Source organism: Mesoplodon densirostris, chromosome 19 (assembly GCF_025265405.1).
Source record: "Mesoplodon densirostris isolate mMesDen1 chromosome 19, mMesDen1 primary haplotype, whole genome shotgun sequence".
In the NCBI taxonomy this organism is placed as follows: Eukaryota; Metazoa; Chordata; class Mammalia; order Artiodactyla; family Ziphiidae; genus Mesoplodon; species Mesoplodon densirostris.
The window spans coordinates 46,820,850-47,086,454 of record NC_082679.1 but is presented as its reverse complement, the minus strand read 5'-3'; the positions used below and the strand labels follow the sequence as shown (position 1 = coordinate 47,086,454).

General features: G+C 51.3%; 19 protein-coding genes and 1 non-coding gene across 53 annotated transcripts; 10 read left to right on the top strand and 10 right to left on the bottom strand.

The window, feature by feature from the left end:
• Nucleotides 1-11,543: 11,543 nt before the first annotated feature.
• Nucleotides 11,544-32,327, top strand: ZDHHC1 (zinc finger DHHC-type containing 1). Of its 5 annotated transcripts, XM_060083237.1 has the most exons (13): nucleotides 11,544-11,820; nucleotides 18,526-18,572; nucleotides 19,965-20,207; nucleotides 25,222-25,397; nucleotides 25,693-25,843; nucleotides 26,906-27,117; nucleotides 27,529-27,653; nucleotides 27,736-27,912; nucleotides 28,188-28,300; nucleotides 31,134-31,216; nucleotides 31,456-31,549; nucleotides 31,689-31,767; nucleotides 31,878-32,327. In XM_060083237.1, exons 2-13 carry the CDS (start codon nucleotides 18,564-18,566, stop codon nucleotides 32,141-32,143), a joined length of 1,728 nt encoding a protein of 575 aa, XP_059939220.1. In that variant the 5' UTR covers nucleotides 11,544-11,820; nucleotides 18,526-18,563; the 3' UTR covers nucleotides 32,144-32,327. The 5 variants fall into 5 exon arrangements, with proteins under 5 accessions (XP_059939220.1, XP_059939222.1, XP_059939223.1 ...); XM_060083239.1 differs by lacking the exon at nucleotides 25,693-25,843 and having other exon boundaries at nucleotides 27,016-27,117; nucleotides 27,544-27,653; XM_060083240.1 differs by lacking the exon at nucleotides 25,693-25,843 and having other exon boundaries at nucleotides 27,016-27,117; nucleotides 27,754-27,912.
• A 607-nt stretch (nucleotides 32,328-32,934) lies between these two features.
• TPPP3 (tubulin polymerization promoting protein family member 3) lies at nucleotides 32,935-36,775 on the top strand. 2 transcript variants are annotated; one of them, XM_060083244.1, is made up of 5 exons: nucleotides 32,935-33,367; nucleotides 35,383-35,547; nucleotides 35,673-35,866; nucleotides 35,979-36,132; nucleotides 36,248-36,775. In XM_060083244.1, the coding sequence occupies exons 3-5, from the start codon at nucleotides 35,679-35,681 to the stop codon at nucleotides 36,434-36,436; spliced, it is 531 nt and encodes a 176-aa protein (XP_059939227.1). In that variant the 5' UTR covers nucleotides 32,935-33,367; nucleotides 35,383-35,547; nucleotides 35,673-35,678; the 3' UTR covers nucleotides 36,437-36,775. The 2 variants fall into 2 exon arrangements, with proteins under 2 accessions (XP_059939227.1, XP_059939226.1); XM_060083243.1 differs by lacking the exon at nucleotides 35,383-35,547.
• A 4,215-nt stretch (nucleotides 36,776-40,990) lies between these two features.
• Nucleotides 40,991-82,075, bottom strand: LRRC36 (leucine rich repeat containing 36). The gene is given in 14 exon segments (XM_060084690.1): nucleotides 40,991-41,216; nucleotides 42,513-42,627; nucleotides 45,608-45,731; nucleotides 46,517-46,662; nucleotides 48,442-48,608; nucleotides 52,326-52,614; nucleotides 55,636-56,076; nucleotides 58,618-58,670; nucleotides 60,905-61,031; nucleotides 72,707-72,795; nucleotides 75,365-75,461; nucleotides 76,252-76,444; nucleotides 79,273-79,400; nucleotides 82,006-82,075. Coding segments are annotated over 14 exon segments (2,265 nt in total).
• A 3,247-nt stretch (nucleotides 82,076-85,322) lies between these two features.
• Nucleotides 85,323-114,317, top strand: KCTD19 (potassium channel tetramerization domain containing 19). The gene is made up of 16 exons (XM_060083169.1): nucleotides 85,323-85,334; nucleotides 87,488-87,784; nucleotides 100,054-100,204; nucleotides 101,003-101,194; nucleotides 102,429-102,560; nucleotides 104,398-104,608; nucleotides 106,513-106,673; nucleotides 107,945-108,048; nucleotides 108,522-108,664; nucleotides 108,859-108,942; nucleotides 109,214-109,328; nucleotides 109,722-110,349; nucleotides 112,330-112,521; nucleotides 112,699-112,853; nucleotides 113,183-113,284; nucleotides 114,204-114,317. The coding sequence occupies exons 1-16, from the start codon at nucleotides 85,323-85,325 to the stop codon at nucleotides 114,315-114,317; spliced, it is 2,793 nt and encodes a 930-aa protein (XP_059939152.1).
• A 182-nt stretch (nucleotides 114,318-114,499) lies between these two features.
• On the bottom strand, nucleotides 114,500-123,497 carry PLEKHG4 (pleckstrin homology and RhoGEF domain containing G4). Its single transcript, XM_060083026.1, has 22 exons — nucleotides 123,448-123,497; nucleotides 121,354-122,066; nucleotides 121,116-121,211; nucleotides 120,917-121,040; nucleotides 120,734-120,827; nucleotides 120,575-120,649; nucleotides 120,374-120,490; nucleotides 120,118-120,216; nucleotides 119,879-120,027; nucleotides 119,588-119,726; nucleotides 119,377-119,493; nucleotides 119,020-119,202; nucleotides 118,262-118,764; nucleotides 117,940-118,186; nucleotides 117,130-117,219; nucleotides 116,826-117,047; nucleotides 116,563-116,733; nucleotides 116,311-116,488; nucleotides 115,817-115,933; nucleotides 115,436-115,672; nucleotides 115,233-115,348; nucleotides 114,500-115,061 (listed from the first exon to the last, which is right to left on the bottom strand). Exons 2-22 carry the CDS (start codon nucleotides 121,856-121,858, stop codon nucleotides 115,056-115,058), a joined length of 3,585 nt encoding a protein of 1,194 aa, XP_059939009.1. The 5' UTR covers nucleotides 121,859-122,066; nucleotides 123,448-123,497; the 3' UTR covers nucleotides 114,500-115,055.
• Nucleotides 123,498-128,164: 4,667 nt separating this feature from the next.
• On the bottom strand, nucleotides 128,165-148,067 carry SLC9A5 (solute carrier family 9 member A5). 8 transcript variants are annotated; one of them, XM_060083018.1, is made up of 16 exons: nucleotides 147,424-148,067; nucleotides 143,355-143,637; nucleotides 141,666-141,829; nucleotides 141,417-141,495; nucleotides 140,936-141,113; nucleotides 140,136-140,356; nucleotides 139,697-139,899; nucleotides 139,380-139,469; nucleotides 139,212-139,282; nucleotides 138,343-138,472; nucleotides 137,769-137,857; nucleotides 137,482-137,608; nucleotides 132,697-132,867; nucleotides 132,081-132,150; nucleotides 131,278-131,412; nucleotides 128,165-128,733 (listed from the first exon to the last, which is right to left on the bottom strand). In XM_060083018.1, exons 1-16 carry the CDS (start codon nucleotides 147,430-147,432, stop codon nucleotides 128,261-128,263), a joined length of 2,493 nt encoding a protein of 830 aa, XP_059939001.1. In that variant the 5' UTR covers nucleotides 147,433-148,067; the 3' UTR covers nucleotides 128,165-128,260. The 8 variants fall into 8 exon arrangements, with proteins under 8 accessions (XP_059939001.1, XP_059939002.1, XP_059939000.1 ...); XM_060083019.1 differs by lacking the exon at nucleotides 147,424-148,067 and adding an exon at nucleotides 147,028-147,288; XM_060083017.1 differs by lacking the exon at nucleotides 147,424-148,067 and adding an exon at nucleotides 146,474-146,726 and having other exon boundaries at nucleotides 143,355-143,657.
• A 151-nt stretch (nucleotides 148,068-148,218) lies between these two features.
• Nucleotides 148,219-164,230, top strand: FHOD1 (formin homology 2 domain containing 1). 4 transcript variants are annotated; one of them, XM_060083749.1, is made up of 24 exons: nucleotides 148,219-148,502; nucleotides 156,166-156,272; nucleotides 156,646-156,710; nucleotides 157,050-157,117; nucleotides 157,195-157,300; nucleotides 157,377-157,471; nucleotides 157,740-157,851; nucleotides 157,937-158,031; nucleotides 158,141-158,284; nucleotides 158,416-158,549; nucleotides 158,631-158,855; nucleotides 158,993-159,016; nucleotides 159,400-159,453; nucleotides 160,320-160,435; nucleotides 160,523-161,115; nucleotides 161,450-161,605; nucleotides 161,812-161,994; nucleotides 162,080-162,199; nucleotides 162,295-162,456; nucleotides 162,850-163,040; nucleotides 163,133-163,325; nucleotides 163,405-163,570; nucleotides 163,645-163,845; nucleotides 163,919-164,230. In XM_060083749.1, the coding sequence occupies exons 1-24, from the start codon at nucleotides 148,302-148,304 to the stop codon at nucleotides 163,999-164,001; spliced, it is 3,594 nt and encodes a 1,197-aa protein (XP_059939732.1). In that variant the 5' UTR covers nucleotides 148,219-148,301; the 3' UTR covers nucleotides 164,002-164,230. The 4 variants fall into 4 exon arrangements, with proteins under 4 accessions (XP_059939732.1, XP_059939731.1, XP_059939734.1 ...); XM_060083748.1 differs by having other exon boundaries at nucleotides 162,280-162,456; XM_060083751.1 differs by lacking the exons at nucleotides 158,993-159,016; nucleotides 159,400-159,453.
• A 114-nt stretch (nucleotides 164,231-164,344) lies between these two features.
• On the bottom strand, nucleotides 164,345-167,194 carry TMEM208 (transmembrane protein 208). 2 transcript variants are annotated; one of them, XM_060084584.1, is made up of 6 exons: nucleotides 167,101-167,194; nucleotides 166,374-166,469; nucleotides 165,570-165,629; nucleotides 165,352-165,488; nucleotides 164,727-164,811; nucleotides 164,345-164,627 (listed from the first exon to the last, which is right to left on the bottom strand). In XM_060084584.1, exons 1-6 carry the CDS (start codon nucleotides 167,104-167,106, stop codon nucleotides 164,490-164,492), a joined length of 522 nt encoding a protein of 173 aa, XP_059940567.1. In that variant the 5' UTR covers nucleotides 167,107-167,194; the 3' UTR covers nucleotides 164,345-164,489. The 2 variants fall into 2 exon arrangements, with proteins under 2 accessions (XP_059940567.1, XP_059940568.1); XM_060084585.1 differs by lacking the exon at nucleotides 165,570-165,629.
• A 101-nt stretch (nucleotides 167,195-167,295) lies between these two features.
• Nucleotides 167,296-181,771, top strand: LOC132479672 (leucine-rich repeat-containing protein 29-like). The gene is given in 9 exon segments (XM_060083168.1): nucleotides 167,296-167,351; nucleotides 169,251-169,422; nucleotides 170,483-170,584; nucleotides 179,179-179,423; nucleotides 179,425-179,467; nucleotides 180,887-181,120; nucleotides 181,312-181,451; nucleotides 181,453-181,507; nucleotides 181,575-181,771. Coding segments are annotated over 8 exon segments (1,047 nt in total). The 5' UTR covers nucleotides 167,296-167,351; nucleotides 169,251-169,389; the 3' UTR covers nucleotides 181,770-181,771.
• Nucleotides 176,996-189,623, bottom strand: ELMO3 (engulfment and cell motility 3). Of its 4 annotated transcripts, XR_009530614.1 has the most exons (23): nucleotides 188,493-189,623; nucleotides 188,312-188,352; nucleotides 188,141-188,213; nucleotides 187,894-187,944; nucleotides 187,524-187,693; nucleotides 187,340-187,439; nucleotides 187,086-187,237; nucleotides 186,926-187,004; nucleotides 186,750-186,800; nucleotides 186,542-186,664; nucleotides 186,321-186,452; nucleotides 186,117-186,218; nucleotides 185,902-186,010; nucleotides 185,656-185,792; nucleotides 185,392-185,555; nucleotides 185,167-185,279; nucleotides 184,967-185,071; nucleotides 184,780-184,862; nucleotides 184,606-184,692; nucleotides 184,299-184,518; nucleotides 179,730-179,833; nucleotides 179,193-179,370; nucleotides 176,996-177,173 (listed from the first exon to the last, which is right to left on the bottom strand). XR_009530614.1 is itself a non-coding variant. In XM_060084222.1 (20 exons), exons 1-20 carry the CDS (start codon nucleotides 188,568-188,570, stop codon nucleotides 184,306-184,308), a joined length of 2,163 nt encoding a protein of 720 aa, XP_059940205.1. In that variant the 5' UTR covers nucleotides 188,571-189,623; the 3' UTR covers nucleotides 183,998-184,305. The 4 variants fall into 4 exon arrangements, 2 of the variants coding, with proteins under 2 accessions (XP_059940205.1, XP_059940206.1); XM_060084222.1 differs by lacking the exons at nucleotides 176,996-177,173; nucleotides 179,193-179,370; nucleotides 179,730-179,833 and having other exon boundaries at nucleotides 183,998-184,518; XM_060084223.1 differs by lacking the exons at nucleotides 176,996-177,173; nucleotides 179,193-179,370; nucleotides 179,730-179,833 and having other exon boundaries at nucleotides 184,430-184,502.
• Nucleotides 189,624-189,710: 87 nt separating this feature from the next.
• E2F4 (E2F transcription factor 4) lies at nucleotides 189,711-195,614 on the bottom strand. Of its 4 annotated transcripts, none has more exons than XM_060084230.1 (10): nucleotides 195,338-195,609; nucleotides 194,812-194,921; nucleotides 194,509-194,670; nucleotides 194,144-194,187; nucleotides 193,374-193,435; nucleotides 192,852-193,149; nucleotides 192,160-192,297; nucleotides 190,270-190,317; nucleotides 190,012-190,056; nucleotides 189,711-189,908 (listed from the first exon to the last, which is right to left on the bottom strand). In XM_060084230.1, exons 1-10 carry the CDS (start codon nucleotides 195,569-195,571, stop codon nucleotides 189,793-189,795), a joined length of 1,257 nt encoding a protein of 418 aa, XP_059940213.1. In that variant the 5' UTR covers nucleotides 195,572-195,609; the 3' UTR covers nucleotides 189,711-189,792. The 4 variants fall into 4 exon arrangements, with proteins under 4 accessions (XP_059940213.1, XP_059940211.1, XP_059940210.1 ...); XM_060084228.1 differs by having other exon boundaries at nucleotides 192,160-192,357; nucleotides 195,338-195,605; XM_060084227.1 differs by lacking the exons at nucleotides 189,711-189,908; nucleotides 190,012-190,056 and having other exon boundaries at nucleotides 190,063-190,317; nucleotides 192,160-192,357; nucleotides 195,338-195,614.
• A 2,104-nt stretch (nucleotides 195,615-197,718) lies between these two features.
• Nucleotides 197,719-202,953, top strand: EXOC3L1 (exocyst complex component 3 like 1). 2 transcript variants are annotated; one of them, XM_060084221.1, is made up of 14 exons: nucleotides 197,719-197,905; nucleotides 198,110-198,255; nucleotides 198,467-198,642; nucleotides 198,724-198,943; nucleotides 199,487-200,099; nucleotides 200,179-200,296; nucleotides 200,432-200,557; nucleotides 200,657-200,757; nucleotides 200,956-201,066; nucleotides 201,805-201,934; nucleotides 202,054-202,176; nucleotides 202,261-202,416; nucleotides 202,505-202,629; nucleotides 202,704-202,953. In XM_060084221.1, the coding sequence occupies exons 2-14, from the start codon at nucleotides 198,210-198,212 to the stop codon at nucleotides 202,891-202,893; spliced, it is 2,235 nt and encodes a 744-aa protein (XP_059940204.1). In that variant the 5' UTR covers nucleotides 197,719-197,905; nucleotides 198,110-198,209; the 3' UTR covers nucleotides 202,894-202,953. The 2 variants fall into 2 exon arrangements, with proteins under 2 accessions (XP_059940204.1, XP_059940203.1); XM_060084220.1 differs by having other exon boundaries at nucleotides 202,261-202,428.
• A 365-nt stretch (nucleotides 202,954-203,318) lies between these two features.
• Nucleotides 203,319-211,094, top strand: MATCAP1 (microtubule associated tyrosine carboxypeptidase 1). Of its 2 annotated transcripts, none has more exons than XM_060084225.1 (7): nucleotides 203,319-203,459; nucleotides 206,067-206,704; nucleotides 206,786-206,929; nucleotides 207,205-207,337; nucleotides 208,249-208,554; nucleotides 208,657-208,754; nucleotides 209,778-211,094. In XM_060084225.1, exons 2-7 carry the CDS (start codon nucleotides 206,123-206,125, stop codon nucleotides 209,943-209,945), a joined length of 1,431 nt encoding a protein of 476 aa, XP_059940208.1. In that variant the 5' UTR covers nucleotides 203,319-203,459; nucleotides 206,067-206,122; the 3' UTR covers nucleotides 209,946-211,094. The 2 variants fall into 2 exon arrangements, with proteins under 2 accessions (XP_059940208.1, XP_059940209.1); XM_060084226.1 differs by having other exon boundaries at nucleotides 208,249-208,514; nucleotides 209,778-209,861.
• A 381-nt stretch (nucleotides 211,095-211,475) lies between these two features.
• Nucleotides 211,476-215,173, bottom strand: NOL3 (nucleolar protein 3). Of its 6 annotated transcripts, none has more exons than XM_060084233.1 (6): nucleotides 214,963-215,052; nucleotides 214,422-214,535; nucleotides 212,609-212,708; nucleotides 212,200-212,502; nucleotides 211,745-212,050; nucleotides 211,476-211,651 (listed from the first exon to the last, which is right to left on the bottom strand). In XM_060084233.1, exons 4-6 carry the CDS (start codon nucleotides 212,492-212,494, stop codon nucleotides 211,644-211,646), a joined length of 609 nt encoding a protein of 202 aa, XP_059940216.1. In that variant the 5' UTR covers nucleotides 212,495-212,502; nucleotides 212,609-212,708; nucleotides 214,422-214,535; nucleotides 214,963-215,052; the 3' UTR covers nucleotides 211,476-211,643. The 6 variants fall into 6 exon arrangements, with proteins under 6 accessions (XP_059940216.1, XP_059940214.1, XP_059940215.1 ...); XM_060084231.1 differs by lacking the exon at nucleotides 214,963-215,052 and adding an exon at nucleotides 214,634-214,656; XM_060084232.1 differs by lacking the exon at nucleotides 214,422-214,535 and having other exon boundaries at nucleotides 214,963-215,051.
• Nucleotides 215,174-215,722: 549 nt separating this feature from the next.
• Nucleotides 215,723-220,529, bottom strand: HSF4 (heat shock transcription factor 4). 3 transcript variants are annotated; one of them, XM_060084149.1, is made up of 13 exons: nucleotides 220,388-220,529; nucleotides 219,647-219,755; nucleotides 219,430-219,557; nucleotides 219,214-219,338; nucleotides 218,874-218,949; nucleotides 218,665-218,729; nucleotides 218,043-218,139; nucleotides 217,663-217,816; nucleotides 217,314-217,437; nucleotides 216,680-216,785; nucleotides 216,516-216,581; nucleotides 216,317-216,386; nucleotides 215,723-216,038 (listed from the first exon to the last, which is right to left on the bottom strand). In XM_060084149.1, exons 1-13 carry the CDS (start codon nucleotides 220,508-220,510, stop codon nucleotides 215,887-215,889), a joined length of 1,395 nt encoding a protein of 464 aa, XP_059940132.1. In that variant the 5' UTR covers nucleotides 220,511-220,529; the 3' UTR covers nucleotides 215,723-215,886. The 3 variants fall into 3 exon arrangements, with proteins under 3 accessions (XP_059940132.1, XP_059940131.1, XP_059940130.1); XM_060084148.1 differs by having other exon boundaries at nucleotides 217,314-217,541; nucleotides 217,663-217,790; XM_060084147.1 differs by lacking the exon at nucleotides 215,723-216,038 and having other exon boundaries at nucleotides 216,119-216,386; nucleotides 217,314-217,541; nucleotides 217,663-217,790.
• A 604-nt stretch (nucleotides 220,530-221,133) lies between these two features.
• Nucleotides 221,134-225,454, bottom strand: FBXL8 (F-box and leucine rich repeat protein 8). The gene is given in 3 exon segments (XM_060084402.1): nucleotides 221,134-222,443; nucleotides 223,168-223,344; nucleotides 224,929-225,454. Coding segments are annotated over 3 exon segments (1,458 nt in total). The 5' UTR covers nucleotides 225,237-225,454; the 3' UTR covers nucleotides 221,134-221,470.
• Nucleotides 224,680-229,966, top strand: TRADD (TNFRSF1A associated via death domain). Of its 3 annotated transcripts, XM_060084403.1 has the most exons (6): nucleotides 225,094-225,147; nucleotides 226,292-226,322; nucleotides 227,371-227,529; nucleotides 228,426-228,703; nucleotides 228,792-228,993; nucleotides 229,132-229,966. In XM_060084403.1, exons 2-6 carry the CDS (start codon nucleotides 226,301-226,303, stop codon nucleotides 229,440-229,442), a joined length of 972 nt encoding a protein of 323 aa, XP_059940386.1. In that variant the 5' UTR covers nucleotides 225,094-225,147; nucleotides 226,292-226,300; the 3' UTR covers nucleotides 229,443-229,966. The 3 variants fall into 3 exon arrangements, with proteins under 3 accessions (XP_059940388.1, XP_059940386.1, XP_059940387.1); XM_060084405.1 differs by lacking the exon at nucleotides 226,292-226,322 and having other exon boundaries at nucleotides 224,680-225,147; XM_060084404.1 differs by lacking the exons at nucleotides 225,094-225,147; nucleotides 226,292-226,322 and adding an exon at nucleotides 226,854-226,877.
• A 2,276-nt stretch (nucleotides 229,967-232,242) lies between these two features.
• B3GNT9 (UDP-GlcNAc:betaGal beta-1,3-N-acetylglucosaminyltransferase 9) lies at nucleotides 232,243-235,146 on the top strand. Its single transcript, XM_060084486.1, has 2 exons — nucleotides 232,243-232,324; nucleotides 232,662-235,146. The coding sequence occupies exon 2, from the start codon at nucleotides 232,688-232,690 to the stop codon at nucleotides 233,894-233,896; it is 1,209 nt and encodes a 402-aa protein (XP_059940469.1). The 5' UTR covers nucleotides 232,243-232,324; nucleotides 232,662-232,687; the 3' UTR covers nucleotides 233,897-235,146.
• On the bottom strand, nucleotides 234,727-263,816 carry PHAF1 (phagosome assembly factor 1). The gene is made up of 17 exons (XM_060084485.1): nucleotides 263,734-263,816; nucleotides 263,510-263,625; nucleotides 257,551-257,633; nucleotides 253,492-253,575; nucleotides 248,686-248,729; nucleotides 246,783-246,862; nucleotides 246,453-246,547; nucleotides 245,523-245,620; nucleotides 245,321-245,433; nucleotides 241,575-241,708; nucleotides 241,100-241,183; nucleotides 238,894-238,976; nucleotides 238,442-238,485; nucleotides 237,771-237,814; nucleotides 237,561-237,619; nucleotides 236,862-236,934; nucleotides 234,727-236,219 (listed from the first exon to the last, which is right to left on the bottom strand). The coding sequence occupies exons 2-17, from the start codon at nucleotides 263,571-263,573 to the stop codon at nucleotides 236,133-236,135; spliced, it is 1,269 nt and encodes a 422-aa protein (XP_059940468.1). The 5' UTR covers nucleotides 263,574-263,625; nucleotides 263,734-263,816; the 3' UTR covers nucleotides 234,727-236,132.
• Nucleotides 239,308-239,414, top strand: LOC132481026 (U6 spliceosomal RNA). The gene has a single exon (XR_009530734.1). It is a non-coding gene; the product is annotated as a U6 spliceosomal RNA (small nuclear RNA).
• Nucleotides 263,817-265,605: the final 1,789 nt, after the last annotated feature.

The following is a 265,605-nucleotide window of genomic DNA, read 5'->3' as shown; positions in this document are numbered from 1 at the left end:
CGCCCTGCGCCGCTGCAGGTGCCTAGCACACACGCGCTGACATGCTCTCACACCTAAGCTGCCCGTGGCCACCGACCGATTTGGGGCAGGGGGCTGGGGGGAGGAGGGTGACCGACCGGGTTCGCGAGGGTCTCTGCCCCGCCTTCCCCCTTCCTTCCACTTTCCAGCCCTGGGGATGCAGCAACCCCACCCCCTCCTGGCACACAAGTGTATATGTGTGGGCGCGGGTGTGTGGAGGCGCGGTTCTGAGGAAGCATCTAGGCCTCCCATTAACTCCAGCCCACCCTCCAACTCCAGGGACTCCAAGAGCCAGGCCAATGGGGACACCTGGGGAGTCAGTGAGGGCAGCCTCTAGAACAGGGTGATCCCTGCCCTGCTCTTAGGATTCCCCAGGGTATAAAATAAGTGAATGTGGGTGCATTTCCCTGCCTGTGTGTATGAAGTTCTGTGTTGATGCGGGGCCTAATGGCCCCCCACCTTGCCCACCCCAGTGTCTGGCACCCTGTGCTTGGCATCCATGCCAGACTCTGCAGGCACTAGGAAATGGTGCCAGTACCTTGCTGCCAGGTCCTGTGCTGAGGTCGGTAGGTCAGCCCATGGCAGAGGGGTCCCTGCTTCTTATGGATCCTTGCCCAGTGCTTCATCCATGCCCACACTAGGTCCTCGGAGGTCATGGACCCCTCTCAATCCTGTTGCCCATTCTTTATCTTAGATGCTCAGCCTCTGTGCCAGGGCTTCAAGGCAATGCTTCCTCCAAAGCCTTCTCTGCCATACAGGCATGGCCCCCTGATGAGCCGGGGGAGTCTCAGGGATGGGCTGGGAGTCAGACCCACTTAAGGGGAAGGGGAAGGACCCATGTCCTTCCCAGAGCCACTTCTGTGCTTCCACCTATTCCTCCTCCTGTAAGTACAGATTACAAGCTAGCCCTGGCCCAGGGAGGCAGGACTTGCCTGGGGAGGGTGTGTGTGCCTGACTTTGGGTACATGACCTTGTGTGCCTGTGTATGCCTGTACTTGTGTACACTCGTGTCCGTGGGCTCCATAGCTTGTCCATACACAAATGACATGTCTCTCCCTGTGCCATAACCCTGTATGTGCATGTAAGTACATGTGTGTGTGTGTTGTGTGTGTTTTCAGTGACTCCCTTGGTCTGGGTCCATTCTCCGGAAACTCAGGGAAACATTCACTCTCCAAAACCTATTGACTCCTGTTGTCCTGAATCTGTGTCCCAGTCTCAGAGGTGGACACAGCACCCTTGACCTGGCCTCCTGATCTGAGCTGTAGACCCTGGGTTGGTGGGACCCTCCCCTCCCAGCACTAGTTGTCCTCCTGAGAGTCTGGCTGTGGTTTCTCCAGCTTCAGACCATTAAGGGCTTCCCCTTGGGACTGCAGAGGGGATGTAGAGGAGAGGAAGAGGGGTCCCAGGCAGCTTCCAAGGTCAAGGCCACACAGGTAGTGCCAGTGCTTGCCAGAGCAGGAATCAAAGGGTAGGGAGGTAGAAGTGGGAAGACAAGGTGAAAACAGAGTCTGAGAAACAAGATCATACACTGTCCTGGGGAGGAAACATGAAGGATCCTGACTCATTGGGAAGCCCACGATGGGGAGAGAGACTTGCTGAGAAGGGATGTAGAGAATTGTCTTTGGTTGTGGAGTATAGGATGGCTAGGATGGGCTGGAGGTGTTGCCTGTTCAGCTTCTGGGACACTGTGCCACCTTAGATAGAAATATTAGTCTTGCATGGTTTGGGTCTCATGGGACTGGATGATCTGTCACATTTTTATTTAACCCACCCCTCCAGAAATTCATCCTACTTCCTAGGCCAGGTGGCCAGGAGGCTAGGCGGTCAGGCCTCCTTCCCAGGATCTATGCGTCAGCCCCCTGTGACCTCCTCAGCCGCTGACCCCTTACCTCTCATCAGGTGGAGACATTCTGGAAGTAGAAAGAAGGTGGTTCAGGCAGTCATGACTGGGAGGGGCTGGCCCAGCCCTGTCTGAGGCCTGGTGCCAGGCTGTGGCTGCCCAAGGGCAGAGAACCAGCCTCTGCCAGAACCAAGAGTCTGGGCTGGCAGGGTCCTCCACGGAAGAGGAGGGAAGGGGGTGGGGGCAGACGACAGGAGCCCCAGCAGATAAGGCCAGGCCTGGCAGGGGTCGAGGAATGAAGGGCGAGCGGAAGGAGCAGAGCCCCTGAGCCACCCCAGCCCTAAGCCCTCAACCCATAGTTTTCCTTCGTCCTTAGTCTCACGCCTCGCCACCCCTCGAGTCAGAAACCTGGTGAGCCAACCCCCCCATCACCCCCACCCCCGCCCCGTGCCCCAGGCTCTGGAGGGCCGTGCGGTGGCGGGGGCCTGGCAGGCTGGCTCCGGCCCATTCCTGCCGAGCCCGGCGGCTCACTGGCCCCATCTACTGGCCTTGGGGGGAGGGCATGGCTCTGAAAGGGGCACCGGGAAGGTGACCGCTGGACCTGAAGATGGTAGGAACAGAAATCCAGGATGGGGCGTGCCAAGTGGCAGTCTCTGAGAGCTCATGTTCTGTTCCCTGACCACACCAGGTTTCTGGAGCCAAGCACTCACTTATCACCTCTTCTTCCTTCCTCTGTGGTCAGGCTGTGGAAGCCTCACGCTCAGTCTCTCCGCCACCACGAGCTCATCTTCAGGTTCAGAGGCAGCCGAGTCCCAAGGAGGCCCTGCCTTGTATTCTGCTTACCCCCTGGCACCTCATCACTCCTCCCTCCTGGCACAATGGCAGAGGGGAGCCTCTTCCTGCCAATGGCCAATCTCTCCACCCAAGTTCCAGACCCCATCCCTCCCCGTCCTCACAGGGAGCAAACTTTTATTGAGTTCCTACTTCATGCCGGGCCCTGTGCTGGGCACCGTGGCTGTAATAACTAATGACTGGCTCCCTCTCAGCAGCATGCACGCTGGCTCGGCTCTGGCCTCTCCCTCTGGTAATTGCAATAAAGAACTTCTCTCCCTCAATCCTATATCCCTTTCCCCAAGCATTGTTCTCATGCTCCCTGCCACCATTCTCAGCCACATTTCTCGAAAACTGTCTATAGTCACCATCTCCCCTCTCCTCTCCCCACTCTAGCTCTGAGTCAGCTCCCACTCCTGACCACGCCAAGGGTCGCCAATGAATGTCATCCTAGTCCTCACATACCATGGATACACCTCTGCTTTCAGTTAACTCCTCAGTACCCCAGGCCCTTTCTCCCTTTGGCACCTGCAAAGCCACCGCTGCTGGGTTTCCTCCTACCTCTCTGGCTCTCCCTCTCAGCCTCCTTCACAAGCTTCTCTTCCCTGTGGGTGAGCCTCTGGCTGTGGAAGCCTCATGCTGAGTCCCTCCCCCACCATGAATTCATCTTCCTACTCACATACTGGTGACTCCCACGCTTCTTTCCAGCCAAGGCCTTGCTCTTAACTCCAGGCCCACATGTCCAGCTGCCCCCAGATGCCTCCCGTGGACACCTATAGGCCCCTTACACTCAGCATGTCCAAAACTGGTCTCATCGTCTTCCCTAGTTCTGGCAGCCGACCTCTCCTACCTCATCCTCAGTCTTCATTCCATGCACTGGCCTCCAAACCTCTTGCTCTGTCCCAAGCCCTGGGTTGGGGTGCAGAAGCCTCACAATAGCCCTTTGCAGTGGGTATCATCATTACTATTTTACATTCAAGGAAACTGAGGCTTCCGGAGGCTAGGAAAATTGTTCAAGGTCTCAAACTCAGGTTCACTTAAGTTTGAATCTTGGACCAGCCCCAAGATTCATAATCAAGTGTACCAGAGCCTGAAGTCTGGCTCTGTTAATGCAGAGCTAAGTTAGCTACATGTGCCCTCTTAGACTTCATTCTGAGGGCAAAGGAGAGCTGGGAATAGTCTTGAGCAAATAAGGCCCCTGTCCCAGTTGGCCAGGAAGTGGGTTTGGGGACAAGGAAAGAGGGGAGGCTGGGAGTCCTGTTGGTGCATCCCTACAAGGGACAGAAGCAAAGGTGTGTTTTGGATAAACAGCCCGAAGTGCTCGTGGACATGTGAGGGCTGAGCCCAGAGGTAGCTGGGTGCCCGTGGTCCCCAGCACATCACTCACGTGGCACAAGAGCCTGGGAGACTGCCAACTCACCGGGCATGAACTGAGTCCCCCATCCCTCTCCTCTAGGCTGTGCGCCTGGAAGTCAGGCCCTTCGCTTACTGGGGAGAAGGGATGGAGAAATGCAAGAAGCCGGGAGTATCACTTGTATTTTCAAACTGTGTCCAGCACCCTTCTCTGAACTTCTTTTCTTTTGCTTCCAGGATTGAAGGCAGGTATTTGGGGATTAGGGCCCTCAAGTTTGGAAAACATTAAGAGAATTTGCTCTAAAGGGTTTTCTGGACCAGCCGCAGGGGAAAGGCAAGCCCCAGCTGAGAACACTTGCTGGGACAGCTTGGTTAATTAACTCCAGGTGAAACTGGTCTTCTTGGGTCCTGCAGTGAGGCTCTGAGTTATTCATAATCCTCTGCCACATTTACTATGTGCTTGCTGTGTGCCAGCCCTTGTGTTTGACTTGCTCATGCTTAATTTTATTTACTATCCTCACATTATCCCTATGAAGTAGGTACTACCATTCTATACATAAGAAAACAGACTCAGAGAGATTCAGTGACATGCCCTAGGTCACTCAGCCGTCCAGACACTCTGCTCCCAACCATTAGGCAGCACTGCCCCCTGGCCTTCAGCCTAGGAAGTTGGCATTATTCAGTGGGCAACAGCCAGGTGAAAGACTATCAACCTTTTAAAATTTGCTTCTGGGAGTTTAGGGTTTTTGAGCATGAGCCACCCATTTTTCTTGCTTGGCCCTGCGATAAAACTTTTTCTGCTCCAAAAAATTTTTTAAAATAAAATAAAATAAAATAAAATTTGCTTCTGGATTAGAAACATGTCTCCCAATGGTAGAATTAAGGCAAGTTGTTAAAACTAATTCCAAAACTTGCTTCCTTACAACTTCCATCACCCTGATTCAGGCCTTTTCTTGGCAGAACAACTGCAAAAGATACAAAAATTAGTTGCTGTTGGCTGGCTGGTTTAATTTATTTGCATATACATAATTCAGTCCCACCCCTTGTGGCTAATACCCTCCTTGGGGAGCTGTGGCTATTTTCTGATTGCTGGTGGGGAGGCCTGTGCGTGTTGTTTTTTCAAATAAACTGAAACCAGATGGAGGGGGTTTTGTTCACTGCCCTGCCTCCAATTTTCTCCAGCAAATTCCTTGAAAAGCCAACCACCTATGAGTGGTGCCTATTCTCCTTGGAGGTCCCTCACCGCTGGTATGCAAATAGCAAGTGGGGCTGGGATTTCTAAAAGTGAAAACAAAGAGAGGAGAAAGAAGCTTCTTGGCACAAGGGTTTTGGGCACATGGCAGGGTCATCTCCCTGTGGAGTCCCTATTTTCCGTCTGCACTTACAGTTTCTGTCCTCATCTCCCTCCTTTCCTCTCCCCTGACTTGGGGATTGAGCTGGGCTTGAGTCAAAATCACCTGGACCAATCACTTGGTAAAAATATGGATTTCAGAGCCCACTCCACACCTCCTTTGCAGCGCTAACCACTGGCATGAGACCCCAACTCTCAGGATGGGTTGATCTTTGAGTCAGTGGAGAGGGTTATCTTCTAGAAGGGGCCCAAGCCACTCTTGCTTTCATCCTGGGAAGACCAGTTGCTCAAGATGGTTATAGAAATATTTTTAACCGCCCGCCAGGTCTAAGGCTTTGAAATGCCCCTCGAGCACCTCATCAAGAGATTCCTTGTTCAGAGCAATAAGCGAGGGTACGTACGCACTGGCCACAGTGCCAGGGGTTAACATTTTTCTTTGGAAGTTGAATTGTTCATTGTCATAGTGAAGTATGACCCAGTACCCAGGCTGGGAGAACACTTCTTTCCGAGCTCCAACCTTCATTCCTAGCTCATATCTCTGTTCTTTCGGATTCCAAGGCTTTTTAGATAATTGTGTCAGGTTACATAAGCTTTCGAGATATGAACACTCAAAGGAAATTCCTCTGGGAGCAGGCATGAGGGGTTCTGCCACATAGTTTGCTTTAAAGTATTTGAGGAAAAATTCAGCCCTGCACATTTCTGAAATAAAGTAAGAATAGTCAATGATTTTGTATGCATGTACCATTCCCCATAGAAATGAGGAAGCAAAAAGACAGATATCATGCTGAATAGAGAAACCCCTCCCAGGGGAGCACATGCAGGGCCAGGTGGAGGCCAGTTGCAAAGAGGGCAGCTTTGACCGGGCTGCCATGGAAATCCTTATCAGTGCAGGATACCTTTTTTTTTTCCCCCTTTCTGCATCTGAGATAACACATGTGGTAAATACAGGCCTTCCATTTTCCAAGAAACATAAAATAAAAACTGAATTACTGGCAGAGAAGCTTTAAAATCTTTGGTTCCTAGGACACTGTGAATACATTCTCCACACACTGTGATCTTTATTTCATTTGCCTCCGAGGGATGGCCCTGCATCATCTCTGTTGCATAAGGTGCTGTTTCCAAACACCTTGTTCCTAACTGGAGACACAGAATAAGTTTTATCTAGCTCTGAGAGAGTTCTGGAGGGATGACATCGTGTTCCAAGCTGCACTGGTCAGAGTCAACAGTGAGAAAGCTGCCAGAGCCTTCTCACCAAGGAAGCTGAGAGAATATTGTAAATACCAAATGGCACTTCTTTCTTAAAGCAAAAATGGTCACAAAAACTACTTAACAAGGAAAAATTAATGGGAGGAAAATGTCTTGAAAGTAGCAAATAAAAAACATCTTTACAAGGGACATGGAAATAATAGATTTACTATGATGAAGGGACGGTAATATAGGAAAGTCAATTTTTACACCAAGAATAATTCAACAAGTATTATTTACCTTACAAAAGGCTTCACAAAAGAATTCCTGTAAGTAGCTCTACCCTTTCATTTGTTTGTTCCCTCCTTCGTTCATTCAACAAACATCTATTGAGTGCTTACTGTGTTCCAGGCTCCATGCTTAGGGAAGCCATGGTGAGTTAGATAAATATTCCTCCCCTTGTGGTCTCTGTGTCTGGCTGGAGGACAGCCCCTAATCAGTTCACTATGCAATCAAGAAGCCACTACTGACAGAAGGAACTAGACAGCAGAGTCTTGTGACCTCTTCTATTCTGAGTGTCAGAGAAAGTTTTCCTGGAGGAAGTGATGTTCCAGGTATCAAAAGCATCACATGCAAAGGCCCCTAGTATAAGAGGGAGTCTGGTCCTTCAAGGAAATGGAGGTCAGGAGGCTGCAGAGGTCAGCTGGAGCCAGGGGGCAAGGGAGGTTTTGGAGGAGGTTTTTATTCTAATTTCATGGTATATCGAAATACTGCTCCCCGGGGAGCAGGGAGAGTCATTGAGAGTTGTAGCAAGAAGTAAAATAATCAGTTTGCCTTTTTTTCTTTCCTTTTTTTTTTTTTTTTTTTCAAGACGGCCACAAGCTGTGAGGAGAACGGACTGATGGAGATGGGGAGCCCGCAGTGGAAGCGAAAGACCAGTCATGAGGACGCTATGTTTCCAGGGCAAGAGATGCTGGTGGCCATGGGGACAAGCCAAGTGGATGGGCTGACTCATCCAAGGCCCACTGGAAAGTGTACTGTGACCCAGACAAAATGGACCCAGAGAGCAAGAGCTGTGGCTAACCATATCCCACCAGGTGAATTTGATAATTAAAATTTAACTCCATTTGTTAATGAAATGGAGAGGATCATTTCCTGATTGAAAGACAAGTAGGGTCTAGATTATACGTATCAATGTCCACTACCAATGGGACATTCTGTGTGCTTCATATGCAGGACCACATTTTTAGGCCTCATCATGGCTCTATGCAGTAGCTATTGTTATCCCTGTTGCACATAGGAGCAAACTGAGATTTAGAGAGGTTAAGGAATTTGCCCAACTGGTGACTGGCAGAGCTGGGATTGAAACAGGTAACCACCGACATGCCCTGGGACAAGTGATAAGTCCCAGGAAGCCTGGGCATACATTGCCTCTAATTAAGAATGGGCTGCTGGATCCAGCCCAGGGTGGGAGGAGCTGCCTAGGAGTCTCTACTGGCAATTCTAGGAGTCAGGTAAGCTAGCTTGGAACCTGTCACACACATGTGCACAAGTTCTTTAAACCACAGTTGGGTTTTTTGTCCCTACAGCCTGGGCTGTTCACCCTGGGCAGACCTGCCTTGCTGGTCAGGGGCAGCTGCTCTGGGCAGGAACAAGTCCTGCCCTAAGAGATGACTTCTGTCCCAGAAAAATGTCTCATGTTTTCATAGAAACTGGCCAGAGGGGGCAGTAGGAGCTGAAACTACACGAGGTAAAGGGAGCCCTGTGGGAAAGAGCCTGGGGTGGGAGCGAAAGACTTGGGTTCCAGGAATTGCACCAATCAGGGGACAGGAATGAGGAGGTGGACAGGAGCTCGCTGAGCTGGGCTTTCAAGCCATGCTTTGGCATTTCAATTGATCCTAAAGGCAAAAGGAAGCCCTGGAAGTATCTTAAACAGAAGACTGATGAGGTGGTGTTAGCAATGTGTGGCCTTCCTCAGTAGGTGATGCCCTGGGCCGTGTCAGGTTCTGGATTGGTTACCACACCAGGATGACAGACTCAGAACACCATCAAATTGCCTGTGCCTTTAAGAAGCAAATTTGGCCAGGGGGAGTCTTCTTTTCAGAGAGCTTGGCCTGAAGTCACTCAGATAGACATCCAGGGAATCTGGGCAGTCATTTTTGTTTCAAATGAAATAGCTTTAACTGGATACATGCATGTATATACTTAACCCTATTTGAAACCCACTGTATTGGTTTCCTATTGCGGATACAACAAAGTGCCACAAATTCAGTGGCTTAAAACAACATGAATTTATTATCTTACAGTTCTGGAGGTCAGAAGTTTGAAATAGGTCTCACTGGGCTAATGTCAAGGGGTCAGCTGACTGGTTCCTTCTGGAGGCTCTAGGGGAGGATCTGTTCCCTTGCCTTTTCCAGATTCTAGAGGACACCTGTATTTGTTGGCTCGTGGCTTCTTTCTCTATCTTCAAAGCCAGAAGTACGCTGTCTTCAAATCTCTCTGATCTCTGCTTTCATCATCACATCTCCTCCCACTCTGACCCTCCCATGACTCTCTCTCATAAGGGCCCTTGTGATTATATTGAGCTCACCTAGATAATCTAGGATAATCTCTCCCATCTCAAGATCCTTATCATATCTGCAAAATACACTTTGCCATGTGAGGAAACATATTCATAGGTTCCAGAAATTAGGATATGGACATCTTTGGGAAGCCATTATTCAGACTACCACCCACGTTAACAAATAAAGAGAAAGAATGATAAGCCTGGCAGCTAGGAGGAGAATGGACTGGAAGCAGGTAGGCTGATGTTAGGGAGACAGACAGAAGGCTGCTGCAGAGTCAGCAAGAAAGATGCTGGTGGTCTGGGCTACAGTGGGGTGGGAAGAATGAACACAGGACGTATTTCAGAGGGAGGACTGCCTGGTCTTGGGGACCGTATGGGTTAGCTGGGCAAGGACTAGGGGGAGACTGGGTAGGCAGTGGTGTCCTTCAGAGGGCCTAAAGGGAGGAGCAGGTTTGTGGCAAGGACGGACGGACGAAGAGGGCAGATAGGGATATGTTGCATTTAGATACCCATGGGACACCTAGAAGTGCCTGGGAGGCAGATGGACCCAGGGTCCAGAAGGCTTGACTCTCCAGTCCCTCCCTTCCCTGTGGGCATAGAAGGGCTCACCCTCCACCTTGATTTCTGGGTCACCATCTCTTTTTGACCCTAAGTTCTACAATTCCAGATAAGAGTTGAGGAGTCATCTTGTACTTCTGAGGCCAGAGTAGCACTGATATTTATTCCATATCAAGTTTGAGTTTATCAGTCCTGGAAACAAGAATTTGCATGGTAGAGAGATAAAGACACTTACACAGGACCCACAGTTGGCATATGACAGAGCAGGAGTTGCTATGTTGCTTTTGTTGTATGCTTGTGGCTGATAATTTTAGGGACAGGGCTGTTTCCTGTCCAGCCCATTCTGATCAGGTAGCCAGCCAGCTGCTCACCTTTTTAGGGCCTTGGAGATATGGATAGGACACCTGGTGGAAGACAAAGTCTCTTCCTGTCTTTTGAGAAAACCTGAGCTCATAGGAGGGTTCATTCTGAGTGTCCCCAAGTGGAGGGGAGAGGGAGCATTCAGGGAAACCAAGTTCAGCAGGGAGGTCCCTCAGGCAGGGAAAGGGAAGAGAGTCTGCAGGCCCTGAAACAGAGGAAGCAAGTGCCTGTCCCCTGGCAGCCCCGGTGCAGCAGGCATGGCCCCACAAGGCCCAAATCTAAAAGTCCTGTAGGTGGGTGGGACAATGGCTGTGGCCTTAGTACCAGAGAGGACCCATGACCAGACGGTGCTTCTCACAGTGTTTGCTCCTGCAGGAGATCCTGAGTCCTTGGAATAACCTGGGTAAAGAGGAGCCTAGTAGGGACCAAGACTGAATTTCCCATCAGCCTGGAATATGGGAGCTCCCAGTAGAATTTATGCTTGATTTAAAGGAAATAAAGAGGGCTTCCTTGGTGGTGCAGTGGTTAAGAATCTGCCTGCCAAGGCAGGGGACACGGGTTCGAGCCCTGGTCCAGGAAGATCCTACATGCTGTGGAGCAACTAAGCCTGTGTGCCACAACTACTGAGCCTGTGCTCTAGAGCCCGCAAGCCACAACTACTGAAGCCCACGTGGCTAGAGCCCATGCTCCACAACAAGAGAAGCCACGACCATGAGAAGCTCGCACACCCCAACGAAGAGTAGCTCCCGCTCACCGCAACTAGAGAAAGCCCGTGCACAGCAACAAAGACCCAACACAGCCAAAAAGTAAATAAATAAATTTATAAATAAAGAAAGAAGATGCTACTATTATTATTACTACAACTACTATTATTTGGCTGCACCGCGGGCCTTGTGGGACCTTAGTTCCCCGACCAGAGATTGAACAGGACCAGGGATTGAACCCGACTAGGAATTGAACCCAGGCCATCGACAGTGAGAGCGCAGAGTCCTAACCACTGGACTGCCAGGGAAGTCCCAGAAAGGAGATATTTTGAGCTCTTATACTTCACACTTTATATTATGGGCCACAATATGTACACTGTATTTATTTGTCTCTAGATCTGTCTTCCCCTTAGCCTGTAATCTCCCTGAAGGACAGGGATCTCATGGGTGTTCCCCATGGTATGTCCAGTGCCCAGCACATACTCATTAAAAAGTGTGCAGGCTGACTGAGGGTCTCCCTGAGAGTGGTGGGCTCCGGGGGGAAACTGGAGGGGAACACCTCTGGGACAAGTTAGGATTTCGAGAAGACAAGCTGTGGATTGGGGGTGGGGAAAGTGGGTTTTTCAGAAGAAATGTTGGAAAGGAATGGAGAATGGTTGGGCTAGGACGCCAGGGGGTCCCTGGTGAGCCCCGCCCGGAGCCAGGGTGCCGGCGCGACGTGACGCAGCGCGGTTTGGCCGCTGTGGGGCGCCGTAGCCCGCGCCGTTGCCAGGGGAACGGGTCCGCGCCGGACGAGGCCCAGCCCGTGTCAGCCTCGCCCCGCGGTAGAGCCAGCCCGCTCGAGCCGGAGCCGGAGGACTTGCGGGCCTAACCTCCCCCGCGCGGCCCGGGATGGGGTCCCATTCCGGTGCGCACCGCCTCCGGGTCCCGGGGACCGTCTCCGCTGCGAGAGTCTGAAGCGCCGCCGCCCTGGGGTGGGTGGACGGCCAGGCGCGGGGGCTGAGCCGCTGAGTGACCTTGGCAAGGCCGATCTGGCACTGTCGAAGACGCGCAGGTGAGGAGCCCCCGCTGCAGTTCTCACCTCGAAGCCTGGCCTGAGTCACGGGGCCAGAGCTGCCGCCGCCCGGCCGAGCTCTGCGCCTGGATCCCGCGGCCTGGGCTCCAGGTACCGGGCAGAGCGCCCGGCTTCCTTCTAGCATTCATCCGGTTCACAGATCTGCATTGAGCGTCTGCTGTGTGCCAGGCTTTTTGCCAGGCGCGGGGCCACGGAGGGCTCCAGAGAGGACGCCGCGGTTCTCCAGAACCCGCAGTGTTAAGAAGGGGCGGGGCGGGGGGTGCGGGGAGCAGGCGCCAGATACACGACTAAAGTGATTTCAGGTCGGGTTAAATGCTCTGGTGCTGAAATGAAGGGAGGTGGTGAGGGAGGGTCCGCTCTATCATGTGACTTTTAAGCCAAGAGCTGAAGGTTGAAAAGGAGCCAGCATTGTGATCAGGGTAACGGTGTTTCTGGAAGAGGCAAAAGCAAATGCAAAGATCTGGAGGCAGCAGGTACAGAGGAACAGCAAGCGTGAGGGGAGCCTTGAAGGATGCGGTGGTGGTTTCAACTTTATCCTAGCAGGAGGAGGAAACCATTGAGGAGTTTTGATGAATTTCAAGTTTTGAAAAGCTCACCTCACTCTGGTGAAGTGAGCAGTGTGATTGTGACAGGGCATACTAGGAAGTCAGTTGAGGGCCATCCTAGTTCTGCCAGCCTAGCTGTGCCTCCTAGAATTTACTTAGTGTCTCTGAGACTCAGTGTCCTCATCTGTGAAAGGGGCATATTGTTCTGCATGTTGTTTATGAGAGAGAAAGTGAGGGGCCAGCGACATCTGAGACCAATGACTAGAGAGGCCTATGAGAACAATTTGAAATGATAGGACCTACGTCAGAGAGTTGTGAGGGTTTAATAAGTGAATTCCATCAAAACACTTAAAGCAGTGCCTAGCACAGAATAAATGCCCTCGAAATGCTAGCGATGGTTATTGTTATTGTTGAAATACCGTAGGGGAGCAATGACTGGAGCTTGGATTAGGGTGATGGCAGTAGAAATGGTTAAGAAGTGGCTTAACTTCCCTTCTTGAAGGAGAACTGGATTTAGAGATGGGTGAGGGGTGGTCCCTGTTTTTGTGGAACTGGTGGTTCACAGAGGGAGACGGGTTTGTGAACAGATAATCACCATGAGATTCAATAAAAGCAACATTGGTACTTAATTAGCCAGGTTTTTTACATTTTGTTTTTCTTACTTATCTGCCCTGTCACAACTTTGTTCTTAATGATGGTTTCTTGGTGGGTGTTCCTCAAGGCTTGCTTCTACCATCATGGGAGTTGATTTCCTGGTTAAAATCAACAATGCTTGCCTCTGCTCACTGGCCTTGTTTCAGCTCCATGTTGCTCCCTTCTTCTTGTCCTCTTTCCTTGGCTTAACTTGAATCCCAAATAGTTTGCCGTGGTTGCTTCAGGAAGAGAATGGCACAGGAAATGTCTGCACACCACGTCAGCTCAGGAATGACTGAGGTTTCAAGCTTTTCCTGCTCTAGCATCAGACTTCTGTGTGTTGTTGATGTAAGGAGCCCAGCCACATCTGAGACCAATGACTAGAGAGGTCTATGAGAAAGGCTTGAGGTTCCAATTCATTTTCTGGGAGTTGTTGTGATGTGTATCTCTTAGTCAAACTTCCCAGAATCTTAAGTCCAGAGACTTCTTTGGCACCTGTGGGTAATTCTAATAAACAAAGTGCTTGCCCTTTGAAAGTTCTTTTGTAACTGACATTTTGTGCTGTGAAACAGTGTGCACCATGCAGCATTTTCTTTCCAGCCCCTCCTTTAGATGGTTAAATTGGGCATCTGTTAAATCTCAGTGAAAATGGGTTTAAAAGTAGATCCTGGGAAAAAACCAGAAAACTTGTTTTGAAGTATCCATAGAAAATCACACACACAACAACCATAAATCCTCTAGCAAAAAGAAAAGATGGTTGGGAATGAAACCTTCCTGTGGCATGCACCTTCCCTTTGGGTTCTGGAGTCACGGGGAGCTGAGCTGACCTTCAGCTGAGAACTGGAACAAGGTCCTGCCCAGCTGCTCCTCTGTTGTGCTGCCTGGTTGTCTGATTCCAGCTTTAACAAAAGCCCTAACAGCTCACAGGGAGCTCTTCAGCTGAACAACTCAGAACTTCTTTCGAGAGTGAGAAAGCATTGAACTAAAACGGAGTGCTCTTTTGTTGCATGGTTGTTAGGCAAGATTTCCTTGTTTGCCTGGCGCAGTACTGGGCTCTAGATCACACGAGCACATTTGGTCCACATGGCAGCCCACTGGGACCAGGAGGGTAAGAGATGACACCCTTCAGTTATTTATTTGACATATTTTTTTTTCAAAAGTAGTACATGCACGTGGTAAAAAAAAAAAAAAAAAAAACCAAACAGCACCGAGGAGTACATAGTAGAAGCAAATCTCTCTCATCCCCAGCCACTGGATCACCTTCTCACAGGCTATCCCTATGTTTGCTTTCTTGCATTTCTTTCCAGAGAGGATCTGTGCATATAGGAACGTACATGTCTATCCATCCACCTTGATTTTCACTCACTCGCAGCACACTCTACAACTGTCCCACATCTTGCTTTTCTGCTTAACTGTGTATCAAAAGTCATTTCATCCCTCATTATTTTTGATGTTATATAGCATTCCATTGTGTGGATGTGCCATATATTTGTTTATATTGTTTTTTGTCCTTTATTATTACAAACAAGACTACAATGAATCTTTGTGCACTTTATGAGCATAAGATAAATACCTAGAAATGGAATGTCTTGGCTCAAGGGTATATGTGTTCTCAAGTTTGGTAGACATTACCAAATTGCGTTCCAGCTAACCTTTTTGAAAAATAAATAAAGGAGAGAACCAAAGAGATGGCTTTGTGAAATTTGCCCACCAGGTTCCTCAATCTGTGAGTGGCAACGCAGGGACCAGAACCAGGCTATGTCTCCAGGCCTAGCCGTCTTCCCTGACTCCAACCTGTTTCTCCCTGTTGGTAACTCAGATCTCCAGGCCCTCCAAGCCCCCACATCAGCCCTGTCACCTCTCTTCTTTTTTTTTTTTTTTTTTTCTTTTTTCTGTACACGGGCCTCTCACTGTTGTGGCCTCTCCCGTTGCGGAGCACAGGCTCCGGATGCGCGGGCCCAGCGGCCATGGCTCACGGGCCCAGCCGCTCCGCGGCATATGGGATCCTCCCAGACCGGGGCACGAACCCGTATCCCCTGCATCAGCAGGCGGACTCTCAACCACTGCGCCACCAGGGAGGCCCCTGTCACCTCTCTTCTGACCCCATCACTGTACCTTCCCAGTTCTGTGGCCTCTACCATCAAACCCTCTGGTAATTAAGTAGATTCTTTCCTGAAATTCTCAGACATCTTGCAGAAATGCAGGAATGCCTACAGCCTCTCCAGGGCTGGTACTTTTCACCTCAGTCTGGTTCTTTTACAGTGCTATTCATGAATCTCAGAACAACATTCCTAAATATTTTTTTGGTGAGAGCAGAGGTGGGCAAGAGGGAAGTGGACCAGTCAGGTAACTATTCTGTAGTTCATAATGAGAACCTGAAATGGTAACATTTTCCTCACTTAAATTAAGCATATAAATTAAGGTAGCCTAACCATATTTGGAAAATGCTATTTTAGACTTTTAGCAAGTCAATGTTAACATAGATTATTGTCATCCTAGCAATGGCCTTCCCCTTGTTGGGACAGGGAGGGACCTGCACAGGCCCTCCAGCCTGCCGCAGAAACCAGGTGGGCCCTTGGCTTACCAGGGCAGTGGCTACCTTTGGGACGGGGCCTCTTTGCTCTTGTCTTCTTTCTGTCTCCACCAGCTTAACTCTGTTGTTTGTTCGTGGCAGCAGAAGGTACTTGAGAATCTTTTGTCAAGGTCCACATACCTCTCAGCCCACCGAAGATGCAGCAGGGCATCAGGGAGCTTGTGGGCTTGACCCCCACTTCCCACCCAACTCCTCCCAGTACACAGGGCTGCTGGGCTGCTGCCCTCCCTAGGCCAGCCTGCTGTGGTGTCACCTCCCCCCATGCCCTTTCGCTTCTTGCTCCTGCCCTCCTTCCCAGTGTGACTAGAAGGCTTTCTAAAACACCCGTCACCTTTATGTCAACTCCCCTGTTTAAACTTTCTGTGATTCCCTGTGGCTCTTTCAACAGTGCCTAAACTTACTCACCTGGCCTCCTGTGATCACCTTGTTACTGAACCAAAGTCGGATCTGCTTGCCCAACACGTAGCAAAGCCAATCTGCTGACACCAGGCTGTGGTGAAGGCAACTACAGTGTTTACTGCAGGATGCCAAGCAAAGGGAGTGGGAGACATGCCTCAGGTCCACTCCAGCTTGGTCTTTGAGTTAGAATTTTCTTTTTTTTTTTTTTTTGGTGGGGGGAGGGAAGAGAACAAAGAGGCTGGGATTAATCATCGTCCTGTGACACTTTTGCGACATTTCTTAATTGTAGTTTCAGGAGTCAGAATGTCTCTGGTTTATGATTCTTTGGCCAGGTGGTCCATGGCTCAGGGATCTGTTAGCTCATCTTGCCCTGGAGAAACAACCTGAGTTTGTACATTAATGATGACATCTATAGTAGCAATTTTAGTACATTAATGATGTCGTCGACAACAGCAGTTTTAGTCATGTGACTCTGGTTGTTTAGTGTTCAATTAGCACAGGATTGAGGTCAGAGGTGACTTGAAAGGGAATAAACTTTTGGATAGAGAGATTAATCATAATCTTGGTAAGGGAACTTGGTTTTAGGGGCATTTGGTTTCAACCTAGGATCTGACCCTGCAACTTCCCAGGGCTCATCTCCCTCTCTCTGTCTCTCTGTCTCTCTGTCTCTCTCTCTCTCTGTGGATCTTGCTCTCTGACCCTAAACCCACCCACTCTGTGTTCTGTCATACTGAATGGCTGGCCCTTGCAGGGCTGCCAGAATACCCATTCACCCACTTCCCTGAAATCTGTCTGGGCCCCCAGAAAGCAAGCCCCTGAGGGCAGGAACATGGTCTCATCTGTGTTTACATCTTTAATGCACAAGGGGGCTGGACCGCAATAAGCTAAGCACTGACTGGGCCAAGGCATGAGTGTACAAGCTGGCCATGTTGTCTGGTAGCAGAACCACGCATCTTTTAATCTGGTCTCCTAGGGAAGTGCTGAGAGGGGTAGGACAGCCAGAGAAGTCCCTGGGTCTGGTGACAGTGCCTGGTCCCATCCATGCTTGAAGCCTCATCTTGGATTCTCTCCTACCTCCAAGCCCTTTTAATCAAAATTTTTTGGGCCAAAAGAATTTGTGGCCACCAGCTCCACGAGGGAAAATATCATCAGTTAAGAGTTGGTTGTCTCAGGCTATTGTTGCAGGTGGCATGGTACCAGGCTGCCACCGCTGCAAGGGACTTACACCCAACAGCACCATCCCCTCATCCATGGTCTCATACAAGTGGTACCTCTCTGGGCCAAGGGTACTTGGGTTTGGTATCAGAGCAACCCCTAAGGCTGTTTGTGGTAGGCCCCTGGCCTCAGGTGGTGACTCCTCCTGCCTCAGGTGTCAGGGATGCAGCAGCACTGGGGATGCCTGTGGCCACTGCCTGCCCACTCCGGCGGCGGGCACCTGTCAGCCGGCCATGTACCTCTGCTTCTTTCTTTATAAACTACCTCAAGGTGTTGGGTTATTCAGGTGTGAGGATGGCAAAGAGAAAGTCAGGACTTAGGAATCCCAATTAATGGGTTCCCTTCAAAGAAGTTGCCCTGGTGATGATATCGCTGGAGAACCTATGTGGAAGCCACAGGGATTTGTTCTCCTGAGCAGAACTGCCCAGCTCAACTGTATACACTGGGCTTGACCTGATGACCTTGGTTTCCAAAAATCAAGGACAAAGATTTGCCACCTCTGGGGATATTCCAAATAAAGTGATGCCAGCTTTTTGATCACCTTTGGCATCTTTGATCAAAGCTGAGAAGTTTAGAATGACAATCCAGTGGCCCAGCTCTTATGACAATGTGTTCCTTGGGACTGCTGACTTAAGAAAGCAACTTCAACCAACCCCATCACTTTGGGCATAACCTCATAAAACCTCACAGAATATCAGATGCAGTGGCCTCCTCAGTCTGGAGAGATGAGGACACCCCAGAGGGCTATTTTAAGGGTAATCATAACGTCTACCATTTAGGGAACATTTATGTGTCAACGCTTTACCTACAGCGTTGCTGATCTATATACAGCCCTAGGCAGGCATCCCTACCCCTGTTTTTCAGATGAAGAAACTCAAGCCACTCAGCTAGTAAGTGAAGAACCAGGACTTGAACCTAGATCTGTTTCCTCCAAAGCTGGGGCTCTTTTTCACCTTTCATTGCTTTTTACTGAAGACAAAGCAAATGACCAAAGAATTCCAGTGGAGTCCCTGGGAGAAAACTAGGGTCACTCCATTTAGCTTTGTGATGAGGCTACTCAGACTCTCCAAGTTTGGTTTACAGGAGGCTCTGGGCCTCAGGTGGGATGAAGGGCAGAGTGGCTGAGTGTGAGTGTCTGGTAGCTAAGGTAGCAGCCATGGGGCTGGCGTGGGGTGGGGTGGAGGGGGTACGGGTGCCTGGTGACTGTGCAGATTGAAGGCAGGGAAGAACGGGCCAGATGGCTTTGGGTGAGTCAGGATTCCTCATCATTTACCGTGCCCACATTTCCTTTTATTTCAGATGTTTTCAAGTCAGAAAACATTTACTGAGCACCTACTATGTACAAGGTATGTTCTGGGTGCTTGGGGGAGGGGATGTGGGGAACAGAGGTGAATGAATCACAGTCCCTTGGCTGCCCTTAGGGGAAGCTGGCATAACAGGGGGGGCAGACATGGAGATGGCAAATTGTTCCAAACAGCCCAATAAAGTGACTTGCCCAATAAAGACTGAGTGTGAGGGCCCCTGACTAACTTGGGGCATCAGGGAAAGCTTCCTGGATGAGGTGATGCTTGCAGTGGGCTCTGAAGGTCAGGTCACATTTTGTTGGGTTTAGAAGTGAGGAAGGTGTTCAAGGCAGATGTGCTGAGCAGGGTGTGCCATACCCTTTGGCTTAGTCAGACTCCCTGGCCGACAGGCATGGACTCTTGAAAGGAGAGTCCAGCTGCCAGGGTTTTTTCTGCAGCTCTTGACCTTCCCACCAAGAGCTCCGAATTGGCCTGTCTACCCAAGTGGGGCACTGCCTGCCCAGGCTCTGGTCCCACCTCAGGCCCAGAAGATACTGGGGTTGGGCTCTTTCTCCTGTAATGACAGGCCTACCCGTCTGCCCTGCATGTATCTTTGACCACCGAGTCAGCTCTTGGGCTGAGCGATGGTGGGATGGGGGTAGAGAGTGCTGCCATCTGGTGGTTTGGCTCTGGTCAAGGCCTGTCTTTCCCTGAACTCCCTCAAGTGAGTCAAAGGCATCAGCTCACCTTTTTGTTCTCACTGTACCAGGCCCACATTTACTTAGAGAAACATGGTCATTTCCACTGCTGGAGGGAACCAGTGAGGATTCCTCCCCTCTCTTGTGTGCTGGCTTCTCTCCAGCCAAGAAGCCCCAGGTAGCTTATCTGAGGCACAGGGGAGATGGTTCAGGGTCCCCTAGTCCTTAAAGGGATTACATGCTTGCTGAGGGGCGGAGGCCAGGTCCCTCTTTGAACACCTCCGCTCCCTGTTTCCCTTAGCAAAGTGTAACGGGGCCCTCTCTGACACTTGCATTTGGGCCTCAGGACAGAGGTGACTAATCCTGACAGAATCAGCCTGTGTTCTCATCGCTCTGGCCTCAGCCTGATATTGTTACCAGATGAGAACATGTCTTACTGGGTTTAACTCTGATGGCTGTGGCAGAATAACAGGCAGTCACACTGTGAGCTGAATAAACCCTGGACCTTCCTACCTTGTCCTGGCTAGGACTGGGGCCAGAACTTGCTCTGGGGCTTTGAGACTAGCACTCTACTGCCATCCTCCCTCACTGCCAGGCTCCTCATGCTAGGGCCCCGGATTCCCCTGCAGAGTGGCTGGAGATGGCTTCACATACTAGCCTGCCCCTCCTGCTGAAACCTGACTGCAGGCACGGGGCTCTGGGCTCCAGCCTGGGCCTCCTCAGGCTAATGATCTTTCTACCCTTTCTCCCTCTGGAGATGAACATCTGCAACAAGCCCTCTAACAAGACAGCCCCTGAGAAGAATGTGTGGACAGCACCCGCACAGGCCAGCGGACCCTCCCCGGAGCTGCAGGGCCAGCGGTCCCGCCGGAATGGGTGGAGCTGGCCCCCTCACCCGCTCCAGATTGTGGCCTGGCTGCTGTACCTCTTCTTTGCTGTGATTGGCTTTGGGGTCCTTGTTCCCCTCCTGCCTCACCACTGGGTGCCTGCTGGCTATGCTGTATCCTTGGGAAAGTGTGGGACTGGTACATAGAAGAGTGGGGACAATGGATGGAGGGACATGGGCGAGGCCTGAAGCTGGGTTCCAGAGCCTCAGAGAGTGCAGATGGGCCCTGTCTCTGCCTGGGGGGACCAGTTGCCTACCTGCCTGGCCTCCAACCCCCATCTGACCCCTCCGCCTGATTGGGTGAGGGAACAGGCCTAATGAACCTTGGAGCGTTGAAAGCCCCACACAGATGGGAACCTCATCAACTGAGGTACCACAAGAGCAATTACAGAAGAGAACCGTAAAGCTCTCTTTAAGCTAATTGTGTCCAGAGCTCAACAAGGGATAAAAGAGAGCACCGTATTCCATTTATGAAATAATTTTTCACTTTTTGGAAAGAATAATGGTAGAATTCCTTTACATGGTAAGTTTCCTGGTACATTTAAAATGTGGTTTTATTTACAGAGATTATTATGCTGTACCCAGGACTGTTTAGGAGCTCATCGATTTTATAAATCAGACTCTTTTAGCCTAAGGTTGAATTGACAGGAGGAGGGATAAATATGCCCTGGAAGCTCCTGGGAATTGTGACAAACATGAGCTTGCCTGAACTTAGTGATGTGACTGCCCCAGCCCTGGCCACAACCCCCAGGAGCAGAGGATGTGGCTGCAAGTCTGGGCGATTGAGGGGCAGCATGTGGCCATGTGCCCCAGTCCAGAGGGTGCCCATGAGAGTGTGCCTTGGTGTGTGTGCTTCATGGAGATGATTCTTTGGGCTTCTGGGAGAAGGTGGCCTAGGGTGAGCTAAAGGAGTTAGCAGGGATGAATTTGAAAGTCTCAGGCGTAGAGTCAGCACCCTTCAACTCAGCCCTTTCAGAGCTGCACAAGGCTGAGCAGCTTCTGCCAGCTCTCCGCATCTTAGCCTCCTCCTCTATCTGACAGGAGGAGTCCTGCCTGCTTCCCAGGCAGGGGACAAGGAGCACACAAAGATGTCTGTGTGTGTGAGCACCAGAATGTATGAGCCATGAATGTGAGCATGCTCTCTTGGGAAACCATAGAGCCCTTGGCCGGTGGGTAGCCAGGGCAGGTGGGTGCAGAAAGACTCTAGAGAAGCTTGTTGGTCTCCGACGCCAGCAGTGCCACTGAGGCGCTTCCTGGTTCACTGGGGCCGAGGGCCTAGTCATCAAATTTGTACATGAAAACTAGACTTTCTCTGAGGTGACCAACAGGGCTCAGTCAGTGCTATTACGTAGAATGCTTCATGGAACATTCCTCCCATGATCCGGAATGGGTACACCACTCACTCAGGACTACCTGGCTTTCTGCAATAAGGGTACCTGGGAAGCCAGATTAATAACCACATGTTTTGGAGTGAGCAGAATCAGGGCAAATAACGGTAACCAAGAGTAACTAGCATTTATTGAGCACTTATATGTGCCAGGCACTGTGCCAACCCCTATACATGGATGATCTTGTTCAACTCTCATAATCTGTAAGGAAGGTGTTCTCCCCACTTTCATAAAAGAAATTGGGGCTCAGAGAGATTATAAAGTAAGTTTTTTTTTTTTTTTTTTTTTTGGCTGTGTTGGGTCTTTGTTGCTGCACGTGGGCTTTCCTCTGGTTGTGGCGAGCGGGGGCTACTCTTCATTGCGGTGTGCAGGCTTCTCATGCGGTGGCTTCTCTTGTTGCGGAGCATGGGCTCTAGGCGCTCAGGTTTCAGTAGTTGTGGCACGTGGGCTCAGTAGTTGTGGCTCGCAGGTTCTAGAGCGCAGGCTCAGTAGTTGTGGTGCACGGGCTTAGTTGCTCCGCGGCATGTGGGATCTTCCCGGCCCAGGGCTCGAACCCGTGTCCCCTGCCTTGGCAGGCGGATTCTTTTTTTTTTTTTTTTTTTTTGCCGTACGCGGGCCTCTCACTGTTGTGGCCTCTCCCGTTGCGGAGCACAGGCTCTGGACGCGGAGGCTCAGCGGCCGTGGCTCACGGGCCCAGCCGCTCCGCGGCATGTGGGATCTTCCCGAACCGGGGCACGAACCCGTGTCCCCTGCATCGGCAGGCGGACTCTCAACCACTGCGCCACCAGGGAAGCCCGGCAGGCGGATTCTTAACCACTGCGCCACCAGGGAAGCCCTCAGAGAGATTAAATGACTTCCTGAGGTCACACAATTGCTACCCAGTGAGGCCAGAAGGACTGCTCAGGCAGTCTGACTCTGAGGCAGTGGGATGGTTTGAGGGTTTTGTCCTCCCCATATTTATTGCTTTGGGCAATGTTGGAGGCTCATAGAACCACCTGGTTTGGCACTCCCATTTCCAGGCCTGAATGGTTCTCTGTCCTCCCATCAAAGCCACCTTCCTTCTGCAGGCTCCCTCAGGGGCCCCTGCAGAATGAGGTAGGGTAATGGTGTGTACCAAGCACTGACCGCAATGCACCTAGAACTTGCCTGGGCCCTAGGGTTGCAAAGATGGGTAAAACAGGGCCCCAGCTCTAGGTGTTCTGCTTCCAATTGGAGGAAAGCCTTGTAGATTGGAGATCATCACATGGTAAGTATGGGGGTAGGGATTCATACAGCAGACTGTGGGTGCAGGAGGAGGGCCATGTAGACCATCATCACCACCCAGATGCATACCTGTTGCTCTCAGCTCCCCTCCTTCCCTCTTCCTGGCCTCTCTAGGTACTCTTGGCTCCGCCCCTTTCCTTCATCACCTATATCCAGTCAGTCATCAAGTCCTGTTGATTTTGCCTCCTAAAAAGCTATTGTATTTGCCCTCTTTTCTCCCCACTGCCATCTGCCTCTTTTACCTAGATGACCATTTAGTTTCCAAACAGGTCTCCCCACACATGCTCTCACCCCGGCCAGTCCATCTCTATCCCTGCAGCCAGAGTGCCCTTTCAAAAAACAAATATGATAAAGTTACTCCCCAGCTTAACACCCTCTAATAGCTTCTTCCTGCCTTAAGGTTCAAGATCATCATGGCTCTCCACATTCTGGACTCTGCTTATCTCCCCAGCATCTTCTTATTTTATTTCCTCTGTTGTTCTCTGTTGCAACAACACTGGTCTCTGCCTGGAAGCTCCTAGCCTCTCTCTCCACCCCAATACCCAGCTAAGTTAGAGGTCAAGACCTAGCAGGCCATGGGCCAGTTTGGCCTACAGATTTTTTTTTTAATTGAGGGATAACGAACACACAAAATGGACATATCTTAAGTGTTTCTTTGGCAGGTACATTTAAAAAATTATTTCCTTGTCAACATTTTAAACATGAGACGCCTCATATATCCAGACACAAATCCAGATTTCTGGTTCCTTCTGAAAAGCCAGAATTTGGTGACATGGGCTCTCTTTCTTGCATGGCACCAATAAGCTGAGCTGGAACCACACATCTAGTTGGGACTCTGCTTGTTCCCAGTACCCAGCCAGGCCCCCTTTCCTCTTTATATTACCTGCCACGTTCCTGTTATCTGTTTCTCTCTAAGTCTCAGCTGAGATGATACTTCCTCAGAGAAACTTTCCAGATCCCTTCAGACTAGATGAGGTCACCCAGTTACAAACTCAAATAGTCCCCTGAACTTTCATTATTGCAGTCAACCTACTCTTTGATTAACCTCTGTGTTTCCTGCCAGACTGTAGGCCCCTTGGGGCTAGGGACCAAGTCTGTCTTGTTCCTGCCATATCCCTCAGTGCCTGGCATAGAGAAAGACCTCAGTAAATAGCTGAATGAATGAACCAGGGGGGTGGTGGGGAGGGAAGAAGTGTTGGAACAGACAGGAAACTAAACGTTTGCCCACATTCAATGTGTCTGAAGAGAGCCTGGAATGGTAAGGAGTAGTGGTTGATGATACCAGAGAGGTTTGAGAGGATCCAGAGGAAAAGGGGCCGTGAACACTGAGCTGAAGAGTAAACTTTAGCTTGAGAGCCACTGCAGGAGTTTAAGCAGTCAAGCCTTTAGGTTTAAGCTTTTCAGAGCTCACTACCCAAGTAAAGGGTACTCAAGGGGATGCAGACATGAGAAGCAGCGTCAAGAGACTATGGAATAACACAGGCAAGAGGTGACAGCCTGACCCACAGCCAGGGCCGTAGGGATAGAGAGGTTGTGTTGGGCCACAGGATTGTCTCTTTCAGCTCTGGTATAGCACATTAGGGTGGAGCCTGGCTCCTACAGACATGTAGGAAAATTTGGCTGCTGGGAAGAGGAAGAAAAAAGGAGGTTGGACAGGTGATGGATGGAGGATAAGTGATGGAGAGATGTTGTCTACTTGGCTAGCAAGAGGATGGATGGATGGATCGACAGATAGCTAGATGGAGGGTGGATGGCTGCCTGGGTGGAATCTATTAGTGAAGTTTTACACATTCACTTTGCAGTAAGTTGTCAGCATACTGTGTCCAGCATTTGGTCCAATTGCTGAGCAGATAGATCCTGGAAGATCTGTGTTTCAGGAATTAGCCATGCTGCCCCCTGGCCAGCCCCTGAACATGTTAGGCCATCCCAGACATTCAGCCCCAGGCCTCCAAGTACCTGGACTCTAGATTGCGGAGGCAGTAGATATATGAGGCCCTGTCTGCAAATGATTCTCCAACTGGCATGGCTGCTGGGAGAGGATGTCTTCTTCCTTCTCAGAGCTGACTTCCTGTGAAAGCAAGATAAACAAGCTTAGAACTTATATTTTGCGTCCTTCAACCTTTAGAGGATGATCTCTTTCAGTCTCATTTCACCATTCAGAATCGGAAACCAGGTCAGATTCTGAGGTAAGCTCAGCCAGGGCCTACACCAGGCCTGGATTAGTGAGGCCAGGGCCCTGTAGTTGGTCTCCTCAGCAGCAGCAGGCAGTGCTGGCTTGTGAGCTCCATTACCAGACGGCCCCTCTGCTCTTCCATATGGGGCACAGGTAGGAGGTGGCACAGGTAGGAGGTGGCACAGGCAGAGAGTCTCTGCACTGGGGAGTCACATGTAGGTAGAGAGCAGTTCTCTGGCTACAGGAAGGAGAAGTGGGGCTCTCAGCCGGCAGTGTGGAGTGAGTCTTTAACCTGCTGGGCCAGTGCATGGGCGCCATCTTTGCTGGCCACCTCGTGGTGCACCTGACTGCTGTTTCCATCGACCCAGCAGATGCCAATGTGCGGGACAAGAGCTATGCTGGGCCTCTGCCCATCTTCAACCGCAGCCAACATGCACACGTCATTGAAGACCTGCACTGCAACTTGTGCGACGTTGATGTGTGAGTGCGTGTGGACTGGGTGTGTGTGGCCGATGAGTGTGCCCGGGGAACTGCCAGTGGGAGCTGAAGGCAGACAGGGGCATGCCCAGGCTTTACAGTCATTCTGAAGCCTCAGAACCCTCTTATTTCACACAGTCAAGAATCTTAGTGGAGTGCAGAGAACTGGGTGAGGGAGAAGGTGATTGGAAACAGAAGATGAGGAATAGCATTTCCAACAAAGTAGGAAACAATTGGCACTGCCACAAACACTTCTGATGACTAACTCTACCAGTAACCACCCCCCTTCTCTCACCAGCATTCCCAGGTATGGGCAGAGAGGGGAGCAACACTTGACTACTTACCATGTGCTAAGTGCTTATGAACAACCACCCTGCAGAGTGGGCAACATCTTTCTCACTTCACAGAGGAGGAAGAGTCCTATGCTCAGAAAGGCTGAGTGGCCTGAGGTTGGTCATATGGCTACTGGGCAGCCAGATTCACAACCCAGCCTGCCTGGCCCCGAAGCCAATACTATTATCCTTGTTTATGCATGAGGAATCTGAGGCCCAGAGAGGCCAAGTGACTTACTCCAGATCACATTAAGGGGTCGGAATGTACAGAACCCATACCCCCTTGGCTGGTCCAGACTGCCTCCCTAAGCCCCTCTCTGGAGCATCCCAGTCTCCCAGCCTTAGGTAGGGGATCAGGGATGGGGGTATGGTTCAAGGCTAGCTCCACACTTTTAATATTAAGCCCCAAGCAGCCTGTTGAAGGGGTTCTGTCCATAGGACAGAGGAAGAGGCAATGGCATTAAGGTGCTGAGGACTTCGGCATCAGACCATCCTTTCTTTCACTAGACACCAGTCAGCGCGTTGTTCCTCAGTGGATGCTCTAGCAGTTGCTGCGTATTCCAGGGCTCCATTCTGTTCTGGGGGAGGGGGTCGAAATTTATTCTTCCACTGTCCTTTGGCCTTTCCTGGTTCCTCCCTGGGGCAGGGAGACTCTCTTGCATTCCTAATTTAGCCTCACGTCACCTGACCCACTGCGGTGAACTGCGTACTGCTCACCCAGATGTCTGCTTACCCCTCTTCCTTTGGCTCCCTTTGGATTAGCCCAGATAGACTGGGGATTTCTGGAAGAATGCCAGGAAAATTCCCATAGTCTGGCAGAGAAACAGGGACTCAAGAAATGGCGATGTCAGGAAGAGCAACGCAGGCCCTGGGTCCAGCAGCCTTGCTCTCTTCTGCTCCCTGGCCCCATACCTGCATTGCCTCCTGGTTGGGCAAAGGGGGTCCTTGCTTGGAAAGGAAACTCCGTTTTCGTTTCACGCCACCATTACCTGGGTGCACTGTTCCAGAGCGGGACAGTATAACGCCGCCTACACCTCCTCCCGCCGCTGGGTACACCTCCCGTCCCCGCCCCCACCCCGCCTCTTCAGAAGCGCTGCTTCCTCCGGGTTCCCCGCCCCACAGTGCCCCCCGCCAGAGGGCGCGCGTGCCTCCCTTTGACGCGCTCCGCTCTCCGCTTAGGCGCGGGTGGGTGACCCGCTCCAGGCGCGGAACCGGCAACCCCCCAGCCAGGCCGGGCAGCAAAAGGCGGGAGCAGCTCGCAACCGTGCTGTGCCCCCTCCCCACCTTAGGAGTGCTCGTTCCAAGCACTGCAGCGCCTGCAACAAATGCGTGTGCGGCTTCGACCACCACTGCAAGTGGCTCAACAACTGCGTGGGCGAGAGGAACTACCGGTGAGAGCCAGGCCCGGGCCACAGGGGTGCCTGGCAATGCCTGTGTCTGTGCGAGCCAGGGGCCTTGGACCTGCGTATGGGGCGGGGCGATGACAGGGGGACTTGGGGGACCTGTGCGCTGGTGTGCGTGAGTGTGTGTGCTGGTCTGAGGGTGATGCTCCCGATGGCTTCCGCCTGAGAGCAATGAGGGTAGGTTTGGAGTCTTTCTCCTGCTGGCCCAGGGAAAGGTGGGGAGCCTGTTGGGGGTGGCCGCCTATATTCACCTTTGCCCTAAGGCTTTGGCTTCGTGAGGAGTCAGGGCTGTGGGGTCACAGGCCCAGCTCCCCATCCTAACCACCGGCCCTTCTGAGCTCTGGGCCCTTGCCCAGCTGGAGCACCTGGGTGCTGACAGCTGCCCACGGCTGGGCCCAGGCTCTTTCTACACAGTGTGGCATCTGCCTTACTGGGCGTCCTGCTCCTCGTGCTGGTGGCCACTTATGTCTTTGTGGAGTTCTTTGTCAACCCCATGCGGCTGCGTACCAACCGCCACTTTGAAGGTCAGTGTGGGCTCCAGGCCCACTCCCATCCCCCAACCCTGGGCCTGTTCGGGTCACTGGTTACATCCCTGGCTGAGCACAGTCTGCCTGTGCCTTGCAGTCTTGAAGAATCACACAGATGTGTGGTTCGTGTTCCTGCCTGCTGCCCCTGTGGAGACCCAGGCTCCTGCCATCCTGGCTCTGGCTGCCCTTCTCATCCTTCTGGGCCTGCTCTCCACAGCCCTGCTCGGCCACCTGCTCTGCTTCCACATTTATCTCAGTAAGTGCCCCCTGCCCCTACCCCCACATATACACCCACACCTGCCTTTCAGGGGATGGGAGTCCCTAAGCTGGAGGAAGTTACCCAGTTTGGGCCGTAGAGCCCTGAAACTATGCCCCTTCCTAGCGCTGGCTCGCTAATGGTGACCTGGTCTCACTCCATGGCTTAGTGTATATGGGGACAATGGTTTTAGCCTGTGGTTGGGTACCCTCCCTCACCTTCTGAACTCCAGGGTTCCTTTTCCATTGCACTGAGCCCTCTCTTCACCCCCTCAGTGTGGCACAAGCTCACCACCTATGAATACATCGTGCAGCATCGTCCGCCCCAGGAGGCAAAGGGGGCCCACAGGGAGCTTGAGTCATGTCCCCCCAGGATGCGGCCCATTCAGGTATAGAAGTGGCCCAGAGGGCTGAGGGAGTGGGAGAAGGGGTGTGGGAGGGGTGGTGAGCTGTGCAACGAGTAGCCAGTGACTAGACAGGGCAAAGAGAAGCAGGCCTGGAAGAGCAGCTGGGTCAGGGGTTGCTGGAGGCAGCAGAGGCGAGGGCAAGCCTGTACTAAGCACGTGCCTACTTGCTCAAGTGTGGGCACAGCCAGAGGAAGCCCTGTGTTTCCCCGACCCCAGGGGAAAGGCTTGAAGCATGTGCTGGAGGGCACAGAACGTGGGAGCCTGGAAGCAGGCAGGTTGGGGCCGCAGGAGGAGAGAGGGATGGATCAAGGACTGGGTCACCAGGATAGAGCCATCAGTTCTCTCCACCTGTGACCCTGAGCCCTTATACCCATTACCCCATTTAAATCTTGAAACAGCCCATGAGGCAGGTAATGCTACCGTACCCATGTTGCAGATGAACATATTGAGGCCAAGAAAGATTAAGCAAGCTGGGTCTAGGAAGAGTTAAGGTCTCTGCACTCTGAAGCAGGAATCCTCCAGCCCAGGCTCGGGGCCTGGCCAGCCCAGCTGTTGATCAGCCTATCCCCATTCCCATGCCCCTTGGCTTCCTGAGGTCAGCAGCTGGGGGTGGGGTGGTCCAGTCCTTGGAGCCCCCAGGGACTGGGAAGGCAGGGGGCCCAGGCAGGCCTTGTTGGGAAGGCTGAGCTCTGGATCCGAAGTCCTCATGGCAACTGGACACAAACACAGGCTGGTGGGTGGATTGGGGGAGTGCTTGGGACCCCACCTCTCCTGTTCTCATCGCCAGGGGTGGGCCAGGCTGCCAGGCCTGGGTAGGCCTGGGGGAGTGATGGCTGTTGGTGGAGACCCCCTCCCCCCCGCAACTGCCACACCGCTGTGTACCTGCCCTGGTGCTGGGCACAGAACCCATGTAAGCACAGTGGCAGCCATCCCGGGAGTGGGCACCATCCCTATCCCCACTCCACAGAGGAGACTGAGGCTCAGAGAGGTAGGCAGGAGACTTTCAAGCTTCACAGCCAGTGCCCACCGAGGCAGGGCTGGCCCTGGGATCCCCAGACTCGAATGCTCAGGACCCCTGCTCTGTAGTCACTGCCTGCTTAGGCTTTGGGGCCAGATGTGCCAGCAGCAAGGGCATTTAATATCATCTGAAGATGACCCGAGGGAGACGTCGGCAGAGGGAGAAGGGGTGTGTTTGTCCCATCGTACAGAGGAGAGCTGAGGCTGAGAGGTGCCATGTACCATTCAGGAATGTGCACATTTTGAATGTCTCTGAGGGAGGATTGTAGGGGCAGCTGTGATGAGGGGAGGGGAATTTGAATGGGGACACCCGGGTGGCGCCCTCAAACTTCCCCAGCTGGCTAGGGCCTGGCTCCTGTCCCATTCTGGCCCCTCAGGCTTCTGAGACCATCCTCTACTGCTGCCCTGCCCTCTGCCCTACACTTCTAGAACCCAGGGGCACCAGGGTAGGCTTTGCCCCCTCTATCCTGGGCCCTGGAGGGGTGCTAGGTGCACACTGGTGAAGAGGAAATGTGTGGGGGAAGGATTCCCTTGGGGTCCCAGCCCTTGTGACTGGCCTTTGACTCCTTCCTCTTTCCCAGGGCTCCTCTGCTCAGGCTGGCACCCCCACACTCCTCCCCAAAGAGCCAGCCTGGGCAGGTGTTGGGCACAGGGCTTGCCCAGGGTTCATTCTCTGCCTCTGTGTAGCCAGCCGGTGACTGGCTGGGCTCTGGCCCCCAGATCTGCTAGGGCCGTCCTGCAGGCAGCCTCCCCACCCCCACCCTGAGCAGGAATGTGGGAGGGGCCCCACTCTGGAGCCGTTGCCCCCAAACATAGGCTTGTTTTAGAGACGGTGTTGCTGTTACAGTGTCGTCTCTGCATTAGTCAGGATGCCCGGGTCTCCATGGAAACGACTGCCGAGTCGCGACAGCTGTCCGGTGCCCTACCCCCAGCCACCCCACATCCTCCGCCAGGCTCCCTTCTTGGACTGTTTTTCCTGGCTTTTGTTTCCTCACCTGCAGTCCTCTTGGGCGCAGCCCGGCGCTTGCTACGTGCTGCGGTGCAAGCCTAGGCCACTCCTGCTACCTCCCGGCTTCAGACCCCTTCACTTTCAGGGGTTGGATCTGCTACTCCCATGGCCACTGTGAGGATTAGCGACTAAACAAGACAGAGAGCACCCATAAGCCTGGTCCCAGGTGGGGCTGTGGCGCTGTTTTTTCCACCACCTATTGCCTTCCCTTTACCGGTAGAAGTTGGGGAGACCGCTCATCCCCCCACTCCCCGCCAGCAGTTAGATTGTGTCTGGTACTCTGAGGACTCAGCTCCGAGGGAACCATGGATTCCTGCAGGTAGCCTCGCAGCCTCGGGTGCACCCCCCGGGTGTGTGAACTGCCCAGTCTCCCAACTAGGGAGAAAAATCGGTTCAGAGACTGGAGCCCTGGGAGGAGCCAGGAGCAGGAGAGGGCCTCTCTTGAGTCCCTCTTCTCCTCAACCCAACTTGGCCAGAACAGCTCTAGACTGGGTACGTTGTACACATGAGGCTGGAGGCTTCCTGTAGGAGGTGGAGTTTGACTAAATGAAGTGAGGAAAATGGTGGGGGTGGGGTAAGGTACAAAAACAGGTGTTTTAAGCCTCATTCTGCATTGGGGTTTTCCCAGCATACCTGGGAAGCCTGGAGGACAGCCCTAGACATCTGTGCCCAGGCCTCCCACAGAGACCAGTAAGGGGGTGTTGCATCCAAGACAGAGTGGGCCCAGGACCCAGAAGGCCCTGGACCCACACCTGGCCTCCCAGCCTCCCTCACCTCCATCTTCCCCAGGAGATGGAGTTCTACATGCGGACCTTCAGCCATGTGCGCCCAGAGTCCCCTGGCCAGGCCAGGCCTGCCTCAGTGAATGCCAAGTGAGTGCAACCTGGGCAAGTGCCACCTCATACCTCCCATTGGCATGGCAGGGCCATCTGAGGTGGGAGAAAGGGGTTAGGCCAAAGCCAAGGCACAGGTCTTGGTCCAGGCTATCATGGCCTTGGACAGATCAATGCCCCTTTCCAGCTAGGAAGGGAGGCTTATTTTAGGGCCTCCAACAGGGTGGGATTTGAAGGAACAACAGCATCCAGCATTTATCCTCCCACTTCCCCTTCAGCCCCTCCCGGTTCCTTGCCACCCGCGGCCACGTGGAGCCTCCACCGCCCTCCTCCCCAGAGACTCTCGCTCTGCCCCCCCGGATCCGACCCCAGGTAGGGGGGGACTGTGCTGGGCCCCCTGCCCAGGAGGAAGGGGATGGGAAAGAAGCCTCTACCCCTCTCCACTCCTGCGCGTCTTTTGGCGATGTGAGGTCTGGGGAAGGGGTACTCAGGCTTCCCCCTGTCTCTGCAGAAAAAAAGGAAGCGGCGCATGTATAAGGTACGGACCTCCAGAACCTTGGACCGGGAGCTCCCGTTGCCCAGGCTGCCGGGTGAGCGCCCCTTCCTGACCGGATCCTGCTCGGGGAGCTACGAGGGAGGGAAAGGTAGGGCCCTAAGTGAGTAGCAGCTCCTAGTCTCACGTTCCCTTCCGACCCCATAGGGCCGCGGACCCCCGGCCGCCGCTCCAGCTCGTCCTCGGATTCCGCTGACGCCAGCCCTGCAGGCGCCTACCACTCGGCGTCAGCCGAGTCCATGGACGAGATTCCAGTGGCTCAGACGCGCCTAGGCAGCGCCGGTCTGGGCGCCCCCGTGGGCAAGGGCAGAGAGCCCGGGCTGGCGCTGCAGGCGCGTGCGCCGGCCGTTTTCGTAAGCCCGAGTAGCGGCGAGCCCGGTGCGCGGGGCGGCCCGGAAGCCGGTCTCGCTTAGCTGGGACAAGAAGCAGGGATGGCGGAGGAGCGGCGGGACAGACTCTCTATGCAACACCCCCACCCCCGCCGCACTGAGTGCACTTTAGGGGCCCCTAAGGGCCGGCGGGATCGGCCCCCTCCCCCACGACTCAGCAATAACAGCCCCACCAGCCGTGATGCTCCAATAAACTTTTTTATGCTTTTGCGGAGTTAGTGCATACCTTCTTAATGGCAAGGGTCACAGGCCCTCCTGGAGCTGGACCATTGCCAGTCAGCTAGGGGCAGAGGGTGAGATGGGTTCCCCACCCCCACCCCGTACGCTGAGTGGCCACGCAGATTGTCATATGGAGAAGCTCAGGTACGGGGCTCCTGGTTGGGAAAGGTCCTGGAAGCTGCCTGGAGGAGTTTATTTTTCTTGAAGATAGGGCTTGCACTTGGAGAGAGGAGGGGAAGCAGGCTTTGGGGTCGGGAGGCAGCAGCGCCAGCAGGGACTGCGAGGCTAACAACGGGTTGGGGTGGGAATAAATGAGGACGCGGACCCGGGAAGTCCAGGAGCTTTTCCCTGGCCGCGGGAGAGACGTCGGTGTACCAGGATTTGGGGGCTGGCACTCGTGATTCGTTTACTGTCCCCTCCCGCCCCCAGTGACCCGCAGTTGTGACCTGGGATGCCACACGTTCATTGGAGAGCTGTGGTCTTGAGCCAGCTCTAGACCCCACTGTCACTAAGGGAAGGGACCTTCCCACTCCTCTGCACGCCCACCCCCCCCCCGCCCCCCGCCAAAGGCCTTCGGTTGCTGCTCTGGGAAGTTGGATCTCCCCTGGAGGCGGGGATCAGCTTTGAACTTCGGGCGGAGCCCAGGATGGGGGCCATCCGAGGACGTCCAGAGCTACAAAGGTCTGGTCACCCCAGCCACAGAGCTGCCCCGGGTGCAGCAAGATGAGACGATCGCAGCAGCTCCGCCCCCGCGGAGCGCGGAGAGGGCGGGGTCGGGTAGGTGGAGCCAGCGTGACCTTGGTCACTCTCCCGCCGAGACAGCCCCGGGGGTGGGACTCGCCGTCTCCATGGAAACCGAGAAACAAGGGAATAATACGGTGGAACCGCCCGGCCTGCAGTCCCGCCCCAGAGCCGGCAGGGAGCAGAGCTGCGGAGCCGCCTAGTCTCCTTCGTCCATCGGTCCATTCTTGCGTCTTCCTTTCTGTCCATCGAACGTGCACTGCAGGAGCAGCCACGAGGGAGAAGCCGGTAGGAGACCCCGGCGCCGACCACTCTAATCAATATCCTGCACGATAAGAAGGGGGTGGGGTGGGAGCGGCCTGGGAGGGGTCCCAACCCTGGATGGTACCGAGTTGAGGACACCAGCTGAGCGGTCCTGCCCTGGGCCCAAACGTTCCACCCCCACCCCCTTGCTGACTGATTACTCCAGCTGTCCCAGCGGGAGCGAGCGTGGCCTGCAGACCCCTGGGACCAGGGCCTGTGACTTGGCACCACCTGATCAGCCTGAAATTACCAAGAATCCATCTTCTCACAGACAGGAGTGAGCACAGGTGCAGGGTCCTGCTAGGCCCCTGGAACAAGCATCCTGTGGCACTCAAGCTCCCCCAGACTTCACCCTTGGTGAACAAAGTGCGGGTCTCCTTCAGATTGCTGGTGGGAGATTGCAGTGTAGGGAGAGGGAAGGGGAGTGCTGTTTGAAAGGGATTCTGGACCCACCGAGTTGCTGCAATGTAGGAGCTGTGGGTGATCCCAGTTCCAGAAACTGCAACTTAGGGATGGGTGAGTGTGGTGACCCGGGGAGGGTTTTCAGTGTTAAGGCCAGTGGTAGTGGAAGGAGTGTAGGCAGGCAGGCAGGCTCCAGGCTGTGGTCACTGGAAGCTCTATTATAAAAGGGAGAGGTGGAAGATAGTTGCTGAGGACACAACTGAGGGTGTGGTCAGGGGCTGCAGATGTATGGAGAGAGGGTGAGTTGTGAGGCTCTGGTTAGGGGTCTCAGTAAGGCCTGTGGGTGTGTGGACGGGCGACCAGTCCCAGGGCTTCCCGTGTATAGATGGAAGTGGCTGCAGTGCAGGGCTGAGGGTGTGGTCAGGGAGGTCTCAGTACCAGGCTGTGTTACATGGAGGGAGTTTCAGTGCAGAGCTGAAGGTGTGGTTGGAGACTGCAGTGGGTGCTGTGGGCAAGTGTGGGGAAGACCCTTTAGTGCAGGGCTGAGGGTATTATTGGGGGGCCTCAGTACAGGGCTGTTAGTATATGTGTGGGGCGTGCATGCTGAGGGAATGGCCCGGGCCCTTTGTCCCAGGGCTGTGGGTGTGGTCAGGGGACTGCAGTAAGGGGTGTGGGAGGCACTTCAGTGCAGGGCTGGTGTGGTCAGGGAGGTCTGAGTACCAGGTTAAGGGGTGTGGTCAGTGGGACTAAGGCCGAGGGTATGGAGGGCCAGGGCTAAGTGCACACAGTTGTGAGAGTGTGGACTAGTGTGGTGGTGCTCAGGGTGTGGCCAGGAGGCCTCCATAGAGGGCTGAAGGTGTAGACATTGGGGAAGTGTACTTCAGCGCAGAGCAGAGCGTAGGTGTGAGGATTACAGGGCCAAGGCCACAGTCTCACTTGCCATCATGCCTCTAGGGGCTCATAACTCTACAACCCCCACTCAGGCTAGCCCCTCAATCTCCTGCTCCTCCTAGACTCCACAAATTGGGACGTTACAGCCCCAATGGCTGGAAAGGGGCCAGGAAGCCACGGTTGTGCCCCAGGTGCTGGGAGTGCTGATGTGCCCCACCCGTGAACCCATTCTCCAGCCCAGCCCAGCAGCACTGGGAGCTTCTCCCTGAGCTGCCCTGACACCATCCTGACCTTAGCAACATTCTCCAAGCAGTACCACCCTCCCTTAGCAACTGTCTCCAGGCTTCACAAACTGTGGCCAGGCCAGCCCCAAGTTCCCCTTCCCTCATGTTTTTGTTTAACAGCAAATAGTAACAAGGTCCCAGCTGGGCCAGCTGCACCCCTGCCTGTGCTCTGGCTCCCTTCTCAGCCTGGGCTGGGTCTTGCTGGGTCCTCATGACCCTGAGAGACACACTGTCCTCACTAAATACCTGCCCAACCAGCAGCCTGGCCTGGTCCTGACCCAGCCTGGCATGGAACTCCCAGGGAGGGGGCCCGCTCTGCCACCCTCACTTCCACCCAAGCAGGCCTTGTGCCAGGGCCAGACAAAGCCATGGCCCCAGCTGCTGCTCTCACAGTTTTTCTGGACAGTGCTACTCTGTTCCCAGCCTGGTGCGAGCATCATGATTTCATCTTCTGAACTCCACTCTGAGCCAGGCTGGCACTAAGTGACAGGACCTTTCCTCTCGGGGCTCTTCCTCACGGCTCTGGGGCCCAGTCAGACATTGAGTGCTGGCCCCTTTCTGCAGGCAGCTCCATCTCCAGCTCTGAGGGTATGTGGCAGAAGTGCCTGCAACTTCAACCTTGCAGGTTTTGAGGTAGAGGCAGTGATGCTCTGTGCCTTGCGGGGGGCGGGGGAGAGCTTGGCTAGGAGGTGACCAAGGTGGGTCCCTAACAGGGTGGCATGGCAACGAGCACAGATGTGGCTGGGCTGGAGGAAAGCTTCCGCAAGTTTGCCATCCATGGTGATCCCAAGGCCAGTGGGCACGAGATGAATGGCAAGAACTGGGCCAAGCTGTGCAAGGACTGCAAGGTGGCTGACGGAAAGGCTGTGACAGGGACCGATGTCGACATCGTCTTCTCCAAAGTCAAGTGAGCCCCAGGCATTCCCTGCTTCTGATGTTCCCAGAAGGGGAACTGGGGGGCTGGAACCAGGGAGGATGTGGAGAAAGGGGAAAACTCATGGTGTCCACATACCTGGCAGGGGGAAGTCTGCCCGGGTCATCAACTATGAGGAGTTCAAGAAGGCCCTAGAAGAGCTGGCACCCAAGCGATTCAAGGGGAAGAGCAAGGAGGAGGCCTTTGATGCCATCTGCCAGCTGGTGGCAGGCAAGGAACCAGCCAATGTGGGTGTTACTGTAAGTGCCCTGATGGTCTCGGCTGGCCACTGAGGGGGGTATGGGGAATATTGGCTGGGGTTGGAAGGGCTGGGCTCCCTAACCAGGTACCCCTGGGGGAACTCTGTCCAAACAGAAAGCAAAAACAGGGGGTGCTGTGGAACGGCTGACTGACACCAGCAAGTACACGGGCTCCCACAAGGAACGCTTCGATCAGAGTGGCAAGGGCAAGGGCATTGCTGGGCGGCAGGACATCCTGGATGACAGTGGCTATGTGAGTGCCTACAAGAATGCAGGTACCTATGATGCCAAGGTGAAGAAGTGAGGCCTGGGAAGGCCCCCCCTAGCACGGCTGCCCCTGCCAGAGGCTCAGGCCTGGGCCTTAGGGGCATGTGGAGCAAGAGAGCCCGGTCCCCTCCTTGCTGGATCTGCCGCCCAGCGCTTCCTGCCCAGCCCTATGGGGCCAGCCCACCAGACCTCTGACCCAGACTGCTCTGCATCCCCTTCCCCTTTTTCTTTCCCCCTCGACTTCTGTCTGTGGAGAGTCTGTGCCTATAGCCTCACCACCCCAACCTAGCCCCGGGCATGGCTAACCCCTGCCTGCTTGCCTCATATTTAAGCTGCTGCTCTGGCCAAGTGCCTAATTCTTACCCGGACCTCAATAAAGCCACCTTTTTTACCAATATGGCCTGGTCAGGTATATGACAACAAGGGTAATGACATTCACACCCCACGACCCCTCAGTGTCATCAACCCCTTCCAAGTCACACTCTGCTGATTCTTCCACTGGCAGCTCTGCCCAGAAAAAGACACACACACACCAGGCCCCTTCCATTAGCACAGAGCCAGGCTGAATGAGGATGCTCTATAGGGAAATCAAAAGTCTTTTACCTCAGCCCTGACCTAGAGTTCTGACATCATGGCTATCTTCCCGCAATTAGGGCCTCAGTCTTGGCCTCTCTGCTTTCACAGCAAGGTGGGGGGCGATGAGACAGCAAACTCAGACTGGGCTAAGCATTGGTGGGGCCCAGTGCCAGGCCTCAGCTCTGAGCTTGCTGACAGGCCTCCACTCCAGAGGGCTACCAAGGTGAGTCATTCTGGGCTGCATCTCAGAATATCAGAAAATGCAAGACAGCAGACAGTAGACAGTTCAACTCCCAATTTTATAGCTGAGGAAACTCAGGCCCAGAGAGTGAAGGGGCTTCTGCAGAATAGAGGCCAGAACCATGCCTCTTGCCTCCCTGGCCAGGCTCTTTCTAATACAGCAAGCCCCAACACTGATTTCCAAAAATGAGGCTGGATGGCCAGCGATAGAACTTGGCACCCAACATCAGCCTTTGACAGGTGAGCAGGGTGTCCAACAGTGAAGGGGCCTCTTTTTGCTGATTCCCTCCCATCTGTTCATCATCCCAGGTTGCAGGGCGGGGTGGGGGGGTCTCTCTCTGATCCTGAGAACTCCTGGGAGCTTTCAGATCAACCTTTTCTCCCCTCTGAGGTTCTCAATGTTAGGCCAGAGTTATTCCCAAGTCTAAGGCTTTGGGGCCAACTCTCCCTCCTTCCTGCTGACAAGTGGGCTGGATGGAACTTAGGGACTGCCCAGAGTCCCTAAGAGTGCTAGAAAAAGGCGAAAAAGGCACACATTCACAAATATTTTTTCTTGACCCAGATAACAAAGCAAAGCAGCACAACTGTTTATTCCCTCTCCCTCGGGCTGTTCTAGGATGTTCTTGCCCCAGGTGGCCCCGGAGTCCCTTGAGCCCAAAGTCACTTGGAGCGAGGGTAAAGAGTGGTAGTGTGGCTTGGAACAGAGACGCTAGGGGGTGAGGTGAGAATTAGAGAGCAGAGATCATCACCTGGTCACAGCAGAGCCTTGCCTAATGGCTGACAGTTGTGGGATCCTCCTGACTCCGCTGACCTTGCATTGCCCAGGGAAGAGTTTCAGACAGCGCTACCTCTCCCATCAGCATACAGTAAGAGGAATACTTCCTGCAGCCCTGGGGAATTGGTTTAAATTGCAAGCTTACTTAAATTAGCATAATAGGAGAGAAACCCAAATCCTACGAATTGGCCTGGTCCAGGTTATTAAGCTATTAAGCTGCAGGTGAGATTACCATCCAGTGCTATGGGAGCAGCAGTTTGGCCCCTCCTATGATTGGCAGTGTGGCTTAGAGGAGCCCAGAGAGAGAACTGGCCGAGTCCTGAAACCCCACCTTGTAGGAGTAAAGCCCCCTCTTCTTTAAAAGTGGTTATGGAGCCTGAGGGAAATCAAGGCTCACCCGGAGCCAGGAAGACCCTTAGTCTAGCAGAATCTGGTTCATGGCAGGAACTGACCAAACAATGCCACTTCAGCCCTTCAGTTATCACTGCTCCATCTCCCCATAGCCTCCTCATGGTGGAAAGCTTTGGGTACCCTTGCTAGCAAAGCCAGTTGGGCAAGGAAGAGAGGTTAGGATCTGTGGGATGGAGCCATTAAAACCCTCTATGTATAACTGGCGGGAAGGCCAAACCTCAGAGGGGCCCTGCCTCTCCTTTTGGAGAACTTCCCTGAGGACCTGTTTTCCATCCCAGCCTTGTTTCCTTCTTTCTCCTAATAGTGCCAGGCCCAGGGTGAGGAATTCTTGTCCACTTATTTTCTACTTGCTTCAGGGGTCTTCCCCCACTCCATGTTCCCCCACTCCCACTTAGCCCCATAGGGCAACAACTCTTTGGCCCTTCCCTTGATGCCACCAATCCCTACCCCTGCCCTCTGGACCAAGGGCTACACAGCAAAAATCAGAAACACAGTTGACCTCTGCACGAGTGGCCAGCAACCCTAGAGAGGGGCCTGGCCTAGGGTAGGACCAGCCACTTTCAGTGACAATAGAAAATAGAGCGGAAGGTGACTTAGTCTGGGTCAGGCTCTTTGCTCCTCCTTAGAGGTACCCTGAATAGGTTCTGGGCTAGCATTCTCAGATGTTCATAGGAGAAGGACGGGAGGGCTGGGTTGTAGAAAGAAGTCCGTTATCCCTGCCCCCACCTCCCCTAGCCCCCATTGGCTGTCCAGTAAGTTGGCCTGTGCACTGGGCTGGGACGGTGAAATATGACAACACAGGGCTGTAAGGCTACTAGCTAATGCTACCCTACCTGGGCAAGGCTTAGGCTCTTTGGAGGCCTCTCAATGGGGCCAAGATAGACCCAGGAAAGCGGGGAGGGGGGCTGTTCTTACTGACACTTCCAGAGAAAACGAGCTGACTCTAGCTCCCTCAGAGCCATGCAGCTCAAAGAAACTTATGGCTCTTCTGTGCATGCTCCTTTTGGGAACCTACATAAAACTGAGAGATCTGTAGATTTTATTTATAACTTAGAGATGTGTGATCTTAGTTGTGATCTTCATGTCTCATTATTACAGCAATAGCTCTCCTTCCCTGCACAGCACCTGGGTCAGGGGAGCAAATAAGTGTCTAATCTTTCCACCTGCCTCTCTCTCTGACATGACCCTGAAGATGAAGAGAAGTACAATATGACATTAGGTTAACAGTCCTTTGCCCTCTACAGCTCTCTGGCAACATTAGCTACTTGTGCAACCTTGAAGTAGAGACATACCTAGAGCCACTTGCATTATCTTTTCCCATTGATGCCTAATCAATCAGGATTAAAGAAAAGACTGATCCTCAGTCTGAAATACAAGGTACTGACATGTAAAGTGGATGCTGAGCCCAAAGCTAACTTTCAGAAGCCACACCTCTGGTCTGGACTGCACCAGCCTTCTCTCTCATCTCTCTAGCTCCTCTCTGGTCCACTCCACACAGCCGGAGGTCAATCCACTCTTCTTATAGAGAAAGCTTCTCAAACACAAATCTATTGAATACTACCCATCTGCCTTCCCAATCTAAAGTCTTTTGGGAGCCATGCGACCTAGCTCCTGTGTATCTCCTCTCAGGCCCTCCATTCCCTGAATGAACCATGTTCCTTCCCATTTCATGGCCTTTGCTTATGCTATTTCTCTCTGCAGCTCTCCCCACTGAGCTCTGCCCTCAGTCCTATGCTTTGCCTGGTGACCTCCTATTTATTTCTTCAGGTCTTGGTTGAAAGATCATTTCTTTAGGGGACATTTTCCTGATATCACACCTCCCTCCCAGGCTAGGACAGATCCCCCAGTTATATACTGTCATGGCACCATGACCTACATCTTCCCTGCCCGGTGATCCCTCTGGGGGCCCCTGACTCTCCTACTCTGTACTCTTGGCCTAGGAGGCTCTGCACCCCCTCTACCTGGTACCATTGTACTCATTCTGCCAAGCTTCCACTCAAGTCCTCACTGATGACTTCTCCAGTTCTCCAGAGTAGGAATTACCTACTCTCTGTCTGTCTTTCCAGGATCTGTCTAGGCTTTTATTTAGGCCTGTTTGGTGCCAATGGCAAGCTCTGAGGTCCATCACACAACTAAAGTGTTGGCTGCTCCAGGAAGACACCGGACCTTGTCACCTTTTCACTATGGTGGGAGAAAACCCAAAACACGTTTGATGAACTGATCAATAGAGGTTCTCCAAAATTTCTGCTAACACAAAACATACCTAGCCTTGGATGTTCTTTTTAAACTTCCTACTACACAGTTTCAACAGACACTTGGGAAAAATGTCTAGTGTTTTTTTCTTTTTGACATTTTCAGCCAAACGTTTCTATGTGATATGATGCCTAGGACTAAGTGCCAACTATTTATGTGGGCAGAAGGAAAGAACGACTTGATGGGAGGAGATAAAAAGAAATAAAAAGGCCCAACATAGTCTAATTAAAATAAGATATTTTTCTTAATCTTGTGAGTGAATACCACCATACTAGTGGCAATGACACTGAGAGCCCCCTGGGGCTGAGAGGGAAGCTGCAAAAAAGGTGTGCAGGGCTAGCTCCATAGACTAGGCTCTGGGACAGAGTCTGAAACACTCTGTATTAGATACTGACCCGTATCATGTGCCACTGGTGAGGAGGAAGACAGCGTGCTTTTCCCAAAGGGCGATAATCTTCCCAAATGATGACTCTTCTCAGGAGGCAGGAGTGCTTTCCCAGAATAACCTTTTTGCTCTTTAGTCAGCTGCTGCAGCAGATACTCATTAGTTACCACCAGGGATCTGAGGCATGGGGAAAAAAGACAGTTATGAAGTCATAAAAGCAAAGTAGTTGCCATTCTGACCTGAAATGTTTGCTAAAGATAAATGTAAAAAAATAAATAAATAAAAATAAATAAATAAATGTAAAATGAAGTAACATCTTTAAATAGAAAGAACTGTCTGATTTATGAGTTGGTTATTTTAAAAGCAGGCAGACAGTTTATTTATTCATTGCAGTTCTGTTTACATTCCAGACTGACTGTAGCAATAACATAGTTCACATTTTATACAGTGATTGTTCTGATCTTTCCAAAGCACTTTCAAGATGAAGTAAGTAGACGCACGGGGAGACTGGCACCTGACCAGGCCTCCAATTTCTATCCCCAAATCTTAATTTCTACTTCTTCTAATCTATCCTGCCTCTGCAATTAAACTAAAGGTGCTAGTCATAACTGTATTCTTGGACTCTTTATTACCATGTAATGTTGGAAGCTGTCAGAGACTGCCCCTCCCCGCCAAAAAAGATGCATGCACAATGCTATTCACTGCAACACTATCTGCAACAGCAAGATACTGTAATGTCCATCAGTAGAGGACTAATTAAATACACACACAGTGGAGTCCTATGCATGTATAAAAAGGAGTGAGAACGAACTCTATACACCACTGTGAAATGATTTCTAGATAAAATAAAGCAACATTATGCCTCTTTTTATATAATAGAGGGGAAATACAAATACACACCCACACCTGCAATGGAAGGCTGGTGGGAAGGAAGGAAAGGATAGAGGAGACAGGTAAGGAAGCTAGATTTGTCTGAATTTATCTGATTTTGTGGATCTGACTTTGGGACCATGTAAGTTTTACATTAATTATACATAAGATTAAATCAAAATAATAAAAATATTCCCTATGAATCAAACAAAATGAAATGAATTGAACCTGTATATTGAATTGATGGTTTAACAACACTCAGAAGAATTATTTCAAGTTACTCTAAAATATAGCATCACTAAAGATATATATCTTAATGTTCTCAAAGTGTGGTCCCCAGGCCAGAAGCAAGAGTTATCACCCGGAAACTTACTAGAAATGCAAATTCTCAGTTCCCAACCCAGATCTGCTGAATCAGAAACTGGTGTGTTCTGGAAAGCGGTATTTTGATCCCTGAGCAAAGTGGCCTGGATACAGGTGGTTTGCACACAGAATAGAGTTAATTTGAAAAGTATATAGATATTAACTTGCCAAGTAAAACAAAGGAGATAAAGGAAAGTAAACACCTGCTTCCAGAAGTCAGCTAGATGGACCCAGTCCTACCTCTGACTTTCGTGGAGAAGGGCCACTGTCTCCTCCAGCTTTTTCAGCTGGGCAAGCTCCTGGTTCAGGCAAGCCACCTGCATGTTCAACTGTTGGTTTTTGCGCAGAAGATCATCTACAAAGGTTACAGTAGCCAGGGGTGAGAGGATTCCAAGAGGCTAGTCTTTGAGCAGAGCTTGAGTGATCAGAGAGACATCTTGAAGAGTTGGGGGCCCCACTGCACCCACCTCCACACTCCATTCACCATTCCCTCCCTTGGAGACAGCAGATATAGTGGCAAGAATATAGGGTTTCGCAACAGACATATCTGAATTAAAACTCAACCACTTAATCTTGCACGTTAGTTCATTTTTGTGAGTTTCACTAGAGCTAGTAACTCTGCCGGGTAGCACTGTTATGAGGAGTCAGTGAGACATCTGTGCTCACATAGCATAGGCAGTCAACAAATATTTGGTCTCCTTGTATTCTCCATTTTAGTTCATGGATGTATGTCCTTCACTCTGTATGGAATATGTGAAAACATCTAGAACTGTGTCAGGCACATGACAATAGCTCAATGAGTGCTTTCAGAAACTGGATTTGTGGCCAAGGCATTCATATCCAGTGTTCCAAATATGTTGCCACTGCCTGCAATAAATAATAAGGTAGGTAAAAGCACAGGAACTCTGGTCCTAAGCAAGTCAGTCTTCTAGAACAGTACTTAAACTTTAATATGCTTACAGATCACCTGGGGATCTTTTTAGAAAACAGATTCTGATTCAGTAGGTCTGAGGTGAGGCCAGATGTTCTATATGTCTAACAAGCTCCCAGGTGATACTAATGTTGCGATGTGTGGCTCACATTTTGAGTAGCAAGGTTCTGGAAGGTGGAAATCAGGGCTGCAACAGCTGTATTTATCACCAGTAATCCAAAATAGAGAACTGGGTCTCATGGCTGATTGAAAATAGGTAGCTAGGGCTTCCCTGGTGGCGCAGTGGTTAAGAATCTGCCTGTCAATGCAGGGGACATGGGTTCAAGCCCTGGTCTGGGAAGATCCCACATGCCGTGGAACAACTAAGCCCGTGCGCCACAACTACTGAGCCTGTGCTCTAGAGCCTACGAGCCACAACTACTGAAGCCCGCATGCCTAGAGCCTGTGTTCCGCAACACGAGAAGCCACTGCAATGAGAAGTCCGCACACCACAACGAAAAGTAGCCCCCGCTTGCCGCAATTAGAGAAAAGCCCGCACGCAGCAATGGACACCCAACACAGCCAAAAATAAATAAATAAAATAAATAAATTTATTTTTTTAAAAAAAGTAGGTATCTAGTGAATAAACACCTATTTATTTTCAGTGCAGGTAAGTGGAGAATGATGTCTTGATTATTCAGGCTTATGAATATCAGATAGTGATGAGATTCAGCTCTGGAAATTCAACACTGATTTCCAAATCAAATTCCTCATTCAAATCCAAATACCCATAATGTTTGTTTGTGGGTGCTGAGCTAGAAGCTTAAAGTCGAGGTAGACTTTATCTACCTAAACTATACTAATAATAAAGTAGTACAAATCAAAAATTCAATGGGATATTATTTTTCACTTATAATAGCAAAAAAATATAATACCCAGTGTTGGCAAGGGTGAAATGAAAAGGCATTCAAATACATACTTACTGCTGATATGAGTGTAAACTGAAACCATCTTTCTTGGGAATGATTTGGCAATGTGTAACAAAAACCTCAAAAATGTCCACTTTTTTTTTTTTTTTTTTTTTGCGGTACGCGGGCCTCTCACTGTTGTGGCCTCTCCCGTTGCGGAGCACAGGCTCCGGACGCGCAGGCTCAGCGGCCATGGCTCACGGGCCCAGCTGCTCCGCAGTATGTGGAATCCTCCCGGACTGGGGTACGAACCCACGTCCCCTGTATCGGCAGGGGGACTCTCAACCACTGCGCCACCAGGGAAGACCTGTCCACATCTTTTGACCCACTAATTCTACTTCTAGGAATGTCTGCTAGGAAAATAGTCTAAAATGTACACAAAGATTTATATACACAGATATTAATAGCTGCATTATTTATCACAGCATAAATATTAGGACTCTTAGCTCCATCAGAAGAGAAGAAAGAGAATCTTAGAGAAGCATTTTCACTCTCGGATCTTTTCTTCTATTTCAGGTCTTTCGAATGTTTGGAAATTCTTAGAATTAGAATTATTTATAATATAAAAATGGCAGCTTTATTTATAATAGCTAACATTAAAAACAACTATAAAGAGGACTGAATAGAGAAATATGGTATATTCATGTAACATTATAGGAAATGCCTGTGCTATTAAATTAGTAACATTAGGTTGTAGAAATCAGATTGCCTAGGGTAGAGTAGCGGGAACTGAGTGCACAAGGGTCAAACTTTCTAGAGTACAGAAATGTTCTGTATTTTGATTGGGATGCAGTTAAATGAATATATATATATCTGTCAAAACTCATCAAACTTAAAATGTGTGTATTTTGCTGTACATAAATTAGTTTTTAAAAATCAAGACACAAATTTTAATTCTGAGTTAAATACATGTATAGGCATATGGTGAAAGAAAATATACCAAAAACACTAATTGTAGTTATTTCTGGGTAGTGAGATTATATTTTCTTTATATTTTTCAAACTTTCTGTAAAGAACACGATCTTCTGCTATAATCAGAAAAAACAAGTGTCTTTCTCAAAAATAATGACAAGGGCTTCCCTGGTGGCGCAGTGGTTGGGGGTCCGCCTGCTGATGCGGGGGACGCGGGTTCGTGCCCCGGTCCGGGAGGATCCCACGTGCCGTGGAGCGGCTGGGCCCGTGAGCCGTGGCCGCTGAGCCTGCGCGTCCGGAGCCTGTGCTCCGCAACGGGAGAGGCCATAACAGTGAGAGGCCTGCGTAGCGAAAAAAAAAAAAAAATAATGACAATAATAACACATTTGTAAATGCTTTACACTGATAAAAGAGTAAACTCTTTTACTCTGGTAACTCAAGTCACCTGCATTACAACTCTGAGGCTAGATGGTTGTTTCCATTTAGGAAGCCATGTGAGCTCTGGATGACGAAGCTTATTAAACGGGCCATCTTCCTGAACTTACCATAAGTGTGGGACTGGTGCCCACTCACAATCGAGGTGGTAGCACCTTCCTCCAATTGCTGGATTTTTTCTGACAAAATGAGGTTTTCCTCCAGCACTCTGACCAGTTTTTGCTTCAAACTTTCCTTTAGATTAGAAAACAAAATACAAACACATTAAGAATCTGAAATTCTGAGGACTGCTTTCAGAAAACTGAAAAAATCTTTCCTCTGTTTAGTGATAAGCTGAATGGAGGTCAGCATCTCTCTTTCTCACTAGAATTTTAATTCATTGGTAAGCATAGCTCAAGTGCAGCAAACAAATTTATCACATGCAATTGCAATCTTTCCTGTGAGTTATCCACTACTCTTGCAGAACAAGTGGTTGTTTTGACAAGTGGCCAGTCACCTATCTAAAGTTTCTAGAAACTAAACTGGATGCCTGAAAATCCTCTAATGTTAAGAAAAGGGGGGAAAAAAGCCTAAGAATATGAGTCCCTTCTTTCCCTCCCAGAGCCAGCAGCCTAACACTCTAGGAATGGCCCCTGGTTTAGGGCTCTCCATCAGAAGGGAGGAAAGATAATCCCAGAGACATCTAACTTCCCTCATCTGAATCAAACCATAACCTTCGAGAACATGGTCCTAAATGTTTTCATTCTAGGGCCTTTTTTTTTTCTTTTTCCATTTCAAGTCTTTCCTTAGAATTTTTGGATTAGGGCTAGGATTAGGGAGTCATCCCTGCAAAACCTCCAAGCTGTCCCTGCAAGTTTTGTGTTCCAGATTTGCACAGACTGACTTTTCTATATTTCAGTCCAGAAACATCTAGGTGCTCATAGTGATGATGTTCTTTATGGCACAGACCTGCTCTAGTCTTGCTGCCCCATCCTTTTCTAGTAAAGAAAGAGTAGGAAAAGAAGACGAGAGCAGCATACCATGTCATTAGGGACCAGCTGCCCCGTCTCCTTCAGTTCCATCTCCCTTTTGTGGAAGGCTTTTGATGTATCTTCAGGACGTGAGTGACACCTCTGCTGAGAAGGAGCAGGCACTACCAAAGTCAGAAGCAGGTCTCGGGCAGGACCTGCCAAAAATTCAGGTTGCATACACGGGCCAATCTTAAAAGCTAAAGCACAGAATTCCTAGTCAATAACTACCAGCTCTGTAGGACAAACAAGGTTATCTAATATCCCCTTTTTTCAAGAATTTAGTAAGTGACTGTAAGAGATGTTTCATGATGGAGATAAAAAATTATGGTCTTCCCTGGTGGTGCAGTGGTTAAGAATCTGCCTGCCAATGCAGGGCACAAGGGTTCAAGCCCTGGTCTGGGAAGTTCCCATGTGCCACGGAGCAACGAAGCCCATGCGCCACAGCTACTGAGCCTGCACTCTAGAGCCCGCGAGCTACAGCTACTGAGCCCATGCACCCGCGTGCCTAGAACCTGTACTCCGCAACAAGAGAAGCCACTGCAATGAGAAGCCCACGCACCGCAACGAAGAGTAGCCCCAGCTCACCACAACTAGAGAAAGCACGCACGCAGCAAGGAAGATGCAATGCAGCCAAAAATAAATAAATAAAATAAACAAATAAATTAAAAAAAATTATATCCCACATCTATGGAGACAACAGCAGACCCTCGTGAGTGCATGCTCTGTGCTATTATTATCTAATCACTGATGAGTGGCTCCTGGGGATAATTTCCTACAAAACAGGAGCAAAGGATCAATGCAGGAAGGAAAGTAACTGGGCTAAGACTTCTTCTCCTGTACGTCCCTTTAGAAATGAAAAAAAGAGGGCTTCCCCGGTGGCGCAGTGGTTAAGAATCTGCCTGCCAATGCAGGGGAACACGGGTTTGAGCCCTGGTCCGGGAAGATCCCACATGCCTCGGAGCAACTAAGTCCGTGAGCCACAGCTACTGAAGCCCGCGCGCCTAGAGCCCATGCTCCACAACAAGAGAAGCCACCACAATGAGAAGCCCTCACACTGCAACAAAGAGTAGCCCCCATTCACCACAACTAGAGAAAGCCCACGCACAGCCAAAGAAGACCCAGCGCAGCCAAAAATAAATAAATAAAAGAAATTTTTAAAAAAAGAAAAGTTAAGCCCAAACAACTTTAAAGTTTCGTTTTTTACTTAAACTTTTACCACCACCAACAGTTCCTTGAATTCTTCTTCCATTAAACAACAAATAAACACATGGGGACAATATTTGCAAAACCGTTTTCTCCCAAGTTCCTAAAAAAGAAGCCCTAAAAAAGAGTCCACCTCATCTAGTCACTGGAGTTTTTTGAATCATATTTTTCGAATCGAATATTTCAACAGGCATCTCAGATCTCTAATGATCAAACCCAATTTCTGTTGTATTTATTGTTGGCACTTTCCCAAGGATCATAAAATCCTTTTGTAATCATTAACATGACCTTGCTCTATTTTATATCTCATCACTCAAAGACTGTCAAGAAAAAGTTACAGGAGGAACAAGACAATTGGTACATGAGGGAAGAGTGCTGATAAAAACAAACACGGAAGGGAATTCTCTAGAGGTCCAGTGGTTAGGACTCAGTGCTTTCACTGCAGTGGGCCCGGGGTTCGATCCCTGGTTGGGGAATTAAGATCCCGCAAGCTGCTCTGTGCAGCCAAAAACAAACAAACAAGCAAACAAACAACAGGTTAGAAGAGATTATAAGAAAAATGCAGGTTTGTCAATCACTGTGTGGCTGAGAAATTTTGGTAAGTGATCATGAAAACAATTTTCCCTGCAAGTTAAGGGGACTGAGTAGCTTTTTTCAGAACATAGAGCAGAAACACAAAGCAGAAGCAAGGTCTGAGCCCTTCTCCAGGAACTGAGAATGCACTCACTTACCCAGAAACTTCTTGTTGAGGAGGAGGGAGCCGGAACTGTTCCAGTGCTTATCCACAAGGTCCAGGAGCTGTCTGAGGACAGAGGCCACATGGGATGTTCTGGCAGAGATCGGGGGACTGTGGTTTCCTGGCAAACCATGCAAACTGCCCAGGTCACTAGAGAGAGGCCCAAGAAAAAAAACAAAAAACCCAACCATTTGTCATTCTAACACAAGGGAAGTAAAAATCCAGACATTTAAAGTGTTAACATTGGGCTTCCCTGGTGGCACAGTGGTTGAGAATCTGCCTGCAGATGCAGGGGACGCGGGTTCGTGCCCTGATCCAGGAAGATCCCACATGCCGCAGAGCGGCTAGGCCCGTGAGTCATGGCCGCTGAGCCTGCGCGTCCGGAGCCTATGCTCCGCAACGGGAGAGGCCACAACAGTGAGAGGCCCGCGTACCGCAAAAAAAAAAAAAAAAAAGTGTTAACAAAGAAAAAAAGAAAGTTGGTTTCATCTTTTAGTTTGGATCTGAATAGAATATTAATGTCTAAGGCAAATACAATAATATATACAAGGATAATTTCAAAGGTAACAGTATCTTCTATAATAATTTTCTGTAGAGATTTTCAGAAGAAAACAAAAAATGTTTTAACACCTATGTCTATGGCTCAATGTATTATGTTATGTAATATGGAAAGATTAAACTGCAGAACTTTTTTAAGGTATTATATATCATAAAATAAAATGGGGAGTAATTTAATAAAAGTTATAACTCATAAGCTTATATTTAGTATATTAATATATAATAAACATAAATATCCCATAACGTTTTAAATGTTATGTTAAATGTTATTGTTGGACCCAGTACTAAAGATACTTTTTATTCAGTGAGAATCTTATGTATATAGATGTATAGGTAGAGCTCTCCAATGAAACTCCCAATTGTTTATTCATTCAGATATGATGTATATGTCTATTTTTTTTTTTTTTTTTTTGCGGTATGCGGGCCTCTCACTGTTGTGGCCTCCCCCGTTGCGGAGCACAGGCTCCGGACGCGCAGGCTCCGGACGCGCAGGCTCAGCGGCCATGGCTCACGGGCCCAGCCGCTCCGCGGCATATGGGATCCTCCCAGACCGGGGCACGAACCCGTATCCCCTGCATCGGCAGGCGGACTCTCAACCACTTGCGCCACCAGGGAGGCCCTATGTCTATTTATTTAGTCATGTCTGAATGAATAAAAAACAATTGGGTATTTTAGTGGACAGATCAATCTACAAATATTTTCTGTAGAGTCTCAAGGGACTTCAAGAAAGCTGTTATATATTAAAAACAGCCAAATTATTTCTCAATCTTTGGCTCTTTTGATATTAAAACTATAGATGATTAATTAGATAATGCTGTCATATATGACAACTGTGAAGCAGAACACCAGACAGTGATACCTATGACTTGAGTCACACAGGTGGCCTATGATTAATAAGGAAAAGCATTACAAATGGGATAAACATTTATTCAACAGATCTGTACTGAACACTGATCATGTGCATGGAGATTTCTACATAAGGACTGTGAACGTATGAAGAAGTAAAAGATGAGGTCCTTAAGAAGTTAACAACCTGATTAGGAAGAAAAGTCATAGAAAAACTGGTTACACTACAAGCCCACTTTAGAGGATCTTGTCAAAAATGGATATTTACTGTCACTGGTTTTTCATGTATTGGTAATTCTGTGTGCACATCATTGAACAACTTAGAAACACATACATGCCTTTACGTATTTTCTTTCATTTATCACAATGCAGTGAGAGTGGGGGATAATTTTTTTATGAACTTTGGAATAATTTTGTTACTTTTAATTTTCAGCAAATTAAAAGCTGAAAAGCCATGTCTCATGGCTTTTAAAAAAATTATTATTGGGCCTCCCTGGTGGCGCAAGTGGTTGAGAGTCCGCCTGCCGATGCAGGGGACACGGGTTCGTGCCCCGGTCCGGGAGGATCCCACATGCCGCGGAGCGGCTGGGCCCGTGAGCCATGGCCGCTGAGCCTGCGCGTCCGGAGCCTGTGCTCCGCAACGGGGGAGGCCACAACAGTGAGAGGCCCGCATACCGCAAAAAAAAAAAAAAAATTATTATTATTTTTTGCGGTACGGGGGCCTCTCACTGTTGTGGCCTCTGCCGTTGCGGAGCACAGGCTCCGGACGCGCAGGCTCAACGGCCATGGCTCACGGGCCCAGCCGCTCCGCGGCATGTGGGATCCTCCCGGACCGGGGCACGAACCCGTGTCCCCTGCATCGGCAGGCAGACTCTCAACGACTGTGCCACCAGGGAAGCCCTAAAACTTAATTTTTATAATTTGTCTATGATTCTAAAGTCAGTTGGTCAAAAATTTTCACAAATTCATGTTTGGTTTAATTTTGTGTTTTTTTTATGTGGGATTATTTTTTATAACTTCTTAAATGCTATTCTGATTTATACCTTTCTAGAAACTGAACAGTGTATTTCTTTTATATTTATATTCAAACATCTCTTTTATAACTTTTCATATAAAGAAATATAGTATCTAACAGGAAAAAAGAAATGGGAATTTTTAAGATAGTCCAGAAAAGTGCATTGAGATTTTAATTGCTATTTTAACAATCCTATCACATGAAATAGAGGTGGAAAAATCTCCTAGAACACGTCTTATTAATTAATATAGCACCCAAATATCCTAAGTGTTGCTGTACCTTCGCCCTAAATACATTAACACCAGTGCTCTTTGTCTGGAAAAATAGGCATCAGTGGCTGAAAATGGAAAACAAAAAAGGACCAAAAAGTCAAAAAAGTATTACAAGACTGCCCCCTTTGGTACACAAAAATTACAAACACCTCCCAAGTTTTGAAAACTGAATAGAAAGTATTTAAAGGGTTAAAAAACCAACCAACGAAACAACAACAAACCCCCCTTATAAACCCATGTCAATGTGCAAAAAGATTTCCATCAACTGAAAAATAAGTGACTAGAAATAGTTGTTTTTGACCAAAGCCCCTGCTTTCTCACAAGGCAGTAAATGATTAAATGACAAATGATTCGTATGACAAAGATTATGTGTTCAAGGGAAGAGCATGCCCCAAGAGCTATAGTTCTTTTAACTGATGAGAAGAAAGCTTCATGATGGAAGTAGGGCCTGGAGAAAAATTAATATTCAAACAGATGAGAGGAGAGACAAAGGCATTCTCCATGGAGGGATGTATGCAACAGCAGCAATAAAACTTAGTTACTAAGTAAGAACAACACTAACTATCATACTACAGTTTTATGAAATGAATTATATTGTATATGTGGGAATGGTTCTTGATTTGTTGTTCATTCTCTGAACCAACTCTCAGCTAAAAATCCCTTGGAAAATCTAATTCATCTTCTTAATCTAATTCATCTTGGAAAAAAATTGGAATAATTTAAATTTCTGGACAGGAAAGCAATGCTTTTAGAAGAAAGATCCCAAGCAAGTTAGTGATTTGTGGCCAAAGCAAATGTGTAAACATGATAAGATTATAAATGTCAATGCTACAGAGATCACTCTTCAGCCAACCCTGAGCCCCTGGCAACTTCTGCATTCCTTCCTGTGGTAAACTCTGTCCACCACTTCTCATTATCAATATACTTCTCCACCATGTTTATGCTCTGGAAGTAGATTAGGGACCCTGCTCCCTGTGACAGAAATGAGGAAATGCTGCAGAAGGGGAATGACCTTCCCAAGGGCAAAAGAATCACAGGCTTTGGCCTGGCAGTATTACCCACTGGCCTCTGAAAATCCCTTTGAACTTCTACCACTTTTCATCCGAACCACCACCACCAAAACAGAACCCCATTCTGCTCTTGGACCTGATGTGCTTTTGCACAAGCACAAACAAGCCAACACTTGCCTCGCTGCCTGTAGCATCTCTGAAACCATGTTTTGGATTCAGGGTATCAAGGATATTTTCTTTCCATTTGAATCCTCTTCTCGATGGGCTTAATGACCCCTTGGTCAAACTCTCTCTGTTTTCTGAAGTCCCAGTAGGCAACAGCAGTGTCTTCAGAGAGTCTCCCAGGATGGTGTTGTTTGGGAAAGAACCATGTGCTGGTGTTAAATCGCCGAGGCTGGTGGATAATTTTTGCACTACATTCACCAGCAGAGCAGGGTCGCTGTTGAAATGGGTTGTGGCGTACAGATCTGTGAAGGAAACAGGCCCAGAGATGAACCTGCTCTTCAACTCCCTCATGTCTTACTTCCATCCTTACCCTGTCCGGAGTCCAAGGGTCATAATGATCTCTCCCTAGTATATACCCTCAACTTTCTGGACCCTTTCTCTCTCCCTCCACCTGACAAAACCCCAACTCTGGTTAAATCCAACTGTGCACATACTCCAAGCCTACAGCAGAGCAGTGGGAAGTGACTGGAGAACAACATATATCTCTTTCCAACATCTTCACTTTAAATTCATAACCACTATCTTAACTGGGCCCGACTATCCTAATACATTACTCTAATCAATTTACTCTTCTATTCTTTAAACAAATTTTTTATTTTATATTGGAGTATAGTTGATTAACAATGTTGTATTGGTTTCAGGTGTACAGCAAAGTGATTCAGTTTTACATATACATGTATCTACTCTTTTTCAAATTCTTTTCCCATTTTAAAAAATGTTTATTTATTTACTTATTTATTTATTTGGCTGCGCTGGGTCTTAGTTGCACCATGCAGGATCTTTAGTTGTGACATGTGGGATCTAGTTCCCTGACCAGAGAGCAAACCTGGGCCCCGTGCATTGGGAGCGAGGAGTCTTAGCCACTGGACCACCAAGGATGTCCTACTCTTCTATTCTTTGAGATCACTATTTCACATCTCTCTTCTCAAACTTCCAACACCTTCTCCCCGCTCCTCACTCTCAGTTGCTGATCTCTTTACTTCTCTGAGCAAAAGAGAGGCAGTCAAAGAAAACATCTATGTGTTCTAACCACTAAATCTACCAATTCCACCTGTATTTGTGTCTATAAATTCCCTCCCTTCCTTCTTGTAATAGATGAACTGTCTGTGCTTCTATCCAAGGCCAACCTCTCCACTGGTAGACTGGATTCCATCTCCTCTTGACCACTCCCCAATTTTTTTCTTGTAATTGTCCCTTTTCTCTCCTGCATCATCAATTTTTCCTCTACTGGAGCATTTCCACCATGATCTCCTTGATTCCATCCCCCTTCCAGCTACATTTCCATGTCTTTGCTCCCCTTCACTGAAAAACTCCTTGAAAGGGTCATACATATTTGGTAACTCTACCGCTTCTCCTTTGATTCTTTCTTGAACTCACCTCAACAAGGCTTTTATTAACAACGCATCTCCTGAAGCTGCTCACTAATGCGTTGCCAAATACCATGATCATTTCTCAGTCCCAGAAGTGTTAAAGACATCTATTAAGGACATCTGACACTGTATTTATCACTCTCTCCTTCTTGAAACATATTCTTCACTTGGCTTCCAGGATACCACTCCCTCTTGGCTTTTTTTTTTTTTTTCTCCTACCTTAGTAGCTGCCTCTTCCTTGCTCTCCATGATGGTTTCTCTTTATCTACGAGATTTCTAATTGTTGGAGGACTCAGATTAGTCCTCAGATATCTTTTCTATTTATATTCACTCCCTTGGGGAGATCTCATCTAGTCTGTTTTAATGCCATCCACATACTGAATTCCCAGCCCCACCTTCCTCCCTGAACTCCAGACTAATATGTCTACTTATCAAATTGGCATCTCTGAGAAGTTTTAATAGTCACCTCAAACTTAAGCTGACTAAGACCAACTCTTGGTATCCATCCTAAAACCTGTTCCTCACACTCTTTTCCATCTGAGTAAAATGGTAACTCCATTCTTCCAGTTATTCAGACTTGAAACCTGGGAGTTATCCTTGACCTTCTTTCTCTCACACTTCATCCTCAATCCACTAACAAATCATGGAGTGTTATCTTCAGAACATATTCAGAATCTATTTCTCACCACCTACATTGCTATCTCTCTAGTTCAAGCTACCATCATCTCTTATCCAGATTCTAATCTGTTAATTTAAAAAACTTCTATCCTTGTTCCCCATTGTCTATTCTCAACTCAGCAGCCAGAGTAATTCTTAAGTTAGATCATGTCACTCCTCTGCTACAAACTCTCCAACAGCTTCTGATCTCACCCAGAATAAATGTCTGGCTATCTGACTTCATCTATACTCTTTACCTAGCTCACTCTGCAGCAGCAGCCTTGGCCTCCTCATTGTTCCTTGAACATGCCAAGCATGTTCCAGCCTCAGGAACTTTGCACTTACTATACTATTTCCACTGTCTAAAATTTCTCCCCCCAGTTATCCACATGGCTCACACTCTCACTTCATTGAAGTCTCTACTTTTATAATATCTCACCTGAGAAGCTTACCCTGACCATTCTATCTAAAACATCACCTCCTCCATATTACTCTCTAATACCCTTATGTTACTTTCCTTCACAACACTTATCATAACCTGACATATATTTATAACTTGTTTATCATCTGTCTTACCCTCTTTAAAATAGAAATTCCATGAAAGTAGGGACCTTTTTTTATGGCAAAATATACATGGAATTTTATTTTTGTTTGCTACTTTATCTGCAGAGATAGAATAGTATCTGGCACATAGTGGGTATTCAATACATTTTGTTGAATAAATAAATAACTAAAGAGTGGTCTCTTACCCTTAAACTAGCTTTTTTCTGAAAAAGTAACTCAGAATAGAAGTGACTGTGGCCAGAGAAGACTAGATGTAACTAGAAATATGTCCCAGGATGCTATTAATATTTAACTAAAATAACATATAGTTATGAAGTCTGCATTTCTATAAATTCTCTATAAATTTTCTCTAATATATCTATCATGTTAAACTCATACCCTGAAGATTTCTCAAGATTCTATGGACTCTGGTGACTATCTATCTATCTATCTATCTATCTTTTATTTATTTATTTATTTATTTAGTTAGTTAGTTAGTTATTTTCAGCTTGCAGGATCTTAGTTCCCCAACCAGGGATTGAACCCACACCCTAGGCAGTGAAAGCACAGAGTCCTAACCACTGGACCACCAGGGAATTCCCCAATCTAAGAAATATTAATTCCAAAATTTCCAGTTATACTTCAATCTTCATGCCTATGAAAGAGGTCTATAAACTAACAGGAAGCTATTACCTGAACTAAGCTTCAAAAGCCTTCCAGTGCTGGAGTCAGGGTTTGACAGAGAAGTCAGTAAGTCTCCGCAGGAATGGGATGTGGTGGCCTTCATGTTATTTGAAGGTTTTGTGCTATATTCTCAGTAGTTCCTGCTTCTCTGAGGACTTTTACCAAGACTTCCATGCAGGGATGGATTTTGAGAATAATGACTATCATAATTTTCTAGACCAGCATCTGAAGGTAACTGATAGGGATGAATCTGTCTAGAATCACCCACATCCAGGCGTTTACCCAATGAGGCGTCATGGGTAAGCTGATAAGTATCAGGTTTTGGTATCAGATCCTTTTCTGGAGAAGAACCTGAAGACTTGTTGTCCAAAAAAGATATTCGGTACCCTTCTCTAGCCATCTTCTCTGGGGTTCGAACTGTGGATTGATGAGGCAAGTAGCGTCTGAATTCTAACCATCACCAAGGGAGAAAAAAAAACAAAAGACAATGAGAATTCTTCTTAGGGTATCCCTGTTCACTGGATATACCTCTGTCTACCAAAAAAAAGTTCTCAGAAAGAGATGGTTTATAATTTTTATAAATGGTAGCATAAAGTGATAAAAGGATTCCTACATGGAAAAACAAAACATGTTGGACATTGTGTAGACAGTAAAGAATCTGTAACATTCTGGAGACAAATTTCATGTCAACCTAATCCTGTAGGAAGTTCCTTCTAAAACTGTAGTGTCAGAGTTTTCTATATACGATTTCTACTATTTTGGTGCACTCCCACATGACAAAAGTTGTGATCTTAGGTATTCAGACAATAGTTGGTAGGTCTATGATTTCATAGACGCCTCGCAATAAAGCTAAACTCACTCCTACCCCCAACCTCTACCCAGAGGATCTAGGTTCACACACTGGGAACCACTATCCAAAACGTATGAAAATCCCTAATCCAGCTATAAAGTATTTCTCTCAGACAGGTGTATCTGTCACCTCCAAAAAACCTCAGAGTAGGGCAAGTAGAGCATCAGACAAAAAGAGAAGTCTTCGTACTCCTTGGGGCTTTCAGAGATTCATAGGTTTGAAGACCTTCCTGAGTTAGTCACATTAACTTTAAAAAAGTGGGACCAAGTACCTTCTATCTCTACAGAACCTTTAAGAATATCAACATTTTTACCAAGGGCCAGTCTATATAGTAGGGGAAAGGTTATAGAACAATATCTTTATGTAAGAAAAAGAATCTAAGAACAATAATGAGATTAGATAATTCAGACTATCCCTCCTGTTGAAGATATTTAAAAAGTGGGATGATATATGTTCTTAAAAGCATCAAAGAGCTAATAAGCTAGTGAGGAATGTCTAGGCCAAAATCTAGAAAACAGCAAGAACTCATATAGGTGAGTCTAGCACTTAAAGTGACTTTTACTCTAAGGCGCTTCAGAGTGAAAGGTACAGAAGTCCAAGTTCAGGATCCATCCAAGGTAAGGAGTATGAGAAACCACCCCCTCACCCACTCCCCACATTAATATGGAATCCTAATCAGGATACAATCTTCAAAGTAAAGGTAAACTGGAAATAAACCAGCACTTGTACACTGGTAATCCAGGTTTGCATCATCTGGGTGGTCCAGGGAACCTCAAGCCTTGAGCTTGGATTAAGGTGATTCCAGGCTGATAGTGCCCCAGGCAACTGGTAGAAGCAAATGAAAATCTGATCTGGAAAAGATATCTTCATGTAAGACTTAAATCATTCCTACAAATAGTTTTTAAAATACAATAGCCAGCAAGTAGCCAAAACAAACAAACAAAAAAGGAAATAAGACAACACAAGTGAGAATGAGTAGAAAAACCAGACAACATGCACAAAAATTGGAATTAATAGATGCAGCCTATAAGATGGCTATTTTTACTATGTTTAAAGATACATAAAACAGCTGGGTGGGCTTCCCTGGTGGCGCAGTGGTTGGGGGTCCACCTGCCGATGCAGGGGACGCGTGTTCGTGCCCCGGTCTGGGAGGATCGCACATGCTGCTGAGCGGCTGGGCCCGTGAGCCATGGCCGCTGAGCCTGCGCGTCCGGAGCCTGTGCTCCGCAGCTGGAGAGGCCACAGCAGTGAGAGGTCCGCGTACCGCAAAAAAAAAAAAAAAAGAATGATAGTGAAATTGGGGCATTTTCAGACAAAAACTGAAAGAATTCATCACCAGTAGACCCACACTAAAGAAAATTCTAAAAGATGTACTATAAGCTAGAGCAAAACTATCTCAGAAGGGAAGTCTGGGATTAAAAAAAAGAAACGGGAACTGCCCTGGCAGTCCAGTGGTTTAGAATCCGTGCTTCCAATACAGGGGGTGTGGGTTTGATCCCTGGTCAGGGAACTAAGATCCCACATGCTGTGTGGTGCGGCCAAAAAATTTAAAAAAAAAAAAGAGCAAACAAAGTGGTAAATACATGGATCAATTTAAATGAACAATGACTTTGTAAAAATAGTATCTTGTGAGTTTTAAAAATATAGAGAATTAAAATCTATAATAATAATACATAAATCAGGAAGGATTAAAAGGAGTAAATTACTTTAAGGTCTTTGAATTATCCAAGAGAAGAGTTAAGGTACTGATTAATTTTAAAGTTGAATAAGTTAAGGACACATATTATAGTTTTGGGAATAGTACCAAAAGTATAGAAACAGTGTGTAACTTGTAAACTAGCAGAAAGAAAAAAATGGATGAATAAAAACATAATAAATCCAAAAGAAGGCAAGAAAGGTAAAAGAAACACGGAATAGTCAGCCAATACAAAAAGTCAAGAACAAAGGAAGTCAGAATATCCACTCTTCAACCTGAAAGACCTCACAGGTCACTAAGCATCCAGGGCAGCCCCTTATGAAAGCAGAAAAGAACTCATCATGTAGTCTCCCAGGACTGAGACATCTCCATCTTCTCCCAAATCCCATCACACCTAGATTTCTCTGACTAGTGTGGAGAAAAATACTGTAAGCAAAATATTTACCATCTTCCTGGTGATTCTCACTTGGTATCTCCTTTCTTGCCACTTCCTGCATCCAAAAAAATGTTTGAAAGTTTAGGAGAAGGGAGTCAATGGGCATTCAGACATGAGTTTAACTAGAACAGGGAGGTTCAGAATACTTTCCTATTAGCAAGCAAGTCCATCCTTGCAAACTAGGGAAAAAGATCTTCAAGCAAAGGTCCAGATTTAAGCTTATTTTAAAATAGTCACAATACAAAGAGATTCTAGAGTTGCTCTGGAGCAGATAAGGAGATGCCTTGAAAAGACAAAATATCCTTAGATGGTAAAGGACATACCAAGCAGTGAAATATTGTATTCTCTCTGCTTTAGATAACTCAGCATAGAAGTTAGATGGTACCACCTTTTCCAACTTATTTCTGCTTGAAGAACTCCCATACTTATTTTACCTCTAGTAAAGCTGAGTATCAACCATAGGAGCTACTGAGACTTTTTAATAGGCTGAAAATTAATCTAAGGCATAATTAAGCAAGGACTGATACAAAGTAGAAAGCTTTCTAGAGTTTGCTTTTTACAAAATCATCTTCAAGTATTCAGCATCTTTTTGGTAGTTATGCAGAGAAAGAAATCTTACCTCCTATTTCTTAAACTAAGAGGACATATAGCAGGCTATTCAATTTCTTTTTCTCTCATACTTCAAGAAGTAATTTCAAAGTTTTTTTAATCTAAAAAGTGCTATATAATGTTAATTGTAGATTACAGTATACTTTGTCTCCATTTCCTTTAAAAGAATACCAACTTTTTTTAAAATGGTAATTGAAATAGTTTCTAAATTACCCAAGTAGAATCTCCCAAAACAAAGAAACCAACTAAATGTTAATCTGTCTTTTTATAAAATGAAGGTATTGGGGCCTCCCTGGTGGCGCGGTGGTTGAGAGTCCGCCTGCCGATGCAGGGGATACGGGTTCGTGCCCCGGTCTGGGAGGATCCCATATGCCGCGGAGCGGCTGGGCCCGTGAGCCATGGCCGCTGGGCCTGCGCATCTGGAGCCTGTGCTCCGCAACGGGAGAGGCCACAACAGTGAGAGGCCCGCATACCGCAAAAAGAAAAAAACAACAAAAAAAATGAAGGTATTATAAATTCAACCTGAAATCTTACTATCTTTTTCTTTGTACAGTGTTGATTATCCAAACTGTGGATTAATCAGAGTCTTTCCTTCTCTTCTCTCTCCTTCTGGCTATTTTCAGCAAACTTATTGCTCATAATTTATCAATAAAAATGCAGACAAAAGGAGAAGTTGAATATGAAGTAGTCAATTCTGCTTCCTGCATCATATTCATTCATATAAATAAGTAATGGACTCCCACCAATTTTTTTCTCTAAAAACTTATTTTTAATTCTTCCCTCATCTTGCATGATCTCTACCTCTTCATTGCCCACAACTTCTATGCCATCTTTACCCCTTAACTTTTCTTTTTTTATGTTTCAATGAAGAGGCAGTGTTGGGAGAGCCACACCTGAGATGTTAAGATCCAGTAATTAAAAGGCAGAGGTAGAAAATGTAAAGAAGCCAGGTAACAGGAAATGGAGACATTGGGTAGAGAGGAGAAAACTGAAAACCAGACAAAACCTGTAACAGTTTTATCCCTGTTTGAGTGCCAAAATGCCTGGCATAAAATGTGCTAAAGTTATATGTATAAATATACTACATTTGATCAGGTACTGGGGGAGAGGGAAAGGGGAGATTGAAATTAATGGAGAAGGCCCTTTGCATCCTGTCTTGTGCTTTCCTTTTAAAGTGTCTAACATGCCTTCATCAAAAAAGTCCTCTTAAGTCAGACAGAGAAAGACAATATCATACATAGCTTATATGTGGAGTCTTAAAAAATGATACAAATGAACTTATTTACAAAACAGAACTAGAGACACAGATGTAGAAAACAAACTTAATGGTTACCAAGGGGGAAGGGGAGAGGGATAAACTGGGAGATTGGGATTGACATATACACACTACTATACATAAAAGAGATAACTAATAAGAACCTGCTGTATAGCACAGAGAACTCTACTCAATACTCTGTAATGACCTATCAGGAAAAGAATCTAAAAAAAAAGTGGATATATGTATATGTATAACTGATTCACTTTGCTGTACAGCAGAAACTAACACAACATTGTAAATCAACTACACTCCAATAAAAATTAATTTTAAAAAGTCCTCTTAGACCTTCACAATAATTGAGAGTCCACTGGATTATTAGCATTAATCATTGATTAGTCAACAGATCAGCAGGAAAGTGAGTACATTACCTGTGTCCCCAGTGGCAAAGTGTCTAATTTCTGATCTGGTATACCATTGCCCTGGGTTACAGAAGTACTTGTTGGGGGATCCTTTATTTCCCAGTTAGGGAAGGGAATAAAAAGTCCTTTGTTTGAGCCTGTGTCAAAAGAAAAGGCATACAATGAAGCACTGACCAGACTTTAAAGGCAACATGTTATATGGAAAGATACTAGAAGAGAAGTCACAAGATTGAGAGTTAGTTCTGGTGCCACTACTTGGAGACCATGTGAACTTGGCCAAACTGCTTAACCTCTCTCAGTCTCTCCACTTGTAAAACAGTGATGATAAAATCTAGATTTCCTATCTCTTAGAGTTGAGGTGAGGTTAAAACAAGACAATGGATATGAAATGGCTTCATAAATTATGAAGTGCTCAAGAGAAATTAAGAAGAAGGCAAATATTTTGCATACTTCTGAAGTGAATATATAATAAACTTTGACACCAATTCAACAATCTCCAGCTACAGGGGGAGATGGCTGGAAATAGACTCCTGACATCAGGCATCTCCAGGGCTTTAATCAACAGTCTGCAGTGATTTGTCATTTTAAATCAGCTTCATCATTTCAAACCAGCTTCTTTCTGCCTTGATTTCCTCATTTGTTCAAAGAAAAAGACTAATCAGGACCTATTTCATAGAAACGAATGCCAAATCCTTAGGTTTCCCAGTATTTTTGCCTACCATTAGAGAAACAACTTTAAAAATAGAAAGGAAAAATAAACAAAAACTGTATCCTATCCTGGCCACCTCAAAAAGAGTTAGTTAGGATTTCTATTAGATTGTAACACTTGTACAAAAGTTTTTGCATATCCTTGTTCAATACTTATTAATTGCAGAATTCTGGGATTTGGGGTCTTCTGGGGGACCCATGGATGAAAATAAGAGGTTTTTGTTTAGGGAGTTTTTTTCTCTAGTAGGATTGTATAAGAATTAAGATAGTTTCCAAAATTTGGGCCTTAGTCAAACAGTGTGCTGTTCTGCTAGTTCCCATGTTCAGGCTCTGGCAACAGAAAGCTACTATAAGGCAGGGCAACTGAGAATACAGAGTGAGAATAAAGCCAGCTTTTTGAAACTCCAGCCCTTCAGTCCATTTGGAGCTCTAAAATGCTTCTTATTTCTGAGTTGCCTCTTGGGAATGAAATGTCCTACTACTTCAATACAAGATGTTCTTCCACCCTTGTACTTGACAGAACTGTATTTCTCAAAGTGCCATAAGCTGTCAAAGTTTATGTTCTGTGGTTCCTTTGCAGTAGCAACACAGGAAAAAAAAAACCCAAGGTGAAGCAGAAATTGATGATTTTAACCTGATTCTTAGTAGAAAATTAGAATGGTTAATAAGCTGTGACTTTGTGTTCAAAGCTCCTCTTATCCCTTTCCTACAGAACAACACAAACTTCCCAGGTGTCCAAGACCCGGCTCCATCCTGGTTTTTCTTCTACCCTGCTAATGCTCTTTTTAAGATTCACAGGTTCTTTTTCTTTCAACCTACCTCTTGGTTCAAACAAATCCCCCAAGGTCCAAACTCTTTGCTGAATGCTATCATACCTTCTCTTTGTTGTCAGCTATCTCCCAAATCTGGTTGACCCTAAATCTAAATCTCTTAACTCTGATCTGTCGTTTCATGTCCAGACTTAAGTTTTCTGAACTGCCCCCCAAAGTGTGCCCTATAGACAACTAAAAAGTCAGTATTTTCTTTTCTTTTCTTTTTTTTTTTTTTTTTGGCCACACCGCATATCTTGTGGGATTTTAATTCCCCGACCAGGGATTGAATCTGGGCCCAGCAGTGAAAGTGCTGAGTCCTAACCACTGGACGATCAGAGAATTCCCAATTATTTTCTAAATCGAACTCATAATCTTCACTTCCAGTCCTACTTCTGCTGATGGTCCCCACCTCCACCCCTAACCCTCATCTTAATACTGGCATTCCTATTCACCCAATCCCTCAAGATAGAAACTTGTTCTTTGATGTTCTCTCTCTCATCTCAAATGTCAATCAATTATCAAATTCTATAGAATCACTTTTTTTGGTGGGGGGAATCTTTATTTTAATTGAGATATAATGTACATGCCATATAAGTCACCCTTTTACAGAATACAATTCAGTGATTTTTACTGTATTCACAAAGTTGTACAACCATCACCACCTTCACTTTCATCACCCCAAAACAAACCAAATTAACTGTCACTCTCAGTTCTCTCCTCCCCACCAGCCCCTAGCAAACATCAAATAGGATTTGCTTATTCTGGACATTTCATGTAGATGGAATAATATGTTTGACCTTTTGTATCTGGTTTCTGTCAAGTAGCATGATGCTTTCAAGATAAACATTGTAGCATGTATCAGTACTTCAATCCTTTTTAGGCTGAAAAATATGCCTTATATGGATATGCCATTATTTTGTTTCTCCATTCATCAGTTGATAGACTTTTCGGCTATTATGGATAATGCTGATTTCATTCCTGTACAAGTCTTTGTGTGGACATATGTTTTCATTTCTCTTGGGTATATATCTAGGAGTGGAATTGCTGATCAAATGGTAACTCTAACTTTTTGAGGAACTTCTAAATTGTTTTCCAAAGAAGCTATACCATTTTCCATTCCCACCAGAAATGTAGGAAGGTTCCAATTTCTCCACATCTTTGCTGTCACTTGTTATCTGTCCTTTTGATTCTAGCCATCCTAGTGGGTGTGAAATGGTATCTTCCTTGTGGTTTTGATTTGCATTTCCCTGATGGCTAGTGATGTTGAACATCTTTCATGTGCTTGTTGGCTAGTTGCATAACTTCTTTAGAGAAATGTCTATTCAATCTTTTGCCCATTTTCTTTTTTTTTTTTTTTTTTTTTTTTTTGCGGTATGCGGGCCTCTCACTGTTGTGGCCTCCCCCGTTGCGGAGCGCAGGCTCCGGACGCGCAGGCTCAGCGGCCATGGCTCACGGGCCCAGCCGCTCCGCGGCATATGGGATCCTCCCAGACCGGGGCACGAACCCGTATCCCCTGCATCGGCAGGCGGACTCTCAACCACTTGCGCCACCAGGGAGGCCCTGCCCATTTTCTAATTGGGTTGTTTGTCTTTTTGTTATTGATTTGTAAGTTTTTTTGTATAGAATGGATACTAGACCCTTGTCAGATATATGATTTGCAAATATTGTCTCCCATTCTGTGGGTTGCTTTTTTACTTTCTTTGTTTTTTTAATTAATTAATTATTATTATTATTATTTTGGCCACACCGCACGGCATGAGGGATCTTGTAAGTTCCCCAACCAGGGATGGAACCCATGCTCCGTCCAGTGGAAGCACAAAGTCCTAACCACTGGACTGCCAGGGAATTCCCCAGCTTTTTTTACTTTTTTTTTTTTTTTTGCAGTACGCGGGTCTCTCACTGTTGGCCTCTCCCGTTGCGGAGCACAGGCTCCGGATGCGCAGGCCCAGCAGCCATGGCTCACGGGCCCAGCCACTCCACAGCACGTGGGATCCTCCCGGACCGGGGCACGAACCCATGTCCCCTGCATCGGCAGGCGGACTCTCAACCACTGCACCACCAGGGAAGCCCTTTTTTACTTTCTTGATAGTGTCCTTTGAAGCACAAAAGTTTTAAATTTTTATAAAGTGTGACTCATCTATTTTTCCTTTGGTTGTTACACTTTTGGTGTCATATTCAAGATATAGGCTCACTCCCGAAAAAGATAAACCGACACCTTGCTCTGCTACATTATGACTAAGCATGTCATGTACCACAGTCAGGAAAAATCAGGAAAAAGAAACAATTTGCATTCTGAGATAATTTTTTTCTTGTCTTATACTTCAATTTATTTTCTTCTTTTTCTTCGGATGTAAAATATATACAACACTTAATTCCAAAAGCAAATGTATTTATGACATTGTTGTGAAGCCCAGGTTTTTATACCCATATAACCAATGTGATAGGACCATAATTCATTATCTTTTTACCACTGAAAATTGTTTTATATTTTTAATAACAGAGAAATGGCTTTATAATGCTGATCCTGGTGGCAAAGAACTAATAGTTGGCTACTTCAATTACCAGTAATCTTAGATGGATGAGGCCCTGCTTCACACATTTGGCCAAAAACCTTGCAACCCATCTGAAGTAGAAACAGAGATGCACTACCCAGATCCCTTTCAAGGAGGACTTGATTTATTCTTCAGAGTGTGTATCAGCTACAGAGAACTACCTCCTGATGTCATGCCCTTCCAGAGGCAGGCCATATGCAGTGACCAAAGTGGGCCCAGGGGCAGTCCTTGCTCTAGAGCTGTCCCTCTGCTCAACTTTCCTTCCTCCCCTTCCTTTCGATATTGATCTCTAATAAACATCTTGTACCCTAGATTCCACTGAGATAAAATTTTGAGAGCAGAAATAATGGGTCTAACACTAGCCTCCAAAATAAATGAAGGGGACTTCCCTGGTGGTCCAGTGGTTAAGACTCCGCGCTCCCAATGCAGGGGGCCCAGGTTCGATCCCTGGTCAGGGAACTAGATCCCCATGCTGCAACTAAGAGTCTGCCACAACTAAAGATCCCGCACATGGCAATGAAGATCCTGCGTGCTGCAACTAAGACCCAGTGCAGCCAAATAAGTAAGTAAATAAATATTTAAAACAAAACAAAACAAAAAAAAACAAAATAAATGAAGACTTGCCATTTCCTTTAAATTGCTTATCCCCAATGAGGACAACTTAATCCCTAACTTTTGAAATAATATATATGATATATATTATCATATATTATTAGTATATATAAATTATAATATATATTATAGTGTATATAATATATATTAATATATGATAACCATTGTAGATATGATAATAATGAAAGGAAATTATAGTTCTTCCCACCATGAACAGACTGCCTAAGTAACCTTGTGTTTTTCCTCCTTAAATACCCGACATGTATTCCATTCAAAATTCAACTCTTTGAAGTTTGGACTCCCTAGCAAAACATTGCAGGTAAAAACACTTAATGTTTTATCTCCAAGTTTTCTTTTCATATCCTCAAGGATTTAATCAATCTGTACCTCCTCATTTGCATTCACACTGCTATTATTGCCCTATGTCAGGACATGTCCTTTTTATCTCCCATTGGGACTACTGTTCCAATTTAGAGTTATCTCTGTCACACATTTAATCATGCTTACCACCTAAAACACCTTTGCTACCCATTTTCAAGAGAATAAAATGAAAATGTTTAGTAAAGAGGCCCTTTGCAACTTGGCTTTAGTCAAGCACCTTAGCTCCAGTCACAAGCTGAGTCAATTTCCTAATCTGTCACACCTGTTTCTTCTACTTCTCTATGCACTGAACGCCCAACTATGCCCAATGAATTCTATTTGAATGCCCAACCTAAATGTCTCCTTTTTGTGAAGTCTTTTCCCAGGTCCCCAGTCAGTACTAACTGCTGGTTCCTCTCCCCCATAGTTCTTTATCTCTATCACACTCGAACTCATGTCTCAGCCTGACTTGTAACCTAATAGCTATGATAAATCTCTCTGGTGTGGGAGTATCTGAAGATCTGACACTGTTGTGTCATCTCCTAATGCGCCTAGCCTCTAATACAGGATTTTCCAGTGGATATACACTTGTTTGCTGAATTGCTCTCACATCCATTGTGTCAGAGATTGCCAGTTCCCCTCCACTATATCCTTTATTCACCTCTTAGAACCCCCAATAACATCCCTAGACTGCCAACATCTGGATTTCTATAGGAGGGAGAAATGCACTTCTATCTGCCACAAAACCTTTCCTCATTTGTTCCTAGCACACCCTGAGCCTCTATAGCATATGCCCATCTACATTAGTGTTTCTCAAACTCAACATCCTCATAAACTCTGAGAATATGAATCCAGTTTGAGAAACTTCAATTTAAGAAACTCAGTGTATAAAAAGATATTTTAAAAAGCAGATTATATTGGGTGAAAGTTTGGCAATTTCTTACAAAACTAAACCCTTGGTATTTACCCAAAGGAGTTGAAAGCTTATGTCCATAAAAACACCTGCAAATAGATGTCTATAGCAGTTTTTTTCATAATTGCCAAAAGCTGGGAACAATCAAGATGTTCTTCAGTGGGTGAATGGATAAACAAATATTCCAGATAATAATAATGGAATATTATTAAGCACTAAAAAGAAAGTAGCTACCAAGCCATGAAAAAATACGGAGGAAACTTCAATGCATATTACTAAGTAGATGAAGCCAATCTGAAAAGGCTACATACAGTACGATTCCAACTATATGACATTCTGGAAAAGGCAAAACTGTGGAGACGGGAAGATGGCAGAGTAAGAAGCATCTGGCATCTGTCTCCCACCTAGGCAACAACTGCACTGGCAGAATTCTGTCATAACTATTTTGGAATTCTGGAGTCTACTGAAGACTTGCAACTTCTGGGGGAAGACGTGGAAGGTAAATTAGGGTTAATTTTGCTTAATTTCAGTTCTTAGCAAAGTAGCAGCTACCCATCCCTCATTCTTCATGCAAAAGAAAGAAGCTGGACCCTTACCTAACATACACACAAAAATTAACTCAGAATGGACCAAAGACCTAAATGTAACACCTTAAACTATAAAACTCTTAGAAGAAAACATAGGGAAAATGCTTCATGACACTTGATTTGGCAATGTGACACCAAAAGCAAAGCAACAAAAGAAAAAATAGACAAATTGAACATCATGAAAAATTAAGGGGCTTCCTGGTGGCACAGTGGCTAAGAATCTGCCTGCCAATGCAGGGGACACGGGTTCGAGCCCTGGTCCAGAAAGATCCCACGTGCCGCGGAGCAACTAAGCCTGTGCGCCACAACTGCTGAGCCTGCACTCTAGAGCTGGCGAGCCACAACTACTGAGCCCACGTGCCACAACTACTGAAGCCTGCGTGCCTAGAGCCCGTGCTCTGCAATGAGAGAAGCCACCGCAATGAGAAGCCCACACACCGCTACGAAGAGTAGCCCCTGCTCGCAGCAACTAGAGAAAGCCCGCACGCAGCAACAAAGACCCAACGCAGCAAAAATAAATAAAATAAATAAATTTATTTTAAAAAATTAAAAATTTTGTGCCTCTAAAAACAATATCCACAGAGTAACAAGGCAACCCACAGAATGGGAGAAAATATTTGCAAATCATATATCTGATAAGGGATTAATAGCTAGAAAATATAGAGAACTGCTAACACTCAGCAACAAAAAAACAAAAACTTGATTCAATAGCAAAGGACCTGAATAGACATTTCTCCAAACGAAGATATACAAATGGCCAATAAGCACACAAAAAAATGCTCAACATCACTGATCATTAGGGAAATACAAATTTAAAAATACAAGATACCACCTCACACCCATTAGGATGGCTACTATCAATAAAACAGAAAATAACAAACGTTGGGAAGGATGTAGAGAAATCAGAACTCTTGCTCATTGTTGATGGAAATATAAAATGGTACAGCTGCTATGGACAAAATATGGCAGTTCCTAAAAAAAATTAAAAATAAAATTACTATATGATCCAGTAATTTCACTTTTGGGTGCAAACCCCAAAGAAGTGAAAGCAGGGTCTTGAGAGATATTTGTATACCCATGTTCATAGCAGCATTATTCACAATAGCTAAAACATGGGAGCAACCCAAGTGTCCATTAACAAATGAATGGATAAACAAAATGTGCCACAACTAACTGAGCCTGCACTCTAGAGCCCATGCTCTGCAACAAGAGAAGCCACCAAAACAAGAAGCCCACGCACCGCAATGAAGAGTAGCCCCCGCTCGCCACTACTAGAGAAAGCCTGTGAGCAGAAACAAAGACCTAACGCAGCCAAAAATAAATTAATAAAAATAAATAAATCTATTTAAAAAATATGGAGATGGTAAAAAGATCAGTGGTTGCCAGGGGTCAGAAGGGGAGAAAGGGATGGCTAGGTGAGCACAGAGTATAGGGCAGTGAAACTATTCTGTGTGATACTAAAATGGCAGATACATATTATTACACATTTGCCAAATCCATAGAATGTACAACACCAAGAATGAACCCTAAAGTAAATTAAGGACTTTGGGTGATGATGTGTCACTGTAGATTCATCAGTTCTAACAAAAGCACCACTCTGATGCCTGATGTTGGTAGTGGGGGAGGCCTTGCATGTGTGGAGGCAGGAGGCATATGGGAACTCTGTACTTCTGTTCAGTTTTACTGTGAATCTAAAGCTGTTCTAAAAAATATTCTATTTTTTAAATAGCAGACTAATACTGCAAAAGAATATTTTTGCTTTTACATCTTTTAAATATTTTTCATAACTGCATCAAATAAAAGCACAAAATTAAAGGGTCTCACACTGCCTATGGACCTCTAAGATATATCCCTGGACTAGGAGTCCACAACCCTGAGTTTGAGGAATACTGATCTGTATCATTCATTTGACGTTTTCATATGCACTGCCTGAAATTGTGTTACTTAGCTCTTTCATGTTTGTCTCATTATCCTAATTATGTTGCAAGTGATTCAGGGAATGGCTACATTTTCTATTTCTAGGATATATGTTCTAGAAGATAAATTGTGAGTTTACAAAAAAAGGAAAAGAATTTTGGTTGAGGAATCAAAAAATTTCACTAGAAAGAATGGACTTTGAGTAGGGTCATAAAGAAAGATCAGGATTTTGATTCAAGCATTCCAAGCAGAGGGGACAGCATTAGTGCAGGGGCAGAAGAGAGAAAAAGGAAGAACTATGTGAGGAGGAGGGAGTGGTTTGGTTTGATTGAAGCATTGGATACTGTAGTTGAGAAACAGGAGATAAGGTTTCAGGGTAGGTTGAAGAGATAACCTGCAGCCACTGTTTAGACAAGCCCTGTGGGTCAGATTAAGGACTCTTAATTCTGTAGATGAGTGGGATTCATGCAAGTTTTTGAGCAGGCAAGTATAATAATCACAGCTGAGTTTTAAGAGAATGAAAGAAGAGACTGGGAGGCAGCATGGTGTAATGTTTAAGAGGACTTTGATGACAGATGGACTAGAGTTTGCATCCCAGCTCTACCACTTACTGTAAAATTAGAGCAAGTTATTTCACCTCTTTGGGCCACAGTTTCCTCATGTGTAAAACAAGGATAATTATAACCACCTTCAAGATTGTTGTGAGGATTAAATGAGATAATACACAGGGCCTGGCCCAGAGTCTATACTCAGTAAATGATAGCTAGTAGGCATGCCTCTTAAGAGACTATTAGGAAAGGGAAAAGAAAGCTTGTTAATTGTGAATCATAGTCTAAGGTATGAACATTCAGCTGGACTTTAGGGGAGGGGCAGCATCAAACCCAGCTCTGGTTCTGAGCCTCAGCAGTGGGAAAGTGGTGGTAACACTAATGAAACCCTAAGAGCTGTTTAGGGCTGGAGGAAAGGGGTTCATTTGGTTTTTTAACATGTTTAGCTTGAGGGGCTGGAAAATTATTCAGTGGTGATTCCAAGCGTATATTAATAGTTGGTCAACAGAAATGGGGGACTGGTGCAGAGAAACTGGTACAAGTTGTCAAAGCTAGACCAACATATTTAAGAGTCATCTACAGGGAGGAAATAAAGCAAGCTGTGGAAATAGATGAGATCAATAGGGCAAAGAGTAGAGAAAAAAGAGAGTCTGAAGGCATAGCCTTAGGTGTGCTTATTTTAGGGGTATGGGAAAAGAGAGAGGGAAATTTGAAAGAGTCAAAGATTATGTGGTTAGGAGACTAGGATGAGGATCCATGACAGTGAGTTTCCCTGCCAGCCTAAATGACTGGTAGAAAGCACTGTTTTGAACAATTGAACTAGTGGGAAATATTTTTCAGAAAGTTTTCTTCTAGCCTGTGGCACGACCTTTAACGTGGTATAACCACTTTAGTCATATTGGATTACCAACAGTGCTTACAGGCAACACTCCCCAGGGATCTAGCACAAACATAATTTTCAGGGGAAAGCAAAGCTCTTTAACGTTTCAACATGGCAAAATAAATTTTACATTAAAAAAAATTCCAGCAACAGCTGGAGCCTCCAAGAACCTTTAGAAATGGGCCCTGTGTCTAGTAAAGCAGTTTGTTCTCAGTAAAGACCGTGCACTTTAAAACGTTTTAATTCATGGAGTCACTCTGTGTGTGCTAATGATGTAATATGATATAAATGAAGTTTAACTCAGCTCATACAAAAAAAGGCAGTCAAATTATGCTTTAGTGTATCTTTGTCTTTCTGGAAATGGATATATAAATGTTTGTACCTAGAAAAAAACCAAGAAAGCTATATACCAAATTAACTGGGATTCTCTTTAGGGGACAGGCTTCTGAGTGATTAAAATATTGTTCTTCATGCTCTTCAGTATTTTCCAAAATTATTACAATAGAATTTCATCAATTTTGAAATATAAAAAATGCTACTTAAGATGAAGTAGAGCAATCCATGGTCCATGACTTACATGTGCTGAGACTTCCAAGAAAGGAAAATAAAAATCATACCTCACTATGGCTTATTTTACCATGAAATACTGTGAAAATAACTTGTCAGTTAATGTCTACATGGGTAGATAAGAAGTCAGGAAATAAAATACTGTATGTTACAAACTGAAAACCCTTAATGTCTAAACTGCATAGTCAATCTATTAGTTATTGTTGAGATTTTAAGGATTAATTTTTACAGTTTATATATAATTCAGTAGACCTTTCAAAGGGACAGAGGCCTTGATACAAAAGAAAGTTTTCTCAATTAAAAGGTCATCTGTGTGGGCCTCCCTGGTGGCGCAAGTGGTTGAGAGTCCGCCTGCCGATGCAGGGGATACGGGTTCGTGCCCCGGTCTGGGAGGATCCCATATGCCGCGGAGCGGCTGGGCCCGTGAGCCATGGCCGCTGAGCCTGCGCGTCCGGAGCCTGCGCGTCCGGAGCCTGTGCTCCGCAACGGGGGAGGCCACAACAGTGAGAGGCCCGCATACCACAAAAAAAAAAAAAAAAAAAAAAAGGTCATCTGTGGGGGCTTCCCTGGTGGCGCGGTGGTTGAGAGTCCGCCTGCCGATGCAGGGGACACGGGTTCGTGCCCCGGTCTGGGAGGATCCCACATGCCGTGGAGCGGCTGGGCCCGTGAGCCATGGCCGCTGGGCCTGCGCATCCGGAGCCTGTGCTCCACGACGGGAGAGGCCACAGCAGTGAGAGGCCCGCGTATCGCAAAAAAAAAAAAAAAAAAAAAAAAGTCATCTGATGAGTACCAAATTAATCTATAAGGGCACATTGAATGCAATTTCTCCAGTGGAAAGCTTTCTCCTAGCCTGTGGCATGACCATTAATGTGGCATAACCACTTTATTCACGTTGGATTACCAATAGTGTGTACGGGCAACAATCCCCAAGAATATAGCACAAACACAAGAGATTCTGTAGCTGCAAAGGTTCAAGGTGGAGAAGCCCAGAAAGCTAATGGTGTGAGCTGCACTGATGCAGATGAGTCCCGAGTCTCTGGTTAATGAATCCTGTGGAGATCGGTAATGCAATTTTCAGGATGGCCTATATCTAGGTGATATAAAGTGATGTAAGTGAAATTGAACTCTCTGAGTACAGCTTGTGCACTTTGATGGGTTTTGGCTTAGGCCTACTCAGTAAATAGGGCCCTTCTGGCAGTGAAAGAAAAGAGGAAAAATACAAGCCAGTAAATCTTGTGCTTTCTTCAAATGTGTGTTATTTCTCAACTATTTTGTCTTCATCCTACTCAAGATTGGCCATGAAAACAGAAACAACTAATGTTTTAATCGTTTTGTGATCAGAAAGGGAAAACTTACCAGTTTCAATCCTGTTATCAACATCAGTGCTGACTTTTGATGCAGTGCTCTCATTTGCTACAAAGTTTTTCACTGTCTTCTCCCTAGAGCTACCACATCAAATAATTTATTTAAAACTCAAAAGAAGCTTCTGAGAGCACCAGTAAAGGCTATTTAGAAAACATTATTTCAGGGTGATCAGATTTTTTTTTTCAAATGCTCTAGAACATATTATTTTCACAAATATTTCAGTTAAAGCTTTTTTTTTTTTTTTTTCGGTACGCGGGCCTCTCACTGTTGTGGCCTCTCCCGTTGCGGAGCACAGGCTCCGGACGCGCAGGCTCAGCGGCCATGGCTCATGGGCCTAGCCGCTCCGTGGCATGTGGGATCCTCCCGGACCGGGGCACGAACCCGTGTCCCCTGCATTGGCAGGTGGCCTCTCAACCACTGCGCCACCAGGGAAGCCCCTAAAGCTATTTTTTAAAAAGTCATATTTTCATTGGGAATAATGAGAGAGAAAGACACTATAGTTCAGCTTTTAAAGCATGAAAGCCAGAAAGTTCAGAACTTACTCTGTTTTCTTGACACAAACTTAGGTCTGGGTGATTGAGGGAATTGTATTTCATATGATAAAATAATAATATTTTCTTTTGTATTAAAAAACTCATAGTTAAGACACAGAAAAGAAGGTTCTTCTACCAAGAATTATAATGGAGACAACTATAGTCATTAGTTTGAAAAAGAGACAAGAAAGGCAAGTGTTTGCACTTGGTTGATGTAGTATAGTAAGATTGGGAAGTACAGATTGGGAAATACAGTAAGTACAGACAGCCTAGACTATAAGCCAGGCACTTTACACCCGTCATTTCATTTAATCATAAAAGCTCTCCTATTAATCTATTATCACCATTTTATAGGTTGGGGGACCTGGGACTCCTTCACCCAAGGTTGGAGAGCTTATAAAGTATTAATGTTAATACCGGGCACTTGAGCAACATTTTACCTCTGTTTTTGCAGTCACTATAAGGTAACTAAACAGAAATATAGTGGTGAAAATTATTTGCCTCACTAGTAAGTTTATTCAGTTATACATTAACTCATCTTTGGTTTTCTATAGTAAACAAGGTACCCCAATGCATATAAAATAGGAATTAATTTACAAAGTACATATACAAATAATTTTTAAGACATATTCCATTTCTTTCTACAGCAGGGTGAATTTTAGTCTATGTAAATTAACCTCAATAAACTTGACTTTAAAAAAAAGGGAGCTTAAAAAATAGGGAACTAAGGCTGCTCTCTGAGGATTACATTATAAAATATATAATGGATCAGAGCAGAGACAGGCAAAGTCAGTGGAAAAGAGCAAGATTCCAGGCCAATAGGCACTGAATTCATTCATTCATCATTCAACAAATTACTCCTTAGCACCTTATATGGGCCAGACATTGTTCTAGGCACTAGGGATACTGTAGTAAACAAGACAAGCAAGGTCTTTGTTCTCATGGAGCTTATGGTCTAGTGGAGGGGAAAGACAATAAAGAAGTAAACAAATAAAAAGCATTCTGGGGAAGAATATTTAATGTTGTGTGGATATTTTCATATTTTATCAAATTAAAAATGGTATGTATAGGAAGAAAATTACTATAAAATAAATGTAATATATTTATTTTATATTTACATATTGATTATATAATATATAATGTTATATATTGTTATAATATATAAACATTCACACACAAAACACACACACGCACACACACACATACATATACCTAAGACTAAGAGGATATTTACCATAATATAATTAGTATTTATTTCTGGGTAGTGGGATTATGAGTGGCTTATTCCTTGTTTTTTTTCCTCTACTTTCCATATTCTCAACAATAAACCCACATTACTCTTACCATCAGAAAAAAGTACTAATAGATACATCTACATGTGTATATAAGTACACAGATGTCTGGAAGGATGTATACCAAACATTACTAGTAGTTAATTCGGTAGCAAAATATGGGGTGAATTTGACTTTTTTTCCCTGTACTTCTGTATTATTTAAATTGTTTATAATAAACTTTTATTTTTCAAAAATAATAAAGCAACTTTTTTTTTAAAAGCATGAGTTTTGGGGTAGAAGATATGGTACCTTACTTTGATAGCATTTTGGTAATGAGAAATAGAAAAAATCTACCATTCAGATACTTTAGAGCTTAAAGGTCCATTTACTTTTGGTTTTGTACAGAAATGCTTCCCTTGTCATTCTATAACAAATTTCTCTCTAACGACCCTGCCCATGGTAACGTAATCCTCCTAATTCAATGGGAAAAGACCATGTACTGATTTATAACTCTACCAAGAAAGGGTTGGAATACATTTATGGGGATGATAAGTAATACCATAATATCCCTATCTATAAACTTTGAACAACAACTTTAGAGAATGTACAACGATTGTATCCAAAGAAGACCCAATAGTTCAAGAAAGCAGAAATGTTCCACTGAGGGCCAGATTCTCACCCCAGATAAATCTCAAAATGTTGCATAGATACTTTGTTTTCTGGTCTGAGGATTCTTACAACTTGTAGAGATTTCTGCTGCAAAATGAAGAAAGTTAAGCAGGAATCCACTATTCTCTGTCCAGAACCAAACTAAAAAATTTTTTGTAAAAAAATCTTCTTACCTTTTTTCCACCTCTAAAAGAAAATTTTCATTGTTACCCAACTGACTAAAATGCAGCTTGGCAGCCTTTCTCTCACTTTCTCGTACGGCTCGGTCATCTGGAGGCAAAAACCGTGGTCTGAGCATGTTTCTTTTTGGAGTAAACAGTAATGGGCCAGAAAAGCATATTCACAGAGTAAAAACTAAAGATCAGTCTCATCTTTTGTTAGAGATGGGTCACAGAATAATGCTATTATGTTGTCACTGGAGCACTGGTAACTCAGGGAGACTACAGGGACATCATAGCAACAACTGCCACATAAGTGTAACTACCTCTGCAGCAAAGTACAGCTTGGGCAGCAAACAATCCAAATGGCCTAATCTTAAGGCTGAAAGTTACACCATTTCTGAGACTTTTCTTAGTTTCTCTATAATAACTTTCCCAGGGGCATGTAACATAGAAGTTTATATCAATAAGAAATGTATACTCTATAATAAAATTATAAAGAAATACAGACTAACTCATTTGAAGGAATATTTATTGTTCCTTGACAACTAAGCCCCAAAGAGTTGTTGTATTCGTTTTCTATTGCTAATTCAGTTATAAAGTTGGGGCACCTGGAAAAATAAATCTCAACCTGGAAACTTTTTGTTGGGGAGGAAGTGGTGGTGAAACCATCAACTGAAGAAAACTAAAGCTGGAAGTAACTGATAAAATCATAGATTGTCATTCAATAAACAATAAAAGGACTTGTCATACATCCTGCCAAAACAAAAGAGTTACATAAATATTGACTAATAAACAAATATATCCTGCCAGTGCATACTCTGGGCCAACATCCAAAAGGTTAGGAGGCAGCTGGTTTAAAGTAAGATTCTGGGGCAAAGAACAGGGGAGGAGGGTCTCACCCAGTTTCTCCAGAGTTTGTAGCGTGTACACAGCAAAGAGCCTATAATCTGTATCTTTCCTGACAACAGGATTGAGTCTCAAATCTAGTTCTTTGAGGAAGGGTAAAGGCTGTAGGCGGGACACCTCCACTAATGAAGGAATGTTGTTATAATATAAATTCAGGTCTTGGAGTGAAGATAAATACTGTATGCCCTGCAAGGAAAAGACTACATTGTGAAACTGCACATTGGGAAGCACTAGGAATCTCACAGATAAAGATGGAAATACAACTATTACTTTCCATCCTTAAACAGTTATCTGAGACACCCATGAGAAAGGCAGGGTTGAAATTCCCATTTAGTTACCTGAGAATAAGAATGCTGCAGCCCATGGGCACTGGATGTGCTATACATTAAATAATTCGTAGATATCATACACTTCCTCCTTTATAAGCTCTGACATCCAAATATCTGCGGTCAGTTCTCTACTTCTGTTGCCCCCCATCACTCTCCCAATCCAATCCTTCTCAGTGGTAGCCAGGCCAAGTCACTTTTGCACTTCTCTCACCCTTGCTATAACCACTCTCCTGACCCCAGGAGCACCTCAATTTAAAAGAGGGAGGGAGGGAGGCAAAAGAGAGATGGTTCTGGGGAGAATGGCAGGGGAAAAAATTAAGTGTGTATGTATATGTTCTTATATCTCAAGACCTCACTTTTAGGGTGAATGGACTATATGGCAAAACAAAACAATGCGATCTCCAAGTCTTCCCTCCTGGACAGGTCAAGAGCCCCTTTTGTCCTTGTTTCCCCCTTCAGAGTTACTGCCACCCCACAAGCTCCCCATCCTCCAATCAGTCAGTTCTCCTTGGTAGAAATGTTCTGCCTTCTTCTGTTCTATTTCTGTGGACTTAGCAACCCCACTCCCCTCCCCCCACTTCTCTAGCAACAGTAAAATCAGAACTGGGACACTGGAGAAGAAAAGCTACAATTTTTCTCCTTTGCTAAAACCTACTATTGAAAATAATTGTTTAATTTCATGTATTTGGCTAATTAGGTGCTTGTGCCCAACACTAAATTTCAGGACAATATTTCAAAACATGTACATATATGTATAATCACATACTGTTAGTAGTAAAAATGGTTACCATAAAAGGAACTCTGTCATTGAGAGTTATTTCAGAAAGGTAAAATTATTTTCCATCATGTATTTATAAAATAATGTTTTTATTCTCCTCTCATTTAAAATTAACCTTTTTATAATTGCAGGAAGTTTAGAAAACTCAAAGATATATTCAAAACATTTCTGAATAGAACACTGTTTACAGTTGGATGCATTTCTTTCTGGCTTTTTTCAGTTCCACTAACTTTTACATTGTGAAAGGGTCAATGGCTGGGAATATTTATCAGTGCTTTTGGCCTCACTCTCAGGGCAGTACACCATTAGGACTGTCTTTAAATGTGTCTGATGTCCCAGCTCAAGTAATCTTTTAATGTCTCATTGTAAAAGTCAAGGAAACAATTCTTATCCTCCTCTCATGTTTCCCAGTTGGCATAAATTCATGTATTCCCCAATGCCACACTAGAACTAAACACAAAACATTTCTCTCCTGGGAAAATTAAGCAAAATGATTCAGAGCTGCTAGAGATGAATACATGCAGATGAATCATAGATGCAAAAAAATTTGTAAAACTAACATTTATTAAGTGCTCCCTATATGCCAAACACTACAGGAGTCTTATATATGTAATATTTGATTACACATGCTAATTTGATTAATCTTCACAACAGTTTTCAGCCAATTTACAGAAATGGAACAAAAGAGAGTACAAAAGCAAATGACAGCAATGTTCACTCAATTTTTTTTAGTCTGAAAAGAACAATCAGATAAAAATACATATGAGAAGAGGAGACCTAAATAACTCTGTACTAATACTTTCTGAAATTTGTGGGCCAAATACAAAGGGCTGTTATCAAAGAGTCTAAAGACCTAGTTCAACTTGGAATTTCTGCTTTTAGAATCCTAGTTGGAAATTTGATCTAGCTTGGATTTCTTCTTTCGGGGCCTTTAGTTTTAGACCTTGAGATTGGGTCTAATTTGTGTTGTTGAACAAGTTTCCCCTAAGAAATGCAAAACTGGAGGAATAATCCAGATCATTAACCAATCCTGGATAGAATCTATAAGTCTTTCACCTTCAATCTTGCACAGAAGGGCTTTATCAAGACAGCCCCATAGCTGGGCAAAAAGGGAACAGTGGAAGAAATACAATCTGGGGGTCTATGCAAAGAAAATAAAACTTCCATCTCTGTGTGTGCGGGCATTTATATTTGTAGAGCTCTTTCTCTGTGTTTGCTAATCCTCACACTTTCTGCTTAAGCATGCTCCCACCTACTTTCCTAAACTGCCCTCTGCACCACCATCTCCAGGCATGGAAATTTTTGTTTTCAAGACAATCATTTCCTCCCCCTCCTAGAAAAAACTCACAGTAGTAACTTAGGCCATGCACCAACATCATCAGAATCTCCTGGGAATGTCCTGGACCCACCACAGATTTATTAACTTAGAGTCTCTCTCTGAATAGGGACTAAGACTCTGTACTTTTATTATTATTATATATTTATTTATTATTATTATTATTTTTTTGGCCATGCCGCATGGCTTGTAGAATCTTAGTTCCCTGACCAGGGATTGAACTCGAGCCCTCAGCAGTGAAAGCACAGTCCTAATTACTGGACCACCAGGGAATTCCCAAGAATCTGTACTTTTAACAGTGCTCCTCATAATTTTTTAACACACATTAAAAATTGTACTATTGCCCTAGGCAGTGATAGTTTAATATAGTTTTCTCTCAGTATAAAAGGAATTTTTCCCCAATATTTTATAATAAAAAATGTCAAACATAAAAGAATTTTACAGTGAATAGTAAAATTTAGTTTGGAAACATTTAAAAGGAAGATGCTATATTCCCCAGGCTGATATTATCTACCTTTTATTTCTTCCCATCAAAAAAATAAACTGACTGGTCATAGAATATAGAACTTACCTTCAGGCTAGTGATCAAATTTCTTGATAAATCTAAGGATCGGAGACTTTTTAAATTTCTGAAGGCATCACCAATGGAATGGATTTTTCCAGAGTAAGATCCCTGCAATGAAAGAGACTCCACCAGTTCTGAAAAGAGATCATCAGTAGATATATTATGATCTCTGCTTGGATAAAGAGCAGAGTCACTGAAAACAGGCCTTCCTTCCTCCCGTATCTCATCTGTGAAAAATCCTACATTCAAGGCTCATAAGAAGATCAGATCATCCTTTTAAAAGCATCAATATGGGGCTTCTCTGGTGGCGCAGTGGTTGGGAGTCCGCCTGCCGATGCAGGGGACACGGGTTCGTACCCCGGTCCGGGAGGATCCCACATGCTGCGGAGTGGCTGGGCCCGTGAGCCGTGGCCGCTGAGCCTGCGCGTCCGGAGCCTGTGCTCCGCAACGGGAGAGGCCACAACAGTAAGAGGCCAGTGTACCGCAAAAAAAAAAAAAAAAAGCAAAGCTGCAGAATTTTCAGAAAAAAAACACAGGACCCTTATTACATCAGTGTAGGGGGAAACTTCATAAATAAAACACAAAAATCACACATCATAAGGAAAAATAAACTTGACTACCTTAAGATGAAAATTTTCTGCATGACAAAGGATAAATATTTATTAGAAATTTTTAGTACAGAGAAATATAACAAAGAAAACAAACATACAGAAAAGGTCTATAATTGTACCACCAAGATTATCCCTTTGGATATTAAAAAGAAAGTAATGCTTATTACACAGCCAGAAAATTCTAACAGTACAGAAAAGTACAGAATAAAAGTAAAAGCCTCTCTCCCCCAAGGTGACCAGTGTGATTTTATACAGAAGAATTTTAGAATGCATATACCAGCACATTCATTTAACTGAAAAGTATCCATGTTTTGGGAATTCCCTGGCCGTCCAGGGGTTAGGACTCCGCTCTCTCACTGCCCAAGTCCTGGGTTCAGTCCCTCGTTGGGGAACGAAGATGTGCAAGCCACGTGGCGGAAGGATAGAAAGAAAGAAAGAAAGAAGGAAGGAAGGGAGGATGGAAGGGAGGAAAGAAAAGTATTCATGTTTTATTGGTAAGTAAAAAAAGCAAATTGCCAAATAGTATATATGCTCTATTCCTTAAAAAAATAAAAAAGGATACCTATGTGTGTATGTTTGTATAAGCAACAGAAAAGGAGAGGGAAGAATATTCTTTTACTTTAGATACTTTTGTATCGTTTGGATTGTCAGAATGAGCACAATTTTGTTATTCACATGTAATAAAGACAAGCTAACAAGCAAAAAAAAAAAAAAATCCTGCCACATATTATTCTAGCTGGAAAATGGAAGGGGTATGTGCCCCCCCCAATCAAATTGAATAAATTTTTAAAAAAGAAAGAAGGAAAGGAAAAAAGAAAAGAAAGGTACACCAGTATGTCAAGCCAATGAAGCTTAGGGGAGCTCAAAGTATTAATAGTTTGGAAAAGAAAAACCTGAAATATCTACATCAATCTATCTATATGCACACCAAACCATTATCTTTGGGGTGGGGTGGGGGATTTCCAGAAGAAGGACCGATTAATGCCCTCTTTGCTCACTCATGTAGTGTTTGACTGTTACCAGCGTGTATTAATTTTGAGAAATTTTAAATAACAAATAATTTAAATAAAATAAAACCAAGTTATTGCATATCCCACAAATAAAAAGTACTAGAGGAAGCAAGAAAGGTAACTTTGTTACGGTTAGAGCGCAGGCTCTGGAATCAGAGTCCTGGGTTAATAAACCCTGGCTGCATTACTTACAGCTGTGCGGCTTCGGGCAAGAGTCTAAACCCAATTTTCCTCAACTGTAAAATAGGAACAGTAACAGCATCTGCTTCACAGGCTTGTCATGGGCATTAAATAATGCAGGGAAAGCATTTAACACAGGACCTGCCATTACGATGCAGTGAATTTAGGAAGGCTAAAAGTTGAATCTGGAACGCTGATAACTTTTCCAACATTTCTACTCCTTAAAAACTTAGAAAGCAAGCTGTGTGAGTCAAACCCCAGGTCAGAGGTGGAGTCAGCAGTCACTCCGCCCGTTTTACCTCTAGGACGAAGTCAAGGCACTGATCTAAACCCCTGGAGAGATCAGCTGCTATTCCTTTTATATCAGACCCTTTTCTGAGTCTCAAAAGGAGGCTACGCATCCAGATGGATCAAATGAATCGCCAAGTTCTCGAGGTGAAGACTGGACGAAGAGAGGGGCTGATGATGGAACATCCTTTCCCATTTCACCCCAACCAGGAAAAGCCCTCCTGGGTCGTTAGTTTCCGAAACTGCCAAAATTAACGCCCTCTGTGGCTCCTCAATAGTACCCCGACCTCAAAAGCCCTTCTGACAGCGCTTCCCTTCTCCCGCCAATGCCCCTCTTGGGGCTCATTTTCCTTCCACTAGTTCAGACTGTCGGGTTCTGTGTTCCTGGCCTCAGGGTCCGCTTAACCTTGTTTCTCCTTCTCCATTTTTGACTCGGCTTCTCTCCCTCAATTTCTCGCCCTCCGCCCCAGACTCCCCGGTTACTTCAGTTCCTTCACCTCTACTTCACTGTAACCCTTCCGCTTCAGTAACCCCTCCTCCGCCGCCGTTCCCCGCCATCTACCTCAGATTCCTCTGCCTCCCCCTCAGTTTTCTCCCCTCAGCCTCTAACCCCAAGCTCCCCGATCCAGGCCCTCCCGGCCTGGCCCTACCGGGTTGCTCCAGGGTCAGCGCCCCCAGGCGGCGGATGCCCTTCTCCTCCAGCTCCCACTGCTCCGCCATTCCCGCCCACCTGCCCCACTCCGCCGTTCACCTGTCACCGCCCGCGAGGCCGCCCGGAGCGCTCCAAGCCCCGCCCCGCGCCTCCAGGCCCCGCCCCGCCCCGCGCGCCGCCGCGCTTCCGGGGGCCGTTATTGCCCGGTTCACGCTCCTTCCCACCCGCCTCAGGACCCTAGACGATGGTATGGAGCCCGCCCTGGCGGAGGCCCCAAAACCGCTAAAACAGCGAATGGGTGCGATGTGGCGGAGGATTAGGGCTGTGGGGTTAGGAACCTGACTCTGGGACACAGTGGGTGGATATAGCCCCAGCTTTGAAGGGTTTGGGGGCTAGTTCTGAGGAGTCAGAAGAATGTGCCTGCTTTGAGAGTCGAGGTGCTACAGTTCTGAGGGTGTGGGGGACGCCAGGTCTGAAGAGTGGGAGTGTGCTTCTGACGGGGTGGTCTTCATATCTCTAGTGCTTGGGGATGTTGTCTCTGAGGCAAGGCGGTGGGCGGGAGGGTGACCGTGGTGGGTGTGGGGGAATCTGAAGGATTGGGTTGGAGGGCAGCTCTCTGAGGCATGATGGGAAGCTCCAGATATGAAACGTTGTCTCTGAGGAGTTGAGGTCCTGTCTTTTTTTAAAAATTTTATTTATTTTTGGCTGTGTTGGGTCTTCGTTTCTGTGCGAGGGCTTTCTCTAGTTGCGGCAAGCAGGGGCCGCTCTTCATCGCGGTGCGCGGGCCTCTCACTCTCGCGGCCTCTCTTGTTGCGGAGCACAGGCTCCAGACGCGCAGGCTCAGTAGTTGTGGCTCACGGGCCCAGTTGCTCCGCAGCATGTGGGATCTTCCCAGACCAGGGCTCGAACCTGCGTCCCCTGCATTGGTAGGCGGATTCTTAACCACTGCGCCACCAGGGAAGCCCGAGGTCTTGTCTTTAGAGCATGAGGCAGTTCTAGTTCTAGAAACTGATTTGGAAGGAGCTCCTCTGGGAGAGAGGGCTCAGTGTGGAAAAGAGAGATACCCTTTGGAATGGGGTGGGGATGACTATGCTGGGGCTACCCCATTTCCTGCAGTCAATCTGGCAAGAAGCCTTTTGTCTTTCAAGTACTACAGGCCCCCAGCCTGTGACTGAGGGCTCTTTCCAGGCCGGGGTAGTTCTGCACGAACCAGCTCCTGAGCAGTCTTTGGGAAGAAAACTCTGGAAAGCATAACCACATCCTTAACCCCAACCCTCCCTCCAGCAGGCTTCTCTTGAGAGCCCACCTGTGGATGGGCCATGTACCTGTAAGAAGGAGGCAAACTCTGTGGCAAGACCTCTTGTCCTACCCTATCTTTAATAAGAAAAGAGGAACTGAGACCAGAACTGTGGCTCGCCTTCAAGGAGCAGGTTTTATTTGGCACCCAAAATATGCACACTTGGGACACTTTCACTGAGCTCTCAACCAGCCTGTCACCTTTAAGGAGAATAGAAAGCAAAATCAAGAGTCCTTGCATATTTATGCTTTCTGGTCTAGGTGGGGTCCTTAGTTACCCTCAGCTTGTCATGTTCAGCCTTACCTACGTTTAGAAAGGCCAGGACTTAAAAGCTTAGATTAGCTCACTAGATTGGCTTTTCCAGCTCTGCTTCTGTGAGTCGTGACACCATTACAGTTTGTAATCTTTCCTTCATGTCCCTTTTAATTCTTCTAGCCTCAAACGAGCCATGTATAATTGTTCTTCTTTATATCTGAATATTTCAACAAGGCTTGTTAGAAGAGAACCCCACCCCCTTCTTTATTGCATGCATTTATTTTCCTAACTCAGCTGTCAAAATAGGAGATGCAGATTTCTGTTGGAGAAGTGGGCTTTTCCTGCCTTGAGAAACCACCTCTTATTTTAACATTCTTTCTCCCCACCAACATTTTAATACAAATTTGGAAACATTTAGAAAGTTTGAAAGAATTTTACGGTGAAACTATATACCCACCACCTAGATTCTACAATGAACATTTTGCTATAATTGTTTAATCACATATCCTCTATCCATCCTTCTATCGATTCATCTTAGTTTTTTTGTTTGTTTGTTTGTTTTTTGCGGTACGTGGGCCTCACTGTTGTGGCCTCTCCCGTTGCGGAGCATAGGCTCCGGACGCGCAGGTTCAGCGGCCATGGCTCATGGGCCCAGCCGCTCCACGGCATGTGGGATCTTCCCAGACCGGGGCACGAACCCGTGTCCCCTGCATCGGTAGGCAGACCCTCAACCACTGCACCACCAGGGAAGCCCCATCTTAGCTTTTGATAAATTTTAAAATAAGTTACAAATATTGGTACATTGCACCCCAATCACTTCAGCATGCATAATGTTTACCTAGAATTTGTTAACCTAAAACAATCAGTTATTTTTTTACCAGCAAAACAGCTTTATTTGGGAGCAGTAAAGAACTGCAACTCAGGACATGCAACCAGGGTGAACCACATGCAAGTCTGGTAAAGCAAAAGAGGAAACTCTTTTATAGGGAGAAGGGGAAGTTGGGAGGGGCTGTTATAAACAAAAAAATCCATTGGAGGAAACTGGGAGTTTAAGTATAGTGACTTTTCATTGGCTGAGTTGTGACAGTCTCTCACTGGCTGAGCTGTGCCAGGCAAGGAGAAAATCTTTCTTCCTCCTGCTGGCCAGTAGTAAGGTAGTATCACCTCCTGCTGGAGCTTTGAGTTATGTCTCTTCCGTTGGATCTTTTATTGACCTTGAGTGGCATGTGTGTGAGAGCTCCCTCTTCTGGCCTCCTGACTCCATTTTAGTGAGGCTTCCCTTTATTTTCACAAATTCAGTATTGTTTTATGGTTCTTTTTTAGGTAAAATGTTACATACTATTTACGACTCTATTTTTTTTATAAGAGTAGTGCTCCTTGAGTGTTTTTTTCTATTATTATAATTTATTATAACAATAGGCCACATGATCATCTCTAGTGACCAGAATACGTTTTTTCGTTTTTTTGTTTTTTTACATCTTTATTGGAGTATAATTGCTTTACAATGGTGTGTTAGTTTCTGCTTTACTTGAGTGTTTTTTTTTAAAGTCTGATACAGATTGATTGTATGTTTGATGGCTTTGTGCTATTCTATAGTGTTGATAAGTTAGGTCATCTTGAAGCAAAATGCACAATTTGTTTATGAATAGATAACCTTCAACTTTTAACAATAAAGTGAGGAAGGTTAATGATCTTTGCTGCTTTTGTATATATAAAAAGGAACCCACAGCATTCAGCCATCCTGCCATGGCCTTAATAATGTAATGTCTCTGCAGGTATGATTCCAAGAGAGCCCTGACATATTCAGTGGGGTGGGGAGCACCTCATCATAACTCTTTCAAAAAGAGCTTTATTAAGATATAATTCACATACCTTTCAATTTACTATTTTAAACTGTACTATTCAGTGGTTTTTAGTATGGTCACAGAGCTGTGCAGCCATCACCACAATCAATTTTAGAACATTTCCATCATCCTAAAGAGAAATTCCATACTTATTACTAGTCATTTTCCATTTCCCCTCCAACCTCCCCAGCCCTAGGCAACCACTAATCTATTCTCTCTATATATAAATTTGCCTATTCTGCACATTACATATAGATGGAATAATATGTGGTCTTTAGCATCTGGCTTCTTTCACTTTGCATAATGTTTCAAGGTTTTGTCTATGTTCTAGCATGTATCAGTACTTCATTCCTTTTTATTGACAAATAGCATTGCATTGTATGAATACACTACAGTTTGTTTACTAGTTCATCAGCTGATGGACATTTTGGTTGTTTCTACTTTTGGGCTATCATAAATAATTCTTCTATGAATACCTGCAAATTTTGCTTGCAAATTTGCCTGCAAATTTTGTTTGGTCATAGGTTTTCATTCCTCTTGCACTTGTATCTGGAAGTGGAATTGCGAACCATGTAAGAACTCGGTGTTTAATGTTTTGAGGAACCACTGAACTGTTTCGCAGAGCAGCTGCACCATTTTACACTCCCATCAGCAGTGTATGAGATTTCTAATTTCTCCAATCTTTGTCAACACTTGTTATTATCTATTATTTTGATTCAGGTCATCCTAGTGGGTGTTAAATGGTATCTCATTGTGAGTTTTGCTTTGCATTTCCCTAATGACTAATGAGGCTAAGTATGTTTTCATGTGCTATTGGCCATTTGTGAATCTTCTTTGAAGAAATGTCTATTTAGATTCTTAACCCACTTTTAAATTTGGTTATTTGTCTTTCTATTATTGAGTAGTAAATGTTCTTTTTACATAGTCTAAGTACAGATTCTTTATCAGATAGATGGTTTGTTCCATTATATGGGTTGTCTTTTTACTTTCTCGATGATGTATTTTGAAGCACAAATGTTTTTACTTTTGATGAAGTTTTATTTATTTATTGGTTTGTTTATTTATTTCACTTTTGCTTTTTGTATCTTATCTAAGAAGGCATTGCATAATCCAAGGTCATGAAGATTTTGTTTTCTTCTAAGGGTTTTATATCTTTAGCTCTTATTTTTAGGTTTATGATCCATTTGGTGTTAATTTTTTGTATGGTGTGAGGTAGGAATCCAACTTTTTTTTTTTTTTTTTTTTTTTTGCATGTGGATGTCCAGTTGTCCCAGCACCATTTTTTGAAAAGGCTCTTCTTTACCCATTGTCTTTTCTTGGCTCTGTTGTCAAAATTAATTAACCATAAATGTAATGGTTTATTTCTAGACTCTTAACTCCGTTTCAGTTATTCAAATGTCTGTCCTTATGCAGTAGCACACCATCTTGATTACTGTAGATTACTGTAGTACGTTTTTGGGTTTGTTTGTTTTTGTAGTATGTTTTGAAAGTGTGAATCCTCAAATTTCATTCTCCTTTTTCAAGATTGTTTTGATTATTCTGGGTCCCTTGTATTTCCATATGAATTTTAACATCAGCTTGTCAATTTTTGCAAAAGAAAAAAAAGCAGGTGGAATTTTCATAGGGATTGTGTTCAATTGTACAATAGATCAATTTGAAGAGTATTGCTACCATAACAATATTGTCTTCTGATCCGTGAACATGGGATGTTTTTCCATTTATTTAGGTGTTTTAAATTTCTTTCAACTATGTTTTGATGTTTTCAGAGTACAAGTATTGCACTTCTTTTGTTAAATTTATTCCTAATTACTTTGTTCTTTTTGATACTATTGTGAATGGAATTGTTTTCTTAATTTCATTTTTGTGTTGTTCATTGCTAGTGTATAAAAATACAGTTGATTTTTATATTGATCTGTACCCTTCAACCTTCTTGAACTCATTTCTAATAATTTAATAGTGAATTCCTCAGGATTTTCTTTACGCAAGATCACATAATCTACAAATAGAAATAATTTTACTTCTTCCTTTCCAATATGGATGCTCTTTATTTTTATTGCATAGATCTCTTTTCATTTTCCCTTTAGGAGGAGCCTGGTATGCCTCATGAGTCAGCAGAGGATTTGTTTCATTTCAACGTCGGGGGTTGGCATTTCTCAGTTCCCAGAAGCAAACTCGCTCAGTTCCCAGACTCCCTGTTATGGAAGGAGGCTTCAGCGTTGACCTCTTCGGAAAGCCAGAGGCTGTTCATTGACAGAGATGGTTCCACATTCAGGCATGTGCACTATTACCTCTACACCTCCAAACTCTCCTTCTCCAGTTGTGCAGAACTGAACTTGCTCTACGAGCAAGCACTGTGTTTGCAGCTGATGCCTTTGCTGCAGGTAAGATACTCTTGTCTTCCAGGAGTGGTGATAAGTAACATAGGTCTTACGTCACTAAAATGTTTTGTCCTTTTATATATTCGTTGCTGAGATGATCCTCTTAATGAGGAAGTGTGATGAGTGAGATAAGGTAATAAACGGTACACTAGAAACGCATGTTCTGAATAAAGGATTTCATCCTGACTCTGCCTTATCTATGCCAGCAGCCACCACAGACCCAGGATAGGACTTTCCACGGCCTGAAAGGGTGTTCTTGACTCTTGGAAATCCTAGCTTAAGCTTCTTCTTTCTTTTGTGGTTGAATTTTAAGAGGTGGAAACACTAGAAATTGTAGGATTTGCTACATACACTGTGTCTGAGATTTAAAATCTAAAAGATTTGTCAAGAACATTACTTCTTGGGACTTCCCTGGTGGCCCAGTGGTTAAGAATCCTCCTGCCAATGCAGGGGACATGGGTTCGATCCCTGTTCCGGGAAGATCCCACATGCTGCAGAGCAACTAAGCCCATGCGCCACAACTACGGAGCCTGCGCTCTAGAGCCCGAGAGCCACAACTACTGAGCCCACGTGCCACAACTACTGAGCCCATGTGCCACAACTACTGAAGCCCATGCACCTAGAGCCCGTGCTTCAGAACAAGAGAAGCCACCACAATGAGAAGCCCACTCGCCACAACTAGAGAAAGCCCGTGCGCAGCAATGAAGACCCAATGCAGCCAAAAATTAATTAATTAATTAATTAAAAATAAATAAATAAAAGGACATCACTTCTCACTGTGCCTGTTAGGTACACAATGTTCACTTACAGCAAAGTAAAACGTCCTCCAAACTGCAGAATCTTTCATTTGTCTTCACTTCTCTGTTTTCCAAGACTTCTTTTCTCGGTGTAAGAGCTTTAAATACCTTTACTTTTAAACCATCATTGTATCACTGAAGAACATTACCTTCTTTCCTAATTTTTCTCCAGGCTACAGAAATCATTTCTGTGGTTTATCTTAATTAGTTTATTCTTAGTTTTTGAACAATGATATTTTTTTAACCTGGAAGAACTAAATATTATGACTGGGAAGGACCACTGGCCATGCTCCATGTTAATCCTACTGTCTGGACAAGGTGTTGTTTATTCTGTCTTCATGAGCACTGACTGACAAGCCACAGTGCAGCTCAGTGCACTATGAACTATGCCTCTCCAACACCTCAAAGAAGAGAACTGAGGTAGACCATGCACATCTGGGTCATATGGGAATGAGAACATTTCATAATGCATGTTTTCATGGACACTGTTTACGAAATCAGTGTTTTCTTTTAAAAGGTATTATACATTTGGAAATCAAAATCCTTAACATACTCCAGTGCAAGTTGTTGTATATTCTTTTCTTTTTATTTTTTTTTAAAGTTACCCACCCGAAATAAAAATTTTTTCAACTATCCCAGGAACTGAGTACTAGAATTGCTTACAATTGGCTTTCAAATCACTTAAACAGCCTGGAATGTCAAGATGCCTGCTGATTTTTTTTTTTTTTTTTTGGCGGCGGAGGGGGTTGCACCACGCGGCTTGTTCCCCAACCAGGGATCAAACCTGGGCCCCTGGCAGTGGAAACGCGGAGTCCTTACCACTGGACTGCCAGGGAATTCCCAAGATTGCTAATGATTCTATACCAAAGCACCATTTTGTAGGGAAAACGAGGGAGTCACTTGCAGAAAATCAAAGAGATCAAGGCAATTTTTTGAAGAACCATTTTAAAGAGCACAAGCCTATTATACAGTTTATCAGCCCTTTAATTCCTTTGATGTCCTTACTTCCCAAATTGAAACAAAATATATTTGGGAAGCAACTTCTAAATGGGAGGTAACAACTCAGAAGCCAATGAATTGGTCCAATTCCAAAGTTCCAAGTTGTGTGAGCAGTAGTATTTGAGGAATCATATGGATCTGCCTCCCTAAAACAGACCAAAAAACAAGTGCTTATGTTTTGGAAATGGTGCTCTAAATAAACATTTAGGCCGGCCCAGCTGAAGTAGTATTTATTCATTGAAGCAGGGTGTAAATATAGCTGGAGAATCAACAGCAATCTCAAGCAAATCAACAGCCTCACTCGTTTCCATCACTTTCCCCACTCCTAAGGCCTGTCCACATACTCAGGTTCTTGCCTAAATGTACAAACATTTTGCTTGGAGAAAATGGAGTTTGCCAGTTCTAGTCTAAAGACCCCTCTCAGGCAGCCCACCTTAATGCATTCAGTCAGTATTTATTGAAAGCACTGTGGTTACCAGGCATTATTCCTATGGGCTTTAAGGAAAACATAGGATGATCCAATAAAAATATAATATAAACCACATATGTGAGCCACGTGTGTAATTTAAATTTTTCTAGTAGCCACATTAAAAAAAACCAAGTGAAATTAATTTTAATAATATATTTTATTTAACCCAGTATATTTAAATACTGTCATTTCAATATGTAATCAATATTTTAAAATTAATATATTTTACATTCTTTTTATGTACTAAGTCTTCAAAATCTGATGTGTATTTTACACTTAAAGCACATCTCAGATTCAGACTATCACATTTCAAGTACTCAATAGCCATATATGGCTAATGGCTATCATATTGGACAGCACATATCTAAATTGTTCTAACCTGTTAGTGCTGCTCACTGTAGAGTCCTTCAGATTTAGCCCCTAGCAATGAAAATGGGACTTTGCCTCCCACTAACTAAAGTTCCCATGCATGCAACAGGAGGCATATCCTACACAGGATTATCTCTAATATAGTAAACTTTGTTGGAAAGCCATATAGGAGCCAACAAGTAGAATGAGATGGGAAGCTTCTGGAGGACAGGTGCCTGAGCTCACAATGCTGCTCTGCTCTCTACCCTTCCTCATCCCCTCACATCCCTACCCTTTATCTCTCCCGTCCCCCAGCCCCGTCCACCTGCCCACCCCACCTCCCCCTGGCCTGTAGCTTTGGTCTTCAAAGGGCACGCTCAATACCTATTATTGTCTTGATTCTAAGTGTAACATTTATTGTGTATTGAGCACCAATCACAGGCCAAGCACTGGAGATACAGGAATAAACCATACAGTCGTACAAGGTCAGATAGAGGTGTGTGCTATGAAGAATAGAGCAGTGTTTCCTGTGTAATAGTGAAGGAGGATGGCATTTCTGTATTCTAGAACTTCTTGGGGTTTCAGAATGTGTTTGTATGATTTTCTTTTTGTATGTATAGTTTTTATTCTATTAGTCACTGCCCTCATAGTACTGGAATTTAGTTGAAAGAATAAAGCATTTACATCTTATCTGCTTGTTTTGTAATGTACTGATGTGTAGTATGTGGTAAGGAGATAGCAAGTGACTGAGGCCAGCTACTCCTTTAGAAAGAGTGGTCAGGGCTGGCCTCATTGACAAGGCAACATTTGAGCAGAAGACCGAATGAAAAAGGGACAAGTCATGCAGATGTCTGGGAAAGAGCTTTGAGGCATAAGGAATGACAAACACAAATGCCCTGAGGTTAAACGAGTGACTTGGAAGAGGCAGACTCAGCAGCCATTGTCAGGTGCAATGAGAAGTAAGGAGATTCTGGAACTTCCCTGGCAGTCTAGTGGTTAAGATTCTGCGCTTCCAGTGCAGGGGGTGTGGGTTCAATCCCTGGCCGGGGAACTAAGATTCCACATGCCATTCGGTGTGGGGAAAAAAAAAAAGTAGGGAGACACCAAAAAGAGATGAGGTCAGAGGAGACTATGGACCAGATCTTGCAGAGTCTCACAGGTGACACTGAAGACACAGGATCTATTCTAAATGTTATAGGTACCTTTCGGAGATGTTTAAAGAAAGAAGTAAAATTATCAAATTTAACATTTTAAAAGATCATTAGACCTTGGGTTAAGCAGTGTTTTCTCAGGTACAACATCAAAAGCACAAACAACAAAAGAAAAAATAGATGAATTTTGAATTTCATCAAAATTTTAAAATTTTGTGCTTCAAAGGACACCATCAAGAAAGTAAAAAGACCACACACAGAATGGAACAAAATATTTGCAAATCACATATCTGATAAGGGACATGTATCCAGAATATGTAAAGAACACTTACAACTAAACAACAAAAAGACAATCAAATTTAAAAATGAGCAAAGGATTTGAGTAGACATTTCTCCAAAGAAGATATATAAATGGGCAATAAGCACATGAAAAATGCTCAATATCATTAGCCATCAAAGAAATGCAAATCAAAACCATGATGAGTTACCACTTCACATCCACTAGAATGCCTCTCATCAAAAAGACAGTAACAGGTGTTGGCAAAGATATGGAGAAACTGGAACCCTCATACACTGCTGATAGGAATGTAAATTTGTGCAACCTCTTTGGAAAAGAGTCTGGCAGTTCCTCAAAAAGTTAAACATATCATTATGACCCAGCGGTTCCACTCCCACGTATATACCCAAGAGAAATTAAAACCTACAGGATGTCCACACAAATACTTGTAGACAAATGTTCATAGCAGCATTATTCATAATAGCCAAAAAGTGGAAACAACCTGTATGTTCATCAGCTGATAAACAGACAAACAAAATGATATGTCCATACAATGGATTATTATTTGTCAATAAAAAGGAATGAAGTACTGATACACGTAACAACAAAGATGAGCTTTGAAATGTTATGCTAAGTGAAAGAAGTCAGACACAAAAGACCATATACTGTATGATTACATTTATATAAAATGTGCAGAATACACAAAGTTAATAGGGACAGAAAGTAGATTAGTGGTTTCCTAAGGCCAAGGTATGGGGTGAGAAGGATAGGGTGAGCAAAAATAGGCAGTGGAGGGCCTCCCTGGTGGCGCAGTGGTTAAGAGTCCGCCTGCCGATGCAGGGGATACGGGTTCGTGCCCCGGTCTGGGAGGATCCCATATGCCGCGGAGCGGCTGGGCCCGTGAGCCATGGCCGCTGGGCCTGCGCATCCGGAGCCTGTGCTCCGCAACGGGAGAGGCCACAACAGTGAGAGGCCCGCATACCGCAAAAAGAAAAAAAAAAAAAAAAAAATAGGCAGTGGACTGTAAATGGGTACAGGATTTCTTTTTATGATGTTAAAATAGATTGTGGTGGTGGTTGCACAACTCTGTAAACATACTTAAAATCATTGAATTGTATAAGTGAGTAAATTTGATCATTTATATATAATATAAAATTTATTCACATTAGATATAATATGAAATATATTTCAATAGAGCTATAAAAACATCATTAACTTCTGGCTTGACATTAGACCTGGGGTCAGCAAACTATTTACATCCCATGGAACAAATCCAGCCTACTACCTTTTTTGTACAACCTGTGAGCTAAGAATTGCTTTTACAGTTTTAGATGGTTGAAAAAAATCAAAAGAAAAATATTTTGTGGCACATAAAAATTATATGAAATTCAAATTTCAGTGTTCATTAACAAACTTTTATTGGAACACGCCAAGCTTATTTGTTTATATATGGCCTATAGCTGTTCTCAAGCTACAATACAGAGTTGAATAGTTGCAACAGGGACTATATTCTCAAAGCCTAAAATATTTACTATCTGGCCTTTTACAGAAAAAATTTGGTTGACCCCTGGCCTAGACTCTACTGGGGCAAGGGAGGAGCAGGAAGACAAGTTAGGAGGCTCCTGAAGCATTCAAATGAAAGATAGTGATGGTTTGGCCTAAGGTGGTAATGGTAGATTTAGAAGTGTTCAAATTCTGGATATGTCTTGATGACAGAACTGATAGGATTTGCTGATGAATTGGAGGTAGAGTGAGAGAGAATGGATAACTCCTCTGTTTGTATCCTGGGCAATCAGGTGAAAGATGTATTCTGAGGTGCAGGCTCAGAAGGAAAAATCAGGAGTTCGGATTTGAATGTATTAAGTTTGAGAGGCAAGAAAATGGTGCTTGTTAAACATCCAAGTGGTGATGGGGAGGAGGCAGCCAGATGTACAGATGTGGAATTCATGGAAGCAGTCAGGTCTAGAGACATAAATTTGGAGTCATCAAAGTTGGTATGTAAATCCATGAGCCTGGATGCTTAGGAATGTCATATCTTGTTCACAGGGGAGATATAAACTAGTCATTACAGGTCTGTACACTAATGTCACAGTGCTTCCTAGGACCTTCTGTGTAATTTGGGGAGTCCCCTTTGTGTAAATGTAAGCTGCTCCAAGCCTCTCATATGCTATCAGCTTGGTTGGGCGTCATAGCTGCTACTGCAGAGTGTGAAATTTTTCTTCAGGGTAACTCACAAGGGTTCAAGGTTCATGGCAGACTGTTGATTCCCTTTCACTTGCCCCATTGAAGTCCACCGAGGACTTAGTACGTTGACAGTATATGCTGCTTGCGTTTCCTTTTTCATTGCCTTCTGAGGACTTCTAAGTTTGGAAACTTAAATCGTTCCACCTGTGAATGTTCGGCTACCAGCAAGCAACCCCAAAACGCCTGCATTCCTTGTGCTCAAGGGAGCCAGCGAGTTTTTATGTTGATCACACAAATGATGCTTTTAAGAAAACAGACCACTGACAAGTCTCACATTTCCTATTACTCATGATGTGAAGACAGATTACCACTGTGATCTTGTAAAGGAAGATTATGTAAACAGCAGATATTTATCCCAACAGTGTAGCTCATCTGTGGATATGGGTAAGTGGATAGCTCAAGTGTAAATGCCTTGACATGGCATCAGGGCTCCTCACAGGACAGCCCATCTGCTTGTCCTGACTCATATCCCAACACATATACATACCTACATGCATGCATGGGTACATATGCATGCACATATGCACACACACACACACACACCCCTCAGTGTTCAGACATGTCACTGAGCACCCTAAATGCTTTCTCTCCACACCTTTTCACTTGCTGTTCCCTCTTTCTAGAATGCTTCCCCTTCAAGATTTAGCCTAAATGAGGCCCACTGGAAGACTAGCCTGACATTTCCAGGTAGAGTTTTGCCTCCCTGCTCTCAGATCAGTGCTAATTCTGTTGAGACCATGTATTCATATGTCTTTCTCCCTCACTAGCTTGTATTCTTTTCATGTTCACATTCCCAGCATCTCTCACAGTACTGGGCCTGTAACAGGTGTTTAATAAATATCTGCTGAGAGAACATTGAATGATATACCCAAGATGACCTGTGAAGGCTGAATCTACTTCAGGGTGAGGGGGCTGGAGCTGGCAGTGGAGGGGCAGGTTTGAGCCGCTGATAGGTGTGTCTTATTTGTCTTGTTTGGCTGATAGCAGCTGTTCTGAATATCCTTTTGTTCTACCGGCCTTGCTTCCTTTGACCTTCCAGTGGTGCTGGCCCTCCTTGTCTTTACAAAGCAGTTGGAGATTTGCAATCTCCCCCAAGCTCTCTTACCATCACATTCCTTCCAACAGCCCACATCAGAGCATAAGGCATCGCTGAGCACTGCTGCTGCTTTGGAAATCCTCCGTTAAGTCCCAAGGCTCTGCCAGTAGGGCATTTGTCAGCCATCTTTTGGCAACCACACACACACACACACACACACACACACACACACACACTCGCCCCTGTGCCATCAGTCTTATGTTGCCTCTGATTGACATATTTTTTCACTATTATCTAGGCCAAAAGCAACATCAGTTATCCTTGTGCTAGCAAGTAGCCATTTGAATTCAGGTCTGTATTTCCCTAAAGAAATTCTCCCTCTAATAACTTTCTGGGTCATAATATATGAAGAGTAAAAGTACTAGAAGTAATATTCAGGCAGAAAAAAAGGGAATTGAAGTCCACAGAAGACCAGCCACACGCTCTGTGGCAACTTCAGTCAGCAAAGCCAAAGGACAGCTGGAAGCATGGGCTCTCTGAAGTGCTCTTCACTCATTCATGCATTCATTCATTCATTCCACAAAAATATATTGAGATCCCACAGACACTGTTGTGGGTGCTGCAAATACAGCAGAGAACAAAACAGGCAGGGTCCTCATGGTCTTGGAGATTATATCTATTAGGGGAGACTGGCAGGCAGTAAATAAATAAGTAGGTGTTATTGAGACCAACAAAGCATGTTGAAGGGGTTAAGGGATGCTTCCCATGGATTCTTACAGCACCCAAATGGCTTCCCATGAGAAGAAGGCCTTGTATTTCTAGAAATCAGAGCAAGGATTGGCTGAGAAAGTTTAGAAAAAAACCTAGTTGAACCTCCTGGGCCTAATGCTTCCAGCATGTCTTGAGTGGCAGGAATTGCGATCTTTGTAGATTTACTTGTTTGTGTGGGGTTTTTTTTCCTTTTCAAGATTTGTCAAACACACCTTTTTGGGGGGAAAATGGTACTGCTTACACTTTACATTAGTGGAAGTAGCAGGAAATGGAGATTTCATTTCTATAAATTAGATCATTCTTCCCTCAATTAGCACATCTCTCAAGCTAGTTGGACTCTCATTACTGACCCACCCCAAAGGACACACCTAGGTACCAAAGAGCACCTCCAAATAGTGCATCTAAGTCCATCCTCAAACAGGTTGTTCTCCCAGGTAGGGATTTCCCTCCCCCAACATGTCGCCTCCCTAGTGGCTGATTTAGAGTTGTTCAAGGACACCATTGTTTCTTCCACTGAGAATCTCGGGATTTGAATCTGCAGATAAAGTAAATGGCAGGTTCAGGTTCCTGTGATTCGGTTAGCTTAGGATAGGCTTGGAATGATATGCTGTCTCTTGCAAGCTCTCCCTAGTTTCACTTCCTTTTCATGCTACTTCACCCAATGTCTTTCAATCCATTACCAATCAGACCCAAGCTGAGCCCTTTCTTCCTGTCATCCTGTCTCCATCTCCTCCTTCATCCCTGTCCTTCACCCCATTAGATCTTCCCTCTGGACTCCAGCTCCCAAGTTGGAATTGCTGCCTCCACTGTCCTCTGAACTCTCTGGTCTCTGCCCATTGTAATCCTGTACTGGCTTTTCCTATGGTTTTGGATTCCCACCATCTTTCTCAGTTTTTATGAGTGCAGTCTGCTTCTCTGCCAGCTCCTTTTGGCTCCCCCATGTCTCATTTTGCTTTTCATTCCAGAGGACTCAGCCCTCCAGCCCTCCATTTTTATGCATTCTTTCATTCAACACAGCGGTTCTGAGCACTTACTACATACTAGGCTCTAGACTAGAAGCTGGGGATGCATCAATCCAGTCCTTTTTCCAGGAGCCTCGGTAGAGGGGGACGGACAGGCCTGAAACCAAGCCAGAGGCTGAGATAGAAAAGTTTGCAGGGGCCTGTGGGAACAGAGGGGGAGGATGCACCACTCTGGCTGGGGGAGGCTCCAGGCTCTTCAGGCAGGGAAGGGAGGAGAGAGGTATTCTGGGAAGAGGGAACAGCATACATAAAGTTGAGGAGATATCACTGAACATTGTGTGTCTTTGGAGTTTTAGGCAGTTAATGTCACAGATGATGGGGTGGAGACAGAAAGAATGGTGGCAGATGAAGCTGGAAAGGTAGTTTGAGATTTGACCACTAAAAGGAAGGAAATTAATATTTCCTTTAATCCTTACAACATCTTCCAGATTTTACTGTCTCCACTTTGCATGGGAGGAGCCTGAGGTTTGCAGAGGTTAAGTGACAAATGGGAGGCAGCTGGTTAAGAAAAGTGGTTAAGAGCACAGGCTCTAGCATCCTGAGTTCCAGTCCTAGCATCTCCACTTACTTGGGGCACTGAGTACTCTTTCTCTTCCTGGATCTTGTTTCCTATTTGCTAAAAGAGAGTGATAGTACTAGAGCCTACTTTGTGAGTGGGGGGACATTAGCAGGATCCAGTTTAAAAGTGCCTGAGCAGTAAATGTTAGCTCTTAAGTGACAGAGTCAAGATTGAAACCCCAGTCTGTCTGAGTTCAAGGCCCTTGTATTGCTTGTGTATACCCTGCTCCTGGTCCTTGATTGTGAAGGAGCTTACGTGCACTGCTAAGAAGAATTTGGACTTGATCCCATAGGTAATGGGGAGCACTGAAGATTTTTGGGATGGGGAGTGGTTTGGACTCATTTTCCTGTTTGAAAGATCATTGAGTGGAGAGGGCCTGGGGACAAGGAGACCAGGACTGGGGGAAGGGAGAGGAGAGAAGGGGTGGTGCCAAAAGCAGAAGATGGAGTCCTAGGACTTGCTGGCTGAGTGGGTGGAGATGGTGTGAATATTATTCAAATCACAGTCCCTGCTTTGAATCCTTCAATGGCTTCTCTTAACCAGGGGATAGACTCCTCATCCCAGCTGACAGAGCTCTTTACTCTCCGGCTCTTGTTTACTGCTCTAAATTCACCTCACACACTCCCTCAACCTCCATACACCTTAAACAAAGCCATATTCAAGGCAGAGAAGCAGGTGGCTGAGCATATATCCTTACCTACTGTCCCCCTGACCCTGTCCTGTCCCTTCTGTGCACAATCACCATTTTCCTTTCTTTGCCTCACAGCACAAATACTGCCAGGCTATTATCCCTCACCTTAACTCAATAATCCTGCCCACCCACTGATACAGAATCTGTTCTGGCCTCTCAGTAACCTTCCTGGCACCTCATTTTTTTTTTTTTTTTTTTTTTGCGGTATGTGGGCCTCTCACTGTTGTGGCTTCTCCCATTGCGGAGCACAGGCTCCGGACGTGCAGGCTCAACGGCCATGGCTCACGGGCCCAGCTGCTCCACAGCATGTGGGATCTTCCCGGACTGGGGCACGAACCCGTGTCCCCTGCATTGGCAGACGGACTCTCAACCACTGTGCCACCAGGGAAGTCCCTGGCACCTCATTTTTATTCCTCTTTGCCCAAGACCAACTATTACCTCATACGGAAATCAACCTCTCACTGATTTTCCTCCTGAGAACGGCTACAGTTTGACATAGAAGCTAAAGTCGTGTGCAGTCTTGAGCAAAGAGGGACAAGAAAGCTTGGGTCCCCTTCTAATGCTGTTGAAAGAAATCCCAGAGTCCCTGGAGGTCCTGAAACTTCATAACTGATGCTGCCTGTTATCTCAGTATATGTAAACTGTTGGATCCAGGCACAGTATCTGACTGTGGCCCTGGTGTTGTACAAGTATTTCTCAAATGAATGAATGACAGACTCACTTCTGCTGTTTCGTGCATGCACTGTTCTCCTCCATTGTCAGTGCCTCCAGGAAAGCACTCCCCATGACCCTGCCATTGTCCAGTCCTTCCACAAATCCATCAGCCACCCAAAGTGGGGAAGATTACCCGCTCAGGTCCTCTCCTTTTACAGACCTTAAGCAGTTATGAGGGTGCAGTTTATAGCCATGGCCACCAGAGGGCTTTTCTCAAAGCTCAGGATTCCCTTGAGCAGCTTCACAAGAGCTTCACCAGTGTAGGTAAGCAGGTTCTTTTATTAGTTTCATACTGCATCTGAGGTGTTCTGTCCATTCTGAGGCTCTTAGATAAAGAACTGGTCATGTGGTGCCTTTAGAGGACTACTTTTCCAGCTATTTCCAAAAATTTCTTGGGAAAATACTATTTTCTTCTAAGGAAGGGACAGAAAAAATGGGCTTGATGTTATGGTAATCTGCGCCCTGTGCAGGACTTTTTAGGGAGGGTAGCTCCCTGAATGTAGGTAGCATGAAGACTCTACCCTGGGGTACAGCCCATCCTAGCTGGGGTGCTCCATTCCAGCCTCAGGCCACCCCTGGTCACCTGCTCCTTCAAGTGGAGAAGCTGGACTTGGAAGACTGCTTGGGCAACTCACAGATCCTTTGACTGAAACTGTCTCATCAGTGAAGTGGGAATGCAAACACCACACCTATCTCACAGAGCTGTGTCAGGGTAAAGGAGCAAATGTAGGTAAAAGTGCTTTGAAAAGTGTGATGCTCAGGGCCACCTCCATTTCCCCATTTAAATAAATCACATTTCAGGATTAGGATGAGCACAAACAATAAGCAGATCACAATTAGAACAGGTCAAAAGGGTTTCTGAACTCTTGAGGAGAAATGATAGCAGAAAGTCTCAAGTTTTTAATTATTAAATATAAATTACTCTTAAGATTGTATAAGATAAATTTCTATCAATCAACATAAAATTATAATCCAGAAAAAATTGTTTCAAAATCAGAAAAGAAATAGTCATTGATATTTTGAATATCAGCATATCATCTTATAAACGTACACGTTTACATTTTTGTGAGTGACTATTTCAAAACACTTTACCAAAGTAAGTCACAAACTATTTTTCCTGGTATTTTACCCTAGAATTGGTAGATAGTTACTTGGTTTAAAATTTTCAAAGCAATAATCTTCTTTATCTCACAGACTCTAGATAATCTGAAGGAAGGGAAACACCATCTACGTGTGAGGCCTGCAGACATACCTGTTGCTGAGAGAGCATCTCTGAACTACTGGCAAACATGGAAGTGTATCAGCAAACCCTCAGAATTTCCTATAAAAAGCCCAGTCTTCACAGGTATAACCACAGGCTGACCTTTTCTGAAGCCCAGACCAGCTTCTCTTCTCACTCTAACAGAAGTGGCTTCAATCCAGAGAGTGCCCTGATTTCTGAATTAGTTCTGGATGATTTCTCTACCTTCCTGTCATCTCCTTTGAGCTTGTACCTGCCACATGCCCTCTCCATGACTTCTTACTCACTGAAACTAAACATCCTTCTCCATGTTCATCCCCCTGCATGCTGGTTTCACTTGGGCAAGGCTGGGCTGCATTCCACCCTGTCCTATTGGTCAGGGCACTCCACCATACTTTCAAGTCACCTCTAACCACCACACAAGGAATGTCTCCAAATGATCACTGTCTGGTGGGTGCCTTGCAGCATAGATCGACCTACCTGGGACGCCAGAATAGCCATTCATAATTATTGATGGGTTTTGAGCTTTCGGGAGAGTCAAAAGGATCTATTTTATCTGTAGGTCATCTATTTTATCTGTGGTTTGTTTGATCAATTAAAAAGAAACAAATAGGTAACCAGTATGAATTTAATGACTGAGTATATAAGCCAAACTTTCACGTCCCACTGCCCTTCACTGCAGAAAAACTAGATTTCCATGCCCTGCTCCCCACCACACTTCTGCCAAACCTAGGGTTACATCTGAAGAGAGTGAGTGAGAAGAAGGAGGTATCTGGCAGGGACTGTCTCTGGGGTGATCTCTTCAGCTTCCCCTGGGGCCCCTGGGTCAGTGAGAGCCCTGCCCACTTCTGAGAGCCCTGGCCTCTGGGAGGTGGTGACGCCCCTCTGCATGTTCTCCTCCAGGCCTACATGATAAGGCACCTTTGGGACTTATGGATACACCACTGTTAGACACAGAAGAGGAAGTGCACTACTGCTTCCTGCCCCTAGACCTAGTGGCCAAGTATCCAAGCCTGGTAACTGAAGACAATCTGCTGTGGCTGGCTAAGACCGTGGCCCTCATTGAGTGCGAGTGCAGCGAGTTCCGCTTCATTGGTGATTGCTCTATCCGGGGAGTTGGGGGAGGGGGAGGGGGGTGGGGGTGGGGGGTGGCGGCAGGCTGATAGGACCCATCCATCCCTCCTAACCCCACACCCCTTGGAGGCCCAGCTTGGGGCTTAGGGCCTCAGGAGCTTCCCTGGGCAGAACTGGTGGAAGCATGACAGAGCCTTCCTGGAAGCAAATGGATTCCCAGCATTAGACTCCCACTAGCCTCAGGGCTATTTTATTCCCTGTTCATTTAGGAACGGCCTGGGTGTAAAGGGGCACTGGAAACTAGCTGCAGTGGTGTCACGGGCCACAAGAGTTGGTGTAAAGGGCAAGACCCTGAGCTGGACTCCAAACTACTTCTCTCTCTGCCTTTATGTATCCAACTGGGCTCTAGACCTCAGTTCCTCTCACCATAAAATGAGGGAATAAGGTTGTTTCAAAGGATGGTCCCTTCCTCCTCTCACTTCCACTAAACTCAGGATAAAAGGGTGGATGGTGAAAGGTTCCTCAGAATCATTGTAGAATTGTCCACCTGAGCTAGTGGCCTAAGGAGGGATGAGATCTTCAAGCCTGGACAGAAGAGAGCCTCCCTCCTCCACCAGGACAGGCTCTGGTGGGGTGTGAACTGAACTGATTCCAAGATGCTGCTGCTGCCTATATGCATAGGGCAGGAAACACCCAAATTGTACTGGGGACCAAATGCCTGGAACCCCAGCCTTTCATAGTCACAGTCACCTGGAAAGTTGTCTATAATGTGCTTCTGAATCTCCAAGTTGATTCACACAGGACAGTAGCATTGGCTCCATCTCTGCCTCCCACACTGCAGTCCAGGCAGGGACAAACTGCAAGAGCCACCTGCCAGCCCAGGCTCGGCCAGGCCCTTCCTCTCTAAGCGGCAAGACAACTCCCTCTTTTGGAATGACCTGCTCTTGGGTCAAGACTCACAGGGTAAGTCTCAGGGCCAGTGTGTGCTCACCAGGAAGGCCTGGCTTGGGAGCCCCAGGCCAGGCCATGGGAAGCCACACCCACGGACTTAGACACAGGAAAACAAAGTAATTTGGGGTTTTTGACCTTGAAAACCACAGACTGAAAGCTAATCTAACCAGGTATGTTTAGAAATTGTTTTGGAATAAGGAGCACCTAGGATAAGTTGTAGCACCAAAAACCTGCCAAAACCTGGACCTACAATTAGATCAGAAATAACCTTGTTAACCCATTTTGTTTCCCTTTGTTTTTCAAGTGAATTTTCTCCGCTCACAGAAGATTTTACTACCAGATAATTTCTCCAACATAGATGTGTTAGAAGCAGAAGTGGAAATTCTGGAAATCCCTGAGCTCAGTGAAGCTGTGAGGTTGTACCGAATGAACACGGGTATGTCACCAGGGGAACCTTGCCCTCCCCTTGACATCCTGGGGCAGTCTGGGCTTTAGCCAGAAAAGCCAAAAACAAACATCTTCCCTCCCGCAACCACTCTGGGCTTTGGGTGGTGGTGAGAGAAGTGGGTGTTTTGGCTGACTTAGAATCTGAGAAGAGACATTTCAGTCTGAAACCCAGTGTGCCCTCTGTCTGCTCAGTCTTGCCACTGACCTGTAGGTAGTTCAGCCCAGCCTGGGTGGGGAAACCAGGCCAGAGTGTCGAGGGGAGGGAAGTTGGGCCTGAGGCCCGGCTTCCCAAGGTCAGGGGAGGTCTGCCCTCCTTGTGGATGTGTCAAGCAACTGGGAACTTGTAACTAACCCCTACCTGCCACTCCCATCCTTCCTCTTCCAGGCATAGCTGGAGGGCGTGGGAAATTCCCCATAGGACTTCAGTTATCCCACACACACCCCAGTTCCTTTGTCCCCCCTACTTCAAATCCCTGGCTGCTGTGCCTGTTTCTGCCTGCTCCTGACACTTTCTGACCCTGGTCCAGTCCTTCAAGTTCCCGGCCCAACCTCATTCCAATTTGCTCCTCATATTTTTTATTTGCCTTTAACCATCCCATTTCCCAAATCCTGCATGTCTATGGAAGCTACTGTGCATGTTGCAGGAGCTAGCTACCTTAGTGTGGCCTCAGCTGGCATTCTGAGAATATATAGAACTGTCTTGCACATGTGAAGTTTGGCCTGTGTGTCACCAGATATTTATTCCATGGGAATCAGACTTTCCCTACTTTTAGGCCAGCTCTCCCAGACTCCTCCCTGGGCAAGTGGAGTCCTATCCTATTTGGGGATAGTGGCATCCTGCTGCAGGTCTCAGGAGCCTGTCTTGGGATCTTACAACCCACTTCAAAGGGTGTAAGTTCAAACCTCTCCCCCAAAGACTTCTGTTCCTTCAGAGAACATGGATCAGAGAGATGAATAGAGCGGTGCGTGCTGCACAAGAGCATGCCTGTGGACAGGCTCTGTAAGCCATAAAGCAGCCCCCAAACACAAAGCATGTTTTCTGTCTTTTTATAAAGCACCATAAGTAAGGGAAACAGCTCTCGTAGCCTTGGAGGTAGAGGCGCTCTCAAATCTCACCTCTGCCCCACCTAGCTTTGCTATCTGGGGCAAGGTTCTTAACTGGCCTCTCAGGACAGTTTCCTCAACTGTGATAAGAGGAGAGTACTACCCCTCTTGTAGGGTTGGAGATGACCCATGAAGATCACCTGGCAGCTTGCCACTGGCCCACTGTTGCCACTGGAACAGGGTCCTGTAGACGGTGCATTGTGCCCACTGCAGGAGAACAAGGTTTCACCCATGAGCCCGTAATACAAATATCCAACCTGAAAGTAACACTACACAGTGTGTCCTCGGGGAAAATTCTGCCCAAGAGTGATAGGGACTGTGAATCCGGGAAGCCTGTAATGCACATTAGGTTCTATGCTATGGTTGTCATTCTTTACTCATGGATAATTAGAGCAGAGCTTGGAACTAAGGGAAATTCCTGCAGAGGCTGGGGCCAGATGGCTGTTATTCTGAAATTCAAATGTTAATGATACAGCTAATTAATCTACCCCCCCATACCCACCCCGCCTCTCAACAAATAGTTTTGACCTCTAAACCTGACTGAATATAAGAAAAACTATACTGATTTCGAGCAGATCCAGATTTGGCTGTGCAAGGAAATAAGCTCCCTCAAAGTCTCTTTAGTTACTGATTTAAGGCAGCAGTAGGAAGCAAGACCCAAAGCTTCCAATACAGTTATGACCATGAGGGATCTAGGAGGCACCCCTTTCTCTCTGGCACAGGTGGCTGTTCCCGGACCTCCTGTCCTCCTCCAAGCCCTGGGAAGGGGGGCCGTGCAGCAGGCCTAGAGTCTGTGAAGCCACTGTACATGATGGCCCTGGGTCTGCTTGTCAAGTACCCAGACTCCGCACTGGGACAGCTCCGCATCGAGAGCACTCTGGATGGAAGTAGACTGTACATCACTGGGAACGGGGTCCTCTTCCAGCACGTTAAGTAAGGCCCTCCTCAGAGCACAGCTTGGTCCCACTCAGGCTGAGCTTTACCTTTCTCGAGGAACCAACCTGGGGCCCTGCCCATGAGCCAGAGATAGTGTCCTTGGGGACAAACTGATCATTTTAGCCACTCCTACTACCCACACCAGCACCACCAAATTTGGGCCTCAAAGGAGAGGCCTGGTGCCAAGGTATAAGGTTCCCAAGGTTCAAAGGTCTCACACTGTCATATTTCCATCCTCTGTAATCCATTTCTCTGGTTCTAGCCCTATGCTAGGTCTGAGGTGACCAGGCCAATCACAACAGTTAGGATGCTGGATAGTCCCCCTCCTTCAAAGGCCCTCCCCACAACCCTTGGGAGGCTCACTGACACACAGAAAGTCAGAGCCAGGGGTGAGCCCCCCCAAGAAGCAAGGCAAGGCAGGCTTCCTGGAGGAGGTGATACCTGGCCTCTGCCTTGCAGGATGAGCTCAGACTGTTCCCATTAGTGCAGGGGCATGGATTCTAATCCTGTTTTTTAAATTAATTTAATTAATTCGTTTATTTATTTATTTATTTATTTATGGCTGCGCTGGGTCTTCACTGCTGTGCGCGGGCTTTCTCTAGTTGTGGTGAGAGGGGGCTACTCTTCGTTGCAGTACCTGGGCCTCTCATTGTGGTGGCTTCTCTTGTTGTGGAGCACCTGCTCTACGCACGCGGGCTTCAGCAGTTGTGGTGCACGAGCTTCAGTAGTTGTGGCTCGCGGGCTCTAGAGCACAGGCTCAGTAGTTGTGATGCATGGGCTTTGTTGCTCCGCGACATGTGGGATCTTCCCGGACCAGGGCTCGAACCCGTGTCCCTTGCATTGGCAGGTGGATTCTTAACCACTGCACCACCAGGGAAGCCCCTAATCCTGTTTTTTTTCTTTTTTTTAGATATTTGCCATGTATTTCTTCTTAGGTCTTTTTTCTTTTTAATTAATTACTTTATTTTTATATATTTTTTTATTTTTGGCTGTGTTGGGTCTTCGTTTCTGTGCGAGGGCTTTTTCTAGTTGCGGCAAGCAGGGGCCACTCTTCATCGCAGTGCGCGGGCCTCTCACTATCGCGGCCTTTCTTGTTGCGGAGCACAGGCTCCAGACGCACAGGCTCAGTAGTTGTGGCTCATGGGCCTAGTTGCTCCGCGGCATGTGAGATCTTCCCAGACCAGGGCTCGAACCTGTGTCCCCTGCATTGGCAGGCAGATTCTCAACCACTGCGCCACCAGGGAAGCCCCCTAATCCTGTTTTATAGAAAGGTAAACAGGTTCAGAGTAGAGCAACTCTCTTAGGCTCACAAAATACACTGGTACCAACACTAAAGATAGAAGTGGGTTTTCCTGAGCACCTGGGGAGAGGGTCAGCCAACACCAAATACTGTCTTACCCCAGAACTGTCATTTGTGGCCCACACCATCTATCTCTCCCGGAGATGTCCCACCCCTGATGTCACAGGGCACAGAGGGCAAAGACAAGTGCCTTTGGAGGTGGGGGGTTTCCTGGGCATACAAGGTATCAGTAATCTCCCAAGCCGTGACAGGCTGCCACATAGTGACTGAAATGTCTTGGGCAGATATTTATGGGGGCAAAAATGGAGTGACTGGGCCCTGGCCTGGATTCTGGAACGTGAGACAGGGCTTGGGGGCTTGCAATTAGTCAATTTAGAGGGCTTTGCTGAAATAGGTCAAGCTCAGCTCCAAAAGGGTGAGCCTATGTGTCCAAGTATACCCCCCTATGAGACATCACCAGAAACTAGTTAAGGAAATGATGTTAGTGGCCACAGGCTTGAGTTAGTGTAAAGGCAAGACATTCTAGACATGGAAGGTTGACAGGCTGGACTCCCTTGGGGTGGTGCTGAGGCTCTCTGTGACAGGCCTTTCCTCTGGGCAGGAACTGGCTGGGGACTTGCTGGCTGCCCCTGACTGAGACCATTTCTGAGGTGTACGAGCTCTGTGCCTTCCTGGACAAGAGGGACATCACCTATGAGCCAATGAAAGTGGCTCTGAAGACTCATCTGGAGCCGAGGACTCTGGCACCCATGGATGTGCTCAGTAAATAAAGAAGCTTCTCAGTTTGAATTCAACATCAGAGGAGGGTCTAGGGGATCACAGAGGAAAGATAAGGCTGGCTAGAACCAGGAACTGTAGATGGAACAGAAAAGGAAAGCTAGACTAACATCTGTGGGTTTCGCCTAAAAGGAAACTTTCATGTTAGGTGACCCCTCCCCACCCCAAGCCCACAGGTAGCCTCAAGTAGTCCAGGCTGAGCAGTGCACACTGACCCAGCTGGGGGGCCACATGGGACCCCAAGGGCATGCCTGCTCTGGCTCTGGGAGCCGATGCTATGCCCATTTGCTCCTCGCAGCCATCCAGGGAAGAATGATCCCTGGGTCCATTTAACAAAAGAAGCAGAGGCTCAGGGAGGTAACTTGCTTATATTACTAGATCGTGGTCAAGCTGGCATTTAAATCTGAGTCTAAAGTCAATGGTGTTTCACCAGCTGCCTATAACTGTTTCCTAACAAAAAGTGTTTTAGATCAATGTGTGCTGTATTACTATCATTCAGCAACATTCAGTACTTATTTGAGCACCTACCATATACCAGGACAGTAGATAACACTAGAGGTACAGAAGAGAGCAAAACAGACCCAGTTTCTATCTTCATGAGGTTCACAATCTAATTATATACCTCTTGGTTATATCATCTATTTATATACCCTTCATTCATTACAAAGCTCATTAGAAACTGGTTCTTAATACAGAACAAAGCCTAAATCTAGTCACCCCAGGAAAAGGGTCATGAGTTCATCTTCCCAGAATAAAGCCCCGAGGCTTGGTCTCTGTAGAAGTGACAGTGATTTGATGAGAGGCTGGCTGGCTCTATGATATTTGCCAAACCATAAGCACAAACATACAGAGGGTCTCCTAGCTCCAGTCTGAGTGGCCATGTGGAAAATTACACACCCAGCCAGAAACCAGAAGCAGTTAGCAAGGTACATCAGCCAAGCTTTCTTGGGAGAGGTGGGCCAGGGGAAGAACAGCAGTGCCCTTGGGGTTGGTGGCCCTCCCCCAACGCAGAGTCACCAGCTGACCCTCCAAGCTGCTGTTCTAAACCCACTTTGACACCCAGGAAACCATATGGTGTGCCACAGGGAAGGCCTGAGGAGCAGAAAATGTTGATGTCAAGGACTTCTGCTGCTTCTCAGACTAGGCAACAGAATATGACTGATGAAGATATTGTGTCTTAACATGTAATGGACAAAATGCCCTACCTAATTTCCCTTCTGGCCACATGATGTGTTCCCTCTCATTGGTTTCCTTAGATGAGGAATGGACGGCAGAAATCACTGTGTATTCCCCTCAAGAAATCGTCAAAGTTTATGTTGGAAGCCACTGGTATGCAACCACCTTGCAGACCCTGCTGAAGGTACTGCTGGCCTGAGGCTGCCCTCCTCTCCTTTTGGCTTCTGCGGCTGAGAAGAACCTGTCACCTGACCCGTACACAGCCTTCAGCACCTGATTAAAACAAGGACCTTCCCTCTGCTCCATGGCCCAAAGTGCTTTTATTGTATGAGCAGCATTCTGGGAAGGCTTTTAGGAGTTTGGGTAGGGATGAGGCCAGTTTGAGGGGCCTGGACTGAGCAGGACATAGGGTGAGGTTCCAGATGCCTCAAGAGAGTGTTCTAGGAGCCAGCAAAACTTGAAGCAGAGATGATGTGCTTCTCCCTAGATGCTCTCCTCCTCATTATGGCTCCTTGTGGCCAACAAGATAGGGAGATGGAAATCCCAAAGCCTCTGCTCTAGAATGGTTAGGAAAATGAAGAGAAGGCTGACCTGCCCCTTAATAAGGACATAGCCCTTTAACAGACTAACAAGAGTCTGGTGTCCAACCCTTTGCAGTATCCAGAACTGCTGTCCAACCCTCAGAGAGTTTACTGGATCACATATGGACAGACCCTGCTGATCCATGGGGATGGCCAAATGTTTCGACACATTCTCAACTTCCTGAGACTTGGAAAACTACTTTTACCATCTGAATTTAAGTGAGTGAAGGAAGGAAATCATATAATGAAACCCCATCCCTCTTCAAGATGGAAATTTGAGTTTGTAGCCTTCAGGGAGATTATATTATTTCCAACATGTGAACTGCTGTTCAAGGCAGCAGCTCTGGAGGCTTATAACCCCATCCACACTCCCACCCCAGATGCCCAGTGCGACATCTCCTTGTCATTTGCAGGGAATGGCCCCTCCTCTGCCAGGAGGTGGAGGAATACCACATCCCATCCCTCTCAGAAGCCCTTATCCAATGTAAGGCATACAAGTAAGGAAACTGCTCCTGACACCATGTTCTAAAGTTTGAACCTTTATATTCCTCTTGGGAATCCTGTCCTAAGTCTCACCTCCCAGTAGGACCTGTTCTACTTAGAGTTAAGGGGGTGGAGCAGGCCCAGGATTGGGCAGGGACCTAAGCAAAACCCTTTAAAGCCCCTTCTCCCCTGCTGTTTAGAGTAAACTCCCAGCCAAAGGGCAGACCTGGTCGATGGACTAGTGGAAGCTTCTTCTTACTAACCAAACCCTCTTGGAGTCTGCAGGTCATGGATCCAGGAGAAAGAATCTGGAAATGAAGAAGTTTTTCCCATCAGAAGGCTGCATGTGGTGACAGAAGGGCCAGGGTCACTGGTGGAGTTCAGTAGAGATGCCAAAGAAGTAAGTCCCAGCATTCTTTGGTTTGGTGTTGTCTTGAAAGAGCACCAGCACAGGGATCAGGGGGCAGACCGCTACTGAGGGCTATGGCAAAATGAAAGAGCCGGGCCTACATGGCTCCTGGCACAGTGACTGGTTTCTGAACCTGGAGGGAGACACAAGGAAATGGCTGCCTGTGGCCTGGGATGCTGATATGTCCCTTTGGCGTGTGAAAGGACCCTGGGCTGGTACCACCTCCACTCAGACTGAGAAAATCTCAAATGTAAGACCCATGTGGGGTATGGGATTGTTCTGGGTAAGCAAGTGAAGTCTTAGAGACCCAGCTTATGAGATCTTGGGTAAGGCTTTGACGTGGAAGCACAAAATGCCCAGAGCTGCTGTGCCCTCCCTCTCCAGACCACAGCTTGCATGCCTATGGAGTTACAAGACTGCAATGACAGGACTCCACAGAACAAGGCCAAGAGGACCCTGGCCAGATCCAGCCAGATAGAGGAGGCTGAGCAGTACTTCCGGACAATCCAGGTGTCCCTATGCCGAGGTGCCAAGAGGGTGGGTAATCCCAGCACATACTCACACTGTCCTGGCCTATGTGCCAACCCTAGACACTGGGGGGCCCACCCTGAGAGTCCTCTCAAGAAGAAGTGCACCACAGTCAACCTCACACAGAAATCTGAAAGCAAAGACCCTCCTGTCACCCCCATGCAAAAACTCATCTCCCTGGTAAGGGAATGGGACATGGTCAATTGCAAACAATGGGAATTCCAGCCACTGCCAGGCCCCCGGAGCAGCTCCTTGGAGGAAGCCACCCTGCAGCTCCCCTCAGGAAGTGAGGCTGTTTCCCAGCCCAGCACCTCAGCTTCCTGGAAAGGCCATTACACAGCCTCAGAGAAGGACCCAGGCCCACAGGCAGGGGCTGGAGCTGGAACCAAAGACAAGGGGCCAGAGCCAACCTTTAAGCCATACTTCCCCATGAAAAGAGCTGTCACCTTGAAGGACTGGGGCAAGCAGAGGCCAAAGGAGAGAGGTGAGTCCTGTCCCATCTTTGACCTAATTCTCATTTACAACAGAGAAGGCAAACCTTGGCCAAGACCACAGAGTGAGTCAGTGATTAAGGGGGACTAGAGCTCTGCACTCACTGATGCCAAGCAGAACACCCAGAAATGACAGGCACACTGGCATGACTTGGGGGCTTGAGAAACTACCTGAGGCATATGGGAGGAAGTGCCTATGAAGTGACAGGAGCACAGAGAAGGGTTGGGGGCTGAGGAGTCAGCAGGGGAAAGAAGGAGAAGCCTTGGGTGCTTGAGGAAACACAAGTCATGCGTCTAGCAGCTGGAGACCAGGCTTCACATGAAGTGATAAAGAGATAAGGCTGAAGACATAAGGAAATCAGGACAGGTCTTGTGGGCCAGGTTCAGGACCTAGCAGTTTGTTCTAATCCTAAGGGGAGTGGACAGCCACTGAAGCATTCTAAACAACGAAGCAAGCAGTCAGGTGTGCATTTAGAAAGTTTGTTCCAGGGCAGAGGAAATGCAGCAGCAGGAGGATACATGTTAGAAATGCCAAGATCATTCTAGATGAAACAAGTTAGGCAGTTGGAAGAAGCAGGAAAGTATCAGGCCAAGGAGGGGGCAGGTTTCTAGTTTGGGTGATTGCAAGGGGGTGGATGGTTACTGAGATAGGAAGGACAAGAGAAGGAGTAGGACTTGGGGAAGAGGACACATTGCATGTGAGGTACTGATGGACATGCAAGGGGAGAAGTCCAGAAGACAGGAGGGTATATGGGGACCGGGCTGAACAGACAGGTGTGTGTGTGGTGGGGAAGTGTGGAGCAGCCCAGGGAAGTGCGCTGAGAACTGCTGTGATGGACTGTTTCCTCTGCTCCTTCAAGGTCCTTCCTACAGTATTCTGTCATTTTCCCTCTTAGTGGCTCGGACCCTGCTTGGAGGGGTCTTCTTGGGCCCCACCTGTGAGCCCCAAGTTGGTTTCTCAAGCATATTCTTTTTTAAAAAAATTAATTTGTTTTATTTTTGGCTGCGCTGGTCTTCGTTGCTGCACATGGGCTTTCTCAAGTTGCAGCAAGCAGGGGCTACTCTTAATTGCAGTGCGCAGGCTTTCTCATTGCGGTGGCTTCTCTTGTTGTGGAGCATGGGCTCTAGGCCCGTGGGCTTCAGGAGTTGCAGCACGCGGGCTCAGTAGTTGTGGCTTGAGGGCTCTAGAGCACAAGCTCAGTAGTTGTGGCGCACGGGCTTAGCTGCTCCGCGGACCGAACCCATGTCCCCTGCATGCGCAGGCGGATTCTTTTTTTTTTTTTAATAAATTTATTTATTTTTTATTTATTTATTTTTGGCTGCGTTGGGCCTTCGTTGCTGTGCACGGGCTTTCTCTAGTTGTAGCGAGCGGGGGCTACTCTTCGTTGCAGTGCATGGGCTTCTCATTGCGGTGGCTTCTGTTGTTGCAGAGCACAGGCTCTAGGCACGTGGGCTTCAGTAGTTGTGGCTCGAGGGCTCTAGAGTGCAGGAGCAATAGTTGTGGCACGTGGGCTTAGTTGCTCTGTGGCACGTGGGATCTTCCTGGAGCAGGGATCAAACCTGTGTCCCCTGCATTGGCAGGCAGATTCTTAACCACTGTGCCACCAGGTAAGTCCCTCAAGCATATTCTTCAGAATGGACATGCATCAGCAACTCCCCACAAAAGCTCCTCTCATAATTTTACAAAGATTTCCAGTCCCTCGCTGGGTTGTCATCAGCTCTACTACCAGTCCTAGTTCAACAGAGGATTTGGAAAGTTCCTTGGAGTTCTGAAATTCAGGATTTGGCTTGCAGTGATTCAAGGGCAATGGAGAGAGGAGAGCCAGAACATGCCCCTGCCAGCCCAGGGTACCACTTCTGAGAAGCTGGAGGCAAAGGCTTGTGACAGACTGTACTGGTCTGTTGCCAGAGGTCTCCTCCCTGCTTGGGCTCTGAGGTGGCTTAAGGAGAGCCCTCTCCCCATGTTTTCACAGCAAGTCCTGCCCCTGAGCAGTCTCTGCCTGAGGCCAGTGAGGTGGACAGCACAGGGGTCATCCTCAAAGTGACCCACCCCCCCGTGGTGGGTAGTGATGGCTCCTGCATGTTCTTTGAGGACAGCATCATCTATACCACACAGATGGACAACCTCAGGCACATGCCACCCACAGCCAGCCCCCAGCCCCGAGGTAAGGCTCTGGAGCCATGCCTGGCCCTGCACTTCCTCGCAGAGATGCCTGAGCCCCCACCCAGGGTACTTCAGGGATACAGTCTCCCTTGGAAGCCCTACACCTCTCCCTTACTCCGGGCTGGCTCTAAGGCTCTAGCCGTGGCAGATGTGGCCACATCCACTCTCTCCTCCACAGAGGTGACTTTCCTGAGTTTCTCTCTGTCCTGGGAAGAGATGTTTTACGCGCAGAAATGTCACTGCTTCCTGACTGACATCATTCTGGATTCCATCAGGCAAAAGGACCCCAAAGCCATCACAGCCAAGGTGGTCTCCCTGGCCAACCGGCTGTGGGTACGTGTGATAAGCCTCAGGCCCTGTTCCTTCTCCACTGTCCCCTTGCCTCCACAGTAAGTAGGCAAGGCAAGAGGAAGCAAGCCAAGATATGGGGTCAGGGGAATAAGGGAAAGAGGTCAGGGGCAGAAGGGCAGGGACAGGGAGACAGGGCAGCAGCATCTGGGCCAAGCCTTGGCCAAGAGGCAGTTTGAAGTGATAGTATCCTCTGAACTCTGTGGCTCCTGCAGGCCCAGGGAAGCCCCTGCTCTGCATCCCACTCTGAGGGGCTGGGAGCAAATGTGTGTCACACTGCTGCCCCCAGCCCTGACTGTGGCCTCTTCTGGCAGACCCTGAACATCAGCCCCAAGCAGTTTGTGGTGGACTTGCTGGCCATCACTGGCTTCAAGGATGACCAGTACACCCAGGAACATCTGTACAGCTGGGTGGAGGTGAGGGCCACCTGCACCCCACTGGGAATGGCGACCCTCCAGATGCCTCAGATGGACACTGTCTTGCTGCACGAGGGCCAGTCCAGTGCTGCCCAGAAAGCAAGACAGGCAACTAGACCTCTAGTCTCTGGTCTCAGTGAAGGAGGAACAATGGATGAAATTAACCTGTCTAGAGTGGTCAAAAAGTAGTATTCAGGCCACTGGTTTTTGTAGTTTTCCTCCCATGTTAACAGTTTAGCCTCCATCACTAACAACCCTGACTACACTCAGGGAAGCACATCATATGAGCTCAAGGTTTTGGGGTGCTGAAATCAGAGAAACTACTGGGAGTCAGATAGATGTTTTCAATGACTGATACCAACTTCACCTACTCAGCCATGATGTCAATACTTTTGTACATTCCTTTTACACTTAAGCTGCTTTAAAGCAGTTTTTACAAAGAAAAGGAAAATGTTCAATAAGGGGAAAGGAATGACTCAGGTTTTTTGATTCCTTAAAATAATTTTAGGATTCACATTTTAACATTGTAGGTGAAAAAGATTTAGCTAATTTTTCATTAATCTGGCATTTCTGTAATCAAGTACATTACTATAACACCTTTCACTATACACACAAAAGTGCCAAGTTACTATCCTCTGCCTACTCTATTGAGTGGAAAGTGAAGTCACCATCTACGACTAGAAAGTGGAAAACCAGTGGCAGGAAACATGCACTTTTGGCCCTCTATTCATCCTGTTGTGTTCCCTGGTAGCCACTCCAAACCACAGGTCTGGGAGACGCCTTTAGGTAGAAGTGAGCTCAACAGCATCAAGTGGCCTTGCCTTGACCCTGCCCCCAACCAGATAGGAGGACCCCATCCACACAGCCAGAGTAAGCAACCAGCCAGAAGTCAGGAATAAGACCAGCCTTTTCCTTCCAGCTCACGCTGCCTTTCGCCAGGAAATATGGCCGCTGTGTGGACTTGCTCATCCAGAGGGGCCTGTCGAGGTCTGTCTCTTACTCTCTCCTGAGCAAGTATTTACAAGATGGCTAAGGTGCCCAGAGAAGCTGCCCCACAAACACCCCATCCCATCGCCAAGGTTCATTTTAACCGGGGATGTCCCCAGGATGTGTGTGCCCATCCAAGGGTGTGTTAATTTATTTTTTATTATAAACAAAGAATAAATCACAAGTCAAGGGTCTGGACTCCATCTCTGAGACACCAAAGACCTTACAACCAGTGAAATAATCTTAAACTGAAAGCTATTCAAAAAGCTTTGAATCAATATAACCAAACTCACCCAGGAAAGAAGGGCCTGGGCCTAGGGAGCCAGGGCAGGCAAGAGTAAGAGTCCAACAGGGATGAGCTTGGCTTTGAGACCAGGGGTTGGGAAGCAGTGGCTAGGAACCCACCTGTATTCCTACTGAGGGGTGGGGCAGCCCAGTCACTAGATGTCCCACCAGCCTACAGCATAGAAACAAACACCCACCCTCTGTTCTGGGTGGGAACAACTGGGGTGGGAGCTGGAGATGGGGAGAGAAAAAGGGGACATGAGGCCAGGGGCCCAGAATCAGGGTGCTCATTTAGGCTCTGCAACCAGCAGCCCCTGGAGAGGTCCCTGCTGATCTGTCCAATGACACAGACATCAGAAAGGGTAGTCAACAGGGCTGTGCATGTGGGCTGGAAGCGACCCAGGTGCCACCCACGGCCTGGTCATAGCAGATCCCGAGAGAGGTGATGTTCCTTGGATCTAGCAGCAACTGGATCCACTGCCCACCTTCAAGCCCAGGCTCAGACCTGTGGTGCAAAGCTAGGCATGAACATGTATTTCCCTGGCTCAGGGTCCAGGTGGGGTCTCTGAGGAATGGCTCTGACCTACCACCCCCATTTCCACCTAAAAGCAAGGCAGCCATAGGCCCAGGCAGGGCTGAGAAAGGGCTGGTGGGTATAAGGCTAAATGGAACTCACATAGGACAAGTCCTCCAGGCCCCTGCCCAGGGCCTGCCCTGACACACGGCTGCTGTCCGAGCCACTGGAGCCACTGGCTGACGGGCACTGGGAGGAGACCTCTGAGTCCTCAGGAGCTAAGAAGGGAGACTGGGTGAGCTGTCAGCAGAGGAGGCCCAGACCCCAAGCCATGCCCTCCTGCCTCTGGCCAAGCCCAGACCTACTCAAAGATGGCTGGCTGCCCAGCTCAGCTTCAGTCTCCAGTACTGCTTCCTCTGGGAAGCTGGTGGAATACAGGGGCCAGCGGAAGCCCGGAACAGCTGGGTCTCTGTACAGATGCAGGTTGAGGGACCCCAGTACAGAGCAAGAAGCAGGGTCTCCAGAAAGGGAGCTTGAGGCCCCCAGGTAAGGGCTGTCATAGTCAAATGGGGCCACAGCAATGGAGGCCCGAGAGCGAACTTCTGTATGAGAAAGAGGATCAGGTTGGGACAGGCCAGAGCCCAGGTGGGCCAAGGTCCTGAGGGGAGCACAGCCTAGGGCTGACAGGTCCATGTTGCCCCCTGTGCAGCTCTCCTCACCCCAACCCCCTGCAGCCTGCCTGCTACCTTGGCACTTCAGGATATAGTTGACGGTGCGGTCATTGATAGCTTCTTTGCTGGGGGCGATGTCCTGGAAGGCCTTGTTCCCCACACCCAAGGACACCATCTCAGCCATGCGCACCTCTGGGTGGAGAATGGACATCTGGACATGAGCCCAGCCCTTTATCACTCTTCCCCCTTATATTAGTCTCTCCTGTACACCCATAGCCTGCAGATTGTCCTGTGCGCTGAGCCTTTCCCAACAATCCCATGAGATGTCATAATTCTCCTTTTAAAGATGAGGCCTCTGACACTCAAGAGGTTAATACTGTGTGCACAGTCTAAGACTGAGTGCAGGACTGCCTGACTTTGGAGTTCTTTCCCCTGCGCCGGCTGCTGCTGAGGGACCTTTTCCACCCTCCCAAGTATTTCCAGGTCCCTAGGCCCTCCTTGGGGCCCCTCTGGGACAATGTGAGCTCTCCAAGGAGGGGAGTGTGGGGTGAAATGGGGCAGGGACCCACCCTTGTTGTGGACAGCCTGCCTCCAGAGCAGGCGGGAGATGTCAGCTGTCCAAGCCTGCTTCGTAGCCAAGCTGGCAGCTTGTAGCACAAAGGTGTCCTTGGCCTTGCGACGGCGAAACCAGATCTCAAAGCGCAGGTTGCTATCCCCACAGCACTCAGTGAGGCCAAGGTCTGCCATCTGTGTGGCCAGGAAAGGAGCTTAGTGAGGCACTGGGGGTGCAGTGAGCAGAGGGAGGGGTTGGGTGGGCCTACCTTGAAGGAGCGCTTGTAGGCAAATGTGTCGATGCCTTTGGGTCCTCGGCGAGGCTTGCTGAAAAGCAACAGCTCCTCAAAGAGGAAAACACGACGCAGGGACTTGTGGCGCCCAGAGCGCACCGTGAACTCATCCTGTCGGACCAACTGCCCCTGTTCTTTGAGGTTGACCTGCCAAGTTGGGGCCCAGTGGGTGCCCAGCCTCTTCTGCCCCCTCCCTTCACACCCACTGCCCCTGCCCACCACAGCCTGTGATGACTCACGTCACAGCCCTGGATGGCATCCATGGCTAGCAAGTCATTGCCGTGTCGCAGCTGGAAGCGCACGAGGCTCTGGGCAGCCCGCAGGGCACTCAGCTCTGGCACGGTCCCCCCGCAGGCCCGTGCCAGCTCCTGCAGCAGCAGTGTGTACTTGCTCATGCGCTGGATGGGCTTCAGCAGATAGGAGGCCAAGTCCAAGTGGTCCCCCAGTGCTTGCTGCTTGTCCTGCCAGGTGCGTAAGAGACCGTCAGGGAGCTTCAGGTTATTTGCTCCATCCCCCCCTCCCACTAGTCTCAGGCTCACCTACCCTGAAAAAGGTGTGACCATAGCTGGTCATCAGGGCATCGGAGCATGGTTTATTCTTGCTGTAGAGTGCGTACATCCCAAACTGCACCCTCTGCAAAGATACACAGCTTGGTCTGGTGCAAATGGGCCAGCATCCAAGGGGGTCAAACCACTCTCAGTTTGGGAGGACCAAAATGCCTAAAGGTCCCAAGGAGGCCTCCCCACACAGAGCCAGTGTGCCCTGCTTTGAATAACAGGTGATCTGGCAAGAGACACTGTGCAGAGAGGGGCTTGCCCTCAGGCCCTCTGGGGAAGAAGTCCTGCATACAGCTCTGCTGCTCCCACAGCTGAGGGCAGTGCTCTAATCTCACCTCACCTCGGACTACACCTTCCCTTGCTTACTACACTATGCTACACTGACTTCTCTCTTCCTTGACCACTGGGCCTCTTTCCTGCCCAGGGCTTTGCACTTGATCTTTCCTCTGGATGGAATGCTCTGACTGCAGCCCCTCCCTCTGGCCTTAGCTCAAACACCAGCTCCTCTAAGCGGCCTCTCTAACTGCTCTCTCTAAAGGGGATACCTCTGCCCTGCTGCTAACTCACAATCACCTATCTATCCCGTTTTTTCCCTCCTAACCTCAACTATAATATGCAATTATCTTTTTTACTTTTATGTCTCCTCTGCTAAACTAAGAGCACCCTGAAAAAAAGGGACCAGTCGGTCCTGCTCATAGCTGTACCCATCATAGGGCCTGACCCCAAGCACATGCCCAATAGCTCTCTGTTGAATGTGGCAGAATCAGCCAGGGCCTGTATGGCCTGAGGAGCTTACATGGCGCAGGAAAGCATAGGCCACCCGGGGTGGGTGCTGGGTACAGGCCTCCAGCTCACGCAGGAAGAAATGGCGGTGGAAGTCCCGCAGCTTCTCCAGGTTGCCAAAGAGGTGGGCGCGCTGGCCACGGAGGCCCTGGGGCACATCAGGGCGATCCAGCTCGGGGAAGTAGTTCTCCATGGTGTAGTCAAGAGCATGGACATACTCCCGCTCTGTAGCCACCATCTCCGCCAGCACCAGCTGGAGTCTACCAGATAGGTGGAATCAGGACCCGAGACATCTGCCCTGCCACACTGCCCACCCCGCCCTGCTCACTGCCTACCTGTTGGGACTCCTGGGTTCAGAGCTACCTGGCGGAGGCATGGTGGGGCATGACCCTGACTGGGCACCAACTCCAGCCTCTGGTCTGTGGCAGGCAGCCACAACGGCCTCATGGTGGCAGTGGTGGGCAGATTCTCTGAGACTCAGTCCCAGATTCCGATCAAGGCTGTATGCCTTCCTCAGGGGAAGGGTAGCAGGTACAGCCAGTACCCTGCTGACACACAAGCTAGCTGTGCTACCTGTCAGTGGTGGCTTCAGAGCAGCTTCCATCTTCTGGTCCAGGGCCAGCCAGGTGTCCTGGCACCGTGCCCAGGCCCAGCGGCACTCCTGGCGGATACCCTCAGATCCCAGCCCTGTGGCTAGAGCCCACATCTTTCGGAAGTGGGCAGGAGGCAAGTCAGGATGCTTGGTCCAATGCAGCTGCAGCCGTTGCAGCACAACCCCCGGATGTTCCTGTTCCAGCTCTGCCAACACCCGCTGCCCCTCCTCAGCCCACATCAAGGCCTGAAACACCAAGGCCAGATAGGCATTGAGGAAGGATCCCACCAAGACTGCTAAGCCTTCTCCTCTACCTCCCCCCATCCCCACAGAATGCTGGCCCCAGGCTGCATCGTCAGTGGTAGGATTTTGGGGTCAGACTGAAGATAAGAAGAGAAAACAGGCAAGGTATACAACAAAACTCAAGCTGTCGTAGAGCTGAGCAGCCACCCCTCTGGCTTCACTGACCACCTGGAGCCAGGGATGGGACCCCTCACCCACCTGCTTGAAGAACTGCAACAGCCTCTCAGCATCTGCCAGCCGCTGCCGCCGCTGGGCTAAAGCCCTACAGAAGTCGGTCAACTGGGCTTGCAGGGTCAGAAAGCGGGCCCCAGAGGGGCCCAGTTCAGCCGCATCCCAGCCAACCAGTGGCTGCAGAAGTTTCTCCCCTCGCCTGACCTGCTCCTGGAGACAGAGACTGGGCTCAGCAAGCCCAGGCCTGGTAGTGCAGCCCGCGAGCCCAGGTCTTTTCCACAGATGTCTACATGTCCTCATCAGTCACTTCTGTGAAGACCTTCCCTCCACCCCCAACCCATTCCCCTCTCTCTCCGTGCTCAATGAACAAGTAACTAAACTCACCTGGGCAATTCGGTCCAGGTCGCAAAAAGGGCCTTGGGCCTGAAGCAGCATGTCCAATGAGGGTTCCCTTGGTTCCTCAAGTGCTGGCCAACCCACCTGCTGTAACCACACTTCAATCTGGAGGAGTACAAACAAAGAAAGGAGAGCTGCTGTGGGGTGGGGGTGATGCTTGAGATTAAAGGTGACGCCCACCTGGGCGGATAGTTCTCACCTGGTGCAGCTCGCCCTCCTGGGCCTCCAGCATCTGGACCAACTCCAGTGCTTGTACTCGCTGGTTACTCTGCAGGGTCAGTTGGTGCAGCAATCCATCCACGCGACCATACAGCTCCTCAACCTCGTCCACTGCAGGCCTGGTGCATGGTACATGTCTTAGCGCCCCTGCTGAGTGCCTAGCTCCACTCCACCCTGTCCTAGGACCACAATCCTGGCTGGTTCTGAGCCAGCCACTGAGTCCTTAGCATGGGATATGGTGGGCTGGGGAAAGATCTGGGCTTGCACCTACCTGTAGTCTGGGCTCAGGGTCACCTCTGGAACCTCCTGCTTCAGCCATGCCAGCTCCAAGGCTCCCTGGCACTGTAGCCATGCCAACCGAGGTGAGTCTAGTACATGCTGCATCAGGACCCGTGCCTGCCGCAGCAGCCGACCGACTTCCTGTGATTAAGGGCAACAGGCAGTGGAGGTGTGCATGGAAAAGGAAGAAGATAGGGAGCATTCGGGGAGGTGTTGAAAGGAGACACTCACCCCAGACTCCATGGGCTGGGGCACAGCCTTCATGCTCTCAATGGCCCCCTGGAGCAGGGCACAAACCACCTGGCAGCTCTGCAGTAGGGTTTCCAGACGCTGTGAGCAGAGGCAGGCATGACCAGGGCAGTGCACAGTGCTAGTCCCAGGCATCTTGGATCCCAGGCCACTGCACTGCTCAAGCCAGCCCAGGGGAGCCTCCTCTGCTGGCCAGATTGCCTGCCTACCCACCCTATGCCCCACCCAGTGCACTGACCATCCGGAAGCCCAGCCAGGCCTGGTGGCAGTAAGGCAGGCCTCCTCCTAGTGAAGTGGGCAACGCCGAGGTGGAGATGTGCGTCAGCAGGCTCTGATGAGAGGACAGCTGCTCTAACTGCAGAAGAAGAAGGTGTAGTGGACTCAGGCCTGGTGGGGAAGTGCCCCACCTCCACCCTGGCCAAAATGGCTCAGTCCCTACCTGCAGCCCTGAAGGCACCTCCTGAGGCATCTTTCCCATTAGCAGCACCTGGTGCACCGACCCTGGGGCTGCTTCCTGCAAGGAATCTGAGCTCAGCCCTGCTCCCAACCCTATAAAAAGGGTTGGGGGGGAAGAGGAGAGCTATAATCCTGTACTCACTTGCAGCTGGCTGAGCCCCCAGAAGAGGGAAGAGATTGGGGAACAAATTCGGGCGTCCACTAACACGGTCAGTCCCAGGGCCTGTACTTTGGGCCTAAAGGAGCAGGCTTTGGTTCAGTATCTATTTCCACAACCCTGCCATCCCCTTGCTCAGGTTCTGTCCCCCAACCTCCACCCCCCAACCTGGGGATGCTTCGCAGGTAGAGCAGGAGACGGATGAGTTCATGGCTGCTGCACTTGGGGTGAAGCCAGGCTGGGTTATGGGCACTCAGAAGCAGCACTGCCCTGCCTTCTACATCCCGAGTCCCTGTGCAGAGAAGGCAGTGAACACCTGCACAATCAAGTCACCCCACCTCTTCTGCCTCTAGTGTCTCCCAGTTACCTGGCAGGGCAGCCAGGCCACTGGCAAGCAGCTCCCAGGCGAGGTCTTGGGCCAGGAGGCAGTCAGTGGACTTAAGGAGCCTGGATCCGTTGGGGTCTTGGGAAGGAAAATGGCTTGGGTCTACACTGGGCCATTTACCCAGAGACCCCTACGTGAACTTGGGCTTTAGCCTGAGTAGAGTCAGAGGCCTCCCCACCTCCAGGTACCCTCACTCCCTTCCAAGACCTTCCTTTCTTACCTGCCTCCAGTAGCTCTGACGATGTCTCAGATAAAAGATCTCCGAGGTTCACAGGGTCACTGTCCAACCCTTCAGGGTCCAAGCGGATTGGCATTGCCCTGCCTGAAACTGAGTCCCCTGCCAAGCCTCCTCCTTGGCTGTCATTCTCACCCTGTGCCAGACTAAGGTGGGAGTACACTGGGCACAGGAGGATCTCCATTCCAGAGGAGGCTGGTTCCTCCCACTGGACTGAGGAACCTCCTAATACGCCCCTCTGGCCATCCCCTGACCCATGTGCAACCTTCTGTCCTGGAGGTGACTGAAGCTCACCAGGCAGAGGGCTGCCCTGTAGCCCTTCCCCCTGGGCTGCCCCTGCTGGTGGGCTCGGAGGATTGGGGTCCTGCATCTGGGGAGCAGGTTCCCCCTCATCCCAGGCATCTCTGAAACTGCACACAGCAAACCTCCAGTCAGTGGCGTGGCCCTGGGAGGCTGAGGACTCATCCCCATCCTCCAGGGGCCCTTCCATCACCCCTTCCTTAAGGGTGGGCCTGCTCCCGGCAAGTGGCAGAGGGGCTAAGCCCTCGGTGTGAACTGAGGCCTCAGCTCATCCAGGAAACAGGTTGAAGATGGTCGGGTAGGGCTGCATGGGCGATGCAGGTAGAAGGCACTAGGCCGTAGGAGGTGCCAGTCTTGGTGCCCGGCTCAGGAAGCGCAGTCAGTGTCGCAGTTCAGGCCTGAGGAGCGGGGAGAAGAGCCGGTGTCTCTCCCTCCAGCTCACGGCTCGCGGGTCCACGCTCACGTGGGCCTTCGCCGGGAGGGCCCCAAGCTCGAACGCTCACTTGCCGCCACGCTGGGCGGGCCTACGCAGGTGGAACGCTCACGGCGGGGGCGGGACGCTGCCTCGTGCTCGCGCTCTTGTGGGCCCGGCCGACCCTGGTCCCCGCCCCCGCGCCGCTGGGGGACTCGCGCGCCCGCTCTCTCGCTCGCTCGCCCGCCCGCCCGCCGCGCTCACGCCCGGGGTACGCGCCGAGGGGAACCCCGAACCCGGGAGGCCAGGCAGCCAGAGCCCTCGAACGTACCACACCGCCGCCTCGACGGCGAGTACGGCGCGGCGCCTGGCGTTGACGGGCGCCACCTCCTGGCCGCGGGGACGGAAACGAGCGCGGCAGAGGACCGGGCGCCGCGCCGCACCGCCCCCTGGGGGCCGGAGGACGCAGCCGCAGCCCACCCCGCCAGGCCCGACGGCAGCCGCCTGAGCCGGCCGGAAAGCGCGAAAACGCGGGTTCTCGCAGCGCCCCCGGCCCATCCGCCCCCTCGTCCCCCGCGGGCCCGGACGCCTCAGCTTCACCGCCCTCCCCCGCGCCGCCGCCCAAGCCCCCGCTGACTTTGGCTTGGCTTCTCAGTTCGCCGGTTGGGCCAGCGACCAACAGCCTTCCCACCGCGCCTGCTCAGCGCGCCGGAAGCGCTCCCCCGCTGGGGAAGGCGGCGTAGGTGCGCGAGGGTGAGTGAGAAAGGGGTCCACCTGGGGCTGAGGGAAGGGGCTTGCAGGGTGGCGGCGGAGGGGAGGGGGGCGCTTCTGCTCTTGAATGCACGCAGGATGCGGGGAGCCCTACCACAGCCTCCCTCAGCAAGACAAGGAGCACAAGTTCCTGTCAGCCGGGAGAAGAAAAGTGTGGGTCCAGGGGCCCAGGAGGCCTCTAGGAAGAGAGAGTCCCTAAGCCCAGGCCAGCTGCTTGATGCTGCTGGCAGCCAGTAGGGGTATCTTCATGGAGGGTGGGAGGGAGGGGCCCTTCCGTTGCAGACCCCATCTTCCTTCCAGTCCTCAGTCCCAGGCACCAAGAGCCAGGTTGTATTATCCCATGACGGGCTGCTGTTTGGGTTAGAGGGAAGGAGGAGGCAGGGAGGGGACTCTGTGGTGGGAGCTGACCCAGACCTGCCAGGAAGCCACCGATCCGCCAGACCCAGCCCCGCCACTCGCTTGCGTTTTCGTTCCTGCACTTCTTTCATATACACTCCCTCCCCAGCCCCCCACCCCTCCCACAAAATCCCGCCGAGGAGGCTGAGACTGAGGTCAGGATTCTGGAACCAGAGGGCCAGCTCTGCTCTTCCACTTACCTGATGGGTGAGCTCCAGCACCTCAGTTCTCTTTGAGCCTCATCTTACTCACCTGTAAAAAAAAAAAAAGAAAAAGAAAAGAAAGTCATTCTTTCCTCCTGGGATTGCCCCGAGAACTAGGAAAGACCCTGTATGTTGAAGGTCCACTTGCTGCCAGCTCTTGGGCGGTGTTCGTGTCCTGCCCCTCATTTCATCCTCAGTTGGGGGACCCTGAACAGGTGAAAGTCACTTGGACAGTTGACCTGTGAGATCTCTCCCAGCTCTGAGGTGTGAAGTCCCTTTGGGGCATGTGGGCCTGCTGTGCCCCATAACATGCTCAGGCCCTTGGTTCCTTGTGGGGAGAGGGCAGTGGGTGCAGTGGCTTCCCTGGCTCTAAGGTAGTCACCTCCTTCATGAGCCCAGGGAGGCTGCCAGAGGAGGGAACCTGGGCATCAGAAGCAGGCACAGAGGGAACAGTAGCAAAATCCTCCCCTCCCCACCATCGCAGCGGCCACGTCAGCACCAAGTCCAGGTTCTCAGAGCAGCTGCCCGGGAGCCTTCTTCATGAGGGGATCTGGCTGTGAGTGGGGAGCCTTGGAGTTGTCCTGCTCCATCCCCAACCCCCAGCAGGCCCTCTCATCCCACCCTCCTCTAGCTTCAGCGAGCATCAGGACCAACCTTGGCTCCCTCCCCAGCTGTCCTAGAGCCGCCCCACTGAGTCACTGCCTCCAGCTCCCTCCCTCCCCTTCTGCTGCCCACTGTCTGCCCACCCCCACCCACCAGCCAGGCCCCCTGTGAGCCCTAAGAGCTGGTTGGACCTGCTGGCAGGCACATGTACCCCTCCAGTGCTAAGAGAGACCTCAAGCCACAGGCCATAACTGACCCCAGCACCCCGGAGCGCAGGCAGACAGACTGATTCAGCGGCCTTGGTTTATTCACTCCACATAGAATGTATGCTGTAAGCTTTGCGAAGACAGAGACTGTGTTTTATCCACTTCTATACTTCTAGCACCTAGCACAGGGCCTGGAATAAACGTTGAGGGGTGCCTGAGACTGGTCGCACTACCCCTGTCCTCCTGAGGTTCCCCATTTATGAGCCAGATGTAAGCCAGAGTCACAAATGGAGACAGATTCAGAGGCTCGGTCTGAAAGGGATGCAGAAGAGGCAAAGAGCTGCAGGATGCATAGCCCCAGGATGGCAAAGATACAGATAGAAATGGGGACAAACTGAGCCTAGTGGGGAACACTGGGGGCTGGGCCTGGAGCCAGCCAATGACCAGCCAATGTGCCAATGACCACAGCAGGCTCTGTGGGCTGAGCTTGCAGGACTGAACAGTGACTCATGGGGCCCATCTCTGTGGCTCTCCTGGCAGCAAAATCTACTCACAGCAGCCTTTTCCACTGAGATCATTAAATGGGGATAGGCCTCCCTCCCCTGCCCTTTCCCCAACCTTCCCTCAGCTTTGCATTTCTTACCAACATGACTCAACCAAAAATGAAGTGGGAGCTCTGTGCCTCAGGGGGCCTAGTGATAAGAGATCCACAGTCATTGCCCTCATTCCATCCCAGACCTTGCATACCCTTTTTAGTACTGCCCCAGACAGTTAAGTTGACAGCTACCCTAAACCCTCCAGATCTCTCTCACCTCTGGCCTAAATAAACTCCAGACTCCTTAGAGTGGTCTTCAAGACCTTCTAGAGCATCACAGCCTTTCTGACCAGCTCTTATACAGGCCTGGAAAACTCATCTGATCACAAGTCTTGTCTCAAACTGTCTCCTGTACCTGGAATGCCCATGTCCATCTCCCCAGGTCAAAATCCTTCCTCCTTCAAGGCACTGGAGGCCACTTCTGCCATCCTGCCTTGTCAGGTGGTGACTTGCTTGCTCTCCTGCATCCCAGGAGCCTGCCTCCTCCCGGCTGTGCTCACCTGCTTTCTTACCCTCAGTCTGCTCATCTCTGACCAACCGTATTTGCCTGGAAGTCCCCCCTTTCTTTTACCCAGCTCCAGGCCCAGGAGCCCCTGTGCACCCCCCTCCCCTACACCATCAGCTGTCTGATGATGGGGATTTTATTTCTAAACCTTTCTAATCTCGTAATTTTTGAAGGATGTGGTGTCTGGGCCACCTTCCTCTGGAGACCTGGTTAAGATTACAGATTGCTGGGCTCCCGTAGACCTGCTGAGTCAGAACCTTTGGGGTAGGCCCAGGAATCTGTGTTTGACAAGCTCCCAGTGATTCTGATACTGAGGTCTGAGAATGGCTGCCTGCCCTCTTCAGCACAAGCACCTTCACATCCCTGGGCTGCTGGAGGAGCCTCCCAACAGGTCTTCCATTTCTAGCCTTTCCTCCTACCAACCCTTCCTCCACGTGGGGTTTCACACATCCTCCACCTGGCACCAGCTACATTCGAGCTCCCTAATGCGCATCACTGCCCACACTCCCCAGATCATAATTCTCCAGGCTGGCTTTCTGCCACCTCTAAAACTCAGTGGGGTCACCCCACCCAAGCCTTGGTGTCCCTGGCTGGTCTCTCCCGAGCACATCACCCACTGCTCCTTGCTTTTCACCATGTGTGCTCCAGATATCTTTTATTCATGCGCTCTTCCCACCTAGAATGCACCCATGCAATTTTGCCCATGTTTTCAGAGCCCCTCCACACACACACACTCATGCTCCTCCCAAAGCCCTCCCAGATTTCCTCAAGGCCTCACATGTTCCTTGGCTTGTAATGTAACACCAATGATGACAAACATAATCCCTTACCATGGGCCAGGCTGTATACTAGGTTTTTACATTTCATCATCTAATCCAGACAGCAACCTTATGAAGTAAGTATGATTGTTACCTCATTTTAGAGATGAAGACACTGGGGCTCAGAGAGAATATGTGACATACCTAAGATAACATAGCCAGTGAGTGAGAGCTGGGACTAACCGCTAGGCCTTAACACTGCCGACTGTAAGCAGTGTGAGGGCAAAGCCTAAAAGTCACTCTTCCTTCTCTTCACACCTTCCCCAGGCATAACACAGAAAAAATGTTGACTAAATTTGTAACCTTTGCAGTGTGTTGGGTCCTTCAGATCTGTAAAGATGAAGAACAGGATGGTGATTACCTAGGGCTAGGCAGAGGGTGAGGAGTGACGGCTGATGGTAGTTTCTTTTGGGGACGATGCAAACGTTCTAAACTAAGGCTGTGGTGATGGTTGCACAACTCTGTGAATATGTTAAAGACCACTGAACTGTACATTTTAAATGGGTGAATTTTATGGTGTGTGTGTTAGGTGTCAATAAAGATAGATACTTTTTTTTTTTTTAATCCTCCAGCACAGTGGAAATTGAATCTGGGTCTGCTGTTATCAGGGATTTCTGTCCCTAAATGTTTCTGGACCCCACACTATCCAATTTGTGTCAGAAACACTCAAGGTAACCAGCGCCCTTGAGATTGTCCTCCCGCCCGCCAGGTGCAGAACACGTCTGTTCATTTGTCCTGCACCTCCCTCCAGGTGTTTAAGGAAGGCTCATCCGGTCCCAGTGTGTGGTGGCTGCACCTTGGCACCTGACCTCTGGGGTCTCTTTTCCTACAGGTTGTTCCCATTTTGTGGACTCCCAGTTCTGTGACCCTGTGCCCATACAGCAATCCCCTGGACTGCAGGCATCCTGTAAGGTGACGTACTGGGAAGGAATGGGAGGGGAGGGAGGGAGGGCCATAGGGCCTAACAGTCCTTCCCAGGACCCCCCTCCCCATTCTATGTCCAGGAATCCCTGGGGCAGGGAGTTGGAAGTTTCCGTCTCCCTCACCACCTGCTGTCTTGCCCCCTGCCCACACCCCAGAACCCCCAGACATATGGACACAGGACACACATCCATCCGAGAGATGTTTAATGTATCTTAGGTTCAAAGTACAAAATACAGGGCAGGCGCTAACCCCAGGAAAGTCACCTGCCACTCAGTCAGCCCCTTACCACTGCAGCCAGGCATCCCAGCCCCAGAGCAGTGGAGCAGTGGCCCTGGGATACCTGGCTCCTTTCCTGTTTGGGGAATAACAAGGTGACAAAGTGGGTGGGAGCCCAGAGGCCATCGTCTCCCCTCCTCATAAAACCCAGACCCAAGGATCTGAAAGGTCCAAACTTGGACACAGCAGCAGATCCCCCAGAGTAACCCTGGCTAAGAAGCAGCCCTGTTGTGAAGCCTGGCCCAGCCCTGTGGCCTTAGTCCTGGAAAAGGAGGAACTATTGCCCCAGTGACTGACAGCAAAGGGAAGGAGATACAGCAAGGAGTGGAGACAGATTCCCACTGCCCTAAACAAATCGATTATGGGTAGCTGACCCAACAGGGCAGCAAAGCCTGCTGCACCTCCCACCCCATACCCTCTGAGGACCAGCCCCTCGTGGAGCCTTCTGCCAGGGTACTGTCCTTGCGCTGGTGCTAGGGAGGAGACGGAGGGCAGGAAAGGCCAGTGTCAGCTGAGGAATGATGCCCTTGCTTTGGGGGCAAGAACATCTGCGTAGAGTCACCCCATGAGGACCCTCTGGGGAAGGGGCATCAACTACCCGCATCTCTGGGCCTTGACCCTAGAAGCGCTGGACTGGGTCTTGAGCCAGGGTGGGGCCTTACTGAAAGGGAAAGTGGCAGGAGTTAGAAGCAGGGAGGGTGGTGAAAAAGGTCCCTGTGAGGACCAGCCCAGGGGACCCTTCTGGCCTTCCCCAAGGGAGCCCAGTTGCTACTTCAGTCCAGGCCCCTCTAACCCCATGTCAGGTTGAGTGGGCTCCTCTGCCCATTGTGCAGGGAAGGTTTCCACAGGGTGTTGGCCCCCTGCTCCTCCTTGAGTCCCTGGGCTACAGCCGGCCACCTCTGTTGAACTGGATGCACCAGTGGGAGTTGGCGGTGCCTGGGCTGAGATGAGTGTGGTCCTCGTGTCCCATGAGGGGCTGCAGCTCCTGCTGCTGGGGGATGTCAGCGCTGCTCTCGCTATGAGAACGGCCAGCCTTGGCCAGGCTCGTGGGAAAGGCAAAGCTAGGGCGTAGATCAGAAGGCAGGTTGACAGGGGCCTGGGGCTCTTCAGTGACCAGTGAGCGGGGAGGCAGGCGGGTCATAGGTGGGGCCTGGGTACAGGGCGGGGATGCCAGGCTCTCCAGGGACGAGATGCTCTGGTTCCAGCTTGTCTGCATGTCCACGGGCACAATCTTGGTGGTCTCTGAGGACACGTAGACTGCCAGGTCCCCCTGCCCACTCTTCCAGGGCAGCTCCTTCTCTGCACAGGTTGGGGAGGGGGGTATGATGCGTGGGCTTGGGCACACCTCAAAGCTCCCTGGGGACAGAGTACACATGCACTCATTACCAATCCAATGGAGTCTTTCTCAAGTATAAGCACACTTTGAATAAATCAGTTCATTTCGCAGTTGCCACATAACATCCATGTGTGCAATTATTCGATGCATGCCTTGCCGAGTGGAAGCACCACAGCTGGTTTTGCTCCCCGTAGTACGCCCAGCACCTAGCACAGGGCTGGGCACATAGCAGTTGCTCAATAAATACCTTCTGAACAAATGAAAATAACTAAAGCAAGAGAAAGTGGGATCAAGGCAAGAAAAAACCCATCTACGATCAGCCCTCACCCAACTTGCAGTGCTAGTCTTAAACCACATCCTGCCAAGCCCTATCCCAGGGTGAGACCGCAGCAGGGTGAGGAGGATCTTGAGGCTTGGCCACCGGGTTCCTTGCCTGAGTTCCCACCACAGCCCTTTGGTGGGACAGAGTCCAGGAGCGTGAGCTCCTGCAAACCTAACAACAGGCCAAAGCTGTGCCGGCGAGGGGGATGCCAGAGCACAGGGGACCCGAGAATCCCAGAACTGCTGGCAGCCAGCCTGGAAGGCCTGGCCGCTGCATTACAGGAAGTCTGAGGTTCTGAAAGAGGAAACCTGGGAAAGAGCAGCCCGCTGGCCACCTACCACCCCTTGTTCTCCAAAGTCAAGCTCAATGCCTTGTGTATAATAGGTGCTCAGTATGTGTCTGCTCGTTGATAAAGTCCTGAGCACTCCAAAAATCTTGACTGAGTATGTTATGAAATGTATTAATTCTGGGATTGAAAGTAAAACTACCTCTCTTGAAAGACCTGGGATGCTGGATTGAATTTTAACAACAACAAAAACTAAACAAAAAACTTCGGTGTTCACCTTTAGAGGATGCTGGGGAACTAACTGTTGGTATGAAAACTGATAAATAAAATGAAAAATTCAAGCATTTATCCATTCTCCCCTATATGAACTGTACCTCAAAGTAACTAAGTAATTGATTAAGGGAGGTTTTTTTAATAGAAGAATTACTGTCAATCAATGCAGATGAAAAAAGAGACATAGAATATCACCATTGTGCAACCCTTAATGAAATGTTGGATCTGGCAGTGATCACCAATGGCTGCCAAGACCGTCTGATGACACGTTGACAGGGAACTTGATAATGGATGGATCAAGCCAACAACAGCTAAAGCCTGTTATCAATGTTAACCTCACAAAAAGAGAGACACCCAGATGGTATATGCTTCCTGGTGTGATGAATGCAATACGAGGTACATCATCACCACCTATGAAGTATGCTTACCAAATCTGATCTGGATTTAATTATTGGTTTAGAGGAAATATAAGGGTCAGTGAAACATACTAAATGATGCTTAGGGGATGCAGTCAGCAAAATCCAGACAAGGAAAGACTGTGGGACAAATACCCAGGTTATTTCAATAAATCTAGTGCAAGAAAAAAAGGTATTGGTGGGGGGAACCTATAAATCAGGGTTTTTCAAACTTGACATTATTGACAGGTTGGAAGAGATACTTTGCTGTAGGGGGGCTGTCCTGTGCATCGTAGGATGCTTACCAGCATCCCTGGCCTCTACCCACCCATTGAAGAGGTACCCCTCCAGCTGTGACAACCCAAGATGGCTCCAGACAATCCCCTAGAGGGCAAAATCACTCCACCACTACCCTCTTAAGAATCACTGCTGTAGATTAAAAGAGACTTATCAACCAAATTTCATGGGTGGGTCTTGTCTGGATTTTTATTTGAACAAACCTACTGTAAAAACAAATATTAAGACAATCAGGGAAACTTGAACACTGACTGGATATCTGATAACAAAGATTTTGGATATGATAATGGTATTGTGGTTATATTTTTAAGAAGAATCCTTATCTTTTAGAGATACATGCTGAAGTAATTTTTGATAAAGTGATAATGATATTTGAGATCTGCTTCAAAAGAATCCAGTGAAGAGAGGGGCATAGTGAGGGTATAGATTGGTTAGGAGTAGATAAATTGTTGAAGCTGGCTGGTGGATAGATGGGAAGTTTAGTTTACTATTCTGTCTATTGTATATTTTGAAATTTTCTATAATATGTTTTTTAAAAGACACCTAGGGTGCTTGAGCCAACTCAGGCTCCTCTCTCAGGTCAGGCTGCCACCCTCACTGGGTCTGTACCTGAGGGCTGGTGTGCTGAGCACGGGTTACAACGGAGCCTGGTGTTAGGTTTGCTTGTCACCTCGTGTTTCTCGCCAGAGAGTAAAGGGAGGCGGCACGGCAGTAAAAAGGCTTTGGGCTTTGAATTGGGGGGGTCAGGTTCAAATTCTGGTTCTGCTGGTTCTGGACAAGTCCCAGATTCCTTTGAGCTCAGTTTCCCCATCTTGGTTGTTGTGAGGATTGAATCAGATCACGTATGTCAGGTGTCTGACATAAAGGAGATGCTCAGTAAATGCTGGTTGGTGAATAGGAAGAGGGATTGTCTGGACTAGAGGCCATCAGTGAAGGGGGAGGAAAGCAGCTGCACAGCTCCAGAGGGAGGTAGGCGGGAGGAAGCCATTACCTGAAACTTTGCCCTCTTGGAGAACCTCACTGGTAGCCCGAGCCACAAAGATGATCCCTTCGTCGTCCTCCTTCTCTGTCTCCGAACTGTCACTGTCCTCCTCCTCCTCAGACTCTACGGTTAATATCACAGCAGCTGGAGAGGGACAAGAGCCGAGTGGGGTTGGCCGCCAGCAGCTGCCTCTTGGTACCGCACAACCCCAAGCCGGACCCCCTGTCCACCCAGGTAGAGCCCACAGTTGGCAGGGACACCTGCTTTGTCCTGTGGCTGTTACAGCGCTGGCCTACGGAGTTGGGTGTTTGAGAGGAAGGGAGGTGGGGCTGCAGAGCTGAAGGAGGCAACAGGGAAAGCCAAGTCCTCAGAGGAAGCCATAAGGAAGGTCACACTGTCTAGCTCCCCCGCCATCTCTCAGCCCCAGATCCCATCGTCAACTGGAAGCATAAACATCTGGAGGGCTGGAAGGCCCATCAGTGTGCAGCTCATCCAAACTCCTGGTTTTATAGACGGGGACACCAGGGTTCACCCATCCTTCAAGGCCCAGACCAAGCTCCCCCTTTATGACACCTTCTCCAAGTCCTCAAGGCCTGTAACCTGTAGTTAGCTATCTGATGTCACAGATGTCTAATAACTGCTTAGACATGTTCAGCTTTGAAATCAAGTATGCCCATCTAGTCCCTGAGGGGAAGAGCCCCAGTTTATGGTATTGAATGCTGTACAGAGGAGGTCCTTCAGGCTTCTGGCTGATGGGCCCCTGCCCTTTCCCTCCCTATCCCATCCTCAACTCCACCCCACTCCCTGCTTGCCTGTGTCCTGGAAGCCCAGGTCTCGAGGAGGTTTCCCATTTGTAGCCTCCGTGTTAGCCATGCCATCCTTCTAAGGACCAAAAAACAAAAAAACAAAAACCCCTAAGCCTCTGGCCCTGGCTCCAAACCCCAACCCTGTCGTCTGGTGGGGTCAACAGGAGGACAGGTCTTCCTGATACAGCAGGGAAGGGAATCTGTCAATTGCAATGGTTCTACCATCCCTTGACCCCCCACCCCCACCCCGGCAAGTGTTGTGGAGTCTGACGTGCCCCAGCAAGGACGCTCAGTACGTCAGCTTGGGCTGAATGAGGAGCTCGTGGAGTCCCCCCAACAAGGAATCTGCCTTTCTCCTGCCCATTTCACCTCTGGTAGGTGGTCTTGCTGCCTCCCAGCAGGTGACCACATGGACAAGAGGCTGATCTCCTTCTGAAGCCCTTGCCTTCCCCTTCTGGGGCTCCAGGAAGATGCAAAAGGGAACCCAAGCTGCTGCAGCCCCCAAGTCCCTGAGACTTATCCATCTAGGGGGTCCCCCAGGCTGGATTCCAATACTTGGGAGCTCAAAACTGCGTGCCGTCAGCCTGCAGCTGCAAACAGGAGTCCCAGAGAAAGCACATGCCTTCTTGCGGCCGGCCTTGCGGGGTCGTGGCTTGCTCTTGGTGAAGCAGATGTTGTGCTTGGTGGACTTAAAGGACTCCAGCCGCCGCTTCATGTTCTGCTGGAAGACCTCCTTGTCCTGGCGCTCCTGCGCATCCTCAGAGATGAAGTGGCGGCTGCAGCTGGCTTTGTACTGACAATGACAGCCCCGCCCTGCCGTGAGGCTGGGTGTCCTGGCCTCCCACAGGGACCCCAGGCCACAGCCCCATGTTCACCATAGCTCCTGCCGGCCCACTGTTGCCAGAACTAGCCATGGATTGAAAAAACAAAACAAAACAAAAATACAGTAGGGACCCAGCCAGACTCTATACTCTCTATATGCTCTGAAGTTCACTGGGGAAAAACTTTCCTTTATCCCAGAACCTGTTCCCTCAAATTTGGCTTTCCGTATTCCCTACTGCCGTCTCCCAGTTCTCTCTGATCTGAAGTGACAAGAGGCAAGGGACCCTGTGTCTTGTCCCTCAGGGCTACTGTAAGGCCAAGGGGGGCATTTCCTTCTTTGCACCTCTGTTTATCTGAGCCTGGTCCACATGCCTGGCCCATTTGCCTCCTTTTAACTACACAGGACTCTCTGTCCAGCTGGAACTCTCCAGCTAGCCAGTTCTACAGCCACCATCATGACTCCTCAGGCTGCACTTTGAACTTCCATGACTATCTCTCTTGATACCTTCGACCCTCTCAGTCCAACAATACCTGAATTGGTGTCCAATTCAGGACCACCCCCATCTCTCCTCTTTCCAACTCTTTCTCATACAGACCAAGCCCACTACACACTCACTTAGACTGTCTCCACCTCTGCCTTTGACTGCTGAGAGGCCTTTTCATTACCTAGTGGTAACCCCCCAAAGTACTGCCCGCATGTTCCCAATCATTTGTCTTGCCTCACATCCCCAGTCTGGTCCCTTTCCTTTGCCTCATATTTTCTGCTTCCCTGAGCTGGATCTAAGAGCCCCCTTTAAGTCTCCTCCCAGCTGCCCTCTTCTACACACTCACACAGAGGTGCCCCTCTCTCCTGGGCTTGCAGGGGCCCAGCTCCTTCACAGGGCTCCCCACTCCCCAACCCAGGCCTCCGCTTTGCTTAGCTCACTCCCTGCCTCCATCAGTTCCCTGCTGTGCTCCCTCCTCCCTCCCGGTCCTCCACTCTCCTGCATCTTCAGTCCTTCCCTCATCACTGGCCCCCCTCCCTCTGCTTTTAAGCGTGCTCCTGCCCTTACCTCCTTGAGAAAGGCCTTTCCATTGATACCATTGCCTCGCTTTTGCTGCCAGACTTTTACACTTACATTCCGACACTTCCCCTAGGACCCCTTCCTTGACTATCAGAAATACAGCTCCATGTACATGTATAGCTGATTCACTTTGTTATAAAGCAAAAACTAACACACCATTATAAAGCAATTATACTCCAATAAAGATGTTAAAAAAAGAAAGAAATGCAAACTAAAAAAAAAAAAAAAAAAAAAAATACAGCTCCAGGGGTGTTTTGCCTGATTGCCACTTCAGTGTGCTGCTTTCTCCCTGGTTAGCAGGGCCGTGGCCTCTGGCTAGGCAACATCTGTGCAATGTCCAGCCCTCCTTATGCCCCAGGCCTCCGAGACATCATCTGCTGCTGCCCCTCCAAGGGCTCCTTCTCTCTCGTCTGCTGGCTCCCCTTCCTTTTCTTACATGTGCGTTCCTCAGTGCTGTCCTTGGCCCCCCTCTCTCCCCTCTAAATGCCCTCCCCAGTGAAAGTGTCCACTCTCAGCACCAGCTAGCCCAGGGATACATCTGTGTTTCCCAAACATCAGCCATCAGACTAGCTACATGTGAATCCCCTCAGGGGACTTATTAAGAGCAGATTCCTCATCCCATTGCACACTACAGGATCAGACTCTCCAGGAGGTGAAGCCAGGAATATGTATTCTAGCAAGCTCCCTGGGAGATTCTGATGTAGCCAGGCCAGGAAACCTCTGATATAGATTGCTTCTAAATCTTTATCTCCAGCCCGTATGTCTCTCCTAAACTATAATTTTATGTTTCTAACTGCATACTAGATACTTCTGTCTCTCTCTAATGATATTTCTGTGAAGAACATGAGGAATTATGGATTGTGTTCTGGCATAACTAAGTGGATTTAGAACTGGTTGAGTGGGCTTCCCTGGTGGTGCAGTGGTTGAGAATGTGCCTGCCAGTGCAGGGGACACGGGTTCGAGCCCTGGTCTGGGAAGATCCCACATGCCGCGGAGCAACTGGGCCCGTGAGCCACAACTACTGAGCCTGCGCGTCTGGAGCCTGTGCTCCGCAACAAGAGAGGCCCGTGCACTGCAATGAAGAGTGGCCCCCGCTTGCTGCAACTAGAGAAAGCCCTCGCACAGAAACGAAGATCCAACACAGACAAAAATAAATAAATAAATTAAAAAAAAAAAAAAAAAAAAAGAACTGGTTGAGTAACCATACCCCAAAAATTCTTGATCAAGGTCAGTCTGGAGGAAAGTCTTTAGTAGCATGCCACAGGGCTCTGTCCTCAGCTCTATCCTGTTCAACATTTGTATGTTGATTTTGATGAATACAAAGTTAACAGGCTTAGCAAATTTTCATATGATGTGAATCTGAGGAAATATTTGGTGGCAGACATGGGATCCAAACAATGGAATGATGGGCTGAATCAAATAAGGTGACATTTAACAGGGATAAGCACAATCTTAATCCAGTTTTTTTTAATTGACTTCACAAGAACTGGTTGAACTGAACCATTGACCAGTCTTACACACACACATCCACAGACAGTCGGTCATTATGTACTTCCTGATGTAATACAATAAGAAATACATAGCACACCTATCGAATGTTCCTGAATACAACCAGGCCTCCAGATTTAACTACCAAGAAAGACAGTATGTAGAGGAACATGTTAAACACCACCACTGGAATACAATCAGCAAAATCTGTAAAATGGAACATTCTCTGAGATAATGTATCCAGTTGCTTCAGTAAGTAAATAATGAGAAAAAAAGGAAGACAAAACTATCACAGATTTTTTAAAAATAAAGAGACATGTTTACTAAATGCAAACTGTGGACTTTATTTGGGTCCTGACTTGAACAAACCAGCTGGAAAAAGGTATTTATTGACCACTGGCTGGATATTTGAGGTGAGAAGGAATCACTGTTATTTGTTGTAAGTGATAAGGGTACTATGGCTTTTTTTTTAAAGAATTCTTGCCACCTAGAGATACATATGGAAATATTTAGAGATGATATGATGTCTGGAGTTTGCTTTAAGATAATAAAGTGTAGATGGGGCGTAGGGGGGCACAGAATGTAACAGAATTGACCATGCATTGAAAATTATTGGAGGTGAGTGGTGGTTAAATGAGTTATTCTCTCTAGTTTTGTGAACGACAGAAATTTTCCATAAGAAAAAAGTAAACAAAACCAAAAAACAAACAAACAAAAAACCCCACAGGTTGGATGCAACAGGGTTTAATAGTCATTGACTGAGGAAGACATGGTGGGTTGCCTGACTGTAAGAACAATATGGGGCCTCAGGGTGGTGAGCCAAAGCTGGAGGGGTTCTGGGCTGTGGGAAGAGAATGGCAAGTTCCAGAACTAGGAAGGTGAAAGAGCCCCTGTGCCAAACCCAGGCCACGGCAATGAAAGCCCAGAATCCTAACCACTAGGCTACCAGAGAACTCCAAGGGCCCTCATTTCTAATGACTAAAGAAGACACACCAAGGACAGTAGCTGCTGGCCTGAGGGCAAGGAGGCCTGTGTGGAAGGAAGCTGTTTTGAAACCTTTGCAGACTTACTCTGCAGAGCTGCAGAGAGTCAAATTAGGACCAGTGGGAGAAAATTAAAGGAAACCAATCTGTCTCAGCGGTAGAAACAGCCTTGACTGTTAAAGCTGCCAGGAATGGTAACAGCTGGCTTCTCATTTCAAAAAGGTTCAAGGTAGGGCCTCCCTGGTGGCGCAAGTGGTTGAGAGTCCGCCTGCCGATGCAGGGGATACGGGTTTGTGCCCCGGTCTGGGAGGATCCCATATGCCGCGGAGCGGCTGGGCCCGTGAGCCATGGCCGCTGAGCCTGCGCGTCCGGAGCCTGTGCTCCGCAACGGGGGAGGCCACAACAGTGAGAGGCCCGCATACCGCAAAAAAAAAAAAAAAAAAAAAAAAAGGTTCAAGGTAATGGCTTGCTGCCCCCTTGTGGGGTTGCGACAGATTCCTTCCTGTATGGGTTGGGCCTTTCCGACCCCAGAGCTTCATGACCTGCATTGGACTAACTCACATTACCTAAAACAGATGTCTGCCTCCCCCAGGTTAAGGTGGTCCTGCAGGCGGCTTCTTCAGCACTCCTGCTTCTGTCTGTGACCCCATCAAGCCCTCTGTATCTCCTGCTCTCCCCTTCCTGGCTGATCACACGGTTCTTTGTGCTCCTCTCCCCTCCGACCACCCAGGTCTAATCCGCAGTGGTTCACTCCAGCTTCCCAGCTGGCTTTCCCAGCCTCTCAACTCACCCCTCCAGTTTGATCTGCCCTCTGCTACCGGAGAAGACATTCTTAAACAGTTCTTGTAACAGGCCAACCTTTCTCAAAAAAAAAAAAAAAAAAAAAAACTAAAGCTAAAACTAAAGGTTATAACCAACAAGATGAAGCCCACACTCTTCAACTGGGCATCCATAGCTCTCCACAAGCTGGTGCCAGCTGCCTCTTGAGCCTTGCATCGTGGCCTCCCCAGACAATGCTCCCCCTCAGAACTCTGCCCTGCCTGTTCTCACCCTGTAGCGAGGTTTGTAAAGGCCTCCACAGAGCAGGTGGTGCATCACAGCATCCTCACGGTCCCGGCCGCTGCGTACTGTGTCAATCACCTGCAGATCCAGACATGCTCCACTGCCACTCTCCCTCCTGCAGGAGGGAGGAGACACGTGTGCTAGGGACGGGCCAGGAGGCACAGGCCAGGGGAAGGGCAGAAGCAAAGGTGCTCACAAATCTCCCCAGAAGGGATTCAGAGAGAGGGCGCAATAGAGAGGAGCTTGGGGAAGGGGAAGGGGGCTCAAGGACTTACAGCAGGTTGGTGACAGAGGTCTCTGCCACAGAATTGCGGCTGGGCATAGAGGGCAGAGTGAGCCCAGTGGAGGACAAGACGTGGCCTCCCTGCAGGGGCCAAGTCAGAGGTCAGAATGGCAATCAGATGAACGGTGGCCCAGACAATCAGAGGGTAATGAAAAGAATAACAATGGTTAACACACTTTGCTCTTTTGAAGTTCCAGGGACTGTGCTAGGCACTTTTTATACTGAATCTACAAAACTCTGACAGAGGTACTTTTACTCGCGCTTTCTTACAGTTGAAACTGAGGCTCCGAGAGGATAAGTGACTTACCTAAGGTCACAAGCGTGAGATGATAAGAACTGAACCACATCTGCTGACTCCAGAGTCCAGCTGTTTCCCACCTTCCTGTACTGCCTGCTAGACTCTACATGTCAGCATCAGGCCACGCTCGTTCCTGTAGCTGCCACTTCACAAGACTATGGAGTCTGCTGGGAATTCCCAACTCCCTGCTCAGGGCCTGCCTGCTTGTCACTGCTTCCTGCCTTGCCCTGCTGGCCACCTGCCCACCCACCATTGTCTGCCGGCCCACCTGGTCCACGAAGCTGATGGCATCCCGGATGTTGAGTCTGTAGTACACATCCCAAATCTGGTCCCGGATGCGGTAGGCTGACCGCCGCATCAACAGCTGACTCAGGTACTTCTTATCAAACTGCTCCCACCTACAGAGGATGCCAGGCCCGGTCCTGAGTGCCATCCCCAAGGCCTGGGTGGCTGGCCCTTCCTCAGACAGGGCAGGGGCACCGCCAGCGCTGGGCCTATGTCTCTTGGTGTGGGCATCAGTCAGGGAGAATCTCGAAGCTGGTCCCTGCCCTTATGGAACTGACAGTGTTGTAGGAAAGCCTGACATTAATGAAGTTATTACATATAACTGTAAAATTACAACCATGGTAAGAACTATAAAGGATAATTATAGAGTATGATAGGGATTTGTCCTAGCCAGGGAGGCCAGGGAAACCTCCGTAAGGACTTGATGCCTGTGGTAAGATCTGAAGGATGAATAGAGGTTAAGTAGGTGAGAGGGAGGCAAAGGAATGTTCTAGTAGAAAGAACAACATGTGCACAGGTCCCAGTGGCCAGGGCCGGGGGAGCATGGTGGGTTCTGAGTTTCTAAAACAGGGTTCATTTCATTGGCAGACAGATAGTCAAAGACACAGCTGAGCACAGTGCGGCTGGTGTCTGGAGGTGCCAGACCATGCAGGGCAGAGCTGCGCAGGCCTCACTGGGGAGCCTTGTCTTATCCTGAGAGTACTGGGACACCAGTACTGCCCGAAGGGCTTCAGGAAGACGTTGCCCAGCCTGAGCCTGACTGTGTCCCTCCTCAGAAGTGTGCACATCCCCCATGCTGCCCTGGCTGGTGAGGCTGCCGCTGCTGAAGGAGCCTCGGGGCAGCTCCCTCACCTGTCCCTCCAGTAGTGATAGCCATGGTGCCCCACAACGTCCTCCACTGCAGCCAGAATGTGGTCAAAAGTCTAGAAGGGGGGTGGGTAGGGGGACCGGATCAGGACTCTGCTCAAAATAGGAGAAGGGAGAGAGGGGCAGGTGGAGGGATGGGGTTCTGGTACCCACGTGCTCATGCAGCTCCTGGTTCAGGGTAGGTTTGTGGTGCTCACTCCTCTTCACCTTCAGCCACTTGACCAGTGGCTTGATGGTCAGGCCCTACGGACAGGCAGCCAGTGAGCCCTGCCCTGTCCAGTTCCCTGCTGCCTTTCCTTCCCCATAGTTAGGCTTCAGCTTCTGTATCCCCACCTCACTGCACTCAAGGTCTGGGAAGTCAGGCCCCCCTGCCTCCCACAAGAGGAAGAGGAGCCCCTCTCCCATAGGCTCCAAGCCTCCCCCAGGGCCTGCCAGACCCTCTCCCCATCCAGCCTCGTGGGCGCTCCCACCTGCACGATGACTGTGAAGAAGACCACCACAATAGTGGTGGCTACAAAGTAGTCCTTGGCAGGGATCTTGGTCCTGTCCAGGAGGATGACGAGAGCGAAGGCCACAGCCCCCCGCAGGCCCCCATAGGACATCACCACCTGGTCAATCTTGTCCAGAGGGACCAGCCGGAACTGATTCAGCACCCACGTCTGCAGGACTACGCCTACAGCAGGAGGGAGGCCAGTGGGAGCAGGGTGTTGGAGGGCACGCCTACAGCAGGAGTGGAGGGCACTGGGCATGGATGGCACCAAGTATCTGGGCTAAGGTCTGACGGGCTGGGAGGGGTGAGCAATAAGGGGAGGCTTAGAAATTGTTGACAAGGATGTGGACTCAGACTGGGAGATAAGCTAGGAGGGTGGGCAGGAAGGAGGGTGGGCAAGCAGGGGGTGCCGGCAATACCGAGGGCTCGGAAGAACAGGATGAAGAAGAGGGTGCCCAGCACCAGCCCAGAGTCCCAGGCCCACTTGGAAGAGTCCACGGCCGAGATGCCAAGCAGCATGAAGATGATGGTCTCAGCGCAGCTGGCTAGAGTCTTCATTGTGTACTTGACAGCTGTGCGGGACTTATGGGAGATGTTGGCCTCCACGTACTTCTTACAGCCCAGGCCACACATAGTCACCCTGGGAGAGGAATGGAGAGTCAGGGCGAGTGAGGAGGGGCCACAGGAAGCACAGCCTTTGGGGTTTGAGCATGCGCAGGAGAGGGTGTTGCCCATCACAGGATGTCAGATTCTCAGAGCCGAAGCCCAGGGAGGCATGGAGACCATCCAAGGGTAGGTAGTGGTGGTCCTGGGATAAAAGGGTCCGAATCTCCAGGCTTCCCTCTCAGTGCCTTCTGGAGGGGGAAGGTGGGAGAAACATGCTCTGACTAGCACACTGTCTGAGGCGCCTTTTAGAGTTCTGTGGCCACCAGAGCCAGTAGCACCAGGCCTCAAAGTCCACTTCCGGCTCAGCCTGCGCCCCAGAGAGCACTTTAAGCAGAGGAAGTTTGGGTTCTGGGGTGCCCAGGACAGCCCTAGAGGCAGGTCCTGGAATGTTACCTGAGGCTTAGTATCTCCCCAGGGGAGTCTGAAGCTCCCACTCCCACAAGGGCTCCGGGAGACCTATGGACTCCTCCGGGTCCTGCTTCTGTCCATGTGAGGGGCGACCATCTCCAGTGCCCCCTCCCAGCTGCCTGCCTGCAAGGCCCCCAGGACTCACGCAAGAATGGCGGAGAGCGAGGCCATTTCAGCAGTAAGGTAGGCCGCGTAGGCGAGGAGGAAGACCAGCAGAGGCTCGATGATGCGGACCCGCTTGGTGAAGCGTGTGGTCAGGGCCAGGAGGAAGGCAAAGACTAAGCCCACGGCTGCCCCGCCCAGACTGACCACAAACAAGGAGGCTGGGGGAGGAGTGGGTTGTCAGCATGACCCCTGGCCCGGACCCCACCAGGGCTGACAAGACTGCTGCCTGGCAGGGAGTGGAGGATGATGCCCACTGTGCTCCCCAGGGGTCAGGGTCCCAGAGCTAGGATTCCAGGAAAGGCCCTCCTTCTCAGGTTCTCAGGCCCTATTTCTCCATACAGGAGGGAAGGGAATGAGGCAACCCGAGCAGCGTCCTCTGTCCTGACGCGGTGGGGGGCAGGGGCTCAGCAACCCAGGGGAGGCAGACCTCCAGTGCCCGCCAAGAGGGAGGAAATACTGACCGACTCCCTTCAGGTAGTCAGTGGCCTGCACGTTGGCAGAGCCCATCTCCACAAAAGAGTTGCAGACCTTGTACAGCACCTAAGCGAGAAGAGGGGCATCAGGAGCGACGGGGGAAGGCAGCAACCTGGACTGCGTGGAGATGGGGAAGCAGGGACCATACTTCTTCCCCAGGGCCCGGGGAAGAGTGGAGCCTGGTCAGAGCACGACAGCCTGGGGTCAAGGAACGGCAGCCAGCCGAGCACTCTCACCACAGTAACTGCATCATTGATCAGGGACTCGCCGAAGACGATGATAAAGAGGGTCTCATTGACGTGCACCTCCTCAAAGACAGCCAGCACGGCCACGGGGTCCACTGCTGAGATGAGGCTCCCGAACAGCAGGAAGTCCAGCAAGCCAGCCTGCACTCTAGGGGCTTTCGAGGGACAGATAAGGGACAGCAAATGGTGAGGTACTGAATTGCCTACAGCAGTCCCTGTGACAAGCCCAGACGCCAGCCCCACTGTTAAAACAAGTATGTCCAGAAAGGACCTGGGATGGTGAAGAGAGCATCGGCCTGCAGGTCAGGAGACCTTAGGTCTTGAGCCTAAGGCCTGCCTTTGCCACTTACCAGCTCTGTGATGTTGGCACTGTCATCGTCACATGACTTCTCATAAGCCATGCCTCCCCATGTGCCTGCCTAACAGTACTGCTGCAAAAACCACCCCAGGAGATGGCTATGACAGCTCTATGTAACCTGGAAAGCTAAGGCGGCACTGACGATAAGAACTGCAGCCACAGGAATAATAACCAGCAGCAGGTGGAAATTGGCTGCTGACTGGCTTTATTTGGGAGAAGAACGAAAGAGAGTGCCTTCTCCCACACTGGTGGTTCTCAGCCTCAGGAATTCGACACAGTTCTCAGCAGGAGGGGGAGGGACTATCCATCCATGAGGGCTGAATATAGTATGGAAAGCACCTACCACAGGTAGGACTTGAACATGCCATGTAATCTCTGTGAACCTCAGTTTCCACATGTATATATTGAGACTAATAATAGTGAGAACAGTAAGAAACTCAAAAAGTTCCTTATTTAGCCAGTGGCTAATACATAGTAAGCAACCAATAGATATTACCTATCATTAGGATTACTGTTACTATGGTCTGACGTCCTCCCTTCCCTTCCTGCCCCCAAATACTTCACTGACCCATTAGGAAAACCAGGTTGGAGTCCCCAAGTGGAAATTGCAAACCGCCCCTTGCGTCTGTGAAGAAGTCTGAATTATCAACATTCAGGGTTGAATGGATTTGGGGGCCAGGAAATTAGGAAGAAGGGAGCAGGACAGGGCAGCCTGAAGGCAAAGAGCCTCAGTAAAACAGACCTCTCCTGCTAACTTTGGACCTGATATCAAATGAGTTTAAGGGCCTCTATTTCCTCATCCATTAAAGTGGGACAAATTATACCCCCAGCAAGGTTGCTATGAAGAGCCAGTGGGATGAGTAAAGAGAACACCCAGTGTAGTGTCTTGCATTCTGTGGATGTATAATACGTATTTATTAAAAATAATAATAAAAACAGAAAACCACCCTGATGTGACCTGGGCAGAGCCCTCACAGGAAAGGTGAGCTGTGCCTCAGGGGAGCCAGGCTGGCAAGTGGCAGTATGGTATCAGGGCAGGAGGCGGGCAGAGTCCCAGCCTTGGCAGCCCACACACAGCTGGGAGCCACGCCCCTACTCAGCTGTCGTCTGCAGAAGCCCAGACTCATCTGGCAGGGACCTAAATGAAGGCTGAAGGCCCATCTGGAGCATTGCCTCACACTCCAGTTGGGAGGGGACCTAAGATGGAGCCCTCAGGGCATGGCTGTCGTCAACACAGGATCTTGAGAGCTGGAGGAGAAGGGAGTTGGGTGATGAGTCTGGCATAGCCTCCCGCTACCAGTCCAGGTCTTAAGGTCACTCACCCACAAATCCAGCCTGCTGCAGGCCCCAGAGGGCAGCACCTGTCGTGAAGGCATTCCAGAGTGTGCCCACCACAGCGTAGGTGAGGATGGCGCCCAGGTTGTCAAAGAATAGCCGGCTAGGCATGAAATAGCCCGAGTCCAGCACGATAGGAGGCAACAGGAAGAGGAAGAAGGTGCCTGGCTCCAGTTGGTATTCAGCTTTCTTGGCCACAGCCAAGACAATGCCCCCCAGCACCAGTCCCAGCAAAATCAGCAGGCAGCTCTCAGGGACCAGAGACGTCACCTTCCGAGACAAGTGAAACACTACAATGCAAGAAGAGGGAAGGAGGTATCAGCTTATGGGATGCGCGCGCGCGCGCGCGCGCACACACACACACACACACACACACGCGCGCGCGCGCGCGTGCGCCTATAACCTCCCAGTCTTAGAAGCTTATTCAAGGTCAGGACCCCTGACACTGGGAAGGAAGAAGAAAAATTCAGGACTGCTAGAATCTCCAGCCTCCAGGGCTTCAAATCCCCTACTGCAGCTAAAGTTCTCGGTTTCTTGGTGCTCCTGTCATGGTAACCTAGACCTTTGCTTACTTTTTCCACTTCTGGAAATGCCCCCTCCTCTCTACTCTCATCCTCGAAGGACCTCACCTTTCTCTGATCTCCCTTATCCATTGCCATTATTTGAATCTCAGCAAATACTAGGTATATTTTTATGCATAACACAGCTGTAAAAATCAGGATCTCTGGAGTCAGGCTGCCTGGGTTTAAAGCCTAGCTCTTCCATTTACTAGTTCTGTGACCTTGGAGCAAATAACTTCACCTCTTTGACTTTCAGTTTTCTCAGTCAAATGGGGATAAAAACAGTAATGATCTCATGGGATTGTTGTGAGGTTTAAGGAAGACAGTCTCCTCAAAAGCGCTTCGCCCAGTGATTTACAGTAAGCACTCTATAAATGTTACCTATTACTATATTATTGTGCCCTGCCTCTCGAGCTAGACCAGAATGCATATCATACCTCCTAGGAGCACTGTAGACCTCCTAGCCCCATGTGCTTTTCATTATATAGGCTCACTAAGGACTCAGTAGTTGAAAAAGCATGAAGTTTAGCAGTCAGAGGTCCAGTTCTTCTTCTGGCTCCATCCCTTCCTAATTGTGCGATCTCAGGCAAATTATTTAATTTACCTGCATTTCAATTTCTTCTCCTGTAATATGGGAAAAATTACCCCTCACACAGGGTGAGGATAAAATGATATAAAATGATAAAATGAATTTTCCTAGCAGAATGTCAGACACATAATAGGATCTCAACAAATGTTAATTCAGTATGACTCTGGGAGAAAATAATAACAGATCTGTCCCTAGGAAAGAAGAGGAGGTTTTCTAGCACTGTTGCCACTCCTATCTTTGCCTCCTAATATAAACTGTTTTGGCTTTCCCTTGGGACCTGAGACCAGATGAGCACCTCTCCCCAGACAGTCCCTAGAGTGGTGGGTAGTGAGGGAAGCCTCTGTGTTAGGCTGTGTGAGACCCAATGCCAAGACAGTGCCCTTTGGAAGCTGTACCCAGAGAGCCTAGGACAGTGCCTGGCACATGGTGGGATCTACATAAATATTTGGTGAATAAAAGGAAAAAAAAATCTGGTAATGAAGCTGGGGGAAGGTATCTCTGAACATTCTACCCATCTCCCCTGCCCCCAATCCCAAGGATTTTGTTTTGTTTTGTTTTGTTTGATGAGAAAAAGGCTCTCTTCTACCTCCATAGGAGATGTCATCCAAGCTAGAAAAAGCACTATGATGTATGGGGGAAACTACAGTCATTGCTGTAAACCCTAAATAAGACAGGAACTCTCCAACTGGCAGACTTCTCAGCAAACCCAATTCTTGGCTCCCAAATCTGAGGCTCCTCCCACCTTGCTCTCATTGCTGCCAGGCCCTAAGGTGAGCTCAGCCATAGCTCTTCCCACACTCATCCCTACCTTTGGTCCCCCTTTCCTCTCCCTCAGGGACTTTATTCCATCCTTATCTCCAGAGCATGTATTAATCCCAGCAAAAACCCTTCACAAAAGCCTGTTCTCTGACAGCACTAGGCTCCCTGAGGGCATTTCAAGCCCCATTTTCCATTATTAATGGGCTGCCACAGCAGAGTGGAGAGTTCTTCTGTTCCTGCCCAGCCCCCACCCCCAGCTGTGTTCCTGGGGGGAGAAGGGGGCAAATCCTAGCCTGTGTGATTCCTACATGAAGACTGTATTGGTGAGACTGGAGTACAGGCTGTGCCTGCATAGATGGGGAGTGAGTAGCAACGGCTCAGCTATAATTAGTCACCCCCACAGCAGAGCCTGCACAACAGGGAGAGGGAGGAGGGTCTGTGGTGGGAGGAGGGACCACTGGCTGCTCAGAAGTGGGGAGGAAGGGGCAGAGGCGAGGAACAGCAGTTCTATTCACGGAAAGGAGTCTGAAGCACAACCTTTATTGTGCGGACTGAAGGGGACTGGATGTGTGAAAGCATCTAGTGCAGGCAGTACAGAGCAAAGCCCCAAGAAATGGAAGTTTATTATATCCTGAGGTGGGAAGAAGGTAGACCTGAATTGGGGGCGGGCACAGCTAGGCACAAGAAGGGGGCACCTTTACGGGAGCAGAGGGGGGATAGAGGAAAAGTGGCAGTTTAGTATCCCAAGAGAATGGACACTTGGCGGTGGCCTCCAGGGAAGGCTGCTTCCTCAGGACCAGGATGCCTGGGTTTGCAGGAGAACACCATCCCCTCAATGTCCCCACACGTCTTCACTGCTGACAGAAGCTTTTAGGAGGCTGGGATCGGTGGAGGAGAGCCCAGATCAAAGAGCTTACTTCAAGGAGAAGAGAGGAAAGGGCAAAGGAGCCTAGGGATGGGGCTGGAGAGAGCTGGGGCAGCCCTTTGAGAAGGCAGATCTTCAGGGCTCCCACTCGAGGAGAAGGGGAGGAGGGAGATCTACAAGAGGAGGCGCAGAAACAATGTGAGAGCCTGGATTTGTGGAATCGGAAGCTAGGTCGGGGCACTCTGCAAGAAGCCGGCCCGGATCTGGGGACTAGGGGTTGGGGGCGGGTCCAATGACGGCCGCCGGCCCTGGCGCACGCACACACGCACTCACCGATTTTAGCCAGGCTGGCCACCAGGATCCAGAGGGCTACCAGGTAGGGCGACTCCACCTCGTGCCACTGCCAGCGGAAGAGCGCCAACCCTGGGGGAGGCTCACCCGGCGACCCCGGCTCCTGGGTGGGCTCTTCGGTTGTTCCCGCCCCCGCCAGGGGCAGCCAGAGCAGCGACAGTGCGGCGCGCAGCATCCTGCCGCCAGCTTAGCAGCCCTGCCGGCACCGCACGGCCGCCGGCCCCGCGTCGCCGTCGCCGCCGCCGCCGCCGCCGCCTACCGGCCGCCCCCGCGTCACAGGCACGTGGGGCCCGCTCCCCCCAATCCCGGCTCCGATACCCCCAAGCCAGGTCCGGACTCCGAGACCCTGCCCCGGGCGTCCGTAGTGCGGACGCCTGCCCCTCCGCTCTAAACCAGTCCCGACTCTGGAAATTCCCCAGTGCAGCCCTTCCCCAAGTCCTGCAACCTATTCCTTCAAGCCCGCTCCCCCAAACTCTTCCAAAACCTCCCCCGACCCGGATTCAGAGCTGTGAGCGGCCACAGCCCTCCAGGGGCACCTCTGCATTCCACCAGCCGGTGGCGACGGCCAGCCGCTGGAGTGACCGGGGTCTGCCGGGGGGCGGGGTCCAGGCGGGAGGAGCGCGGCCCCGCCACCGAGAGTGCTGCCAGCCTCCAGCAGCCGGCCCCCGATACCGAGGCCGCGGGCTCCGGCGCTGCCCGGTGCAGACTGGAGGGGTCCCCTTCGGGTCCCCGCCCAGACCAGAGCTGCGCACGCGCACTGGGCCCGTTTTAGAAAGCCGTGAGGGACAACTGTCCCCATCGTCCCCAGAAATCCCAAGGCCCAGATTGGGCCCAGCTTATTCCAGGCTGAATAGGAGGCTGTTCCTCTTCATTTACCAAACCGAGGGACAGCCGGCCTCACTTTCCCTTAAACTACAGTGAACGCTTCTCACCTTTTCCATGAGACAATGAAGGAAACGTATCTTCTTCCCTAAACTATGGAAACCCCAGTCTATCGATTCCCTTCAAACTAAGAGGAATCCACCCAACCTCTTCCCCAAACCTGAGGGGGCATTCGGCTTATCTCGCCCCAAACTGAAAAGGACCGTTTCCAATTTTCATTCAAGCTGAAGGGCAACCCATCCCCGTTCTTCCCCAAAATTGAGGGTAACTTTCTACCTCGCCGCCAAACTGAGTCATCCCATCCTTTTCCCAGAATTAGGGGCACCCGTCCCTCTTTTTCCTCCAACTAAAGGTAAATGATCCCACCTCTTCCTTCGAATTGAGTGTAATCTATTTTCACTTCTTGCTCTAAACTGAAAGGGACCCATCTACCTGCTTTCTCCAAATGAGAGAAGCCCATCCACTTCATCCCTCAGCTGAAGGAATCAGGACCTTCTCGCCCCTAAACTGAGGGGGACCTGGAGGACCACGATCCGAAGAAACTTCCACCCCACCTTGCCCTAAAGAGAGCGCAGCCTCACCGCCCCCAAGCCCAAAGAAAGCCTCCCCGTGCTCCGCGCGCTCTCGAAGTGGGTGAGGGGCGCGCGAGCTCGGGTTTTCCCCCAGACTAGCCAGTGAACTAACAGGACCATGATCACTTCCTCTGAGTGGCTGGCTGCAGTCTCCGCCACCGGCAGCGGTTGCCCACCCCTAGCCTCCGGAGACTACTATTGGCTCCACCCCCTTCCTCCGCCCCGCCTCCGCCTGGCTCCGCCCCTCTCCCTCGGCGTCCGTCCCGGTCCCGCCCAGACTGCGAGCTAGTTGAGGAGACGCCGCGGCGCGGCCGGGACCCGCCCGGAGGCGCACTGAGCGAGCCACTGGCGGAGCCATGGCCGGCGAGGAGGACCGCGGGGACGGGGAGCCGGTATCAGTGGTGACCGTGCGAGTGCAGTACTTAGAGGACACCGACCCTTTCGCATGTGCCAACTTCCCGGAGCCGCGCCGGGCCCCCACCTGCAGCCTGGACGGGGCGCTGCCCCTGGGCGCGCAGATACCCGCGCTGCACCACCTGCTGGGGGCGCCGCTCAAGGTGAGGGGAGCCGGAGAAAGGTTGGGGGCGACCGAGGGCTCAGGGTCAGCGCCATGAAAGCCTTTGGGAGCCCCTCGAGGAGAGGCTGGAGCGGGTGCGCTCCTCCGGGAAAGTTTTGGGCTGGGGACCCAAGGTACACGTTGCCTGGCTTGTGGGGAACGCCTCTCAAGTTGAGGGAAGCTGAAGAAGGGAGGTTGGGAGCTTGTACTCTGCGGCGCCCAGGCTGGCCCTCGAAATGAGGCCCACCTGGGGAGGCGCTCGGGGTCCGCTCGCTGCCAATCTGCCTGGTTAACTGCTCTGGATAGGGTGGCGTGGGTGTTTGGGCGGTAGCGGACTTAGGAGACGGAGCTGGGGATAGACCAGCTTTCACCTGCTTCAGGTCAGGTGGGGGCGGGACCACGAGGAGGGCGGACCCGGGGCGGGCCACTGGAGGTGTCTGGAGGCTGGATTGGGTCCAGCCGAACGGAGTGTTGTCCCTGCCTGGTGAGGCCCGGCTGGGGAGTGCCGGTGGAGAATGGTCTTCACGGGCTGAGAGGAGTTCCCGGGAAGCGGCCTGGCCCGGGACACCCCGAGCGCGGGAGGCTGCACTGGTGGAAGAGCCCTTTGAGTCATCGCCCCCACCGTCTCGTACAGCTGCCGCCGCCGGCCGGGAAGCTGGAAGGGAGGGAGCGGGCCGGGCTAATTTTAAACCGCCGGCCTGCCCTCGTTTGCCTGCACCCCAGAACCGACTCGTGCACAGTGCCGGGAGAGGCCCTTTTCCAGATGGCCCGCCCTACCTCCCCTCCTGCTCGCTGCGCTCAGCCCCCCGCAGGCAGCCTTTTCCGGCGCACTCGCAGGCACCCGGTTTCCGGGCCAGAACTCTGGGAGGCACACAGTCACCTCCCGGGGTGCCCCGCCAGCCAGTCAGCACCAAGTGGTGAGGAAGAGAAGAGAGAGTTGGTGGAGGTGCCCTCCCCTGATCCCAGGCTTAGCTGGGCGAACTTGCCCCCCGGGCCTGGGGTCTCCCCTGGAATGTGCCCCAGGCGCCAGGCCCCCAGCTTACATTCCTAGCGCTGCGGGCCTGCCCCGCCTCCAAGCGCGGGCGGGAGAAGTGCTGAGACTATTGGCCTGGGGAGTGGCGCGTGTCTGAGCAGAGCCCAGGCTTCAAGGACAAGGATTGAAGATAGCAGCACATTGCCTGCCCTCTCCAGAGTTTTGAAGCGACCCCTCCTCGTCCTGCCCTGTTCAAAGGGGCAAACTGAAGTGGACCTAAAAGAAGCACCTCCAGCCAGAGGCCACCTCCCATTCACAATGGGCTCTGGGGAGAGAGGGTTGCTGAACTGAGGCCAGGTTCCTGCCTCCAAGCTCCTGGAACTCCTAGTACTGAAATAAGCCTGGAGCACTACAGAGAACATAGTATTCCTCCCACCCCGGACTCGAGGACAGAATTTAGCCCTAACACCCCTCTTCCCAATTAGGGGCAAGTTTGGGAGGTCAGCTACAGGAAAAAGGATCAAAATTACCCCTTGCCTCTCCCCCTCATTTAGGGACCCATCACCACCACCCCTTCAACCAGGGCTCTGCCCTCTGTTCTCTGCTCCCTAGCTGAGAGCTACGGCAGTGCGTTAAGTACCCCCCAACTCGGTCCTTCCTGGTCTCCCCACTTTCAGAACTCCCACCTGGTGTGCCTGAGGACTGCCATACCCCCCACAGGCAGACTATGGGGGCCTGCACACTGGGTTGCCACTGTGCTTGGAGCCAGGACTCCCTGGGGCTGGCAGCTCTGCCAGGAGTGGTCAGATGCACTGTGATGTGCTCATCCCAAATATAAACTGTGACCACAGCCCCAGAATAGAAGGCCAGAGGAAGAAGGGCTGAGAATAGGGCAGGGGCAGGGACATCAGAGAGCTGAGGGAGGGGGAGCAGGGCTCCTCCTTGTAGGAAATGTCAACAGCTGGTCCCTCCCCTAGTCCTATAAGTGGGTGGCCCAGGGGCACAGACATGACTCAGGCCTGCTCCACAGCCCTCTAGAGGGGAGAGGTGGCCCAGAAACCCAGGCATCCCCATCCCAGGCTGTAGAGCAAAATAAGAGGGAGGGGTTCTGTGCTCACTGTTTCATCCTCTGCACAGTTATCCAGCAGGAGAACAGTTCACAGCCAAATGACCTCTGCCTCCTGCTCTGGCCACTGACGCCCATCAGCCCCCCATACCCTGCCCCTCCCCTGGGAACGTACAGAGGCCCAGCCCACTTTCCCTCTGTGGCTCCACCCACATACACCCCCATTGGGCTGTGGCTTGCCTGTAGAGTTCCCCTGGGGGCTTCCTTTTTAAATGTTTCAGAGCTCTCAGGTCTGAAAAGGCCTTGCTCATTTCCTCCCGGTTTAGGAGGAAGCTCCTGGCCACAGCCTCTGACTCATCTCCTGGACCTGGGGGTGGGACAGGGGGTGTCCTGGCAGTGCCTTCGGTCATGTGTGGTGTCCCCAGGGGGAACTCAGGAATATCTATCTCCCCTCTGTGCCAGAGCCCTGGGACCTGCCCCTGCCCCAGGGGAGAACCTGGCCCTCTGGCCCTGCCTCCTTTTTTTACCCAGAGCTGCCCAGTCCCACCCTCCCTGCTCCCCTGTCCCATTCTCCGTGCTACCCTTTGCCCTTCTGGGCCTGCCTCACGAGCCCCTCCCTGATATCCAAAGGCCCTGCCACATCTGGGATAGCACAGACTCCTTTCTCCCTGGGCTCTGGGCAGAGGGACCTGGGTACTGCTCTGACCCTGATGCAAAGGACAGATGAGCCCCCTATTCCTAGCAGCAGAGATAGCCCTAGAAAGCTGTTCATTACCAGCAACTTTGTTTCCCCAACTGCTGCTAAACATTAGAGTGGAACAGGCGTGGTACTTGTTTCCTGACCTTGCTCATCCCTACTCCAGCCTCAGTTTATCCCTCAGGAGCAGTTGTGACAAAGGGGCTAAAGTGTGAACCTGACCTTCTGGGACAGGGACCAAGTGGAGGGGTCCCAGAAGATTCTTAAGGGTAAGATGGGGTGCTCTGGTGATGAACTGAGCCCTTTCCTTTTTTGTTGTGGAGGTCTCTTTGGGAGACTATAGAAGATGGTGATGTGGGCATGAGTCATGGTCTCCTCCCATCTTTCCCTGGGGCCAGCATGTCCAGTCTGTTCATTCTGGGTTGCAGCCTGGTAAGGGACCCGAACTTAGTCCTGGCAGAAGTACGCACTGTTACCCCAATGTGTATTATGGTGTGTGTGTTCATTTGTGTTCCCTTGCTGGAACTAAGAGGACCAGTTTGGGGTATTTGCTCAGTTCAGAAAGCTGAGGGGTGGTCTCCAGCCCTCACTCCACCTCCCCTGCAGGGTTCCCTGGAGCACTTCCAAAGTCCATTGGCCCAGGATCTAGGTCAGTTAGCCCTGGTTCCATTCAGCCTGGGGCAAAGTCACAGAATTTCTGAGCCTTGGTTTCCTCACCTGTAAAAGGATTATCAGAAGAATCAAAGGAACCAGGCAGCCCAGTGTGTGACACAGAGGAGGCATAACAAATGTGGGCTAACCTCCTCAAGACCCATTCATGTCATCTCATTCAGGAAGTCAAAGTCCAGTTGGAGATCCAAGATAAAAGGGAAGGAGGGTCATCAGAACACAGGGTCTTACATTTTTAGGAAAGGAGAAGAAAAAGGTAGTTAACAAATTATTTCCTAAAACAAGAGTCCTTCAGCATGTAATTCTGCACTTTTCTCCATCTTCCTTGCCCCTGGCATTCTCACTCGATTATACTGTTATGAAAAATATTGGGTAGTAGGCAACATGGTGTCCTAAGCTTGTAAAACCATATGTAACAAGTTGGTTTGGGCTGCCAGAAAAGCCTAGCCCAAGGAATCAAGAGAAAAGTGGGCTGGGGCAAGATAGGGGTAGGAGATTAAGAGGTACAAGCTACTATATATAAAATAAATAAGCTACAAGGATATATTGTACAGCACAAGGAATATAGCCAATATTTTATAACAATTTAAAATGGAGTATAATTTTTTTTTTTCTTTTGGCCATGCTGCGCAGCTTGTGGGATCCTAGTTCTCTGACGACCAGGGATAGAACTCGGGCCCAGGCGGTGAAAGCGCAGAGCCCTAACCACTGGACCGCCAGGGAATTCCCAAGTATAATCTTTAAAAATTGTGGATCACTATGTTGTAAGCCTGAAACATACAATATTGTAAATCAACTATACCTTAATAAATATAAACAAATAAATAAGTAGAGAAAAGTGGGCTGGAGGCTGAAGCGAGGGGCTGAGCCTGGGAAGAATGAGGGAGAGACTCCACCCCAAGACAAACATCAGAGAAGTGTGGAAGACAAGAGCCAGGAGGGAGTCCAACTTGTGGGCCTACACTGACCCTGTGCTGACCCCAAGTACTGTCCTCAGGGACTAGGGTTTGGGCTTATGCCAGCCTGGCCCAGCCCCAGGGTGTGAGAAACAAGGCCCAGAGGTTTGGCGCTCAGAAGGGTGACCCCAGGATGGATCTAGAGACTGTCATACAGAGTGAAGTAAGTCAGAAAGAGAAAAACAAATATCATATATCAAAGCACACATGTGGAACCTAGAAAAATGCTACAGATGAACCAGTTTGCAGGGCAGAAATAGAGACACAGATGTAGAGAACAAACGTATGGACGCCAAGGGGGGAAAGTGGCAGGGGGTGGTGGTGATGGGATGAATTGGGAGATTGGGGTTGACACATATACACTAATATGTATAAAATAGATAACTAATACGAACCTGTTGTATAAAAAGTAAGTAAAATTTAAAAATTAAATAAAAAAAGAAGGGTGACTCCAGGAAGGGGCCAGGGGTGTGAGGGACAAGCAACGTCCAGCTGGCAGGAAGTCTCCACTCCTTGGAGCTTGCCTGACCCTGCTCCCCACTCCATCTCCACCCGGGCCAGACACTTAAGGGAGTGGGGCATTGTCCCGGAGGCTTTGGGCTGGCTGTCACCTCTGGACCTCCTTCCCAGAAACGGGGCCCTGGCAGGATAAGACAGGTGAAGTGGCTAGGGAGCCACTGCTACCGCCACAGAGGGAAAGGGGCTCATCTGAGGAGGCTGGGGGCGGTAGAGCATTCAGTCTTCAGGACCCTGCCCCACATGGATGCAGGTATTCTGGAAGGCAAGGGCCACGCTCGGCTCACTTGGAATTAGAGCCTGCAAGTGTGTGTGCAGGAGGGCAAGAGTGCTTGCTGGATCTGAGCTTTCTGTGGGTGTGCTTCTCACCTGTGCATGGCCAGTAGCATATATATACCCTGCCTGACTGTATTCTTGGGTGTGTAAGCCACTCCCAGGCGGAATCTGCTCACTCCTCCAGTGTTTACCTTTACAGCACCCCACCCCTCCCCTTTCTTAGCACCCGTGGCAGTTGTGCTTCTACATTTATTTGTGGCCTTTTTCTGAGTCAGAACTGCCTGCCTCCCCAGCGGGGTTGGAAGACAGGGAAGGCAGAGGCAGTATCTTGTTCCCTGCTATGTCCTCAGCACCTAAAACCAGCCTGGTTCGTGAATATTTGAATGAATGAACTATTCTATATGTGTGTGATGTGGGGGGGTCTCTGAGGGGGTTTGTAACTTTGGGGGAAATATGTTTCTCTAGGGTCCCAGAGTCCTCCAGTCCAAGGCAGAAGGAGATGTAGCTGTGCCTGGCCGGGGGCGGGGGGTGGGGGTTGGCTGCTGAGTCACCATGTGGGAAGAGGAATCAGGAGGAATGTGGGGCTGCCCTCAGCTGAGCTGGCCCTGGACAAAGGACCCCAGCCCTGGGGCCTTGCTGCCCCATGTCAGGGCCCATTCCCAGTAGGCCCTGGAGAAGATGACTGCTCCCAGGGAGGGGAGAGAGGCCAGGCCTGCCCAAGGGAGGGCAGGCAGCCAAGCAGGAAGTGGGACAGAAAACAGGCTGGAGTGTTTGTCCTATGCCCCACGTCCCACGCAGGAGCCTGGGGGGTGGGAAGGAGTGGGAGGTGTGGGTGTCACCAAAGGGCCTTGCAGGCTGAACTCAGGCTCTCAGGCATGAGCAGGGGTACTAAGCAGAGGAGGGGTAGGGGCAGGAGCTGGACTCCCTTAACCCCAGGGGACCAAGGGCAGCTGGAAGTCCTTGGGCTGGGTCCAGAGCAGGGCAGCGCTGACAGAACGTCAGGACAAACGTTGGGGTTGACTTTCCCAGTAAGATGGAGACCAGAAGACACTCTGCCTCTCCAGAGGTGGGCTTTCCCTGGGCCTCTCAAGAAGCACCACCACTCAAGTCAAGGGAACTTTCCTGAGCCGTGCACACTGGCACTGTGCTACGTGGTGGAGGCATCAGGGAGTGGCACGGTGCTGCCCTCAGACTCTCCAGATTCACCTCACTAGGCTTCTCTACAGGCACTTCTTAGGGGGCCAAGAGTCATCCTGGTGGTGGTGGTGGTGGTGATGATGATGGTGATGATGATGATGGTGGTGGTGGTGGTGATGGTGATGATGATGATGGTGGTGGTGGTGGTGGTGGTGATGATGGTGGTGGTGATGATGATGGTGGTGGTGGTGGTGGTGGTGGTGGTGATGGTGATGATGGTGGTGATGATGATGATGATGGTGGTGGTGGTGGTGGTGGTGGTGGTGGTGGTGGGGAGCCAGCTCAGGGGGGTGGGAGACATGGGGAGCAGGCTCATGGGTGGAGCACCTGACTTCTTGTTACGGTGCAGGTTCCAGGGACCCACTGTAGGCTGACTGAGTCAGACCCTAAAACCTGGTGTTTAATAGGCCTCTTGGAGGTCTCTGAGGTCCAGCTAGGACCATGGTGACTGTAGCCCACTTGGGGCAGGGCAAAGACCCTCAGGCTTGGAGGGACTTGGAGCCCTTCTCCTCACTATCTTAACTCGGGGAGACACACGTCCCCCTCTCAGCTGGGTTTGCACCTCCCAGCATTCTTAACACTTTCTCCCTGGGTGTTGAATGTTCACAGCTGCGAACTTCCTTGAAAGCAGGAACTTCCTCCTATTTTCTCTCCATTCCCCTTCCTCATTCATGTTCAGTAGCTCAACAACCATTTAGGGAGCACTTGCTTTGTGCTAAGTGCTGTGATAGGCTCTACAGATATTGCATGGACAAGACAGACATGGTGCCTGAACCCAGAGAACACACGGTTAGTGGGGAAGGAGACTAGTGTCTAGGATGTGTGGAAGGCCTCAGAGGAGGGTACACACAAGGGCTGGAGGGATTTGCATAGCATTGGCTAGAGGAGTCCAGGAAGGCTTTCCAAAAAAGCATTATCTGGGAATTCCCTGGCGGTCCAGTGGTTAGGACTCCACGCTATCACTGCCAAGGGCGCGGGTTCTATCCCTGGTCAGGGAACTAAGATCCCACAAGCCGTGTGGTGTGGCCAAAAAAAAAAAAAAAAAATATATATATATATATATATATATATATATATATATATAATCTCATCTGAAACCTAAAGAATGGGTAGGTATGAACCACGAGAAAGCTCTTTGAGCCACATGGGCTTTGCACATAGTAGGCCCATGAGAAATGACTGCTGTAGGAATGCATGGCTGCACTGCAGGCCCTGTGGTGTGCCTCTGCCAGCACCCTGAATGGGAGGTAGGAGGTCCATACGTACTCCTGCCACCTCTTCCCCAGCCCTGACAGCTGTTCCCTTTGCCCCCAGCTAGAGGACTGTGCCCTGCAAGTGTCTCCGTCTGGATACTACCTGGACCCTGAGCTGTCCCTAGAAGAGCAGCGGGAGATGCTGGAGGGCTTCTTTGAAGAGATCAGGTCAGAGCTGATGGGGCAGGAAGGCTAGGCTGGCTCCCACCCTTGCCCCCATGCTGGAGGGGCTGGCTCAGGTGTCAGCAGCCAAGACACTTGATCTCTAGCCAGGACTGTGGGTCTCCTCCTACCACCCCAGGGAACTGTGCCGGGGGAATCCCAAGGCCTGGCCAGAGTTACCTGCTGCCTGGGATCGGGGTGGGGGCTCTCCTACATACCTGAGATGCCTGTGTTCTTCAAACCCTCCTATCTGGACAACCCTTTGGCTTGGAGAAGCATCTGGGGAAAGGAGCTGTGGCCAGGTTTTGGCTGCCTTGGTGTGGGTGGAGGGACCCTGAGGAATGGGCTGGGAGCTGCTGACTGGGCTACTTGATTCCAGCAAAGGGCGGAAGCCTACTCTGATCCTGCGGACCCAGCTCTCTCTGAGAGTCAATGCCATCTTAGGTGAGTGTGTGAGGATATCAGCGTCGAGCGCCTCCCCTCCCCCCCACCCCCCGCCCCGGTTGTCTCCGTTTCTTTCAGGCCTGTGCTGGACAGCAGACACAGCAGATGGGAGACGGGATGTGCGACTCCTCCCATTCCTATCCTGACCTCTCTTCTTCCAGGGCAGCTGCTAGACTGCGGTCGGGCTTGCCCAGAGTCAGGGAGTGGAGGAGGAGGTGGGGGGGTTCAAAAGTACTAGAAGATTCTTTGATGGGGGGTTGTGGTTGCATCCCAGTAGAAGGGGGTGGGGGGCTTGTGGTGTGTCCCCTTGAGGTTTCCATGCCCACCTACCTCTTGCAGAAAAGTTGTATGGCTCCAGTGGCCCTGAGCTCCGCCGCTCCCTCTTCTCACTAAAGCAGATCTTCCAGGTGAGGCCCAGAGGTGGGCTGGGGGTGGGCATCCAGGCTGAACCTTCCCCCACTTAACTCCCCCATGGTGCCCGCAGGAGGACAAGGACCTGGTGCCTGAATTCGTGCACTCGGAGGGGCTGAGTTGCCTAATCCACGTGGGCGCTGCTGCGGACCACAACTACCAGAGCTACATCCTCCGAGGTCAGCCTCCCCCCTCCCCCATGACCCCTGCCTTCAGTGACCCCTTACTGACCTCTTCTTGTCCCTGTGTCCCCAGCACTAGGCCAGCTGATGCTTTTTGTGGATGGGATGCTGGGGGTGGTGGCCCACAGTGAGACCGTGCAGTGGCTATACACACTGTGTGCCAGCCTGGTAAGTGGCCCTCCACCCAGCCATGCACCCTTTTCCCACTGCCTCTCTCTGGGCCTCAGTTTCCTCTTCTGCAAAGTGGTCTGGAATGGAGGGGGTCTGTGGCCCCTCTAAGCCTCAAAGGCACTTCAGTACCTGGGCCTAGAGACGGCTCTTTCTGCCTAGACTCTCCTCTCTGGGTCCGGCCCCAGGAGCCCTTCCCCCTTCCCGCCAGGAGCCAGCACAGGTCTGGCCCAAGCCCCACTCATGTGTGGTGACCCCTTCCCCCCAGTCCCGCTTGGTGGTGAAGACAGCCCTGAAGCTGCTGCTGGTGTTTGTGGAATACTCGGAGAGCAACGCACCACTGTTCATCCGTGCAGTCAACTCTGTGGCCAGCACCACGGGTCAGAAACTGTCCCTCCCTCCTCCATTGCTCAGGGCCCTCCCTCCTACTTGTTCCCATATGACTGCTCCCTATCTGGGTGACAGGTGCTCTTCCATGGGCCAATTTGGTGTCCATCCTGGAGGAGAAGAATGGCGCTGACCCCGAGTTGCTGGTGTACACTGTCACCCTCATCAACAAGGTGGGATAGGGGGAGCAAAGGGGGAACCAAGTGCCATTCTGGGCCCCTCAGGCTCTTGACTTCTGGTGTCCATCAGCTTTAGCCTTGCCGTCCTATTCCCACCCTCCAGACTCTGGCAGCGCTCCCGGATCAGGACTCCTTCTACGACGTGACGGATGCACTGGAGCAGCAGGGCATGGAGGCACTGGTCCAGCGCCACTTGGGCACCGCGGGCACTGACGTCGACCTGCGCGCTCAGCTTATGCTGTATGAGGTGGGCTGGGCGGGCTGGGCTGTCAGGGCCCGAAGGCAGGAGAGAGGAGGGGAGGGAGTGCGGCCGTTCTCCAGTGCCCCACCCCACCTACTTGGGCCTCAGTCGCTCCCATCTGGGCTCAACTCTCCTAGAGCGCCCTGCGGTTGGAGGATGGGGACATGGAAGAAGCCGTCGCAGGTGGGCGGCGCATCACCCGCCGAAAGCCTTCCTCAGAGGAGGGCAAGAGGATCCGCCGATCTCTAGAAGTGCGCTCCCCGGAGCCTGGGTAAGAACGAACTGCCTTGGCGGAGGCGGAGGGGTGGAACTGCCAGGAGGAGCCCTGCCTCCTGACAGGCCACACCTCCAGCTCCACAGGCCCCGCCTCACCAGTCGTCTCGACCTCCTCCTCCTCCTCCGCCAGCCCTGCCTTGCCGACCGGCCCCTCCTCCAGCCCCGTAGGCCCCGCCCCACCTACAGGCCCCGCCTCCAGCGCCGTGGGCCCTGTCTCTGGCCTCCGTACCACCCTGAGCCTCTTTCCTACCATCTCCGTGACGCGCTCACCCGACAGCTCCTGCGAGAGGAGCATCTACAAGTAAGTAGGGCGATAGAGGCTGTCCCGGGAGTCTTTCCTCCAGCTGTCCCTCCACTCTGCGCCCCTTCATGGGCCCTCCGCCTCCTCTGCCCAAACTTCTCTGCCCAAACGCGTGCTTTCTTTCTCTTCCTTTCCAGACTTCACCAAACTGCTCCTGTTTGGTAAGTGACTGCTGGGGGGTGGGGTTCGGCTCTGACTGGACCTCCTCCTCCTGCGGCTTCTCCTCTTCTTTCTGGCATTCTGCCTGTTTTGCCAATGTCATCTGTGTCTCTACCCCCTTCTGTCTTTGTTTCTCTGTCACTGTCTCTGACTCTCCTGTTTTGCTCTGTGTCTTTTACTGCACCCCGTCCTGCGTCATGTCGGTCTCTCCCCTCCACTTCCAGGTTCCTCACATCATGCCTCCCCCTCTCCCTCCTCATCCCACTGTGGCTGGGAAGGAACCCCTGGTATCACTGCCCAGCTCTGTGTGGGTGTGAGCAACTGGGCTTTGGGGTGGAGCGCGTACCACAATTACCATTTCTTCCTCTCATTCCGCCCTACCCAGTGCCCGTGAGAGCCCATCTGTCCCCCAGTTCCCTACTGGGCAGGCCAGGCTGGAGTAAGTACAGAGGCCAGCCTGCCAGGCCTGCCATGTGCTCAGGGCTTCAGCATTGCTTCCCCCAGCAGGGGTTCCACGTGCCGGATGCAGCCAGAGCTGGAGGACTCTCCCACTTATGTGTCCTCAGTTACCCAAGGACTAAGCACTAGGAAGCAGTTCACTGGGGTCATAGAGATCCCAGTGCTTTAACAGTGACACCTTAACAGCTTTGATCAGTAATGAGGAAGTGGACTCCCAACCTGGAGCCGATTCTCCTGTGTCCTCAGCCCAGGATTAGGGCTGGGAGGGGATCTAGCGTGCTGTGTGGTGCGGAGGTGGAGGAGCAGCCTCCATCTAAGGGAAGGACAGAGACTGAGTGCCAACAGAGGCTGGAGAGGCCAAAAGAGAGATGGGATTGCCTTTATTACTTCAACATAAACTGAGTGCCTTTCGTTTACCAGGCCCTTTTCTGGGCATAGGCCATAGCTCTCAGAAGCTGCTAGACATGCCAAGGGAGGGACAGCCTGGTGTGCCCATCGGGACAGCTATCCCCTCCCCCTGCTCTAAGGGTCCTTGTCTAGGATCAGAACAGTGAACATGAACAGCAGCAAGGTTGCAAGTTAGATGTTAAGTAGAACTTCTCCCCGTATGTTCACCTGGGAATACTGGCTTGGTAGTGACCCTCCCCAGATGTGGAAGACTGAACAGGAGCTGGCCTTGGGGCGGGGTGGGGGGACAGGTCCTGGGTCTGCTCAGCGCATGGACTGTTCCCTGTGTGTCTGTGTGTGCCTGCGATTAGGAGCAGTGCCCAGGGGCCCAGCAAGGCATGTGCACCACCCTGGGCTGGGGTGTGTCAGACACCCTCACTGACAAGTCCCTCCCCCCAGAGCCCGGTTCCTGGAGAATGTAGCAGCAGCAGAAACAGAAAAGCAGGCTGCGCTGGCCCAGGGCCAGGCAGAGACACTGGCTGGAGCCATGCACGATGGTGTCGATGGACTCCCAGGTGAGCAGGTGGGTGGGCAGAATCCACCCAGGTTGCCCTGTTGCTCCACAGAGGACGTGACACTGACGGCTGTCTGCCTTTTTCCAGACACCCAAGAATTACGGGGCTCCCCAGAACCAGCCCCTGCACCCGGCACACCCCCGAGCGCTGCCCCTCAAATCCTGCTCCGTACTCGGCACAGCCTCGAGCCAGAGCCCAAGGAGCCCTTGGCCCCACCAAGCCCCAAGGCTGAGCCCGTCCGGGAGCTCCCTCCCAGCGTACCCAGCCTCTGCATTGGGGACCTGGACTTCTCAGACCTGGGGGAGGATGAAGACCAGGACGTGCTGAACACGGAGTCTGTGGAGGCGGGGAAAGGGGTCCCGCCCCCGCCACCCCCGCTCCCGGGAGGCCCCCCACCTCCTCCGCCCCCACCCCCCCCACCCATCAAAAGCCCCTTCCCACCACCACCCCCAGCTGCCGCTCTTACCCCCTCAGCACCTGATGGCCTAGCCCTCCCCACCAAGAGGAAGACAGTAAAACTCTTCTGGCGGGAGCTAAAGCTGGCTGGGGTCCATGGAGGCTCTGGCAGCCGCTTTGGGCCCTGTCCCACCCTGTGGGCCTCACTCGAGCCTGTCTCGGTGGATACAGCCCGGCTAGAACACCTGTTCGAGTCCCGTGCCAAGGACGTGCTGCCTTCCAAGGTAAACGTGCCCTCGTCTGCAGGGTAACCCTAGGGGAGAGGGGAGGCGATCAGAGCTCAAGCGTCTGAACTGCTGGGGCTGCCACTCATTTCCCACATGGGGAAACCGAGGCAAAGAAAGGAGTAGCGACTTGTCTGAGGTCCTTCAATAAGGATTCAGCCCAACCCTAACTAGCCTCTAAGGCCATCCCAAGGCCTTACACATCCCAGATCCCTGGTTGTGGGGTAATCCCACCATTTAGCCATTCAGAGTGGGGCCTTAGTGTGCCCTCTTAGATTGTTGCCCCAGTTAGACCCTTTCCCAATCTTACACTGCCCTTCCCCCAATTTCAAAGAAAGCTGGTGAGGGCCGCCGCACAGTGACCACCGTGCTGGACCCCAAGCGCAGCAACGCCATCAACATCGGCCTAACCACGCTGCCACCTGTGCACGTCATTAAGGCTGCCCTGCTCAACTTTGATGAGTTTGCTGTCAGCAAGGATGGCATTGAGGTAGGGATACCCAGCTAAGGGTCCAGCAAGTCCGGCCCTCTCCTTTGGTCAGTGGGCATTTCCTGTCCCTCCAGTGGTGGGGATGGGCTTGGCATTTCCCCCGACTCTGGGGCTGCCCCAGATGACCTAGGGAGGAGTCAAGACCAATACCTGAGGCCGCAGGCCAGCACTGAGGGGCCTATGTGGGCCGGTGGGTGCGTTCTCAGAAGCTACTGACCATGATGCCCACAGAGGAGGAGCAGCAGAAGATCGAGGAGGCCCAGCTGGCCAATCCTGACATACCCCTGGGCCCAGCCGAGAACTTCCTGATGACTCTTGCTTCCATCAGGGGCCTGGCTGCCCGCCTACAACTCTGGGCCTTCAAGCTGGATTATGACAGCATGGAGCGGGTACCTGGGTCATGGGATGGGACAGGCAGTGGGGATAGGTGAGCATGATGACCACGTAGTCTGAGTCCCTGGTCTCCCACACCAGGAAATTGCAGAGCCACTGTTTGACCTGAAAGTGGGCATGCAACAGCTGGTGCAAAATGCCACCTTCCACTGCATCCTGGCCACCCTGCTGGCTGTGGGCAACTTCCTCAACGGCTCCCAGGTGAGCTGAGAGCACATGAGGGCGGGGGCCGGGGCTCTGGAGCCAGCCACCCTCAGGCTCAGGCTCAGGCTCAGGCTCAGACAGGGTCCTTTCAGAGCAGCGGCTTTGAGCTGAGCTACCTGGAAAAGGTGTCAGAGGTGAAAGACACGGTGCGCCGACAGTCACTGCTGCATCATCTCTGCTCCCTGGTGCTCCAGACCCGGCCTGATTCCTCTGACCTCTACTCAGAAATTCCTGCCCTGATCCGCTGTGCCAAGGTCAGCACCTGCCAGAGGCCTAAGACTGGCCGTGGCATGAGGGAGCACTGCTTCTCTCCCTCTCCCTAAGTGGGCTGCTGGGCCAGGGCTTGCTTAGGCTACAGGCATGCGTGTGGGCTGTGTCCTCTGCCAGAAACTCTTTCTTCTATTGGCATGGCTACACCTACTCTATCTTTAGGTCTGTTTAGCTGCCACTTATCCCAAGAAAGCTTCTCCGTTCTCCACTGCATCAAATGGACTTGTCTGTCTCTTGCATCAGACTGTGAGCTTTTGGAGGGCAGGGGCCGGCTCTCGGCTGTGTCCTCAGGGCCCAGGCTAGTCAGCCCAGCACAGAGGCAGCTCAGGTGGTGTCTTTCTGTGGGGGGACAGCAGGTGTACTCCCTGCTTTTCCAGGTGGACTTTGAGCAGCTGACTGAGAACCTGGGGCAGCTGGAGCGCCGGAGCCGGGCAGCCGAAGAGAGCCTGCGGAGCTTGTCCAAGCACGAGCTGGCTCCAGCCCTGCGTGCCCGCCTCACCCACTTCCTGGCCCATTGTACCCGCCGTGTTGCCACGCTGAGGGTCGTGCACCGCCGTGTCTGCAACAGGTGGGGCCGCGGGCCAGAGAGGCAGGACTGCCACCACCATCCCTCAGACCCCAGGCAGGACTCACCACTCCTCCTCACCCCAACCTGGCTAGGTTCCACGCCTTCCTGCTGTACCTGGGGTACACAGCGGAGGCAGCCCGTGAGGCGCGCGTCATGCAGTTCTGCCACACGCTGCGGGAGTTCGCACTGGAGTATCGGACTTGCCGGGACCGGGTGCTGCAGCAGCAGCAGAAGCGGGCCACATACCGTGAGCGCAACAAGACCCGGGGACGCATGATCACCGAGGTGGGTGTCCCTTCCAGGTCTTGACTGCCACCCCCATGGTTCTTCCTCTACTCCCAACCCACCCCTTTCCTCTCTCCAGACGGAGAAGTTCTCAGGTGTGGCGGCTGGGGAAACCCCCAGCAACCCATCTATCCCAGTGGCTGTGAGCAGTGGGCCAGGAGAGGGTGATGCCAACAGTCACGCCAGCATGAAGAGTCTGCTAGCCAGCAAGCCCGAGGACACCACACATGGCCGCCGCAGCAGAGGTGGGACCTACGGCCGCTGGGGGCAGTGGGCCCTGGGACCGCTTTGGCCTCACCTCCCTATCTGGCTCCCTCAGGCATGGTCCAGAGCAGCTCCCCAGTCATGCCCACAGCAGTGGGGCCCTGCCCTGTACCCCCAGAAGAACCTCCAGGCTCCAGTTTACCCAGTGACACTTCAGATGAGATCATGGACCTGCTGGTGCAGTCAGTGACCAAGAGCAGTCCTCGTGCCTTAGCTGCACGGGAACGCAAGCGTTCCCGTGGCAACCGCAAGTCTTGTGAGTATTCCCCACACACCCACTGCCCACCTTAACCCCATCAACCCCCTCCAACCCTGCTCTGTCCTTGCAGTGAGACGGACGCTGAAGAGCGGGCTCGCAGAGGACCTGGTACAGGCACTAGGACTGAGCAAGGGTCCTGGCCTGGAAGTGTGAAGGTGCTGCCGCCACGATACCTAGCTATCTGGGCCCCAGCCTGCAGTGCAGGAGACTATGGTGAGGGACCAGAGCACAATTCTGGGCCTCTTCTCAACTCGAGGGCCACTCTGTGCCCGTGGCCAGTGCCGTGAGCAGTATTAGCTGTGTGTGCCTGTGTGAGTGCACGTGTGCATGTATGAGCTCCCTGGACACGTGGAGCATAATAAAGTTTTCCTAGCCAATCCAAGAGCCTTTTTCTTCTTTCAAAGTACCCACCACACTGTGCCTGTAGCAGAAGGAAAATACCAAAGGACTGGCTGTTCCTGCCTTATCTCTCTTTATCACCCACACAGCCATTAGCCACATTGTAAGCCATTTATTCACCAATCCTATACCTTAGACTGCCTTTGGCCCTTGGACTAGGCCCTCATTGCTCCTGGCATGGGGGCCATGTAGCCTGATAGAGCCACCCGGGGCCCAGAAACCTGTAGCCACAATGTCAGTGGCTATAACCGCTTCATCTGTCGCCGCTCCTGTCGGCGCTGCCGTTTCTCGTTGTGCTCTGGTACTGGGGCGCCACTGTCTGCTGTAAACCAAGGGCCCAGTACATTGACCCACAGGAGGTAAAGGGCTCTGCCCGGCGCCTAGGAGAGAAAAGGGAGCTTGAAGCCAGGTGCAGGAAATGAAAGAAGAGAAGGGGTGGATGCCCCAGCTCCTCGTTGGGAGCCCCCCGACCCACGTACCAGAAGCCAGAAGGACCAGACGTAGAGGGAGAAGCAGCTGAGCACCTGCACGATAGCTGTCAGGAGGATCACATCTTTAAGGTGCCTGTGGATAGAAGGGAGGCTGCAAGGGCTAAAAATAGTAAACGGGGAATTCCCTGGCGGTCCAGTGGTTAGGCCTCCGTGCCTTCACTGCTGAGGGCCCAGGTTCGATCCCTGGTCGGGGAACTAAGATCCCACATGCTGCACAGAACAGCCAAAAAAAAAAAAAAAAAAAATTTTTTAATAAAAAATAAAAACGGGCTTCCCTGGTGGCGCAGTGGTTGAGAGTCCGCCTGCCGATGCAGGGGACACAGGTTCGTGCCCCGGTCCGGGAAGATCCCACATGCCACAAAGTGGCTAGGCCCGTGAGCCATGGCCGCTGAGCCTGCGTGTCCGGAGCCTGTGCTCCACAACGGGAGAGGCCACAGCAGTGAGAGGCCCGCGTACCGCAAAAAATAAATAAATAAAATAAAAACAAAAATAATAGATGGGCCCTAGTTCAACTCCCTTCCACCCTCTTCAAGTCACAGGTAGCTGTGGGTCTTGGGCCCCAGCACCCCAGCCCTGGCGCTGCTCACCTGGGCTGACAGCGGGGGACACTCACTCTGCCATGCCCTGCTCCATGTTGAGATCCATTCCACCATCCATCAGGGCCCCATCCTCAGAGAAGGCTGCCCTTGCCATCGAGCTCATAGAGTGGTAGCTGGCCCCGTATACTGCCAGACTAAAGCCCAGGGCCATCTGCCGAACAAGAATGGGGGTATCAAAGGCCAGCCACTGACCCTATGTGCTTACCCACTTCCCAGGATGCAGGACACTTACCCAGGCCCAAAATGAAGCAGATGAGTAGAAGAAGACCAGGGTGACAAGACAGTAAATGGCCTGTAAGCAGACACAGGATCAGGCTGGGATTGAAAGCTTACTAGGGACTTCCCTGGTGGCGCAGTGGTTAGGAATCCGCCTGCCAATGCAGGGGACACTGGCTCGATCCCTGGTCCGGGAGGATCCCACATGCTGCAGAGCAACTAGGCCCATGCACCACAACTACTGAAGCCCACGTGCCTAGAGCCCGTGCTCCACAAGAGGAGCCACCGCAATGAGAAGCCCACGCACCGCAACGAAGAGTAGCCCCCGCTCGCCGCAACTAGAGGAAGCCCATGCACAGCAACAAGGACCCAATGTAGCCATAAATAAATAATAAAATTTTAATTTTAAATGAAAAAAAAAAAAGCTTACTAAACCATGGACCTCCCTCGACTCTGACCAAGATATTAGGCCAGGTGATGAAAGAAGACAAGTCGTTTCTTATACGGTTGAGGGAAGAGGTCTGCTTCCTGAATACCCAGACTCCCCTCCGACACTTCAGCCCAGGAAAGAAGCCCCTGTGTATTTAGGATGGGAAGGGCTCTCCAGTCAATCTGAGACTCACACCCTCATTTTGTTTTTGGTTTTTTGTTTTGACTATTCAGCACTTCCTCTGTGCCAGGATCCTTTCTCATTTACTTTTAGTTGGAGTTTTCTTCTGGAGCTTTAGCTGTCATACACTGCCACCACTCCACCCCACCAAACAGAGCTGAGGGCTATGGAACACTGGGTGGGCACAGAAGCAAGGAGGGAAGCACTTACATTGGCCCCCAGTATGATTCGCAGGTAGAACTTCAAGGTCTCTTTGTTCTCCTCAAATATCTGCTTCTTCCCTCTCGTGCCCACTTTGCCTTTGGGCTGCAGAGAGATGACGAGATGCTGTCAGAACCCTCATCAGCCAGGGTCTTCCTTATCCTCCCCACCATTCCGGTTAGCTACAGAGTTCCATCTGCACCTCAGCCGAGTCTCCGTGGTGCTCAAACCTAGCACAATCCTTGGGATGTCCACCCCTCCTCCAAACCATCCTGCTTAGGGCTGACAGCATCTTTCCAGCACACCCAGCAATGACCGCCTCCTGCTCGGGCTGGGAACAATCCAACACTAGGCTGGTATCTCCTGAATCCTCTGATAAGGTCCAGTTTTGGGCTGACAAACCCTTCAAGGGGGATCCCTGAGTGGGCTTGAATGGCGACCCTCTCCGGCCTCTGCTAGAGTAAACCAGATCTGGGCTAACGCCTACCCCGTCTCAAGCCCCTTAGATCTCCAGCTAGTCCTGGCACTGTCTGGTACTGACGCCCACCCCTCTCCGGCACCAGCTCTGGTACGTTCCTGCGCCTCTCCACTCCCCACCTTAATCTAGTACGGTTCAGCCACCGGACGGCACCTCCCTCTGGCCGACCCACTTCCTTTGATGTCCTTCCTCTGTTTCCAGTCTCCCGGCCCCGAGAGTGCTTTGCCTTGCGGACCCCGCCCTACTCGCCCTCCTTACCGCCATGGTGCGACGCAAATACCCAGCCGGGGAAAGATGGGAGAGCGACCGAAACAGCACTCAGGAGGTACCACATCTGCTGCAAGGCACTTCCGGTGCAGACCCAAATCGTCAGCAACTGGGACGGAAGTGGGAGATCCACTTCCTTCCCAAGCTCCGCCCGCCCGAGTCGGTGGGACTTCACTTCCCAGAAAGCCTTGCGCGGGGGCGGAGGCGGCAGGGATGCGATGGCTGAATCTATGCCGCTGGAGGTGAGAGGAGGCCGCCCTCAGGCCTAGCTCGGGACAGGCCCCGCCCTCGGGGTCCCAGGCTGTGGGGAGCGGCTGTCAGACAGCTCGCCTTGGCCCCGCCCGTCTGGCGGAAACAACCAGCCCGGGAGATCCAAGGACCTGCTGGCTATGGGTAACGGCCCCGCCTTTGGGCCACCCCGTCCCCTTACCTTGGGCGACCATCCTCTCCTTCCCCATCGGCCCCAAGAGATGGCCGCTCTGTCACCTCAGCGAGAACAGGGCCTCTGCCTACCCTGCATCTCTTGAGATGGCCGCCCCTCCCCCTCAGCTCTGGAAGATGTCCGCTCCATCCCATCATCCCCGAACGGTGACCGATCTTATCCCCATTGGCCCCTTGGAATGGTCGCTCTATTCCCTCCTCCCCGAGAAACGGCTGCCCCTTCCCCTGGCGGTGGAAAACAGACTGCCCCCTCCCATCAACTTCGGGCATGGTCTTTGAGTTCCCTCACCGGGCACAGGCCTGCTCCCCGCTCCCTCGGCCCCTAGTGATGGCCATCCCTGCTTCCTTCACCCCATGGGATGTTTGCTCCCTCTCCTTAACCTGGAGCAAGACCACTCTGCCACCGTTATCCAGAGAGAGATGATAAGTTTTGTCCCCAGTGGTCTCTTGGGATGGCCTCTTCATCCCTTTTCCCCTGAGAGCTGGCAACCCCCTCCCTCAGCCCAAGGGAGACAGGCCACCCTTTCCCCATCAGCCCTTGGAATGGTGCTCCTTTCTCTTAGCAAAAACAGGACTGCTCCAACCCCAGTGAGCCCCCTGCAATGGCATCCTTTCCCCCTTTGGCCCCAGAGGATATCTGTTCCATCCCCATAGATCTCAGAGATGACCAGTCATATCTCTAGTAGCTCCTTGGGATGGGGTTCGTTGGGTGGCCACTCCACCCTTATCACTGCTTCTTCTGGTCCCTCTAGAAAGACCTCCCCACTTCTCAGCTCCAAGAATCATGCTTCCTCCTCTCAGGGAGGACAGGTTTGTTGCCCTCCCTTTGCTCCTTGGATTGACTGCTGAGCCCCAGAAGACAGGATGGCCACTATCTTACCTCGGCTCAGTCAGGTTTTCCTGCCTCCCCTTGCGGATAGGGGCTTGATCAGTCCCAGTCCCCATCAGTGTTCTCTTCCCCATGCCTAGCCTCCCTGGCCCAGAGGCTGTTCTCCCCAGTCATTCTCCTCTCAGTAATGATCTGCTTTATCTTCCCACCCCTTCCTTGAGCAAACCTTTGGTGAAAATAGAGGTAAAAGACTGTCCATCCTTACTTAATGCAATTCAGTAAGTATTGACTGAGTACCTTCTGTGTACTAGGGATCAGAGAAGGAAAGAAGAGATCAGAGTGGGCTGGGGCAAAGGTCCACATAGGCAAAAGGAAATAAGGAAATAGACATGCTGTGTTTGTAGGACAGTGAGGAGACTGGATTGTGGAAGCTCTGGAATCAGGGGTCCGGTCAGGCATGGAGGCCTGCCAGTGCTGACCCAGGAGAAGAGATTTTGTCTTGAGGGGACTGGGAAACCCTGAAGGTTTTCATCAGGAGTGCACTGAGACTGAAAGCTGTGTTTTAAGAAAATTAACCTTGTTGCATTGCGAGGAATGATTAGCAAGGATGAGCCTGGAAGCAGGGAGATCAGGTGGGAGATTGTGGAAGGAATGAAGGCTGGGGTGATGAACATCTGGGCTACTAAGGTGGTAAGTTTTCAAAAGCAGAAATATTAGTAACAGCAATCCAGGAACCATTTATGGACAACCTACTAGATGTGAAGCATATTATATCTATTAAATATATATATATATATATTATATTATGTATATATAATTTAATCCCCATCATAAGACTATGATCTAGATTTTTAATATCCCCATTTTACAGGTGTGGAAACTGAGGCTCAGAGAGGTCACACAGCCTGAGGTCACACAGCTAGGAATCTATGGGATTTGAATGAGTCTAAGTTAGCCTGGCCTAAAGCCTGTGCTTTACACCTATATCTGAGAGCAAGGGACAGAAGAGCATGAAGAGTACAGAGTATTATCAGGATCATCAGGTGAGATGCACTGTTGGCACTGAAGCTCAGGGGCTGGAAAGTTGGGAGGAGAGGCTGCTTTGGACTGAGGTTGAGATGAAGGTGATGGTAAAACATTTGGATGAAGAATCCTGTGGAGAGTTGGCAATACTAAACTAGCACATGAATGATAAAACAATATGTCCATATTGAATTGCTGGTTATTCCTATAGAGGTAACTGTTAAAGCCATGCAAATGAATTTATTATCCCAGAAAGTAACAGATTGAAAGGCCCAGGTCTGAACCCTGGGAGCCAGAGAGGAATCCAGAAACAGGGCAGTTGGAGTGGTGAGTGGAGCCCTAGAAAACACAGTGTCACAGAAGTCAAGGAGGGAAGATTCCAGAAGAAAAGAACAGTTAACATCAGATAATTCCTGGTCTCACAGGCAACTCCCTTCCCCAGTCCCTAATAGGGCCTCCACTCCCACGCACCCCCAGCCTCACAGAGCATAGGTGGAGTGACAGTCTGAGCCTACCAGGCTGTTAAGATTTTCTTGCTGATAATCTTAACAGTCAGCTGAGTAGCCTAGTTGGCAGTGAAGAAGATGGGAAAAGAGTGCGGTCCCAGTGTAACTTCCTGAAGATCAGAGAAGGAGCACCTGACTTGCTGTGTTCTAGATCCTATGCAAGACACTTTACCATGTTATTTAATTGTCACAACAACCCATTTAAATCTCACTACAATTGTCTTTTTATAGATAAGGAAAATAAGGCTCGGAGAGGTCAGTTGAGAGAATAAGGATCTAAACTAGGTTTATCTGGTCCCAGTGTCCAAGTTCTTTTTAACACCTTGAGCAGGAAGTTTGATTTTTATCAGTCAGAGCAAACCTGCATCCAGGTGGTGCTCAGGAGAGGTTTGTTCCCAGTAAAGATACCTGGCGGCTGGAGAGGGGAAGTGAAGACTCCATGAAGCTTAGGATCCAAGATGAACTAGAAGCCAGTGCTCTAGTCCCCTCTGACCTACTGTGCTATCAGCTGGAGAAGGTTCCAAAGGCCTCCACCAGCACTAACAGCCCCCAATGCCCATTCTTTTTCCCTCAGATGCTCACATATATTCTGAGCTTCCTGCCTCTGTCAGATCAGAAAGAGGCCTCCCTCGTGAGTCGGGCTTGGTGCTGTGCAGCCCAGAATGCCCTTCGGGAGGTAAGGTACCCACCCTCACCTGGCCCATTCTCAGTTGTCTCACTTCAGCTTGTTCATGGCCCTGCTCATGCATCATTCATCCATTCATTCCTGCATACTTATTCATACATACTTGGCTCTGGGTACAGTGCTGGGGCTCTACAGATGAATAAAACTCCCCTGAGAAGCTCATAGTCCAGTGAAGGAGAAAGACAAATATGTGAGTGATCATGATGTCGTGTGCTCGGTGCTGTGACACTGGAATGAAGGGTGCCATGGGGACATGAAGAAGGACATCGAAGGAGACTGGCAGCATCAGGGAAGTCTTCCTGAAGGAATAGGATGAGGATGAAGGTTGGTCTTCCAGAACTCATATCAGCACAGGTGAAGGCACCAAAGTGTGAAATAGGTCTGGAAACGACCACACAGGTTCCCTATGACTGGAACTTAGGTGTGTGTGTGAGAAGTGGTGGGAGATGAGGCTAGAAAGGGGTCAGACAGCAAGACAGAGGTGCCAGGTGGCATTGCTGGGACTTTCTCTTGGTTATCATCGTGGGGCCTTTAAAGCAATATTAGGCAGGGGAGTGACATGTGGTGATTTGTGTCTTAGACATCTGCAGTGCAGAGTGGACTGAGAGGGCGAGTCGGAGTGCAGGGAGACAGCCCACTAGGAGGTGAATGCAGGCATCTGTGCTCGTTTGAAGGGCAAGCAATGATAGCTCTGTTTCAATTTTGACTTCTTTGATTATCACTGAGGTTGAACAGTTTTCTTATTAGCTGACCATTTACATTTCCGTTTTTTGTGTATTTGTGTTCCTTGTCCATTTAACTATTGGGGTCTTAGTATTTTTCTTATTCATTTGTATGAACTTTTTATAATTAAAGAGATTAACCTTTTACATATTTATTGAAATACATTCCTAATATATTTGCCTTTTAATTTGATTTGTAGATATGTGTTTGTTTATGAGGTTAAATTTCTAGGTTGTTGATTCTGAACATTTTTTCTTTCTTATTTCTTCCATTGCTTTAGAGAACCTTTGCCTCTCTTCAGAGATCTGAAAAATATATACTCATATTTTGTGTCTTTCTTTTTAATTAGAATTTACTTTTTAGATCAGTTTTAGGCTCACAGCAAAATTGTTTCTTGTGTTTTATGGTTTGAATTTTTATATTGATTATATTTTTTATTGGTGTAATTTATTTTGATTTATGCTCTAAGGTAAGGAGCTAAACTGATTAGTTTTCAAATAGCCCAAATACCATTTATGTATAATGAGTTGGAAGCCTCCTCTGTCACATATTAAATGTGTGTGTTTAAGTAGGGTCTGTTGTTGAGTTCTCTCTCCAGTGTCATTGAGCTTAGTGTCTAGAGGAATTTGATTTGAACTTGTTGAAAATTTGAAGTATAAGACATCTAAATGGTGAGATCCAGGTGGCAGCTGGGTTTCTGAGAGAGGAATTCAAGAGAAGGGTCTAGGTAATAAATATACATGTGGGTGTCAGTAAAGAACAGGTGGGCGTTTAAGCCACGGATCTGAGTCCCTTCCCCTAGGGAGAGCGCGAGGAGCCCTGAAGAGCAGGCCACAGAGAATGCCCCCGAGCGGACACCAGTCCTAAGGCACGGAGAGGAGGAGGGGCCTACAGAGGGGGCTGAGGAGATCCCAGCGAGAGGAGGACACACAAGTCAAAGGTGAAGAGCATTTCAAGTGTTGAGTGGATGAGCAACAGTGTCAAATCCCACAGAGTCCAGAAAATAAAGAACGGATAGTGTCCATGATGTTTGACATACAGGGTGGTCACCAATGGCTTCAGTAACATTTGGCATCTGGGGAAAAAGGCCAGGTAGGTTGAATGAATGAGAGAAGAAAGGATATGTAGAGGATGACCTCATTTGCAAGAAATTTCCCCATGAAAAGAAGAAAATAAATAGAATTGTAATGAGAAGTTGAGGTGGGCTAAACAAAGGATTTTAACTGGGAGAAATCTCTAATGTGTTTATGTGCTGAAGGAGTCAGTAGTGAGTGTAGGGAGGAGAGAGGACCTGAGGTGGCAGCCAGACAGGCTTCAGGATAGTACAAGGCTTGGTCTTGGGTAGGATGGAGAGGATGTCACCTCTCCTGAGGAAGCGAAGGGGTGGGGGTGGCAATGTGAAGCTGTTTGTTGAGGCAGTTCCTTAAAGGCTGGTGGGTTATTTGCGTGGTGACCGTGGAGGCCAGGTTGTCTTAGGGGAGTAAGTGGGAGGCAGAGGCCAGGGCCTCAGCAGAGAGGTTGGGAATATTCACACGGCAGGAGGAAGATGGGAAGTTACCAGAGACACAGGGAGGGGCCTCACTCACTCAGGTGGTGATGCTGCCTGTCTGTGCCCAGCACTCTGCTGAGCCCTAGGGGTGCAGGGCTGGGGCTGACACAGCACCCAGAGTTGATAGTGAGAGGGACACAGCACAAGCCAAAAGGAGGGGGTAGGGTGCTGCCCTCAGAATCTTACGAGGCGCACCAAGGGTGCAGAGAGAAGAGTCACAAAAGACTTCATGGAGAAGGGGATGCTTGGGCTAAATCTCCAGAGGGAAATACATGCTTGCTAAATAGACAAGTAGGAGTAGGTGAGGGGTCAGACCCCCCCCCCGCCAAAAATAAACAGAAAACAGCTGAACCCAGGCAGGGGCGCATGAGACAATAGAAGGGCTTGAGTGCCAGTCAGGAAGCTCAGTCTCCATGCTGTGCAGTGGCAGACCATCAAAGGGCCTGAAGAGTGTCATCAATTGCCTTTTGTAAGGATCACCCTGGTGACGATACCAAGGATAGACTGGAGCCAGGGAGACTGGAGGCCCGGACCCTGATCAGGAGGAAACTGCTTACTATATTTCTGACAGACAGTAAGGACACCTGAACTAAGGCAGAGCAGTGAGCGGGAGCAGAGGGACACGTTACAATGTATCAAAGAGACGGAATGGAGAGGACTGTCCAGTGTGGACGTGAGGGAGCGGTCCAGGATGACTCCCAGATTTCTGACTTAGGCGATTTGGTAGAGGGCACTGAGAGTTTAGGAGAAGGGCCAGAGACCAGCAATAAGGCAGTAAACTTAGATTTGGGCATATTGCATCCTTGAATCCGGAGAGAGGTCCATCAGATCATGGCTCCCAGTATCTGGTGCTCAGGAAGAAGGTGTGGAAAACAAAGTAGTTGGAATGAGAGGAAGTCTGCTGGGTGCACGTGGAGGGAAACAGCGTGCGTGCGTGCGTGCGTGTGTGTGCGTGTGTGTGTGTGTGTGTGTTAGAATGGAACAACCCATGGAGAACCCACTGGTCTATGGACTGGGTCTTTCTCTTCTTTGGTGACCCTGAATGGAAAGCAGGCTAGAAGGCAGGAGAGCCAAGAGGGCAGAGTCTCAGAACCCCCAGTAGGAGAGAGCATCGGGGGAGACTGGCCATCCATAGCAGGCAGCATGGCATGGCAGAGAGGACACTTGTGGGAAGTCTTCAGGGGAGCCCCCAGATGCTGGTGACCTTGCCAGAGAGGAGCTGTTGCTGGGAATGAGTGATTCTGTGGGGACAGTGGTGGAGGGGTAAGTGGGCAAAGCCATGGTAAAGAGGTGGCCACAGTGGGTGTGGGCACCCATGTGCTTCCAAGAAGCTTGACAGTGGAGGGGAGGGGGTGAAAGGTGAGAAGAGGGGGTGCAGGATCAAGGGAAGCTTTTGCTAAGACTCCGGGGTGTTTGTGGACTCTGGGGAATGAGCAGTGGAAAGGCAGGGTTCTCAGAGGAGAGGGTGGGGACAGGCTCAGTAGGCCGGGAGAAGGGGGTCACCCTGAACCAAAGAGCAGGAGAGGGAAGGAGGTTAGGATGAGTCCTGCCAGGGGTGGGCTGGTGGATGTGAACAGGGAAAAGGGAGGGCCTTCCCACCTAAGGGGCTTTGATTTCTTTTTGAAATGGTCAGGTCATCTCTGAGAAGGCTGGAGTGAGGGGTGGGGGCTACAGTAGCGTCAGGGGCTGGAGAAGATAGCAGGCTTGGAGAGAAGTCTGAGGGGAGTGAGAAGAGAGGGGGAGGCAGTGAGGAGGTGGGAGTCGGCAGGCCAGTGCTGACAGTGCAGGCATAAGGGGAGGCCACGGCTTCCTCGGGCAGAATTCCGTATCCCCAGCACACACCCAGAGGAGGCAGCGGTCTCATCGTCCCTGGCCAGGCAGGGGACAAGGAGAATGGGCACAGACAGCAGCCTGACGGGCAGGGCCACAAGGACCCTGAGGAGAGGTAATCCGGGGGAGGCCTCTTGGAGTCCAGCAAAGAAGGAGAGCATAGAAGAAGCCAAGTGGGCAGTCAGGCCCCGGGGATAAAGGTGAGACTGGTATAGGAGTAAGGGAGGGAGGAAAAGGAGGAGACCAGGGTCAGAGTTTGGGATCGTAGAGTCTACCATTTTAGCACTGGGGCTGCTCCAGCTAACTCTGAACTGCAGATAGAACATTGACAAAGACCCGTTTGGCGCCTCTGCAAAACTCAGTCCCCCACTCCACCCCCAGGGCTGGGAGTGCTGGGAAGCCAGGCCACAGATACCTGAGCATCTAGGGCCCTGCTGGCACCATGTCCCAGAGACCAATCTGCAGAACCCTGTTGGCAGGAACCATCTCCCAGGGCTCAGCAGCTTGATAAGGAGGTGGAGCCCCAGCTAGTAGGTGCTACAGAAGATTCTGGCTGAGCCAAGCTGGGGCCTATATGGCTCCAGGCCAGGCTAGGATACTAGACTTGGTGACTTATTCTCCCTGACCTGCCCCCACTGAATTCCATTTTTTCTCAAATAAGAAGGTAGACAAAGGCAGCACCCCGACTACACCCAGACTCTGTCTGTACCGGGGCGGGGGTGCTATTTTGCCTGCCACTGGGCTGGTCATTGAAGAACTCAGGACAGCTCCCACCCCCTGAGGCCTTCTCCTGCCCAAGGCGTCTATAACATCTCTGGAAATGACCCCCAAGGTCTGACTCCTCTCTGGAGACCAAAGCCCCTGGGCGCCAGGGCATATATTTTCTCAAAGGCCTTCTGGAAAACAGGTGTGTTAACTTTGGATTCCTGTGCCAGCAGACAGGAGGGCCATGTCTCCGTCAGATGGCTTTTCAAGTCTGCACACAGGCCTGCCATCTCAGCTCAGGACTTCAGTAGTTATGACAGAGTCCTGGCCTCTCACAGTCAAGGGACATGTATTGCTTTTAGCAAGTTTAGGGCATTTTCCAAATGATTTTGCATTTACTCTTAAGATGCCAGCACTGGGAAGGGAGGAGCCCAGGGGGCTAGTTGGCCCCTCTGTGATGGGGCGGCTGAAGCTGGAGCAGGTACCTGTGTAGTCCTCCCTTAGGCCTTTAGAAGCATCTTCCTAGGGCCTGGGAAGGGGGACTTTCCTACACTGGGGCCAAGGACCAGAACCCAGAAGCCTGCTGCTCAGCCCCCACAGATGATAAATATCCCTAACAGGTTGCTCCTGGGCTCCTGTATTTGAGTCCCAGGTAGACCACCTTGGTGATGGCTTAGAGGCTTCCTCCTCTCCACTAAGAAAAACAGTGGGGAGCAAGGAGGCAGTCTCACATCTCACCCTGGCCCCATAGCTGGAAGTCCTTTAGGCCAGGCCCTGCACCTTTATTGGGGTAGCTTTTTTTTTTTTTTTGGCCGTACGCGGGCCTCTCACTGTTGTGGCCTCTCCCGTTGCGGAGCACAGGCTCCAGACGCGCAGGCTCAGCGGCCATGGCTCACGGGCCCAGCCGCTCCGTGGCATGTGGGATCTTCCCGGACCGGGGCACGAACCCGCGTCCCCTGCATCGGCAGGCGGACTCCCAACCACTGCGCCACCAGGGAAGCCCTATTGGGTAGCTTTTGCTGCCACCTGCCAGCCCTGTACTTGGACGCTGGGCTGTTCATCTACCTTGTTCACAGGGAGGCAGTTAGGAGAGGGAAGAACTTTCCTGGCAGCCAGGGCTCAGGAAGACAGGGAAAGAAGGAAGACTGGAGGCTGCTGGAGCTGGGGCCTGCGGGGGTGGCATATGACTATTGGGGGCAGGTGCTGCCTGGCAACCAGCACCGCTCTGCACTCCCCCAGCCAGAGTTCATTCTACTCATCATCAGATTGGCTCATCTGTCGTCACTGCAGGGCTTTGAAAGGGCTGGAGGCACACTTTACCTTCCCTTTCTAGAACCTTTTCTCCCTGATCTTTTCGGTACCCTCCCGAACCTCACACACTGAGATCTTCCCCAGCTCTCCTTAAATCTGAGAGAGGGACCCAGGTCCTCGGGAGTCCCCACTACCCCACTGTCTCCCAGTGTCCATGGGGGGAATCTGTCAGGGGAGCTCCTCTCATCCATACTGACCACAGGGTCTGAAATGGGAACCTGGTTTGACACCCTGATTCCCGTGAAATTCGCCGGGCGCTGGTCTCCCTCTTACCGTACGCTCCTCCTTCCCGTGAGGACAGCCATAGTCAGCTGCTTCTCTCTGGGGCAGAAGCCAGGCTGATTCTCCACACCTGGGAATGAGTTCCGTGCGTCTTCCTGGGAGAATCCTGTTGATAAGTATCTTGCAGTGAGCGCGTGTTAGGCGTCATTTCTACCCTTCTGGTTCCCTTTTGATGATGTTCTGTGGGGAACAAGCAGGGGTGTCAGCTTGTTCTTGCCGTTACTCACAGGACAGGTTTTTTGGGGAGCTTGCTTGTGAAAACAAGAGCCTTTGAGTACCACTTGCCTGCAACCTGGGCATTGGTCAGGGGTAGAGAAACGGGGCTAGGAGTTTAGAAGCCAAGTCATCTTCTCCCTCCCCCCACAGACCAGTTCCACACATTCCTGTAGCTACTGTCCTTTGGCTCCTTCTGGCACAAGATCAGGGAAGGTTCTACGAAAACATCTCCCTCACTGGGGGCTCCCCAAACTCGTAAACAAACAAGCTTTTTCCCACAACAACTTAGCCCTGAGCTTGCCTCCCGGCCCCACCCAACTCCGACTGTGTGCTCCCTGCGCTCGCTCCCCTGTTCCTCTACGGTAGGGCCAACTCAGCTTCCTCCCTGCCTCTGAAATTCATCCTATGAACTCCTGCCCACAGAAACGGGACGCTTCTCCCTCCTTACCTGGACAGATAAGACAGACCCTCTAAAGATGAGCCCCAGGGCTCACAAGCACGTCTTGAACTCTCGAGCCTGAAGGGCCTACACTTGTGAGCGCGCCCACACCCCCACGCATGCACACAACACACTCAGTGCATGTGCACGTTTTCACTCACACACAAAACCCATTTTTGCAAACATTCATGTGGCTGATACACTGAATGTGTGTGGCCACCAGGGGACCTCGGCCTCACTTTCTGCCCCAGATCTCTGGCATCTGGGCCACGGGGGATTGTGCTGAGCAACACCTGCGTAGCTTCTTCCCGCCCTCAGCTGTTCCGAGGGCTATGTATGTACTCTCGCGAAAGTGTGGGAGGCTGACTGCTTAGCTAAGGCCAAGCTGAGGCCCTGGATTTGGAGCCGAGTCCATGGGTCTCAGGGCCACGTTCTCAAAGTCCCAAAAGTTGGGGTCCAGCATACTTTGTCCTCCTGCTCCCTGGGGGCTTCTCTGGCTCTCCTCCAGGTCACCCCCCAGCCCTCCTGTACTCAGCATGCAAAGTCCCCACTCTGGCCCAGGCCCTCCATAGGCATTCAGTCCCGTCCGTCACTAACCTTCCTGTCCTCCCCTCATAGTCATCCCCTTGGACCCCCAGTGTGACCCATCCTCCCAGCTTCCACTTCCCATCAGCACCCCCTCAAGCACACATGACACCACACACCACAGTGGGTCCCCATTGTAGAAAACCCCTTCCCTGACCTGCCCTCAAATTCTGGCCAGCGAAGTGCCCCCAGGCCCGACGGCCGGCACACTCTTGAGACCAGAGGGCTAACCCCAGGCCCGCTGCTGCCCCGTAGGCCCACGTGAGGTACAACATCCCCGTGTCCTCTGCCTCCTTTCCAACCATCAAGAGCCTGGGGGGTCTCAGGGGCATCTGCTGCATCAGCCTGACCAACCAGGATGGCTCGCCGGCTTCACACCAGGTGCTGCAGTCTGTTGCCTCCCACCTGGGCCTGCACCTGCAGAGCTTGTGCCTTGGTGGGGGCAGCCCCCCCGAGGTCTCCTTCGTGGCCCTGATCCTGGGCTGCCCGGCCCTGCGTTGCCTTCACCTCCGTGGCTGAAACAGCCTCGTCACATCGGGCGCGCTGCTAGCTCAGCCCAAGACAGCACAGCGGGTCCAGCAGGCACTGAGCGGCCTCCTCGAGCTCAGTCTGGCTGGCCTGCGGGACCTGGCCGAGCTCGGCTTCAGCCGGCTCAGCGGTTGTGTCCCCAGCCTGGAGCGCCGCTCCTTGGCCTACTGCCACCTCACCTTCGAGCCAGGCCCAGCCCGGGGCTGCGTCGGCCCCCAGGATCCCTCCCCTTCCCAACTCTCCTTCCGCAACCTGCTGCAGTTCGTGAAGGAGCAGGCTGGTAGGCTGCACGCCCTGGGCCTGAGTGGCACTGGCTTGCCACCCGAGGCCCTGCAGGCCCTGGGCCAGCTGCAGGAGCTGAGCCTGCACCGCTGCCGGGACCTCTCCACAGAGGCTGTGGCCGCCCTTTGCCACCAGCAACCAGGCCTTACCTCCCTGGACCTCAGCGGCTGCTCAGAACTGGCGGACGGGGCACTCTTGGCTGTGAGCCAGGGCCTGTGGGGCCTGTGGCACCTGAGCTTGAGGACGCTGCAGCAGCTGACGGATGTGAGATGCTCAGCCCTAGGGGGCCTGCGGGAGCTGCAGAGCCTCGACGTGGCCGAGTGCTGCCTGGTGAGAGGGCGGGAATTGGCCCAGGCCCTGGGCTTGGTGTGCGGAGCTCCACCCACTGGCCTCCCTCAGCCTGGCCTACTGCTCCTCACTCAAGGTGAGCGTCCCATCCCCTTCCTTCCTTCCTTCCTTCCTCACCAGGGCCAGGGATTGGGGGAACTGGGAGCGTGGCGCCAGGGAGGCGCCCAGTGTTTGTGTCCAAGGAGTAGTTAGAGCTGAACTGGTGACACAGTCGGGAAGAGGAAAGGATCCTAGACAGACAGGGCTGCTGCCAGCACTCCTCCCCGCAGCCCCACCGTGGGTCCAGGTAGAGGGAGGTCCAGGAGACCAGGGGGCCCAGCCCACAAGGTGTCACATACCTCACGAGCCAAGTGATTGGTGACCACTGCAGTCTGGGGAGGGGAGTGAGGGTGGGTGCTCTGGGGGCCAGGAAGGCCGATGAAAGCGGTGACAGAACCGAGCCCTGCGGGAAGGGGTACCGAGGTCACACAGCAGTCATGGTTCAGGCAGGGCCCGAGGGAGGTAATGTGACGTGGGAGAAGGGTCATTTCTTGACTGAAGCCAGTTCCTTCAATAGGGCTCAGCCCTGTCCCTCTGGGTGGCGTCCCTGTCTTCCTGCAGCGTCAGTCTCTTCCTCTTTAGCAGATTATTACTTCAATCTAGCACTGTGCCCAGAGCACTCCCCACCTGAAAAGCATCTCAGCCTTTTCTCCCAAGTGCCTCTCTTCCCCCGCCCTACTCCATCCTCGCGGCTTCGCCGCTGTGCGTCTCTCAGCTGCTCTCTCTGGGGCCCCACCTTCCCGAGTCTCTGCATCCCTCTACAAAGCAGCTTCCTCTGTTCTGCCCTTAGTTCCTGCTCCTGGTAGGTGGCAGCCCTACCCGCTCTGTGACCTCACAGTCCTAGAGGGAGCATATTTGATTGGCTCAGCGAGAATCAGATGTCCACCATTGGTGCTGGGAGCACAGGCAGGGTGATCACCTTAGAAACTTTCACCTGCATCCTTCCTGCCCCAGCCAATCTAGGCATTTGCTTTTCTCCTGGTGTCCCACCACTGCAGCCCACCAGGTCCACTCTGACACTCACCAGCACAGGAATACTGTTGCTTCCTTCCGTGGACCCTGTGGCGGCTTCCTGTTGCCTGTGGGGCTGGAACCTTGGGCAGAACCTTCCTAGTGACCCCCCCCCCCAAGCCCGGTGACACAGGCACAAGCCACCACTCCATTGCCCTCTCCCTCTTCCACTTCCCTCCTAGGACGCCTCAGTGCCCTCCCTGATGCCAGCGCTGGGTCCAAGCCTCAAGGTGCTAGACTTATCCTCCTGTGTGGCCCTTCACCAACCAGACCGTGCAGGCCATCTGCACCTACCTCACCCACCTGTCAGTCCCGTGCCTGGCCTGGTGCAAGGAGCTCCGTGACCGGGGGCTTCTGGGCTTGGGGCAACCAAGTGAGGAGACTGCAGGGGCCGCAGGGGCGGGACCCTTGAGGTCATGGCGGGCGGGGCGGTCCCTGGGCTCAGCTGCCCTCCTGCCCCTCCTGCGCCTGTTTCTGGGAACAGCTGAGGGCCAAACTCGGGAGGAATCTGGGAAGCAGGGGCTTCCTCTCACGGCCACCCCGAGAGCTGGGCATTGGGCCTCCAGCCGCAAAAGGACCCTTCTCCCCGGCCACAGGGCCCGCCCCGCTCACGCTGCAGGCCCTACGGGACTTGGACCTCACAGCCTGCAGCAAGCTGACTGATGCCAGTTTGACCAAGGTGTGGGGCTGGGGATGTGGATAGGCTGAGGGCCCTGGGGCTGAAGCCAGCGGTCGGGGCCAACCCACTTTTTGCCTGGAAAAAGTCCTTTCTCATTGGCTTCTGCTGCCTGTAGCTATTCCTCTGGCTGGGGATGGGGGAAGCTGGAAGGGCTCCAGCGCCACAGCACCCGCCCCCCGCCATTCTCGCAGGTGCTCCAGGCCCCACAGCTGAGGCGGCTGTCACTGAGCCTGTTGCCAGCACTCACAGACAAGGGCTTGCTGGCTGCGGCCAGAGGCTGCCCCAGCGCGGATGTGCTGAGTCACTGCAGCCGCCTCAGCGACGAGGGCTGGGCCAAGGCTGCAGCACCTCAACCCGTCCAGGTGCAGTCAGCTCTTAGAGCAGGGAGTGTGTCCAGTGCTGCACAGTGTAGGGGCTGGGCTGGGGCCCCGTGCCGGGTCAGGCGCTCGCCCAGTGGCCCCCCTGCGGAACGCTGGGTTCCACTGGGCGGGTGTGTAATCAGCTCCGGATGGTAGATGTGGCCATGTGTCCTGGCATCAGCATGGCTTCCGTCAGGCACTTCCATGCCCAACTGCCTGAGGTGACCTGCATCCAGTCCCGCTTCGTGGGAGTGGCTGACCTGACCCTAACACTGAGGCCAGGTCAGTAACCAGCCCTGTGCCTCAGCCTCTGTCACCTCCAGAGGCTCCAGCCTGGCCTCTTGACCTAGAGTTTGACTCAGTGCCTCCCACCTCCCTCTGCTACATGCCCCAGAGCCCCTTCCCCAAGCTAAAAACCCCTTTTCTAGGACTAAGGGTGGGACTATATCAGGGCAGCCCAAGGGGCTTCCTGCCCCACTCTGCCCCACAGCCCAGCAGGAACCTTTTCCAGCTACATGTCGCTGCCACAGGCCCCTGGAAATGCCAGCTCCTGCATCCTGTCCAGGCCTGGGTCCAGAGGCCAGGCCCACAGGTGGGCTGGGTCTGGTGCTGGAGGAACAGACCCTGTGCCTCTGGCCCTGCCCCTTCTCACACTAAGGCCTGTACGGTTCCCCACAGTTCTCCCAGCCCCCTACCAGCACTGAGCTTTACCAGCCAAGCCACAGTCTTTGTTGTATACCCAACAAGATTAAAAATTCCAGATCTCACGTCCTTGTCCGAAGTTCTCAGACCAAAGGGCCCCTTCCCTCCCCACCTCAGATGAAGCAGCCCAGCCCAGGGACAATGTGTAGGAAATGCCAGGTTCTTCCTCACACCTGGCCCAAAGTCCTACAGGTGCCCCCAGCAGGTCCTAGCTTCTTCCCCACATGGTGGGAGACTCCAGAGGCCTCTCCGCAGCACAAGCCCCAGGACATGTCCTGTAGCAAAGGCACGTCTGTGTACCCTCATCCCAGCCAGATCCCAGGAGCACAGTGATTAAGGCTGCCTGAGTCAATGAGGCTGTTTTCAGCACACACACACACACAAAAGACACTAAAGAGGATAGCATCTCTGGGTAGGAAGCGTCCTTAGAGGTCTAGTCCAACCTCCTAAACAGAGACAGAAGCTATAAGCTTAGCCTGGGGGGTCAAGGAAAGACTCAAGTCAGTGAAAAAATAGGAGGGAGGGAAGGAGACAATTAGGCAGAAGGGACCAGGGAGGTGCACATGGGCAGGCCAGAGCTGGTGCTGGGTGTAGGGGTAGTCCCAGTCCCATGGCGGGCAGGGAGGATGCCAGCTTGGACCGAGCATCCTTGATCCACATGCTTGTGACTCTGTAAGCCACAGGCACTCTGTTGAAAGGGCTAAACCACAACGTGTCTGCAACCCATCTCAACTCTGTTCAATCATGGTACCGTGACCATTATCCGTGGTCAATAGGGAGACACTGAAGAATACAGGGGAGACAGTATGTGTGTGAGTGTGTAATCAGATCGGCTTCCTGTTTGAGAAAGCAGTGTGGTAGTTGGTATTGAGAAGATTGGAAGGGCAAGACAGGAGGCAGGAAGTCAGGAGGTTCTTGCCAAGATGATGGTGGCCTGTAACAAGGGACTGGAGACACTGAGAAGGAAGAATTGATGGTATTAGGAGACTTAACTGTACTTGGGCTCCCCATTTGCACCTTGAACTCAACTAGGGACTATTCTAAGTGTGGTGGGAGGTCTAAATGCAGGAGTGGGTATGTGGGGCCCTGAATGCCCAAGTCAGAAGCATAGCTAGAGACGGGGAACAAGTATCATCAGTTTTTAGGTAACATGGTGATGGTTAACACTTAAAAAAGATATTTTGAGGAGGCACTGGGAAAGAGAGGTAGTGAGAGGCATGGAGGAGGTCAGAGGGTGGTGGCTGGCAGCTTCCAGCCCGCCCGTGGGTCCTGTGGGTGGATGTGCTCCTCTTTGCCTCAGAGGCTTGGGGTCTATGACCATAGCCTCCGAGCTTCACCTCCAGCTGGCCTGTCTGTGGCCCCCACCCCACCCGTGCTGCTGCAGTTGGGTTTTAATCAGAATGCAGGCTTCCTGCACTAAATTCTCTCTTGTCAGAATCAGCCTACATCCTCCCACTGGCCTGGGGGACATCTTTTGGAATCTTGAGTTTGCCCTTCAGCACAAAGCATACCCAACTTCACATCTCTCCCTTCAAGCGTCTCAACAGGGGGCCATCACGACCCACAAATGATGCAGGGGAAGGGCCAAGCAGGGTTGAGGACTGAGCTCAGACTGTCAGGAGCCTTCTGGAAACGTGGCTCCCAGACTAGACCCCTGTTAATGGCGCCCAGAAAGGCGTCCACTTGGGGAAATGCCTCCTGCCCCACCACCTCTCCCTCAGCTGGCTGGCAGCCCCAGACCTCTCTCAGCTGGTGCCCCCAGATTACAGGCCATCCTTCTTTGCAGGCCTAGCACTGAGGGAGGCTGAGGACTCGTGCTGGAGAAGGGTAACAGGGCCAGCCGGTCCCCACTGTCCTTCAGAACACCAGCCCCTCAACTGTAGCTGCCCAGGTTTGTGGCCCCAAGCTGTGGCCCTGGCCTGACGCCCTCATCTCATCTGCCAGCTAAGCTTGAAGGCAGGCTTAGCCTGCAGGGTTCAGAGCTGGCTCAACACATGTCGAAGAGCCAAGCAGACTTTATTTCTGCTGCAGCCTCTGCTGGTCAGGGGGCCTGTGCTTCTCCCCCCCTCCCCCCTTTGTGGCCACCACAGTGGCAGCAGCTGTGGCCCTTGGCCAACCTCACTGTCAAGGTTCAGCGATGCTGCAGTCGTAGCAGAAGTTGAAGTTGGTGGGGGGCGGGGGGACGGGGGGTGGCTGCTCAGGGATGGGCACATTCTCCAGCTCCAGCAACCGCAGCTTGGTTTCCATGGTCAGCAGCTGCTCCAGGTCCAGCCGTGTCTGCTCACTGCCCATGGGACTGCCCAGCAGGGCGCTCAGCCCATCTGTCCACAGGTGGAACTGGGGATGGGGCCATCTCCATGAGGGCCTTCCCGTCTCCTCCCCGGCCCGTCTGCCCGACTCTGCTCAGCCTGCCCGGACACTCACCTCCCGTTTGGATGGGGCAATGAAGTTGAGGTATGCCTCCTCCTCCCCGTGGTCATAGCTGACTGAGAAAGCTAACTCACAGACGTCCTGGGGAAGCAAGGGAGCCAGAAGCACTAAGCAGGGGGCAGGGGCAGGGGCAGGCAGGAAGGAGCCCCTGGTCCCCACCGCACTCACCTTGTTCTGCTTTCCCGAGCCCTTCTCCCGGACGTGGGGGCAGTCCTTGCCTGTCAGCAGTGCCCTGACGTCGGCCACAGGGACTGCAGGAAGACGGTAGGGCTGACCACTGGGACCCCAGGCGGTCCCGGGGTGGGGCGGCGGTCTGGGAAGAGCAGGTGTCTGACCCCCACCCTGCCCTCCTTACGCTGCTCAGGCAGGCTCTCGGGGGCGGGTGGGCCAACGCCCTCCTCCACGTCCCCATACTGCAGCACCTTGTGGTTGGGGGACAGGCAGCAGAACCACAGCTTGTCTGTGGGCAGAAAGGGGAAGAGGGAAGGAGTGATGAGAGGGACACGCCCTGACCCCAGCCCAGCCGCTCTCCAGCCCCACTGCCCACGCAGTGACCCTGGCGCCGTCGGCTGCTGATCTTGCGGAAGAGTGTCCCCTCGCAGAGGCGGAGCAAACGCTGCTGGCGGATCAGGCCCATGAGCTCTGGCTTCAGCTTCTCCCGCAGCTCCCTGGGGGAGGGGGGAGGGGGCTCGCTGAACAGGACGACCTGGGCCTGAGCGAGGCCCAGGGGGCAGCAGGGAAGGTGGGGGCTAGGACTGGGACCCATCCCCAACAACTCACAGAATGGGAGGGGCCAGTGTGCCTTCCTGATGCAGCCGCTCTGTCTGCCGCAGGCGCAGGACCTCCCCGTAGGTGAGCGCGTTCACCTTGGTTCGGAAGAGCTCCAGGGAGCTGGGCTTCAGGGCCAGCGTGCGGGCCAGCTGCTCCCGCACCACTTGCATGACCTGGGACCACCCCAAGCTTAGCTCAGGGCCTGAGTTCTGGGCCCCGACCCAGTACAACCTCCTGCCCTGGCCCAGGTTTCCCTGTTCCCACCCTATGCACCTTATCAAAGTCTTCCTGAGTGGCCCGCATCTCCTTCCAGGTCTTATTCAGCAGCTGGATGCTCACACAGAAGAGCTCATGGAAGCTCTGGTCTTGGCCAAAGAACATGGGCGAAAAGTCCTGGGCAGTTTCGGAGCCTGGAGCGGGGGGGCAGGAGGGGCTCAGGGAGAAAGTGTGTGCAGCCCCTGGCCCTCTCTGCCCTTCCGTCCCCCGTTTCCTGGACACGCTGTGCCCAGTACCACTCACAGGGCTCCCCGACATGGAGCAGTTCACACAGCAGCACAGTCAGCTGGATGCTGCTCCGGGCAAAGGGACACTCGTGCTTGTCCTCACGGCTGCTGTTCTCCAACACAAACTGGGGTGGTGGGAGCACAGGACGGGGTGGGGAGTCACGACTGAGGCTGTGGAGACCCCCCGCCTAGGTGGCATCCTGCCGTATCCCACCCCAACCTGTCACTGACCCGGCTGTAGGCGCTGGGCGCGTGTCTGGAGAAGTAGAGCATGTTGTCCAGGGCCAGCAGGCCAGGGGGCACGCGCTCCAGGTCCTGCGCAGGGTTGCTGTTCTGGGGGAAGGGGGAGAGGCAGCTGAGGAAGGGCCCAGCCCTCTGGAACAACAGCAGCCCTGGGTTGAGGCAGGGGCAGGGAGCTGGACAGGGGTCACTCACAGAGAAGCCCAGTTTGCGGAACTCGCGGGCACAGAGGGAACGGCGACGGTCAGCACTCAGCCCAGTGCCCAGGGACTCCCCCTCCGGTTCAAAGGCAGCCTGACGCAGGGCCTGCAGCTGCTCCCGCTGCTCCTGGGGTCATTGTTGGAGTGGTGTTAAGATTGAAGATTCAAGGCCAAGCTCCAGCCGTCCCCAGCCTCGTGTGCCCCAAAGGCACCTACCGGGCTGTAGGGGTCCAGTGGCGTCCGCATGCGTGGCTCCAGCAGCCCGAGCGTAAGGGCCTGCAGTACGTACAAGTGGTGAGCCATCTCGTCGCCCAGTGGCGCTGCACTGTGGATGATGTTCTGGAGAACAGCCAGTTCACGGGTATGAGTGTGGGCTCACGAGGAGAGGAGTGGGGGAGGGCCTGCCTGGCCTGGTCCTTCCTACCTTGTAGATGAACTGGCGAAGGTTTCTCTGCCACAGGTAGTCAAGCATGTGCTGAGGTGGGTGGGAAGGGGACTCAGGTGATTTAGCCCCACCATGAGCGCCCACCCTGCAGGCCCACTGTGGAGCACAGTGCCCACCAGCTCCCCACCCCGTCCAGCCACTGGTTGGACACCCACCTTACGTTCAGCAGCGCTGGCCCCCTGCAGCAAAGCCGTCAGCAGCGCCATGGCCTTGGTTTGCAGCTGCTGGTTCATCCTGAGACAGGAAGAGGGCTCAGCCGGCCATCCAGGGTCCAGCCCCGCTCCACTCATCTGTACCCCACCTCCAGACACTTACACCTGTAGGTGCACCAGCAGCCTATCCAGTGGCACCTCACTCTTGACCAGCTGGCCCAGGGCAGGGCTGCTCAAGGTCACACTCTCCAGCAACCCCAGGGCCAGGGGCTGCACAGATGCATCCATGAGGTTCATGTTCACATAGCACACCACCTTTAGAGGAGCAGGGGGGGTCACCACCTCAGCACCGTGGAAGGCCAGACCCTGACACCACTCCACTGCCCCCACCTGTTACCCCTAGAAAAGCCCACCCACCTTCCTAACAAAGGGGATGCTGAGCGTCTCCCAGGACACCACGCCATGCTCCATGAGCTCCAAGAAGGCCCTCAGTGCGAGGGCCAGCACCTCTCCTAGGCTGGGGAGACAGGTGGGGCTGAGAGGACCAGACCAGGACGCCCAGCCCCACCATGTCCACCACCCACCACAGCCCTGTGCTCACTCGTCCCCATCCTCAATGATGGAGCCTAGTCTCTGAAGCCCATCACGGCTGATGACTTCCCGGGTGAAGGTCATGTCTGGGGCCAGCAGGACGAGGTGCCGAAGGGCTTCCCGGCGCCCTTCACAACTCTCGCTCTGCAGCCCACGCAACAACCGCTCAGCCTCAAGGTCCTGCCAGGGGTGGGAGCGAGAACAGAGGTGAGGAGGTAAGGAGTGGGAACTGGGGATGTGGGGACTTGGGTGTCCACTAGGTGGGGCACTACTGGGCTAGGGCTGGGGCCTCCAGACCTAGGGCCCAGGTGCCAGTGGCGGGCAGAGAAGAGGCACAGCAGAGGGGCACAGAATGAGGGCAGGGTCAGGAGGGGCATTACTGGGGCAGTACTGAGGCACAGGATGCTGCCATTCTTGATCTCCGTGCGGTTCTGGAAAAGATGGCAGAAAATGGAGAGAAGTCAAGAAGGGCTCTGAGGATTGGTTAATTGGGGTTGTCAATAAGGGAGGATTTGGGAGTCAGTAAAAGAAAGATCAGGTTCCAGAGAGTGGGACGATGACTCTGAGTCAGAGCCAGGTGGGTTAAAGGGGTCCCAGAATGGAATGTGGGGCGGGGAGGGGACTCACGTTCTCAGTGATGTATCTTCTGTGCCCATCAGCAAACTGTAGGGCATAGCGCTCAGAGTGAGGCAAGCTCCACCTGTGGGCAGCAGAGGCTCAGCGAGGCGGGTAGGGGGCGCCCTCTCCCTCCTGCCCTCCCACCAGCCACCCGGCGTGCCCCGGCAGACCCGCACTCACGCGTCGCACACCTCCTTCAGCACAGCGGCCAGGGGTTTCGCCTACAAGTGGAACAGTCACTCACCGGATGGGAGTGGGAGTTGGGGAGGAGCCTGGGGGAGGGGGGGTGGGCTATTCGAGGGGAAAGGGGCGACCCGGAGGTAGGTGGTGGGGTGGACGGAGGCCAGACAGTCCGGGTGACCTGGTCCAGCTGGATGAGCTGCGGGATGGCGTCGCGCATCTGGACGGCGATCTTCACTACATTCCGCGGGGGCGCCATCGTCTACCCGAGGTGGGGGCCTCTGTACTTTCCAGATGTGCAACTTCCCGCCGAGGGCACACCTGGTCTGAGGCCCCTGAGGACGAAGGTGTTCCTCTGCCCGACACTTGGCTCCCGTGGCCCACACTGACAGCCCAGGCTCCCACTCCCGACAAGGCGCCGCGGCCTTCCCAAGGGAGCCAGAGCCGAGGCTAGTTCCGGGTTAGAGTCCCGGGGGTAGGAGGGTAGGAGGGTGCCTGCCCCGCCCCCGCAGAGGCGGGCCCCGCCCCGCCCCCAGGTGCGGCAGGTGGGGGTGGGGAGGGCGGGCTGTCAGCACCGCCACACCTTTTCCAGAAAGTTGACCCGCCCGTTCCCACCACCAATCCAGCACAGTCCCAGGGAGGATCCCTGAAAGAACCAGATCAAAGACAGCCTTAGGCATGGTCTTTATTCATTTGGACACTGTACAAATATTACAATTTCCTTTTGTTGCAAAAAGTATAAAAATAATCTTTATATAGGAATCCATTCGTTACTGCAAATCTTTCTAAATCTCTGCAAATGGCTCTAAATGAGGATAAATGAATAAACAAGAGGGGGGACTGTGGGGCAGGAGGAGGCCGGGCCAATCCTCAGGGACTCTCCCGACCAGATTCCTAGCTAGAGATCTCCATTCCTCCTGTTAGCAACCTGCCCGCCCCAACAGGTTCTCAGGGCCAAGGGTCCAGCAGAAAGGGGGCACACGAGCGGTACAGAAGGAGCTGTGTGATCCGCGTGGGGAGAAGTGAAGGAGACTAGGCTAGGTGCTGGCAAGTGTCCAGCCCCACCCCATGCTTCCTCCTGGAGGGGGAGGGGCTGGCAGGTATAGGGCAGTGGGGCTGGATGCACTGCCCTAGGAGGGTGAGGGAGGGTCCTTGGATCTGTGCCACTGGGTGGCAGCTGAAACTGAACTCTGGGAGGGCCGGGGGAGGCTACCAGGTAGGGGAAGGCCCCCAGAAAGGAGTGGCAAACACTTTGGCTCCACAGTGGAGAGGGCTAAGCCCCTTTCCCCTGCTCTCCCAGCACAGAACAGGTGTTGGTGCAGGAGTGGGACTTGTGGCCAGAACTGTGCAGTGAGGGAAGGCTGAGGAAGCCAGGAGTCTACGGCTCTCAAGTTGTGTAGGGGTGGGGTGGGGGGAGGTCCCCAGGCAGCCCCCAGGTTAGACAGTCTGTGTCCCAGCCACAAAGGGCATGCCCCTGTCAGTCAGAGGTTGAGAACAGGCACATCAAAGAGGTCACAGACACCTTCACTCTCATCCAGGTTGTAGATGTAATCGTGGTCTCCAGGGGGTGGAGAAAGGCGGAGGAGGGGTGCAAACACTGCAGAGAGCAACAGACTGAGGCCCCAGGGGCAAGACTCCACCCAGCAGCCACCCAAACCCTGCCCATACACACTCACCCCCCACCTGCCTGGGCCACCTACCTTCTGAGGACATCAGCTCCTCCAAGAGCTCTGAGCTCATGCACTCTGGGGATGGAGGGAGAGCTCAGTTACATTCTGGCTCCCGCCTCTCCACCCACCAAAGCCCATGAAGGGGACCACCCAGCCACCCATCAGGAACTTTACCCTTTGCCCAGGTACCAGGCACAACCATAAGGTCCTCAGAAGGGCAAGAAAATGGCCCTAACACCCAGTGAGCTGTGCCCCTCACCCCAGCCCCAGGGAAGAACACAGCCCTACCTCGAGTTGGATCAAAGATTTCTGACAGCTCTTTGGGGAGCTCCAAAACTGAAAGACAAGAAAGCCATGCTCAAGGGCACAGAGATCCAGCCTGGTCCCACTCTAGCCCCCACTTCCCCAGATCCTTTATCACCCACCCAGGGGCTCCATACAGCTGAGATGTAGGCCCTGCACCAGACCAAGCTGGCACTGTCTGCCAGTCTCCTCTACCAGACCTGAATTCCTCGGTGCCAAAGGACCACTGGAGGTAATCGGTACAGCCCTTCTAACTCAGTGGTTCGGCAGAAGGGCAGCACACCCTCTCCACTTCTGGGCTCAGAGTATATAGCCTGTCTGATGCAGGATGCCCTGTCTGACAGAGGATGTGCTGTCCATCCCTGCCCTTGCTAAGCACCTACTTGGTGCCAGGCTCAGAGACCACAGCCCAGGCCAGGTCACCTGGCAGAGGAGGAGGCACTCTCAAATAGGGGATAGTGCTACAGGGTGATGACACTGCTACAAATGTCTAACCAGGAGGACACACATGGGAAACAGAGGAAAGGAGTGCTGGAGCTGGATCACGAGGGATTTCATATGCCAGGTTTAGGGGCTCTGGTTTTATCTAGCAGACCTTTGGGAGCTGTTAAAGGTACTTTTGTAAACAGAGAAATGCCAGTCAGGCTGTGTTTCAAACAGATTCTTGTCAGTCGGGGTAAAGAAGATGCTGAAGAACTCAGGAGAGAGGTGGCTAGCAGTGATCCTGAGTGTTAGGATACATGAGGCCATCCATGGGGGGGGTCTACAAGAGCACTCACTAAGCTGATGTGGGGTGGGGAGCAGGAGAAGGAGGGAGGAGGAGATAGAGCTGGAGTTGACACCCAGGTGTCAGGCCTGGGTGACTAGGGCCAGTGGTCGGGTAGGCACAAAGGTGGAAATCCAAGTTTCAGTTGAGGACACATGGGAATGAAGTGCCCACTGGATGTGCAGAGGAAGGCACGTGGACACAAGAGGTAAAGTTCAGGCAAAAGGCCTAGGCAAGATGGAGGCTGGGATTCATCTACCCAGAACTGGGGCCCTCCACAGGTGTGGAATGAGCCAGAGATCTGGGAAGCCAGGTTTAAAGGAATGCCAGGGAGAGGTCAGAAGCAGCAGCCAATTAAGGGAGAAGAGGCAAGAGCTGACATCGTTAGTGCCAAAGGAGAAAAAAGAGCATCAACACAGAGCAAGAGAAGCACCAGAGCAAATCGGCCTAGAAACCTGCCGGAGCTGTCGGAGCCGGGCAACTCATCACGAGCAGCACTGGTGTAGCATGGGGTGGGGGGCGGGGGTCCTGACTGCCGCAACCTGAAGGCTGACTAGGGGACCAGGGTATGGAGTAGAATGGAGATGACTTTTTCAAGGAGTCCAAACACAGAGGATATAGGGAAGGAGAGAGACACAGGCGATGAAGTGTCATTTAACGAGGAGAGACTTAGCAGTGCTCGAGGGTCGAGGAGAATGAGTCCTGGAAAAAGCAAACACTCAAGTCACAAGATGGAGAGGAGACACCAGGCAGATGACACCACCTCTCCTAAGAACATACTGCCCACCTTTGGAGCCTGAGGGCCGTACCACAGCCCGCTCCCCAGGAGAGCGTTCACACCTTCCTGAGACCGGGGTCCGAGGGTGGCAGGCAGGGCTTGAGGGAGGGCCAGGGAGTTCTGTGTCAGCCCAGGAAGGGGGCAAAGGGGCACCAGCACCAAGCCAGAGGCCAGGCTCCTCACCTTGGCTGGCAGAGCTCTGGTTGATGGCAGGGGGCTGGCCAGCTTCGGCTGAGGAGATAGGAGAGTTGGGTTCCAAGCCCAACTCTGTTTCTGACCTAGGACTGTCTGAGGCTGGGTTCTCACTGCTGCCAAGGGGACAAGTACTCACCACCTGTGGGGTCTGCCTTGATGGGCTCAAAGGAGGTAGAAGGGTTGGGTCCGGATGAACTGCTATTGCTGCTGCTGCTGCTGCTGCTGTCCAACAGGGCAGAGGACTGCAGCGGCCGGGTGTCCAGTGCTGTCAGGCCTAGCGGGAGGGAGCTGAGCTCACCACCGTCCTTGTTATCGGTTCCAGGGCCAGCACTCACTGCAACCACATCCCCCAAACCCAGTCACTTGGGGACAGGAAGCAGGGTATTGAAGCTGACCGTGCTAGAAGCCACAGCCAGGATGATTAGCGCCCTAGTTCCTAGGCCCAAGGAAAGTCAGGCACTGCCCATCACTCCCCAAAAGGTAACGTGAAAATTAGTCACTGAAGGAGACAAGGGCACGAAGCCTGCAGGAGGGAGACTCACGGACACGGCCGCCGTGACCACACTTCAAGCGGGGCTGCCAGGGCAAGTGTGACACTGGCGGATCTGGGGGAAAACTGCCACCACTAATGCCCCTTCACACAGTCCGAACTTCCCTGTTAACAAGGGCCATTCGCTGCACTAGCAAGGAGAGGCCTGCGGGATGGGGGAGCAGGAGGAAGAACCCCACAGGGTCCCTTCCACTCTGAGTACAGCATTCCATCATACAGAGGTATTGCCTCTTGGGCCCCAGAAATCACCCCATCACCACATGGCCATTGTGCCTCACCTGTGAGCTCAGCGGCTGGACCGGCCACCCCCTGGGCTTCGGTGCTGCCGGGAACAGGGTTGGGGGTGGTCACCTGGGGACTGCTTGGGCGTGAGGCATCCTGGGGCGGGACCAGAGCAGGCTTGGGCAGAGGCGGAGGGGTAGAGACAGCAGGTGGGCTCTGGAGCAGATCTTCGGGTGGCGGCACAGGCACCGCCACGGGTGGTGAGCTCCATGCCTCCTTGTTCACCAGCAGCACCTCGATGGGGCCACTTACGCTCTTCAGGTGAATCTGGTACTTCTTCTGCCCATTGAGGCCCTACCGGTGAGGGTGTGGGGTGGAGGACAGGTGGAATTGGAAGCAGGCTCGGCTCCTGCCTGACCCTGGGCAAGGGCCAGTGTCCTCTCCCACCCTAGGCTGCCCGTTCTCCTAGATAACCTCAAACCCCAGGCCTCCCCCTACCTGCCCCACCCGGGACTTATCAGGCTCCACAGCCAGCACCCGCCCTCAACCAACCCCGCATGGCTGGGCTGAGCACCCACCTCTGGGATGGGCACCTCCAGGCTGGTGCCCGACGGGGCCCGGATGGCAAGGAGGGTGTCTCCTAGGATGACAAGGAGGATGGATCAAGGCCCACGGGCTCAATCTGAACTGAGAATGGGGTGCCCATCCCTTAGAGCAAGGACGGAGATCATGGTCTCTGAGGGGCTGGACAGTAGGCTGGGGCAGAGAACTAAAGCTTTTCTCCTCCTAAAAGCCCAGGGGTCAGTAACCAGAAAATCTGGGTTCAGACACATGGAGCAAAAGATTGCTGGCCATGGGCACCTCACTTGATTGACGGGGCTGCTCCCCAAGCGTAGATGTTCTAGCCAAGGCCAACATTCCTTCCCCAGAACCAGGCTGGGAGATGCAAGATGAACAAGAAACAGTTCCTGTACCTACAAGGCAACTAAACTAACTGTAGGTTGGAAGTGGGCACCATTGCCCCCTGCATACAAGCATACATGAACATGCAAACACACGTTCTCCCTTGTATGCTTCTGCCACACGTGAGAAGCCAAACCTAGGGGACGATGTAGGCAGGGGTTGACCCAGGGACCCAGCCCAGGATTCTTGTACCCTCTCAGTATGGTTAGCCTCCATAGGGTCCCAGTGACCCTTAAACCCAGGACTTACCCTGTCTGGTTGTTCTTTGGGCAGGCCCCAGGAACCCTCTTAAGAGACAGAAATCTCTTGGGCACTGAGTCCACTGCTCAGGGCTGTGGCTCAACCCATCCCCACACCCATCTCCCCCAACCCAGGCTGTGCTCACCAGCAAAGCATCTGCAGATGTCCTCATGAGTCACGTAGGCCAAGGTGTGGGGGTTAAGGAGAACGGCTGATGCCCTGCCCGTAGCGACAGATGGCTGACCACAGAGAAGACCCAGCTCTCCAGCAGAGGTCTGACATATATGCTCTCAAAGAAAGTCCTGAGGCCTGGGGTCTACATGGGGAGGGATCACAGTCCAAGACTGGTGGGCAAGAGGCTCTGAGGAGGGAGCCTGAGGCTGGAACCTGGCCAGGAGCTGTAGGACCACCCTCCCCAGAGGGATAGGGACTAGGGGACCACAAGCAAACCCAGCTAGACTAGAGGGCCCCTCGCCCACTCCCCTGGAGCAGGGACTGCCAGGAGGATATCAGCTGTTCTGCACGTCCTCTGTGACGTTCCGGATGCTCTGCTGCACCCACACCTTGTGCTGGTCTAGTTCTTGCTCTCGCTGCTGCAGCTCCTCGATCTCTGCCTTGAGCTCAATCAGCTTGTCCGCGATCTCCCGGGTATTGCAGCCAGGCCCCACGCCCCTGAGCCCGGGGAGTGGAGCTGAGAGGGGCTGCCAAGAACTCCGGGTCCCACGGCCCCTGCTCTCTCTTGCACCCTCCACCCCACACCCCTGACGCTTCTGGGTAGGAGATCCCGTTGCCCTCCCTGGTGCCCCCACTCACTTCCACTGGATGCTATTCTTGGATTTTTTCTCGATCAGCCCGATACCTTCCAGCACGTTAGTAATGTCATAAATCCGCCGCTTCTGGCGAACAGCTAGGGTGTCAGCTGCCTGGCAGGCAGAAGAGAGTGGGGAATGCTCAGCCCCACTCTCAGGTGAGACTTAGTCTGGAGTAGTCTGAAAAGGGGGTGGCCTTGATTCCAACCCTCCTCCCAGGCACTACAGCAGCTCGGGACTGTGGGGCGGGAAGAGGCCTGGCGCAGCCTGAGCTGATGTTCTGATGCTCTCCTCCCCACACCTGCCGGGGAGGGCCACGAGGACCAACACCTGCAACCCCAAGCCTGGCACATAGCTGACGCCCAATGGCCTCGGCCGAATGAATGAAACAGCTCCCGGCCTCCCTCCTGTGAGAAAGCACATGGATGGCGGCCTGCTCTGAGGGCTCAGCTGGGCCGCCCCGGGGGTTCCCGCTACCGGCCCAGGCCTGGTCCACCATCCCCCCTGTCGCCCCTTAGCCCGGGCCTCACCAGCTTGAGGTCAAGCACGCCGTCCTTTGCCTCCTGCAGAAGCGACACGAACTTGGTAGTGAGAAGTCCCAAACTCTTCTCGTGCCGGCTTGGGGTGCCCGGGGGCGGCGGCGCCTGTGGCCCGGCCTCCGCCATAGCGCCCTCCCGCCACCTCCCCTCAGCCAGGCCAGGCCAGGCCGGCGCCGCCGCCACTTCCGCTTCCGTTCCTGGCCTCCAGGCCGCCGGCGCCAGCATCGCTGCTTCCGCTTCCGCTCCGCGCCCTCCCAGGGAATCCAGCACAATTCATCTCTACGAACACAGCCGAAAAACTTCGGGGACCATCAACAATTGTCCAACCGCCGAAGAGGACGAAAATAACCCCCAGGATCCCCGGAGACCAGCGTTGCTGAGGAAGGATGTGGAGGAAGTCTTTGGGCAGCCCCGGAAGCAGGGAAGGAGGAGCCACTGGAACCTTACGGGCTGGCCAACCTGCCCCAACTCCACTAACTCTACCCCAACCCTCATCTCAGGAGAGGAGACTGTGCTGCCTGATGAACCCAATGTGTTTCCCCATACCTGCTCCTAAAGGCTGCCCCACTGTCTTGGGATCACCCATCCTATTCCTGTCCTTCACTTCCTGCCAAACAGCAAGCACTAATTACATCTAGCTTGTCCACTTGTCTCCATCCCCACTCTCTTTCCCTGATCCCAGCCTCATCTTTCTCTTATCTCCACACTGCAGTGCTCAGAGGCCATGGAATTATAACCACTTTTCAACCAGTGCAAACATGTTTACCTATGTGTAAATATATGTAAAGCGCTTAGAGCTGTTCCTGGCATGTGGGAGGACTGTGTGTTTGCTAGTATCGTTTCATTATTTTTAACATTGTCATTATTTATTATTGTTTACTTTAGGTCAAGTTCTTTGGGAAACAGGGATGTGCCTGCAAGAAGTTTACTGAGAAGCCACACTTGTAAGGGAGTAAGACAGGCAGAATTGCGCAGAGAGGAGAATTAAACTGCGATGCAGTTAAAATAGAGGCCTCAGAGACTTCCCTGGCTGTCCAGTGGTTAAGACTTCGCCTTCCAATGCAGGGGGTACGGGTTCGATCCCTGGTCAGGGAGCTAAGATCCCACATGCCTCACGGCCAAAATACCAAAACGTAAAACAGAAGCAATATTGTAACAAATTCAATAGAGACTTTAAAAATGGTCCACATCAAAAATATCTTGGGCTTCCCTGGTGGCGCAGTGGTTGAGAGTCCGCCTGCCGATGCAGGGGACACGGGTTCGTGCCCCGGTCCGGGAAGATCCCACGTGCCGTGGAGCCACTGGGCCCGTGAGCCATGGCCACTGAGCCTTCGCGTCCGGAGCCTGTGCTCCGCAACGGGAGAGGCCACAACAGTGAGAGGCCCACGTACCGCAAAAAAAAAAAATAAATAAATAAAGTAAATTTATTTTTTAATTTTTAAATTTTATTTATTTATTTATTTTTTTGCGGTACGTGGGCCTCTCACTGTTGTGGCCTCTCCCGTTGCGGAGCACAGGCTCCGGACGCGCAGGCTCAGTGGCCATGGCTCACGGGCCCAGCCGCTCCGTGGCACGTGGGATCCTCCCAGACCGGGGCACGAACCCGTGTCCCCTGCATCGGCAGGCGGACTCTCAACCACTGCGCCACCAGGGAAGCCCAGTAAATTTATTTTTTTAAAAAATCTTAAAAACAGAGAACTTGGCCCATCCTACTCGGACCTCTGAAACTGGGGTGACTCTTCCAAGGCCTTCGAAGGCAAGAGTACCTGGCCTTTATACCCTAACATTGACTGAGAGACTCAGCTGTGAGACCTCAGCAGCCTACATTTCTGGCAGCTGGGGGAACAAGTATCTTTGTCTTGAAGGGTGGATTCGGGTAGTAGCCAGTGTCCACTACATTATTACTACCTAGTAGTCCCTTCCATGGCTCCCTTTAACTCCCAAGACAAACATAGCTTTCATAGCCCTTCCACCCGTCTCCGCCATCACCTACCACACACCGTCTTCACAACAGCCTGTGGTCTCCTGCTCCTGTGCAGAGACACACCCACCTCTGAAGGGCCCGTCAACACAGTTGTCACACTGTGATGTTGTCTGCACCCATATTTGCACACTTCGCTCTCCACCCAGGTTGGGGCCATCTAGTTCATGTCTGTGTCCTGAGCACAACAGATCCTGCATAGGCTGCTCAAGTCTCAATGATCACAGGGAGTACACGCCCCCTCCCCCCAAGGAAGTGGCGCCTGGCCCTCCCCACTCTGTCCCACAGTGCAGATGCTCTTTCCTGTTGGGAATAAAATACCAGAGACTCAGCTTCCTTCCTTTCTGCATGTGGCCTTGGAGAGGGCGGGACCTTGGAGGGAGGAGGGAGCTCCTGGGCAGAGAGGTGGGACAGAGCCTTCCTTGGGGAGAGGAAGTCTCTTGCTGCACGCTGAGGTGTGGGTCTCATGAGCCAGTGGTGGGAGTACCCAGCTCTGCCAAGAGGGCCAGGGGAGAGGGCCATCCTCAAGGCCAAGGCTATCTGTGGAGGAGGGAGAACTGGACGCCTGGCCAAGCCTGGTGAGTTCCATATCAAACTGTCCTCTGCAACTCAGAGCAGGAGCCGTGTCCAGTGGAGGCCCATGCCTACCCTGTTTCACTTGCATCTGAGGGGCAAAAATGAGAAACCCGGCAGGCAAAGGTGTCTCAGGTTCCTTCCCATCACACCCACCTCCCTCTCATTTCCTGAGGGGGCTGGGCAAGAACCTTCCTCCTCCTTCTCAGCAGGGCCTAGAGGAGGCTGCAGCTCAGAGGAGTTCCCACTCTACTTGCTCTAACCTGGACCTTCGCCCCCATTCCTACCTCCGCTCCGGCTCCTCCAGCCATGGACTCAGCAGCCAGGGACAAAATGCAGCCCGCACTTCCCCCTGGTATGAGCCCTTCTGGGTGGGCTGAGGGGGGGATGGTGGCAAGAAAGATGGGGATGGTGGGGTTGGTCCTCCCTGCCAGGTCTGGCTGGAGCTCTATAGGGAGGGCAGGGAGAGGAGTGGACTGCCCTGGGGGACAGGCCGAGGGGTAGGAAGGGGAGCAGATGTGGCAGCCACTTCCTGCAGGCCCTGCCCAACTGACGCGGCTGCCCAGGCTCTTCCTGCCCAGGGCCCGAGTGGCCGGAGCAGGAGAGGGCGGAGCAGCTGGCCCGGGGTGCAGCACTCAAGTGGGCCTCGGGCATCTTCTACCGGCCAGAGCAGCTGGCCAGGCTCGGCCAGTACCGTAGCCGCGAGGTGCAGCGTACCTGTTCCCTGGAAGCACGCATCAAGGTGGGCATCAGGCAGGAGGTAGGAGTGCTGAGGGCGGGCTGCAGGTCTGGCCAGGCCTCACTGGCTGCCTCCCTCCCACAGTCGGTGGTGCAGTCATACCTGGAGGGTGTGAAGACCGGTGTGCGGCAGCTGGCCTGGGCCCTTCAGGCCGTGCAGGGAGTCCGCGAAGCCCTGGGCCAGGCTCATGGGTTGCTCTGGGGTATGGCTGAGGCTGCACAGACCCTAGAACCCCTGCGGGAGCAGGTTGTGCAACACAAGCAACTGCAGGCCATGTCTCAGCTGCTGCCCCGGCTGCGAGCTGGTGAGTGTGTAGGGCCCTAGGCCGCAGTCCTCCGACAGGTAGTCAAAAACCACCATCACTGATCAAGGGCCTGGGGCGCCAGTGGGAGATTGCGTGGACGGACACGTGGGCGACCTCCCAGAGAGTAACTCAGGCTTCAAATGGCATATGAAGAAAGGGTGCATATTAGTTCATTCTGGGGTTCCCAAGCATGGGACGTCTGAGTCAGGACTGACACCAAGTGGCTCTGGCCAACCTGGCTGTTAATTCACGAAAATATTTCCCTAACGGGGTGGATGAATAGCCACTGGCATGGCCCTCCCAGTTCCCCCCTGCCTTCCCTCCAAGATCCCTGACTTCCTCATTTTCCATCCGCTCAAGGGTTTACCCCTGGCCCACCATGTGGACCCTTCCCTGGGTCGTTTCAGATTGACCAATGCTCTACTGTACTGATAACTAAATATTTTACACATCACCCCAGCCCCAGGGCCTCAGCATCTACTGCTATACCCACTGCACAGGTGGGAAGGCTGAGACCCAGGGCTGCCTCTTCTCCCCGCTTAGTGCCTGCTGCATTGGCCCACACACAGACCCTGATTGATGCCCAGCGGCTCTTGGAGGCATATGTGAGCCTTCGGGAACTGGAGCAGCTGCAAGAGGAGACATGGGCACCTCTCGGGGGCCTGGAGTTGCCACTGTTTGAGGGGCTGGGCTCTCTGGCTGAGGCTCTGGGCCAGGCTGTGGAGGCGGCTGCAGGGGCTGCCGGGCGGCTGGCACGGGAGGATCCAGCCCTGCTGGTGGCTGCTATGCGTGTGGCCGAAGTGGACGCTGGGCGCACAACCTCCCTGGAGCAGGCCGCCCGGGACTGGCGGCAGCGCTGTCTGCGGGCACTACAGGAGGGCTTGGAGCAGGCCCACTTTGGGACACCTCTGCAGCCTGGGCCAGGGGCACTAGCAGAGTGGCTGGAGGCTCTGCGGGAGGCTCTACCAGCAGAGCTGGCCGCGGCTGAGGCACTGGTAGCGCCCTGCTGCCCACCACACTACAACGTGGTCCAGCTGTGGGCCCACACCCTGCACAGCGGCCTGCGCCGCTGCCTGCAGCAACTCCTGGAAGGGCCTCAGCTAGAAGCTGCCGACGCCTTCACCTTGCTGCATTGGGCACTGCATGTGTACCTGGGGTCAGTGTCCCTGGGGCAATGGGAAGTGGGTGCATCAAAGGCTGGAGGCTCAAGGTAACACTGGGCTACCCATGTCCAGGCCAGAAATGATGGGGAGCCTGGAATTAGGGCCCGAGGCTGATGTGTCTGACCTGGAGCCCCTCCTGACCCTGGAGAACATTGAGCAGTTGGAGGCAATATTTGTGGCCAAAGTCCAGGTGAGTAGTTGGGGCCCGGGTTCAGAGCAGCTCTGCCACCAGCTGTGGGCCTGTATCTGTGGAGTCGCATGTCCACCTGTCTCTAGCAGTGTCAGCGCCCTGCTACATACTGCTGCACCTTGCCCCTTTCCCCAGGCAAGTGTGGCCCAGTGGCTGCAGAAGGCACTGGACGGGGATGTAGCTGAGTGGGGCCGAGAGCAGGAGCCTGACACAGACCCATCTGGCTTCTACCACTCACCAATGCCAGCCATCGTGCTGCAGGTGGGTGAAAAGTGGCAAGGCAGGGGGGCAGCTCTCATAGGGAAAGGGAAGGAGGGCAGGACTAGGACTCTGCTGATGGCTGCCCATCCCTGCCTGTAGATCCTGGAAGAGAACATTCGCGTGACCAGAATGGTCAGTGAGTCACTGCAGCGGCGGGTGCATGGCATGGCACTGTCAGAACTGAGCGCATTCCTGAGGAGGTCTGCCAAGGCACTGACCCACTCCCAACCCCTGGCCCTGATCCTGGGGCAGCGCTAAGGGGCTCTGAGTGATAAGACACACCTGTGGAAAAGGGCTCCTTCCAAACAGGGCCTTGGGTATCTTGGAGGTGGGGCCAGAGTACCAAGGACTGGGGTTGCAGTGACAGCAGATACAGGAGCCACCTCTGCCCTTTGCAGCTTCAGTGATGCTCTGATCCGATTCTCCCGAGACCACCTCAGGGGGGAAGCAACGGCCCCTCATTACGTGCCCTACCTACTGGCTACCCTCAACCACCAGTCAGCACTCAGGTACCAGGAGGCCCCCGCCGAGCCCCACCTTCACTAACCCCTGACTGAACACCTATTAGGTATGGACCCAGCTCACACTAGGCCTTTAGGAATTTTGGACTCACATAGCCCTGGGGTTCCGATCCTAGTTCTACTAATTACTAGCTGTGTGACCTTGGGCCAGTTACCTAATCTTTCTGAATCTTGCTTTTGTCATCAGTAGTATATGGGACATTCTGAGAATCACATGAGATAACAGATAAAATGTACCTACCACAGTACCTGGCACATAGTGTCAATTATTCATTCATTCAACAAATATTTATCAAGGCCCTACTCTGTGCCAGGTTATGTCTGGCATTACGGCTGTGAATAAAACAAAAACATTCCCTTCCTCTTGGGTCTTATGTTCTTGGGGTGGGGGAAGAGAGGACAAACAAATTAACGATGATTTTGACTCCCTCCTGACTGGGATTAACTCTCTCCCCTTACCGAAACAGAAACTGAAAGACATGACTTGCTCAAGGTCACACCGCGAATTAGAGGCAGGTCCAGCTGGCCTGTGTCCCTTCTAGCTCGCTGAGCCCACCACTCCCATCCTCAATCCACGGCCCAGACTTCCAGACGGGCAGGGAGTCGCCCTTCTTGCCCCCCTCAAGGAACACACTTGCGCCACTAGGTGGCGCCGGAGTGGCTAGACAACGAAGGGCCTCTCGGGCCTTGGCCTTGGTCCTGAAGCCGTACTTTTGGTCGGTCCAGCTCCTCCGTGTCCGTCCTGCAGCCCGACTGGGTGGCTCCAGGGGCCTTGGCTCCGGTGGAGGCAGCGCTGGACGAGTTGCAGAGGAGGATCTGCCGCCTGGTGTTGGAGGCGCTGCTGGCGGAGCTACAGGTGAGGCTTCAGATGGAGATGGGGGTGGGAGAAGGAGATACAGCGTATGCATGGGGGTCTCTGCGGGGAATGCCGGATCTGAATCGTCCCTCCAGCCGCGCCTCTCACCTCCGCTCCAGCCCCTATTCGCGGCTCTGCCCTCTCGCCGGTGGCTGTCGAGCCCAGAGCTGCTGGATGACGTGTGCGAGCGGACCGCGAGCTTCTGCCAGGACTTCCGACACGTGCGGGATCCTGCGGTCCAGGTGCGTTTGCGGGAGAAGGCTGGGGAGGGGGGAAAGCGCCCATGGGAAAAGCGTCCTGGAACCATTTGATCGTGCTCCCCGCAGCTGCTGCTGGCCGAGGCGGAGCGTACCGTGGTGCTACAGTACCTACGTGCGCTGATGCAAGGCCGCCTAGTGTGCCGCAGTGCTGACGAGCGGACCCAGGCGGCCGAGCGCCTGCGGCACGATGCCGCCCAGCTTCGGGAGCTTTTCCTCGGTTTGGTGAGAATCTGGGTGAGCAGATGGGCGGGAGTCTCAGTGGTTGGGTAGGGGCCGAGGGCTGGAGAGAGACCAACCCCGACATGTTCAGGGCCTGGAGGAGAGCGTTCAGTGCGCGCCAGTGCTGCTCGCCTTGAGGGAGCTGCTGAACCTCCGCGACCCCACGCTGCTTGGTCTCGAGGTAGCAGGCTTGCGGCAACAATTTCCCGACGTAAGGTGCGAAGACGGGCCGGGAAGGGAGGAGGGACCCGGGGGGGGCTGGGCGGGGCTGACGCACCTGTACTCCATAGCGAGGATCACGTCTCCGCCCTCTTGGACCTGCGCGGGGACGTGTCCCGAGAGCAGCGCCTGGCCGCACTCAGCTCTCTGCAGGCCGGCCCGCAGCCCTCGCCCCCAGCGGGTGGACGCGCACTCTTCAGCCTCGTGCCAGCACCTGCACCCCCGCTGTCCTCCTGCCTCCCCTCGGGGTCCTGTGCCTGACCCCCGGCTGTCCGCAGAATAAAGCCACGGCTCCCGTACGCCTGAATTTTGTGCGTTGGAGAAGGGGGGATAGAAATAAAAGTCCCCGCGAAGGTCAGGGGTTCCAAGTGCAGTGACATACCTAAGGCATCCTGTCTCCAGTTCTGAAATACGTCTGCGCCCCACCTATCCCGGCATCAGACCTGTATATGGGCTGCTTTCCCAAGCACCCGGGCTTCCGCCGCTGTTTGCGGACTACATCCCCACGTGTCCGTGCACCGGCAGCGAGCTCGCGTCTCCCGCGCGACTGCTGCGTCCAACTACGGAGGCGGAGGGGGCGGGCTTAAGACAACACCCCACCCAGGGGCGTGACCCGATGGCGGACCCCCTCCTGCTCTGCCTGGCCCCGCCCCCAGCCATGTCCTCGGGCGCTTGAGGCCGCGGAGATTGACGTGAATCCGCGCGCCTTCGTCTGAGCGTGCGCGCGCCCGAGTGCGTGCGTCACCAGTGTCTGCTCCCGAGGGCTGGGCAGCCGGCGGCCGGGGTTGCGGAGCGGGAACGGCGGCGGCGAGAAGAGGATTGAACAGGTGGGGGCGCGGCACGCGGACGGAATCCCCCCACCCCCGAGAGGCCGAGAAGGCGTTCGATGCGACCCCTCCTCATCTACCAGGGAACCCAGCTCCATTGTCCTCCGGCCCCGCCCTCCATTGGGCACTCCCTTTGCCCCATCCCCCGCCTCTTATTGGCTGGAGGTCACGCCCCTCCTCGATCTCCCAGTCCCCATTGGCTCCTCTTCCACGTTATCCTCTCCCGGAGTTTCTTATTGGCGCAGGCCACACCCTCTCATTTATCACCAGACTCCGCCTTCAGCCTGGGCTCCTCCCACAACCACCTTTCATTCAGTCTGCATCTAGAGCTGGCTACTTTGGTCATGGGGGTGAATCAGAACCGTCCCTGCCCTCAGGGAGTTCAGGGTATGATGGGGGGGACACGGACCTAGGCTCCAACAGTGACAGCCTAGGATGGTAAAGAAGCCGCCTGGGCACTGGGAACCTCTAAGACACTGGGAAGGCTTCCCGGAGGAAATGAAGCCTAAACCAAGTCCTGAAGAATGGTTAAGGAGTTTGCCACGGGGAGACATTGGGAGGGCATTCTTGGCAGAAGGACCTGAGACATGAAAGAAACAAGCATATTCTGCAAGCATAATTGCAAAGAGGTAGGTCAAATGAAAGAAGTGGAGATGAAAGGGATTAGTACAAGCAGAGGCCCGGAGACCAGTGAGGAATCCAGAAAAGTGTATAGTTAGTTGAGGGGAGGGAAGCCTGAGTGAGGCCTGAAATCTTTTCCAGCAGCTTGTCACTAGGCAGAGTGCCGGGAGGAGCGGGAGGGGATCAGAACTAGATGGGGAAGCAAAGTGCAGGGAAGGTATGATTCCAGTTCTGAGAAGGACAAGGGCTCTTGGTTTCATTCCTTTATTAAGCAACTGTTCTGGGGACACAGCTGGGAACACTTAAAAGGAGAAAACAGATAACGCTCAACTTGTACTGTACTTCAGATGGTGATAACTGCATCATAGGACAATATTGTGGAGAAGGGGAGGTTGTGGTGGAGAGTGTCTAGGGTAGGTTTATTTTATAGAGGGTGTGTTAGGGAGGCTTTTCTAACAAGATATTTGTACAGAAATCTGAGGAAAGTGAGAGTGACCCCTGCAGTTATATGAGGGGAAAGCAGTCCAGACAGGGGACATGTTCAGTTTGAGATACCTGTTAGACAGACGTTCAAGTAAAGATGTTGAACGGAGAACTGGCAACACTAGTCTGAAGTTGACATATTTAAAACCACGAGAGTGGATGAGATCACCTAGGGAGTGAGCATGAACGGAGAAGAGGAGAGAATTCTCCAAGTTCTGGACATTACAGTGTCAAGAGGTCAGAAAGATAGGGATTACCAGCAAGTAAGACCAAGAACAAACAGCCAGTGAGGTGGGAGAACCATGTTCCAGTGTATTTGGGAACCAAGTGGAGAACATGGCCAAGCCAAGATGAAGTCATTAACTTTGTCAAATTCTGCTGGTCAATATGAAGGTCATTGGTGACCTTGGTCAGATCAGTTTTGATAGAGAGTGGGGGACAAAAGCCCCCACTTGTAGTGAAATTGAAGAGAGAACAGGAAAGAAGGGATTGGAGACTTGAGTATAGACGACTTGAGGTGTTGTGTTGCCCTAGGAAACCGCTGGAGGGAGATGCAGTGGAGCTGGAAGTGTGTGGGGCCAAGTGAGGGTTTTGTTTTGTTTTTTAAGATGGAGAAATAACAACATGTGTTTATACTGATGGGAAGAATCCAGTAGAGAGGAAGAGATTGATGGTGCAGGAGATGTAGGAAAGGAGAGAAATGCTGGACTTATGTCCCTGAGCAGGCAGGAGAGTTTGGAGGCTGGAGCCTTCAGTCAGTCTCTGGGGAGAGACTGGGTTGGACTGAGCCCTGGTATAGAGTCAGGGGTGAGTGTCTCGTCACTGGCCTTGGATGACCACTAGGAAGATGACTCTAGGGGACAGACCAGGGATTGGCTTGGATTTGCTGCAGTTTCCCTCTGCTCACCAAAAGCTGATTCTAATTTGGATTTGAGCAGATGGCCCAGGGAGAGAGAGCATTCCAGGTGGAGGGACTAGCATAAGCAAGGGGCCTGCAGGCATTCAAACTGACGGAGGCCTAATCCCAATGGGCTGGAGGAAGTGGATGGAGCCAGGTGGGAGGGGCGGGGTGAGACTGAGAAAATGCCATAGGTAGAAGGCAGGTAGAAGGTAGTGAGACCCCCTCACCTGTCATCCTGGCAGCTGAAGCTACACCGTATCAAACTCCCAGTCTGGGTGGGCACTGAGCACAGGGGTTAGAATCATGAATAGGGGCTTAGGCCTTGCTCTCAGAAGCTCACAGTCTAAGGGGATTTGAGTAGCCACCATCTAGCTGGGTGTATGAGACTCTTGCTCTTGCTTTCCCCCAGTCCAGCTTGCTTGGGTGAGCCTGCTGGAGGGGATGGACACTAGGGTGGAGGTGAGGGGTCAGGTTAGAACCTGGCGTCAGGTCCTGGGCCCACCAAAGGCCCAGCAAGGGCAGTGTGGATGGAGCACAGGGCCTGCTGGTCCTCAGGCCACACCCACTCATGCTGGCCTCCACATGCCTTTCTGTGTCTCCAGAAGTCGACCGTGTGGGGAGTTGGAGTGACCCAGCTGGATGTGACCCCCAGGACAGAATGGTGCTGGACTCAGGGGATCAGGTGTATGAGCAGGCACCCCCCAGCCCGCCATCCAGTCCCTCATCCTTGGGCCGTAGGCTGAGGCCTTCAGACCGAGATGGGACAGCACTGTACCCCTGGCCTCGGCCCCTGGCCTCGCCCCTGGCCTCGCCCCTGGCTCTCTCAGTCCGCTCAGCCCTGCGGCCCCGGCCTGTGCTGCAGCCCTTCTCAGAGCTGCACTTGGGCCACCGTGGCCACATGCGTCGCAGTGAGAGCACCTACACCGTAAACAGTATTGGCCGGCGGGGGGGCAGCACCCAGGGTCGGGTGCCACCTGCACGGGGACGGGCCCCAGGTGGGGGCACCCTGCGGCCCGCGGCCTCCCTGCCTCACATTGCGAAGACTCGAAAGGATGCAGGCCGTGGTGCCAGCAAGAGCCCCTGCATGTTGGTGGCTCTGCGGCCAACCAACGTGGACCGTGAGCGGGACAAGTTCTTCCAGTCCCATTACACCTACAACCCACAGTTCGAGTACCAGGAGCCCATGCCTACGGCTGTGCTGGAGAAGTACTGTGAGGCCTCTGGACAGTTCCTCCATCAGGTCAGTCCAGACTGCCCACCTCACCCTGGCCCTGCCACCTGAGAGGCCTGGCCTGACCTGCCACCATGGCCCTTTGTGCAGGCAGTTGGCATCATTGAGGCTGTCCTGGAGAAGTTTGGTACCTATGAACACTTTGAGGCTGCGACTGGGGGCCAGCTGCTGACCAAGTGCCAGATCTGGTCCATTGTGCGCAAATACATGCAGAAGGAGGGCTGCGCTGGGGAGGTGAGTTCGCCCTGCCTGCGAGGCCCCTTTTCCACATGCTCCAAACCAGGCTGCTGAGTGGGCAATGCCAGGCCCAGCTCTACACTGATGGAGCTAGTGACCTCGGGCAAGCCCTGCCCCTGCCCCGGTAAGGTGGGAGCTGGCTCCAAGCAGAGGTGGGGAAGGGTGGGTGTTGTGGCCAAGTGTCCAGCCTGGCTGCCTTGTGGCATCAGTGGGTCCACCTGCACACTGGCCCCTGGGCTGGTGGCCATGGCTCAGGGCTCTGCCGCCTGCAGGTTGTGGTGCAGCTGAGTGAGGACCTGCTGTCCCAGGCAGTGATGATGGTGGAGAACAGCCGACCAACATTGGCCATCAACCTGACTGGAGCCCGCCAGTATTGGTTGGAGGGCATGCTGCGGCACGAGATAGGTCAGGGTGTGGGTAGGCGGGTGGGCGGGTAGGGGTGAGAGGGGGCTGGGACAAGGGGGGGCAGTGAGGGTCTCCAGTAACCCCACCCCCTCTCTTTCTTCCCCTTCCCTCCGGAGGATGGGCCCCTTCCCCTCATGAGCAGCTACCTCCTTCCTCTGGCTCACAGACATGGGCCAGAACATGCCAGCCCACTCTCTGGGCTCACCCTCATTTCTTGTGCTTTCTGGGTATCTTTTCCTCCCTCTACTTCCTCTATGATTTCCCTTGACAGTGGGGCAAGACTGCTGAGGCCCAGACAAGCCAGAGGGAGAGCCCTAAGGGTCCCACAAGCCCAGCCAACATGCAGGCCCTCCCCGGTGGGTGGAAGTTCAGATCCTGGGAATGGAATTAGCTGAAGACACACAGAGCTGGGTTTAGGAGGGGATAGGGCCAGGCTGGAAAAACGAGCATGGGACACTAGTTACTATTCTTTTCTGTCTGTCCCTCCTCCTCAAGAATCCTGTTGCTCTGGGCAAAAGGTGGTTTTTGCTGGGGACATCAGCATGATATGGGCATGCAGGATGTGGGGCTGTGTGTGAGTTCCTGCACCTCTCTGGGGGCTTAGGGGGCAGTGTGAGTTTGGGAGAGTTTGTGTGTGTGTGTGTAGCCCTGGACGGGTGAGGGAGGGTTCATGTATGTGAGACTCTGGATCCTTGGGTGTGAGTTCACCTGAGGAGAGTCTTCAGGCTGCCTGGGGTTGGGTGAGTATGAGTTTGGGGTGGAGGGGACTTGTGTAAGAGCCTGAGTTTAGAGGCATGAGGATATGTGAGTCGCCAGCTAGAGGTCCAGCTGGGTGGACCAGGACCCAGGCCGGGCAGGAGGGTCCCTTGGATGCGCAGCCCAGCGCAGCCTCTCCCTCGCCCACCCCACAGGTACCCACTACCTGCGGGGCGTGAACAACGCGCAGCAGCCGTGGCACAGCGCCGAGGGCCGGCTGCAGTATGGGCTGCGGCCAGCGAACCCCACCGAGGAGGGCCTGGCCAGCCTGCACAGTGTGCTGTTCCGCAAGCAGCCCTTCCTGTGGCGCGCCGCGTTGCTCTACTACACCATCCACCGCGCCGCGCACATGTCCTTCCGCCAGCTGTTCCAGGACCTGGCGCGCTACGTGCAGGACGCCGACGTGCGCTGGGAGTACTGCGTGCGTGCCAAGCGCGGCCAGACTGACACCTCGCTGCCCGGTGGGCGCCTGTGCGGTGGGGAGTGTCCTGATCTGCGGCAGCGTGCGGGGGGGTGCAGGTGGGGCTTTGGGCCTAGGGCTCACGGCCCTCCCGTGTCCACAGGCTGCTTCAGCAAGGATCAGGTGTACCTGGATGGCATCGTGCGCATTCTGCGGCATCGGCAGACCATCGATTTCCCGCTACTGACCTCGCTGGGCAAGGTGAGGGACCACGGGCCTTTAGAGGGCCCAGCCAGCTCTCCCCCTCACTGCAGTATTCCCTGAGCCTCTGATTGGAACTCAACTGAGGACTGGGTGCCAGGCCTCTCTGATGGGGGGAGCGTGGGTGGATGTGAGCACAGGAGGTGAAATGACAGTCTGGCAGCCAATATAGGTGCTTGAGCCAGCCCACAGGCGTGTGCGTAGACACTGCACTTCAAAGGAGGTGAGAGCATTCCAGGCCAAGGGAGCAGTCAGGAAGGCCTGGGGAAGGAGGCTGGAGAAATGGCCAGGGAACAAGTCCTTGGCCCTGGGTATTTGTGCCAGGCTGAGGAAGTCGAATTTCATCCAAAGCAATGGGGAATCCTAGGAGCTTTGAGCAGAAGAGTGGCACAGGTGGTTTGCTTTAGAAGGCTCCCTCTGTCATATGGGAGGAGAGGCCTAGAGAAGGGAGCGCAGGGGGAAAAGGAGGAGGCCTTTCCAATCACTTTTGCAGAATTGATGATGGTCTGGCATAAGCCAGCAGTGGCCACGCAGTTGGAGAGGAAGCGGCAAGCTGGAGAGATCTTCAGAGAGTGGATCTTTTTAACTCAGTGGCCACTCTGAGTGGGAGGGTGACAGATTCCAAGCCCCCACCTGGAATGTGACCTAGGGGACTGTGAGGAGGGTGGGGATGGTGTAAGCTGGCACTCAGTAATGCTGGATATGGGGAGTCTGAGGTGCCTGAGGGATATCCCGGGGAAGGCGTTCAGAAGGCAGTTGGATACCTAGGTTTGGAGGTGAGGGGGAAGCTGGACTGGAGACAGGAGTGAGGTTGTAGGACATCGATGATAAAGGAAGGTGTTGAGAGAAAGAGCAAACACCCGGGACTGAGCCTCAGGGTACGTAACATTGGGAGTGGATCAGGAGGGGAGAGGGAGGAGTTCCAGGAGCAAAGGGCTATGGGCCATTGCAAGAGAGCTGGGACCAGCTGCCTGAAAGCCAGGGCACCCTGCCTACTCCTGAGGCCCAGCTTTCTTCCTGCAGGTGTCCTATGAGGATGTAGATCACCTTCGACCCCATGGGGTGCTGGACAACACCCGGGTGCCCCACTTCATGCAGGACTTAGCACGCTACCGGCAGCAGCTGGAGCACATCATGGCCACCAACCGGCTGGATGAAGCAGAGCTGGGCCGCCTGCTGCCTGATGCCTGACACTGGTTGAGGCCTGCAGGCAGAGGCCCTGGAAACAGGGCTCCAGATCAGCCCCCAGAACATGAAGCTGGCTGCTCTGTGCTTCCACAGCCTGCGTGTTTCTTGGGAATGGGGAGGGCAGAAGCATTTCAGGAGGGAGGAGAGGCAACAGCAGAGAGTGTGTGTCCCTTGCTAGCCTCCCTGGACCCTGAAGGCCAGCAGCAGCATGTCCGGCAAACTAAATCTGCCCTCCCGTCTCCAGCTGCCTTTTGAGCAGAGGAAAAGCCTGGGGGCAGGAGGGAAGCTGAGAATGGATGGGGATGGCGGCCGTGGCTTGGGAGTAGAAACTTGTTCTTGCATGAGATGGCTTTGGGTGTCTGCATACTCCAGTTTTTTCCTCCCCCACCTGGCCCCTTGGTGCTCCTTCAGCTTCCATGCTGTCTACCTCTCACTGGGTCCTGGTGGGGATCTCCCTTCTTCTGGGGTGATTGCCTGAGCCTGAGGTCCTGGCTTTCACACAGACTCAAGGAGCAGGGATCCTGGTAGTAGAGACCCAGCTGGGCTGGGGTGTGCTTTCCAGCATTTTGCCTCTCCCACTGTCATGTACTTATTCCTTATTTATGTGCTCTACTTACTGGGGCTGGGACGCAGCAGCTTCTGAAGGTTCGGTGGAGGGAACAGGGCTCCTCTGGAAGGCACCGACTGTTCCTAGCTCCACTCACATAGACACACATACACATACACACACACACACACACCCCTTGTGAATCAAGCCAAGAGCTCACCTGGCCCTGCCTTCATCCCCTGCACTGGCCTCTACTGTCCCTGTCTTTGTCCAAATGCTCACAGCTGGTCTCTGGCAGAGGTTGGCATAGCCTGGCAGCAGCCACAATCAAGCCTGAGGGGCAGGCCCCTCGTTGTTCCTAGTTCTGAGCCCCTCCTAGACCAGGAGAGGTGCCAAGATGATTGTTGCTTCGTTTCACCTCAGACTCAGCTGTGTGAGGTTGACCCTGTCCTACTCCCTTCCTTGGCCTTAGTTTTCCCATCTGAAAACTTGGAAACACAGCTGGAAAGTCCTTATTCATTTAGTCAGTGAATATGTATAGAGCGCTTTCTGTGTACCAGTTAACTGGTCACAACCCTCAGTGAGCTCCCAGTCCCGAGAAAAGCCAGACAATTAAAACAATTACAATGAACTGTGTGGGCTCTGCCTACTTGAGATCCTTTCTCTTTCTAATCTCACTTCCCAAGGTGGTGAGCTCGAGCCCTCTCTAAGTGGAAAGATGTACCCTTTTCCTGGCTCTTTGTGCCAGGCCTAGGGGCTTTCATGAGGTGGGGCTGGTGACTACACATGTCCCCAAATGGTTCACGAGGATAAAAGGGCTGTGGAGCAGGGCCCAAGGGTCTGGCCCTTGTCCCACTGGGAACCTGGGTCTGGGGTCTCCAGGGGTACAGCTTGGGCTATTGAGGATGGAAAGGGGTTGAGGACTGGGCCGTGGGCATAGGGCTGCCCAGGTCATTGGGACTTAGAGGTACAAATCCACACCCTAGTTCCTGGGCAAAGAGCCAGAATCACAGAGTCCAAGCTGACCCTCCAGAGTTTATTCACTTTCAGTGGTACTGGGACAGATGGAGCCTTCGTGGCATCTGACCCCAGCAGGGCAGGATCCTAGATCCCATCCTGCTAGGGCGAGGAGCGGCCTATCAGCGTTAAGGCTTTCAGGAATCTAGAGATGACGGAAGAGGTGTGGTCAGTCAGGTGGAGCCCCCCCTCCGCCTCCCAGGCCACGCCCTCCCGCCAGGTTTGGTCGGCCTCACACCTTCAGATTCGTCCCCAGCTTCTAGGTCGGGCTCCGGCTCCAGTTCTGGCTCTGGTTCTGTCCCTGGCTCTGGTTCCGGATCCATTTGGGGTTCCAACTCCGGCTCAGCCCCTTCAGAGGTCTCAGCTTCCAGCTCTGGCTCAGTTTCCTCGAGGGTTCCGGATTGCGCTGCCTCGGAGTCCTCAGGACCCCGGGCCTCATCGCAATCTGAAGCTCTGGGCAGCCAGGGGCATGCGGTCCCTGAGTCAGCTGCCTCAGGAGTCCAGTGGCTTGGGCATGGAGGGTCGTAGCTTCGTTCTCGGTAGCCTGCGGCGGAGGTGGGAGTGTCTCAGGCTCATTTTACCCCTCTGAGGTTTCCTCTGCACACGTGCGGGTCTTTGGGCAGACCTCAACTCCGTGCTCCCACGCCACGCCCCCTCCTCTGACCTAGGCCCCGCCCCCGCGCGCGCTCTCACCCGTGCCCACGTGCTGCCAGTCCCAGGCGGGGTCGGGCGCGCGCACGGTTCGCTGGGCGCAGCTCAGCAGCTCCTGGCAGGCGGCTTCGCCCTTGCTTTGCACCAGCAGCAGCAGGCGGCGTACCCTGCGCTCGGCATCAGGCAGCGCGTCCAACGCCTCGTATTCGGGCCCGGTGAGCACGCCCCGTGCCAGCAGCGCATCCAGCAGCAGCCCCGAGTCCGACTGCAGCGTCTCTACCAGGCGTTTCCGCTCGCGGTCGATCGTCTCTGATGGCCTCTCCTGCGTGTTGCCCATGGTGGGGGCTGCATGGGAGGTGGGGGGAGAGAGGTAGTGGGGGCCGGAGCTCCCCTGACCTTGACCTCTCTCCCAGGGCCCCAGTGAACACCCGTGACTGGGGTCTAAGTTCACCTCGATCTCGGCAGTCAGCGGCCGGCCAGCTCCATAGTGCAGCACAGGATCCGTCCTCCTGCCTCCCTGGCCTCTTCTGTCCCGTCTCCTCAGGCTCCTCCTTCAGTCCATAATTGTTAACTGTGGCTATCCAAGGACCCTTATCTACTCTGACAGCTCTCCCCAAGCATGTCCTCCCTCCTGAGCCCCTGCCACCTGCAGATCCTGCGATAGATTCAGACCCAGTTTATCCAAACTAACTTCTCTTTCCCAGCCTGCTTCCCCAACTTAACAGGCAGAAAGACCTACAACTGATCCTGATACCCCACACCCAGCTTGCAGTCAAGTTCTTCCCAGTCTGTCCAATATCTGTCAACCTCACCACTTACTTAGTCTAGCCTTTCACTTCCATCCTAGACCCTGCAGAGCCCCGAATCCACCCCCCTCCCAGATCCTGAAGTGCTAAGAGCCTCCGCTGCTCCTCTCACCCACTGGAGGAAGTCCAGACCCCTTATCCTGAGGTCCGTCCTTCCAGGACAGGCCCTGCCCCTGCACCACCTCACCAGTGCCACCACCATGTTGTAACCCCAAAGTGATCTCATGGTCTCTCCTGGTTCTAATACCTGAGCAGGGATACCTGAATTCTCTTGAGTCTTAGCTCTGACCAAGATCTCCTGACATCACCTGAGGCCAAACTGTCTCCCTGCTGCCCTGGGAATGATTTACAGCCATCATCTTTAAGTACCCAGGGCCCAACTCATAAAAGCTACCAGCAAATATTGAATTTTCACTGTTTTCCTCCATAGATCCTCCCATTTTGAGAGGCAGTCTCTCCCAAACAGCAGGTGTTAGGCAGAAATTAATCTGCTTTGTACATTTACTGACAAACAAGGACAATGGCCCATCTCCTCCTGGGTGGCCTGACCCAGGCTGCAAGGCCCCTGGCATTGAGGGCAATTAGGTCAGGCCCTGGACCACTCCCCCTCTCAGCCCATCTCCCCTGGCCTTGGCTTTGTCCACAAAACACCCTCCTGGGTCTCGTCCTCTCTTTGGGGTCCCTCCTTTACCTCCTTACCTGGTTCTAGGTCTAGGATTTGGCACTAGCCCCCATCCTGCTTCCCAGGTCTCACTACCTGGTGTCATGCTATGCCTCCCTGGTCACTTCACCCCTCCTAGCCATACTGAAGTGTCAGTCCTTCCCCCAGGCTACGAGCAGAGACCAGGACTACTCTTTACCCCTCTCTCTCCCTTCATGTCCCGTTAGGGGCAAATGCTGCTCCTCCACTTCTCAGTGAGTTATCAGCATCTCCCTCAACCCCTCTATGGTCACCTCATCTCCTATAATAGTCTCTCTGAGTACCGCTCACTCCTATCCCATCACCCCCACAGAACAGTGACTTTGACAACTCTCTGGGGTAGGGCTTTTGTCCCCATTTTACAGATAAGGGGACAGTCTCAGAGCGATCAAGTGGCAGAAGTGGAATCTGACTTGCTCCAGCCTGAACTACAAGGTCTCCTGCCAAGCAAAATGTCAGCCGTAACTACCTGTCCCCCCCCCACCCCCACAGCTTATCAGAGAGAATCCAGACTATCTGTTCACTTCCCACCCCCTGGACAGCCAGGCTTTCCCCCACTTCCCTCCACCACTCAATACTGGCACTTCCCAAACTTTGTCGATGCTGTTGCCTAGGCCTGGAATGCCCTTTCCTCCCCCCATGCTGTGGATCCATCCTCCAAGACTTAAATGTCCCCTCATCCACCCCAATGCCTGAGTGTCCCACAAGCAGACTGGTTCCTCCTCCTCTGTACCCCAGTGAACAACATATACCCTCACCACTAGGCTGACATCACTGCACTGTGTACTGTGGATCCTCCGCCCTCTTCACTTGAGGCTTCCAAAGCCTGTCCCCCAAATCGAGTGCAGGAAGCGAGGGAGGACAGAACCCATCTGTACAGGTGCAGAGGGAGGGGGAAGATTAGACTGGCCCCTCCTTCTCTCTCACGCCTCCCCAAGTTCTTTTCATGTTAGCCTCCTCCTTCCGTTACCCCGAGTCCTGTCCTCTGTCCTGTCTGGGGTGCAGAGACCCCAGCTGGTCCGGGTCCTCTCCCTGAAACTCAATGCTCAGAAGTGAATACCGAAGTTATTATCTCCTTCAGTGGTCACAGCCCAGATCCTTCCCGGCGCACCAGGCAGCTCCAGTTACGAGGCGTGGAGGGGGTCTCTGCCGCCCTCCCCACCTCGCTCCCCGAGCGTCCTTTTGCTGGGGAGCGAAGGTGGTGGAAAACTGCGGGAGCCTTTGCGCACGTGCGAACCCTTAACTCCCCTCCACCCAGCCCCGGAGCTAGAGTCCTGCCGAGGGGCGGGGCTCACAGACCTCCTTTGGGCGCGGCTGGTTTTGGTGGGGCGCGGATTTTGCCCAGACTCAGTTTCTCTTCCCTACCGCAGCCGGGGGTCGGGGCGGGGGGGCTCCCGGTCCGTGCGCTCCCGGCGGCCCCACTCACGGGTCGAGCCTCGGCGGGGCAGGAGATGACGAGGCAGAAAGGGCCGGGCGGGGTGGAGATGGAAGCAGCAGCTGCGGCGGGGGGCGGGACGGCCAGGGCTGCCGGGAACCGGGAGGGGGTGGGGAAAGGGGGCCGTTCTTCCCGGGACGCGGGGAGGCAGGCCGCAGAGGCCGCGTACCGCCTGGGCTCGTACACGTAGTCTGCTTTCCCTCTTCACCCCGGGCGCGCCGGATGAGTCGGAGGGAACAGTTAAGCCCGCGGCCCCAAGTACCCCGGCAATTCCCAGGCGTTTTACACCTATCCTCTCGTCGACCCATCTCTGCCTGTCACAGACAAGGCTCAGAGAGGACCAGCTTACCCAGGCTCACAGAACGGATGCCCTGCAGTGCTGGGTGTGACCCCCAAAGCCCCCGCTTCCCGGAGGTCGCAGTGGCCACGCGCCAGCCCTGGATTCGGACCCGGAGGATGGGGCCTAAGCAGGAGAACTAGGGGCAGGCTCCCCAAGCACCTCCACCCTTCAAGGGTTCCTCGATTAAAGATTAAAGCCCTAGGATCTGGACGCTGCTACGAATGCCAAGTCGCCCACCACCCATGACTTCTGTGCTCCATGGTCGGTAGAGAAGAGACCAGAAACACAGAAAAAAACGCAGTTTTATGCAGGGCTCGGTATTGGAGAGGGGCTGCCAAAGTAGGAGGGGCTTCACTCAGCCTCCAGCAGGGGCTCAAGGAAGCCGAGCCGGGCGTGCTGCCGGCCAGCCCGCCCCTCAGCCAGGCTGGTTTCAGAGTGGAGAGGGCTCTCAGGGGGAGGGATTGGCCCCTGGGCCCAGGTAGGAGGCGCGGCTCTCAGGGGTGCTGTAAATGGTTAAAGCTCCCGGCAGGCTAAGGGCTGGGCCTCCCAAAGCGGCTTGGACATCCAGCAGGAGTGGTGCCCCCAGCATGGAGTCCTTCCCTAGGAGGAGTGGGGCTGTGCTCAGCGGGGAGAAACGGTCGCCTCCTTTCTTAGGGAAGGAGAGCCTCACTCGCCTTGCCCTCCAGTCAGTTAGGATGAAACATCCACCCTCAACCTCCCCACTCTCTTCCAGTGGCTCAAGTAGCTTAAGCAGTACTCTGCAGAGCAGCCTGACTCGGGGGATTTCCCTCCAAAACACCAACTGCCCAGCCCACACAATCGTGGTAGCTCAGGCCCCTTAGAGCCTCCCCCAGGTCCTGAGTCACCACAATTATTACCTGGCCCTGGAGAATTTAACCCCTTGACCGCCAGCTCAGTCTCACCCTTCTCTGGAACCAAGGGCTGCAACTGCATAAGAGAACCCCAGGAAGCAGCTGGGGAGGGGGGCTGGGGCTTTGGCTGAGGGAGAACAGCTGCGGACTAAAGGGCTTGGCTGAACAACCCTGAACGCCCCTGCCCTCCCCACCCCCGTCTTACCAGGGACAGCTCCATGTCTAAGTCCATGAGAGTCCACTCCCGCCCTTGGAGGCTGGTGCCCAGCACCTAGGGGGAGCTCTGGGTCAGTGGTGTCCTCCCCAGGCTGCACAAACAGCTGGACCCCACCAAGCCCCATGCCCCTGCCCTGCTGAAGGTGTACTCACATCTAGGGGCCCTGCAGGCTCCACACTTTCAGGGGGGCCCCGAAGCAGCATTGGAGGCAACAGACTCTCCGGGCTCCGGGCTCCTCTCTCCAGGTCCAGAGGCCCCCTGTGCACGGAAAACTGCCGTTGGCCTGCAGTGCCCAACCTCACCCCCCATTAGGTTCCCAAGGAACCTGAATACATCAGGATCTAAATCTGACAACATATAGAAAATGCTGGAAGAGAATCCCCACACACACACATAGAGGGGCACACAGAGAGTGCCTCTGCCTCCTGCTTTTCGCCTGAGGTTTGGGTTGTGTCCCCTCCCTATGCAATTATCAATACCAGTGGTTCTTAAACTGTTGTGTACTTTAACAGTCTTTACAAGCACCCCAGTGGTTGCATTTAAAATGCAGATTCCTGAGCCCTACCACTGACATGTTTCCACTTTCTAGGGTCCTCTGAAGCTGGTACTCCTTAGAGCAGCTCTGAGAAATCAGGTGAGACCGTGGTGCCCAACGGACGCCCCCCCCCTCCCCAAGCCAGCCACCAAGGGGCAGAGAAGGCTGGGAAGTCTGGGGGCTAGTTAGTGCTGATCTAGCTGCAGAAGTGGCCCACAGGGCTTACAGTCAAAAATGGTCTCTCTGCTCACCTGTCAGGAACCTCCCTGGGGCCTCTTTGTTCAGGCTGCTGGGCACTCCTGGGACCCTCGGGGCTGAGGCTCCCTTTCCCTTCCAGGATGGCCTGCACCACAGCCACAGGCAGCGGTGGGGGTGCTGTCACGCAGAAGTCACACTCGTTTGGGGCCAGGGCCAGCCCGGCCTCGCCTTCCCCCCCTGGGCTGGCTGGCTCTTCTTTGAGCAGTGCCAGGCCCTTCTCCCTGCACCAGAGAAAAGCTTCAGCCAGACCCTGGCACTGACCTCTCCCCCATCCCCACAGCCATCTGGGCTGCCAGGCCCTCAGCCACAGGCTCCCCAGAGGGCAGCGCCTGTCCCTCTTACCTCCTGCCACCACTGGAGGGAGAAAGCCTGGTTGCTTCAGGGGATGGAGAGTCTTCCGGAATGTCAGAGATGATGGGGCCCCTGGCCCTGTGAGGGCTGCTGAGGCCCAGGGTGGTCTCTGGGAGAGGCTGTAAGTAGAAGATGAGGCCCAGCCCTTCACCTCAAGCCACAGGGTGAGCCAGAACCCAACCAGTACCACATGGGCTAGATCTAAGGGGGAAGGTTTGAGGGAGGAGGCTGGGCCCATGCTGGGGAGCCTGGGTCTGGTGGGAGGGAATGCTGGCCTCCATCTTCTCTTCTTTTTGGGGAATGCGGAAAGGGAACAGGCTCTCCATAAACCGAGCTGTGCTCTAGGGAAGAGAGGAGAAGCAAAAACCTACCGACTGGATAAAGTAGGGGTCCTGCAGGAGGGCACCAGGTAGGGGGCAGGCGTTGAATTTGGCTGGTGTTGGGCACCCCTCATCCAGCATCAGGGACCTGTGCAGGGTGGCCAGGGCACAGGCAGGGGGCTGGGTAGGTTCATCTCCTATGCCCCTCAGCCTGCACCACCTCCCTCCCACAGGCCCCAGCAGCCAAGTCAGCAGAGCTGAGGCCTGTTGCCAGGGCATCAGTCACATGCTGGAGGCAGAAGGGGCTCCCCCCAGAGATGGGGGCCCTTTGGGGGTAGAGGGGGGAGGGAGGGAGTATGGTTTGAGACCCAGACCCTCTGCTGTCGGGATGCTTTGGGGTGAGGGGTAAGGGGATGATGGGGTGGAAATATGGGGTTAAGGTCCTGGAACTGAGGAGTGTGAGAGTGGGGGTTTTGGTGGTAGAGATGGGGGTAGAGGGGGAAAGACCTGGAAGGGGGCCCTTGGGGGCATGGCCATTGGGTGAGGAAGACTGTAATGCAGGGGAAAAGAATGAGGATTCCAGATGAAGGGGCTTCTGGAGGAGAAGGAGTCCTGCCTGGGCTTCTGTGAGGGTCCTGGAAGGGGTGGGGGCGTCCCTGGGTTTCTCACTCACAGCTTTCTCTTCGTTCCTGCGCTGCTGGACCCCGCCTGAAGTGGCCCAAAGAGGCACTGGATCAGCTGAAGAGAAAGCAAAGGGTTAACTCATACTTTGGACCTTGGCCCCCACCCTAACGAGGCACTCCAGGTGGCTTCCAGGACTGGGGGGGGAGGGTGGTACGTTCAGGAGTGAGAGAGAGAAGTGGGGCGGGGGGAGAGGAACACCTTGCCAATGACCCGGTGCTGCTGACCGTGGCTCTGCCGCAGTGTCACCACCTCCCTCCACAAGATCTCGTTCTGCCTGGGGGAAAGGCGTGGGGGGGTGCTGAGGCATCTGAGAGTTCGCCCGGTCACCACCCCCCACAGAATGGCAGGCCTGAACCCGCGCCCACTCGGATGATCATCCTCCCATAGACAACAGACTTCCTCAGCTCGGCCCATTGGTCTTGATGGAGGCGCCAAGGCACGAGAGAGGAAGGAGCTGCCCAGAAACGCCTGGAAGCCAGTGCCCCCTCGCCCAGACCCCCCCTCCCCTCCCCATCCTCCTCCGCCCCCTCCCCCGCACTGCCTGAGCTCCCGCAGCCGCGCCTCGGTGCTCTCCTGCACTCCCCGAAAAGCCTGCACCTCGCCCAGAAGCCGGCCCAGGTCCTCAGGGCGCCAGCGGCCGTCGTCGCCGCGCAGCGCAGGCACCTGCAGGTGGGAGGCACCCTCAAGTCAGAGTCGCAGGAAACAGCTGTCCCACCTCCACCCGGGTTTGCTGGTTCCTGCAGGCCGCCCCCACCTTACGCCGCACGCGTTCCAGTAATTGCTCTCGGCCGCGCACGAAGCTTGGGTGCTGGAACTCGACGTGGTCCCGTTCCGGCCTCAGCAGGCCACCCTGCTCGATGCTCACCACCTTCCGAAAACCGTCTAGGGAGTAGGGCGTGGGGGCGTAAATTGCCCCGTCCCCCCGCACCAAGTCACCCACGCCCGCGTCCCGCCCGGCCCTAGGGACTCACACATGTTGAGTTGCCGCACAAAGCTCGCCATGTTGCTGTGCTTGAAGTACTGGGGCAGCACTTCCTTGGCAAAGCGGCTCTGGTCGCTGACGAGGAAACTGGTCCCGCTCTGTAGAGAACGCCGCCCGCCCACCCACCGTGCGGGCGGAAAACAGACGACACCGTGAGCGGTGCCCGCCCACGGCCAAGCCAGCGCTCTGGCGCGCGCGCGCATACACACTCGCACTCACTCTGGGGACCGAGGCTGCCATTCGTGGGGACGTGGGACGAGGCCAGGCCAGAACCAGCTCTGGCCTAGCCTGGGGCGACCACAATCTCTATCCCAGCCCACCCAGACTCCGTACTCGGTTCTCTGAAAGGAAGAGCAGAGGCCAAACCTGGGTTCCAGCCCCGGACGGCTCCCAGACCCGCGATGTGACTCTGGGCTAGAACCAGGCCCAGCCCTTCCCTTCTCCTGGCCTCTGTGTTCCAATCTGTCTGATGGGCAGGGTGGGAACTAAATGACCTGGAAGATCCTTGGGGTTCTAGGTCTCCTCCAGAAGGCTCCTACCCTTTCCTCTGCCCGGAGGAAGTCGCCTCACCTCCATCTCGAATACCCCCTCCAAGCCGTCGCATACCCTGGACGGCTGAATCAAGGGACCCTCAACCCCGTCCCAGGCAGGGATTGGGTGAGCGTGGACGTTCACTGACGTGGAGGAATCCCGGGGACCACTGAGGAAGTCGAAAGGCCCCAGCCCTCACCGGGCTCCAGCGGATCAGGTGGTCGGTGCCCGGGTCGCCCACCAGCGCCCATAGCTTGCCAAGGAAGGCTGGCACGGGGCTAGGGCCCGGCTCCGTGGGCAGCGCGGCTGGCGCTTCCTGCATGGCGCAGTCCCGGCCCCGTTTAACGCTTGGGCCCGGCCGCCGCGGGCTTGTCAAAGCCGCGGAAAGTGCTGCGTTTGCCGCCCGCTCCGCCCTACTCCGCCTCCCGGCGCCGGGTCAGGTGGGGGCCACGTGCGAACCAGCGGGGCGGGGCTCTGACCGCGGCCTCAGCACTGGCAGACAGAAAGGGCAGTTTGTGAGTGGGGGCGGGGTGCGGTAGGGAGGTAGACCTGCGTTCGAGTCCCACCCCTCTCTCAGGCCCGCTGTTTCCTCCTTTGTTCTTCGGAAGAATCGAGCGTACACAGCGTGGTGTGGGCTGGGAAAGTCCTATAAGGCGATGGCGTGGGCATAGTGAAGCCTCGGGTAGAGGGGCAGATAGGAGCGAGCTTGAGAGCGGGAGGGTGGGGGAAGGAGAAGCTGGCCCCCTCCCGCCGAACCTTGGGGCGTTGTCATTCCGACGATGCGAGTGCCCCGACACTGACCCCCGCAGCCGCACCAGTGGAAGTAAACCTTGAGATCTCGAACTCTCCCACCCCTGCCCGGACCCCTCCTCCGGCCTTTGCTGGTTCTCCTCCCTCACCCTTCAGAGCGGACCCGGCCTTCACAGGACGTAGAGATACTGCTTGATTTATTTCACACTCAACCCTGAGGCATGCTTTGAGCCACTGCCCTCCCTCCTCCCACGCCGGGGCCGCCGAGCAACGTTTGCAGAAGACTGGGGTTGGAGGAGGGTGATCCCCGTATGGCGGGGACAGTGGGTGTCTGCAGATGTTGACAGCAACGAGTGGACTCAGGTTGCTCCGGGCTGGTACTGACGCCATCCCACAGCCCCCAATTCTCGAGAGGGACAAGAGGCAACAGAGTCCTAAAGGAGCGGACTAGCAGCTGACGCGCCCCGGGGCAAACCCACACAGCATTTCAGAAGCCACACGTCCGCAGGGAGGGGAAAGAGGGTTTGTCGCCTCACGCCACAAGCGTGGGCCGCCAGGGATGTGGCTCCCGCGTTAGCTTGAGCGTGTAGCTGCGCAGGCGCGGGCAGTGCGTGCGGAAGGCGTGCAGCACGGAGGGTCGCACCACGCAGAAGCAGTGCACTTCGCGCAGGCCGGTGCAGCGTTCTGCCAGCTCCTCCAGCGCGGCGTCCAGCTCGGCAGAGGCGGCAGCGCGCACCTCGAGCGCGCGCAAGGTTGCGGCGTAGTGGCGCGCTGCGAAGCGCACCGGGCCTACGGTGTCCCCAGAGAGGCTGAGGCGCAGCGCAGCCACGGGCACAGCAGGCTGCAGGACGCGCGTCACGCTCTCGGCAGGCAGAGCCGGCTCCAGCTCCAGCTCTACGGCCAGTCCAGGGTGGCGGCGGCTCAGCTCGGCCCAGGCTTCGTTAGGCAGGGGCGGCGCGCGTGCGTCTTCGGGACATGCGCACCGCAGGGCCAGGAGCTCAAAAGGTGCGCGGTCTGGCGTCGCCAGTACCTCAAGCGCGGTGCGCGACAGGCTGGCCAGGTGCAGGCCGAGGGCGCGCAGGCAGGGGCAGGCCTCTAGTAGCTCCAGCACGGAGCCTGGCCCCACGCTGCCCACCAGCGTACTGTTATCCAGGAAAAGGCTGCAGAGCTCCGGGCAGCCGTGTGCCACCTGCAGCACCAGCGCGTCGTCCAGTGTGAAGGGCAAGCGCCTCAGGTCGAGGTGGCGCAGCGCGCGGGCGGCCCTACAGAGGGCGTGCACGGCGTCCAGGACGTCGCGGCCCGAGTCGAAGAGCCGCTTTTCTCCGCGGCACTCCAGGCACAGGCCTCGCAGCTCGGGGTTACGGCCAGCCACTGCGGTCAGCAACTCTATGGCCGCCAGGCGGCTCGGCTCCCTGGACGGCACAAATTCCAGACGTAGATTCTGAACGTGGTCCAGGCAAGCGGACAGATACTGCGGCTGCATGCCTTCTAGATCACAGTCGCAACTTGGGGGTAGAGTGGTGGAGAAAAGGCATCAGCCGGCCGAGTCCCCGCGACCTGGAGAGAGGCCTCTAACCCACTCCTCAGCCTGGGTTCCAGCTACCATCCCCACTTCCTGCCCTCTCCCCACATACCTCCCTGTCCCGGCCATGCCTGGTCGCTCCAAGGTGATGCTAGAAGGGAACTCCCATCCTATCCCTTTAGAAGACTTCAGATGCATCTGCCGCTGGTTGAAACCTTGCCACGGAGAGCCAATGATATTTTAAGAACAGGGCTTTCTCAGCGGTCTTTAAGGAGGCGGGGCGGGGCCTCTGGAATGCCAGGTTCACATTTGCATCTGCTACTTCTCAGCTGAGTAAGGAAGTGATTAAATCTCTCTGCCTCAATTTCCTATCTGTGCAACGGAGATAATACCACCTATCTACCACATAAAGTTTTAGTGAGGATTAAATAAATTAATATGTGTAAGGCACTTAGAACAATGGTTGGTACACAGTTGGCGGCCAATAAATGTTAGAAATTATTACACTTTTTTGTGGGGGGCCCGTGCATGTGGAATCTTAGTTCCCTGACCAGGGATCGACCTCACGCCCCCTGAATTGGAAATGCCCAGTCTTAACCACTGGATGTCCTGATTACGCTTTTTAATATGGGGAAAGTCACTGTATCTCCCCAAGCCCTGACTCCACCGAGCCAGGGAGAAGACGGGAGGGGGAGGAGCCTGCTCACCTGATGTTCGTGTTGTGCCACACAGTGCTGCAGGTGGCAGCGGCAGCCCAAGCTCTGCAAACCCTCGCGGCAGCGGCGCGGTCCCGCAGGGGCAGGTGACGGAAAATGAGTGCCAGCACCTCCTCCGGCAGTTGTTCTCCAGGCTCTGTCATGTCCGGGCGCGGGGTGGGGGTTCCGCTGCAGGAAGGCCAAAGCGTTGAGGGAAACACCTGGAGCCTACGTGTAGAAATGCTTGTAACCCAGGAGCTGCTATGTAATTTGCAGAGCCCAGTGCAAAATGAAAATGTGGGTCTCTTTGTTCAAAACATTATTAAGGGTTTCAAGACAGTGACAGCAGAGCATTTAACCAAGTTATTAAACCAAGCCTGGGGCCCTGTGCAGTGCACAGGTCTCAGACCCATGAAGTCTGCCCTGGATGCCGAGGATCTCTGATTCTCCTTTAAACTACGTTCTCACTTGTTGAGCAAATCCACGTTTTATGCTATATTAGAAGGAACTCAACCACGACCGGTGCACCACGTTGATAAAGCCGAATACCGGATTTGGGATGATGCTATGGGATCTTTCTTCTAGTTACCAAAGTTTTCTTTGAGCAAGTTGGAAGGCGGATGCACAGGCTCTGACTCCAGACAACCACGTCCTACCCCCAGCTCAGAGGGCCCCTCTTGCCTCCCCCTGCCTCCCTCTACTACACGCTTACAGCCTCCAGATGGCCCAGACTAGTCTCACAGGGGTCACTGAACTGCTTCCCTCCCAATTTCGACCCTGAGTACTAGGGAAGGACTAAGCCCAAGCACTGAGGACCATTGAAATGAGGCATTCTCAAAGGGCGCGGGGCATCAGAATCACTTGGACACTTGTTCACACTACAGATTCCACGGCCCCACCTACTAAGTTAGGCTCTCCGAAAAGAGTAGGGCCCAGGAATCTGAATTTCAACAAGCGCCGGTGGATTCTACAGGTCCCAAGTTGAGAAGCCCGGTCCTAGCCCCTGCCAGTCACTAGAGAGTAACGATAGGGTTAATAGGGCGGGAGCATTAGGGAAAACTTTTAATTGGCAGAGACCATAAGCCAATCAGAAAGCAGGGACGCGGGTGGGGCACAACTGAATCTGCCCAGAGAAGGGAGGCTCTTTCCTCCACTTCGCAGGGGGAGGTGTCCTGAGTGCTTCCAAGAAAAGGCCGGCGGGGCGGAGAAAGTCTTGGGTTTCTGGGGCCTGAGGAACCCTGGGTTCAAGTTTGGATCCTGAACCCCGAGCAGCCCAGGCTCCCGTTGGGCGGCTTAGGTTCAGCTGGAATTCGGCAGACCCACCTCAGAGCGCGGTCTTTGTTGGAAAATGTGCGTCCTCTTGGAAGTTGCCAATTTTAGTTTAAGGTGCTTAAAGGTTTTCGTACCCAACGTTTCACGCCACTGGCCACTTTTCTATTTTCTAGGCTAACGGTCCCTGCTGGAATTTGCGCCTCGTGTATCCTGGGGCTTCTGATACCCTCCGCCAGGCCTGAACTTGGGACCCACTGGCACCCCGTTCGGAGTGTCAGGGAGTATCAGAGATCAGAGATCTTCGAGCTCTACCAGACAGAAGGCACCAGAAACGTCTGGTCCTCAGGGGGTGCCTCCTTGTTGATCCATCCGTTGCCCGCTGGAGGAAGAGGAGCAGCTCTCACCCTGGGGCCCTCCGGCCTCGTAAGAACCACAAGTCTTCGAAGTCCCTTGCCGCGGGCGGTTCTTCCTGCCGCCTAACCTCAGGCGCCAGTTTCTTACCTGCTCAGAGGACCAGGTGGGGTTTGCCCAGAGACTGGGGACTGGCGGCGGAGGACAGTGGTGGGAAGGAACCGCGGGGAGCCCGAGGGGCGGGACGCCGGGACAGATTGGGCGGCTCGGACTGGGGCGCCGCCTCTACGCTCCGCGCACACCCGGAAGCAGCGCGAATCCAGTGGAGCCGGGCGGGCGTGGGAATCCAGGACGGGCCGAGGCGGCCAGGTTAGTGCAGGGGGTGGGTGGGCTTCCCGGTGCCGGCAGGAGCCGAGGTGGATCCTGGCTCAGAAGCATGGGCGCGGCGCGGATGTCATCCGCGGCTGCTCGGGTCAGGTGGTGGTGGTGGCCTATTGGGCTGTTTACGTGGGAGGCGGGAGAGAGGGTACGGACCTTGGTCCCCGAAAGTTCCTTGTCCCAGTTAGGGGATTTCAAGGGACGGCAGGGCCCTGTGGGTGAGAGGACAGGGTGGGACTGTTTCTGAACAGATATTTGAGCAGAAACCCTTTGCCCTCCCCAGCCAGTAGCAAGAGCAGAACTCCAGAACGAGGGTGGCCGGGGAGCTCCCCTTGAGAGCTCGGGAGCGGCCCAGCTGAGTAGGATGCTGGGACTCTCAGTCAGTCCTTGAGGGGCCACGCCCGCCAGCAGCCGTCACCGTCCACCCGGCCAGAGGTGGGGCTACCCGGGGACTGTTAGGCCGTGTTAATAGAACGCTGCACCGGCTGGCTCCCAGTCGTAGGGGCATATTTTCTTGAGTCGGTACCCAGCTAAGAGTTCTCAGCTCAGCAAAGAGTTCCTAGAACCCAGCCCGGCTCTGCCCGCAGAGAGGCGGACTCCGGGTGGGTGGGGCGCGGGGCTTCCCGAGGAAGGGCTTCTTTGGAAGGACACGTAGAAAGGAGTTCCCAAGGGCGCGAAGCGAGCCAAGGGCCCCGGCCGCTTCTCAAACGTTATCTGGCCTTCTCACCCTCTAGCCCGGCAGGCCTGTTTGACTTCTCCCACTTGTTCAGTCGTAGTGAGTGTGAAGGAGCTTCCCCCCTCCTCCAGGTTTTCAATGTCCCGCAGGTAGGCCTGCTGGGAAGACGACGGCCCGGTCCCACTCTTACTTACCCACCCCTTGGGGCGGGACTGCATCTATGGGGTTTACATAAAGTAGAATATTGCTAAATACTGTGAAAATAAAAATCACGCCAAGTCTCCCCCTTCCCCAACAGAGGTAAACAATGGTAACTTCCTGTTAATTTCCAGACTATGATTTTGGGTAAACACACAAGTATTAATGTTTTCTAGCAAAAGATTATGGGGGGGTGCTCAAAAGGTACGTCCCTGTGCTCAGACGCAGGGTAGGGTTATCAAGTATCATTTTTCTTGCCAGGTCTGGGTGATGCTGGAGCGCCCCTGCCCAGGTACTGTCCCAGCTTTGGCTCTCACGTTAGGGTCTGGGGGACAGATCTGAAACACAGAAGAAACAGAAATGATTTAGCTCACATAATGGAAAAGTCCAAGATGGGACACAGTGTGGTCAGGAGCGCACTTCTTCATCTCTTGGCCCTGTAGCCTCCTGTGCCAGTTTCATTCTCAGGCTCTTCCCAAGCAGTGGAAGAGGAGAACTACCCTTCCTTCTAGCTCAGCTTCAAGATAGGAAGGGAAACGTATGCCTCTTTCCTATTGATCCAGCCAAATTTGCAGGTTGATTCTGATTGGTCCAACTTGAATCCTATGCCCAACTCTGAACAAATCATTTCAGGAAGGCGAATGTAATATGCAGATTGGCTAGGCCTGTTTCACTTGCCCAGGCCTGGAGCTAGGGAGTGGAGTTAGCCCTTCCAACAGGCATGTGGATTGAGAAAAGGGAAGAGGGAAGGCCCCAGAGGTCAGTCAGGATTGCGCGAGGGAATCTGGGCAGGCGCAAACTACAGGTGTCCTTTGAAGTGAAGCCTGGAGATATAGTAGGAATTCAGGTCAGAAAACCAAAGTGGGGGCTGTGGTCCCACAGGGATCCTGGGGGCTCAAATTTAAGCTGAGGGCATACCATACCAGCACATGGGTCTGGTTGTGCTGTGGGGCATGGGCACCATCCAGGATAAGGATGTCTCCAGTCAGCTTTGAAAAGAGAGACACCCTGGCCTGAGGAGGGAGCAGAACTTCTTTGTTTCTACTGCAGCATTGTCCCTCTCCTCTTCCATCCCTGTGACCCTGGGCTCTTTTTCTGAGAAGACAGTGGAGAGACAGTCCTCACTGAAAACCTTGGCTGGGCTGGGCTGGTTTGGGCTGGGCTGTGCAGAGCCAGAAGCACAAGGGGCTGCCTGTGGGATGATGAACTTACCCTCATAAGTATGCCAGCTGGGTGGGGACGGCTGGATGTCAGCTGAGGGGACAGCTCGGCCACGTGGGACTGGAGAGTTGTCTCCAGAGCTGGGTTGGGGTGATCTGGATGCCTCTCTCTGTCCCCAGGAGGCAAGATGGCGGCTGGGCCAAATGGGCTCGAGGAGTGGGTGGGCAGTGCCTACCTATTTGTGGAGTCCTCGCTGGACAAGGTGGTCTTGTCAGATGCCTACGCTCACCCGCAGCAGAAAGTGGCAGTGTACAGGGCTCTGCGGACCGCCCTGGCAGGTGCGTGAGTGGGCGGGCACTTGGAGAGGAAAAGCCAGCCTGGGGCCTTTTGTGGGCGGGGCCAGGGACTGAGACCTCACCTCTTCAACTCTGTGGGTCTGTGCTTAACCACCACTTTAAGGAAAAGATTCGTTAGGGAAGGGAGGAGGAGGACGCCTGGTTGCGTAGGGTCTGTCTTCTCTCTGTATGCGTGTGTGCCCTTGGGTGTAGACTTGTGTCTCTGTGTCTCTGTATGATCTACCTATGTGTGCACTAACGTCCCCCTGCTCCATGCCCCCCACTCCCCGATCAGCCCGCTCACTGCTGTCTACTAATTGTGCATCTCTCTTCTTTTCCTCTCTCACTGCAGCACTCCTTGCCCAAGACCCCCTCCCCAGTACCTACCTTTCGGGTACCCTTTTCCCATCTCAGGGCAGAGGCCACTGGAGGTTGAAGCCGATTGGGGGATCTGGCTCCAACCTCAGAGTAACGAGAGCCCCTCTCCTTCCAGGGCGGGGGGAGCCACACTAGGAGGCCGAAAACCTGAGACCTCCCGCCCCCTGTCCCGCCAGCCACCTATCCAGAGGGCTTGGCTGCCCAGGGCAAACGCCCCTTTCTACCCTGCAAAATCTCCTGCACGTCATTTTTGCCCACTCTCATTTGGGGCTTCAGGGTTGGGGATAGAGTAGCACACACTCCATCCTAGAGTGCTCCCTGTGATAGGTCCTGGCCTTTATTCTGGGTTGTTGCTGTTTGCATCCCAATTTTGCTTCCCAGCTGGGAGCTCTGGCGTATAGCCGCGCCCTTAGGTCTGGGGATGGGGAGGGCGTCTTACCTCGGGCTTCATCCCTCCTCCGGCCTCTTGGAGAATGGCCCCGCATGGGGACCGCATGCCACCTGACTGCCCGCCTCCGCAGAGAGTGGCGGGAGCCCCGACGTGCTGCAGATGCTCAAGATCCACCGCAGCGATCCGCAGCTGATCGTGCAGTTGCGTTTCAGCGGGCGCCAGGCCTGCGGCCGCTTCCTCCGAACCTACCGCGAGGGGGCGCTGCGCGCCGCGCTGCAAGGGTGCTTGGCGGCGGAGCTGACCCTGCACTCCATGCCGCTGCAACTGGAGCTGCGCGCCGGCGCGGAGCAGCTAGATGCCTTGCTGACTGACGAGGAGCGCTGTTTGAATTGCATCTTCGCCCAGAAGGTGCGGCCGGGCTGGAGCCGGGGGTGGGGTGGGGTGGGCTGGGGATTCGCGGCTAAGACCCCCACCGACGCAGCATTCCCCTCCCTAGCCCGACCGGCTCCGGGATGAGGAACTAACAGAGTTGGAGGATGCGCTCAGGAATCTGTCGTGCGGCTCGGGGGGCCAAGGGGGCGACGTGGAGGGCGCTCCGGCCCCCTCGCAGTCTCTGGCACCCTCTCCGTCGGAGGAGAATCCGCCGCCGCCGCCGCCGCCGTCTGGCCAGACTTTTCTGTTCCACGGTCAGCCCGTAGGTGAGACTCCCGGAGAGAAGCAGTGGCAGGATCCTCGGGAGGATGGAGTTTGGGGAGGGGCGAGGTCTGCGCGGGTTAGTCATGGGGCGGAAATGGAAGGGTGTCCCGAGCTCACTCCGCTTCCCACTCCCCCTGCAGTGAACCGGCCGCTGAGCCTGCAGGACCAACAGACGTTCGCGCGCTCAGTGGGCCTCAAGTGGCGCAAGGTGGGGCGCTCCTTGCAGCGCGGCTGTCGTGCATTGCGGGACCCGGCGCTTGACTCACTGGCCTATGAATACGAGCGTGAAGGGCTGTATGAGCAGGCCTTCCAGCTGCTGCGGCGCTTCGTGCAGGCAGAGGGCCGCCGCGCCACGCTGCAGCGCCTGGTGGAGGCGCTCGAGGAGAACGAGCTCACCAGCCTGGCAGAGGACTTGCTGGGCCTCGCGAATCCCCATGGCGGCCTGGCCTAGCCTGGGTACCAGAGAAAGGGGCAGTCGGCCAGTTGCCCAGCCAGGGTTTGGAGCGCCTGGGTGACTGTAGGGTCCCTTCTGCTGCTACTGCTGACCTCCTGTCCACCCAAGGGACTCTGAAGCCACACACTTACAACCAGAGATGACTGCCCTCTCCAGGAGTCAGACAAGCACCCACAATGTCTGCTGGGGTGCCACTGGGGGTTCTGTTCTAGATACTAGGATAGAGACAGAGCGTATGGGTGATCTGCTGCAAGAGGTCGGCCTCACCTTTTCCCACCGCAGAAGGAGGGCTTTCAGCCAGACCTTACCTCTTCATTCATAGAACAATTCATTACTATTCATTAATTCAGTATAATTCATTAAGGACCTGCTGTATCCTAGGCATCATCCTGGGTGCTTCAAATACTGTGGTGAACAAAACACATGAATCCTGCCTGTCCCCAGTTCACACTGAGTCTGAGACTCTGAATATTAAGAAACAGTAGTAAAATACTACCAGTTTTTTGATGTGAAAAATACAAGGAGTTGTGGGAGCAACTGAGCAGGGGCCTAACCCAGGTTAGGGGTTAGGCTTCCTGGGAGAGAAATGAGTGTGAATGTTGTGGGCGGTGGAATGAGAGAAGGGCAATATTCTGGGCATGGTCAGCTTCAGGTGAGGTCTTGAGGAAGGTGAGAGGAAGGGATTTAGAACAGAAGGTTTAGAGTGGCTGGATCTAGGGGTGAGTGGATTTGCAGAGACCCACTGGTGAGTGGGGGAGGCAGATAGCATGGGGTCAGGTAAGCCAATTTACAGAGTTTGGATTTTATTTGGAGGCTAGTGAGAGGCCTTTAAAGGGTTTTGGCAGTTAAGGCTGGGAGGCTGGTGAGGATGCAGAGAGAGAGAAAAGACAGTGCCCCAGGCTGGGGCAGTTAGCAGCAGAGATGGAGGGAAGGGATGAACATTGAGTTAGGACAAAGGACAACAGGCCTGGTGACACTGAATGAGGGAGGTGGGAGAGGACTCCAGAGTTTCTGCCTTTGCCAGTTGGAGGGAAGGTGGAGCTGCCTGCTGAGATAGGGGCCCTGGGGGAAGTGAAGTGCTTGCTCTGTTTGGGACAAGTTGGGCATGATGTTCCTGTAGAACATCCAGGGAGAGAGTCCAAGGATACCTGGATCTATAGCTTTGAGTTCAGGAGAGTGTCGAGGCCTAGGATTCAGAAATGTACAGGTGGGAGTGGGTGGGGTGGCCCAGGGGGAGGTCCTGAAGGTCACCAACCAGAAAAAAGAGCAACCCAAAGAGGAAGGAGGAAAACCAGATTTGGAAGCCAGGGGAATACCCACCTGCTGTGATGGAGGCTGCAAATCTGTCAAAGCTGCGGAGTGTCCACTGGAGTCGGAAAAGGTTACTAGGTGGGGGCTGTTTCTGGGACATGGTGTGGACAGCCTGAAACCAGACCACAGGAGGGATGGGAGGTGAGGCAGCAGAGACAGCCGGAGGAGAGGACTCCTGAGAAGTCTGTGACCGGGAGAGTGAGGCTCAGGTCGGAGAGTTTAGTTTCTAAGGGAGAATATTGGTGGGAAGAAGTCAGAAGGCGCAGTCATAGCCACTGGAAAGAGGATGGCACTGGGTAGCAGTGCTGGTTCTCACAGTCTGCCCTCAGAAACTCTGGGGTGGGGTGGGGTGGGGTGGGGTGGGGTGCGGTGGGTGTTGTCTACTCCAGGCCCCACTGCATGGCTGGGACCTGGAGGCTCTGAGTTCCAAGAAGAGAGATGTGGCAGCCAGAGCTGGGCAAGGCCTGGGCCCTCAATCTCCAGAGCGCCTCTCTGCTCGCCTGTGTCCACATCAAACCCTTTGCTCACTGGTCTACTTCAGGAGTCCCCCAAGCTAAACTAATCCCTACCAGCCCTACCTGGCCTGCAGTGGGCCCAGGCTTGGTTATTTCTTCCTGCAGGAGGCAATGGTGGCCTGGGGCACTAGGAACTAAAGACCTCAGAACTGCCACTGGAGAGACAGACTGAAGTGCTCACCTGTGAAGTTAAAGCAGACAGGGTTGGCCCCCCTCTCCTGCATCCAAGTGGATGGATAGGGAGAGGGGCAAGGGAGGACACAGGAAAGAGTCTTGGACTGAATTCCAGAAGATCTGGGGGCAGTGCTCTTACCTTCTGTCTGTACGATCCTGGGCAAGTCACTTAACTCCCTGAAGGGCAGCGTCCCCATCTGGGCATGATCAATGACAGCTGCTGCCAGTGTTGTGAGAATTGAGCACGCAGTTCTGTTGGTCCTTGTGTGTGTGGTGTGTCTGCCGGCAGGCATGGCAGAGCCAGGAGAAAGGAGGCAGCCATGTATCCGGGGCACTTTTTGGACCCTGTCTTGCGGAACCAGGGCTCCTGGAGAGCTGAGGAGATTCATTTCCAAGGATGGCCTGGGAGGGGTCGATGCCAAGCCCTCCTGCGCTGGGGCTGCTCCTGCCCAGCCCAGGCCCTTTCTGCTCCGGAGAGGCAGGGGTGGGGAAACTAACCCGAAAGGTGAGTGCTTCTTCCCGTCCCCTGGAAAGGCAGAATTGGGAAGTTTGAGCCTGCACGGAGACCAGAACTCACCTCTTTGAGCCTTCCCAGAGACAGCTGACCGTGAGGATCCCTCTCAGAGATTAGTCTCCACTCGGAGACAGCGCTCCAGCAGCGCCAGGGCGGAGCTGACTGAGCTCCAGATGTCCGGGCGCACACAGCTGTAGGGTCACGTGGCAGCGGCCCCGGCCCCCCTTCCTGCCAACGTTGCATTTGGCCCAGGCCCCGTCCATGGCCGCCCTTGGGACCCCGCGCTGAGCCCCGGAGGCCCCGGCATCCGGGGCCACGCCGCTCCCAAGGGCCGAACGTGTATCAGGATCCCAAGGACCGCCGTGGTGGGTAGGGATGGGTAGAAGGGATTCGGCCTCAGCGCGGGAAGGGGGTGGGGCCGAGGCTGCGCGTCTCCCTGTTCTGGCTCTGGGGCACCGTGCTAGGCCGGAGCTGAGAGGGTGGGAGTCGGCTACTAGGAGGAACTTCTTGCCCTTTCAGGGTGCTCATCCCGGTGGGGGGTCAGGGCCCAAAGTAGGAGGACAACGGAGGGGGATGAACGGCCGGCAGCCGGAGACCCCAGGCGTGTGGCCTCCCGCGCCCTACCCCCGGGGAGGGCGGGGCCGGAGCCCCTGCCGGCTGCTGGCTTCCTTGTCTTGAGCCCCTGACTGAGTCTCTCCGCAGGGGCCGCGGGCGCCTGCCAGGCGGACATGAGGCGGAGGCTGCGCCTACGCGGAGAAGCGTCGCTCACGCTGCTTCTCGGCGCCGCCCTCGGCCTCCTGCTCTATGCGCAGCGCGATGGCGCGGCCCCGACGACGAACGCGCCGCGAGCTCAAGGGAGGGCGGCGCCGGGGCCCACCCCGGGGCTCCGTGTATTTCAGGCGCCGAACGCGGGCGCAGCCCCGCCGGCCTACGAAGAGGATACGCCGGATCCGCCCACGCCCACGGGACCTTTTGACTTTGGCCGCTATCTGCGAGCCAAGGACCAGCGGCGCTTCCCTCTCCTCATTAACCAGCCGCACAAGTGCCGAGGAAATGGCGTACCTCCCGGCGGACCCGACCTGCTCATCGCCGTCAAGTCGGTGGCTGCGGACTTCGAGCGGCGCCAAGCCGTACGCCAGACGTGGGGTGCTGAGGGTCGCGTGCAGGGGGCGCTAGTGCGCCGGGTGTTTTTGCTGGGCGTGCCCCGGGGCGCGGGCACAGACGGGACAGACGCGGAGGGGGCGGGCACTCGAACGCACTGGAGCGCCCTGCTGCGTGCTGAGAGCCTTGCGTACGCGGACATCCTGCTCTGGGCCTTCGACGACACTTTCTTCAACCTAACGCTCAAGGAGATCCATTTTCTGGCCTGGGCCTCCGCCTACTGCCCCGACGTGCGCTTCGTCTTTAAGGGCGACGCCGACGTGTTTGTGCACGTGGGAAACCTGCTGGAGTTCCTGGCGCCAAGGGACCCGGAGCAGGACCTGCTTGCAGGTGACGTGATAGTGCAGGCGCGGCCAATCCGCGTGCGGGCCAGCAAATACTACATCCCTGAGGCTGTGTACGGCCTGCCCGCCTACCCGGCCTACGCAGGCGGCGGCGGCTTCGTTCTCTCGGGGGCCACGCTGCGCCGCCTGGCCGGTGCCTGCGCGCAGGTTGAGCTTTTCCCCATTGACGACGTCTTTTTGGGCATGTGTCTACAGCGGCTGCGTCTCACGCCTGAGCCTCACCCTGCTTTCCGCACCTTTGGCATCCCTCGACCTTCAGCCGCTCCGCACCTCCGCACCTTCGACCCCTGCTTTTACCGCGAGCTGGTTGTAGTGCACGGGCTCTCGGCTGCTGACATATGGCTTATGTGGCACTTGCTGCACCGGCCGCACGGGCCAGCCTGTGCGCGTCCATGGCCTGTCGCTGCGGGTCCCTTCCAGTGGGGACCCTAGCCACCTGTCACAGCTCTAAGCCCCCCTCATTCAGACCCAGGATGTAACTGGGAGGTAGCTTGAAGGGTAGGTTTCCCAGGCGGATTAGTGCTGTGTGTGTGGTTCTTACCCAGAAAGGGGCATCCAGGTGTCTTCCTCCAGAAGGTCCCAGGGAGTGAAGATTGAGGTTGGTTCCTGCTGACACACCCTATTGGGAGGTGATCTGGAACCAGTCTAATGGTGGCCCTTTGAGACAGCCCGGGCTGAGGTGGTGGAGAACCAGGCTCTTTGCCAAGCAGGTGAACGTGCTTGGTCCTCCTAGTAGGGACGTGGGTGGGGGTGGGGGTGGCAGAGGCTCATGGAATCGGACCATACTTTTTAGTTTGGAACCCCTAGAGTGATGCCAACAAATGCAGATTTTTCTCAAGGCTGAACCCCACAGGGATGGGTAGGGGCCTGGCCTCAGTCCTCATGGAACTGGCAGCCATTCTGCCACAACTCAATCTGAAAGTAGGTGTTTTGCTTCCTATTTGCCCCTTCAAACTGCATTCTTAGCCACGCCTAGGTCTTTAGATCTGCTTTCCTGGGGCCAAGCCCTCCCGAGCCCTGGGCTAGCTGGAACATTAGGGATGGAGGCACACAGGGACTGAGCGCATTGTCCTACCTAGCCTTCCCCCATGTCCAGCTACCCGCCTACACCCACACAACTGCGCCATCCTCCCACTGGAGCCTGGGCTGCCCCCTTCAGAGAAGCCAAGGAACCTTTTTCTAAGATGACTCCTCCAGCTGTATGTTTCCCCATATTCTTCAACCACCCCCTTTCTCAAAAAAAATCAACGCCTCCACGCTCATTTTAGTATAAACATCCCAGCAACAGCACATGGGGAGCTGTCGCAGAGGGCATAGGTCTTTATTGGAGAACGGGTATGGGCAGGGCATGAGGAAGGTTCCCCCATGCTAGGAGGATGGGAACAGTCCTGGCTGCCCCACAGTGGGATGTGTGAGGGTCTCTGGCCAGGCCACCGTCCACATGGGAAGACACCAATCAGTCACAAAATCATGGGAACGCCACACAAGCCTGGCTGTAGGCCCAGGTACCACACAGGCGCCCAGGGCAGGTCCCCTGCACATTCATTGTTAAACTATACAGGATGAGGCTGTACATGAGTTAATTACAAAAGAGTCATATTTACAAAAATCTGTACACACATTTGAAAAACTCACAAAATTGTCATCTATGTATCACAAGTTGCTAGACCAAAATATTAAAAATGGGATAAAATTATACATTTCTCTTCTCAATTCTTTTCAAAAGGATTAATATTTTTAAAGCACATATGCTACTTTCCTTAGCAAGTCCCACGAAGAGACTGAGCAGCCCAGCCCTCCATGAGCCCCAGAGGCCTTGAGCCGTGAATGGGCCCGGCCAGGGGACACTGCCCAGAGCTGAGGCGGGGGGGCCAAGCCCCCAGTGCAGAACAGAATGCTGAAACACAAAAAAGGAGGGAGATGTCTTTGGCTAAAACTTTGGCATTAAAACAAAGAGGCAAACAGGATGGAAACATGCAGCCCTGCCAGCCAGGTTGGGGCAGAGTAGGGGAACAGGTGGCCTCGAAGGCTGGCTCCAAGAGGGGTGGGAACCAGGCCTGGGCACGTACCTTGACGGTAGAAAGTTGTGTTTCAACCAGTTGGGTGTGCCTCCTGGGCCTGGCAGGGAGCACGTGCAAGAAAGAAACAGGGACGGGCAAGTGGGCCACCTTGGCCACAGCCAGCTTATCAAGTAACTAAAGTGGATGTAGTGCAAAAGTTGCAACCAAGTACTACGGACATGCTACCTGCTTGCCTTAAGGGTCATGTGGCAATGTTGGGCCAAAGGCAGGACCCTGTCCTTGTCTGGGTGCCTGTGTCCTCAGCCAGAGAAAGAGCCCCAAGTTTTCCCAATGTGTGGGGGACAGGGGAGACAGAACCCTGTCTCCTTACATGTTAGTCGAGAGCTCCTGGGTCCAGGTATCAAGGCTCAGAGTTTGTGCTTCTCTTTGCAGTCTGTGTCCCCTGTTGGCACCAGCAGGCTGAGATCGCACAGAAGGATATCTGGGCCTCTCACCCTGTGGCAGAGCACCCAGCCTGAGCCCCGCCTCAAAATATCACAACAGCCCTTCACACTGGCAAAGTGTCCAAGAAAACCCACAGGGTGGCCTGCTGAACAGGATGCGATACACAGTTCCATGGGGGCAGAGGGGCATGGGTGGTGATGTTCCTAGGGGAGTTCTGCGGTTCTCAGGTGGGCACCAGGCCTGGGGGGGCCATAAAGGGTCACCGAGGCAATGTGGTTGTTCTGCATGACCTGGTATGAGAAGAGGACAGCGAGTCAAGGGGGAGGAGTTGAAGGAATGTAAGCAGAGCAGGCAATGAGACCCACAAAAACCAGCAGCGGCATCAGTCCTGGGCTGTGACTGAAGAGAAGGGATTTGAGGCAGCTCCTGTGCACAGGGGCTGGAGGTTGTGTGTGCAACCCACCTGCACACGGGGCTGGACTGACCCCTCAACAACCCCCAGCTCACGCTAAGGGGGTCATCTCTGCTCCTGTGTCTGCCTGTTTCTCTGGGATATATAAACGTCACCACACCCATTTGTCCAGTCCTTCTGGAACTGCGAGAGGTCTGCTGAAGGTATGGCATCCAGATGGGAAAACAGGGGCAGCCCATTCTTCTCCCAAGCCAGTGGGGCCTCTATAGCCACTCACCCCACAGCACGTTCACTCACATGGCATTTAAAGGCCCCCAACACCCCCGGACTGAGCCCCACTTGCCCTGTGGTTACCTTTCCTATTGTACTCACATTTTCAAATATAAATGTGGGATCCCCATTTCCTCTCATCTTGTTGGATTAACCTGCCCAGCAGGGCCCTCAGGCCCTCCCCAATCTCCCTCTCAATCACTTGCCTGTCCTTGCCATGACCACCGGCCACTCAACCCCCAGGGCTTACCTCAAAGATCATCCGCTGAAGACCAAAGCAGAATGTGGAGCCAAATGGGTTGGTGTTGTTTGGGGAGGAGGACCTGAGGCCAGGGAAGCCACAGTTAGAGGGGCAGACAGAGGCCAAGGCCAGGCAGGGCATCCGGTTCCTTTTGGGATGGGGGCTATCAGCCAGTGGTCCCTCATGGCTGTGAGTGTTTCCCACACAGGCCCTTGAGGTCCTAGGCATAGTGATGGGCCTCATTCAAGAACCAAATCCTACACAGTCCAGCTGGCACAGAAAGTTAACATGCAGTTGGACTGGAGTGGTGCAAAGTCAGGAGGGAGAGGGAGCCTCAGGCAGGATGCAACCAGGTACTGGGCTGTGAACTAAAGCAGGTAGCAGCTTTGATAGGGAAAAGGGAGCCGAGGACAGCTAGTCAAAACTGTCTCCCTTTCTGAATAACTAGAGGCGAAAAGGACCCCATACTTGGAGGTAGGTGGGAGAGGGGGGAGCTATCCCAAGGGGCAGCCTCTCTGGTGTGAGTAAACATGCAGAACAGCTGGCCTAGTCCTAACACGCAGGGTTGCGGCAGGAAGCATGTTTGTGGCAACACGAGAAATTTCTGTCGTTTCTCTCGTTAAGCCATACCCACTGCTAGGGCTCCCTGGGCCTTCTGGGCTGTGAGGAGCTGGATGGGGTGATCAGAGGCCGCAACCTCCCGCTCACCTGTGCAGGACAACAGGCTTCTCCACAGGGTGGCCCAGGAGCTCCTGGATGTTGTCCCACTGCAAGAGGGATGGGGTGACAGGGGATTAGCAGGGACCTGACCCTACCCGTGACAAATGGCTAGCCCAAAGGACATGGGAACCCAGACTTCTGGCAGACTCATGCCTTCCTAATTTTCAGACTGCATCAGGTGGGAAAATAGGAGCTTACCTTGCTGTAGGTCGTGCATGTTTCTGTCTGACCATCTATGTTTTCTGAAAAGAGAACACAGGGTGGTTGGTATCTGGCCTGGCCCGGATTCAGTTCCACACCTGCCCAGGTAGATGTCTCAGCCCACCTGTAACCCCAGCCCTAGCCACCCTATGCACTGGGATTGAAGTTTGGAAACCAGCAATCCCATGGTCACAGGATAAGACCTTGAGGGCCTCCAGGAGACTACAGACCAAGAACACTGTGGCCCCCAGAACACAGAGCCCAACCCAGAGGAGCTGAGGCTATGGACAGAAGCAGGTGGGCAAAGACGCCACAAACCCAACCACTGCCACCCTCTCTGCTTGGATCATCATCTCTTCTCGGATCATCATCTCTTCTCATCATGAGAGATAGATTCTAAAACCCTTTCCTGGGCTTCCCTGGTGGCGCAGTGGTTGAGAGTCCGCCTGCCGATGCAGGGGACACGGGTTTGTGCCCCGGTCCGGGAAGATCCCACATGCCGCGGAGCGGCTGGGCCCGTGAGCCATGGCCGCTGAGCCTGCGCGTCCGGAGCCTGTGCTCTGCAGCGGGAGAGGCCACAACAGTGAGAGGCCCATGTACCGCAAAAGAAAAAATAATAATAAAAAAAATAAAAGCCTTTCCTTACCCTGAGGACACTGACTACTCACCTCTTTTTATGGTTAGTGGGATCTTGAACTCACAGCGGTGATAACTAGAGAGAGAAGGCAGATGGGTAAAGGTTGAACCCCTTGGGAGGCCTTGACCACCCCCACATCTCAACTCTGCACCCCAGGAAAAACAGGATCAAGCACACTTGCCCAAAGCCCTGGCTCTGGGCCTGACACAGTGTTCCCTGGGAGAGGCCAGATTTGGGCACTGGAGTCAAACCAAAAAGGGCACAGCTTGGGGGCTCTGAAGACCCTATCACCTCAGATAAGAGGCCAAGCTTTCTGAATCTATTTCCCTATTTGTAAAATGGGTATAAATGGAGAGATATAAGGTAATGGGTACTATACCAGGAACAGAGCCAACACTCAGGAAATGTTTGCTTTCCATGAAATAGCAAACATCCAAAGCCACAAGCTCTCTTTGCTGGAGGGGCAGGTACAGGTATACTCACATATTAAAATTATAATGTCCAGGGTAGTTGGTGTGTAGGACAAACTTCTTCACTTTGTGTGTATTCGCATCAAAGAGGATGTCCTGGGATAGAAAACAAGGATGCCCAAGTGGGGAAAGTTACTGAGGCAGGGCAGGGGGCTTTCGAGGGCATGTCCAACTTAGAGACACTCACTCCACAATGGGGATGCCCTTGGGGACCAGCTTTCTCCCAAATAACAATCAAGGGGACAGCTGAGGCTGAGCGTGAAGGGATGACGACATACACCAAACCATCTACAGGCCTCGTCATTCCAAACCTTGTACCAGTAGGCCCAAAAGGCACAAGGGACTACAGCTCCCACTGCTTGCGAACTCAAACACGGTCAGGGATATCTTTCCTGACCAAAAACACCTGATAAAAAAACGTAACCGAGTGCTCGCTTCGGCAGCACATATACTAAAGTTGGAACGATACAGAGAAGATTAGCACGGCCCCTGCAGAAGGATGACATGCAAATTCGTGAAGTGTTCCACATTTTTAAAAAGATGTTAAAAAGGGCTTCCCTGGTGGCGCACTGGTTGAGAGTCCGCCTGCCGATGCAGGGGACACAGGTTCGTGCCCCGGTCCGGGAAGATCCCACATGCCGTGGAGCAGCTGGGCCCATGAGCCATAGCCACTGAGCCTGCGCGTCCGGAGCTTGTGCTCCGCAGCGGGAGAGGCCACAACAGTGAGCAGCCCGCATACCGCAAAAAAAAAAAAAAAAAAAGGTAACCGAGCACAGATTTTGGCTTACAGGCTAACAAGAAGATTCAGGGGCCACCTGACTCTCAAGGGACTCAAGGCACCTGGCTATTCTGAATGCCATGACCTGCCAGACCCTTCTGGCTTCCACAGGCCCTCTCTGTGGAAGTCAGCAACCCTTGGAACTGAAGTAAAGGCTAGCCTCTAGCCAGGACTCAGATCTGGATTTGACACTGCCTATCAAACACCTCTTCGTCCCCCGCCACACCCTTCTCAGGTTCACATCCTGTCAGCTGTTCTGCCTGAGACCCCAGGGTTACCCCTGACTCCAGCCCTCCACCAACAGCCACACCATGTCCCATCAGGGCTGGTCCATTCACTCCATCTTCCCTGATACCTATCATCACTGGCCCTTGAACTCAAAAAGAGGTTCAACTTGGGACTTCCCTGGTGGCGCAGTGGTTAAGACTCCACGCTCCCAATGCAGGGGGCCTGGGTTCGATCCCTGGTCAGGGAACTAGATCTCACATGCATGCTGCAACTAAGTAGCCCGCCTGCCACAACTAAGGAGCCGGTGAGCCACAACTAAGGAGCACACGTGCTGCAACTAAAGGAGCTGGCGAGCTGCAACTAAGGAGTCTGCCTGCTGCAGCTAAGACCCGGTGCAACCAAATAAATAAATGAAATAAACATTAAAAAAAAAAAGAGGTTCAGCTTACAACAGTGCCATTCCCTCCTGCCACCATCCTACCCTCAAGAGTTTATGATCCCATTGCCTCTCCCCTGCTACTCCTGGCTCCTCTTTGGTCTTTTCCACACTGGCAGACCCAGTCCTCCTTTCTCCCTCTCTGGAGTATACCATTTCTTTGCTGCTTCAGGGTCCCAGGCCCTAGAAAGCTGAAAGGTTAGAAGACCCAATATCCAGGCTAGCCCTGCCCTCTGAGCTCTATCCTGCTGGTGCAGTTTTCTTTACACTATCATTTCTCTCACACACACATCTACCAGCTGGACTGTCAGCACTGATGGCCACAGCTCCATTCAGCACCATACGTCCAGAGCACAGGGCTGCAGCAATGCCTCTGGGGCGATCCCCTAAAAATACATAAGCACACTCCCAGACTTTAAGCCTTTTTTGTCTACCTGTTTTTTGTCTCCAGAAGAGGGTCCTATGCTCTACGAAACAGCAGTTCCCAAAACATCTTAACCTGAATGACTCCTGCAGCCTCTACTTGTGGAGCATGTTTCCCTCAGAAAAGAAATAAAGACATACCAGAGAACCCAGTGTTTCTCAGCAATGGTGGTGACAGGAAAGGTCTACTTTGGGGGTACCAATGCCAATGCAAGACGACACTGGTAAAGCCAGCTAGGGCTAGGTTTCCTGCAGCCAGGCATGGTTAAAGCTGCATGTATGCACACAGGTATGCCCAGGGGCACTGCACACTCCCACAGAAATGGAACGCTTCTCTAAGGAATCACAACTTACCACTCCAAGAGTGAAGTAGTTAAAAAAGTAGTCATTGCACTTCGATGGAACTTGCTTATGAGGAGAAGGAGAATGAATCTTCATCTGTTGGGGAAAAAATAACAATGAATTAAAATCCAACCCCTTAATACATTTAATTCTTGGATTAAATGAGTCTACAAATTGTGTTTCTTGTATAACGTTAATCTGTTGGGGAAGCAAGAGTGTGGGAGTCCCACATGCTCGTGCCGAACAACCCAGCCAGATTTGGTTGACTGTAGACTGCACCCTGGTCTCCAAGGAAAGGCAGAACAATCTGACCAACAGGGGTCAGAAAAGAGCTTTCAATTTACTTTTCCATCAGCTTTAATACAGCAGGTCCTATGGGAAAACAGCAGTTTACATTTACTCAGTATTAAGTTAAAGTTGATTAAAAAAAGAGAGAGAGAGAGAGAGAGAGACACCACCTATTCACTTTATAAACACATTTCCCTACCTTGTCTTCTGACTTGTAGAAGACTTTGTGTGGAGAGCCAAGCATGCTAAGAACATCTTGGCAGGAATCGCCAAAATACACTGAGCGTTCAAATACCCGCATCTTCGCATCTGCTAATAAGCCGGGTCCACAACCTGGAGAGAAAAAGGTACAGGTGGTCAGGTTCCCAGTCAGCGCCTGTGACCCTGCAGCCCAGGGTCCTGGGAGCCCGAGAAAGGCCAGTGGCTGCACGCTGCATTATCAGGTTTGGCTGAGGGGAAAGACTGCATGTAAGCTGAAGTACCAGGTCACCAGGACTTGAGATGCTAGAAGAGATCACTATCTACTCAAAATAATGTGAGAGATTCACTCAATCCCACAAAAGTGATACAGAGCTCTAGAAAAGTCATTCACTGACTCAGCAAATACTCAGTCATTGACACCATGGGCTAGGACACTTTGCTAGATGCTGAGGAAACAATGGTGAGCAGAATAGGTGCAGTCTCTGCCCACACTGGAGCTTATGGCATGACGATTCCAATCAGACCATCACACAACTGTGGTACAATAAACAGCAGCACAGGTGCTACAGAAATATATAAATGGGTGTTATTATCTCTTGCCACTTTCCAGGTCCTGACAAGATACAAGGATTTACGTTAAGAAGTACTTCTCGGGGCTTCCCCTGTGGTGCAGTGGTTAAGAATCTGCCTGCCAATGCAGGGGACACGGGTTCAAGCCCTGGTCCAGGAAAATCCCACATGCCATGGAGCAACTAAGCCCACGTGCCACAACTACTGAGCCTGCGCTCTAGAGCCCACAAGCCACAACCACTAAGCCCATGTGCTGCATCTACTGAAGCCCACATTCTAGAGCCTGTGCTCCACAACAAGAGAAGCCACCGCAATGAGAAGCCTGCACACTGCAACTAGAGAAAGCCTGCGTGCAGCAATGAAGACCCAACACAACCAAAAATAATAAATAAAAATAAAATATATTTAAGAAAAAAAAGAAGTACTTCTCAGTGGTAACCCCAACCTGAGACTGGACCTGAAGATCACTCTATAAAAGAGCCAAGAGCAAAGCAAACACTAACTTTTAACTCCCTAATTCTACAAACACCAGACCCACAAACACTCAAAAGAGATAAACCAGGCAAGTGGGAGAAAGAAAAAAAACCTGATTTGCCAGAAGTTTCTTCGTTGGGAAGAATCTTTCAACCCTGACTTTGTCTAATATATTTCAGAAATGGTTCTAGTTAAACACACACATACACAGAAGTGGTTGCGGAATAGCAACAGACACACCAAGAGTAAAATTTCCCTCATTCTGTGGATGAGAAGACAAAGTGTTTTGCTCAAAATTATAAAAGGAAGCCAAGAATCCAAGGACTGCAATTCCTGGTACCATGATAACCACCACCATCACCTTCCTCTACACAGGGTTTTATAGCTGACAAAGCTCTTTCTTGTATAAGAATCCATTTGTTATATACAGAAGACTTCAGGGATCCAAAATCTGAAACAAAGAGGTACTGAGTTCTCCAACTAACCCAAGAGTCTTAAGTCACAGCACGTATAAACTGAGTGGCAAAATAAGAGCTGTTTCAAATCCCACTCCTGACACATACACACACGCAACTGTGTGTGTGTAACTAGGTCCTGGGAAAAACCACAGTCTACATTAACCTCTGTCTATAAATCCTGCACTTAGGCAAGCCTGGGTGACCTATGGAACCCACCAAAAGTCCTGTCAAGGTGGACTGTGTGCCCATGTCACCAAGTACCAGATACTTGTGAATGTCCAGGTGGGGATACAGGGGAGACACCCTTTACAGGTGAGCCTCCTCTCTTGTCTCACTCTACCTGAAGCCTCCTCAGGTAAAATTACCCTTAGTTCTTTTTAGGAGACTATTTTAGTTTGATTCCCTGGAATGAGTCATTCTATAAATTATTGTGGGGATCAAGACAATTGAATGGACTTTCCATGTTAAAAGCATCACTGTAGGGGCTTCCCTGGTGGCGCAGTGGTTGAGAGTCCGCCTGCCGATGCAGGGGACATGGGTTTGTGCCCTGGGGCGGGAGGATCCCACATGCCGCGGAGCAGCTGGGCCCGTGAGCCATGGCCGCTGAGCCTGCGCTCCGCAACGGGAGAAGTCACAACAGTGAGAGGCCTGCGTACCGCCAAAAAAAAAAAAAAAAAAAAAAAGCATTACTGTAGCCACACTCCATAGGAAAAAGATGTGAGAAATGGGTTGGCCAGGACAAGCTACCCTTCTGCTTGCCAAAGGAAACTCTCAATGAGTACTGGGTTGGATAGTAACTCAGTGATGCCTTGACTTAAAGTGTTTTCCCCACTGACCCTGTAAGCGGTGAGATGTGACTGCTAGGAGTGTCCTGTACAGGGCGGCAGTCAGAATTGGCTGAGACCCCCTACTCTCAACAGGCTCCTCTTGCTGTCACCTGGGATAATCACACCATCCTTGACCATCCTGCTGTTTCAAGCAGCAATCCTCCTGAGAAGACAGACCTAAATTGCTTGACCTTTTTACCACATCTCAATTCTCTCAAAAACTACAGCTCAAGTGCAATGCTCCTTTAAGTAGCTGGTGTTCTGCCATGGCTAGAAGACCACATTTTAAGAAATTTCTGGGACTTCCCTGGTGGCACAGTGGTTAAGAATCGGCCTGCCAATGCAGGGAACACGGGTTCGAGCCCTGGTCCAGCAAGATCCCACATGCCGCAGAGCAACTAAGCCTGTGCACCACAACTACTGAGCCTGCATTCTAGAGCCCACGAGCCACAACTACTGAAGCCCGTGTGCCTAGAGCCCGTGCTCCGCAACAAAAGAAGACACTGCAATGAGAAGCCCGTGCACCGCAATGAAGAGTAGACCCCGATCGCCGCAACTAGAGAAAGGCTGTGTCCAGCAGTGAAAACCCAACGCAGCCAAAAAATAAATAAATTTATTTTTTTTAAAATTATATATATAATTAATTATTTAAAAAAAGAAAAGAAAAGAAAAGAAATTTCTAACCTGGAGGCTGTGAACTATCTAATTGTTCAGGGGAGTGAGTTCACAGTTTATATACCAGATTCTAACCGGTTCAGAACGGATGCCCCAGAGACTAATGCAAGACCCCAGCTTACAAACAAACACTGGTTAGAATATGAACTCCATTAAGGCACAGCCCCATCATGGAGCTCAAAGTCCCCAGGCCATCTTTATGGAGGCAAACTACACACAGGAGGATCTCGGTACCACTAAGTATAATCCAAAGGTCCAAAGGAGTTGAGATTGTCCACACAAGAAAATCACAAGATGAGGCGTGAATCCTGGAGAGACCAGCTACTGAAGGCAGCAACTCTTTTTGTTCACAGTCAGCAAAACTGAGCAGGGTATGGCTAAACCACAATTCAACAAGCTCCTCTTGCCAGTCTACTCTGAGAAATGAGCACAACGGGTGGAAAACGAGACAACATACAACACTGAGCCCATAAGATATATCTCCAGGACGTAGGAAACATTGCAAAGCTACATAAGTACACAGAGGCTGATGTACCTGCCAAGGGAAGAAGTTTTACTGCCGTTTATTAAAATTTGCTCAAAATAAGACTGTCTTGTCCCTTCACAAATTTAAATGAAAACTTTTAATCATAAACATCAGCACCATTTGTCTTCTACCAACTATCCTAAGGACGTGGGATCTTAGACTATCACAACAAGGATATAACGGAGAATCCACCACCCCAAAGCCAGTAACTGACCTGCAGCAAGTAGGCGAAGTCGTAAACCTGAGGGTCCAGTTCCATCTCGAAGAACATCTACACTCTCAGCATACACATTGCCCAGGAAACAGCTCAGGGGCATCGCGGGAGCCCTGGGGGAAGGCACAGTGAGCAGAGGCTTTGCCCTCCCTCCCAGGGAGCCCATGGCCTTAGCATGAAGCTTGTGCTCCCCTACACGTACTTGGTATCCTGTAGGCTGTTTCCACTATAGATGTACATTCGTTTCACAGTTGCTCCGTGGGGTATCTGGAGAGAAGCCAGACCATGGGCAAAATTGGGCTGCAAACACAAGACAAGTATTTTAATAAAAGCACACTGTGGGCCACGCGACTCAGGCTCTGGCATTTTCCCGACACTCATGGTCTTCGAGAACTGGCCAGGTCATGGAAGTAAGGAATTTAGAATAGGAGTATCTCAGTTTCAGATAGAACTCTGCTACTGGTACTGCCTTACCTGGCACAGATTTTCTGTATCTATTTCCTCATCTATAAAAATGGGTATGGTTACCTACAGTGTAGAAAGATGGGACTGTGGTTTCTGAGAAACTTTGGAGTTCGCTTGTTTTATTTATCAAGATTATTAAAACTCTTGATATTAAAAAAAAAACTGGCCAGGTCAAAGCACACAGTCCAACCTGTCTCCAGGTCAATAAATTGAACTAATCATGCAAGTTCATCTTTAATTTTACTTAGTTTTTCATTCCTTCATCAGGGAGAAAATGTAGAAATGCCTCCTTTAATAAAATGTAAAACTTACAAAAAGCTATCATTTCATAACACTAAGAATGCTGTTGCCTAAGGATGAATTCTCTCAAATTCCAGGCCATTAAGAAAAACTGTGGTGATTTGGAGTTTTAAAGCACACGACATGGATTTACCTCTGCAAAGTGAGCTCGACCTCACTCTTCAGGTGGAAGTACCCTCTTCCTGGGAATGCCAGCCTGGGCTTTGTTCTATCAGCTTCCCCCACTGTACCCCCCATTGGCCTCCGAAGACCTCAGAGATCAGGAAACCAAAGAAAGAGCACCTATCCAGCCTCCTCCAATGGTACTCTGCTGACCCATATCACCTGGGCACCGGGCAATAAATATCAGGGAAAGAGAAAGGCTAACCTCGTACTTGGGAACCTCAGTCCATGAATCTAGCTGAAAAGAGAAAGACAATCCTCTGAAGTTGAGATGGAAGAGCTGTTCAGCGGAGTTGTACACTGTGCAAGTGGGGAGAAGAAAACGGCATGGTTAAATGGCATCAGAAGTTGCGAACACAAACCAGCCTGGCAGGGAGTAATGGCTGGCAACACCTTCCTTGTGTCTCATTTCTCAACTGACCCACTACACTGAAAACAAGAGGGAAGAGCTTTCCTTCACACCCAAGTACCAATCCCCAAATCCGACAGGAACATGGCTACAGATGACCAGAGGAATCAAATGGACTTGGCTTACCTCCAGGATGGGTCGCACCAAAAGACTGGTCAATCTGCTCAATGGTGGGAGCTATGGCTTGAGAATTGAAATGCACACCACTGAAAAACAGAGATACTTTTTAATACCAGGCTTTGCAAGATGGGCTCACAGATCATTAGAGATGGTGGCTGGAAGAGTTACTCTTAAAACACAGGCAGGCGAGTCTACTATTATAGCAAAATAAAAGTTTAACTATAGAACTTCTAAATAAGAGACAATAAATGAGGTCATAAATAGTCAATTCTCCTGAGGTTGATACAGAGAATTAGTCCTCTAGGACCTCCCAAGACATTTGTGGCCACCAGGCCAGTTCAGAAAGAAATAAATCCGGCCTCAGCCCCATGGCATTTGGACTTGGATAAAGAGTACTCAGAAATAGACACCGTTAATGTGTTTTCCCAGGATGCATACTAGTAGTTTGGCTTGAAAAGGAACTTTCTTAAAAAGGGATGAATGTCTTAAAAGGGTACAGCCAAGCGAGGCAGCTTGTTTTCCTAACAAGCAGAAGAACCAGCACTCATGGATTGGGTGAACAGGTATGTGGATGGGGAGGAATGGATCCCAAGCAAAGGAAAAATACCTGGGAGGGGGGTGGGCTTGGGAGCAAAGAAAGGCATATGATTTCAGATAATGAGCATGAAGATAAATCATTTACAACTTTAAGGAAAATGTTTAAGGTTAAGAATACTTTTTAAAAAATTATCACTTATGGAAAACCTCTGCTTTTTAAAAAATTTATTTTATTGAAGTATAGTTGATTTACAATGTTCTGTTAATTTCTGCTGTACAGCAAAGTGATTCAATTATATATACATTCTTTTTCATAGTCTTTCCATTATGGTTTAATACAGGATGCTGAAAATAGTTTCCCATGCTATACAGTAGGACCTTGTTGTCTATCTGTTCTATATATAATAGCTTGCATCTGGAACCTCTGTTTTTAACCAGGCACTGTGCTATATGCTTTACCAGTATTATCTCATGTCATCTTCCTAACCCAGCAACCTGATTATTGGTTTCATTTCTCTGATGAGAAAACAAACTCAAAGAGGTTAAGTGACTTGCCCAATTTCACAGAGTAATAAAATGAAGGAGTCATAACCCAAACCCAGGGAAGCCTGACTCTAGAACCCTCACTCTTACCCACCACTGTCTCTTAAGAGGGTAAAGAGAAGCCAGACCTTGAGGTACAGAAGGCCCCAACAAGACTAAAAGACAATCAGAATCTGCAGGGGTCAGTGCTATTATGCATTTGCTTTATCCACTTCTCTACTGGCAAACACTGCTTCAGCCAGCCCAGGAACTGACCCCTTACACACCCTTGAGAAGGTAAGCCTGTTAAGGAAGCTTACTGAACAGAATATTCTAGATGCCAGCACAGCGCCTTACCATAATGGAGGTTCAAATATTTGTGCATCATACAGGCACAAATACATCCCATTTTCATTCTAAAAAGCAGATTTTGGCCCCCCAAATAGTAATCCTTTTGGCATTCTCTTTAGCACAGGGCTTGAAGTCAGATGTATCTGGTTTGTCCCGCCTCTGTTGGTAATGAACACATAAAGAGGTGCCAGAAGAGGTTGTGCAGGGAAGGGCAGCTATGACCCAGGGGACAGTCACAGACCTCTGAGCTGAGGTCCTGCTTTGTTGTGGGATTAAATAAATTGTCACAGATGTGAAGTGTTTCACACACAGTGTGTTCTTAATGAGGTTTCCTTCTCTTCCCCAGGAAACTGAGTAGACTTGGAGGCTGCAGGAGGAAATCATGGCACCAGGCTGTAATCCCAGAACTGCTGCAGATGGGAATCCTTTACTAACTTAATATGGGTAGCAGATAAAGCCCCTGTGTACCAAGCCTATGACACATACCAGGAGAACTTACCAATATTTTAACTTTACTTTAGTCAAGTCATATACTTCAATCACCTAAAAACAAAAAGCAAATGTTTAAGAGCTGTTAGTGCTCTGCAGTTGAAAAAGATTAATTAGAAAGACATTTACAGGGCTTCCCTGGTGGCGCAGTGGTTGAGAGTCCGCCTGCCGATGCAGGGGATACGGGTTCGTGCCCCGGTCTGGGAATATCCCACATGCCGCGGGGTGGCTGGGCCCGTGAGCCATGGCCGCTGAGCCTGCGCGTCCGCAATGGGAGAGGCCACGGCAGTGAGAGGCCCGCGTACCGCAAGAAAAAAAAAAAAGACATTTACAGAGTAGTGAAGAAAAAAAAAATTATCACTAGTTGAAATTCTCCTGAAGCACTGCACATTACTTTTTTTTTTAAATATAAATTTATTTATTTTATTTTTGACTGTGTTGGGTCTTCGTTGCTGCACGCAGGCTTCTCATTGCGGTGGCTTCTCTTGTTGGGAGCACGGGCTCTAGGCACACAGGCTTCAGTAGTTGTGGCACATGGGCTCAGTAGCTGTGGCTTGCGGGCTCTAGAGTGCAGGCTCAGTAGTTATGGCGCATGGGCTTAGTTGCTCTGCAGCATGTGGGATCTTCCCGGACCAGGGCTCGAACCCGTGTCTCCTGCATTGGGAGGCGGATTCTTTTTTTTAAATTAAATTTATTTATTTGTTTGTCTGTTTGTTTGTTTGTTTATGGCTGTGTTGGGTCTTTGTTGCTGCACGAGGGCTTTCTCTAGTTGCAGCAAGCGGGGGCTACTCTTCGTTGTGGCACATGGGTTTCTCATTGCAGTGCTTCTCTTGTTGTGGAGCACAGGGTCTAGGTGTGCAGGCTTCAGTAGTTGTGGCTCATGGGCTCTAGAGTGCAGGTTCAGTAGTTGTGGTGCACGGGCTTAGTTGCTCCGTGGCATGTGGGATCTTCCCAGACCAAGGCTCAAACCCGTGTCTCCTGCATTGGCAGGCAGATTCTTAACCACTGCCCCACCAGGAAAGCCCCTGTTCTTATTTTTAACTCTAGAAGAAAAACCCATACCACACACACAGCATAAACTCACCCTACCCTTCTTTCTAGTGGATTGTTCAACAGATGTCCATGGATGTTCTGCATCAGGTTTTTAGATATCATCTACCGCTGAGTCACATAAAAGACTGCACATACCATGCTACAGGACAGTAAAACCCTCCACAGAAACAAATTCATGAAGCTTGTGAAGGCTGTAACATGTAAGGGGGATACTGAGCCCCCTTCGTTTATTATATATTTTGCTGCATTATAAAAACCCAAATCAAGTCCCTTTCAAAAATAGCTTCAAAATACTGTGGTTTACAAAAACAAAAAAAGATGGGAGGGGGAGGTCTATCCTACTAGAAAACAAGTCATATTACATTAGCTTAGGTCAAGTGTGACAATATTCAGGTGTATCCCTAACGAAGAGCATCTGGTCAAACCTGGAGAACCTCAGGACCCTTGTGAAGTTTCAAAAGTTTCAGCCTCAGATGAAATGTCAAGAACTCAGGAATGAGACAAAGGAAAAGGTATTGAACTCTCAGCCACTAGCGATGCCAAGTAATGAGCACTGTGAAGTCTTTTATGACAATGGCGTCAAGGGCTAGGCAGGCAGTAGCATAGCTGGCTGAGGCCTGGAGCACCATCTGGTATCCTACAGCTGGGAGGTTTGGCCCCCATCGAAGAAGCACAAGCAGAGCTGGTTCAATGTCTATTTGCCCTGACAATCAGGGCTTCATCCTGGAAAGGGCTGTGGGACACTGGGTACAGGAGCATCTGGCATTGTCACAGGAACAGAGACATAACAGGCAGTTCATTCTTGGTCAGACTTGTCCCTAACTTTGTTTGAGAATCATAACTGAACCACAAATTGGGCACCTCTTCACTATAAGGTGCAGCTATTCTGATCCTACCTGCTGCTAAGAATCACTCCCTCTGCTGGGCTGTTGTAGCACTTCAATCTACCCATTCCTACACTATTAGCATATGCTGTTCACTGGTACCACTGAGTTAAGCCCCTTGAGGTCTGGCTCATTAGTTTGCACAGAGGAAGTAACAACACATGTCAGGGAGTCAGCTGGGTATGAAGATAGCTAAGGGCAATATGAAGCTCAAAAATATGAAAAGTGGTGCCAAGAGAGGTCATGCAAGGGCAGGGGAATAGCTGTGATTCGTGACACTACCTTCAGAAAGCCTGGGCATGGCAGTGTATTATGCCAAACTGGTATGCCATTTTACTGAGGCCAGGGTCCCATGATGGCAGAGGCCTCAACCCTCAGCCAGAATCCCTGCTTGTATAGCAGAGGCAAGCACTCTGCCTCTTTGAGTGCTACTACTATGGCTGGCTAACGATCCCCCAAGGGCTGCCCATCGCTCACCCTGTGGGCCTCCAGGATATTCTTGCTGTGACACTATCATTCACCTGCCAACAGCCCACACCAACACTTATGGCATGGCGCCTGTGACACGAAGGACTCCAAGACAGTCAGCACCCTGGGTCCCTTGCCAGAATCAACAAGCAGATTTTGACCCATGGAGCTTGCTGGGCCATAGGGACAAGTAGCTGGGGAAATCTGAAGTCCATGGTTTTCCACCCTCTGGGCTGGAAAAGACCTTGATTTCCCTAGAGGAGAAGACAAGGCAGCAGCCAAGATAGGAAAGGAAAGGACAGGTGGCTGTAAAGACTGTGACTTGTGAAGCCTCATTCCATAATGCTCTCTCATAGACAGGGAGTGAGAGGATGGGGAAACTGCAGGAGACAGAATCGGGGAGAAGCAGCTTCTGAAGCCCTTGGATGGAGGGGCAGGCAGATGGGTGAGGTCAGACTTGGTACCAACCAAGGGCACCTGAGGGATTACTTCCTCAGCTTCCAGAGGCCCAGGCAGGGCCCCAGCCCCTCTTTCTTCATAGGGACCCCACAGAAGGCAGAGAGAAGGTTCTATTCTATCTCTTTTCCCATTCCTCACTTTTCTGCATAGTATGCTTACACTATTTTCTTCAGCTTTTGTCACATCTATTTCCCATACTCATCAACAAACCTAAGCCATTTCTATTCCCAGTGGTCAGTTACCGCACTCTGTTAACATAGGGTTAAAAGCTTGGTGTCAGCTAGACCACTTATCCTCTGTCCATCTGTTATTTCATTAGTAAGAAGTACCACTTACAGGCTTGTTAAGATTAAATTAGGAAATGCATGGGAAGCACTCAGCCATGTGCCTAACATGTACTAAGTGCTCACTAAATATATAATATTGTCCTCACCATGCTGTAACTCTATGGCAGGCTGCCTATCTACCCCCCACTGTTGTCTATTTAGGTTATTTCTGGCTTTTCATTACTATGAAAAGCCCTGCTGTAAATATCTGGCATTATTACCCTCCCCATAATCTTTTTGGGTTATGTTTCCTAAAGTGGATTTACCAAGTTAAAGACAAATGACTCTTTGTAAAGGTGCTTCCAGATTAATTTCCCCTAATTTGTGATGAAGCCACACTGAAGACCACCTTCTACCCTTTGCCAGTGTGGAACTTCTGGTCAGTAAAGACAGGATGACTGAGCCTACAAGAGGAGGCAAGGGTGTTGTGGGGATAAGAATGTTCACATCAAACTTTCCTTTTTGAAAAACCATCATAAATGAGGAATTCTTATTCCACGTACAGATCATTTTTCCATGTTCTGTCTTCCAAGCCTTTTGGAAAAGCAACTCTATAACCTAACCAGGACGATGGCTCTGGCATGCCACTGCCCTGAGCCACATTCAACCTTATGACTCTGAGGCATGAGTCTGATGTCACATGACTAACCTTTCATGTCCAGGCATTTGTAAATAGTGTATTAAAAACATTCTGGACTGAAACAGGTGTTAGTAAACTGCACTTGACCGCCAATTAAGACAACCCTACATACCAGCAAGTTGTTTGTTTACATTTCCTTTTAAAGGGGCTCAAGAATCAACTCAGTGCTGGTGGTGTTAAGGTCCAAGCTTCAGCATTTTAGGAAGAACAGTTTCCATTTTTCATATTCCCAGTCTTATTGTTTGACCCAAGAATGAAGCAAAACAACAAGATATAAAAACCTTACTAAAGTCTTCTGTTCCTATTCTGCAGTCAGTCCCCATTTTAAGTACGCTTTTAAAGACTCAGGATCGGACTTCCCTGGTGGTGCAGTGGTTAAGAATCTGCCTGCCAATGCAGGGGACACGGGTTTGAGCCCTGGACCGGGAAGATCCCACATGCCGCGGAGCAACTAAGCCCGTGCGCCACAACTACTGAGCCTGCGCTCTAGAGCCCACGAGCCACAACTACTGAGCCCATGTGCCTAGAGCCTGTGCTCCGCAACAAGAGAAGCCACCACAATGAGAAGCCCACGCACCACAAGGAAGAAGAGCCCCCACTCACCACAACTAGAGAAAGCCCGTGCACAGCAATGAAGACCCAACGCAGCCAAAAATAAATAAATAAAATAAATGCCAAATACTTAGCTCCTCTCAGTTTCCTATTCAACATATAAGCCCCCTCCCCACAGCATGTTCCCAAATCTCCAACACTCTTTCCCCTTCACCTCTGGAGCCCGGGGCTGGAGTCCTTCCCAGCCTCTTTCCAACCATCCCAATCCACCCCAGCTTCTCTCTTTTTAGAGGAACAGGCACAGATTCAGTCCCCTATATTGTGGTTGTCTCTAAACCACAAAAGTCTACTCCCACTTATGAGTTTCAGAAACATCCCACAACGTCACACGTTAATCAGCCTGACGTGAAACTTTAGTCGTCATTTATAGTTACCTTAAGTCTCTGATTGAAAGCATCAAACAGTAGTTTGATCCCGTCCTGAGTCAGGTTAAGGATGAGGTCATGGCTTAGAGGAGACTACAAAAAACCAAAATAATAAATAAATACACACTCTGAACATGTAGTATTCTCACCAGCACCCACTGAAACCTTACAACATAAATGCAGTGCACAGGGAATATCTAAGTGTAGACAGCTGACAGGTTTGGAAGCCAGAAACTGATTTGTGAACGCAGTGTCCTCTACTTCCAGCCTTTGAGTTATTACCTGGGGGAAAAGGCCAAAATTATGTAAGTATACAGGCCATTTTCTTTCGAGGGTCCCGGGTCCACATTTGTAGCATGGGTTTATTGCTGTCAAACCTGCAGAGTAGTTGATGAGGAATAAAAGCCTTGTAAAAGGCCTCGCCAGGATCCAAACTCAGCAAGTAATGGTCAATGCATGTCAGCTGAACCTATGTCCATTCACTCCCAGGCTGTCTGTACCACCCACAGGAAAACACATTTTATTCTTTGACTGTTTTATGCCAGATTCCAGGACAAAGAAGTACCTTGTGATCTGATTATGTATGAGATGACACTCTTACTCCTCCCTCCCTCCCCCCACCATCCCGTATCAGAAAGTGGAAAGCCCAAGTCTAATACCTAAGGAGTCCTATTTCTACATTTGCCCCTTCTGAGTCCTTGGGGGAGGGGAGCAGCAGCAAAGCAGTGGACAGAGCTGGCCTTGAGTCTTGGTGAGCTGGTGACCTTAAGTGACTCTCTAAACTTCTCTGAGCTCTAGTTTCTTCATGGGAATACCATCATCCCTTCCCCTCCAGGGTTGTTACCAGGACAGAGATAGTAGATCAGAAAGCACAAAGCTCAGCACTCAGCACACAGTACTCTTTCCTAGAGTCTGCCCCACCTGCCTGCTTCTGTGCCAATGCAATCAATTCAAAGTCTGAAGACTCTCCATACGCCTGAACCAGGCTGCCCAGAAGTAGAAAAAAACACCACCATCCAAAACCCTGCCCTTTCTTGAAACTGGCACACAGCTGTCAAAAGGGTTTAGACAAGTTTCTTTATAGAGCTTCTCAAGGTAGGCCCAGTAAATGAAGGTATGCCTGTGAGAGAGATATGGGCTGGAAGGCCAGGTGCCACTGCTGGTGTGGGCCTTACTGGAAAAATTCTCTAGAAGGAGCTTTCCGAGATTAGCTCAGGTTGTCTGCTCCCCTCCACCCCACTGAGCTTCACAAGACAGCAGGCCCAGGTGGCACCATTATGCCTGGCAAACACTAGAAGAAAGAATGTTGTAATTTTCCAGTAGGTCTGTATGAATGTCTAAAACCGTTAGGTCTCAAGCAAGATAATGGAATAATGAACCCTGACCGTAGGTCACTTATTCTCAACCCAGAATACACAGTTCTATTTCTGAGAGGGCTAGGCCATGGTGGTAAGCAGGATGAAGCAAGATTTTAGCATCTTTCAAGATCCTTGCTTGGAGTATCTGAATTTTCTTACACGCTCCCAAGATCTGATCATTTTTTCCCCGGCATTGTTACAATTCAGGACATAACTAAGCAATTTTCAAAAGCAAGCAAATCATCCTCACAATTAATGTTTTATTGGTACTTTATATCTACAGAACCAAAATACATATGTACTATGTGGTGTTTAAGCAGGTACTTTCCAGTTCAGTAAAGCTGTCTCTGCTAGTTGTTAACACCTCTTCCCTGTAAGAAAGATGGGACCTACTTGATAGACACATTTAATTTCCAAGGTGTGATTTGCTAGAGACAAGATATTTCTGAAATGTTTAATGGGGCCAAATGATTTTCTGCACATGATGGGAAGCAAAGAGACAAATGGGAAAGGAAGGGAAGGAGGGCAGAACAGGACAGGACCCACATTTAAGAAGCACCATATCAGAGCTCTGAGAGACCATTTCCTCTTTATCCTCATCAAAAGATTATTCTATTATAAGGAAACCATATCCACTTTACAGAAGGAGAACCAGTCGGGTTATTAACTTGCTACAGTCGGACAACCAAGAAATGGGGAAAAGCACAGATCTGAACCAAGGTTTGGATTTAAAAACCTATGATCCTGGGGGCTTCCCTGGTGGCGCAGTGGTTGGGAATCCACCTGTCAATACAGGAGACACAGTTTTGAGCCCTGGTCTGGGAAGATCCCACATGCCGCGGAACAATTAAGCCCGTGAGCCACAACTACTGAGCCTGTGTGCCACAACTACTGAAGCCTGCACACCTAGAGCCTGTGCTCCGCAACAAGAGAAGCCACTGCAATGAAGAGTAGTCCCTGCTCGCTGCAACTAGAGAAAAGCCCCGCACGCAGCAACAGAGACCCAATGCAGCCAAAAATAAATAAATAAACAAACAAACAAATAAATAGAACAAACAAAACCCCCCAAAAAACCCTATGATTCCAGCTGCTTAGAAGACACTAGGGGAAATTAGCTTAATTAATGCTAAAACTACTATTTGTACCCAAAAACTGGAATGACAGACAACAAAGTAGTGATATATGAAATATACTTCATTTTAAATAATTGGTTAAGAAAGTTTAAAGCCTACTTTCAAATGTATCTAATCTTGGGTGCTTAAATCTGATTTAACTAAATGTACAGGTGGCTATAAGCTCAAGAAGCCCATTATCCCTGTTTTGATGGCTGCTACTTGTCATGAGTAAGTCTCTTACGGTCTAACACTGAAAGTCAAATAAGGTTAGGGATGATCTGAGTGCAAAAAAGAGGAAGTCACCATCCTTCACTTAATAAATGAGAAACCATTTTGGCATTGTGGCTCCACGAACCTCTGCCCAAGTCCTGTGTTTTGTGGTAGGCACAAGAATATCCATGCACTTGCTTGGAGATTATGCATTCCCTGTCTCAGAAGGACCCCTCACATGGGCCTCACTAGGCTGGCAGAGGGGTACAGTACTATGAAATATTATGTTTGGGTATAGGTAACAGACTCAACTCTGACACTAAGCCAACCTGGGAAGCCTCACAGAAATCTCACCTACCTCCAATCCACAACATTCTTCATGTCGAAAATAAGCTGTCATTTGCTTTAGGATCAGAAACTAATTGAAACAAATGGGAATAAAATCATCATTTCGGTACCTAAAGGGTCTCAGAAAAGGCACTGAGAACACCTTATAGCCTGTGTAGGATCAAACTATTCCCTGAGGTTTATGACACATAGGGCGCCACAAAGGTTGCTCCACAGTGTCTGTGTCCAGAAGAACCACAGGTTCCAGGGAGTTCAACAGAAGGGAGATTGCATTTTTAGAGATAAGAAGAATCTTATTTCTAAAGGTCTATAAAAATGTTTCTAACTTTACTTATAAAACCTAATAAAAGAAATCCTGATGTTCAAAAAGTTCTGCTCCAGTGCCAACCTAAAATATAGTATACTCTTTCTGGAAACTGAAAAGGTCCTTGTAGGTACATATAACATTATACTATAGGGGTTAATTCTGGGCACAACATTAATAGAGACTACCATAAATCAGACCAAAAAAAAAAAAAAAAGGTAAAACATGTCCATTAACTTGGAGCCAATGTTTTGTAATTTCCATATATCAGATCATTCTCAGTAAAGGGGTGAGCTATGCTTTTTTTTAAGTCTGGGATGCTGTGCTAGCTAGAAATCTGTACTGCAACAATCCTGAACACAAACCAAAGCAATCAACAAAGCAGAAAAGACTAAACATGAAAGTGGAAGGCAAGCACCCTAGAAGACCAGACAACCCCTGAGGTGACCTCCCACTGAAAAAGCCCCTTTTAAGAGCCAGTAGGTAAGCCAAACATAATAAAAAACCAAGTTTGGTTATTACGGCTCGTCTAAGCTTGGCAGCACTAGATTATCAAAACCTCAAGTTTCAGAATCAAAGAAAAGGTACTTCGCAACTGACTAGTGTTGACTCTCCCATTCAAACGCATTGACCTAGGAATTCCTGCCAGTCAGTATCTCCCAGAGCATCAGCCTCCAGAGGTGACTCACTGAGTAGGGATGCTATTTCAGTAAACAAATCAGCCACCACTCACCTGTTCACTGTAGAGAACCTGGACGTTTTTTATGATGCGACAGTGCTTCTGAAGAATGGCTACTGCCTGAGCCAGAGGCATTCCTGAAATAAAGCAAGGACACCTATGTGGTTACTTGGGCTATCCATTTACTGGCACCTATCACTGTACTAGGCATTAGTCCCTGTAGTAAAAGCCTGGGGTGGGAGCAGAGGCCACTAAAGTCTATGGACATATTGAGTAAATAAACGTTTAATAAGCAGTAAGAGCTAGAGAATGAAGTTAACGGCAAGCACTAAGGGAATAACTGCATTGTATAAGGGGAGGGAGTAAATACAAAAGACTTCCTGGAAATGGGGACTTCCATGTTGATCCCAAGCAGGCAAAGGGCTTAGAGAAAGCAAGTCAGCAGGAACCAAAGAATAGAGTAAGAAATGCACTGATTGCATGGCTCTGGAGGCCAAGGTTCTGATTCTCACTCTGCCATGATTACATATAACCTAGGCAGGTCCTTCCTCTCTTCCTTTCTGATATCTGTCTCCTCTTTTAGTCTGCAGGAGCACATGATTTGTAAGGGCTCATTTAAAAACTGAAAAATCACACATTTACCAGAATCAACTTATTTTATGAAGGATTTCAATGGATTCTCACTTATCAATCCACAAACATCCTCTAAATCTTAACACTTGATTTTTTAACTCGTGGGCCATTTTAAACAAATTTCCATATGCCCCCAGTTTAAGAAATCCAGATCCCAAAGACATCTCAAAGATTCCAGGGACTCATGGGGAACAGCAAAAAGTACGTTCTCACAGAGTGCATTATATTTCAAAACAAGAAGAAACTCACAGAGACAATCCAAAAACAAAGCTTCATGAGTGCAAGGACAGTGTCTGTGTTATTCACCACTCTCTGGATCCCCAGCACTGGGGACCCATACAGTGGCTGCTGAATAAACATTTATTTAGTGGGACTGAAGGATTATGGGCTAGGTAATAAGAGAAAGGGAGAAGGACCACCATATGACCTTCGGGCAGCACAGTGGCTCACATTCAAGATCAGTTTACCTCTGATTCCAGGAGAGATGTGCAGAAAAGAGCTCACACACAAAGAATTAGAAAGTTAAGAAATGTGTGACCCATCTACATTTAAACAATGATCTAATCCTGCCTTCATTCAATGGTCCATTCTACAGTTTGAAGAAAGTTGGAGGGAACCACACCTTAAGGTACTTCCCAGCCTTCTATAGCATGGAGCCTGGCACACAGTAGAGACTTAAATGTTTGTTGAGAATACGAACAAGTTGATGCACCATTCAGCTTTGCCATTCCTGAAATGGAGGAGCATCTATGCTGTCTCTCCCATAGGGAATGGGCAAACATCCATGTAGGCAAGACAGATAACCTCAGGTGCTGAGAAAGAGAAGGCCACATGGCACAAACCAGTTTCCTGAGGGACAGTTCTTTTGCACCTAACCACATCAAATTCCTGGCCTTGGAATCTTTGGGTCCTGAGGTTTCCAGGGAGTAACCCGCCTGGAGGAGACAAAGCAGCCACCAATGACCAGTTGTTCCACAGCTGCTGGTAAAGGAAGGCTACAAAAGGCCTCTAAAGGGAACCAACCGTGTATATGGCAAAGAAACCCGAGCACCGTTCTAGTTCTAAGAGTTACCTAACCCCCCAAAGGGTGTGGAGTATATGGTCAGTCTACACATCCTACACCTTACTCATTATTTGCCTGCTTATAACCCTCCAGTGGTTTCGCATTACAGGGGGATAAAGCCCAAACAACATGCCATCACCTAACAGCCCTGAATATTCTGGACCTTGGCCACCTCCTCTACTCTTCCCACTGCTCACCAAGCCTCTCTTTGTTCCTAGCACACATCAAGCTCTTGCCCACCTTAGGCTTTTGCACTAACTCTACTCTGCTGAAATGTTCTTCCCAGAGCTGGTTCTTCTCACTCTTCAGGTCTTGGCTCACACTTCACTTCCCTGACCGCCTTATCTAATGAAGCCTCCCATTCCATTTAGTTATCTGTAAGAGTCTCCCCTACATGCCTCCTTAAGGACAGAGACAATGTCTGTCTTACGGCTGTATCCTCAGCACCCAATCACCATGCCCACCACACAACAGTAAGTGGTTCTATGTATCTGTTGAGCTCTGAATGAGTCAAATAAAGCAATTAGGTACAATACAAAGATCCTGTAGGCCCTTAGGACCACGCTCTCCCTCTGAGAATTCTCATCCTGTCTCTATCAGTATCACTCTTTCCTGCTGCTCCTCCAACTTTCCCAAGTCTCTATGATGGGCAGTATTTCCTTCTGCCCATCCCTCATTCACCCAACCAACTAGTTTCTGACTTACATCTCAATCTGTTTTCTGTATATATCAAAAGGCAAATAGGGACTTCCCTGGTGGTCCAGTGGTTAAGATTCCGCACTCCCAATGCAGGGGGCCCAGGTTTGATCCCTGGCTAGGGAACTAGATCCCGCATGCCGCAACTAAAGATCCCACGTGGCACAACTAAGACCTGGTGCAGCCAAATAAATAAATAAATATTTTAAATAAATAAATAAACCTTAAAAAAAAAAGGCAAAGAGTTGACAGATTAAAAGTGACTTTTTAATCTTCTCTTCAATCTGGCCTCTCCTCTGTATTCTGGATCTCAATATCTCTAACACAGTCACTCAAGCCAGAAACCTCTAGATTCCTCTTCCTTACCCATCTCTCCAAATCTAGTCTCCAAACTTTCTTTTTAAACCCATGTCCACAACACTTTACTAATAGACATCCTTTTTTCCACTGAACAGAGACTCTTTGATAGTGTCCCAAGCAGCTAACTACAAATAGGGAATCTGGGGATCTGATCTTCTTCCACTAGTACATAATGCTCTAATTACAATACCAAGTTGCTTGCAGCTCCCCACACCATCTATCTTTCCCACTTTTTTTTTTTTTTTTAAACCTGACTGGAAGATTTATGTCTATGGAAGTGTAGTTGAAAAATCTGGCGGTAGACTTCTGACAGGGCCTTCCTGGTGCTCACTGGCTCCAGGAATGGTATTGGTTCCTACAGATTAATAGGAAGCCTTCTCTGAACTCCCAGGTCAGGTCAAGTCTCTTCTCTCCTTCCACAGCACCCTATACAACCTCTACCTCATTATAATAAAATGAACTATTTCTGTACTCCTTCCCTCCCACTAGACTAAGCTCTTCAGGGCTTATGACCACTTCTTACTCAGTTTTCAATGATTATAAGCAGAGTCCACAGAATGACCCTTCAATAGAGTAAGCCCCCAGTCTCTCTGGAACAAGGTAATCTCAGAGAAGACCATTCTCCAGTGACCTTTTAAATCTACCCTGCTTGGGCATTTTCAAGATTAATTTTTAAAAAAATTTTTACTGGAGTATAGTTGATATAAAATGTTGTGTTAGTTTCTGCCGTACAGCAAAGTAAATCAGTTATACATATACATATGTCCACTCTTTTTTAGATTCTCTTCCCATATAGGTCATTACAGAGTACTGAGAAGAGTTCCCTGTGCTATACAGTAGGTCCTTGTTAGTTATCAATTTTTTTCAAGATTAATTTAAAAACAAATTTAGAGATATGTCTCCATACCAATACATCCTGCAAGTCTCATTGAAAACATTTCAAGTTTGCACTGCCTTTACTCCACCATTGGTCAACCCATGGGTGGCATTCTCAGAGATTCCTCTCTGCCTAGGCTTTCCTGTCTCTGTGTTGTTGGCATTTCCCTAATCTCCCAAGAGTACACAAAGGCCAGGAAGGCAGCCAAAAAGCTGGATGCAGCTCCTCACTGTGCCAGGCGGATGATGGCAAGGGCTAGATATATCTGCATTTGCACAGATTCCAAAAAGAAACCAGGAGACACAGCTGAGCCCATACTCAGAAGGACAGAGCAGTGAAAAGCAGAAAATCCCTGTTAGGCTTCTTTTTCTCCTCTCTGCCTTTCTGAGCCTGTTCTTTATCTGGCAAATGGAGGTTACCTTACAGGGTTGTGGTGACTTTAGTCTAGCCTAAGAATGTAATTCTAAAGCACGGATCCACTTACTAGACCTATCCCTACCTATCAGCCTCAACTGCAGTTTAAATGTGTTGAGGGCTGGGAAGATAGAGAAAGAGGGAAAAATTACTTTTTTATAAAAAGCGTGGGGAAGTTAAATGACCACCATCTCTCAGGCAGACACAATTCAAAAATACGAATTTTTTTTTTTGGTCATGCTGCGCGGCTTGTGGGATCTTAGTTCCCCGACGAGGGATTGAACCTGGGCCCCCGGCAGGGATAGCGTCAAGCCCTAAGCACTGGACTGCCAGGGAATTCCCCAAAATGCGGATTTTTTTTTTAGGACCCACAAAGTAATCATCAAGGCTGATGATCATCAAGGCTCATTCCCTGCATAAGCTTTCACTCAAAGTTCAATTCTGGGCCCAATGTACACAAATGCTCTTTTCACTGTTTGTGGTTGCTACTTAGACAGCCTAAAAGAACTACCCAAATCCTTAATTCCTGGAAACTGGCAAAGTTAGGAGTAGGGGTTAAGGTATCAAAGCAACAGTTGACAGAAGAAGCCTTACTTTCCCACCCAAGCTTTTGGAAATCTCAAATGATATCCTAATCGCTAGTTTTGACCCAGAGACTGCACTACAGAGATCCACAACCTGGTCACACCATCAAGCACAGTTTGAAGCTACAGTTACAGTTTTCATTCTGCCCTGTGAAGTCTTGGTATGAGCATAAGCTGTGGTTAGGGGAGGTTCTTTCCTAACTAGAAGCCAAACAGCATCAGCATGACAAATGGGCCTGGCGGCAAAGATATTACTGTTAGCCTCTCAATCAAGTTCTTGGTGCTTCACAAGAAGCTGCAGTGTTACGAGAGAAGGTGACTGAAAATTCTCAATAAAACTGGCTCCTACAACCCAGAGGAGGATTGTTGTTCAGTTCACGGAGACACTGAGCACCAGCAGAGTCCTACCAGCAAATCTGTTCTGCAGTTTCTCAACTACCCTATCTCCATAGACACGAGTCTTCCAGATTCAAGGATAAGCTATAGCCCAATGGAGCAGTTGACTCAGTCCAGTAGCCCAAATTAGTGTGACAAAAGTTCAGCCCTGCACAAACAGCACAGACACCCACTCCCCACCCCCTCTTCCTAGTGCTGGAACATAAAAGTAAACACCCTCTGGGGTTACCGAATGCAAATGATTGTACACATAAAGGTAGTGACGTTGAGGAAAGGGAAAAAATGGGCCAAAACTCACAAAATGGCCAACCTGCATTTTCTACAAGCTAAATGTTACTTTGCCCGAACTCCTATTTCATTCAACCTTTAACTCTCTCGGCTAAGGTCTGGGTTTAGATTACACCACACATCAACCACATTAAAAACGAGAAGGAAGCTAGTCAGAAGTTCCTTTAACACACACAAACTCTCCTTAACTCCCTTGACCAGATCCCCGACATCTGACGATGGGAACAGTGCCTGGGTTTCTCCTAGAGGCTACCCACAGCCCAGAAAAGCAAAGGGAGACAGACCACTGGGGCGGTGTTTAAGGGTGTCAGTCACTTCTTAGTTATTTGGTCTGTAAAATGGGGATAGTAATAACAAGAGTAGTGACCCCGGCGGCATACCTGAGATAATTATGCAAAGAAGAATTGGGCCTGGCCCTGAGTCAATGTTTGGGGCGTGTCAGCCATTGTTATTGTTATTATTACTGAAGCACTGCCCCAGGAGGGGCCCCGCCGAGGCCTGATGCAAGGGCTTCAGGGCCTGGCAGAGCGGCACGCTGCCGGGTCGGGGCGGTCGGAGCGGGCATCTAGTGGCTGGAGCTCCAAAGAGCCGAGGAGCCGCGGGCGCAGGGGAGTAAGGAGCACAGCCCAGAGGTGGGAAGGGCCAGGAAGGAAGGAAGGAAGGATCAGCGAGTAGGGTCGTGAGGGAGGACCCCATACTCACCCAGCGCGAATTCCCATTGCTCATTTCCCAGAGAGCGCTCGGGCACTACCTCCAGATCCAGCATTGGTTCGGCTCGCCGGGGCGGCCTCCCTGCGGCAGTGCGGACGGGACCGGAGCTGAAGAAACAAAGCAGCAGGTGACCCACCGCCCCCGCCGACCCGCGGCAGCCCTGCTCTCCACCTCTACCCGGTCGCCAGCGCTACCGGCCCAACACCACACCTCACCTGACCTCACCTCACCTCACCGGCAGCAGCCTTGGGCAGCGGCGGCAGCAGCAGGAGCGTCTGCGGCAAAAGTGGCGTGCTGGGCCGTAAAGTGTGGCAGAGGCGGGGCGAAGGCGGGATTTCAATCGCGGGGGAGGAGCTAAGGCGGAGTCACTCAGGCGCAAACTCCGGATAGGCTGTTGCGACAGTCCGGGCGAAGGCAGAGAGAGGCCTCAGAGTACCATCCGGAAGTGCTGGCGCTCTTGGAACGAGGAGCACCATACTCCGTGAACCCCTACATTTGCACACCACACCGCACACGTTTCACACAAGGATGTGTGAACCACGCAATACATGCATGTGACATGGCTGTACAGCACCTGTCTGCCGTCTCTGCATGTACGGCCCACTCACAGTCACTGGGCGCAAAAGGCGAGTTCCGAGGGCGCACCACCTGAGGTCCAGCGGGGAGGGAGGACACGGAGTCTCAAAGCCCAAGACGCGCCAGCGCCCTGGCACTCCCGGTTGGTGCCGATACTGACGGCAGCCGCAGCTGCCTCTGGTTGAACAGGAATGATTCCTTCTCGCTGCGGCCCCTGGGGCTCGGGTCGAACTCAAAGCAAGCGAGGAGTGGGCTCGAGCATGTGTGTAGGGGCGGGGCGGGGGGCAGTTGGGGGAGAGGACTAGGGTAGAGGGGAGGAGCTAAGCCCGACCTCTTGGCTGAGTACCTTCAGCTGTGCGCAGCCCCCACGGCAGCAGCTCAGACTCCGCCAGAGCCGGCTTTACCGCCAACGCTGTGAGGTTTTGACCAAACCGCTGGTACTCTTTGTGCCTCAGCTGCCTCATTTACAAGTCGGGAGTAGGGGGTCCTTTAGCCTGTTCAGCCTGAGCTATTGGCCCATGCCCTGGGACACTCTAAAACTGAAAGACAACCAGGCTTCTTCTGGAGCTGACCCTTGGTGAATGCAGCCTCCGGATTCTCACAACCACCCTGAGACGCAAAATTGGTTATAATCTCACTTTACAGGCGGGAAAAAAAATGAGGCCCAGATTGGCTAAAGGCCTTATGGACCTAGGCGGTAGAACTCAAATTCTTTGCATTACATTGCCCCGGGAGAAAGGTTTTCAGCAGGGGAGAGAGTGACATGCTAAATTCTTAAACTGGCTTGATAGTAGTGTAACATGGAAGGCTCTATCAAAACTTGGCCACTGCTACTGGCAGTGGTTAAGAATCCGCCTGCCAATACAGGGGACACGGGTTAGATCCCTGGTCCAGGAAGATCCCACATGCCCCGGAGCAACTAAGCTGGTGTGCCACAACTACTGAGCCTATGCTCTAGAGCTCGTGAGTCACAACTACTGAGCCCACGAGCCACAACTACTGAAGCCCACGCACCTAGAGCTGGTGCTCCATGAAAAGATAAGCCACTGCAATGAGAAGTCCGTGCACCACAATGAAGAGTAGCCCCGCTCGCCGCAACTAGAGAAAGCCAGTGCACAGCAAAGAAGACCCAACGCAGCCAAAAATAAATAAATAAATAAATAAATAAAATTTAAAAGCAAACAGAAAAACATGGAGGGACTTCCCTGGTGGTCCAGTGGGTAAGACTTCGTGCTCCTGATGGAGGGGGCCCAGGTTCGATCCCTGGTCAGGGAACTAGATCCCACAGGCATGCGGCAACTAAGAAGTCTGCATGCCACAACTAAAAGCCCGCATGCCACAACTAAGACCCAGTGCAGCCAAAATAAATAAATAAAATAAATATTGAAAGACAAACAAATACGGAGAAGGATGTTCATTTGCAGAATCCTATGCCAAAATAATAGAACTGAGTCACTAAGATGTCCATCAGTAGGAAAGTGGCTAACTAAACTGATATATATGTATAATAG

Excerpts from the sequence above, each read along its gene's own strand:
- EXOC3L1 (XM_060084220.1), top strand. The coding sequence starts at position 198,210 with ATGGACTCAGCAGCCAGGGACAAAATGCAGCCCGCACTTCCCCCTG. Across the intron at positions 201,067-201,804 it reads AACCACCAGTCAGCACTCAG|CTCCTCCGTGTCCGTCCTGC; the intron begins GTACCAGGAGGC and ends TGGTCGGTCCAG. Across the intron at positions 202,429-202,504 it reads TCGGTTTGGTGAGAATCTGG|GGCCTGGAGGAGAGCGTTCA; the intron begins GTGAGCAGATGG and ends CGACATGTTCAG.
- FHOD1 (XM_060083748.1), top strand. The coding sequence starts at position 148,302 with ATGGCCGGCGAGGAGGACCGCGGGGACGGGGAGCCGGTATCAGTGGTG. Across the intron at positions 159,017-159,399 it reads CACCAAACTGCTCCTGTTTG|TGCCCGTGAGAGCCCATCTG; the intron begins GTAAGTGACTGC and ends CGCCCTACCCAG. Across the intron at positions 162,200-162,279 it reads ACTTCCTCAACGGCTCCCAG|ACAGGGTCCTTTCAGAGCAG; the intron begins GTGAGCTGAGAG and ends GCTCAGGCTCAG.
- SLC9A5 (XM_060083017.1), bottom strand. The coding sequence starts at position 146,666 with ATGCTGCGCGCCGCACTGTCGCTGCTCTGGCTGCCCCTGGCGGGGGCG. Across the intron at positions 141,496-141,665 it reads TCAATGATGCAGTTACTGTG|GTGCTGTACAAGGTCTGCAA; the intron begins GTGAGAGTGCTC and ends CTTCTCGCTTAG. Across the intron at positions 131,413-132,080 it reads CCTGGGCTTCCAGGACACAG|CTGCTGTGATATTAACCGTA; the intron begins GCAAGCAGGGAG and ends GTCCCTCTCCAG.
- KCTD19 (XM_060083169.1), top strand. Across the intron at positions 100,205-101,002 it reads AAAAAGCCCAGTCTTCACAG|GCCTACATGATAAGGCACCT; the intron begins GTATAACCACAG and ends GTTCTCCTCCAG. Across the intron at positions 108,943-109,213 it reads ATCCAATGTAAGGCATACAA|GTCATGGATCCAGGAGAAAG; the intron begins GTAAGGAAACTG and ends TGGAGTCTGCAG.
- TMEM208 (XM_060084584.1), bottom strand. Across the intron at positions 164,812-165,351 it reads ATGGAGCAGGGCATGGCAGA|GCACCTTAAAGATGTGATCC; the intron begins GTGAGTGTCCCC and ends TTCTATCCACAG. Across the intron at positions 164,628-164,726 it reads TCTGGTCCTTCTGGCTTCTG|GCGCCGGGCAGAGCCCTTTA; the intron begins GTACGTGGGTCG and ends TTTCTCTCCTAG.
- MATCAP1 (XM_060084225.1), top strand. The coding sequence starts at position 206,123 with ATGGTGCTGGACTCAGGGGATCAGGTGTATGAGCAGGCACCCCCCAGC. Across the intron at positions 206,705-206,785 it reads CTGGACAGTTCCTCCATCAG|GCAGTTGGCATCATTGAGGC; the intron begins GTCAGTCCAGAC and ends CCCTTTGTGCAG. Across the intron at positions 208,555-208,656 it reads GACTGACACCTCGCTGCCCG|GCTGCTTCAGCAAGGATCAG; the intron begins GTGGGCGCCTGT and ends CCGTGTCCACAG.
- PHAF1 (XM_060084485.1), bottom strand. The coding sequence starts at position 263,573 with ATGCTGGATCTGGAGGTAGTGCCCGAGCGCTCTCTGGGAAATGAGCAA. Across the intron at positions 246,863-248,685 it reads AAAGTAAAGTTAAAATATTG|TGGTGTGCATTTCAATTCTC; the intron begins GTAAGTTCTCCT and ends TCTGTTTTTCAG. Across the intron at positions 245,621-246,452 it reads CTGAGGTTCCCAAGTACGAG|CCCAATTTTGCCCATGGTCT; the intron begins GTTAGCCTTTCT and ends TTGTGTTTGCAG.
- ZDHHC1 (XM_060083237.1), top strand. Across the intron at positions 20,208-25,221 it reads GGGTGCCTGCTGGCTATGCT|TGCATGGGCGCCATCTTTGC; the intron begins GTATCCTTGGGA and ends CTGCTGGGCCAG. Across the intron at positions 27,654-27,735 it reads TACCAACCGCCACTTTGAAG|TCTGCCTGTGCCTTGCAGTC; the intron begins GTCAGTGTGGGC and ends GGCTGAGCACAG.
- PLEKHG4 (XM_060083026.1), bottom strand. The coding sequence starts at position 121,858 with ATGGAAGGGCCCCTGGAGGATGGGGATGAGTCCTCAGCCTCCCAGGGC. Across the intron at positions 120,028-120,117 it reads CCCAGCCCATGGAGTCTGGG|GAAGTCGGTCGGCTGCTGCG; the intron begins GTGAGTGTCTCC and ends CCTTAATCACAG. Across the intron at positions 119,494-119,587 it reads AGGAGGGCGAGCTGCACCAG|ATTGAAGTGTGGTTACAGCA; the intron begins GTGAGAACTATC and ends GTACTCCTCCAG.
- NOL3 (XM_060084236.1), bottom strand. The coding sequence starts at position 212,494 with ATGGGCAACACGCAGGAGAGGCCATCAGAGACGATCGACCGCGAGCGG. Across the intron at positions 212,051-212,199 it reads CTGGCAGCACGTGGGCACGG|GCTACCGAGAACGAAGCTAC; the intron begins GTGAGAGCGCGC and ends CCTCCGCCGCAG.
- E2F4 (XM_060084227.1), bottom strand. The coding sequence starts at position 195,571 with ATGCTGGCGCCGGCGGCCTGGAGGCCAGGAACGGAAGCGGAAGTGGCG. Across the intron at positions 194,188-194,508 it reads GAGGACGTGCAGAACAGCTG|CTTGGCCTACGTGACTCATG; the intron begins ATATCCTCCTGG and ends TAACCCCCACAC. Across the intron at positions 193,150-193,373 it reads TGGAGGTGCCCATCCCAGAG|GGCCTCAATGGGCAGAAGAA; the intron begins GTGGGTGCTCAG and ends CCTCACCGGTAG.
- TPPP3 (XM_060083243.1), top strand. The coding sequence starts at position 33,062 with ATGAGACGATCGCAGCAGCTCCGCCCCCGCGGAGCGCGGAGAGGGCGG. Across the intron at positions 33,368-35,672 it reads CAGCCACGAGGGAGAAGCCG|GGTGGCATGGCAACGAGCAC; the intron begins GTAGGAGACCCC and ends GGTCCCTAACAG. Across the intron at positions 36,133-36,247 it reads CAGCCAATGTGGGTGTTACT|AAAGCAAAAACAGGGGGTGC; the intron begins GTAAGTGCCCTG and ends CTGTCCAAACAG.
- TRADD (XM_060084403.1), top strand. The coding sequence starts at position 226,301 with ATGCTGGAGCGCCCCTGCCCAG. Across the intron at positions 227,530-228,425 it reads TCTGCGGACCGCCCTGGCAG|AGAGTGGCGGGAGCCCCGAC; the intron begins GTGCGTGAGTGG and ends CCGCCTCCGCAG. Across the intron at positions 228,994-229,131 it reads GTTCCACGGTCAGCCCGTAG|TGAACCGGCCGCTGAGCCTG; the intron begins GTGAGACTCCCG and ends CTCCCCCTGCAG.
- B3GNT9 (XM_060084486.1), top strand. The coding sequence starts at position 232,688 with ATGAGGCGGAGGCTGCGCCTACGCGGAGAAGCGTCGCTCACGCTGCTT.
- ELMO3 (XM_060084222.1), bottom strand. The coding sequence starts at position 188,570 with ATGGCGCCCCCGCGGAATGTAGTGAAGATCGCCGTCCAGATGCGCGAC. Across the intron at positions 187,945-188,140 it reads GAAGATACATCACTGAGAAC|AACCGCACGGAGATCAAGAA; the intron begins GTGAGTCCCCTC and ends CATCTTTTCCAG. Across the intron at positions 186,665-186,749 it reads TTCGCCAGTTCATCTACAAG|AACATCATCCACAGTGCAGC; the intron begins GTAGGAAGGACC and ends GCTGTTCTCCAG.
- HSF4 (XM_060084147.1), bottom strand. The coding sequence starts at position 220,510 with ATGCAGGAAGCGCCAGCCGCGCTGCCCACGGAGCCGGGCCCTAGCCCC. Across the intron at positions 219,558-219,646 it reads TGTGCGGCAACTCAACATGT|ACGGTTTTCGGAAGGTGGTG; the intron begins GTGAGTCCCTAG and ends CCTACTCCCTAG. Across the intron at positions 216,786-217,313 it reads CCCAGGGAGGTTCCTGACAG|GGGGCCTCTGGACCTGGAGA; the intron begins GTGAGCAGAGAG and ends TTCCGTGCACAG.